Source organism: Buteo buteo, chromosome 7, assembly GCF_964188355.1.
Source record: "Buteo buteo chromosome 7, bButBut1.hap1.1, whole genome shotgun sequence".
Taxonomy (NCBI): domain Eukaryota; kingdom Metazoa; phylum Chordata; class Aves; order Accipitriformes; family Accipitridae; genus Buteo; species Buteo buteo.
In genome coordinates this window covers 47,516,647-47,777,310 of record NC_134177.1, presented here as the reverse complement: position 1 = coordinate 47,777,310, position 260,664 = coordinate 47,516,647, and the positions used below count along the sequence as shown (strand labels likewise).

The 260,664-nt window shown below is 41.1% G+C and overlaps 6 protein-coding genes across 18 annotated transcripts; 2 read left to right on the top strand and 4 right to left on the bottom strand.

Moving 5' to 3' along the window:
- Positions 1–2,768: 2,768 nt before the first annotated feature.
- SMTNL2 (smoothelin like 2) lies at positions 2,769–22,599 on the bottom strand. The gene is made up of 9 exons (XM_075033129.1): positions 21,895–22,599; positions 14,325–14,412; positions 13,338–13,577; positions 12,571–12,624; positions 10,908–10,983; positions 9,331–9,501; positions 8,641–8,758; positions 6,580–6,731; positions 2,769–4,328 (listed from the first exon to the last, which is right to left on the bottom strand). The coding sequence occupies exons 1-9, from the start codon at positions 22,297–22,299 to the stop codon at positions 4,202–4,204; spliced, it is 1,431 nt and encodes a 476-aa protein (XP_074889230.1). The 5' UTR covers positions 22,300–22,599; the 3' UTR covers positions 2,769–4,201.
- Positions 22,600–54,263: 31,664 nt separating this feature from the next.
- Positions 54,264–65,347, top strand: PIMREG (PICALM interacting mitotic regulator). Of its 3 annotated transcripts, XM_075033137.1 has the most exons (6): positions 54,264–54,394; positions 58,222–58,541; positions 59,373–59,707; positions 60,509–60,604; positions 62,044–62,090; positions 63,411–65,347. In XM_075033137.1, exons 1-5 carry the CDS (start codon positions 54,295–54,297, stop codon positions 62,072–62,074), a joined length of 882 nt encoding a protein of 293 aa, XP_074889238.1. In that variant the 5' UTR covers positions 54,264–54,294; the 3' UTR covers positions 62,075–62,090; positions 63,411–65,347. The 3 variants fall into 3 exon arrangements, with proteins under 3 accessions (XP_074889238.1, XP_074889237.1, XP_074889239.1); XM_075033136.1 differs by lacking the exon at positions 62,044–62,090; XM_075033138.1 differs by lacking the exons at positions 54,264–54,394; positions 62,044–62,090 and adding an exon at positions 56,440–56,850.
- A 304-nt stretch (positions 65,348–65,651) lies between these two features.
- Positions 65,652–205,140, bottom strand: PITPNM3 (PITPNM family member 3). Of its 3 annotated transcripts, none has more exons than XM_075033126.1 (20): positions 204,444–205,140; positions 175,384–175,479; positions 151,810–151,917; positions 133,633–133,680; positions 122,265–122,341; positions 119,838–120,073; positions 111,132–111,321; positions 108,179–108,298; positions 101,249–101,430; positions 98,441–98,610; positions 91,544–91,714; positions 84,932–85,126; positions 84,036–84,184; positions 80,948–81,064; positions 80,151–80,267; positions 75,846–75,994; positions 73,683–73,832; positions 72,649–72,832; positions 72,121–72,249; positions 65,652–71,716 (listed from the first exon to the last, which is right to left on the bottom strand). In XM_075033126.1, the coding sequence occupies exons 1-20, from the start codon at positions 204,463–204,465 to the stop codon at positions 71,408–71,410; spliced, it is 2,919 nt and encodes a 972-aa protein (XP_074889227.1). In that variant the 5' UTR covers positions 204,466–205,140; the 3' UTR covers positions 65,652–71,407. The 3 variants fall into 3 exon arrangements, with proteins under 3 accessions (XP_074889227.1, XP_074889228.1, XP_074889229.1); XM_075033127.1 differs by lacking the exon at positions 204,444–205,140 and adding an exon at positions 203,810–203,931; XM_075033128.1 differs by lacking the exons at positions 101,249–101,430; positions 108,179–108,298; positions 111,132–111,321 and having other exon boundaries at positions 204,444–205,139.
- A 17,069-nt stretch (positions 205,141–222,209) lies between these two features.
- Positions 222,210–242,635, bottom strand: KIAA0753 (KIAA0753 ortholog). Of its 8 annotated transcripts, none has more exons than XM_075033116.1 (16): positions 242,492–242,635; positions 241,319–241,462; positions 239,613–240,225; positions 238,167–238,273; positions 237,815–237,877; positions 236,766–236,981; positions 235,393–235,603; positions 233,821–234,020; positions 232,492–232,661; positions 231,596–231,682; positions 231,342–231,429; positions 229,831–230,004; positions 228,661–228,742; positions 226,603–226,723; positions 226,207–226,431; positions 222,210–223,856 (listed from the first exon to the last, which is right to left on the bottom strand). In XM_075033116.1, the coding sequence occupies exons 2-16, from the start codon at positions 241,406–241,408 to the stop codon at positions 223,739–223,741; spliced, it is 2,565 nt and encodes an 854-aa protein (XP_074889217.1). In that variant the 5' UTR covers positions 241,409–241,462; positions 242,492–242,635; the 3' UTR covers positions 222,210–223,738. The 8 variants fall into 8 exon arrangements, 7 of the variants coding, with proteins under 7 accessions (XP_074889217.1, XP_074889221.1, XP_074889216.1 ...); XM_075033120.1 differs by lacking the exon at positions 242,492–242,635 and adding an exon at positions 242,228–242,415 and having other exon boundaries at positions 229,831–230,001; XM_075033115.1 differs by lacking the exon at positions 242,492–242,635 and adding an exon at positions 242,228–242,364.
- On the top strand, positions 242,498–245,165 carry TXNDC17 (thioredoxin domain containing 17). The gene is made up of 4 exons (XM_075033125.1): positions 242,498–242,782; positions 243,774–243,855; positions 244,151–244,226; positions 244,876–245,165. Exons 1-4 carry the CDS (start codon positions 242,641–242,643, stop codon positions 244,942–244,944), a joined length of 369 nt encoding a protein of 122 aa, XP_074889226.1. The 5' UTR covers positions 242,498–242,640; the 3' UTR covers positions 244,945–245,165.
- Positions 245,166–246,131: 966 nt separating this feature from the next.
- MED31 (mediator complex subunit 31) lies at positions 246,132–251,503 on the bottom strand. Of its 2 annotated transcripts, XM_075033124.1 has the most exons (4): positions 251,363–251,503; positions 248,144–248,221; positions 247,393–247,489; positions 246,132–246,646 (listed from the first exon to the last, which is right to left on the bottom strand). In XM_075033124.1, exons 1-4 carry the CDS (start codon positions 251,370–251,372, stop codon positions 246,454–246,456), a joined length of 378 nt encoding a protein of 125 aa, XP_074889225.1. In that variant the 5' UTR covers positions 251,373–251,503; the 3' UTR covers positions 246,132–246,453. The 2 variants fall into 2 exon arrangements, with proteins under 2 accessions (XP_074889225.1, XP_074889224.1); XM_075033123.1 differs by lacking the exon at positions 251,363–251,503 and having other exon boundaries at positions 248,144–251,333.
- Positions 251,504–260,664: the final 9,161 nt, after the last annotated feature.

Here is a 260,664-nt window from a genome sequence, read left to right as displayed (position 1 = left end):
TGAAAAGGCGAATCCTCCTCGGTGTGGGAGCCCCGGTAAGCTAACACCGACTTCTGCACTGCTGAAATGCTCCCCACCTACCACATCCCGTACTAACGCCTTTATAGAGGATTTGACAAAGCAGCAGTTCCTCACCTTGGTGAATTGTGTCTGGATGTAGGCACTGGGTTCGTTATTTACGAAGAAGTAGCCAAAGTCTTCAGAGTCTGGAAAAACACGTTTTCTGTGGAGGAATCTAAACAACCGGCATTAATGAGACTAGATCTAAATTAAATGTGTTGCCACGTTCCTTCCTAGGCGCATTAAAAATGCCACAGATTGTCTCATTCTTCAGAGGATTAAACTGTCAACCGAACTGCTGTGACAGTGCGTTGCAGTGGGAGAAGTCTCTAGGTTGAGCTGATACTGCAGCATTGTTAACTGCTTGCTTTCAGTGTTGCTGAAGTTGCAAAGCAGACTAACCTAACGGGTCTGAACTCTGGTGTTCTGCTAGCATCCGGAATAATCTCCTATGAGGAAAGGCTGAAGAGTTGTTCAGCCTGGAGAAGAGAAGGCTCTGGGGACACCTTAGTGCAGCCTTTCAGTAGTTAAAGGTGGCTTGTAAGAAAGATGGCAACAAACTTTTTAGTAGGGCCTGTTGCGATAGGACGAGGGGTAATGGTTTTAAACTAAAAGAGGGTAGATTTAGACGAGATGTAAGGAAGAAATTTTTTATGCTGAGGGTGGTGAAACACTGGCACAGGTTGCCCCAAGAGGGGGTAGATGCCCCCATCCCTGGAAACATTCCAGGCCAGGTTGGACCCGGCTCTGAGGAACCTGATCTGGTTGAAGATGTCCCTGCTCATTGCAGGGGGCTTGGACTAGATGACATTTAAAGGTCCCTTCCCACCCAAACTGTTCTGTGAGTCTGTGTTAACTCCACTGAGGTTCCATCTAGACATAGAGCTATTTTAGCATAAGCAGAAGTGGCTTTTAAGTGCACTTTACATAAAGCAATGCCAACTTCTATTTTGGACACTTTATCTCTGTGAGCCAGGCCAGGTTTAAATTAATTACACAGACTGAAGCATATGGGCTAGTGTTATACCTAATTACATGTATCCGAGTTTGCACTGGTTTGAGCATATGCTTAGATTAAACACTTTATTGGAAACATCACACAAAGGGAGAAGTGATGAAAGGCATCTATCCAATTACTGTACTTTCAAGGAAGAGGACTTCCCTGCTATATGCCAACATAATTTTAAGAAGTAGGCGATGTCTCTGCTGAGATTATTTTGAAAATTTGCACAGAACAAATTCATCGAGCCTTTACAAGTAGTATCAAGTTGCCAATAAACCACCTTAGTACGGAATTTTAGATACAGTGCAGAAACATTAGAAAAGCCAGGAAACAGTCCATCTGTGTAAAACATGTACTATGCCAACTTAATATATTGTTCTTTTTATCACTTATGCTAAACACATTTACTGTCATATACACACACACACTCTGCATTTTCTTTTAAACTAAAAATACTAAAACATCCAGCAGGGCATATACATTACATACTTTAATTCAATTTAATCATGCAATCGAATAGTCAAATAGTCATATAGATCAGCACAAAGCTGTAGGTTTTTCTAAAGTTATGTCATAGCACCATCTCCCTCATCTTCTTACATGCGAACCACCAGCAGTTAAAATCAGCTTATAGTCTTTCACCCTGCTGCAGTCAGTCTGCTGGCAAGTACCAGCTATCTTTACCATTACTTCTCTGAAGTGGGACAACTTCAGAAAACCTGTACAAATAGCTTCTGGGTAGCTGTGAAAACAAGCTACACTGTAGAATTGTGAATCTGGTGAATCTGCAATAATTTTACTGTCTAAAACTTCCTTTATATAATTATTTGTTACTAGGCCAAAATTGGCCAAGCACTTACCTGTGTCTTTAGCACTCACATCACACAGGAGAATCATCCATGACCTGGGACTGTAAAGGAACGTGACATATAAAGCCAGTATTGCCCCTCTTGTTGTAGCTACAATGGAACTTGGCTCTGCTAGTCAATGAAAAATGTTCTGCTGTAAGAATGTAAGTATGTGTATCACATGTGCCAGTTGTGGACAGATTCCTCATTATGCTTACTCTAATCACTTCTCCAAAACACAAGTGCAGTCTGTTTATCCTTACGGTGCATTTGGTGGAGCAACAGCTGCACACTTACTCCTCAGAATTATGGTCATTCAAGATGAAGTAAAAAAACTGAAGACAATGGCAGTCATATGACGAATAACGAACAGCCCACCCAACCTCTGTCCACTTGCATTAAAGCTGTGAGATTAGCAATACCAAGGATACTGCTAGTTTGATCAAATATCTTTCAGATACTTTGTATTAAGATGTGTATTTAAAAGTCTTTCAAACTGTTTCCATAGTGTCACAGCAACAGCCTAGCTACACTTCAAATAGAACTTGAGGATCCAGACCTTCAGCAGTTAACTTATACGTTACCTTTGTACACTTTTGGTGTTCGGGTTTTTTTTCTGAGACTGCTAACAAAGTGGTTGCTTGACTTATGGTTTCTTAGGTAAACTTCACTAGAAAGGGCGGCTGAACTAAAATCCTACTGCAAATGCCACTGAAGTTCTGTACTTTTTAAAACTGAAATTCAGAGTGCACAGCATGACGGCTAAAACAAAAATCTAAGCAAAACCTCTGGGTTCTTTTCACAGATTTTACTTTGTTATCTGTCACCTCATTCTAAAAAGAAGCAGTAAATCTGAAGAGTGTTTGACATATTTTATTATAAATGGTCATCAATGCAGAACCAAAGTCATCTTTATAAATATCTACAAAGAGCACAAATGCAGGTTAAAAAACATTCTCTAGCATGAGCAGAGGGCTCGTGGCTTTCAGTTTTCAATTTTATGAGCCTGTTCTTAGGGAAGAAATAATTTTAAAAGGCTTCTTTTTTTTTAAAGTATCATTTTTTTAGTGTTTTTGTTTTTAACATTCACTGTGGAAACAAAGCTCTGTTGATTTATCAAAGAGAAAACCAGGAAGGTTGACACATGACCTTTTTGTCCAGTAAATCTGGAATACTCACACTGTATTGTGGTTTTAACGCTAATTTAACTGAAAATGGAAACTAGTCTGAGGCATTTCAAAACTCCCACATCTTTCATACTTTTTTTGCACATTCCCTCTCCCCCTCAGAGTCAGCATGAGGACTGAGCAAGTTGTAAAGACTTCATTCCTGTCCACACTGGAGAGTTGCTCTCCCCCAGAGTCCAGGTCAAAGCGCACTACAGCCTTGCTTCTATTACAACTGTTCAGAGGATTTGGTACCTTCCTAGCTCCCTCTTTTCCTGTAATCCTAAATTAGGCAAACACAGTCTCGTACACAGAACAGCCCCAGCTGTTGCAATTCTTCATGATCAAGAAATTAATCCAGGACTGCCAGTAGAGGCTTTAGCAAGCCTCTAAGCAAACCCCTTTAGATTTGACCATTACAGACAAATGCTGTTGTGTAACATGGTAGTTATCTGTCCCCCCCCAGTCAGCAGGTAAGAGGCTATGTTCTCTTTCTGCTTTAAGAGAACAGAACAATGCCTGTTTGATGTTTGTGTGTGTGTGTGCGTGTGCATGTATGCTGGAGGTGGGGGGGCTAGGGTTGGAGAAGAGGCAATATTGCCCTAGTGGTTTGAGTACTCTAGGTTATTATTTGCTAAATGGAATTTTCCTTGTCCATCTGCTATTTCTTTTGTGCTATGCTCAATGGAGAAGTGGAACCGAAGGTGCTATCTTCTGGAGTTTTACCTGCATTTTAAGAGAGAACACCTTTGCAGCAGTTATTTGTCAGTGCATAAACCTGTGTCCCCAGCCTAAGAGAGACAGGAGCTGCAAATTAGCTTTCTGTGATCTTTAAATACAAGAATATTAAAGATCCAACCTACTCCTAGCACCAAAATGACAGCATTTGCCTTTCCCTATGTTTTTTTGTCTTTTTCAAATGTATTTCTCTATTACTGACATGCTGATGTGATCAACACTTCGGGGCGCTGCTCAGTAACACTTCAGTCAGCCAGCCACGCAGTTGAATGTAAGCAAAGGGACAGTAAAAAGCTAGAAATAACACTGCGTTCCATTTGCAAAATGTCACTCTTCCCATTAGCATGCTGTACTTGACCCTTCTGGCTGGAGAGGTGTCGATGGTTTTACTCAAAGTGTCGTAGATGGTTGTATAGAGACTGCACATAGGTGAAGACACACATGGGATCTGGCTTGCGACCCATCACCATCATGTCATCCACTTCTATCAGACGATCGCAGTGAGCCATCTTCCTGTAGTAATAATAAACAGATACAGCGAATCAAGAGTTAAATCTAAGGCCTGTAACTACTTCCAAGATTCATTTGCTGCTCTGATTTGAGCGTCACTGAGGCACTTAAGAAATCCTGAGGTTTATCAGCAACATTTCATTTCACAATGAAATGGTAAGGCTCAGGTTGGAGATTGTTATTTTTGTGACCATGGAATATTCCTGTTCTTTCCCTCTCTTCCTCTATACTGGGATACGATCCATCTGATCCAAAGCCCTCAAGGGTTTTTCTTTCTACTGACTGCCACTCACATCCCTGATATCTGTAGCATGTGGCCCAATCTCACACTCCTCTGCCCAAATCTCAGTAAGCAGAGTCATGTGAGTCTGAAAATCATGAGTTTTTCTGGTTGTTATTATATAGGAAGCTCCAAAAGAATGGGAAAACATGAGAAGATATGAGATGTGCCAATGAAGGCCCATGTGGCTTTGGATTGTTTGTTCTCCACCACCCCTGTATCTTCAAGTTGTGAGTGACTTGGACAACAATCTCAGATGATCAGTTGGAGAGCAGAAGCCTGACTGAGATCTGGACCAGCAGAAAGGGACAGATCTGCTGAGGCCTAAGGTGAAAAATCACAAGAGTAGGAAGCAATTAGATCAGCAGAGCTCGTACTGGGGTGAACACCAATAACTGGCTTTTCTGGCACTAGAAGAAAACAGTTTAAAGGCAATCACAGCTATGAAGTAGTAATTTCTGTAGATACCTCTTAGCTAATGTTTCTTACTGTTGTATGCATGCTGTCTTCTGTTCTCCCTTATACTTACTGTTATACATAAACTGAGATAGAAAAACACTGCAACTTTCCTACTTTAGAGATCAACCACCTAAAAGTGTCGTAGAATCTCTTTCAACTCACTGACAAGCAACAAATTTTTTATATTTACATATATATGTGTGTATAAAAACCTTGTAATTCCCAAATAAATTACTTTGCTAGGGGCTCCAATAAGGAGAGCCAACATTACGCTAAGAATTTTTAAAGCTTTGCTCTGGAATGGCAAATGGCAAATCTAGTTCTGTAAGTTATTGCTTTAATTAAAAAAAAAAAAAAAAAAAAAAAAAGGTGCTCTGAAAGAACCCCAGAGCTTTGGTGTGGTGGTATCATTGTTTGAAGCTGTATCAGAAGCTGCAGGAAACTTTAACCATGTATTCCCACATCCTGTTAGTGTTCAGAAAGAGTGTACCAAACCCAGCTGCATACCACATGGAGTGTTCTTACTGTTACACAAGTGAAACAAAACAGCAATTAAGAATCATGTTGACACTGGGTCAAAAAAGTTACTGTTTCTAGCTGACAAGTTCACACTGGTGATGAATTTAACAAACAAGGTATCATTTAAGTGCCTGGTATACTGCATCAAAAAGGACCAGGACAGTGTGACTGAGGGTATTAGCTCTGTCCCTTTTACAAAAATGCAGTTACCACGTTGAGATATTGAGAAGCTCTCAGCCTTGCTCTAACTCTACTTACACTGAATTCAACCTTCATTCTTGTTCAACCAAAGCAACATACAGACATAGGTGAACCCTACCACAAAATCCAATTCCAAAAGTTAATCTACCTGCTCCCTGTTGGTCAGGGGTCATGGTTTTAGCAGAGGCTGGATGCGTATATTAACATGCCTCAAATTCAAATCAGGTATCAAGCAGGTGGGGTTGGGTAAGAAACTACAAGTTGTATGTCCAGTTCCTATGGAGTGTCAGCAAACATTGGATGCCTTATGCTCTATGAACTCAAATTTCTTTTTTATGACTGATATCAGCAAATTCTTTAAGAATCATTCATTACTTCAAGAACAAAATAATAAAAAAAACCCAAAAAACAAACACAGAGAGAACTAGGGTTTTTTCCTCTTCTGTCCAAGCATAACTCGAGGCTGATTTCTCAAGTTTAGTGTGTCAGTGCTAAGGCTGGTGAGAATCACAGAGGTAAGAAAGCAGAATTCAAGTACTGCCTGAAGACTGTGAAAGACCTGAACATAGGACTCCAGTAAATTATTCTGTGCCTGGTAAAATCACCTCTGATTCTAGACTCCTGAGCGTCCTGTTCTATGCATTCTCTATGCAGACCTTTATTATCTTTTTTGGCATGACACATGTAAGCTAGTGATATAGGATCTACAAGAAGAATGATTAAACTCTTCACTGCTGCCCAGCTGCATTAGACTTGAACTGGAAGCACTTCATGGAGACCTAATGTGATACTCACTCAGCCATGGTGAAGGCCAGCTCAAAGTTCTGCTTGCGATTAGCTGGGTCAAGCTTATTATAATCAAAAGCTTCAGGAAAGAAAGAATGCACAAGAGCACAGAATGCCATCCCATCATTCCAGCTTGAGGAGAAGTTCTGGAGATCAATGTGCTGTCATGATGAAAAAAACACGCATGTTAATGCAGCACAGGGGAACAGGGAAGAGCAGCTGCTTTGGCTCACTGCAGTTTTCTGTCCCTCACTCCCACTAACCAAAGCTACAGAGCACAGGCTTTACATTTTTCTTCCTCTCTGTATATCCATTACATTATTTGTATTCTGAGAAAAAAACAGCACTCAGCAATGAAAGCCTGTCCTGGTTTCAGCTGGGATAGAGTTAACTGTCTTCCTAGTAGCTGGTACAGTGCTATGTTTTGAGTTCAGTATGTGAAGAATGTTGATAACACTGATGTTTTCAGTTGTTGCTCAGTAGTGTTTAGACTATAGTCAAGGATTTTTCAGCTTCTCATGCCCAGCCAGGGCACCTGACCCAAACTGGCCAACGGTGTATTCCATACCATGTGACGTCCCATCTAGCTTAGGAACTGGGAAGGGGGAGGGGGGGCAGGGATTTGCAGCTCGGGGACTGGCTGGGTGTCGGTCGGCAGGTGGTGAGCAATTGCCCTGCGCATCATCTGTACATTTCAATCCTTTTATTACTACTGTTGTCATTTTATTAGTGTTATCATTATCATTATTAGTTTCTTCTTTTCTGTTCTATTAAACTGTTCTTATCTCAACCCAGGAGTTTTACTTCTTTTCCTGATTTTCTCCCCCATCCCGCTGGATGGGGGGGGAGTGGGTGGGCGGCTGCGTGGTGTTTAGTTGCTGGCTGGGGTTAAACCACGACAAAGCCTTTTGCCTGAAATGCCTAGATGCAAAGCAGACACACGGTCAGGGTCCCTGATCCAAAGCCCACTGAAAATACTGGGAAGAATCTTGTCAATGTCAGTGAGCTCTGGAGCAGGCCTAATGCACCAGCTCAGTATCTGCGGAAACTAAGGACACTGCTTATCCCTGTGAAATACTTATAATTGAAGAACTGTTCATTTTGTGGCTGTGAATAACACTAGATAAAGACTATGGCTGCTTGCTTTGGTTTTCAGTAAGGCCCAATTCAATGCCTGTTTGAACACAGATAGGTAGAAATATAGGAAGAATTACACCTACTGCAAAACCTGATTCTTAGAACAAATGCTTACTGTTGCTTTCAGCTGCCACAGTGAAAATAAACATATTTGGGCTCTTGTCTCATGCCGCCTTCCCATCATATAAAATTCAAGCCCCAGCTTTTTTGGTAAGCAACTAACAGTAATTTTCACTAGTTCTGCTTATGTATACTATAATTTAGAGTTCAGCAATAATAATGCACATTTTACAGTAACGTTGAAAAACATATTACACAAAAAAGAAACCTAGAAAAAACCCCCACGTTCTTTCTTCTGGAAATTGCTTTGGCAGTTTCAGTTTAAGGCCAGGTAAAATTACTGAAATCTCAGCTGCCTAATTCTTTTAGCTACACTGATGTTACCTCACAGAAATTAGCTCACTAACACCGTGTGATTCAATCTCAACCATTTGCTACAAATGCACTTGTCTAATACCAGTAGAGAGTACTTTGGTCTGCTGTGTAGCAAAAGGGCCATAGTCTCCACGTACTGGCAAAATGTTATTCAGGTCTTGCCATATATAATGAGAATGCAAAAATCACAGCCTGCAACTAAGAAAAAAATGTGTGAGTGTATACTGTAGTCTATATCCGTAAGCACAAAAATGTAGGCTTCCAGACAAACACTAATGCATTGCTTTGACACACACGCAGAATCTCACTCATGCAATAACTGACTGTCTTGAAGTGCTACCCATGCAAACCATGACGTTTGTGTTACGTGCACAAAACTTGATGACCTTGAGGAAGTTAACTCATTGTCTAGCATGTTTTACATTCACTTTCTGAGTACACTTTTTTGGCAAATTCTCCTGAAAAAAGAGAGAGCTGAAAGTGCTAGCATGTCTTCACCTTGTATCCTATGGTTTTTGAGCGACACCAGTCTAACAGAATTTGTTTAATGCTGCTAGCGCTGGCAACCCCAAAACTCTGCGACCTCTTCAGCTTAGCTCTGGATTCTCCTTTTCCTCTGGAAAATTAACAGAGACCAGATTAAATTACATTCTAGAAAAACTTAAACCTACTTGTCAGCAACACCTATGCAACCTTGCCCAGGTCAGCCCCTGTCCAGGTGATATTTGAGAAACACGTTGCTGAAACTTCAACTTGCTGGTCCTGCAAGAAAAACTCATTTTCATTTCACTAAAGCCGGGATTCCAAGCCCTATTCTATTTAAATCATAGCCCCATGATGGTGCATAAAGAACAGTCCACACTTTCGGTCCTTAATGAATCGCAACAGAAAGTCACTATATTCCCAGTCTCTTATAATGACAGAGAAGGCAGCTTTCACAGCACTCTTTCCTGATAAAAAGCACCTGCTGCTTCAGCTGAACAACTCCAAAGCCAGAGGAATCTGTAGCTGTGAATTTCCAGGGCTCAGACTGTGAAGTCAGTGAAGCTGTACGTGACCTCATATTGTCCCTTAGCTCAAAATCCTACATTGAGAGAGCCCTCCCACCCAGCTGTCCTCTGCTGGTAAAAATTGACAAATTAGTTTCCCATGAACAAACCCATTCTGGAGACAAGGGGTGTGACATACTTTCCACCATCGTGTTCAAATTTATCGAAAAGTGCTTTCCTGGCCTGTGTTCCTGTAATCCGTGGGAGTGTCTGAGACCGCACGAGTTCTCGCCTCCTTTCAACTTGGCGATGTACAGTGGGAGGAGAGGAGTGAGAGCTGGAGGTCACATCACAGTAACTGTCAGTGGCACTGGAGAAACACATAACATGAGAAGTATATGGTTAAGCAAAAAAGTAACTCTCTGCAATGCCAGAAGTCAGCATAAAGGTCCAACCATTGCCTACTCTAAACCTCCCAAACCAGCCATTTCAAGAGGACCTGAATGAGTCAAAAGCAATTTAAGTAAAAGTCAAAGTTTTATTGACAGACAACAGCACTTAAGTATAGAAAAGTCTAAGGTACTTTTACAAATGAGACATAGCTGGACAAGTCACAAATGCTTTGTAGCACTGAGTAGAACAGCAATTAAACACCTTTAAGCAAAAAGGAAAAAAAAGAAGGAAAAAAAAAGTTGTGGCCACACAAGAGCACTAAATCCCTTTAATTTCCAACTTTGGGGTTCCTGGAGGCTAAGTCACATTTTAAAAATGGAACTTGAGTAATTCAGGAAGTACTTTTGAAATTTTTACTTATAGTACACAGAATCCTGAGCTCATGTCAGTGTTGCTTCACTGATCGCAAGCTGGTAATGTGATCGAGAAATATAGGATTATATTCTAATTTGTCTTTATTTGAGCCATGAACCACTTCATCAGCATTAATGAAGTAAGCCACACATCGCATTTGGAAATGTTCCCCATGACAGAGATAGGGAAACTGAGGCAGGGAGCAACGACATCAATGTCACACATTAACTTCTGGTACAGATGGAGGTCAGATCTGACAGCAAGTTCTCTAGGGTGCTCAGTGTATCCTGATTCAAATACCGAAGTGCTGATGTTGGAACTAACTCAGAAGAAATGTTATGCCAAATTTGGGATAATTTTCAAGGCAGATGCAAGCCCAATTTAAGAGATTTAAATTGGCTGCCGTCCCATTTTTCTTGATGGATATTTTGCATGCTGAGGATGCCTGGATATGCCAGTAGTAATTGTGATACCATGTAATCCTATACTAAGCAACTGCGACTCCAAGTTAATCAAGAATGTGTAGTAGTCCTCAGTCCTCAGCAAGGCATTTATCTACAAACTAAATTCTAGGCTAGCCAAACTAAGGATATTTGATGGCAGTCATATGTTGGTTTCCAAAAATAAGCCCAAGGTACAAATTTCAACACAGCTGAGTATTTTTAAGTGTTTTCAAAGGGCCTGACAACTTGCTCCTCCTAACAAAAATCCACTGCTGACACTGAGAGTTTTACCGACTAACACTGTAAGAATGCTGAAATCCACAATTAGGTCTGCTTTAAACTGCTCTAGAAAAGATCTTTATCCCTTCCCATCTCTGTTCCAGCTAGTCCTCAGGAAAGCTCACAACCTTTAATGGCTTAAAATACAGCATCTGGGACTCACCCGTTCTCCAAGCCAGCAGAAAGCCTGTCCCTTGAGACTATATTGACCACAATGGCCTAACAAAATGTCAAGAAAAATGCATACCTTTCACTAGTTTTGGTTCCACTACTCGTCCCAGAGCTCACAGTTGAGACAGACTTAGTGACAGAAGTGGTATTCTCTGTATAAAAGCAGGAAAAACAAGATACATCAAGGCAGAACTTCTTTTATCTCCTTTCCTCATACATTTTCAAACCACTTCCTGATAGATAACCACATATTGATTTTTACTCACCACAGTGAAAAGCTGCAGGCCTCTGTCTAACTTATAGTATGAGCTAACAAGCCAGGGAGGGATTTTCCCCAGGGGTTCAATCCCTCTGCAAAACTGTTGCACTGCAGCGAGGATGGTGTAAACATACCAGAAAGGGCCGAAAGAGGATGCCTTTGATAAAACTGCATTGGGAAGGCTGGATCATTTCAGGCCCTTGTGCAGACCTCAGCGGAGGGCACACTGCCGTGGACATTTCAGTGAAAGGAAGAAATGGTGCTACAGCTCAGCTTGCAACAGTCATTCTGGCAGACATAGGGAGTCCTGGGAAAGCTGCCATGACTGAGAGCATAATTTAAATTATCCATTTCCACCGGGAAATGTTTTAGTTTGTAAAGTAGAACAGACTCCAAAAGTTGCAAAGGTGGCTTAAAACCAACTTTGCATCTTCCTCCCCGCACCCCTGAGGTTCTACCTTTTGTGCTTTTCATCTTAAGAGCCCAGCTCTGGACTCCAGCTATGCTCTGTAAATGCAGAACAACGGAGTGGCTTGCCCTGTTTTAACACACTAAAGCCAAAACTTGTTGCATAAGCCAGCAACTCATTCATTGAAGGCTCCTTCTATACACAAAGAAGAAAGACTGGCATCTTAGAAGCAATCCAACCTGATCACTGTCCAAACCACACTCTGAAAATGCTGAACTCTCCCCACTGCTTATAGACAGGATCCACATCAATTAGACTTCTCACGTAAAACACCCTAGTAAATGCCAGCATACAGATGTGACGAATTTGGGACCACAAACGATTGCCAGTTATTTGTGAAAATCTCAGAGGTTTTAAGCTGAGGAGAGTGATCCCTATTCTGGAAGAGCAACATCTTTGCTAAACTGATACTTGAGACCGCTATGAAATGCCAGTACATTGTGTAGTCAGTAACGGCTTGGTGACATCAATCAGAAGTACTTTTCACAGAGCCTGACTCATCTATTTCGACTGACATAAAAAATCCTTAAGGCATTTTTTCCTTTGACACATTCATATATGAAGGAGACTACTTTACTGCTATTCTGCTCAGAGAAACTTGCTTCGACATCCATGTGGTGGGCCCACCACTTTCCAACTGCTGTTACCTTGCGTTCAGTCACAGTTTTCACTTGGTCAGCTGAAATCTTCACCACTCAAACTGTCTGTTCTGCCATGCTTTTCTGGCACCTATTGTTTCCATTGCAGAGATTGCCTAACAGCACACATGTACATCACTGTGCAAATAAGGATAAGTACCCCTCGCTTTGAACTGATTGAGAATCTGATACAGCGGAACAAGTTTCTATGATACCTGGGAAACTGAATCTGCATACAGTCTTGTTAGCAATTCTAATATTACTGTGTACCTACTATTCCGAACTACATGCTCAGATCTGAACCCCCCAGACATGAAGCATGGAATCCCTCTCAATTTGTGCTGCATAAGGACATGCTGATAGGAACACTCACCTCCAGTGGCAGATGAACCCATTGTTCTCACCGTACTTGAATTCCAGGCCTTCACTGAAACAGCAGAAAAGAAGACAAAGGAAGGCTTTGCTACATTTTTAGCTTGAGATAAAAGTTGAACGAATAATCTGCAAATAATCCCTATCTCTTGCTGGCAATTCCATCTGGTCTGTCTCTGTAATTTCTGACCCATATATATAGTCTGATGTATAAGTGTCACTATCACTAAACGTATATGAAATACAGCTCAAAGATTAATGACTTCAATATGAACGAAATGAGATTTTTTTTTAAACTTAATTTAGATATAAATAAGATTCTGCAATCACTCTGACTTGTGTATATGTGTCAGTCTGCTGTCTGTCATTCCTCCCTCCAAATGACCGTTGAACCCATTAGCCAAATATCTGCCTAACTTCTCAAGGGGCCTTAGGTCTCAAAACACTAAAAACTCCTGCAAATTTCATTAAAATAGCTGCCCATATTGAAGAGATACTCTTTCAGCAACTGTGCTAGAAGATAGGCTGCACTATAAACTCAACTGTATTAGGCAGCAAAAATTCTCAGCAGATGTGACATTATAGCCTAAAGCTCCACCTAGCAGCCACAAAATTCTAAATCAGAGTGTCCCACCATGGGATATGTAGCCATAGAAGTGAGGTTTCATAATTACCACTAGGTCACAGAACAATCCCTGTAGCACCAGCTTCCTGAAGTAAAGAAATGGGACACAGCTTCAGCAAACAAATTATTTTTGTCTCTTTTACCTGACTGGTTAGGAGTTTTCAATGCCATCGCATTTTTGCTCTTGCTCTGTCCCAGCAAGCCAGCAGACGCATTAGTTGTTCCTGTTGAACAGATGGTCTCTCCTGAAAACTTCTCTGATATCCTGGTTACTGCAGTAACGGGAAGGTGGGGCATCTGTAGGGTGACTGCAGGGGCATGGGCTTCAGGGGAAGAGTCTGACGTGTGAGAAGAGGTCAGTTCATGGGAGGCTTTTGCCTGACCTAGTAAATAAAAAGGAGAGAGTAAGTAAATTTATTTGCAGATTTGTACCAAAGTTACAAACCAATTTCCATGCAAAAACTTTATTTTACAAGTCATTTGAATTATTCCACCTGTGGGACACTATACCATTTACAGCACACCGAAGAAACAATCCTAGTGTAAGTGATCCTTACAGCGATCACACCTGTCATACATGAATCTCAGCAAGAACAACTTCTTCAGATCGTTAATCCACTAGCATCTGCATTTGGCAGGCTCCTCCTCTTCCTCTGTGCCGCCCCCAGCCCCCCAGTCTCCTGCCGTGGGTTAGGAGTCAGCATTCTTGTTCTTTTCATGGTTCTATGAAATGCTGTGTGCCTCAGTTTTCTCTAAAATGGAGATAGTAAGCCCTTCCTCCACTGAAGGATGATGGAAGCAGACAGGTAATTTGCAAAATGTTTCAGGATGCAAGGCTACAATGGCACCCAGATTAGCAGGCCTTATTATCACTGGTGCCCCAAGATAATGTGACAGTAATAGCCTCTAATTTATGAAACACCATAGTGCATGCTTAACAATAAAGCTGAAGTTTAAAAGTTAAACTCCTAATTAGGAAATAAAGTTAAATGGTATCAGTGCCAGAGTACAATATCCGTGCTGAAACCATAGCAAGATTCTAATGCTTCCAACATGTGAGAGCTGCTCTATGACTGCCAGGATCAGGTATTTTACAAGTAGTGCTATTTCATTTCATGCCCTGTTCCTACCTGATGAAGACTGATGCCCATTTTCAATGGTGGAAGAACTAAAAACTCTTCTAAACTCAGGTTTGTGGTGGTCGCCCAGGTCTACACTCTGTCAGAACAGACAACAGACACGACAGCTAAATTTCAAACAGCAGCAAGAGTTAGTAGAATATCCAGAAACATCCGCCAAGAACAGGTCTTCCTTGTGCTAGTGACCACAACACAAGGCAGCAACAATTATCTAACCCCAAGAGCCAAAGCTGCAAACTGAGCACTGGCAATGCAGGACCTGTATCAATCTTCACATACTTGTCCTCACAGGCCTCACGCACCTAGGAGGGGTCTTCCACTTCTGTTAGATAAACGTATCCCCATCCACTGTGAAGGTGATAAACAGAAGACTCTGCACAATAATGGAGAGGTTGACTGAGATTGCATAAAATGCTTAATGCTCTGCAGTTTTTTTCTGTTTGCTGCAGAAAAAATAACATTCTGATAACATATTGCAAAAGCACTACATAAAGTAAGTATGATCCTAGAACTTTACAGCTGCATTATAACCTGCAGCTTCTGTAAGAACAGGTTTTTCTGGGAAAAGCACCAATTTTTTGCATAATGTTTGCCAATATAATTCCAGAAAAATCAGCCAAGCATTTTTTTGGTGTTTTTTTTGTTTTCTTTTTTTTGGTTGGTTCATGCGTATGTGGGCATGCAAAAAATCACAAGGAACTATGTGATTTTTGGCTGCAGGAACTAAAGCAAGAAGAAACTGCTTCACAGACACCGATTACTTCAATTAAAAAATGTAGCTTCCAAGAAGCAGCAGTAGAATGAAATCCCCCAATACAAAGTCCATGAAAAAGTTTTAATTGATTCTAGGTAGATATCTAACTACCAGATTGGCCAAAAATTTTATGAATAAAATAAAGACAAAATCTGTAATGTGCAATTACAAACATAATCCAAAATTCTTATAAACTCAATCCAAACAAGTTTTGTTTTCTTTTGTTTTTTTTTAAAAGACAGACAGACAGAAAGACTGAAGATAGATACTGAAGAAGATTTTATACTGCAGGCAAGTATAAAAATAACAGAACATAACAGAAAAGGAAAGAGGCAGGGCGTATATATGTAGTAACAATTTGTCTCTGCTTTTCATACACAGAGCAAATTGGTAGTTTGATTTTACTTATTTATTCCATAGCTTCATCACAAATTAGAATAATTTACTTATAGAGTGCAAAAATATATCTCATGTAAAATACAGAAACCATATGATCCATTAAAGATAAATCAACAAGAATAGTTTCTTGGAACTTGTCTGCTGTTTACCATGCACACATTTACACCCATCCAAACTTAATTAAGAACACCAGCCAACAACGTTAACGCACCTTGGAGATTTTGAGATTTTTTGAAAGCATTCAATCTTGGTAGATGCTGCAGAGTGCACAGACTGTTGCAATATCCCATGACTTGAGATACTAGAACTTTCTTATTACCTCAAGTACAAATCCCAGTCAACTCCTGGTAACTATGGTCTTGAGATCTTGCTAAGAATTTGTTAACTAGTACAGTAAAGCAGCCTAAACAGAATTTTGTCATACAGTTGTGGGCTGAGATTCTGATCCTCTTAAGTGTCAACCTCCAACTGATTTCAATGGAACACAGGTGTATGTAGCAGAATTTGAGTTACGTGCCTACACTACTCTGCTGGTTTTGGCTGGGCTAGAGTTCGTTTTCTTCGCAGTAGCTAGTGTGGGGCTGTGTTTTGGATTTTGTGCTGGAAATGGTGTTGATAACACAGGGATGTTTTCGTTACTGCTGAGCAGTGCTTACACAGAGCCAAGGCCTTTTCTGCCTCTTACCCCATCATCGAGCAGGCTGGGGGGGCACAAGGAGTTGGGAGGGGACACAGCCAGGACAGCTGACCCCAACTGACCCAAGGGATATTCCAGACCATAAATAAGTCATGCTCAGCACGTAAAGCTGGGGGAAGAAGGAAAGGAGGGGATGTTTCCGAGTGATAGCGTTTGTCTTCCCACGTCACCCGCCGTGACACTGACGGAGCCCTGCTTTCCTGGAGATGGCCGAACACCTGCCTGCCTGTAGGAAGCGGTGAATGAATTCCTTGGTTTGCTTTGCTTGCATGTGCAGCTTTTGCTTTACCTAATAACCTGTCTGTATCTTAACCCATGAGTTTTCTCACTTTTACTCTTCTGATTCTCTCCCCCATCCCACCAGGGGGAGAGTGAACGAGCAGCTGCATGGGGCTTAGGTGCCGGCTGGGGTTAAACCACAACTACTAAAGTAAAGGAAAATCCTTCTCTTGACTTTAAGATTGGGCCCTACATTCTCAGATCACAATAGGTATCCAGGCTTTTCAAGACCACAGCATAATTTGGAAAAACCATTAAGGTGTGATACAAACCTATTAGCCTGACTTTAAGATGAGGACCTACTGCCTTGTAAGCAAGTGTCTTACAAGGATGTATTACAATAGAACATAGAAAGGAATGGTAGCAAGACACTAAGATACTGTGAACTGTCTTTAAGGCTCAGCTTGGATGGTGTATTTTATTATATTGGGTTGTATACTGTTGTTTAAGCTGGGGTCAGATTCTCATGTCAATTTTTTCTATGCAAGGGGAGGAAAAGCAATAGGATCACCTGGATATGATTTTCAAACAAAACAAAGTTCAGAAGAGGACTGGAGGACTGGAGACTTCCTGAAAATGTGGAAGATGTACTCTCAGAAAAGAAGACTTCTAAAGGTTTCTCAGCCAGAAGCTTTCATTTAATTCTCTTGCCTAGTTTCCAAGTGAATTATCTTCCTGGGGTTATATATGCACTTACATGCTCCGCGAAATATGAGCACAGTCATTACATGATAAGCCAAGACATTTCTTAGGTCTGTTTACCACTAAAATGCATGAGAGGCTGGTTTTTTTTTTAAAAAAAACAAACCAACAAAAAAAGCACCCAACAACAACCACCATTCAAAAAACCAACCACACACACCACCATGTTTTACCAGTGTTGCTTATAGCCCTGTTAACAAGACTGACAGGTTTCCACTGATGCTCAATAAAGGCTTCAGGTGCACCTAAGATAGCTGGGAGTCAGAATGTCCATTCCACAACTAGGTTAGCCTGCCTAGTCTGCAAGTTCTACAAATCAAATCTGTAATGAATTCAGTACATCTACAAATCAAACCTGTAATGAAGTTCAGTACATCAATCCAAACAAGAACTTTTGCTTCATTTTAATTTTCCTCTATCTTTCTTATTTAAAAAGAAAGGAAAATAAACTAGATTGGGGAAGTTGGAACATTCAGAACTTCCCACTCTCCCAGCATCTAAAACTTTCTTACAAGTAAAAGCACTGCAATTTAGCAATCTAGGCTCCATTGATTTTTGTGGGATCTTTCCCATTCAGAGGCTTCATTACAAACAGGTTTTCAGAAGAGCTCACATCCAACAAAGCTGCACTCTTTAGTTACTCAGCTTAGGCCCAAAAGGAGTCATGAGTTCTTTTGCAAAGCTGCTCTACAAAACTTTTTTCACAACACATCACCAGAAGAACAACTTCTTTAAAATAACATTTGTCTCTCGATCAAAAATATTTTTCATTTTTATACCATCTGCTATCCCCACAGAGAATGCTTCCATATGCACACACAGTCTGACTTACTGCCACTAAACTGGATCTGTGTCATGGTATCCAGATCCTTTAATTTGTAAAAATAAAATTATTTTCAGACTCTTATATTTGTCAAGAAGAAGGTACTATGCATGAGTATATTCAGTTATGACTAACTGCCAGGCTTAACTTGAGAAAAGCACACAAATATTAATTATACAAACCACACAGAATCAGGGGTTCAGAACTTTCATTGCTCTATTTAGTGTAATTAAGATCCTAGTCAACAATTATTGCCCATATCCAGAACTGAAATATAAAGCACAGCTAATGCAGCTCCCTAGAATGTACCCGTGGCATACAGTTAGAACTGTTTAGCCATTCATGTCAGCCATTATGACCTGAATGTGTCAAATGCCTATTTAGACTGCAAACATGAATCTAATTTATAAGCTGTGGGGTTCAAAGCAAGTGAAACAGTCAAATGAGGTGGTCATCACAAAGATCATGTAGCATCCTACACACTGAACTGGCTTCCTAATGCAGTGACAGGTGCTGCATTAATTTATTTTATGCAAACCTGATTACGACATTTTGGCTAACAGTGCTGGGGAAGAAACTGATACCAGGCTGGAGGATGGGGAAGGCCCATGTGCTGATAAAACATTGGAGGATCTGGGATCAGATTTTACCATGCATTTAGTAGTGTCGGGCTAAAGTACTTTAAAATCCACTTTGTTTGGAGATGCCAAGCTTCTGACAAATCCATGTGTGTAACAATTCTTCTTCTGTCAATGCTGGCTACATAGATTGTAAATAGCAGAGGGACGGGTACCTGTATCTGTGCTTAATAATGGTAAGTGCTCATAACCCAGTTATGTGGTAAGTGCCCGTAACCCAGTAGTGAAAATCCCACGCATCTAGAAAAAGTAAGCACCAGATCATGAGATTAGAAAGAGAAGAAATACAATTTTTATTTCCTCTCTGAGCCTCTAAAGTGCACGTCTGTTACGTCTTCAAGCTTTTTGCAACAAGGTCAAACTGTAGAAGAATGACAGACAAATGAGATTCCTTTCTCTCAAATGAGAGATCTCAGTCATCCAAAGCCTTTCATAAAAGCACCAATTATCAAAAGGGTCATGACAAAAATAATTGGATCTAGAAATGCCATTTATCTGTGAGAAGTATGCATGCCGGATGAAATTGATGCTTCACTTTGGTGAACAGCAAAACCACCACTGCCTTCCGCAAGGCAAGATTTGACACTCTGTTCCTTGCATATAAAGAGATCATTGATACATCAGAAATGGGGAATCATGAAACGTGTGAGGAAATGCAAACAAGGCTGCTAGATGCCAGCAAGAACCATGCCACACTTACCCCTTAATTCTTGTACTAGAAAGCCATCGTCGGTCACATAACACAAGTATTCTCTATCGGTAACTGACCCTGCAGCTTGGAGAAAAAGCCTTGAACACCGTGAGCATATTAGGAAAGCTTTTGCACATGGAGTAATAACTGAAGAAAAACAGTAGCAGCACTTTTCACAGAACATTTTTTGGAGCAAGGCTAGATAAAAATGGACAGCAGGGAACAATTCTACCTTGGCAGCTTCAGCAGATGCCCATGGCTATGTCACAGCGAATTAAAACATAACAAACAACAACAAAAAATCTAGATAAGGATCAAGGCAACCTTGGAATGCCACCATTCCAAAAGGACACTTGCAGGAAGTGTAAGAGAATAACATAAGGAAATGGACCTACCGAACTTCCTTTATCAAATACAGGAGTTGAGATTGTTTAGAATCACTAGTATGTAATGCCAGGTGACTGCTGGACCACTTCATCTCCCTGCCTGTATACCCCAGGTCATTATGTCTCATGCAGTTACTCCCAGGCTGACTAACTGTTGGGTGCCATCAGGTCACAACAGAGAGATACCAATGGGTAATATTTGTTTAGATCTTCCCAGGTAGTCATAGCCAGCTATTCAACTCTCTGCTGCTTTGACCACTGCAGGCCCATGCTCTGTAGCGGTCCGTCCAGCAGTCTGTCCCCGTCGCACAGAAACTCTTCTGTATAAAACCAGAACACCCTTACAGTTTTTTCAGTCCTCCCTGTTCACAAAGGCATCATGCTCAACCACAAACACTATGGAAAGATCATAAGTGATAAAACTCCTGCCAACATGCAAGACCTGATGAACAAGAAGGTCAAAACTCTTCCTTTCTAACAATCACAGGCAGGTAGGAGAGAGACCTCAGTGGCTGCAAAGGATGACAAACAGCAAAACCCACAAAATCATGTTTTCACTGCATGCATTTGGTGCGTGTAGCTGCAGCTGCATCTCCCGTGGTTCTCAGTACTGAAATTCCTTCTCGGTCAACTATGCTAGCTTGGGAACTAGTTGTCCAACCTTCCAGGGAAAATTGTTGGGAGGGCACTGAAGAACTATCAGTACTTAAGTGATCTTCCCTGAACCCTCAAAGCAAAGCAGGAAGGTTCCAATCCAAACAAAAGCTCATTCTGTGCTTTAATGCAGACCGATACCTAAAGCTGGATATTGCCATAACCTCGACGCAAGACTTTTCACAGAGCATGAAGTACACACTACAACGTAGGCAGTGATGATGGAGCAGGTGAGATGGTGTGAGGAACCACACCCCCTTGTCCCTTCCATGTTGCTCAGCTCACTTCTGTTCCTTGCAATACAAACAAGTGTGGGTGGCTCCATGGAGTAAAAAGGAACAGATCTGAAAGTTGTGTGTATGCTGCTTACCTTTGTCACGTGGGGGAAAAGGCAGCAGTTGCCACGACTATGTTGGAACAATGCATCAAGCAGCAGCTTTACCTTTTCACCTGCCCAGCTGTGGGAAGCCCTATTCCCCCATTCTTGAGTTAGTAGGAATGAAAAGGGCTGGAATGCAATGCAGACTCTTTGTTCAATCCCACCAATTTAACTTTCACTGGATTTAATTTCCAAGCTTTTATTTTCCATCCCCAAAGTCTGGATAGACCACAGACCAGCTTTTCATGCTCCAACAGTCTTAAAAGCCCCTTAAGACGTGGCTTACTCAAGATTACACAAAATAAGCTATCATCTGTGAAAGACAAGTCTCTAGCGTTGCACAGTTTTACATGACTGAATCATGGTGTACTGTCTGGCTGCCACCTCCTGGTGCCAAGGATTGTACAGGAGCTCTCAACTCTTTCCATAGAGCTGGACGCATAGAAGAAGTATTACACAAAATATCTCAGGGCCAGATGAGCTTCCCACTAACTGGGGTTTCCATACACCAAGTTACAATGCTCCACTAGGCTGCAGAAAGAGTTTTATCACTGGGAGGAATGTGTGCGTTTGTGCTAGTTTAGGTCCTGGTGACCATGACAACTTGTGCAAGGCCCGCCTCGCAAGGATGAGCTGCAGCAGTGTGGGACAGTGGTTGTGCAGCAAAACTGTGTCACTGAAGGATGCTAAGTCACTATCTTAAGAAAACACGTTACTGGCTGCTATACGCTGCGCTGTTCTCCTTTGTAAGCTTGCCAACTGGCAAACAGCACTCCTGGCACACAGATCCCCCTGAATCGAGTCCAGAAAGGATACACGGATATTCACATACACACGTATATTGATAGCTGAGACTGCCTCAGCTTCTCTTCTTATGTCTAACCACAGCGAACTTGACAGGCTGCTACCACTCTAACCAAGATCCCAGTCTGACCAAGCAGTGCGAGAATCAGGAACATCTCCAGGTGGTATCAGGGCCAAGACCATTTCTCAGAGCACCTCCCAAAAGCCCACTGACCCTGCACTGCAAAAGAGGAGCCCCGTGTCCCTAAACGCGCCCCCATGCCAGCGCAGAACCTGGCAGCGCCCGCGAAGCGTCCGCTCACGCACCCTCTCGGCCCTCCCTCCCGCCGCCTCCCTGCCTGCGGTCAGCGCTTACCTGGCTCCGGCCGGCGACCGCCAGCTTGGCGCGGCCGGAGAACCCGCCGCCGGCCGAACCCTGCCCCGGAGAGCCGGGCCCCGCGGCCGGGGGGCTCCCCGCCGCCTCGTCCGCCCACTCCTGCGGCAGCCCCGCCGACCGGCCGAGGGCCTCCACCTGCCGAGACAGGCGCTCCAGCTGCGCCCGCAGGCGCCGGTTCTCCTGCTGCAGCTCAGAGACGGAGTGTGCCAGGGGGCTGGCGAGGCGGAGCACCTCCTCCACCTGCCGGCCTACCCCTTGCTTGAACACCTGGATGTCCACTTGGATCTCCTGGACGGCGCCCCGCAGCGTGTCCTCGTAGCGCCCCAGGGCCTCGCAGACCGTCTGCGCCTCCCGGCTGCTCAGATCCTCCATCTCGCCGGCCATGGTGTCCGCGGACCGCAGGCTGCGCGGGGCGGCGGGGGGGGGCTCGGGGGCCGCTAGCTGCAGGCGCCCGGCCGCCTCCTCTCCTCCCTCGGAGGGCGCCCGCTGCCTCCCGGCGGCCCTAAGCGCGGCCCCCGCCCGCTGCCGCCGGGCCGCGGCCCTCCCTCATGGTGCCAAGGAAGAGCCCCGCAGAGCCCGCGCTGCGCCTCGGCAGCGGGGGACGGAGGGAGGGAAGGCGCGCAGGAGCGGCGCGGCTGCCCGGGCGGGCCCGCTCGGCGTCCGCTTCTTCAAAGGGGCAGATGTAATTTCAGGCGGCAACGGTGGGAGAGGGAGGGAGAAGGGGCGGGCGCTGGCTTGTTCGCAGCTGCCCTGGGCTGGGGAGGCCTGTGAGGGCCGGGCGTGGTGGGCTGCGGGCGGGGCGGCGGGAGCGAGACGGCGCGAAGCGGGCCGCGGCGCCGGTGCGGGGAAGGGGGAGGAAGGAGTGGGAGATGGGGGTCGGGGCGGAATACGGGAGAGACAGAGTGAGGCGAGGAGGGGTAAGTATCTGGTTTTTCCCGGGCTGCTTGGACGATGATGCCAAAGTAAGCGCTGCTTATCTCTTCCGGGGGGAGCACCGAGGCAAGGGGAGAGGAGAGCTGTCTCTGGGAGAACAGGGACAGAAATGCACATGCATGTGCCTTTAGACACGCATGCTGAAGGCTCACATGTCCCTTCATGCAGAGAAACCTGTACAAACACACACACCCCCCCCCCCATACTCACTCTCACGCTCAAGAGTTTCCCACTGTGGGCTGTAATTGGATGGGCGTTAATACTAAGCTGCCAAATCATCCAGCAGATCCAACATGTGTGCATGCAGGATGAGATACACGTTTCTGTCAAACTAGCCAGAGCCGCGATGGGGAATGCTTTCTGGTTCATTCTTTATTGTCTACTGCAGCACAAGACAATACCTCGTGCATAAAGCCTCACAAGAAAAGGAAAGATATTTTAAGCAAATTTAGACCATCAGAGTTAGCCTGTATGTGTTCAGTACTTCATGTCAGGTAGCTACAGCTTTTTTGGTGTCGTACAAGATTTACCATATTACTGAATCATTGCCTCTTTCTGTCAGGAATGCTGCATTCACATGCAGAACTAATTCACTTACACATGTTTACGAGCATGCCTAGACTCCCAGATGTTTGCAGAACACTACAGGGATAATCCCTGCAGGTCTGTGTCAGAACCCTCCAGGAGTGAAGCAGGACAAAGATGCACACTAATTTAAAGCTTTTTGCATTTTAAAATTTTTGTGGGTACAAACTTAGGCTCCTCTGTGGACATCTGTATGTGTGTGTATTTGTATGTAATACTTATTTATCTAAGCTATTGATAACTTTAAATACCAACTTATCTCTTCATTTTTTCCAGCACCACTGTATGCATTCCTTTTCCTTGCCTTTCCCTTCTCTTACCCCAAGCTCTTTTGTAGGACCTATTTTACAGCATTGAAACACTGCTGTAGAAAAATGGCTGTCTTACAAGATAATGACTGCTTTCTTACAGAAAGGAGTCATCATTTAACAGTTGCCAACAGTTGTTCTCTTAACACTATTTGCAGCAGCAAATAGCTGAGCCTGTAAATCTAGAATGAACAGGGAAAGTTGGAGAAACTCTGCCTCAACTTTTAACCCCACCTTCACATTGCAAAGGGTTTAAGTCAGTATGTATAAAATCCTAGAGCAGTAATAACAGAAATCAATTACCACTTGCTCATAGGTCATGTCTTAACATATACAAACTTATCTAACAATAACATATATGTATGTGTGTGTGAATATTAAAGTTGACAGCTCACACCTATCAGCTATTAGCTAATGGTACTAATACTGTAATTCTTTGGAAAATATTCTTCCCTCCATGGTAAAGATTTCCATTTTTACATTATTTTTTAATTACTAAGGAAAGCTTACACTTTTTCACAGAGTATTAATCTACTTGAAAATTCAGTTTTCTGACAAAAGGTGTTTTGAAAGAAAATTTTCAACCCACTCTCCGCAGGGTCTAGCAGAGCCAAGAAAAACAAATTCTTTTGTTGTTTCCAGACTCAGTGACCATAGAACAATAATAAAAACCTAGCATTTCCAAAACTGCCTCTCGTTCATGCATTTAGAACAATTTACAGTACAGGTTAGGATACCAACAATTCGGATGCTTCCTAATCTCACAGCAAATTTAAGTACAACTTTCACTCTGTCTGTCTCTCTGCCCTGCCACAAATGAGGAATTGGCTTCATACTTCATTAGTCTAAAACCACACCCGCCTTTCTGTCCCCATTTGAAATCTCCTTTGGACCTCTTGCAGCTGGACACAGCATGGGAATACATTAAGTCTCCAAAAGCCTCTCAAAACAGATAGTATTGTAAGTAAACACCAGAAGCGAAGCCCAAACCAAATGATACGATTCAAAGATGGAAAGACGACACTCAGATTCTCAGAGCTTAAATTTACCTAAGAGATTTTGACGCCCAAATCACACTAGGAATTTGATGTTCAGCTCTCCTTCACTCTCTGTCTCAGTACCTGATGCTCTTTTTCTTCAGTAAAATCCTATCAGGAAATAAGATTTTTTTTTTAAGTACAAGCAGTTAATGATCTATTTTCAGGTATGAGCCACAGCCCGAAAACCAAGATCAACGAGTGTTTTTCTGTTCATGGGGTCTCAATAGTTCCCTAAGAGCTCGTGTTTACTACTTTTTAGAATCAATCTGGAGTACTAGAAAGAAAGAAAAAATTTCCTAGAACAGCAGCGACATGCCATTTCATTAAAACAAACTCTGTTTGCTTTCCTCCATTTCTCCAAATGAGGCTTCTTGACATTTGTCTACTACGATGAAATAAACTCTCTTCTGCCAGCAAGAAAGAGGTCCCAGTTATGGCTTCAGACACAATTTAGAACCTTGAAGAACATACAGTTCCAGCTAAATTAGCTGGTAACACAGCTTGGCTGGATGTCATGGGGAGGATGAACAAATGATATTAAAAATGTGCTGTGGTTACATCCAGGATTTCTAGAGGAAGGATAGCCTGACTGAAGATATTTGGCATGTGGGAAACCTAGACAAGGATTAAAAAATTCTCAAAATCTCACTTGGCAAAATCTCCAGGCAGGAGAAGAGGAAACACCCAGGAAAACCTGACTAGTGATAACCCTGTCAATATTCTGTTAGCAATGGTCCAAATACTACAGTAATACAACAGTTTGAACAATTTCTGTAGCAATATCACATGTTTTTCCTAAGGGCCTTATGGCATTTCTAGAGTACCTAATCTACCCTGCAAGCAAACCAGCATCCATGGAACATATTACATTCCACAGCCTGTCTCAAATAGCCAGTTTAGCTGCCTGTAGCGTGGAAAACACTCATTGAAAAAATGGTATGGCCAGGCCCCAAACTAAGGAAAAAACAAAAATGTTTCAGTCCAGAACAAAATACGCTCAATTTACATATGGAGGAGTTTTGAGTTTGTCTTTAAATAAATGCCAGTCCAACATGCTTACCACAGGATTTGATAAACAAGTTTGAGTTCTTTTCATCTGGTGCCACACCAGGAATGATAATGTACAACAGGCTACAAGATGCCCATTTTTTCTTCTGTGTAAATCCACTGCCTTCAGTGGTCCTGGTCAGTAACTATGGACTAGAGCAATATGAGTCACTGATCCTTGTGCAAGTATGAATAATCCTTTTGAAAACTGATCTGCGCCCAGTAGAACACCTAGGGTATGCAACAGTTGCATGATCATTTTGCCAGTGTTGCCCAGAGAAGTTCACCATATCTGCATTTTTAAGCAGAGAATAGAAACACTTCCAGAAGTCTATTAAGATTCTTGCAAAGATGGGAACGGGGAAGAGGAATAAATAAAAGAAAGAAGTCTGTCTCATTTGACACTCATTTGACAGGAAATAACACTGTATTACATAATCTGTTAAATGTTCCAAGCTTTATTTCACATTAAAGCTCAATAACGATGGTTTTATGTGTGTGTATGTTTTTGTAAAAACCTGTGTAGCTGTTCTGGCAGATCTGCACTGATCCATTGCCTTAATTTTTTTTCCCCAGTGGTTCAAATCTCTGACATCAACACTAGTGCTCTAGTACAATGATACTAGACTAAAATAGTTTAATTTGCAGTGCTAAGCTCTAAATTGTTTTCCCTGTGGTTTGAGAGTGAAAATTTGGCACATAAAACAGGCCGTAAAATCATCCAAATTAAACTTCATCCAAACAATTGAACCCAATCCTTTAAACACAGTAAGCAAATTTATATCCAAGCATTTGGATTTACATCGTCTTGGATTATCTGCTAGCATATATAGAACGTGATAAAACAGGTGATTACTCAATCACTGGCATAAAATGGACCTAAAATAAGTATGAGCCAATATAGATTGGCAAGTTCTGCATGATCCAGAGGTTCCCTTCAATGTGTAGATTTGAGCTTCAGATTTGTGAAAAAGTTGTTTTCTTTTAGTCTTGGGTGTTCACAGATTACTTCCACTGCATAGAAAACTGCTTTTCATGATATTTTAATAGCATTGTGGTATTACAAATACATGCGTAACTAGTACCATTTTGCCAGGATGCATTTAAGGAGTATGCTGAAATACGTATTTCGGTGGCAAATGGTGAAAATAATATAACGGCCACGTACATTGGGGGTGCTTTCTTTTGAGATTTAATGGGTCACTTCTTAAATATGCATGAAGTAGTAAAGCTCTATTGAATTCAGTGCAAGGAGAATAAGCTACATTGGATGAGGGTCTCACTACATCTTTATAAATCACTGAGGGAATTTTTTAATGCTCTGGATCTGATCTAGACATTCACTTGGTGTAAACATCTGGAAGATACTTGTATTTTATGTTGGTATGAGAGGAGTTTCCAGCTATCTCTTTCAAGGTTTCTGAAAGTTTTAAGGCTTTTAAAAACTGACATCCTTCCCATCTTGTTAGCCTCCACCTCCTACCTATCTCTCTCTTAACTGTTTTCAGGAAGTGGGAAGCTCAATTGGTTGGGATGGAATTTCCTTTCAGTTCTTCCCTGCCAGGCACAAGGCTGGGAACAGAATAAAAACTCAGGCTCAGCAACTGCTGTCTTTGTTTTCATTGTGAGCAGAGCAGGATGATGAAGAGTTCAAAATGAGGCTTTCAGCTCTTGTCACAAATCTTCTCAGGCTGTGGGACTGTTTTCCCTCACAAGATTTACATCGGTTTAAGCACTGACATCATATTACTTATCTCCCTTGGAACAGGCTGAGGTTCCACACAGCACCTTCTTCCACTCCTTCCCTTTAACCTCTGGAATCAGCATTTGCTGCAGTCCTTTCCAGTTCTGTTCTATGGCACCCTCAGTGGTTGTCAGTGTTAAGCCATAGTCTTCAATCCCCACCTTGCAGATAATGTCTGCCTTATGGGACCTTCTGAGATTACTCCTTCCACACGACATTCTACAGTTAAAGACCAGGCCAGCTGAGGAGAGAAGAGCGAGAAGAGCGGTGGCTTGCAGTGAGTTACACACTCAGCATTGTTGCCCAAAGGCCAGCACAGTTAAAGGGACACAGGTGGAACTGCATCTGTGCTGAGCAGTAGCCAGAGAGAGTGAGCCTGTTAAGCAGGTCTTTAACTTGAAGGAGCCCAACTGAAAGGCATCCTGTCTCTGGATGCAGCCACCGTCTGTTGCCTGCTGCAAGACATTAGCATACACACGCGTGGTCCTGTTACACAGTCTGATGTATGACACCTCATAGGATAGGACCCAGAAATGCTTGAGCTGTCTGCCTTTTCTCCAAGGGGCTCTATGCACACAGATGCTAGCATACCTCCATGGAGCTCCCTCTAAGAAGTCTGTGGCAATGCTGCACACAGCAACTGCCTGTGATTTTCTCTTGGTTCTCCCCTCTAGTTGCAGAAGAATTTGTGCAAAGCTAGTTTGTTCCTTCCAGCATGGACCATGTTCTCTGTGCAGGTGCACCACTGTGATTATAACTGGAGTAACTCCAATGACTCCCGTTTACTCAGGTTACTGCAAGTTGGCCCTGAGATGAAGCACAGCTCTTGCTGCCTCCTCCTCCTAACATAATCTTTAAGGATATAAATTACAACTGTGTCCACTGTGACTACTGCACTAGAGGGTAATCAGGTTTAGCACAGTAATATGGGTGACTTAAAGTCATGGGTTCTTATGCCTGTTACCAGTCTAGTTGCAAAGGTCTGACCCAGGTTCTGTTTACCTCTGGTGTAAATCTAGACTAATTCTATGTGCTCAGTGGAATTAAGGTTGTATAAAGCTGAATGAGAAGAGAATCAGCATGTAGGTATTGAAGGCAGTGGACAGATGTCCCCTTCAGGATTTTGCTATTTCAGTAGTAGGGGATATCACCTCCAGCTTTTTATCAATCACCTGCAACAATGCGGCAAACTCGAGTGCAGAAAAAGAAGTCTTTCTGCTACATAGGAGAGATATTCTATCATTACACTTCAACGCTATGTGAAGAACAGAGGTCTGTTCATGGCTTGAAAATAGGACTTGGAGGCAGAACTAGTCCTCTCTGGCACATTTTCTCTGCATGGCTTTGAGGAAATCATTTCACCTCAGGCTTTATTTTCCCCTTCTGTTAACTTAGATTATTGACACCATTTCGGCATTTACCAATACTTGTGAGTGTTCCTTAATTAACAGGGCAAATGAGGAATCATAGAATCATTTAGGTTGGAAAGGAACTTTAAGATCATCAAGTCCAACCGTTAACCTAACACTGCCAAGTCCACCACTAAACCATGTCCCTAAGCACCACATCTACACATCCTTTAAATACCTCCAGGGATGGTGACTCCACCACTTCCCTGGGCAGCCTGCTCCAATGCTTGACAACCCTTTCAGTGAAGAAATTTTTCCTAATATCCATTCTAAACCTCCCTTGGCGCAACTTGAGGCCGCTTCCTCTTTTCCTATCACTTTTTACTTGGGAGAAGAGACCGACACCCCCTTCAGTACAACCTCCTTTCAAGAATTATCTATTTACACCAGTGTATTAACCAGTGGCATATACAGAGTTAATTTTTTTGTGTGCATTCTGCTGTGAATTATATCAGAGTGAGGATTTATTCCACTCTGTAGATATTTAATTCTCTTTGACATGGGCCCTGTAACTTAGTTCTGTACCACAGTAAAGATAATGGCTTAGTCTGCAATTGATTTACACAGAGACGCTTCTGAGAGTGGTCAGTGTCTTACAAAAACCCTGATGCGATAAACTGTAACACAAGGTAGCCACTCAGTAAAATTCAAGCCAAATATAGTTTCTGCCTTTCTGAAATATTTTGAGGGGAAGGAAAGAAGCGGAGGACTGTCATAATAAGAGCCTCTACCTTCCATGTTTTCATAAAACCTGTGGGTCACTGCAGTTGTTTTTCACCTGTACAGCTGCATCTGAAGGCCTGTAAGGCTGGAGAGATTAAATGCATTGCAATTGTAAGAGCAGAAAGACACCTAAAGACAGCATGACCTGGATTCCATCTTTCAGTTCCTAGAAACCCCTGAATTTTGGCAATGACATTACATAATATAAGTTAGGAGTATCACTTTTCTAAACTGAAATATTTACACAACACATAGCATTAATGTAGTTATATCACTGCTCATTTCACTCATAAGGGTAGAGCTTATTCCTTTTACCGAAAAGGATTCAACTCCTATGACAGAAGCACCATTTAGAGGCCCTTCTGTTTTGCACTAAAACCCAAGACAGTCAACTCAACTACTCTCACAACTCCAACACCAGAAGCCATGCCTGGATTTACCTCTGCTGACACAGTCACCGTGAACACGATACCTTAATTACAGCAGGTTGCCATATACCTAGAAAGTTTAAAGTTAGTCTGTCCTGCAGGCAGAATTCTATAACGTCCCTACAGCAAACTGCTCTCTTCACGGAATTTTTACAGAAATCCCTACTGTACTTCCCTTAATCAGAATGCTTGGCAGCTTCCTACAATCTCTAGTCATGTAGAATATAAAAATACATGATTTAGATGCTTTGGCCCAGAAGCAAAAGCTTCTTATCTCCCCTCCCAAAGGCAAAAAAAAATTAATCAGACACCAAAACATGCAAGGCCCAACCCCACAAGGTGCTGAGCACATTCTGAAACATGCTGAAATATCCAACTTGTTCTACTCAAGACAACACATTTGTCCCTCCGCTTTTTAATATTACTATTTACTTAGCTGTATGATGATAGCACAAGGGAAACTCAGTCATGGGCCAGAACTCCATTTGTGTTAGTGCTAAACAAACAGCACTGTGACCTCAACACTGCCAAATTTTGCCTCAGAAATGCTATCATACACAATGTGGAGAGCAGAGTCATTCACCCAGATGCTAAGCATGGTCTGCGTAGGGCCAGTAAAAGGTATCCACCGCTGTCACAGATATGGAAGGTCACGCAAATTCTACTCTGGGCACAACCATTGCAGCTAAGATGCTTCTCTTGCCTTTCACTTCTCCGAGCAACTTGGCACAGCGGCATCGTTTTCCATTGGCTTTGGTAGGGCCCACCAATAAATGACAGTAGCAGTTGCTAGGAGGCTCGGCTCACCCTGAAGTTCAGGATAACTGAGCAGAGCTTCTCATCAGGCACATTTAACATTCTTTCCAGGCCAGCTCAGTTCACTGGAGGTAGCATCCTACAAACTACTGCAGTATCCTTACGTTCAGAACTTTCAGTTATTTCCAGGACTGCAGAGGCCACTTCCTCCTTGACCAGATGATGGAAAGTTCTGCATTCTTGCACACTGAGCAGATAAATATCTGCTTGCATGGTACCTTCTGGATTTCTGAAAAGTGTCTGGTTTGCAAATGGCATAGCCCATTTCACAAGTGCCACTGGCACACAAGGTCCTGATGCCGTCTTCAAAAGAACAGTCCCCAGACTAAGTCATCATGCCAGTCTGTGTCAACTGGATCCTGCAGTGAGACCCAAAAGGGCAAAAGCACATGCTGCAGCTTTTCCATATTAGATCTTTATTTTTCAAAAGCAATGCTCTGAACTTAAGAGCTAAGCAGCCAGTCTGGTACTCGCAGGAAACAATTTGTTCCTTGCTTATTCAATGAAGCATGGAACAGAAATGTTATATCTTGCATGGTCCTTAATCAGAGAAAGTTTGCAGTGGAAGAACGCCCTCACTGGCTTTTTTGTCTTTATACTTTTTACTCCTGCAATACACTCTTTCTCTCAGAACTGCTTTATGCTTTGGAGTGAAGCATAACAATGCAACGTTTCTGTTGCTTTTTCTGAGTTCAAATAGCACCCCCAGAGTGTGCCATATGCCACTACACATAAAATGGTATAACTTTTTAAGGTAGGAAAGCCACAGTCTGCTGGCTTCGAGGCTACACTGTTCATGCTGTAGCTGGTATGTGGATAGAAGACCCACATGTCTGAAGCTGCTAACTAGACACCTCTCCCCAGCCTCAAACTCACAACAAAGCTTTAAAAAAACCCTGGCGAGACAAGGCGAATCTTAGTTTCTACCATCTTTGACTTACTTACAACATGGTCAAAAGAGCCTTTACATCATTGAGCGTATCACCTGACACAGTCTCATCAAGGTAGAGAACCTGAGAGGGGCTTAAACCAGCCCTCACATCAGACCTTCTTTAAACATTGAAATAACCCATTTCCAGATCCGGACTTGCAACTAGACTACTGGGCCCAAGCAAAACATTATTTCTAAGCTTCACTTTCCTTCCCCAAGTAGCCTCAGAAAGACCTTGTAAGTAAGAGCATAAAGCTGCCATTGAAGAATTTACTTCAATCAGGTATTACTACAGCAAGCAACTGCTAGGGATTTATCAAGGCATACACAATTACAGTCAGATACTCTGGCTTCCAGGGTTTACTAGTAAGCCCTTCATCATTTTTTTTATAAGGGTCAAATCACTGTGGACAAGACAATGACAACTAAGTACTTACAGTACTGTGTCATTTTGCATTTTACAACATATTTTACAATATGTGAGAGATTAATTATGAAAACAGTGAGGTCACTAGCTTTGTCAGACTTGAAGACCCTGCAAGCTTAGAATAAGCCAGTTGAACCCCAGGCAGAACTGCCCTCCTCATCGTAACACACATCAGCACCTTAAGGACGGTAAAGTTTTCCAGGAGAGGCAGAAGCCAGACTGCCAATTTCATTGGCTATAATACATCACATCACTGGAGTATTGTCATTCCCCAGGAAACAGCAGCATCATTTATTCACTCCTCACTAACAAGCCATGACTCTGCCTGACATCAACATGCTGTGAGCCATGTCCTAGACAGGTGGGTGGCTACCGCTGCTTTGGTGACTGAAGCTCTCTTTCATCCGCACATTTGCCACAGATGGATGGGTAAGCCAAAGTAAAAATAACATAAGGAGAGACATGCCACATTGCCAGGCAGCATTAGCAAAAGGGCATGGACAACCAATGCTGTCCCTAGGAATTGTGAGGCTGAGGCACCTCAACAGCAGAAGTTAGCTGTCCCAAAATACTCTTCTTTGCTGGGACAAGTTATGTATTGACACCACGAGCCCCCCCGTTCCCATGCCAACTCTGCTTATTTGTGTGATAACACAAATCCTCATATACTAGTGCATACATATGTCATCAATGGTTTTTTCTCCAGCGTCTTTCATGAATGAGGATCTTAATGGAGGGAGACCAGAGTCCTCGGCCCTACGAAGTCCCCATCTAATGAAAATTTCCTAATCTTGGCTGCCTTCTCTCTTTCTCATTCTAGTGGAGCTGTTCCTGATTTACTCCACTGCAGCCTGTAAGCAAGAAGAATCAAGCCTGCTGTTCAAGTCAGAAAGAGCAAGCCTGGTCTCCCACAATGCATAATCTCCTCACTTCAGCCAGAGCAGAGAGGGGCAGGATCAAGCCTTATGGATACAAGAATGTTGCCGCTTATCCCATCTTCTATTGGGCAGGTTTGTTTTCAGAGTTGCTGTGACTGGGGATGGTGCAGGGCCATATTCAGGGCTAACAAGAAGGCTCGTTCCATGAATAAAGAATGACCTGAGATAAGCAAACCAGCAGTAGAATAAAAAGCCCAGGATCACTCCACAGCCTCTAAGGACAAAACTGTGTCTTTGTTGTGCTACAGGTGAATCCTGTTGCATCAGAATTCATCAGTCCCAGGAGAGAAGCATTGAGATAAGAATGCAGTGAATCCACAGTGGAAAGTGCTCCTGGTAGGGGTGATCTCTCCTTACACTGTATCTACTACTCCCCAGCTAGCCACAGGGAGGGAAGGAGTGACTTCTTCCATTTTCAAATTCAACACTGTCCTGATAGCCCCTGTTGTTACCACCTCCATACCCGAGTGTCTTGGTTGCTATAAAAAAGGTATATGCTTATCAACAGGTAATGAGTAGTCATTGAATTCAATGAACACTGGAAGAGCACGAGCTTAAGCAGTTGGATTGATCTTTGCAGGGCAGGTTATTGTCTTACTGTTTAAATTCTTTAAGGTCAAAGTGACTAGGCAATTGGGTAAAACCTTGCAAAAATGCGTGAGTACTGAAAATAACTGTGGAACTGTTCATTTCTCCTCCCCTTATTTGCCAGAGGATACTAAAGTGGAATTACTACCCCGATATCGAGTTATTTTTTGGTATCCATCTAAACCTTCCTGGGTATGATGTGATTTGACCCAAATAGGAGACAGGCTCAAGAGGAAAGCCAGACATGCAAAACTGTGTGGCTGTTCTTGCTTGCTCTGAAAAATATAATGGTTGGAGATAGGGTAGCTTTTCTGAAAACATGACTGGATTTACCATGCTATCAGATGTTTGCTAAAGAGAAATACGCTCTTATTCAATGGCGTTGTAATAAAGCACATAAATTAACACAGTGTTTTGGAACTATGCAGATTTGTATCAGCCGAACATTTGGCCTGTGGCCCACATAACAAGCAGGGATAGGGCAAAGCTGTGCATTATAAGTAGCCCATGGGATCAACATCTCCCTTTCCCAACACACATGCTATTTTTACCTTTCCTTTTTGGCTTCCTTCCCAACTGGAAAAGCAAAATTGAGACACTAATGAAAACAATGAGATACGATATATTGATTCAAAGATTCCAAGTGCTCCTGGCCCATTTGCATCTTCCATGTTCTTTTTGGTCATCAAAATGCCTTTGAAATAAGGAGGAGCTTAAAGGCATGAGGAAAGGTCTCAGGCATGAGGAAAGAGACCATGTGAGATACATAAAATAGAAAGATGGGTCTGCAAGACAGGGACACTTGGAAAGCCATACTGTAAGAGTGCAAAACCTCTTTCCTTGGCAAAAAGATACATACTGTTAATTTCCTCATCGGTTACTGCCATCACACACAAGGCAACATAGTTCCTCTCATTTCTCCAGTTCCAGTGTAAAACTGGCCAATTTTTTTTTTCTTCCTTCGCTTTCAGGGTTCAGACTGGCAAAGTGCATGTTAAGGTTAGAGGCCTTGACGAACTGTGGAGCAACTGGAAAGTTCTCCTAGGTTACAGTATCATTTACCGACAGATCTTTAACTCAGCTGATGACCCTATTACTGTCCATGAAGTCAAACTCCTCTGCTTACAGGTTTGTTAAGAGCAGTCTTCTAATGCACACATTCCCTTGGCCTTTAGGGAGGGAGCATAAAACCCACATACACTTTTGCATGTTTTCAGGAGACTAAGACTCTGGGTGGTTGCCAACACAGCTGAAAAAAGGATAGATGGATGTTATTCCTCTGCAGAATAGACACAATACAGCAGCCTTTCTCCTCCATCCCCTTTGAAGTACATGACAACGCAGAGGAGACAATGAAAAAGATGGAAATTTGATGTGAACGCACCTAGGAGTAATCAAGAAAAGATCCTCCTCTGCAATTTGACCAGAAAAGCACACCATTCTTGAAGGAAGGAACTGCCATCTAAAAGGAAGTTCATTCAGAGTAAGGGAGGTCACAAACATGCAGCATATGGTGTATCCTACACCTCTTCCTTATACAGACACTCATGGGGTTAAGAGAGATGATATAGTTGATCCAATCTAAAGGTATAGTGTGGCTGAGATGGAGAGCCAAGTCCCCTGTTACCATCCTCACTCCCACTGTTTGTGTTGCGCCAGCTCCAGGTTCATCAGAACACTTCATGAGCTAATTCAATCATTCAACCCAGCAGAAAACCAGTCCAAGTGAAAAAGAAATGGATTTGCTCTCTTCTGGGCTAGTAAGCCAAGTCAGCCCAGAATAGAATCTGAAAAGCCCAGGAGCCAATGGAAGGAGAAGGAAAGAACTGGGCAGCACTCAGAGCAGCAACCAGGAAAGGAAGACGACCACTTCTGCTGGGCAGCAGTGAGTGGCTGGTCTGGTTCTTAGCATGCAGTGAGACTACCCTTGAATGGAGTCAGTTCCTCAGTCTCACTCTGCACAAAGCATGCTGATTAATTAGCGCACATCAAATTTGTATCATACCTCATTGCCCAGTAACTTCCAACAGCTGACACAGCTCTCACCACACTGGCAAAGCTTCATAAACCAATAGGGTGACAGGGATGATTGCCATCAGGGAAGCTGTCCCTGCCTTGAAAAAAAATATAATCAGAGATGTCTTCCTTCCAGAAAGGTGGTGGGATGCAACTGCTATATTCTCTGACAGCTACCCACTGGGGTGGAAAATGTTTTCTCTGTGGGAATGCTGCTTTTGGCAAGGTGTCAGAGAACAATGCTGTCACCAGCCGTGGCCACACTCATGTTTTCCATCTCTCTTTCTATATTTTGTTCTCACATAGTTACTTGCATCCTTTATCTGGCTGCAGCAGGAGCCATTTATCTCCTGTGGTACACTGCTTCCCAGGGCGAGACTGCCTCTGCCTCTCCCTCTCCCTTCCCCCTCTTCCTCTCTTCAACAGCTTGAAAACCATATCTTAATTTCTATAAAGTAACTGAAGGCCTTGTTCTCTGCCATCAAAAGAGTCTAAAGGGCTTGCTGTGACAGATGCTGGACAGTCCTGATACTGGAAACCTCTGTACTGCTGCCAGCCAAAATTCTGCTTGTGAAGAGACTAAGACTGTATCTCTCCACCACTGCTCTCCGCTGCCACCGCCAAAAGAGCAGTGAGAATAAAGCAGGATCCTCAGGGTATCAGTACTGAAAGCAACAAAGGAGTAAAGAAGTGAGAACAGAAGCTAAAATGAAGCACTGAAGAGCAGGCAGTAGGATGAGTAATGGGGGTGTGTGATGTGTGGTGTTGTATATGCACCTGGAGTTTTGGTACACATGGGTCTATCCCATCTACGCTCCACTTACTCTTAAATTGGGGTGTGAGAATAAATTTAGTGTTGCCCACAGGTGCTTAACTGCTTCTCATACTGTGCCTTTTCTGCTTGGCAAGGAAGCGCTATCTCTAGCTAAAAGCTGAAGGCAAAGCTGTCTGTGATTTTTCTGCACAGACTAACAGGTCAGTCTGTGTTGCCTCCCTCTGGTGAGGAAACTCCTCAGAGTATTTTTGCATCATTGTTTTCCTGCCATTGCTGGAGCAGAGCCGAAGCACACTGGCTGACCTCAAAGAGAACTCAGTTCAGGGCTCCTACTTCTACAACATTAATGACTGAGTTTTGCAGATATGGACATTTCACCTTAGCAAACAGTGGCCTGACAAGGACTGGCAAAATGGAGGAGCTCAGAGAGGAGCCGGCACGTACCTGATTTCCACATCATCTGCTGTCTTCCTGCAAACAGATGACGTTCAAGCACAGCCAGGTGGCAAGCACACGGGAACACTTGAAAGTTTCAGAGCAAAAAATGTGGCAGGCTTTTTATCCCAGCAGGCATCTGTTCATCCTCCTGCTGACTCTCCATTTCCCAGTGACCTGCAAAATGCCTTCTTTTGGAGAAGGCTCCCATAGAAAGGCTTACCACATGAGTGTTTATTGTTTAAGAGTTTAAGTCCAGAGAAAGTATGTCACAAATTCTGTCCTTTCTGGCAATCTCTAAACATCTCTAATATTTAAACGGAGCGTCTGCATGGGTGTGCACTTCATACTGATGAGCAAGAGGTTACTGCTGTGCGAGGGCAGTTTGCTCATGAGCCTGCCAATTTTTGTAGCAAGTCTGCATTGGATCTGCAATAGAAGAACATTATTGTTTATATTCCTCCAACAAAGCAAACATGCACTCTTCAAATTATGCCAGTCCTTCCTCAGCTTATCCTAGTCCTTACTGCAATTTATATGCCAAAATCATTGCTATTTCTCCCCCTGGCATTCCAGCTGGGAGTGCTCTGGGAAGGTACAGAATCAATTTTCCCTGCAAGAAGTAGGTCACGTGGCAGTATCTTTACTTCCACCCATTTGTTCTTTGCAAAGCCCCATCCTAATATCCTCTTGTCCTCTGCTGATTCTGATGGGGTTGGCCTTTTTCCAGTCTGTACTGGGAAACTGGCTAAAAAAAGAAAATCAACCAGCTTCTGCTTGTTGCCAGATGCTGTGCTTTGTAAAGATGGCTTGGGTGAGATCCTGCTGGCCAAGTCAGTAGGAGATTTGCCAGTGATGTACGGGATGCTGCATCAGGCTTTTCCTGCAATAAGCAGTCTTGGCATTTATTACAGAAAGCACCTTGTCATACTAACAACCACCACCACCAGGACTTGGTTCCAAAGGAGTCTGAAATGCGCTGTACAGACTGGACATAGAGGTCCAATAGATAAAGGGTGGGAAATGTTTCTTTCTTACTCATTTCTAAGACAGCAGTTTTCTTCTTTTTCATGCTGGGCCAGATGCTTCTAAAACTACGGGCATAACCGCTTAATGCGGTAGCCCAAGTCGCTTCAACCATTTTGTCAGAGACATCCTCCTTGCGCTAGTCACCTTCATCCCTCCTCTGCCTCAGTTATCCTATATGCAGAATACAGCTAATAACAACCCCTCAGGTAAAGCACCTTCTGTTGACTGTCTTGCCAAATATGGCAGTCAGCTTTTTTGGTGACAGACTATTTTTTACCCCGTGAATTACTGAGCGGCATCCGGCATAACTGGGAGCTCTCAGTACTCCTATAATAGAAGAAGTACTTGTAACACTGGCACCAATCATAAGGCAGCATGCCATCCTAACCACCAGCTTAACCCATCAGCTCTCAGCACATTCACAGGTTTAGGCTTGGAATCTTGATGACTATAACCGACTGCCAGGATGCATGTCCTGCTGTTTGGACATGACATTTTGCCAGCCTACATTGCTTCTTTCCCCCTGCTCTGACAGGTTCCAAGCTACCAGAGTTTAAGCAGCAACCTACAAGATGGCTCAAGCCTTCCACTGGGAGACCATTTCCTATGCCATCAAGCGGTGCTTGGCATCTTCCACGGCTCACTCCTGCTTGCTGTCATTCGTATTCCAAAATTAATCCTCTAACCAATGAGGAGATGAAGTTAGAGAACAAGATTCAAAGTTCTAGGTTGCTGCCAACAAGACAGCTTGGATTAATCAGCATACGTCTTTAAAACATACTATAATGACTGGCAGTGTCAAAGCGGAGCTGAAATACACCGTTTGTGAAAGTACTGGATTAAGTAGGCAGCTTCACAGCATCAGGCAAAGCAGAGGGAATGACCGCATCACTGAAATGCACGTGTCCACTTGAACTCCGACTCAAAAAGATGCGTAAGTCTGTGTCCAAATTTGCATCTGATTGGCTTTGTTCTTAAAAACAGATACTCCTGAGTGTTTTGCTGTACTTCAGCCTGACACAAGAAACATAGACACGCAGTGCCAAAGCAAGCACAAACCACATCAATGCACATGCAAAAGACCAGAGGCTTTGCACTTACTGTGTGAAACTTGATTACTACCAGAAGGCAAGTGCACATGCAAAAAGATTGCTAGTGCCCTCAATGTGATTTGCCTGTGTGTTGCGTGCTGATCAACACAGCACGTTGCAGTCATAATTCCAGAGCCCTTAAAATCAATTGCGCACTACGATGCAGCGTATTGGCTGCATACGGTAAGTGCTTCGCTGTTGGATTTCCTTACTTCAGGTTTGTTCCCCTTTGGATGTAATTTCTAAGTTTGTTCTATTTTATGAACTGTTTTAGTTCCTTGAGTCTCTTTTCATTCACATTAGCAGACCAGTCAGAGCAGGGACTAGCAATTGGGCTCTGGTCTTCCCTCTGCCACTGACTTTCCAGCAATCATTGGGCAAGTTGTTGAATCTCTGGGACTACTGAGACTTAAAGGCCCTTTACACTCTTCTGCCAGAACTGGGGTGACAGGAAGTGGATGTGACTTCAGTTTGCTGTAAGGCTTCTTTAAAAAGCCAGGATCATATAAAGAAAGAAGTAGGTTCCTACTCCACAGTAGCTCGGATATGTTATTGGATTCTGTGAAGTGATCTTCCTGGACAGCACTGTTGATGACTTTTACATTTGGAACAACAAATAAGCATTGCAGAAAAGAAGCTGATACATCAGAGGACTTTCCACATTCCAGCCTTTGGAATTTACTCCTCTGCAGGGAAGCCTGGGATCATGTCTATCATCTCCCACTAGCCAGCATCTGAAAACAGATGCCTGTCTGTTTACTCCCATCAGCCAGAGGAGGTATCCCTCCAAAGCTGGTGGGGCTGTACCTGGATGAAACCGGTGTAAGAAGAGTACAGGAGTGCAGCCCACTGATTGTGGAGTTGTTCTGCTCAGTTGAGGAATGGGATAGGCTCCCTTTCTTGTCACAATCATCTGGCAACTTGGTAAGTTTCAGCTGACCTTTCCATTCTTTGTTAAGTGTCACCATCCTTCCTCCCCTCAAGAGACATTGAAAGTGAAATACCATTTTTCCTTGCTTTTTTCAATAGCTTGCCTTTTCTCTCCCCTTCTTTCACCAATAGCTTTTATCAATCCTCTCCATGCCTTTTTCTATATTACCTTATATAATCTTTCTCTTGCTGCACTAGTCATCGCTTTTCCCACTATGGTCTTGCCATTCAGGATAACAGGAGGACTGCCTTTCATGCAACTTCTTCCAGTAGTGTTTTAACATCAAGTTCCCAGGCAGAGGATCTGAGGGGAGTGAAAAGGTGGGAGAGCTTGGAAGGTAGGAAAAGAAACCTAAATTCCATCACGTGAGTGTGATGAAATAAACAGAACCATATGGCAAATCTGGTCAGCATTCACTACATCTTACAGTCTCTGACAGGAGCGTGCATGTGTCTCTGTGTGGCCGGTACTGTTTGCCCATTAACATCCATGGGTGTGCCCATGTGCATTTGTGAGCTGAAGCACGAGCTGGGGAATCCTCACCTGAAATAAGTTCTTTCTAGACTTGTCTTAAGTCATACTCATTTCAGACCTTGAGAAAACACAACCTACTAAAATGAACTAATCTAAAAGCAAAGTAATCCACTGGAATTTATGCAACAAGGATTTAAAGAGGTGCCTTAGGTGCAGAAAGACTTTGGATAGTTTAAGTAACAAGCCGATTCTAAAATGGGATGAGTTGAGCGCACATGAACAATTGCTGCTCAGATGAAGTTTTACAGTCTGATGGCATGTGAAATTACAAGATTTTGGCAACTAAATGAGCATAAACATTCTAAATATTAAAAATCAGTTATGTTCTTAGTGACTTACCTTGGTCATTAGTTCTAATCTGCAAAGCTTATTTGAAAACAGCTGAAGATAACAATCACTTTGTGTGGGCTAATAGTCAAGAGTCCTCAGTTGTTTAACGTAACTGACAGGCAACTTTACCGTGTCATCCTTTCCTGGCACTGGGAATTATCACAACACTGAAATGACGATGGCAGAAAGCAACAGAGTGCATGCACAAGGCATGTGCCTGCAGATACATGTGCAATCACATACATCCACAGGCAGCAAAAGGAGCAACTCTTCCCCGATTTGTGCACGGTCTTTCAGCTCCTTCAGCCCCATTGACTCACCACAAGAAGGACTAACGGTCTCTGTTACACTTCAGGGTGCCAAGCCCTGTAAAGGGTAACATTTAAGAGACAGCAGTCGCTGCCATAGCTGCAGACTTTGTTGTCTCAATACTGATCTTGGATAACACTGAGGCCTGGTCATCCTCAGCAAATCACTATCTGATCGTGTGTCTGACAGCATTCCATGGGCAGTTCCAATTCTTTCCAGGTCAGAGTTCTAGCTTTTCAGGGCAGAAGGCAACCTGATACTCTGGCCTAGCTCCAGCTTACACAGGACTGCCAGCCGAGGGGAAGGCCTCAGCGATGGGACATTTTTTGTCAGCACCTGTCTCAAAGTGCTCTGTTACAGAAGAAGTGGAAAAAATCTACAGTCACTTCACCGAAACCAGTTCCTTAATCACATTTCCTCCTTAGCACCTGCTTCATCATGCACAGCATCTTACAATGTGTCTTATTATTAGCTATTATTTTCCACAGCACTTAGCTTACCCAGTCTGGGGGCCAGAGGTGACGCCACTGGAAATTCTGAGACTGGGGCAGAGGTGGGCAAAAGGGAAAAGTAACCGTGAGTCTTACCAGGCTCTGGTGCACTGTGAGAGTGACCCAGGCAGAGGGTCTCACAAGCAAACCCCTGGGAGGAAGGATGAAAACTTGCTACTGTAGTAATTGACCTTTGGATTTTGCATTTGAAAGGAGCAGGGTTGCCCACTATGGGAAGGTGACAGCTCCATGGTTAGCAACCTGACATCCCATCAGGCTGGGACACCACTGCATGCATCCATGGCTGGGAAGCTTTCCCCCGAGGAGCTGCCAAAAGACATGCAAAACTCCAACTAAAATGGCCAGTGCTTTGTTCTCAACTCAGCTAATTGCAGTCTGCCTTTGTCTTCATTCTAAGAAACACCTTTGCCAGGCATCTGGAGAGTTTCAGGAATGTCAAGAGACCAGTAGCATGCTGTTCTTGCTCATGCCTCGGGTGTAATCTACTGCTGGGTACCCCATTATCTCACTCAGCATTCCCCAAACACTTCATAAACTACTCCAGCTTCCATTACGGAATTCTTCAGGGCTCTTTGACCATTTATCAGGCCAGGGCTTGATAGTGGCTTTCCTGTCTGATAATGCTGGTTGATGAGCTCTTCAAGCATCCTTCACAAACCCTCCAACACATTCCTGTGTACCGCATAAAATTCCCACCGTTTGGATAGTGGCCTGACCAGTATGTTGGCTTGTCTCTTTTCCTGAGTGGGGTTCCCTTTTTCCTGGATGCTCTGCTTTTCTGGCTTGCTATTCTTCCTAGCCTGCTACGACCTGTCCCTCTCTTCCTTGTTCTACAGCAAACTGATTTCATTACGTCTCCTTTGGGAGGGAGATCGTGAGTGTTAAAACATGCTCACAGCCTATGGCAAACCTGTACAAATTTGATACAGTCCCAAAGAGAGAGCAATCAGCTCTCTTCCTTCAACAGGAAAATTTTAGCCGTTGGCTGCTGTGGTGTTTCGGCCTGTGTAACATAGGTGACGTGGTTAATGCTCATTAAATCACTGACTGTACCAGTAATTGGCAATAGAGTCAGACATTTACCAAGGGCAGCTATGTAATGTTTGCAGTGCAATTTCTGAAAGGTTGGGAAAGACTTCTACCAAAGACAGAACCCAGACCTTGCATATTTGCATTAAACATAATGGAAGGAATGAGCTGAAGCTCCTAATCAAGGTAAACATGCATATGCTATGCTGGTAATTTAAAAGATAACAGGGCAAATTCCAGTCTCAGCTATAATACTAGGGTAAATGTGGTGTTATTCTATCAATTCCTGCAGTTACTTGAGAATTACAGTTGTGTCTCTAAAATCAGAATGCAGGCCTTGGTCTTGATTTTGAAGATTACACATACTAAGTACTGGATTTATTAGGATGTTTTCCCAGCCAACTTCTGCTGACAGCAATGGCAGTTAGGTGTCTTTTCTTTGGTTTCGGGGTTTTTGTTTGTTTGTTTGTTCTGTTTCTTTTTTAATATCTGACCGTAAGTTAAACCAGAGCTCCAACGCTCTGTCATGAGAAAGGACAGGAAAACTGAGTGGGTGAGTGGAATATTGGGAGGGGCATGTTATAAGTACATAAGAAGGAATGTTAACAGGGAAACTAAAAATAAATGGGGGCTACAGATGAATCCTGATGTAACTGCTTTGACCTCAATGGAGTCATATTTTGTTTCCACTGAGCCATTGCCTCCAACTCTGGCTTCATATGTGATCCTTCATAAATAGCTAAACATCCTCTAATTCGCTAGTTCTGTTCTCCCTTTATTGCTGTTCAGGTACTTCTGAGCTAAAAAGGAAGCTATCATCTCAGCTGCTTATGTATTTACAGTCACAGAACTCGTGAGGACCATGCAGGGAGACTACGTTTCAGCTATGGCAAGCCACTGTAATAACAAGGATACCAGAGCATCATTTGGACATATAAACTTTGGCACTGAAAACATGTAAAACCTTATGGCAGATATTAAACTTAAAGGCCACTTCAGTATATTCCCAGAAACCAGTTGTTCAAACAATAAAAGGGGGGCAGTGGTGAGATACAATCTCAAGGTGATTACCCTCTCAAATTCTTAAACTGTATTACTATTGAAGTAAAACAATGCTAAGGACTTCTGATGATACACCTATCTATTTAATGTAAACCCGTTACAAGAATGAGCCTGAGTTTCCTGTTACTTAAGGCAGTACAAATGCACTGATACTACACTAGCATTCCTTGTTCTGGCTGTCACATGCAATAATTATGTCCAGACCCTTCACAAAGTTCTGCTTCTCCAACATTGAACTCCATTTCTCTGCTTAACTGTATTGTTTAAATACAGACAAAATAAAGGACTGACTCTCATTGAAGACAGTGGTATTTGGATGAATTGTAAGACCTTGACTTTAGTGTAGTTCAAGCATACATAAAGAAGTGGGAGTTAATCTCTAGCCAGCACCAACTGTCCTAGACCGTCTGAAGTTAGTGAAACTAAAAATATTTACATTCAGTGCAGAGTTGCTCCCCCAGCCATCTGTAGAATAACAGGATATAGCAAGTTGGTGATATAAGGACACAGGTAACTCAGCTTCCACATCAGTGCTTTGGTCACAGTACCATAAATACCGGACACTTCACAGATTATGATCTGGAACATGGTGAAGCAATCGGTGTCCAGGTGGCCTTTATCCAGCTACTGGGAATGCTGGCTGGTTAACCGACAGACCAAACTAAGCAGGAAGTGATTTTGGGGGGTGGCGGGAGGGTGCATTTGTATAGGCAGAAAGACAACATGCCATGGCCACTGCATACCCACCATTGTGCCTTGAGTTACCTGGCTGGGCACAGAGTTTGGTCCTCTATGATGGCTGGCATTCAAAAGCTGAGGTTTGTGTGACACCGGACGCTGACTTATCCGGGAGTGCACCGAATTCAACATTGAAAAATGGAAGCAACTAGAAACTGTCTCACTCCTCCTCAGGCAACTATTTGAATAGCAGTTCCCATGCTTTTACCAACTATTTGAACAGCTTCACACTAGTGAGTAATCACACTTTGCCTAAGCATAATGGTTCCCCCTGAAGGCCATTGGGGTGGTTTAAACTTGTGACCTTCAGCACTGTCATGAGCTTTGCACAGGAGTGAAAAAAAAAACCCCCACCCAAACAATTCTATAAAAGAGGATTGTTATCCTCTCATACAGGCCAATAAATGAGTAAAAAAGGAAGGTGTTCTTTATCTAGGCTTACAAGAACATTCACAAAAAGAGGGAGAGAAAAGCATTCTCTTCTCATTTGTGTTTTGCTTCATCAAAAACCTTTGATCCCAACTGCTGCTAAGCATTTCTTAGGCAGTACCCAAGTGCTAGTGCAAGCAACTGAAAGGCACTAGTCTAGAAGCACTGGACAGGCTAGCTGGACCCTGGTGAGACATTAATATCAGAGCAATGAACACTGAGATGCGGAGAGTGGCAGTGTGCTCACCAATGACCTTGCTTTGACTCATTTTATATAGAGCCAAACTAATCCCTGATCCCTTAGATACATATACCTCTTCCTGTGAGTAGATCACTAAGTTCTTTAAGAAAGCCAAGATTTTTATCCACATTTTACAGACAGGACAGAAACAGAGGCATTTTCTGAAGTGATCTGCCTACAGCACCACTGGTTAAGCTGCTGTATGAGAACTCATCTTTGTACAGTTCCCATTTAGTCCTCTAGCATCAGCCCTGAGCTTTGCCTCTATGCTGCTTCAGCATGTGCCCTGACAGCTATGAAAGGAGGAAACGGGGGGAGTGCACCTATCTGTCTGTCTCTTTCTCGCTGCACTAAGATATGTCCCTCAGCTAAGAAATATATAAGACTTCCCCAACGGAATTAAACTAATACAACTTCCTCATCCTTCAGCCTAAATTTAGAGAAAATATGGGGACCTTCCATACACTTCTGGTTTTAAACTCTCCCATGAACATCAACATCAAACCCTTCCAGAAATTCCTCCCCCCACCCCCCACCCTGTATTTAGAAAGGTGGGGTTTTCTTCTATAATCTGCAGGATTGTGGAACTGGCAGTTCCTTTACCTGTATCCTGTACGGCTTGGAACAGCTTGGGAGCTTTGCTCCAAATTAGCATTGCAAGTAATAACCAAAAGAGTTGAGATGCAGAGCAGAATAGCAGACATTTGACAACTGTTATCCTGAAATCAGTGGAATATACAATGCCTTTTTTCCAGCCCTGCTACTATATTCCCAATGAGCTCCTTACAACGTAGACCTGCACTGGGCTGCCCACACGAACAGTAGGCAGTCATATGTGGTGGTCAGCAGTATGTCTTCTACATCGTAGCTTGTAAGCAGAGGTGAGCTCACTCTTCTGTTACAAGCAAACCAGAAGCTACATGAATGTGATTAACCAGCAGCACCTAGTACCAGTAGTTCGGACCTGAAGCTTACCCTTCCCCAGAGTATACGCAGAGTAAACTAGGCTCTCCTCTAAAATACCTGGACCTATCTTCACAGATGTGCTAAGTAAGATTCAGCAGGCTCGCAGGCAGATAGTCTGGCTTGCACCACTAAGAAACATGCAACTTTGTTCTGAAGGTTTTTAGCAGTCAACAGAAATAGCACTTAGGAAAGGTCAGCAACTCATCTTTCTGGACCCAACAACAATAACAGGGCCAGCAAGGTTGTTCTGTGATGACAGCCACAGTGAATTATAACCTGCAGGGGCTGTGGGACAGCAGGAGCAAATAAAATGCGGTAATGTGAGTAGCAGCTTGGACATTGCGCTTTTTATGGCAAAGGGGTATTATTTTCACCAAATACAAACATACAAACAAACAGCCAAGAAGGGGGTGGGGAGGGGGGTGGGAAATGGACACACGATGCTATTACCGGCACAATGATTCTGCATTTTTACAAAGCAGCAATCTTTGTAACAAGATGCCCACTGCAACTTAGAACCACAGTGTCGCTGTGCATGCATTTGTCAATGATCAGTGAGAAACACTGAGGTCAGAAGGCCAGTGATTAGAAGGGTTCACTTTGAATGGACGTGCCTAAGCAAAGAGATTCTGGTAAACAAGTAATTAATCCAGTCTCTTAACCCCCACTTCTGAGCTGCATAGCACCTCACTGGAGTGTTGAAACGAATGGCTGAAGGTCCCAAGATGAAGATGTTGCCGAAGAAATTGGTAGCTTTGATTCTTGTTCCGACTCTGCTGTGGGTTTGGTGCCTGACTTCGGTCAAGTCATTCAAACTGCTGTTGAACTTGTTGTTTCTGGTCATCCACTGCTTCCTCTTTTCCCTGCTAGACATTACTCTCTCTTCAAATCTGCACCTATGGTCCACCCCTAGCAATTTAGGTCCCCTTTAGCACTTTCAGTAGAATTCTACCAAAACCAAATTGACTCTGAAACATTTTCCGAGAATTTTGGATCTGTTCCATCCACTGAAAGGAATAGGTACCTAATGTTCCCCACATCAATGGAAAAAACCAAAATCTATTAACATCAAGCATGAATGACTTTCCAAGTTGCAGGGTACTGCCTTGAGCAGATGCTGAATGAGATGCTTTCTAAACACTTAAACCCAGAGAACCCATGAGAAACCTGAATGCAGAAGGGGTAGCTTCAATAACAGAATAAGATAAAGAGAAAGCCAAAGGCCTATGAATTATAGTCATCACCTACAAAGGCAATTAAGATGGCTAGATTTAGGGTAAATCTAGGTACTCTTGAATGGCTCTCTGGAGGAAGCTCTCACTCCATCAAAAATCCAGAGAGACCTAGGGAGATGTAGACTTTTAAATGATGCACCCAAGCCTAAAATACGAATACTCCCACTTACAGCTACATTGAGAGGACCATGCAAAGCCCGGGAAGGTAGATACTGACTACATCCACACCCACTGTGCATGCCCATGCCGAAAAGCTCCTCCAACCTAATAAAAATATTATTGCTTATTAAATATTTTTCAAGATTCATATTGTACTCACTGTCTTTGTTATTGCAGTCTAGGGGGATTGGATGGAACACTATGCAGCTCAACTTTGAAATGTATGCCCTGACCCACACTCAGATTTTTGGAAGCAACTCCTGCTTTCCCCACAGATCAAACTGACCTCTCTCTGTCCCTCCTCAGCACTCCCAAACCACATGTTCAAAGCCGTCATTAATTTTAATCTCCCAGTCCACCCCAGGGCCTGTATAGCACTCAGCATTTGCCACATCTGAGGCATTACATTTTCCAAGTACTGTGAATCACCCATCAAGATGACCAGTAGACCGTTTTCTTGCTTTGAAAATCAGCGTTTCTTACAGGCTGATTCAAATCTATGAAATGAGCCTTCCCAATGCTCTCGATTACACTCCAGAAACTAGGACCACCACTCAACTCTTCTTGTGCCTTTCCAAGAACAAGTTGAATTTTTTTGAAAAAACACACCAAAATAAATCACCCCAAATTTTTCCAAGAAAAAGTCCATAGCCAAAACATTCTACCAAAGCAAAACTTCATTGGCACACTCTTTTCCCCCAGGGAAAGTGAGGAGTTCAAAAAGAAAGAGTGACAGATGTTAGCCACCTCACTTGATGCACCACTGGAAGGCACCCAATGTGATGAGGTGTACAGCATAAGCATCGCTGGAGAACGGAATGGAATGCAAATGCCTGAGAGCATAGCCTTTCAGAGTAAGACACGGCATATCTCTAGCATCTTGAGATGACAAAGTGATCAGAGTAAAGCCAAGAGAAGTAAAATCTGCTATTTGAGCTACAATCAACCAGCTAAATGCAATAATTGCAACTGCACTGCCTAGTTCAACAGAGAGAAGAGAGGGGAGGAGAGGGAGGGAGGGGAGGGAGAGAGAGAGAAGCCATTTCTCAGGAGAGCAACCACAAATAATGGTTTGTTTTTCAGCCTTTGATGGGAGAGATTTTAACTCCAGGATATCACGCTCTTTATAGTGCTGTCTAACAGGAGTAGGGGGCATCTCTCACATAGTGAATAGCTGAATGAGAAGGAAGATGAACTCTGAGAACTAGATATTTAAAACGTCAGACAGACTACAGACAGTCAGGCTGTGATATTTCCTTATGGAAAATATTCCCCTTGAGAAAACTCACTGCTTAAGTTTCTTTAAGGAGCTTGTAACAGAAGAAACATCCTGCAGACTATGGTGGCACATCCCTTTCAGGTGTCATGGGTGCAGGATTGCTCCTGGTCTACTAAGGCTCTGCCTCGGTGCTGGATATCACTGAAAGGGAGAGACAAGGAAAGTCTCGTGACCCCCAAAAAAATCAGAAAAAAACCAACCCTGTAGAAATTTTCAACAGGACACTGGGTACCATCCTGTATTCCAGACAGTAGAGGCAAAACGCAGACATCTGGTTACCTTCCCCGAGCAGCTCTGCAGCAGCCAGCAAACTGTTAGAAACAAAGCCCGCATCTTGGGAAGGTGAGAATTAAAGTCCAAATGAAGTCATCTTCCATGCCCTCCTCTTCCCCTACTCCTTATCTCACACAGAAGACTACAGCCTAAGAGTCAGGAATCTGTAAATTACACCATGGTGAAGAATGCGAATTATCCCTTTCCAATGGTACCTATGGACCCAACTGGGAATGTAATCAAAGTAGCGACGAAAACGCAAGCCAAACCAAGCTGAGCCAACATGAAAAATGCAAGCCAAACTCTGGAGCAAGCAGCGATTAATCTGGTATCATACTCCTCTCTGGTAACAGCCCGTGTTTAATCTGCAGGGCAATTGAGAGGTTTGTGTCAACAGAGGCACCACCATTTGGGCAAAACACAGAAGCAAGGAGCTTGCACTGACGCTTTTTGGACACTGTCACTACTTCTGTTTTGGCCCACTTACCATTTGGGAATGACTTTCTTCTGACATTCTAAAATTCTCAGTATTGCCTTCCATTGTACACAGTACCCCTCAGACCCAGTCCTGAATTATTGTCTTTGGGAGCTGTATCTCAGTGAGCAGCAGGGATATTCCTTCCTTATCGAGCCTTTCAGAGCTTTGGGGGAAAATATATACTCTGTTAATATTCCCATTCCACATTATTTACTGCATTCTTACCAATTCATTACAACACAAAATACATTCTGAAGGCTCTTAGAAGTAGCCTCTGCTGCTTAAACATATTGGGCACAACTATGAAAGTTAAAGTAATGCCCATAGGCCTCACTCACTAGATTTTAAAACCAGGTGGGACAATTAGATCATTTCATTGGCATTCCTAACCATGCTCTGCAGCCCACCAGCAGTCAGAAGGGTGCAAGTGATTCACAGCAGGCCCATGAAACAGTATGATCGTATACCATTCTCATCCCAAATTTAAAGGGAGCAGTGGCTGGCCATTTGCAAGAAAGTACATTCACTCATGAACCAAAATATCTTAGGAATGCCTGTTCTGGGCTGACCTCCTATGTAACACAAACTATGGAATTTATCCAGTCAGTGAGGAAATTCAATAAAGAATCAGGACTCCATCATACTTGAGGCAGTACAGAGCCAAGTCTGTCCCAGTCCTCAAGAGCATTCTGATTGTGTAAGGTGAGAGCTGACAGGTGGCAAGTGTAGTGGACAGGGAATAAGATGGAAAGAGGGTTTTACGTTTCAGAATCTGTGAACTGAAAATAAAAGATGATACCACAGTCAGTGTTGGCAGGGTGATGAGAAAGCCACAGGTGAGCTGACTTCTAAAAGGTCTGCGCTTCATCAGAGTTTGGCAAGAAAGCTGTGAAAAGACCAGGAAGCTCAGCTCAGCTTTGATTCAGTACTTGCAGTTATACTTTTATGGCCTGCAGGCAGTTCCTTTTCACATGTATTTTGTTGGTTGGGAAGAAGAGTTGAAAGATGACAAAATTGACAATTTGGGGACTGAATAACTCAGTCAGGGGAAATGCAGGGCAGAGTTCCATGCTGGATGGACTGCCTTCTAATTTTGTGCCGCGATGCAGATGGACAGATAAGAAACGAATCCTGAGAGCTGAATGTAATGTGCATTCATTCACTTGCAGCTTTCCCAGCTGAGCATGATACTATAGCAGGAGTGAAAACTGAGTTGTAGAATTACCTCTTATCAATGAAATTACAAAAGGGTGAGAAAAAAAAAAAAAGAAGATTAAAAAAACCCAAACAAACTCTCCTCTTGTTTCTGCCAGGTAGACTCATTAACAGTATCTGGATCTGTAAGAGGCTGAAATAACAAGCGAGTGAATTTATCCTCTGCACTTAATCAGCACAGCTGCAGCACTGACATGCATGGAAATGGAACTAAGCAAAGAACAGCAGCATTGACAGCCACGATGATTGCCAGCTGTCACCAGCTGTCTTCCTACAACCCAAGTAACTGTCACTGAATCCTCTCTGGAGACAGCACATGCTCCACAGATCGCCTTGTCAGTCATGCTGTGTTTCTAAGGGTAGGCTCAGCCTTCGACCACGTCACAATTTTCCAAAGGCAACAACTGGCTCCAAATGAAGGTTATTAACAGTCAAGAAGCCTTGCCTTCTCTCCAGAGAGGAGACTGGCTAAGTAAATGTGCAATGCAGAAAAGCCTCTGTGAGAAAGATCCCTTGCCCATGCAATAAAGTAGAGCAGGCATGTCTCTTGCGTGAATCTGGCAGTCAAGACAGAGGAAGCTACAGTGAAACAGCTCTTGGAAAAGCTGGTTTTGATAGCCCCATCATGGTTGTCCCACACCAAGAAAGGCCAGTGACAGCTAAACAGACAGCAAGCAAGAGTCTGCAAAAGTGTAAGGTGTCCAGTGTCCAAAAGGCAGCGCAAGGTAAGTATTACTGAACCTAGCTTCCATGGACTCTGTCCTCAGTCAAGACACAGCACAGAGGGAAGTCAAGCAGGATGTATCAGGCCGCAAGGATCTGAATGAGCAGTACTTCCTTCAGCAGTGGCTCCTAAGGCCACTTGCACACTAGCACCACCTCCTTTTGCACACTTCTGTCCCCTGGGAGCAAAGGTTACCATAGCCTCAGCAGCTGTGTGGGGCTGCCAGCTAGAGCACATCTAGAGAGTTATTTGGTTTTAAAAGAAAAATCTCCTCCCCAAGTGTTTTGTTTTACAACTCAATCACTTTATACACCTCCACAGAACTATGGACGGGACATTAACACCCTCCAATGCAGGTCAGAGCCTCTTAATCCAGACCTACTGCCCACAAAATAACTGTAATCCTTACCTACAATACAAGCCAAAGAAAGAAGCTGAGGAACGCAGCTAAAATGATACTGTGTGACTCGCCTCAAACATAGGCAGCCATTGTGACTTCATCACATCTTCCGATTCTCTCAAAACAACTCTCTGAAAGCCCTGATAGCGTAAAACTGCCCTAGGACCATAAATCTGCAAAGTGCTCTTGGTTGCTTGTCATATTCTAACTCCCTTACTTTGGATGCAGGAGCAGAGAAGTGGATGTTCAGTGCTATACTTTGCAAATACATACAAACTAAGCCAGGGTACTGGCATTTTGCCTGCAGGCCAGAAGCCAGCTACCGCCAAGTGCTAACTTAACTTTGACAAAGGCTGGCTCAGCCACTCTGGGCAAATCACTTCTCTCTTTCTGGCCTCAGGGTGAAGTACACAGGCAGACTTGCTCAGGCAGTGAAGCTAGGATAAGTAGTTCCTTCTCACTGCCCTATCCACCTTTCTCTTCACGGAGCTGCTACAATGGTCTGAGCAGTCACGGTATAAACTAGGTAACAGAGATAATCCCCAGGATGGAGGGTTTTTTTTGTTTGTTTAAAGAAAGCAAGCTAGAAGTAACATGTCACAGCACAGCCTCACTGACACCCAAGTTACCAAATCAGGAAGGCACTGAATTAAATGCAGGCCAAGGGCAAGCAGCAGAGAGCAGGAACTTTTTCACGAGAGAAAATGGATTGGTCCTGTCCTGAAAGAAATGGGCATTGTGATGATTTCTCTCTTCAGGCAGGGCTAGTTAGCTAAGAGCATACAGCTAGGATTTTAGTAACATGCTCCCTCAAATACCCTTTGCTGTCTCAAGGCCTGTGATGCTGACTTAACTCCTCTAGATAAATTTTCAGTTCCCACCTGTCTGTCATTCCCAGGTAGCTGATGAAACAAACTCTGGATCACGCATACTAGAAAGAAGTAAACTCCTACTGCCCTCGAGTATGTTCAGCTAACTAAACTTAGGACAAAAGATAGTGGCCAAACTGCCATATCGTCATAAAATACAGCACTTTGATTTTATACAGGTATATAATCTCGATTGGAAAGCTCCAAACACTAGCAAATACAGTACCGCCTTGGACAAGTTGTTCCAACAGCTGATTCCCCCCCCTGGAGGAAAAACAAACTTGTTTTTCAGTCTGAATATGCTTCATTTCTGCTTCCAAGCACTAGATGTCATTGTGCCTCTCTCAGATGGCACAAACAGCCCTCAGCAAGGATGCTTCCCCAGAGGTGCTCCGAAGGCACGACTGCAGTGTGTCTGAGTGAGCAAGATGTGGGCTGCCTGCCTCCTTTCTGTGGGGCTGGACTCACACACTGCCCAGTGTTAACACCACCCCGTGGGGGACACACCCAGCTTCCTCTGGTCTCAGCACCCAGTCTCTGATAGACACGCCATGTCATCATCCATGAGTGGAGCTCCCACAAGCTTTTGCAATCAGTAAAAAGCATCTCAACACTGAGCTCCAGGGAGCACGTTACACATTGCGTCTGAGGAGATGGGGACCGGTCCTAAGGGCTCTTGGACCATTTTAAGATTCCTTAAGGTTCTAGAGCAACCCCTGTGCTGTTCACAGGGCTGCAGTGAATTTCTCTCACATTGCCACAGACATTTGGCTGTTAGGAACTGTTTGCATCACCCTGGGGGCTGCCAGGATCCGTCCAGTTCTGTGTAGCGTCCTGAAAGCCAGTCCTGGATTATCCATCAGCTCCTGAGACATTCCTGGTGTGTCTGGCGCCAAGGGCTAGGGCCTTTGGTGGTGGGGGTTGGAATTTCCATACGGACAGGTGACTTCCTGTCAGCCCCACTAAGCCCCATTACATGCATTAGGGGCAAAGCGTGACAAAGTTTTCTGTTTAGCCTTCCTTTCTGTCTCAGACTTTTCCATGTGCTTTTTGGTGTGCCTCTGGGTCTTCCAATTTCCTTTTGGCATGCCACCGGGCCATTCTTTTGCCTTTCTGTGCTCCCAGTCATCCAGTTGTGTGTCACCCCCTGGCATTTCTCTTTTACCCTTCTGTCGCACTGCAAAGTTCTCCATTTGCTCTCTCGTCCTCTTAACACTACTTCTCCTTGCACAATCCAGGTTTCTCTATTTAGCTTTCAGCATGCCATTTTCAGGAGGTGGGGCACACCTCAGCTGCTTTGGCAGGCCCGGCTGATCCTGACAGGGCTAATGGCGGTGGCTCGCCAGCTCCCGATGGACAGCAGCTCTCGACCAAGGGGCTGGCGGACCGGACCGCAGCTGCGGATGGACGGGCAGGGGTGCGTTGCCCCCCGAGGGACAGTCGTGCGCCAGGGCCTTGCCGAACACTGCCGGCTAGGACCAGAACTACGGCTGCAACCGCGAGGTAGGCGAGCGCTGATGGCGGTTTTGTGCTCGGGCAGCGGACCCCGCCCATTCCGGGGCGGTGGGGGCAGACGGGAACGTCGCGGGCAATTTGACAGAAAAGCTGGGGGTCCCAGCACGCAACGAGCGAGGAGAGAAACAGCCTAGAGCCGTAAGCGAAGCCGCAGTACCGGGGCCGCAGCAGGGCGGCGCACCGCCTTGGCGGGGAGCCGGGATCGCGGCGGGGCCGCACGGCAGCGAGGTGAGGCTGCCGGAGCGCCGGGGCTGCGCCAGAGGCGGCCGACGGCGGGGAGCTTACTAAGGAGTCGTAGTAGCCTGAGGTCAGCTGGACACGGACCTGGGCCAGGCCGTGTCGAGGAGGGGAGTCGCGGGGGAATCCCCGAGGAAGGGTTGGAGCGGCCGGCGGCCGCTCCGGAGGCTCAGAGCGCCGAAGCGGCTGCCGGCGCTGGGCGGGAGAAAGACCGCTCCCAGCGTCACGCCGCCCGCAGCAGCGCGCACTGCATGCCGGGAGATGTAGTCCTCCGGCACGGCTTTGTTCTCCGCGGCATGCCGGGGGACGAGGCTTGCCGGCCTCCGACTGCCAGTCGGTGGTGTTCTTCCGCGCCGCCTGCCCGGAGATGAGTCCAGCAGCCTTCTTTTGCCCGCCTGGTCCTTTTAGGACCCCTTCTGCATCTCTTTTTCTCTGTCAGAGATTCCTTTCTTCTCTTATCCCTTTTAGATGACGCTAAATCTCCAGTAACTTCAGATGCTTTTAACAACTTAAAATAAGAGTCTGCATTTGCTAGAGTAAAAACAAGTTTAAATTACCTCCCTGTTTATATCATTTCTATAATACACGCAGTCCTTCATAGTATTAGCCTATTTCCCTTTTCTGTGCTTTGTATGCTTAAACTAAGACAGAGTACTCAGGCCATGCAAGCATACCTGTCTCCCAACCGCTGGGAAGTAACTCTGCCAAAGGCAGAGTGAAACAGCCACAGCACAATCTACAGCAATTCTGCTTCTTGAGGGATCCAGCAGGCCCCTTCTCGTGCCTCTTTCCAGCCTAGCTGGACAGAGTAAGTACAGTTGTTGCAGAAACTGCTACCCCCTGTGCCTCCTTCTCGGGTTGTTAGCTTGGCCCTGCGTACAGGTTGCCAAGGTCATTGACTCTGCACGGGACATAAGCACCCTGGAGAGCTTTACACAGAGTCATTCCTTTCCCTTTGGGCTCAACCTGCAGTTTGCCAGTGAGAGGAGCCTGAAACGTGCCCTATAGAGACAGCAGGCGGGGGCGGGGGGAGGCATAACACATCTGCAACTATCTGGAAGCCATAAAGCCAGTGGGCAGAGGAAAGCAGAACAGCATATAGGGGACTAATATATAGAAACATGTCTATTAACAAGGGATATTTATTGAGCTATACTGGACCATATTATAGTGTATGAATACAAGGGGGTGCAAACATCATCATGTGGAACTTTTTTAAACCATAGCTCTTAGGAATGTTCATAATCTTAGTATGTTCATAAGACAGTGGTGGGACTCAAGAGGTATCCTGCAGTGTTACTGGGTTGGCTTTCCCATGGCTCTAAGCCAAGACTTAGCTATGGAGGTGTATGTATCTGTCAGTGCTGAGTTTAACTTGGCAGGGGGGGGATGATAAAACCAAACCGTTGAGAAAAAAACAGAAGCTGCTACAGCTCTTTCCAGAGAAATTTTTCAGGTAGAAGTGTTTTAAAGGTAAATGCTTTGCATATCTTGTTTTCATCTAGGGTAGGAAAGAAAAAGAAAAAAACAAACAAAAAAACCCCAATGCCAAACAAACCACGTTCTGTGCACTCGGCCTTTCTTTGCTGCCCGATTTGCCACAGAGGACATCCCAGGTGGTTTCCAGTACAACACTGCACTTACACCAGCTATCTCCTCCAGCAAGAGCTGCAGAAGCCGGCAGAGAAAAAGCAAGCAAACAAAAGCTTCTAAGACATCAGCTATCAATTAATTACCAGAAGAAACAGGATCCATGGCTTGGTCACCCAACCTCTCGGTCCTTTGGCTATTCCTGCCGATGTGGATCTCCAGGCCACAGGGCCGCAAAGGCCCCAGACCTGCGGGGCGGGGGCGGTCGCGGTCGCCACCACCTGCAGCTGTGCCGGGGGGGGCACCTGCGACTCGTCGGGACGCGGGACGCACAGCCGCCGCCTCCTCCCCGCGCCTCGTCCTCCACTCTACTCGTCGCCGCACCCCGCCCCCCCCGCAGCACACCGGCCGAGCGGGCGGCGCCGACGCGCAGGCGCCGAGCCCTCCAACGGCCGCCGCGCAGTGCGAGGGGCGCAGCCAATGGCGGCGGGCCGCGGCGGCGGCGCCAATCCGGGGAGCCGGAGCGGGAGGTGCCGCCGTTCAAACGCGGCGGCGGCGCAGGCGTGAGCGGGCTGCTGCTGGGAGCGGTGGGGAGGGTCTCGGTCTCCTCCGTCGCCGTGAGTACAGCCTCGAGCAGCTGCCGGAGCACTCCTGTCGCGGCCCGCGTTTCCTGGCCGCGCCGGAGGCCCCAGCCGGTCTCCTCCGGCCTCGGCGTCGCCCCTCGCTGCTCGTTGCCTCGGCCGTCCCCGGCGGGCGAAGCTGATGCCGTCGGCCGGGCTTCGCCCTGCGCCGCCGCGCCAGCTCCCGCGGGGCAGCACCGGCGCCGTTACCCAGGCCGCAGCTCCCAACGGCGAGCACGGGCGACGCCGGCCGCGAGAGCGGAGTCCTGCCCCGGGGCCGCGGCTGTGCTACCGGCACGGGCCCGCCTCCGGCGGCTGGCGCGGGAGGTGCCCGTCCTCTGCCCCGGAGCGCCGGGCTGCGCGGCGCGGTGCCGGCGCGGGAACAGATAAGCGTAACCCTGGGACGGTCTCTGTTCCCTTCCGGGCAGTGTTTTCTAGCATAAATTAATCAACAGTGGTTAGCAGTTTATCAAAAGGAAGCCGGATCAGCCGTCGGCTAGTAGGAGAAGTGACTGGCTGCCCCATTACTAGCCTCTCCTTGCTGCCGCGTGCAGAAATGCATTAAAGGTGTTGATATCCCAAACGCCTTCATGAATAGATTTCAATAAGCCTTACTGCTTTCGGACACAAATCAGGACACTTGTGAGAAATGGAGACAAGTTGGGAGCACAGAGATAGTAAGAGGTATCGATAGGCTTTCCTAATATGTGGTATAACGATGGTAGAGACCTCCCAGCTTTTTTTATTAACAGTAATCTGCAATGAAATAGGGGTAAAATTAATTCACACTCAGTTCAGATTGCTAAAGTACATCTGCATTTCAATTGCTTTTTAGAAGTACATCTGCATTTCAATTGCTTTTTAGAAGTAATTCGCTAGCAATATCCTAGCTTCATAGCTAGTGAAAATGAAGAATTTAAACTATATATATGTTTAAATTGTTATATATCCTATAGATAACAGGCAGAAGACAGTAGCAGCTGTGTAAAGTCATCTGGCAGCAGAAGGCTGTTCTGATGAATGAAGGCAAAAATTTGGGATATGAGACCTTAGTCTGAGACACCAACAAGAAACTTGCAGTTACAGAGCATTCCACCTCACAAGCTTGAGACTCGCAGCTTACCAGGTCTGATGTCCAGTGCTGGAAATGCAATGTAAGACTTCTTCATGAACACGCACAGACCTAAATAGCTGTAGAAATCAATGGTATTCTCCTTCAAGCCTCCGAGTAGAAGTCTGCTCAGCTCTGATTTTGTGGTTTCAGGCAAATGTAACTGAAAATATTGTATAACAATTTCTATTTCTCCTTTTCTGGACTGCTCTGTACCTTGCTCTGTCTAATTCTTGTTCTCATTCTGACTGTTTTAGAATTAAGGTTGACCAAGTACTGGAACAAGATGGTATCTGTGCTCCAAAATGTCAAGGCAACAATGGCCTGGCGGAAACACCAGCTCCTAGCTGACTTTGATGAGAATGAGAGCCCCATACCCAACGAATTCAAAAGAAGGGCTTCTCCGAGTTCTCTCAGTGCCATCCGCATGTCTCTAAGGAAGCGAGCGCCATTAAAGCAAGTAGAGTTGAATTTTCCTAAGACCCCAACTTGGGAAAGTCTGGAAGCAAGACAGAAGTGCCAAACTCTTCAGAGTATTAAAAGAACAGCAAAAAATGCCTTTGGAACAGTGTCCCAGGTACTTTGCCTTTGCAGTGGAGCGTGGATGGAGTTTAGTTTTTGCTTCAACTTCAGTACTAAGATTTCTGGAGTCTGTACAGAATGCTGTATTCCAGAGGGTTTATCCCACACCCTTGCACACCATAATGGTTGTCTCATAGCTACTAACTAGTAAAATCTTTAATATCCCTGCTAAAGTACAGACAGGCAAATTATGGATCTGGCAGAATAGAGAGGAAGGTGCAAAGAAGAAACATGAGATGTAGTTTCATCAAAACTTTTATTTTGTTACTAAATAAATGCTTTTCCCCTACTGTATTTCCTCATGTATGGCAGAGCAGCCTTTACGAGGAGGAAGGTGGGTAAAAGACTGCCATTGCTTGCAAAAATTTTTTTCTGAGAAATGGGTAGCACTTTGGATTTTTTTTTTTTCACTCCTTTTCCTGTACCCATATTATTTATTAGCATGTTCTTCATTATAGTCAATCTAAATTTGGACTGACAAAAACTGCTGAATGGTAGCAGGGTAGCAAACTCAAGCTTGCACTTCCCTTTGGAGGAGACCTCTGATTTTAACCACATCAATTATATGTTAGGGAGCCTGGGTCTTTCCTGTGTAGGAGCAGCAGGAGCTCTGTTCCAACGCCTGCTGAAGCCCTTGACAAGTTCCAGGGACTGAGGGAGCAAATGACTCCTCCAATGCAAATGGGTACAGGGGGTTGAGAAGCATTCATGCTAGACTAAACCCGATATGAGAATGAAAGCTAGGGATTCAGCTCAGATGTTCCTTGTCTTTCTGGTTCCAAACTCTAGGCTAATTGAGTTAATTTAGCATGAATGCTTCTTTCAGAAAATACAGAAGTCTTGCCAAAGCCCAGAAGACCTGATGGTGACCTTTCCAGCTGAATCCATCAGCAGAAGCTGCGCAACCAGTTCTACCAAGAAAACAAGTACTACACCTCGAACTGCTTGCCCTAAGAAGAGCATTACTCCAGCAGCCAGTTCCAAAAGCACCCCAAGATCCAGCAAAAGAGCCTTGCTTGGGCCACCAAGGGTGTCAGAACACAAAAAATGGAGGGGTTTCTCATCCTGGCTTGGTAAAGATGCCGTCCCTCTCCGGAGATCAAGAAGAGCAGCAGCACTGAAGAGCCCTTATTCATCACCTGTTCCTGCCAGCAGAAAGATGTAAGCCACATTCTTCTGTAAAAGTTATTCCTTTCTTTTTTAATTACTGTGATTAGAGTATCTTGTAAGGTGAAAGGCAAGATATGAAGGTTGCTATCCTATTCCCCTGAAAGGGTGTGCTCTTTGAACAGTTAAGAGAGTAGTTACAGGTCCCTGTATAGACAGGGACTGAGTACTGCATAAAGCTGAAACATGAAACTTAATTTTGTGCTGTGACATGAACTTTTTAAAAGTCACTTTCCCACTGAGTAAGTTTATACCATGTTTCTTAGCACCAGTCCCCATCAGATACTGGAGACATACCCAAGTTCCTTGCTGATGCCCTTCTGGTAAAGAAAAATGCTTCCAATGCATCTCACTCCTACTTAGCTCTTAACTTTTCCAAAGTTGCTATTTGTATAGCAAAGATACCTGGAATTGCCTCGCTTATGCTGAGCTCTTTATAAAGAGTAGATAGATTCTTGCCTTGAAGATTTAACACAAATTAGATAAAGGGTTGTGAGATAGGGAAATACTTCATAATGTGCACATAGGTTTTTGTTTTGGTCAAAGTCACATGAGAAATGTCAAGCTAGAAGCTGAATCCAAGCCTCATGAATCTGAACCCAGTGTTTGAATTAGAAGATAGCTGTCTTTGGCATGAATGGAGATGTGAAGCAATTGGGTCACTGGAATTAAAAGCATGATTGCTACAGCCCTAAACTTCTCTGGATAAAGTCTGGAGGTAACTAGAGTTGTTACTGCAGGGATAGAGGCTTGGGTAATGTCACCTAGTCAGTCTGTCCTGTTTGATCTTTGCAGAGAGCTTGACTGCGAGTTGGAGCTGGTCTCATCAGGGATTTGTCAATTGAAGCGTATCTCCCAGGCATTTGATGATGCCATTGTGCAAGAGGAAAGGTAAATACCACTAACTCTCCCTCCACTTTCAGCAACAGGTTACCTCTGTTGTGGCTTAACCCCAGCTGGCAACTAAGCACCACACAGCCACTTGCTCACTCCCCCTGCCCAGTGGGATGGGGGAAAGAATCGGGAAAAAAAATAGAAGACATGGGCTGAGATAAAGACAGTTTAATAGGACAGTAAAGGAAGAAAATAATAATAATAATGGTAATAATAATAAAATAATTAAAATATACAAAACAAGTGATGCACAATGCTCACTACTTGCTGATCGATGCCCAGTTAGTTCCTAAGCAGCGATTCTGCCCCCCTCCCCCCCAGTCAACTCCCCCCAGCTTATATACTGGGCATGATGTCACATGGTATGGAATACCCTGTTGGCCAGTTTGGGTCAGCTGTCCTGGCTGTGTCTCCTCCCAACTTCTTGTGCCCCTCCAGCCTTCTTGCTGGCTGGGCATGAGAAGCTGAAAAATCCTTGACTTAGCAACAACTGAAAACGTCAGTGTGTTATCAACATTCTTCTCATACTGAATCCAAAACATAACACTATACCAGCTACTAGGAAGAAAATGAACTCTATCCCAGCCGAAACCAGGACAACCTCCCACTTGGACATTACCAATTGCAGGCTAAGTGATCCTTGTAGCTCAGGATCAGGAATAGTTGCAGAACTTTATCAGCTGTAGTGTAGCAGAGCCTTTCTTTCTTCAAGATACCTGTGCAGATTAAATCTGCAATTGGACTTGCAGCTCCTAAAACCTGTCAGATGCTCTCCTTGTCTTCAGGTTTCTTGCTGTGGAAGTCAGATTTTTCCCAGCAAGAGCCTACCTTTGATGTTGTGTGAGAGCAGTACCTCCCTGCCTCTGTCTAAAAGAGGTGCCAGTCCAGGTTGGGGGGAGGCAGGGAATGGGGGGATCCCCATTGCATTGACACTGTCATTGGCACCTGCACATTTCTAAGAAAATCCTTTTATTAGGTACCATTACATTAACAAATAGTCCATGGTACCCATAACTCAAAAACTTAGAGGATGCAGACATGTCTTATACAACACCTTGGTTAATCCATGAGGTGGTAGGCTTCTGTGTTTGTAAAGGTTATATCATTCTGAGTTAGACATATTAAGACAGTAGAACTAAAGGTCAGAAGTCTTGCCACAGGGCAATTCCCTAAATGTCTTCCTCTCTTAGAACACATGATGATTCTATGTCAAGTAATTAAATGTCCAGCACCTAAAATCCTTGAGAGAGGGCTTAGCATTAAGTACTTTTATCTAGAAAAAGGTAAGGGCTTAAAGTCCTACGTGTTTCCAAAAATTCAGTTTTTACCAATGGGACCATTTCTAGGTAACTATAGGTTAAATCTTGTATTAAGTTAATGATCATATCCATTGAAAGTTCACTACATCTCACTCCTAATATTCTCCCATCTGTTAGTGATATGACAGTTTCTCTCATTCGTAACTGAAGATAGTATCAACCAGGTAAAGTAGTTGTTCACTTACCTTGTCTATACCTGCATGCACCTCTGGGGAGAAAACCTGCTGTTTGGAGACAGAAAGGCTTATTAACTCATGCTTCTTTAAAGTATTACTATGCGGAACCACAGGGTTCTTCCCACATATTCACTGTGGCTGTCTCTGCTACAGCAGATCATTGTGCAGTTGTAAAACTTCACCTCTACATTGTGGATTAGTGAGACCTTGTGGGTTTGCAGTGAACTGTAAGTTGGGCTTCTATGCAAACAGCAGCTTTTCTCACCCCAGACCAGAAAACTACTGGTACTAATGTCTTTGTCACTCGCCCTCAGTTCTCACTGATACTAACGAAGATCACAAAGCATGACAGAACAAACTACTACCCTGAGCTGCCTAATTTTACAGCCTTTCTTTTCCATCCCTAGCATTGTCTTAGCAGTTAAGATGATGCTATCACAATAACAGCAGTTGATACCTGTATTGCTGGCATTTTTAAACACAGCAATTGTACCTAAATGGATGGGAACAGGAGTTCTTTGCTGTAAGGTTCTAAACATCACTTCCAGTGTCAATTCATTGAACCATAGAGGTTCAATGCCTCTATTACCTTCACTGAGATCTGTATTGTGACATTAATATCTTCAGCTATTGTGCTGGAAGTGTTCCTTTTGTTAAAGTTACACCCTGAACACTATGTCCTATTTTAGCAACAAAGACAGGTATAAGACACTGATTGCTGTAACTTTTCAGGAAAAGAGAGCAGTTTCAAATGCTTGACTGAAGCTTTAAACAGTGATGTGTACTGCTTCCACTGAGCAATTTGGTCCAGTTCTCCTGCCTGCTCTGTCACTGGCTCTTTTTTAGGTTGCCTACTGGAATAATTGTGAAATAAACTTTTTTGGAGGTGCCCTTACAGTCTTGCATATGACTTTCTGTCCTGGTATCCAATTACCATGAGTTTTAGTCTTACAGCTCCCTCTTCATCTTTTCCGTGATGAAACAAACCCTGATCTCAAACTGCTTATAGTTGCCAGCTCCATGTATTGTTCTAATGTTTTTCATTTTAATGAATTAGATTATATCACAAGAAATGCTCCTGTTGCTAGTTAAAGTGTTGCAGTACTTAATCTGTGTACTGCCATTTATGCTCACTGAAGGTAACAAAATATTTTCTTGCTAGTGTTTACAACTGTTATACAGTGAAAGTATACAGGTCCCAGACCTCCCCCTTGCTCCCATCTAACAGTTTTCCAGCAATTTGTGTGACAACTGGTTAATTAACCTTACTGACTTCATGCTGCTAATGGCAGTCTTGTTCTTCTGCAGGCAACATGCAATATCAAACTACTACTATCTAATGGCACAAAACTTACAGTCTGCGCGTCGATCTCAGAAACTTTTTCAAGCTATCCGAAGGCGAACAAAGAAACTCCATCAAGCACTTGGTACCTAGACAGAGATGGCTGTAACTGTTGTTAGTTTATGAGCATAGATAAAGGAGAGCTCTGTGTAGCACGTGAAAGAGTGCACTCTATATATTGAACAAGCCATTCCATTTTATAATCTTTCTTGACAAAGCAGCTCAGGACTTCCCTTCCCTTGCTTTCTCTTTTTAAGTGAACAGGAGAATCAAAATTATACCACAGTGTATTATCTCCTGCTGAGACGAGGGACCATCTTGAATGTGACTTTTATGAGGCAGTAAGTACTTTGAAACTTATGTTGAACTGACCAATAGGAATGGCCAGAGCAAGGGCCACAGACTTATGAAGGGTGATCATAGGTAATAGTAGTATTTAGAGTGGTATTCAATTGCCACGGGTTTTAGTACAAGTACTTTGCATACTAAAAGTACTGGTCCATTATTCTGAAAGCCTAACTATTTTTTTTCTATATACAAACAAACCAAAAGTTAAGCATCATGTTTAACTGGAAGTTAATGAAACAGTAGTGGCTTGTTTGAGTTCTGACCACAACTGCCATTCCAAGGCAACAGGTTTCTGTGGAGACACTCACACCACAACAGAGGACCCACATTAGGACTCTAATTCATGGCCTTAAGGATTGCTATTAGATTAGCCTAACTGATCCTGTCTTAAGTAATTGGGCTCCAGACAAATCAGAGCAACTTTATGTCATTTCTTGCTGCTGCTTTAAATAGCATCTTGGCAGTTGAGTTAAACAATGCTTTTGTACTACAATATCTGTCTTTTAGTTATACACAGAAATTGGTTACTACAATTATTGTAACCTCTTATAACTACTGTTATTAGCTAGTATCACAGTGCAGGTATTTTATTTGAAGAAGTATATACTAAGTGTTTGATATGTGTATTTTGCCTCTAATTACTTTTTTTAAAAAAGTAGTGTTCATTTGATAAGCCTTTTTTGGTAGGTGATTCAGTTTAACAAAGTTTAGTCTCAAACTAAAGCACAGATTTCTCAAGCTCTAGAATTCACCAGGGCTGTTTTCCATGGCAGCAGCTTTGTACAGGCTTCTCAGATTACATTCACTCTAAGATGAACCTTCAAACAAGACTGATTTGGGAAACTTTGTTCTCCTTGATAATTTTTAAGATGCACATGTAATTTAGTAAAAGTGGAACTAACTAAAATGTTAATGGTATTAAGTATAAATATGGGAAGCAGTCATGTTCAAGTCTGATTCATGTGTAAGTAGTGATTTTAAACTTGCTCCTGATTTTTTTCTTTTTTTCTTGTCAAACTAGATTGTTTTAAAATATTGAAACAGTTAATGAGGCCTGGAAACATGAAAACAACGATGACTTCCAGGCTTTCATATGACTGAGAGTTTTAGCTTGTGTTATTTCTTGATGTAGTTTTTGTGTGTGTGTTTTGTTGTGGTTTTGCCTTTTTTTTTTTACCACCTTTCTATATGGAACAGTAGCTTGAAGTTATTCTTTGTATGTACTGAAACTAATTCTATAAAGCTTTCACAAAGATGGTGTCTCATTACTGAAAAATTCTTATATGACTCTTCAAAAGAAAGAAGGGTGGGAGTTTTGTGAAAAGTCAACCTCTGATCTAAGTATCATTCCAGATAGTCAGATGTATTAGCCTCTCTTTATACCGTTTCTGCTGGCTACTAGGACATGTACAATGATGATCTAATACTTCCCCTAACACTTCTAAGAAAAATCAGTGACACTGTTTGTTTGCTTAAAGGCAAAGAAGGTTTTATTTAAGTGACTAATCTGCTATAAGATTTTAAAAACCAGCTCACATCAAAATCTATACCAGTTGTAGAAATCTTACTCCTTATTTCATATTAAGAAATTCATTATTGTACATTTTTGAATCTTTACAAGGCAGCCATAAGAAATATAAACATTTGTCACCAGATAGAACCTTCTCACTGACAAATAATGTTTAAAAGTATGCACTTAATAAAACCGTAGACTGAAAGAACATGTACAATTTCAAGTTTCCTTGTATGAATTCAGTTCTAAGTGGACTGCCCCCTTCTCTCCCTCACAAATAAAAAAATAAGTTTTATGCAGAAGGCTTGGGGTTCTGCAGAGGACTGCCATTCTGGGCCCTAAACTAGTCCTCCCAGAATAACCTTATCTTTAAAGCTTGCAATCTGTAAATTATGTTTCAATGCTGTAATCTCTGGTATACCATCTCCCAGCATGTCCCAGTAAACCTGCCTCTCTCTCTCTCTTCCCCCCATAAGTTCTGTACATCCTTACACATGAGAAATGAACTGTTAAATTTGTTTCATGTTCCCCCATCCCCCACAGTTATATCCAGTTTCAAAGGTAGCTTATTGAGATAAATACAAATAGAGGGTAAAATGTAATCCCCTTACCTTGGGCTTGAACTAAAATGAGGGAAAGAGGAAATACCAACACCTGACTTCAATTCCAGAGTCCATGGCACAGGATTCTAGCTGCTCCAGGCCCTTTCTTATTTCTGAAAAAAAGAGCTCTTTTCATCCCCCAAAAATGTGTTATTACCTCCATTTTTCACGGGGGACTGAATTTAGGATCATCTGTAGGAACCTATATTTACACTGAGTGATTAAAGATCATGGAAGTCAAATTACCTTGTTACACCCACAATTTCTGCGGAAGCTATGAACACGGACCATGAAGAATCATTGCTCTTAGAGAAGCTGAGGAGGTTAAGTTGGAAAATTTTGTGTTTATAGGAATTCTATCCTGTACCAGCTCCAGATGAGGATGGAAAGTGCCACTTTCTCCCCTGCATGCCTGAAATGAACAATTCAATGCAGAAATCTTGAGTTCAGATCCCACATTTCAAGCTCTAATCAGAAAAATGATGAAATTGCAGTGTAAAATCTTGTCTCCATTATTAAGCCAGTCAGCTTATTAAAAAGGTGCCCATACTCCAATCATCTAGTACTTTTATGATGTACTCACCTTTTCGGTGGCTTAGATGCAAGAGGGGGGAAAAAAACCTGTGGAAAATCCTATTTGTTCAGTAACAATTGTTGCACTTGCTTACAAATTTTAAAAACGGAAAATACCTACTGATTTCACGTATTATTAAAAAAGCTTATAAACAAACTTTTTAGCAATTTTAAGACAGGAAACTATAGAAAGATGGAAATACTTTTTTTCCCTTCTAAATTTATTCTGTGAAGTACATGATGATACTATAAATCTAAGTATTGGGAATTTGCTTAAATACACACATTAGTAGTGCCCTGACCTAAAGACTCCAATATATAAATGGTACAACATAATGGCAAACAAAGGCTATTTTGCAGAATAGTGGAGCTTCCAGTTAAAGTGTCATTGTTCTGCTTATTTTAATAGTAGATTAAGGTGTGTCTTTTTTTTTTTCTCTAGTTTACTGATAATTCCACTTCTACATAACCAGTGAAAGTTTTAACTCTGTTTAGAAGCAACTTCCCTAGGTACTAGAGGAACAGGTGAAGTAATTTCTAAGAATTAAGACTCTTATTTTCATGTAAACAAATCAAAATGGCAGCTCTCGGGAACCCCAATGAACAAGAAGGAATTACCAATGCCATGTCATTTTTACACCTAACAAAATTTTATGCTGAATAGATATAAACCATGCCACAAAACTAAACAGGAGTACTTTGGTCAAGCAAGAATCTGTTCCAAGAGCACTAGTGTATGCAAACACTTTAGTAAAAAAAAAAGCATATGCTACAAAATAAGCATATTTGGATCAACATCACTATTCAGGTCTGTGGAATATTCTGTACTCTTTACACAATGATATCGTTTTTCAAACTCAGCTAACTAGACAACAAAAACAAATAAACAGCCACTGTTGTAGGGTTTTTTTAAGTATATTGATTAGAAATTTGCTGTGAAAGCAGAACCAAAACTTCACTTAAGGTGTCTTCCAGTAGCTACACACACATACACACACAAACAAAACCAAAACACTACAATTGTGAAGGTGTGTTTTCACAATATATCAGATAAATCTACCACTGCTATTAATCACAGCCATTTTTTTACAGTAATTTTAAACTGGACCCATATCAACAGGGCAAAGAAGTAAATGCTTCCAACTGTGGCCTACTTTGCACTGACTTGTACTGCTGCCTTAGCACCCACTGGAATAACAGGTTTGTGGTTTACAGTTTCACTTATGTTTCCTCCATTCAGCAGGTTAAAAGAATGTGCTTTTCTGTAACAGACTGGAGGCACTAAAGGTGCTGAAACGGCTGATGAGTCTAACGTGTTCCTTGGGCACCCATCATTCCCACCTGACTTCTCTGTCCCTTTTCCCTTCTGTGTATGCTTTAACACTTCCATAGCCTATAAATTTTTAAGTGCAGACTGCAGAGACTGCAGCAATGAGGACCTGCAATCAGAGAATAAGACTGTAGGATCAAGCCTATCCTCAGCAAATGGCCTGCTTAGGAAGACCTGATAATCTCGTGAAAGCACAAGTAAAACTGAAATCAAATAGCAAACTGAATGCCCATGAACCACTGTGCGTAGTTTCACGTGGAAAAAGTGCATAACTAAAATTCTGACCAGAAGGAAATGTTTTAAGAGAAAACACGACTGAAAAATTATGCTATAAAACTAGTGATTCATCAGGCAAACCTCAGGGATCGCCCCAAGCATAGCTGTGGGGAAAAAAAAGCTAGCGGTTCAACATGCATAAGGTCCCCAGCCACTGCCACAGTATTTTTTGAACTGCCTGCCAGCCTAGTTGTGAGATGTCTAAAATCACACTCATCTTGTTCATACTCTCAGCTCCAGCTGAGAAGTTGTTTTACCCTTTTGGCGGCAACTGGCTAGTGCTTTCAAAACAAATGCATCTGGCATCTGATGTTTCAAAAGATCAGCTCCTAATTAACATGAAACCTTAACCTCCAAGCTAATGCCTGTATCACTGTTTGCCAAAGCGCTCAGCTGGAGGCATGTGATCAGGAGATAAACCATTCCATCCCTGAGCAATAAGTAGTGTTGGAATTATGCAAAGGCCACATGAACTCCCATATATTCTAGGAAACGAAGTTAGGGAAAATGTTTTCAGCTTGATTTCAATACTATGTGTAGACACTTTGAAATTGTTACCACTCTAAATCATGCACGCACACTAGCATTTGTTTTACTACTATTAGCTCATAATATTCTTAAGAGAAGCCAGCACAGTGACTACTGTGAAAGTGACCCAGTTATTAATAGAAATACACAAAATCAGAATTTTCATTACAAGGTACCCTGCAAAATGTCATTGTGTCTGCAAGAGTAAAAGACAGACCTTAACAACCTAGATTTCTCTAGCCTTGTGCTCAGACACTAGTTCCTTTAATACCGTCACAGAATTACACATGATCCCTCTTTTGAAATGAAGTAGGCCTTTTTACTACAGCAACTTAAAATGAAAAATAGATTTTGGAGTCTCTTGGATGATAGAGGTAGATGGCTAAAGCAACATTAGCTTTGAACTTTGCAGCAGGAACAGTGACTGCTATCAGGAGACATGCTACACAACACCCGGTGCTTAAAAAGAACTTTGCAATCAATGTTGCTTTTAGGTGCCCTCAGCAAATTTAAAGTCTGCCTATTGAGTTCCTCCCCCACAAACCTTGGATTCCCATGCCTATTTAAGACTAACAAGCAGGAGCATGCTAACAGTGAACTGACTGGAGGGAGATGGAGTCTGCTGTACTTGCGCAATCTCCTCCTAGCTGCAGAGGACAGGAGAAGAAATGGACTATGTGATTAGAATTAATACACACAGTGGGCCAAGATGGAACACAGAATAATTCCTCCAAGATTGTGGGTTAAAGAACTAGGTGTGATACTACTGGGAAAGCATTTGTAAACCTGAAGACTGCTTCATTGCAGTTTGTGGATATTGTTCATTTAGCTTTTGTAGCTGGCTGACTTGGCAACAGAGCATAAAAACCCAGCCCCCTGTAATGTAGTTAGCTGCTCCCAATTAGTGTGAGCTACCAAACATTTAACATCTTTCCTAAATCTCCAGCGAAGATTACCGCTTCCCTTAAAGGAAGCATTATAAAAAACAAATTACTGATGTGCCAGAGATCTTTCAGGAAGTTTGAAATAGGTAACTGACAATCTTGCCAAGTAATGTCTAAAAAAAAATAAATTAAAGATCTCCATTTATAAGCTACTTTGCTGCCTTTTAAGGCAAAAGCCACATTACTATGCCCTTCAAAAAGAACACTGAAACTTTTGGGTGAATAGGGAGTATAGTCTTAGGCTTAGTTCTGCACTGTCTTAACAGTTTTCCATTGCATTTCTTGTTTGCTTTACATGTCAACTTTCAAAATCATTAACCAAAAACTTGTTGAGAGACTGGTCTAGCTACAGACTAGGAAAACCTAAAAGTAAGGGCAGGGGGAAGGCATGACACCCTTTCCACCCCAACTTCCTGAAATTAAAAACGAACAAACAAACAAACCAACCAACCTGAAAAAGAAATCTATTGACTTCAACCTTTCTCAGTGTCAATAGTCTGGTTTTAACTTTTAAAGAAAAGGTTTTTTATGTGCACTTGTAACTTCACTGCAGATTTTAAAACATGCTTCAGTTCAGTCATGAAAGTTCTCTTGGTGAATTTAGTGCAGTGGAAGTATCTGCATGAAGAATCTGCAAACTGCTACTATGTTAAACTAACTACAACACTTCAGAAATATTACCACTTAGGGAAAATTTCACACATTTTACTTCTACTAAGTTCACTGAGAGATCCAAGAGAAATTTAAATCAGTAGGAGAACGTCTATTTGGCATCTGTAATTTGGCATGTCCTTTCTTTGAAGCTCAAATGCTGTAATTCTGAGTGCTACACATTGTCTTAACACAGCAGTTGCTATATAGCATGAGAAGGTAAACAATTTACCCATAGGAATTCCATTACTTCTTTCCTCCTCCAGTGTAAAGATTCTAGTTAGAATAATGAAAAAAGTGGTTGCTCTGAAGTTTGCAGATCCCTTAGTAAAAGGGCTCCCTTTAGTTTACCATCTCAGGATCTGTCTCTCGGACTGAGATGGCCAGAGCCATCTCCTTACTCAGAGTAGTCTACACATTTTGCACTGTCACCAAGTTCCACAAAACAATGTGATCTTTGTACACTTGCACATTACTTTGTATACAGCAACACTAACTGCTTCAAACTGTGGCAGACACATTTATTTCTAACATGAAGCTTTTATGATTGGTTCATAAGTGGAGTTCTCCCATTTACTTGATGTCCAGCACCTCACACAAACTCGAGTGCCCATGTTGGGGTCTGTTGACCAACACTGTAAGCTGAAAGGAAGTCTTGGGTTTAAGGCACCCAAAAAGCATCTTGCTGTACAAATCCAGACCACCCATTATTGTAGTTCCCACCTCTGCTTCCCTTGCAAGTGTATCGCTTTATCAAAAGTGGAAACAGATACAACTATTTAAAGTGTAAACCTTCTCTGTAACCTATGGGACCTACTGTTTATACTGTTTCAGGTGCAGCTAGCTAACTGATACCACAATCCCTCTTCTGAGTAAAATCAGCCTGTTACAGCTTTTTTCTCTTATTGCACATTTTATTGTATCTGTTGTAAAAAATAACCAAAGATATTTCCTGTTGCTTTGATGTTATAAGCACTTGCGATAGTTTTAGATTGTTTTAAAATTTCCCAATAAACATGTCAAGAGGAACAGACTGGTGGTTCCCCAATTGGTGTAAGAAGGCAGATTCCAGAGCAGGGAAGACTCCGAGGTACAGGTTCCCCTCTACGACTCTTAGTTTGAAGCTGCCTAAATATTATCTTTGAGGCATGCCTACAAGTTTAATGGGGTGCACCCAAGATCTATATTCCCAAGCTTCCTAGGGGACAGATTCAAATTTGTGAACTCCACCTCGAACCCAAGCAATGGAGGGCAAATGCCTGTCATGATCTTTGTCTGATTCAGGCTGGCTCTGGGCACGCTCTGGCTTGGGGTTCGAAGAAGGTGGGTCAGGTTGCTGTACAGACATAGTCCTGCGGAGGTGGTTTCTCTTGCGCAAAAACTCAGGTTGGGAGTGGAGGCCAAAGCTGCCTTTCCTCAAGATCATCCGAGAGTTGTTCTTTTTGGGTCGTGAATGGAGACTGAACTCCAGCGAGGCCAAGTGGGCTGCATAACCTTCACTGAGGAACTGAAATAGGAAGGAAAGAAAGGGAGTGACAAATTACTGCTGCCTCAACCTACGAGTTCTATGAGGAATTAAGTTCCTATCTTTGGCATCCCAGTTAGATACCTACAGAGTACTAATACTCCTCTCCCCTCACTGTTTTTTTTCAGTGACCTGTTCCATTTTCTCATTCAGCAATATGCGATGCATGCACTTACAGATACAACCTATGACCACTCAATTCTCTTTCCTATTCACCCTGCCAGAACATGCCTCATCTGAAATAAAAAATGCTCTTCTTTCTCTGAAACATTGTCTCTGCTCTTTGTGTGTGTGTATGTGTGTGTGTGTGTTTGCACATGCATTCACACACATGCATTTCCTTGCTCCCCCTAGGACTTCCTCATTGAGTAGCAAGAGTTACTTACTTGACACTGCGCCTGGTATTTCTTTGTTGATCGTCCAACTATGTAGATCTGGGATGGCGACAGAGCCAAGACATTGTACACAGAAATATCCTTCATGGAACCATATGCGGCACAGATTTTGATGTGGCACTGAAACAAATATTACTTCCAAAGTGAACGCTCTATTGAACACTACGCACTACAAGGATGGCACTTGTTTTGCAATGAAGCAGCCGATGAGTTCATAGTTAACAGCCTCCTTCTGTAAACCACAGAAAGCTAAATCTGTCTGCCTGCATGCCAACAACAACTACAGATATGCACATAGGGCAGAACAAGCAGTTCATTTATTTGTCATGCCAGGAGGCCCTTTTGGATGTTTTATCAACCTTCCTTGCTCTTTAAAAAGTGAGAAAAGAAATGATAAATGGCAAAAAAGACTTTGTGATGGCCAGTGAGATTTACTGTTCAAAAGGAAGAGAGAACTCTAACTTCACTGGATGATATTCTCTAGAAAAAGTTTTAAGGCTATAAACAGGTTTCTAGTACCTCTTGCATGAGATTCCGGAGAAAAATGGTCTTTTGTCGCAGTGGGTCATGAACAAGTCCATCTGAGAAGAAGATCATCCCTTGTGGAAAGTTGTGTTGAGACAGCCATGAAACCACACGCTGTTTTTGCATATCTGGACGGCCAGTAATATAGATAATCAGATATCCCAGGTCCTGCCAATGCCTGTCAGAAACAGCAGGTAAATTATGTAGGTGCAGAAAGAGAATACCCATCATTTTTTTGCTCAGCACAGACCCAGTTGGAAGTCAGTCATTATCCTTCAACAAGTGAAAAGCAGCATGCCTAAGTCTCTGCTCCTATCGAGAAATAAGTAATAATGTCTACATCTTGAGGGAGATGGAGGGAAGCAAGACAGATTCTTATACAATATCTTATATAAAATACGACAGCTATTTAAAAATGTACTTTGAATAGACCTTGCTACACATCAAGTCCTGCTATACCTTTGAAACCTTTAATGAGATTTCCTGCCATTTCAGCTGTAAGGAGTGGAATCCCTTGAAAACTGACATCCCTCCATTCCCATGCAAGTTCCAAAATGAGAGCTGTATTTCCCCATCCAGCGCAACATCAACAGACTTGCAAGAATGGATTAAAAGGCCTTTTAATTTTTCCTCCAAAAAATGCTCTTGCATTCATGGCACTTGATATTTTTGAAGTAGATGCCCTTATTTGAAGTTAGTGAAACACAAAATATACTCTTTGCTCATCACAGTAGAATCATTATTAATTCACTGCACACACTTTAAGGCCATATTCCCAAGAAGCAAGTTTTAATCTTTAGGAAACTTAAACTACAAATTTCAAAGTAAACCACAGCATTCTAAGATTCCTCCGAAAATCAGGCAGACCTGATGTCCAAGCAAATACAGAAATATATCTGCAAAGAATCCTGGCCTTTAAAGAACTGTTGTTTATTTAGTAAAAAAAACTATTCTGCCCTTTTCCTTCCTATTGTGTTCAAAAAGGAAAGCCGGAGATTTAAAGAGTGAAGGGTGCAAACCTCGCTTACCTGACAACATCAACAGCCCCAGCTCGGACTTTGGGGTCACTTCCCATAATTGAAACACTTGCTGCAAAGGAACCGTCAATGCTGAATACAACACATTCCATTCCTCGGGGAAGCACAGTCAGGTAACTTGCAGCACTGCTCTGGTCCCCTCTGGAGAGTCAAAGCAATAAATACATTAAAAAAGCAAAATGTCGGAATGCATTTTCTGCACGTTCTAGTTAAGACCTGAAATTAGATCTGTCTGGATCTACAGCTTCAAAAATCGCTGTCAAATAGGGCTTCTGATTTCAGTCCTATGTGAGGCAATTAAAACTTACTTTTAGGAAATAGCTTTCCAAAGAGAAATTTGGAAGCTGACTTTATAAGAAATCACATGTGTATAAATATCTAAAAGAATTAAGAAAAAAAAAACCCAAACCAGCCTGAAGTACTCAAACATGCTGTCTTTATATGTGTATATATATATGTCTATATATGTACACATATAAGACATGAATGCTATATATATGCATACACATACACACACAGCACACAGAAATTAGCTAATTTTTTTTTTCCAGCAGTCTACAGTTACTTGCAAATTATTAAAAATTACAAGGGAAGAATTGATATGCACCTTTTACTGGCATGTACTTACACAAATCAGCTTTTCTCCATTAGCTAAACAGCTGGTAATACTAGCATTACCCATCCCTCTATCCTTGCAAATTACAATGGGAATGCCAATCCAGAAAAGTAAGGAGAAAAAAGAGAGAGAAAAAAAAAAAAAGCCCACCCCCAAACAATCCTAAACCCAAAGATAAATCCAATCATAGATGCCTTTTCTCATGGAAAAGCATGCAAAATGCAATCTTCTCATGATGTAATTTCCTCAAGAGGTCTAGACATTAAAGCACAAAGCGATCCAAAGCTCTTACCATCTCATGACCTCACGTTCCCTAAAAAATGTAACCTGGAGACCACATCTTCTTTCGTTTAGAAAGATGATTATTGTATGATCTAGAAACTTATGTCTGGTGATGAAGATTCTTACAATATGTGTGCACAGCTTAATGAGCAAAGACAGGACAATTTCTTTCATTCCTGTTTGAAACTTACTCCTGCAGTCTAAAAGCCCATGGGAGCTTAGCTTCTGAATACACTTTAATTAGTTTTTAAGTAACTCTCTTTTCTTGAACTGTCTATTACACTGAGGTAAAACATTTCTTCCCCCTCAGTTAGCACTACATAAGATTGTAAATTGACTTTGGACTTGGTTAACTGGTGGGTATTAACACATTCTGTTTCAGCTAAATTCCTCCCACTGATTTAGCCTCTGAAGTAGGGATTCAAGGGAAGCTGTAAAGCTACTTCCTAAGTGGCTAGGCAATTTAATTCTAAGTTCAATATTAAACTAAAACTCTGTATTAAATCAAACTAGGCTTTTATTAAACATAAGATTTTTTAAAAGCACAGCTACCCAAGTCCTGCACTTAGGCCAACAAATTTATTTCACACATCTTCATGCTTTACTTAGCATAGAGATTTTTAAGAAATGCTGGAGAGCTAGGAGAGCTGACTGATTTTACTTCAATGAATTGTTATTTTCATGTACTGGAGTTTGGGCGGGGGGTGTGGTTTTGTTTGTTGGGGGTTTTTTTCCCAATTGAGAATAAACATGGTCTTGAGTACAGAATTAAGGTAACTTTTGATCAGCCTGACATCAACAAACAGGTGGCTGAGAGCAAGGTGGTACATCCTCTACTGTTAATTTCAATGAGAAAAGCTTCTTATCAGTCTGAAGAACACAAAGCTATACCTTTCAGCAGTCTTTTCCCCAATGAACAGGCTGCAAAATATCCCAAGTCATACATTCTTGCCACAAGAAGACTGATTACAGTCATCCAATCCCCATATTTTCGCAAGACTAAGTGCTCCTAAATTGAACTTCACTGAGGATTTGTGTTGCAGTAAGGATAAACCCATTGGGCTGGGCACCTCCAAACTGGCCAGTAAACAGATGATCACTGCTTCAAATCTAAGCTGACAACACAGTGACAAGACCAAGAAAAGATAACTAACTGACCGAAATCTCCCTCTGCACCTCCTTCAATCTTGTACACCTCAGTATCTTTCTGATCACAGCAACCCACCACAGCTATACTTCCAGCTTGGAGCTATTACCTGACCACCATTTTGATGGGATACACACCAACTCTCAGTCTCTTCTGTTTGGGTATGTTGTAGGATATCCGGCCACTGCTGTTGGATATCTCTGTGTCAAAGTACACCCACCTACCCGAAGATGGCTCAGTCATTATGAAGATATCAACCTGCAAAAACAACAAAACAGTCATCTAGTGTGATAGTAGGCAACATGGCCTCTATTTACAAGGCCTGCCAAGCCCAGATCACATTAGTATCTCCAATTATGGCTTGTACTAAAAGCTTACAAGAAAGTTTGAACGAACTTCAAAACTCAGTAAAAACTTCAGAGGGTCCTCTCAATTAGAAAATGCTTCCTAACACACAATACAAGATCTTATTGCCTTCATCATTTAAAGCACTTAGCTTAGCACTGCAGGTGTCAAACGAGGGTATAGAGCTCAGAAATTTGGCAGGAACCCTAAACTAGAAAAAAGATCATTTCAGCTTGCATGTGTATAATATGTTTTTGCATACTAAGCCTACAAAATGGAAAATTTCATCTGGTTATTAGCAAAATGAAATCTTTCTCAAACCACAACGTTGCCTACAAATGCAAAACCTAAACACTTCAAATTATCAAGATTTTTTTTTCAAAAGGTTTCATCAATATGGCTTTCTTCAACTGAAATATTTCATCAAAATTAACATAAAGTGTATTAAATACTTTGTCTGACTTGAACTGGCACTTTTGAGCAATAAGTACATCGGTAAATCTGAGGGAGGTATCTGCCAAGCTCTCCTTCTCTACCCAATTTTTACAGAACTTAGGCATACAAGGTTTATGTAGATTTCTTCAGTGCTCAACGTGCCGCCAAATACTCTACAAGATTCACCAGCAGCTTACAAGATGATGCTACTTGTGTCGATAACCTTGATAACTATGCAGATACGCTCTTCTTGGACATTATGATGTTACACGACATTGGGATGTAACCATAAATAACACTAAAATTATTCCAAACTGATGAAATTCAGAAATGAATTTTTCTAAGGGATGAGCTTTGGTGCAAGGGAAGAAATGACAGGTATTGCTGAACCAGAAGTGTTATCAGGATCAAACAATGGGTTTACTCCTTTCTTCTGCTTTTTGACTGCAAAGTGAATTCACAGTTTGAATACAGATGTGTACCAACTGCTTTTTTAAAGTCTTGGATGGTATAAGTAGGAGAAAGGTTCACTTTGTACCCTAACTGATTCTGAATTTCCAACTTTCAGATGCACCATTACCAGTGAGAGGGCCAAGGAAAACATTTTTATGATTTGCTAGGGGAAAATCTAACTTCCTTCCAACCTACAAAGGAATACAAGACCTAACAAGGAACAGAAATATCTTCTTTCGAGAATCATACTTCTAACTTTGTTTTATTCAGCCATTCTGTTCTTACCTTCTATTCTTCCCATTTAAAACATTTTCTCACATCAAGCCATTAAAGGTGGGGGCGGGGGTGTGTGTGTGTGTGTGTATATGTGTGGTTCAGAAAAGTAGTTTTAAGTTTGCATTGGGCACTCTGAAAAATCTGCACAACTACAGACCTTTCAGATCAACATGTTCTTATTTCAATATCGATGTGAAAGCTACTACAACAGCATTCTGCTGACTGTGGTCATTCTGGCTCAGTTTTCCCTTTCCACATCAGGAGATTATGAAATATAGCATTTTATGTAAAGTTACTTGAGATCCTTGGAGGGACAACATACAAGCATAAAAAAAAAAAATACAGATAGTATTTCTATTAGTTTTGAAACCCCTCAAAATTAGAATGAAAACTATCAGTAATAAAACACTGAGTATGGAATTCTCCCCAATGCACTAATTAGTAATAATCTTAACATTTTTACTTAGCAATTTGTTTCAAGAGATTTTAATGACAGGATTCTATTCAATACCCAAGCATAATATCAATCTGTTTTCCCACTGCAGAAACACAGCTTATTGTTCACCCCTATCCTTCTGAAATAGGAATATGACTTCAAGGCAACGAGCCACCATACAATCATCTATGTAGGGAGGAAAAACATTAGACTATAACACCCAGAAAATAATGGGTTAAGTAAATCCCAGAGACACACCTCTGGCCTCAGGAAAAGCACTGAAATGCATCTTCAACGTAGTTTGCATTTGCACACTAAAACACTGAATATCTTGTCTTTTTTACGAGCCTAAATTCATCTCAGTAAAAGACCCAGGGCTAAAATGAATCCACTCTACAAAACTGCAGAAACCACAACAGGCCCCTTTTAGGACTTCTTGGGAAAACAAGGGTAGTTTCCAGGACTGATGCTTGCCTCAGTAAAAACTGGCATGTCAAGCCCACCTCAGGTTAATTAACATTTTCTAATAGGTCAACAGACTGAAGCTGAGATTACTTAGGTGGCCAGTCCCATGGGAGCATGAGGGATACTATTGTCAGAGACTCTCAGATAAGCTTAAGTTCCTGTCTCCTTGTCTTGACCAGATGGCCTCATCCCCATTATCACTACTCTGTCGTGCCTCCACAGAAGCCACCCAAAGCAGATGAGGTTCAGGGAAAATTTCCTGCCCGCTGAGGATAGCACCGTGATGTGACAGAGCAGATCAGGTTCACCTGTCATATGTAAACCAACACTTCGAGGTCTGCTCAAGTCTGCAGGCCACACTGCTAATTGACCTAAAAATCCTTCCCCCACTCTAATTCCCACTAGGGAAGGTGGGAGAGGTATGGCTTTTCCTTTGACAGATTCAATGGTCTTGTGGTAAAAATGGTTTCTTCTAATTTCTGCACTGTATCAGTTACAAGAGTGTCCAACTTTTGACCTGAGGAATTGCCAGGATATAGGCACAAATAATGCATGGCAGGAGATTCATTACCTACACAGCTTTGATTTGCAGTCTTCCTGACTAAGATCTAATTGAAGAGCTTCGATGCAATCCAATACACTCAGATAAATGTATCTGATGTTTTCAACTTACATTTGAGAAATGGCACAAAGAGGAAATTATTAAGTCTTGGAACCATACAATTTCGGTGTTCTTCATAGGACCACTATGAACCCCTTTGGGGCCCTAGTCATCGTTGTGCCAGAAGAACCTTATCAATGAATAAAACGTGATCAGATTGAAGAAATTTATAAAAGCTAGTAAAAAGCTATGATTAAAATCTTCAAAATCAGACAAAATCTGTGATCCTGTCTTGCATGTAAGCTCAAGTGATGGGGCTGCTTTAAGTTTTTTTACAAACCACATGGGATAAGATTGAAGCAGTGATGGTCTTAAAAATATAACCATAACTTATATTGACAGTTCAATGTGTATCAGCACAGGTTATGCTGAATTCTATGACAAAATCTTAGAAGCAGCACATCACTTATGTCTTGTGGAGTTGACTAACAAAAGCCCAGCTGTGACAGAAACACGGTCATCAGAAACATGGTTCCAGAAACATCCATCCCTGCCGTTTGCACTAGCAAATACACTCCAAAGAAGGCATGCCGTCAGCAGGCTGATCCCTAGATGCATCAGGTTAGTGCTGCATCTTAGCAGAATGGGCACCCACAAAACAGGCCAAGTGAAGCCTCCATGCTTCAGTTTTACCTTCAGCTCAGAAGCATTGCTTTGTTAATTTCCACAAAAAAATCTTACAGTCTCCGTGAATATGAACAAATGTGTTCTCTTAATGCTTGGCTTTGTTACCTGTAAGCCTGGCTACTGCAGGCAGCTTTAGGAGTGACAGTTCCAATCGTGTCACATTACTACTTAAATTCTAAAACTAATCTTTACTCTTCCATGTGTAAGAGAAACGGCAGCCACCTAGGCTCTAGAATCCTTATTCCTTTATCTAGTTGTCTTACTGGATAAGAGGATATAAGTGTTTCTTGTAGTGATTTGCCAACCACTATAAAATTCTTTTTCCTCCTTGCTCAAAAAGTTCATTGTGTCCAGTAGGTGGTACGATCGGATGATTGCAATGAGTGTCTCTCTTATGTTATTTATTAACAGTGACACAGAAACACAGTCCTGGACAGGGTGTCTGAGGTACATCACAGGTTCAGAAATTACTGCACAGCACACTCATCATTAACCAGAGGAGATGGCCAGCATCATGTAAGAAGGATAAGCTGGGAAAAAGGTCAGCTATCAGGAAAGCCCACTTACAGCATATTTTTGCTGAAGTGGTGGGGGCTAGTGACATACTTCCCCTCACTGTAAGGCTTTCTCTGGTACTATACATGTTCTACATTCAAAAACTGTTTCTAGTAAAAGCTGGTTCAGAAAAGTAAGGAAATTGATTACTCAGACTTTACCTTTTCACCTGTTAAAGCTACCATGTCCAGAGGTCCATACATAAAGCGCCCAACTAGTACCTGAGGACCGTCTTCTGCTGCAATGACGTCATTAGCTCGGTGATTAGCAGTCACATTCTGAAATAAGAGCAGAAGGTAGGAAGGGTAGTGTTTGCTCTTGTAATGAGTGTCTGTCTTATGTTATTTATTAACAGTGACACAGAAACACAGTCCTGGACAGGGTGTCTGAGGTACATCACAGTGCACATTAGAGCACCTAGCAAAACTGCGTTCCTATTTCAGCTGGAGCCAGGTTTCCAGTAATGGTGAGTTCCTGAACAGACTTCCTAGTGAGAGTGCTCAAGACAACCAAATAAGTGAGAACATTTAAGGGAATGCCAATTATCTTTCACTTCAAGTGGTGCCATAGATTCACACGATTATGTGCAAGACACGCATCTTAATTGACATTTCTAACTGAAGTGGCATCTGAAGAATGAAGAAAATATTTTTTTCTTGAGTTATGGATTCATCTAACATATAAGAAAATAGAAGAACAGCCTCTTTGCTTAACTAAAACTTAAGGCCCCTCTGTTATTTAAAGAAAGAAATACACTTTCTCCCAACATGTAGCAATAAACCAAGAATAAATTGTTCCTATTCCCTAACTGTTGTTTGCCTCTGGATTATGTTAGCAGTTTTCAGCTCTTTAGTAATATTCAGTTATGTAAACTCATGCTTTGGGAGATCAAATTCCATTTAAATTGCTCCCAAACCCAAGTTCTATAGCTGCCATATATATACAGATTTATACTTACTCTCAATTTGACATGTGTCCTTTTGCGTAGCCATTTTTCTCGTGGATTGGATGGACTTAGTGTTGCCGGATCCAGGTTGTCGTTTTCCTTAAAATTTACATTTTCATACCTCATCACCTGAAATTATATTAATATTTTAATAAACAGCGTGTGGCCTGGGGAGTCCTGGTACTTGGCAAAGAAAGGGAAAGTACACTGCTGCTCCAGCTGAATGACACTGCAGAGCCAAAAGCACAAGGAAAGTAGAAAGAGGTACAGGCCATATGTTCACATTAATTGTATAGACAAATAAACTGCTTCCACTCTGTTGGCCAACACTTAATCTCAAGTACTTTTTGAACTGCTTTTCCATTCACAACAGAGCTTGCACATTCTTCCAGAGAAAATGGTGAAAACATTACGATGGTATCAAGTGACAATCACATTGTCTGCTTTAGTCTGCAAAGTCAGTAAAGCAGCTTAAGACCACAGAAGTATTTTTTAATGTCCTTTATGGAGCAGAGGTCAGATTCCTGACTCCATCTGTACTGATTTTCTATACATATATCCAGACAGAATGGTACTTATCACCTTTTGGATATTACTGCAGTAGGTGATAGGCTCAGGATTTGGCTTGTGGCTAGTAAACTTGTGAACATGCAGAACCCTAATATGTCATACAAGCTACACATTCTTACAAGCTAAATATCACACACTTACCAAGAAACTTCCATGTCCAACTCAAGATTTCAGAACACAACCCACAGATTTCAGAATCTGTGGGTTATTATGCCCTGTTTCAGTTGAAACCACAAGCCCTCTCTTACTGAAATCTGTGGGTTGCACCCTGGGATCATGGATAGCGTGAGGCTACTTCATTTTGAATGAGAAATAGCTTAGTCTGTCTCCCACGAGCCAGCAGAAGGTCACTCAAGTTGAACATTTGGTTTTCTGTGCTGAAGTTTTCCACCCTGGGTGCCCTCTCTGGAAGAGTGGCCTAGAATCATTTTGAAAGATGTCTTATATGAAGTTCTTTGAGTATATGAAGTTCTTTGAGTATGAAGTTCTTTGAGTATGAAGTTCTTTGAGTAAAATCCTGTTGCATTCGGCCTTAGCACATCAACTGGCTTGCAACAAATCATAGTAATGCTGAGAGGTCAGTGTGTTTTTTAACAAATTGGCATAAATACTATTCACTGGAGGTCATGTGCAGGAAATATATGTGCCCATAGGGCATTCAGGAGCCATTAGCCTTAACCTTAACCCCCAGCAAGGGCAGAATGTCCAGACTATGCTGGAACTAACCAGTCCTTTATGTAGTGCTGTAAGCTCACATATTGCTTTACAGGCATGTTTCAAATGCTTATTCCAAAGGCTTATTAAATTCTAAAAGCTGTGATGCACATATAAGGCTAGGTAAGACACAACAATGGAACTTGATATGAGTGCACAGAAATAACAAGTAGAATAAAGCAGAAATGATTGCTAGCAGACAACTGGGCTCAGGGAGGCATTTGAAAGGCAAGATGGGAGAATGTTCTGATGGATTCAAGGCAAAAAACATCCTGAGAGAGAAGATGAGATGACAAGAGCTATAAGAGAGCTGCAAAGGAGAGGAGAAACATCTATGTACAATTGCCCTTGAACAGAAAAAAACAGGGATTTGCATCCTGTCACTTCCAGTAGAAACCTCTCCTCTACTTTCAGATGAGCATCAAATAAGATTCCTGTTTTGGAGACTGTTCTCATTCATGGAAAAACTCTTCAGCAACTTTTTCTTTGCCTTGATTACGGTGATGCTAGTTATAAACAAAGTTTTTTAAATTAGCTTTTAAAATTCTGCATTGCTTACTGATACATTTTGACTGGAATCAGATATACTAAAGGATGCTCTGAAAGGACAGCAAGAAGTTGAAGGACTCTTAGAATTTCATCAGTTAAAAACAGCAATCAAAAACTCCGCAAGTGGTCTGGTTACCAGCCAGATTGTATGCTGTGCACTCCACTCACAGACTGCTGTATAAAGATGGGGGCTCGATACAATTGCACAGTATGACTCAGCAACAGTTCTGCACTGGAGGGAACTCAGCCACTGAGCTTCCATTCCCAGGAAATCCCAGGCAAGTCTCCAGGGAGCTAACATTATTGACACCAGCACTGGGAGCAGGAGGTGGAGGGAGCTAACACTCAGAGACCAGCTAAAAGGAGTTGCGAGAAAGGCAGGCACACTGACATCTGCCAAACTGATTTAATGAAAAAAAGTCACTGTGCAGTTTTCTGCATTATTCTCTCTACTGTTTGCCTGGCAGCAGCTGTTTCATCATTCACTAGATATAAAAACCACACTGATTCTTGGGTTAATCCAGATTAAACTGCTTGTGACTGGCTTTCGGGTGAGGGTCACTTTGGGTTCTTGGAGAGACACTTATCCTGCAGGTTTCACTTGAACACCACTTTTTTTTTTTTTTTTACCCCAGGTGAGATTTCTCAGCCTCACCACTTTCTCTAGAGGTCAGAGCACTGCATTATACCTAAGTCTCTGCGAGCTGCTGTCAAATTACTGACATAGTAGGAACAACAGACCCATCATATGACTCAGAAATAAATTCTGAGGAGATAGTGCACACAATGCCTTGAAATAGTCTCATATAGTTACAGGAGAGACTTGATTTTCTTGTGGGAGTATTACTTTCAAACTGCTGGTTTATTATCAAATGTATGCTAATAATTTGACATTTATTAGGGAAATACATAATTAAGAAAGACTGGAAATAGCCTATTCCTTCAAAAACAGAAGGAAATTAACACATAATACAGGGTTATACTGATCTGGGGCATGGAAGGGGTGTGTAAGGTATGCAAGACAGTGCATTGTTCCCACACAGTCAGCAGTAAGAATACCAGCCAGCAGTGCTAATGGTGGGCTCACTGTCCCCTTCACCCCTCCAATAAATCCACATCTGTCATTCCTACCTCCAATTGTATGTGATGCAACCACAGTTAGCCATCTAACTGAACTAAAGATTAAAAGACTGACCACCCTTGGAATATGCAATTAACGATCACAATGTTATTGGTTGCAGAGCAAAAAAATACAGAGATCAATGACCTGTCTTAAAATGAAGGCCACAACATCTGTTGATTCCCAGTAGCTGGCATGGAAGAGATGCGGCAGGGCCACAGTTGGAAAGGCTGTCAGCACATCTGGACAATACAAGGCATAATCTATTCGTTTTGTTCCCCACCACTTTGCAGTAACTACAAAAAAACCAAACAAAATAGCATCACATTTCTATAAGGTATCTTCTTAATAAATCTCTTGCTGTCTTTATGTTTAAGCTAGATAATTGAATGAAGTCTTCTGCTTTTTTATCTTGACATTTAGAGTCTGTTAAAGATATCTATCAAACATGAAACTATTGTTTCCACTGGCTGCATCATCACTTAAATGTCTGCAATCTAAACAGTTCTATTGGGTCCAAGTTTGGGGAAGCAGAAATCACCTCGGCATGATTCCCATTGCTTCCTGGTCCACAGAAAATGTACAGTGAGACTAGTACTTCTATGATTGTGTTATAGAATAAGAATTGCAAATGCTTCCCAAATAGTGAACAGAATATTTATATATGACTACAGTCCATAACAGGACAACGTAATAATTCATAGCACTTTTAATTATGGGTAACAAATCTTATCTATCTGTATTTCTTCATGCCTGGAACATGCTTCTAAACCCCTATTAGTATGAAACTCTTAATGACTATTTATGAGTGGCACCTTAATATAAAACTGTGACTTCACTTCTGTTACTTTATCTACTTAATTACAAACAGAAGAGGAAGCTAAATTGTGTTATTTAAAATTGCAGCAAGTTAGGCTGTTCTCATTCCCCCCAAATTTCCAAGCAGGTAATTTTCCTTTTCATAATAAACTTTTCCACAGAAAGGATGTGGAGGGAAGGGTTGTTGCCATGTCAGACAGCACATGGCACCAGGCTTCACTCACTGTTGGTGAGGTATGCTGATGGCAAGCTTTCTGTTGACCCTGAGTTTTCACTGTTTGTGCTGGCCAAGCTCAACTTTCTTGTTCTTCCTTGTCGTTGATCAGATGTGTTTGGAGATCCAGGATTCTCCTGAGAGAAAGGTATGTTCAAAGAGCTGTTCTCAAGGAACAGAGCACTGTGGTTGTGGATAGCATCACCTGCAGGTTACAGAAAGGAAAATAATTAAAAAAACCCAATGGGATGAACAACAAGGCTTTGAAACTGGGGGAGTGGGGGGTGTGCGTGTGCATTTTTTTTATTTAATTTTTTTTTAAACACAGAGCTAATGGGCGTTTTCCTGAATAATATCAGATTTCATGACCACGGATGAAACTCCTTCAGAGTGAGGAGGACAGCATGAGACAGCATGACTAAATGGAGAAAGCGCACCCTACTGCCATCAAAATGCAATGGCAGCTGGGCGGTTTTGGCCAAGATCTTCCAAACTGGGTAGTGACGTTGGGAGTCTATTTTACTTCACACTCAACCCTATCCATTTTAAAATCATTCTCTGAGAAGAGCTATACAGCCCTGGGAGTCTGTGATACTTCTCTTGTCCTCGTCCTGACATGAACAAAATGACTTTAGAAAGAGAATCTTCAGCAATGGTATCTACTGGTTTGCATGTTCCCAAAAGGAACAAATTCTCATTTATTCATGCCACTCTGACAAAGCTATAGGCCATGGCTAACACCTCTACTTAATGAAACAAAACACAGCCTTTCTCCTGAGGTGTTCTGAAACATGTAAGAACAGACATGCATTCAAATAAAAGCATTACTGATAACTTTGCTTGAGGCAGCCTACACATCCCTCCTGTACCTAGGAAAGGCAGAACCTCAAGTGAGACAGAGGTTATACAGCAAAGTGCATATCAAAAGCAGCTGACTATTCAGTGTTGTTTTTCAGAGAACAAACCTCTTTGAGAGGTTAAAACAGTGAACAAAAGGAGACCCAGTTCAATGCACATACTACAAAAGAAAGCAGACGTCCCTTGATGATGCATTGCTCTACTTCTCAGCGTATTTCAATCCCATTCAGAAAAATAACTGTAATCATGCTGTGCTCATCTTTCACATGGTCTTTGGTTGGGGAATATGTCATACATTTCTTTATGTAGTGGAGGCCTGGAATAAGTTTCTCTTGAACTTTTCAAGTCTTACCAACTCTGAATGCAATGAATACCTCAATGGTGCACACAGAAGACAACAACAAGTTGCTGCTTTCAAGGATACCACTCCTTAAAAAAATACACTGGAAGCATAAGTGTCTATAGATTATCAGAACTGGTAAAACACATCACCATTTAATGAAAAGGAACAGCAGCACAGCTCCCTACAATGTCCTCCCTTCCAAAAAGCAGACATGGCTAGAAAGATTCTGGCTTGTTTTGACATAAGCCTGAATATATCAACTGCATGAGACAACACTAGGAGCTGCCCTGCAACTGAATCAGAGAAACAATTAAACTCTTAACACTTTGTGACAGGTATGTAGTTTGGACAGGATATGTTCAATTGTAGTTTCCATGGGAACATGTGCTTTGAGTTTTCATTAAAGAAACTGTAATGTACTGTTCTTTCAAAGGAATCTTGCTGATGCCATACATTAAGGAAAGTTATGTGTGGCTACAGGAAAGCTTGATGGAGGTGAAAAGAATGGAAGGATAATTCTATTACTTCCCATGTCTCAAGCAAACTACATAGACTGCAACACAGACAACTGAAAACAAAACACAATGCTGCTTTCCTATTACTTACCTCACAAGATGAGGAAGTATTATATGCTCTTTGTAGTGAAAGAAGCAGCACAAAGAAGTAAAAGGTCTGATTCTATGTCATACTAAATACTGAACAGCAAGGCACCTGGTCCTTCTGACAAAAAAACCCAAATCATGTGGCCTAAAGCATCACAGCAAATCAGTTCACTGAAGAGAGTAGCAGAATCCACGGACATAAGCAGTAAGGAACAGGGAAGCTGCCAAACTGCACCCCATTAGGGGCCTATCTGATCCAGAACCCTCATCCAAACATCAACCAACAGGAAATTCCACAGAAGAAGGTGCAATGTATCCCATAAATGAGAGCTGTATCTCCATGAAGTGCTCATGGTCGGCAGTGTTGTGATGCACACTTTCTGCTTCCCCTTCCAAAAGATTCACTGAAATAAAAACGGTTGTGCTTTTAAAATAAATTTTCTGCTTCTGAATTCTTGTTGCTTGCTGAAACAGTCAGAAATTGACCCTAATCTAATCCTTCCTCCCCCATTATAATTTTGCAAGAGTTTTGGTTTTTCATTCCCACTAAAATGGAGATGGAGAGAGAAGTAAAAATAGTAACCTTGCACAGAATGGAAAATGTGTTGTTAGCCAACATATCTGTTAGCCTTTTCCATATTATTGACCAGCTTAAGACCAGCTTGGTAAGGCATCTGGTGCCTTGAAACCTGTTGTTTATTTTGTAATACTGTTATTCTAAGCTCAGTAACCCTTCTCCTTGTGAAGAGATCAAATCAATAACACGGAAGGCTTTTTCGGCAGTTTTTTTTCCTCCTGTTTCCTGAATTATCTTCATGTTAAAAAGGTAGGGCAGCCTGCCTTCATTGCTGTGGGTCACATCTTTGTTGAATTGTAAAAGAGGACAGAGAGTACTGGTTAGAGATTAATAAAATACATGTAATACTATTTTTTTCTAAAAGCCCTGTGCTCAACTTCTGACTAGGACAGTCTATGTGCATAATTCTTCCATTTAAATAACTGAAATGGATACTTCCCACCCAAAACAACCTTCCTCATGGCTCTGAGGGTCACTAAAGGTTCTTATTAATCCTACTAATCTAAATTTACTATCATGCTTGATAAGAAATAAAATAAAGGCAGACCATTTTACAGAGTCTCATCTTGGATAACTATGAGTTACAGCCAATACAAAGAGGCAAAGCAACTTCCTCAAGGCCACACAGTAACCATCTCCAAACAAAATTAGCAATACTTTATTATATGCATACACAATTGGAGAAGTACTGTGCTTTTAGACCTTAATTTCTATCTATCCATAATGAAGCAGACCAGTCAGATCAGCCATAGTCTGGACTGGTGCTCCTGCACATTCCTTAGAAATAAAACTTTGCAAGAGAAAAATTGCAGTACAATTGAAATAATTGCAAAAAGTAAAATGTAAGGTAGAAGCTCAAACAGTAAACAGGATTATGATTATCTATGTTCTGCTATGTCAAATGTCTAAAAAGTAGGATAGGTTGAAATCAGGTGTTTTGAATTAATACATAACAACCATATTTTTAACCCCCAAGTAGATATAATGCATCATGTCATAAGGAGCAAAGCAAAAAAAGGAATTAAATCCCACATGTTAGTAAGTGTCAAAAGACATGACTGGCGGTAGATCAGAGACCTGTCACAGAGCTAAGTCTCACTTATAATAGCTACAAAAGCACTTTGATTATGAAATGTCAACTACACAGCAGCTGAGAAAGCTGCTGTTTAATGAAAGGTCAAGACAGCATGGCTTTCTCTGGCCTTTAACAGAACCTGAACTTTGTACCTTGCCCTTATAGTAAAAAAAAAACCCACCAATTAATAAATCATATTTTTGTCTGAACCATTATCTACTGCTATGTCTTCTGTCAGCAATCACCATAGATAAAAGAGTTAGGAAGATAAATGTTTTTTCCACCTGCTCTGTATGTCTGGCAGTGCTTTCAACACAGTTTCTTTTACTTTCACTTGTCTGTATATCACAGCAACATGAGATAAATATCCCTTTAAGAGGTGACTTCTGAAAAAGTGGGATGCCTTATGTGAGTATTTCTATTCTATCTATCCAGTGCATAGGTTGAAGATATCTCAGATATTAAACCTAATCTTTGCTCATTTTTCTTTCTCTTTGCATATAATGTGTTGACTCCCCTATACATGCAGAAAACTGAATTTAAATCATGCCTCAAATAATTTTATATTATTAAGCTATTTTATCAATAGCCTAATAATGTTATCACATCCACATTAGGAATTGTATCAACAGAAGACACAGTTGCAACTGACGCAAGGAATTGACAGAAAGAGGAATAATTCTCTGGGCTAGTCAAGTCTCTGTGATTATCAAAATCAAGCCTGCTAAGAGTCAGCTTTCATCATCATTAACAACTTAATAGATTGATCCATCACACACACAAACACCACCACATTACTACAAACTGTATGACCCTGGGGGCAGACTTAGTGATAAGTATTGATGCCTGCTGGATGCAAAAGGCAATCATCTAGATAAATGTGTGCTCTGCAATTTAAGTCCTGACATTTAAGTCTTAGATGTTTCCTGAATCTCAATGGAAAAAGTAAATTTGATAAACTAAAAGCTTCAAGATAAACCCTATGCACAGAGCAGCTGGCTCCAAGAGCTTCATTTGATTGGCAAGAACTGAAAGACAGCTATAGAAATCCTGCTCCTCCCCGCCAGTTTATCTGTTACCACTGAACCATTCCTATGAATCATATAGTGAAGTTTCCTTCTAGTAGTAATTTTTTTTTCATGCAGGTTCCAGATCAGATTTTTCTTCCACAGAGGCACCTATCAGGAATTTCAGGAAGACAACAGAATCATTCTTATTTTAATCATCAGTTCTTTTGAGAAAAGGAACGGGGAGTGAGATTGTTTAATGACATGAAAGATTATCAGAAAAAGCTGAAGGCTTTGGGCAGTGCATAGTAATTAGTTTGGTGTAACTAGGTCTCATCATAATTTATTAGTAAACTACCATTCCAGCTGACACCACGAAGGCTCTCATTTTAAGAAATACTTTCACAAGCCCAGGTATCAGAGAAAGCAAAAAAATTATACAGTCACTAGAATTAATCCTCTGTGAATGAAGAACCTTAAATTCCAAAAGGATCTCAAAGCACTTGCATTTAAATGGGAGGATTTCACATTCATCGAAAAATAACGCAGCGTAGCTGTAAAGCACGGCAATGATTTAACTCTGCACAGAGGCTTAAATACAAAACCACACCTTGGAACATTTGCTGATCATTAGCACTCAGGAATCTTTATTTTATAATACTTCCAACAGACAGGGTTTCCAGATTTAGATGCTCTGTAGGGGAATCTTCTGACCCGGTGCCTTAGATGAACTCAAAAAGAACACTAGTTGTTCCCAAATCACTTATAAAACCTCTGCTTCAAGAATCACTGTATCTGAAGGGTTTACTTTAACACAACAAAGCTGGTAAAATGTACCAACGTAAGGTTTTCCACTTGAAAAGCAGCCTAAGGGAACTATTCTTCCTAGGAGAGTTATTTAAAGGCAGGTTCAACTTTTCAAGGCAGCCTTAGATATGTCTCAGTGACAGAATTAGTGCCTAACTAACCAGCCAGATTTCCAAGTGCACAGTCAGGCTTCATAATAACTCCAAGTCAGAATGCAAAGCAGGGTATATATTTGCATTGAAAGAAAACTTAGACACGGGGGTTAGGAGAGAGCACATATTCCCTGGTTTGGACTGTCCCTCACCTTAGCTATTACTTAAGTCAATTCCTGAGGAATAGCCAGATCTTCACATGTTTCAGTGAAGTCAACACCTAGAAATCACCCTTCTGCAATTCAAGATCAACTGTTGCTTTTCAAACATTGATTTAATCAAACACATTTGTATCCAATGTACACCATATTTGAGCAGATAAAACAAAGCAGTTGTGTGTATCCTACTGCACAGAATGGTTTCCCAATGATACAATTCTCCTAGCTCCAACAAATAGAAAACACTGCCATTTTACTATATTAGCCTCCAACCTTAAACTCTGAATCCTGAAAAGCCTTTTGAAATATCCTGCTGAGGCTTGAATTCATGTCTCAATCTGTAGCAAAAAGAATAAATCCAATGTGCATGCATGTACAGATAGATACACACTGATCAATTCCTTTTTTGCATAATATGACAAGGTACTTTGCACCTATATGATTTTATCTCATTTTCTATAAAGTCAAAAGAGCACAATTCCTTCTATTAGCACCTCACTCATCCATGTCTTCCTCTTTCCTCCCCACAAATCGGTCTATTTCTGGTTTTTTCCTGGATTGAAACATTTATTACCCAATATAACTATTGTTTAGTAGCCTACCTAGGAAAAGAGCAATCAAAAGACAATTAGCCCAGTGCTCTGATTTGCCCTAGTAGATATCCACAATAAACCAACCACAAGTGACCAAAGGAAACAATATCTGAAGACCTAGGCAAAGGTCAACTAACTGTAAAAATAAATTGTTTAAAATGATAGCGAAAGACACAGAAGGTTGCAAGTGACACTTCACCTAAAGCAGTGGTATCACCTTCCAACCCCTCTTTAACACAACTAGCATCACAAAGCTCATTTATGAGAGTAATTTTTTCTTGGTAATCTTCTTTGGTTCCACACTTGCTAAATATGTCTGTGCCATTCTGTGCCAGATGACTTGTCTTTAGCATGTTAGCACACTGGTATTTCAAATCCTCTTGACCTGTGTAAGGAGAGAATGCTTAAGAGAACAACAGGTAAGGAGAGCTATGAAAATAGGCACTGTACCTAACTGGTGAGATCTTCCATCTCCTAGTGGGTATCTCTGGTACCGTGGGACACTGAATGGAGGCAGGAGATGGAACCTTTTTTCCAGCAATGGTTCAAGTCTGCAGGCAGAGGGGTCAGCAGAGTGAAAGAAACTGTATACTTGGCTGCAGGCTGGGCGGACCTGGCATACTTGGATGAGAATCAGACAGAGAAAGAGAGGTCAGTATTTACAATTTTCAAGGAGTCTATACAGAGACAAGGTTAATATGGTCATATGCAAACTCCAGACTAGCATACATCTGGCCACAAGAAATTTAACTAAATTGTTTGCTATTTCATGTGTAAAGATCACTTTGCTGCAAAAGAGTTTATAGAGACATCACAATCTGAGATGCAGGCATGTAGCACACATGAACACCAGCCAGAGAAATTGACAGAAGTAAGGAAGGAAAAAGAAGTTTTAAAATCTTGTAAATATAATTAAATATAATATTGAGCATTACAGCTATGATGCTCAGCACTTCAAATATTTACCAGCAAAAGGGTTTAATGGGCCTGTTACGTCAAGAGGACTTAAATCTAGGTGACAGCAGTTTCTGAAGTCACCTTATGGAAGCTAATGTATAGAAATGAGGCTGGTCATACTATAACAGCAAAGCAACGTTTATGATTCTTGCTGAAGGTGTGCAGTTCCTGAGGGTTTTGGGCTGCAACTGTAAATGCAAATCTGAAAATCACTTACTCAGCTAATAAGGCATTCTTTTGACTAAACACACAGCACCAAAGATGGGTGATCACATGAGACTGCTAAGGTCTGTAAAACAGTCTGTGTAGTCACTTCTCACCACACCACACTTCAATCACACTGAATCTTGCCTGCGTGAGCAAATCAATTCATTATAGGCTTATTAAACTTAGTACAGTTTGTATAATACTGCATTTCACATTACAACAGTCAGTTTATTAACTACAAGAGTAAAAGAATGACTGAAGTATTTACAAAATATGTTTGGGAATATTATGTCTGCTCCCCATGAACTCCATGCAAACAAGACATGTTTTCAAACTTGCTGTGCTACACAATAAACCCTAAATGTTGTTCTGATAGAATTACTATTTCCTTGTGGTGATAATGAAAGCCTGGTAACATATATGATGTTTTTCTTAGAAGATGTTTGGTGCAGCATTGTTCCCATGCAGAAGCCAAACACATGCTTAACTGGAAACCATGAAGAAAGATGTTAGAGTTTTAATATAAGGTGTCATGGAATATTAGATCCCATGCAGTCTATCTTAAGTGACATCTCTCACCAGAGCACCCATCATGGAATTAAAAAAAAAATAAAAAAAAATCAAACCCACACTACTTAGGTTCTTTCTCATTTTCAAGTGCAACAGACAAGGTATCTGTACATAAGCAAAACTACAATGAGCAAACTTGACGCTGTACATCTTCCTCTGCTGCAGTCACAGAGAGTCAGTAAGAGCTACAACAGAAAACACTACATTCTTACAGGTTTTCTCAAGTGCTTTCCATGTTGCTGGAAGGACTCTAAAAATTCATGTTCTGGTGCTTGCTGCTATTAAAGGTATACAGGGACAAATCTTGATATAGACTATGTCGATGTTACCAAGTTCTAAGCTTAAAAGATTGATACTGAGTTGTAATAGCAGCATTGCCATGAACAGGTCAGAGCAATACTTTGTTTTGTCCTGTTCTATATGAGTGTTTGTTCTATGAAGGCTACAGCACAGGCACACAATGTTTCTTCTCAAACTAGTAAGACAATTAACCTTTTGTTGATCATAGCAAAAACCTTCTCAAGATACTTTGAGTATGATGATGAATCACAGCCATGGGGACCACTTTACTGCATGTGCTTTGTGCTAAACTGTCTAGGAGACTTATCTTCATGTCATGAAGATATCCATACTCATACCCTCTCAAGAAATGCTCTGGGACAAATCTTCCAATAAGAGTATACCTATATATGATCCAGTTCTGCAAAACCATGAACTTTTTTCTTCTTTGGACATGCAGTGTGCATTGTATTTTGTATTCACTGACTCACTCTGAGGATGGTGCAACATCTCTTTAATTCTGCAGGATTTCTGTCACACAAAGTGAACAATGTGGGTGTCTTTGGAGGCATTAAGTGAAGCTTTGTATGTTGTTTTTTCCCCCCACACTCTCTTTGTAAAACATTTTAAGATTGTTATCAGTGGCAATTACCAGGTTTCCAGCTGCAGGATAACCAAAACCTACTTTTGATGTCTGCTGTGTGTTGATTTTTCTAGAAAGGATGGCTCTGTGCATCACTCAGCACTCCTGGTAGCAGATGAAAAGAAAGTAGGAGAGAGTAAGACTGCTTGTTGAGGACACCACAGAATCTTTTCCCTTTCCCACTATCAAATAAATAGGAGCTTCATGCCACTTTTGTCCCTTTCACACCATTAAGCCAGCCATATGCAAAAACTATGGCCTGTGAGATTCTTCTGTGAAGTACCTTTCCACAGTTCTCCGGGAACCACTATCAAGTACCCTTTTTTCTTAACATAGTCTCCAAGTAGGATATAAAACACACGCACCAGTTTATTGTGCTATGAAATCTGAGTAAATTCTCCAATGTATTCCAGTTAACTGCATCACAAGAGAAGCACAAGGGAAACACCAGCAAGACTGCCAAGATCCAAGACTACTTTTGATGGCTTTCTTCAAGCTGTATTTTGTTCTTAGTATTTGCCAGAAAAAATGGAAACAGATTACCTGTGTGAGAGCATTTAAGCACAGCAGAAATTAATTCTTTGCAAGGAAAGTATAATTCTCTTGCAGAGCCCAAGTACTGTGAAATACATTCTGTGAGGTAAAGCACTGCACTGCGTTATAATTAAAAACATATTTTGGCAAGCCTGTAACTTTGACGTTTGTATTTAGGGATCTAGTGCTTATGAAGTAGAGCAATAAACTGGGTATTGTCCTACTAAACTAGAGCTTCCTTCCCTAGTGGGTAGTATATTGGTTTATTCTTTCTTTCTCACTATGCTTAATATTAACTGTCAGAGCTAAACATAAGGGAAGTGTTTAATGTAATTAAATCAGTTGCCTAATTGCACCTTCTAATACTTCCTGTACAGGAACTTTTTCTGTATATGTCTGCCTTCTGTATATGCACAGAAGGGAGACAGAGACAAAGCAAGCCAGGAATGCAAACAGCAGGGTTATGAAAGTTGTTAGCATAGGGCAAATTATGGTATTTAGCGGCAAAAAGAAAGCATGTCCTTCGAGTTATCAGCTGTTTTCATACCCCTCTTCCAACCTGGCAAAGGAATATAACATATTCCAAAGATTACTTCCTACTACTGTGGCATTTAGCAGTATTAGTTCCTATTGAGAGCAAGTGCAAAACACCCTACTATTACAACCATCCTAAGGTAGAACAGTGCCACTTTGTGGATGTAGGTAGATGCTCATGATCTATTTGGAATTCTAAAAAACACTGACATTTTCATAGGGTAGCAAGCCTCATCCAAGGATAATCAGCACACAGAGAGTGGAAAACTCTGGCAGAGACACACAAATGATCAGTACTTTAGAAAATAAGAACTGAGACTAGACAGTGGGAGGACCACAGAAAAGAGTGTTAGAGGGTAACCAGAACTGTTAAGGAAGCACTAAGGGACCAACAGAATACTCAACAGAAGAGAATTAAAAGGCATTTGGCAAGGAAATAAAAAATTGGAATGAAGATTTGGTTTTAGCTACACTCTTATTAGTGTAAAGATGAATAAATATTCAGAAGGTAAAACATGACAAAATGCAGCTGTTCTGCAGACAGAACAGGCAAACCTCTGGATATAATTTTCTTCCATTTTATTTCAAAAACTGACTCTAACAAAACAAATACATGAAAATATCCTGAATTTTATTTCTCACATTTCCAGGTAGCTTTCTACCTTTCATTTCAGTAAAAAGGGCACCCAACTCTTCTCACCTAACTTCCAACTATCTGCATGATAGGTTTCAACTTGTCTGCCTTCCTCTCAACTGCACCATAATTATCAGTTTAAAATGGGATTCTCTTATCATATGCACCTCTAAAGACTACTTATGCTTCAAGTAGACTCTGCTCACCTTGGAATGTGTTTGAAATGCTGGTCAGTTGAGCTGCTCTCAAAGCATGCTCCCTGCAGGACACCAGAGGGAGGATGGAAGTGAGAGCTAATTTGAAGAAAATAGTTTAAAATACCAGTAATTAATGTGAAATTTTCCTGTCAAAGTGTCTGGAGGGTACCAGAGCTGCGATTAGGGAAAGAAGGACTATTAGCTAGAGAGTTTAGAAACATACAGCCCCAGTCCAGTAAAGTATTTAAGCGTTAAAATTTGCCATTCATCTCTACCTGATCCCAATTCTTTATAGTTATGTCATTCATCCACTATAAATTTAAATATGAGAAGGGACCTTTGACCTGTGAACAGAGCTGCCACAAAAATATTATAGAAGGACTCAGAAGTTGCGTTTGCTCTTTGCTTTCCAGTATCTAAAGGTAAAAATGTAATTGTATGGTCTATTAATTCCTTCCAAACAGGTAACAGGAACACTTGCTGTGCAGAAGAGCTTGCTTTAGATTCCTGTAACAAGTGGAAACTGTGGAATAGACACATTATATCTTGCCCCAATCTTATCAGTTTCACTGTCCATAAGCCATGTCTCAGACATCTTGCTAAAGGAAGCTATCAGAACTTAAAGACATTATGTTTTCTATTTACTGATACATTCTCATGAATAAATGGGAAGCACATACAGCAATCAGAGTTGTGGTAACCTTCAGAAATTTCCTTCTTACCAGTCAGGACAAAGCTGTCTCTTTTTTTCTTCTCTTGCCTTGCAGCCTTCCCCAGTAACACAGATGAGTTTCAAGTTCAAAACAGCATTATGGCCTCATACAAAACATAGTCAAAATATGGTAAGTCACTTTGTTTTTAAAATTACCACCTGAGACAAATCCCAGTAGCCTCATTTTTACCTTGTACATGCTTTGCCTGGATTTCAGACAGGGAAAGGTTATGATCAACTTGCAGAGCTTCCCCTATCCCTGTGATCCTACTTCACAATATAAGGTTCCAGGAAGGCAGCTCTCTCACCTCTCTGAATCCAACGTTAGTTCTAAAGGGCATGTTTATATGGCCAACAATGAATTTTAAATGTAATTGTCATAATTCTGAACACACAAATCCTTTCATATGCAGCACAGCATTCAAGGGAAGACTTTCAGATTGCACAGAGAATTACACAGAAAAAGTACAACACTTCAGAGCAATCCCTCTTGCAAAAAGCCACAATTCCAATAAATTTTCACACATTTTCAATACATGTGTACATTCCCTTAAAGTGAACTATGAATTTTAACTGTGCTTATCAGGACTGACTGATGGGAGGGCTTACCACACACAGTCATCTGCTAACAGCCACCACCGGCTATAGGAAAAGATGTGTCAATGTCTGCCACTGAGGTACTCTTGTACCAAACACTGCCAGTATTTTCTACTTACTGTGCAGTAACTGGCATCTGCTAATCAGCATTTGTCCTCACTCTAAAAAGGTATCTAACAAAACAGATGCATGCTCTATTTCATATGTGATTCCAGAGTAAATGTGTCCACTCTGATGCATTGAATGGAAACCACGACATCTTGCAAAAATACAAATTCTAGCTCAAAGAATTTGATTACATGCGTGTAAATTAAAAAAAAAACCCTTAAGTCCCTGCCCCAAACCCCCCACCATCTTCCAAGGGAAGCATTGCTAATGTTGTAAAGAAATCCCTAAGACAGGAAAATAAATTGCAGTGCAGTTTTCAAAGCCAGCCATCACCTATGTAATTTTTGTTCATTTCCCTGACAGCTCTTTCACAGCAGCAAAAAGCCTTATTTTGTGGGAAAATATATATGAATTCCCATTCTTTTTAGCTGAGCTTCGTTTTTGTTTTTTATTTGAAGAAAAATTAGTACTGCAAATACAAAGAATGAAATGCAAAATGGGAGTTTAATTACGCTCTCTTGTAAGTCAATGGAAGTTGCTAAAAAAATCCTACCAGATTTCTAAAGGCTCTGAAAGACATGTGTTTGGTCATTTTTTTAATTATGGCAGGTAAAATAATTTTCAGTTTATATTACATTCCTGCAATCAAATGTGACTTTGAAAGTTCAGTCAAATGACATTACTCAAAAGTCTATAAACTGAGAAGAAAAAAATTGGGAATCCTGAATTGTTGTCTCTTCTCACTATTGCAACTGATTTTTCTCCCTTACCCGATAAACGAACATATATATAATTTCCTATGAAGATGCTGTGCTAACCAAACCTCATTTGATGCAAAAAGGCAAAACACACACTGAATTTTGATAAGTAAATGAAGCTCTTACTTAAACTGAAAATTTAAAAAAATCCAGATGTATTTAGAAATAAAACAAAAAAATCCTGTATGTGTCTGACCAGTAGACTCTGTTACCAGAGGAAAAAATGGCTCAAAACCAACACAGCTGGGGGCCAAATTTATCCATGAAGCCAGACTTGAACAAGATGCAACGCTGAACCAAGCACAGATGTTATTTTTGGTATCTTTTTCAAGGACTGATCCTTGGTGAGGTGTAAGCTTCATGTTGTATGACATGGAATATAAGATTAACAGCAGAGCAAAAGACATACTACTGTAAATTGGTGAGCAGTGACACCCCCAGAAGAATCCTCATCACCTCAGTATCTACCTACACTAACACTCCCATCTTTTAGAGGAAGAAACTTACCTCGCTCCCCAGTCTTTAACCAGGCTCCTTTATTTACCTCCTTTTCTATGAGTCTCTTTGTTTACAAAGGTCATTAAGCAGCCTGCATTCTAACTCCAGAAAGAGCTTACCATCCAGGCCAGGCAGCACAGTACTCCTCATGGCCAGCACCAAACCAAGCGGCGATCCAAAGAGGAAGAAATCAGACACCTCGAATTCAAATCGGCCCAGGTTTACTTCTGAGAGACTGGAATTCACAGGAGGAAAGTCTGCACCATCTTTCAACACACTTGAGTGGATGCTGAGCAAAGAAAATGCACTGATTCAACAATAATGAAGAGGGCATCCAGAGAAAAAATCCATTCCCAAAACAGACTGCTTAGAAAGCTCTAGCGGCTGTATCTAGATCCAAGCAATATGCCTTAAACTGTAGATAGATATTGCAGTATAGCAGCCACTTATCATGATTTCTTGTGCAACTATTCAGTAAGTTTACTACCTTCAGCATGCAAGAGTTTTCTACAGTTATTCTGCAGAATACGTATCGGTAAGTTACGCAAGGACTGAACTTTACCTCCCCCACCTTTTAGCAGTACAGATGTATGTAAGTTTATTCTGAAACTTCTGCTACAAATTCTAACCAACTCAAGTTGTATAAGGACAATGGCAGTAAAAGACTGCAGTCATGAAGTATGTTACATGGGTACATAAAAAGCATTGTTCTAATCCATTCCCTGAGCTATGAACTAGCATTTCGCTAGTTTTCAACTATTCATTACAGGTTAAAATTAGTGATGCTTATAGACAGCTTTTAATCTTTTAAGTGATTTAAACACTTTCATTTACTTTGTATGCCATACACGCATGAGGTAAATACAGATCACCTATTGCTCGCTGACAGACTCACCCCTCATTCAGCTCTGCTGGAGATGAAATATATAACTCCATTCAGAAGCAGAAAAGTAGCATATACACCTGCTGTCCAGTCATGAGACAGAGCAGAACATGCCTCCAGAGCGTGCAGAGCGTGACTGAGAGATGCTGACCATGCTGACTTCAACCAGAGCTGTAACTGAAGGCCTCATGAGTTATATGTATGCTATACTCTGCATCAGTGGCCAAGCATGGATCAGAATCCAGAAATCCTGAAGACTGGTCCTGAATCAGGCCAAGACACCAGGCCTCTCTTTCAATCTGAGAACCTAGTGACATTCTCAATTTATAAGCTGATGTTATTAACCAAAACTCTGGGGACCAAGCTTAGGGCCCCTTTCGGGTAGAAATGAAGAAAGCCAAGAATTAAATCCATCAGCAGCACAGCAGTTAGGAGTTACCTCTCTATGCCAAAAGCACTTGGACAAAAAGCACAAGCTGACACACAACCACAGTGTGCAGGACAAGGACATGTCTGTGTGAAAGAGCGATCTTTGTAACCTCATTACTCACACTGACATACCACCTCTAAATTGCAGTAAATGAGCTCATGAGGAAAAAAAGTCTTTATGATCTTATGCAAGTCTCACAGACAGGAAACCAAATGCTTGGAATCTCTCTCTATGTATAGGGTGGGTCAGAGGATGACATGGTTTCATTTGATTTGTGGTCCCTGCCCCCCCCCCCTTTTTTACCTTACCAAGGAATTTTTTCTGCCATCTTTAGGCTGTATTTGTCCAACTATTCCTCAATAGCTTAGCAACAGCCTACAGTTTGAGGAGTCCAAAATGTGATTGGAAGATAACACTTTTCTATTGGCTTGCTTAAGTACAGCTGCATGTAAAGCTTTCAGTTTAAAATCATAGATAAACAGGAAATGAAAAAAGGCTTGGAAGAACACGGTTATCTTTGTCTTTTAATTACCCTATTATCCCCCAAGTCTGAAGTGCTTTATATAAGCCAACACTGTGCTTTAAACATAATACAGTACTCCTTCTATACAAGAACCTAAAAGTGACTGACCAAAAACATCTTCACGTTTTCAATCATAGACAAGCAAAAAACAGGCATTCTGTCTCAGAGGGAAGACGCTTTACAACATATTGATATCCAGAAAACCCAATGGTTTGAAAAGAAAAGCAGAATAGTCAACAAAAGCAAAGTACATTCAGTCAAAGCAAGAAAATAAAATTACCTTAAACTGCTACTAACAAAACTGCCAGACTTGAAGTAAAGCACAGTAGTATGTCTGCACTATACTCAACTGTAGCAGAACTGAAACTTCAACACACAATAAAACTTCTCCCTCTGCATCATTCCCAATGAAATAAAGGAAATAAGATGATTGATAGAGGAAAAAAAGCACAAAGAACTCAGGTAAGTAAAAAACCAAATAGCTTAGAACAGGAAGAAACAACGAGACAAAGGGAATGCTTATGTTCCCACCAAATCTGTGTTTTAAAGGTTTCTTAGGATCCAGGAAAGCTAATTAAGTCAACTCTCCTCCCGCAACCTCCTCTTCATTTAAGCCAAATGTTTATGCAGGTTTTTTTGTTGTTGTTGTTTTAAAGTTGACCTGAATAGCTCATAGACCAATGGGAGCGACTAAAGCAGTTATCTCACTCTTAACAGAATAATAGAAACTCTGTAAGTGAAGTCAGAGAGATCTCTAGAAAGAAAAATGTAACAGAAATTTAGAATTATAATGCATTCATCCATCTTGATTTGTGTGGGCTGCACTGAAGAAATGGAACTATTTGCATTCAGTTTTGCATATTCAAAACTCTCACAGCTGAATAAAGATTAAATAAAAAACTCTCCACATGTGAGTAAGTTCATACTAGACCCACTATTTCTATAGTTTTCTTTGAGAGGTATACAGGGACTTTAAGCAAACCTCCAGAAACACACCACAAACAATAAAAATGATTCTGTTGCTCTGGTACTGACAGGCTCCATTCAATGGCAAGCCTATGTCTTTTACTCAGTCATCAAACACTAGTTACCTAGACAGGAAAGCATGATGTTGGGTTATAGTATCACAGTCATAGGTGGATGAGTCACTCTGTTTCCTAGGCAACGGCTGCCTTGGCTTCTCATCCTCCATGATTCCCGAGATGTCAATATTGCTTTTGCTCAGGCGTTTGCTGCCACCCAGACTGGAGTCCTCTGCTAAGAGGGGATTATCCTTCAGAGAATGAACAGAGTAAAAGGAAGATTTAGACAGTGACCAAAATATGACAGAGCTTATATGAAAAGGCTGCATTTACACAAATGACCTCACTTTATCCAAGAAAGGGTGGAAGGGGTTAGACTTTCTTTCTGCAGCAGAAGATAAGGAAAGAGATGAAGACTAAATTTCCCTCTATGATGTATAGCCTAAAAGCTGGAAAGAGAATCAGGAATTTTAGGGGGGGGGGGAGGAGAAGTAACACAAAAGCTTTATCCCTCATGACTTCACCATTCTTAGAGGACTATAAATATCATAAGGTAATCAGAAGGGGTCTTACCTGAGTGCACAAAATGCCCATTACAACATTAATGGTCTTGCTCATCATGTTCCATGGATGCGGGACCTTATTTTTTAAGAATATGAACTTCTGCGGGATGCAAGAGGAGACCAGTGGTACCATATCTTTAAGGTACCCCTTGAAATAGGAAATAGATTTATTTATTTTTCATTTCCTCCAGCACTTCTGCAGCTTGCACCAGGATCCTCCCTGACATATCCCTATTACCCCCACACTTTTATTCCTGCATCCATTTCAGCAGCCAACACAAATGCTGCTTTTCAAAACAAATGCCATCGGACTGAATCTGCCCATTCATGCACAAGATCTGGGTGGATGAGGCATGCAAGATCTGGTTCTTTATAATAACTGTGTAATCCAGTTCTTTGTAAATCTCCTTCTATTTGGATCAACAAAATAAGACAGTGTGAAAATGCCTGACATCTACTTTTACAAAACTTCAAAGATACAAACATCAACAAGGCACACTGGGAGAACAGATACAGTTAAACCCCTTCTAATTGTGTAATTATTGGTTTTTATCCACATTCTACTGATTCTTACAATGCAGTACTAGAATTCATAGGATGATATGATACAACTAGCACTAGCATCTTAATAGCGTGCAGAAGATTAGTTTAGGACCAGCACGTTCACAGGCTATTATTCCTGTGATTGTAAAATGAAAAAAGTCAACAAGCGCATAGGAATCTCTTTCTGCATTTCATACTAACATAGCAAAATTCACATCATGCCAACTTTCATATTAAAGTTGTGCAAGATTTAGGACCTTGCTTGGCATAAATACTAATGTATCTACAATGTTAAAACTAGGCCTCACTTCTGGTAGTTGTTAGTGTTAATGAGTGCAGAGAACTATTTCACAGGGCCAGGTAGCATGAGGGCTCCTGCCGTGTGTTGGCAGCTGACTGCCCGCACTGTTTAGTGTTCTGAAGTGATGTAAAACCAAAATAAAGTCTCCACCTAAAATATGCGTTTCCACTGAGGTCAAGCCAGAACCAGCTCCAGGCCCTACTTGTAATTTTTTATGTAACCAGTAACTTTTTTTTCAGCCTGACACTGACTCTATGTAGCTGGATTTGCCCTACAGTTTACAACCTTACATTGAAGCTCTGTTATAACATCAGTACTTTTTAGCAACTCTGTATCTATTCTTCAGAACACCAGGGACCTTTCAAAGCCAAAATTCCTATAAACAAATTGTTCCTGACAGAGTTTCTTACAGAGTAACCTTTTATAGGTGAATTCTCAAGAATGTAAGTGAACAACATTTCTTTATCTGCTTGTGTCTTATCATTATCCCAAACTGATTCAGCAAAGGTAATTATTTACCTCTTAGCCTTTATGATGAGTTCCGATATCTAGCTTGTTCCCAAGCAACAGTGCCATGAAAATGCAATATATTTATGATTTTAAATTGTAACTTGCATGCTACAAGTATACTGCCACCTTTGCCTAAAATTCCAATTTGGTGCTTTTACTATGAATAAATTTATTAGGGTGTAATATTCATGGTGGCACACAAAATGGAGGTGAATCCACATACACATAGCTGAAAGGGAATATTTAGAGGCTGAACCAAAGCCCATGAAATGCAGTGATAAATCCATTGATTTAAATGGGCTGTTGGTCAAGCTCTTAAACATCACAACATGAGTGACTTCTGAAAACCATATCAGTGCTGTCAAGGCTCAGAGTTTCATCAAAACCCTGGTGACATTTTAAGGCTCTCTTTGTTAAAATCACATGGCAGGTATGTCAGCATCTCAGCTCCCATTACTTTTTGAAAAGGAATTCCTGTCAATATATGGAGAAAAATGGGAACCTTTGAAGGTGTCAGAGCAAGAAAGCAGACAAAAGGAACTCAACATGATTAAATATTTTTGTTTAGGTCTCTTGATTTCCTGGTGGTCTCAGGAAGAAGGCTGGCTCTTGGAAAGGCATAGAGTTGACAGTAACATAACACCAAACACTTCTCTTTTAGTCACACGCATGTTTCTCTACAGTATTTAAAAACTGGAAGCTAATATCTTTATCCCTGAAAGCTGGCAACAATTCACCTTTGTCCTCTAAGCTTCAGTAACAGGTTCTCCTTGCAGAGGGTGTGTTCTTTTCTTGTATCATAAGACAATCTCAGATAGGTCAAATTTTGCAAGAGTTTGACAGTCTCAGAAAAACTGTGTGGGAAAAGCATCAAGCTCCCTCTTCTGCACTGCTATCATTAAGGTTAACCTAGCATACCTAGCATTTCAGTTGTGCCTGTTGATTTACTGGGCACAACATTTCTGTCAAAGACACAGTAGAACGGTAGCTGCCTTCTTTTTTTTTTTTTTTTTGTTAAACTCTACAATAATAATCATCACCTAAAGCGAGTTAACAGGACATGGCATGCTACTGTAGCACTGCAGAAGAAAGCCTTCATTTTCTTTGGTCAAAATCAACACATTTTAAATTTGATTTTCTATGGGTAAAACTCAGGTCCTCCACAGCATACATGGCACACACAGTTCAATGAGGAAAGACAAAAGCAGTTTTAGAAGGACAAGGGACTAGATCTCTGTGAGACGACCCTAGGGAAGATCACTGGGAAATTGGCTAGGCATTGTACAAGACAGCAGGATTCAAAGTTGTTCTTTTCCTTGTTGCATATAACTCTCTCCCCACACTCATTTACATTTTCTCCACCACTGCTCCCTGCACCTGTCTTCTTGGACATAGCATTATGCCACTGTATTGCACTGTTGAAGTGTCACTGGAACACTCTCCACAATTCCTATCAGCAAATGCCCCAAGTAAAAACAGACTTTATCATGTCCAGTACTTTTAAGCAACTTGCAAGGAGTATAAAATCCAACTAGACAAAACAGAGGATGTGAGAAATAGTGCAAGGCTTACAGGTGAGGACTGAGACACGACAGATCAAGAGACTTGGCCAAAGTCACACAGACAGACTATGGAAAACATGATAACTGAATCTATTTCTCTGAAGCTACAGAAAGAACAAGTTCACAGGACAGGCACTTCCCATAACCTCACTCAGTACTGGAGCACATTAGCAGCCCTGTGCACGTGGGGTGAGATTTCATGTGAAGAAGAGATGTTGAAGAACCTAATCTGTCCTCCAGAATTATGCAGATGAGTTGCAGGAAAATGAAACCAAGACAGAAGCAGTATATGATCTGTAAGATGAACATTCCCACACTGTTCCACCTATAGTCTTCAACAGCCAAGAGGACTTCCTGGCTTCTGTGACGAGTGAATAATTAGTCTTATTCCTGAGAACAGGGAACCCAGGACTAGAGCTAGTGCCAGTTCTGGAGCTGGCTTTTATCCCATGAACAGTCTGTTCATGTGATAGTACCTTCGGGACTGAATTGGGATCAAATTCATTTTACACATTACTGAACAGCCATTCAATAGGGAAATCTGACAATCATTTCACAGAGACAGAAGGTTATTTGGTGAGAAGAACTATCACTGAGAAATTAACTTCACTAAACCATCTGGGCCTTCTCTGCATCTGAATGGTGAAAATGACATCAGATTCTAAGAGTATGTAAAAAAGTCTGCACACTGTGGTGTCACAGTGAATAGAAAGTGTTCAAATTTATAGTAGTCTGATACATTTAAGGGGGGGGTGGGGGTGGAAGTCTTGTTAAAAAAATCCCGTATTCAAACCTATTCAGAAAACCTGACCAGATTTTTATCTCACTTGTTTGAGCATTTAGGCTCACCTTCATGACACAGTCTTTCTTGTATGCTGCAAAACAGACTGAGCCAATTTGGCATTTATATCAGCCAGATCAGGGAGTGAGATATAGTTCTGAAAAATACACTAAGCCACTTAAAAAAAAGACATTAGGCAACACTTTAGAAGAAGGTTGAGGTGATCAGTATAGAGACTATTCACTGCATTTTAAACAGTTAAAAAGCTTATTTTCCATTGCTACAAGCTCTTTCAACTCCCCCACATGCCACAATTAAAATCTCATCTGCAGTAAAACGGTATCAATGCTGGGATTTGAATTAGTCACCCACAGGTGGCTTTTATTTATCCTTGATCCATGTGAAGCAAATCTTCCACTTTCTCCATTCATCCTAATGAAGAGTTGTCTACTTCTAAATTATGAGTATTTTAGCTGTTGCAACAAAAAAGAATCATCTTCCTCTTCTAAAAGACAGTGTTCCCAACCAAGTACAGTGATTGCTAATACAAGACTTTCATTTTCCGCTTCTGATGATGGACCAAGTTCACTTCATCCTTCTGTCCTTTAATAACCCAAGGAGTGATATGATCACAATGCCAACAACACTGGCTTTCTTTGTTAAGTATTTTGACATTTACAAACATAACTGATTTTTAAAGAGCAAGACTTACTAGTCTGGTCTGAGCAGAGTGACATTTGCTCTACTGCAGACTCTTTTATTGAACATGCAGGTAAATTTTCAAATACTGCCCTGTACAAGCACGTACACACAACAATCATCATGATCTCAGTAATCATTCACATTTCTGCCAACACTGTAGAAGTCACTACCTATTATGGATAATCCTGATATGATTTTTAGTGTATACTGGAAACTAAAATACAGAAAATAGACTACAACACACAAACCAACAAATACTCACCTGGGGCAGTAGAAGAATGCACCATTCTAATTCCTTATATACATTGCCTCATTAAATTAACAGGCCCTCTCTCTCCAAAAGGAAGTTTCTAGTGCCTAAAACTGTGAACTATTCAGAGAATGTAACAGTCACTGCATCACCAATCTAGCTTATTATTATAGACCACTTTGAAATAAACAGAGTAAGAAGGTAACTATATAAACCTAATTTACTCTATTTTCACTGTTTATAACCAGAACATAAAACGCAATGGTTGCAAGTACCTCTGTCTCATCCTTATTTCCAACTAGTTTCATTTCACAAACACCCCTGACATTTGTGAAATGGTAAAGTAAAAAACTCTCTTATATTTCTGCATCTCAAACTCTTCCAATGAGATCCATTTCTACTGGAGACATCAAGGAAGGGGGGAACAAAAAAAAAAAAAAAAAAACCAGAAAAAAAAAAAAGAGTCCTCCTTAATGTGATTCACAGCAGGAAGCTGAGAACAACGGACAGAAAGACAACACAAGGAAGGAAAAGAATACTTAGTTTTTCTGAACACACGGAGTAGTAGAGATAAAGACAAAATGAGAAAAGGGAAAAGATGGAGAGAGGAATGGGAAAAGCAGCTCTCTGGTATCAGAAAAGACACGAATAAAGGAAAGTTGAAATTATAAGAGCAGGGAAGTCAAAAGAACCTGTACTCCCTCAAGGCTGATCCCCACTCTCAGGTTCATCAGCAGCCCTTGCACAACCAACACCATTGTAGGACTGGGATCCAGGAGGACCATTTCTCCATTTACTTTGCTTGCAATGCACTGTCCTCAGTGCTAGTACTAACAAAGGCTGGCTGCTGAGAATCCAGAGCCATGTTATTAATGGTGAGTAATTCTCTTTCCTGGAGGCCTTTAGAGGATGTCTCTTTGCTCATGAGTATTCCCATCACACAGAGCTCTCAACTGAACCATGTAGGTTGGTATCACTGGGCCCATTTTTGAGGAGAGAGGTAACTAAAGAGTCATGGGATGAGACAATCTGGCCAGGGTCACAAAACCATCAAAGAATGGAGTGTGGGCACTTCACTCAGTGTCAGTTCTAATACACCACACCCCCTCTCCATATGCACTTGAGTCTGAAGTACATAAGATTAGTTGAACTTCAGTTTTATTTCTTAAGTGTTGAACACAATAATGAAGCTTACATGCTAGCATTACTTTAAAAAATTGTGCTTGTACTATCATGAAATCTTTCCTGTATCAGAGAAATCAAAATGTAGCACTCATTTAGACCCTGTTATGCTCAGTGGTACATTCACAGATCCTCAGGTGACTTGCATTCCTTATCAGGAAGGAAGCATTCTTTCACCAGTCACTAAAACTTATTCATGAACACATTTTAATGCTAGACTACCCCCAGGCAGTAGCATAAGGCATTCTGGACCCTATGTGAACAAATAAAAAAAGAAAGATAAAAGATTTTGGCAAAAACAGGAGCCTACCAGAGATTACTGAGAGAGGATCTGTTTGCATCTACAGTTAGGGATACAATAAAGGGCACTTGGTAACCCTACTTTGCAGATTTACAGGTAAAGCCTTCACTAGCGATTTCTGTATATCACAACACTGAAGCTGCAGGCTTAATTGTCACACAGCAATTTTTTGATATATGAGCAAAATCCTGTGCTATCATGGCAATTTACCAAATCTTTAAATTTTCTCTGGTTTATATGGAGCTGATTTCCTCCAGGGAATGAAATCTATAGGGTTTCAGCTGTGTGGATTTTTTCTCTTCACCTGGATGCTGCTGATGCTTCCTCTCCTGCTACTGTTCCGACTCTCGTCAGCTGTATTAGAATTATAGCAGATGGCATCAAAGCCCAAAATTCCTCCAATGCAGTCACCAATGAGACACACCTGAGAAAATAAAAAGATTTTTTTGGGAGATGTAGCAAGTGTTTTAAAAGAAACAAAAAGCATCACAGCACTGCAGAGGAGTTGCTGTCTTACTTTACAGCCTTGTTCCTGTTTTTTTACACCTTGGTTTCTATTGTAGCTGAAAATGTGTAGCTGCCTTCTCCCACTTCCTTTTATCTCCAGCCATATACCCTACGCCAAAAATATCTGTCCCAGGGACTATTTTGACCAGCTGGGAGTCCTGCCAAACAGGCTCAAATTCTTCTAGCTGCTTGCAGCCAGATTCCAGCTCGAAAAGTCCAGATCACCGGACAACTGGTCTCACGAAGATTTCAAGCCACTTAACATGTCCTTCAGAGTCATACAAGGAAGAGGATCTCAACAGATTAAAACCAGATTGGTACTCCCCTGTCAGGACAAGGGAATGGAACTTTTACATGAGGTATTAAGCAGAGAGATTCACTCTTGCTTCACATTTAATATAAACATACAAACTACCTTCAAAGTATGGACCTGGGAATTAAAATACAGAGAGTACTAAAATTGGGAATGCAATAGTTGGAGTAATTTTAAGGCACACTAGAATCTACCTCACATGCCAGTTTCCACTGAACACCTCCCTATCCCACAGGAGACAATTCTTTCTCTCCGTCTCCCCTGCCTGTGTCTGAGGATGAGTAACAGCTGTATTACATTTCTCATTGGTAACAATCCCCACAGTTCCACAGGTTCCAGTAACCCTTTCTCTCCAATTCTCAAACTCAAGCAAACATCTAGTCTGTTGTTCCCAATTCCAATTAGTTTAACAGAAGACATAACCTCTCCTTACAAACCTTAACTTGCTTTTAGCCTTAATTCAGCTTGGCTACAACACTAAACTACAAGTTTTGGATAACAGGATGTTGTGCATGATTTCTTCAAAGTGAAGCATGTTAGGAAAAGCGAGTGCTTCAAGTTGCAGGTAGGGAAAAACCTCAAAATTCCCTTAGTGCATCTCCACATAACACACACTCTTAATTGAGTACATTTCTTGGGATAAAACATTTTAAAAAAATAAAATATCAAAATACATTAAGGTTAACATCTGTCCTAAGACAATTCTTGTTCTAAAGTTGTATACAATTGAACAGCATGCTGATTTACTCTCCGATTTTCAAATCCCTATGCTACACAATGAAGTTCACAAAGAACTGAAAATTATATGATACAGGTAACCCTAATAAAATTAACAGCACGTTTTGTGGGGGATTATATAGTACCTCCTTCAATTTACCATTCCATTTCTAATCCTCATCGTTATTGGCATCAAGGTAATGGAGTTAACTTGTTCCAGATACTGTATAAAACCAAAAAGGCAATCTCTGATCTAAGGAACTTGCAATATAAATGGATAGAAGAGACCAAAATATGAAAGGAAAGATACACACGGGGTAGGGGTCAGGTTATATGGTATGTATTTTAGAAGTACAGAACTTATTCAGAGGTAGAGTTGAGATTTTTATCTAAGGATCAAAGCAAAGCACTGTAGACACCACAGAGAAGTCACTTCCATTTTAACAATGCTGGTAATTGTTGATGGTGAAAATTCTGTGGAGCATACAGGGGTCATGCAGACTTTTTAACAAGAAAGATTAATATATACGGCTTGTAAAACACACCAAAGAGACTTCTTTGTAGCTTTGTCAAAGAAAAAAAAACCTGTAACACTTAATTTCTATTGAGAGAATTGTTTTCACAATTATTTCTGTAACTGGTATAATTCTTCTTTACATAATCTCACCTTTCATAATTTTCTGTCACTGCAGCTGGGCTGCTTTTATGCTTCAAGCAAGAATAGTTCACTATGGATTTTAAAACTGGCTTAAAACCAAATTTTAGTCTAAAAATACTGATATGCCACAGCACAATCTTCTTACTGCTATGGAAAAGAATTTGTTTGTGTAATAAAACACATGCTTTCCATCGAAGATTACACTGTACCCTATATTAAATGTCTTTTTTTTTCTTTTTCTGAAGTCTGCAGGTCACTGTACTTTAAGGAAGTGCACATTTCCAGCTATGTAGAGGGCCTCATCACAAAATAATTTCAGTAGCTCACAAGGGGTAGCAGTATCATATTTATTCTATGTGAAGCACTAAAGTACTGGTTTTTGTAGTCTAAAGATGGAGAAGCAGGAAGAGTAACTGTGACACATCAGCCTGAAGAAGTCTGCAGGTGACTTCACTGGGGAGTGGGTCACACCAGAAAAATTATGTGACTTTCCCAAAGTTACACAGAAAATCTGCAACACTTGTCTTCTAAGTTTCTTTACTGTCAATTGTTTTATTACTACTGTGATGGAGGCAAAAAAGAAATAGCAATAGTTAAATGTTGGATTCCATATGGTCTTAGTCAGATGTCCCAACTTTTCTATCAGCTATAGCAGGTGTGTGAGGAATTCAGTAACATAGATTATTATTTGTCTTGGGTGGGCATGGTTGTTCACTGCTTAGCATACCACACTTACCACGCAGTTAAGGCTCTTACACATTACCAGTGTTTGTAGCAATACTTATTAAGAGCTTAGGAGTCAAAATGCTTGTGGGAGAAGGTATAGTATCATCTACCAACTGAGTAAGTCCACGTTAGAGACTGCACAGGATTCCAGAAGTGTCTTTCTCATGCTGGGCACTGAGAAGACATTTTGCATAGGTAATCCCACGCTAAAATTCATTCATCTTATTTGCAATATTGTCCCACGCTCATAACTCAAAACCCTCAACATAATGGGTTAAAAAGAAATAGCCTTGCTCCAAAGGAATTTTAATTTGATGTAAGAGAAAATAGTCCTACCTGTCCATTAAAACCAGCCCCATCTGTAGATTTGAGAAATTCATTGTAAACTTGATTGGCTCTACTGATCACCATGGCAACTGCATCCTGGTACTGAGGGGATGAAACAGCCAGCAAGGGCAAGGCAGCCAGTGGGATGTGGTCTTCACTGCTGCTGAGACAGCTCTCATCATAGCTGTAGGGATTTAGGCTAGAGAAGGACATGCTGTCGTCAGGAAAAATGCAAGAGGCAGCACACAGCATTAGAGAATGAACAGTTACTTATTAACAGAAATGGGTTGGGCTATTGCAGTTCACAATGAGAGAATACAGGAAGGATCATTTTCTCACAGAATTCAACTGCTTAAAAAAAATCAAGGAGTTACTGCTTTATGTGAATGAGATCATGCTGGAAGGCATTTCTGTAGTTAAACATACTTGCTGCAATTTTTCCACATACAAGTAGACATAATGTAGAACAACAAAGATATTTTTCCATTTCAGCTTTTTTTTTTCTTCATATAACAAATTAGTACATCAAAAAACGGGATTCGATCATCACAATGGAATATTGTTTCCTAGAACACACGTGTGACAGATGTATTCTTCAAAAGCATATAAACCCATTTTTCCCAGTGTCCCATGTTTTCAGAAAGATGGAACAAAGCTGCACACATTCTGAAGTCATACGTAAATGTTTGCATAGCAACATTTTGCAAAAAGGAGGTGACTAAACTGAAAACACAAGCTTAAATTTGATAGGATGTCAGCTTTACTTTAGCTTGGATGTGCACCCTGCAAGTTTCTCAGTAAATCTGCCGATCGTGTCTTGACTGATTTTTATTGATGAGTGGGGAAAACAACTTACAGGGCGCCAAAGATGCAAGGCACATCAGCGTGTGCCAGATTCTCTTACAGTAAGTTGACTGTCCTTTTGAGAATAAAGGAAAGTCAGAAGTATTTTGGATAATTCAGCTCATCCAAAGTTCATCCAAAGTAGCAGGCAGGCAACTTCAACACTAATTTCTAGTCACTTTCTTTAGGAACTTGGTGGGCTATCACAATATTAAAAAGCAAGCTGCCTGAAATGCAATTAGTGTATGTCTTTGCTAAAACCTGCATCCCTGACGCTATTACCAGGGTAATGGAAGAAGAGCAGAAAACTTGCGATGCTCAAGTACGGAAGCTGGTCTGTGTTCATGTCCTGAACCTCACTGGACATTTCCACACTTGTCTTTTGCTGAAGCACTCCAATGATTTCGTATTTTTCATCTAAAGTAGTATAACAGTTTCCATGTCCTGGAGCTCAGCTGGTCTGCCAAGCTGTGTCAATTTACCAATTAACATGGCTTCATTTTGCCAGCTGATTAGATTACCCAAACGCACAGCAAACATACAGTTATGAATACTAACTCTCAAAAATTAAAAACAAACCTTAAAAACCTAAATAAAAAGGCCTCATTTACTGTAACAATTGCCACATAACACCTCAGAAAGAGAAAGGGAGAAACAAAAGAGGAAAAAAATTATGAAGTGAATGTTTGAAATGGAAAAAAAGACCTGCATACGTTTTCATAATAAAAGTAAAATGCAAACAATATTCACACGAGAACTACACAAAACAGAGTCAATGGAAAAATAAATATCTGGTAATTTTTTTTTTCTTGGCTGAACGAATATAAATCAAACTGAAATTGAGCAATTGTTGTCTAGACAGTCACAGTTAACTGGCTTAGAAATGAGGGTTTAGGTTTTTTAATCCCAATTTATTTTATTGTAAAGGTTGCAGCTGCAGAGATCTCTGTTGTTATCATAGACACAACACAAAGGAAGAAAGATCCAGACCATTGAAAGAGTGTATGGAAGAGATGAAGTTGTTTATCACAGAGGACATGTTAAGTGTTAGTGCTGAAGCTCAGACAAACAGGTAAAGAATCAGCACTGGAGCTGAGAGGAGCACAAGTCTTGTTATCTTGATGCATTGGCAGGACACTGCAGGAGGTCGTTCCAAAGCACCAGCTTGGAAACATCACACTTGCACAAAGGCTGGAGGTGGCCTCCCTGATAAAAGGAACCAAATGACTAGGCTGCAAGACAGAACTGGTCGTCCATGGTGTAAGAGTACACTTGGCTCCTAGGGGAGAAATGACTGATGCATCTGCTAGCAGGGATAACTGAGACTGCACCATGGAGATGGGGGGTGAGGGGTTATTCAACCCAGGGAGGAGGGGGCAGGAAAGGAGGAACAAGGGAATAAAAGCTTATTCTGAATGCAGAAAGTATCTGGCTAGATGTAGATCAGGACAAAACACTGGTCCCTCCTCAAAACTTCCTCAGGTCAGCAGTTCCTGACCACGGCAGAGGTGAGAGGAGAAAGTGGGGGAAACCACCCATATGATAACACTTGTTTGGATAACTGTCACACTACAGTTTTTTGACATTTATGGTTTGGCTATCTACACTCCATACTGACAGTCCTAGGGACTTGCTATCGCTGTTTCTGAATGCCAGAATATGCATTTACTTCCTCCATTTTCAGGATAAAGGAAAAATAAGGAATAGAAAATACTCAAATCATAATGACTGGACTTCTCCATACACTTTCTAATTAAATTATAAAAGTATTTAAAAAAAAATGACTAGGAAAACGCAACACCAGGAGCTTACATTGCAGGATCCACCACTGTGCAAGGAGCATGCAAGGGGCTGAGCACTCTAAAACTCATCCAGCAAAAACACTTTCATCTCATTTGATTATTCATATGCTTACTTTCCTACTTAAGTGTTCACTTCCTAAATGTAACTTTTGTTTTGGCCTTCCCCCCCACCCCCCATATGCAATTACTATTCTCCAGTTTGGCCAATACTGTAATTTATGAGCTCTACTCTGAGGTGTGAATCAATGTAAGCTCATCAAATCATATGCTATAGAAAGTGTAACAGTTGGTCCACTCTGGGATATTTTTCTCCCTGAAAAGGGAAAAGATGGCTCTCAAGTGATCTAGCTGGAACAAGAATGTGCCTTAGTTTTAACTCTTATCTGTCCTTAGCATCAAAGACAGAGATAAGTGTCACAGGACATCAATCATGCATTATAAATTTACACAGGTTGCATAAACGGTGTCTTTCTGATTTATATGAGAGATACAGGAAGCTGAAAGTGATGGGAGTAGATGGGAGCAGACCAGATTAAACAACCTGAAACATTTACTAGATGGAGTAATTTTGCCCTGAAAGATCCCTTTCCTTTAAGCCACTGTTTTCAAGGCAGGGAGGAGAACTGCATAGGTGCATTCAGATGAAAAGTCCCAGTGGAATCCCTCTGAACCCAGGCACTGAGCACACAGACACAGCATAATTCAATACCTATGCCAAGGTAAACAGAGGGTTGTACTACCTTGGCACGCACTATGACTGCACATGCAGAAAATGGAGGATACATTCAAACCAAACAAGAAATCTTGTGCTGCTGCTTAGTCAGTCATCTGGCTCACCCTTGATGAAACATTACAGTAATTAAAAACACACTTCCTCCCCCGCAGTTTGCTAAATGGAATGTTTAACACGAGTTTATGTTCCACAACTGCATCCTGGAGTTCTGGCTATGAAAGCTGCTGGCATGAAGCTGCAGAAATGTGAGAGCAGGGAATCATCTCTCCTTTTGTCAGCCCCAAATGGGTACATCACAAGCAGCTCCACACAAAAACATACCAAGGCAACACCAATCTTATATCAGTGCTGGGAATGAATCTATAGGACATTCAAACATTCAGCTTGGCTATTTTCAGTCTGGCTGAATACCATGTACTGCAACAAGAGGGAATCAAAAAACAGAGAAAGAAAGTGGGAGGTCTGTTCATTTGGGCTGCCAGCACACACTCTTCCTTCCACTCTATCAGCTCTTCTTCCAGATAGTTGGGACCTGCAGGCACTGCATTATGGGATACCTAAGAGACACTACTGAGCCCTGTGTTAATCAATGGCCCAAATAGGCAAGGATGATCTTCCAAACACTCTTTGATGCTTCACCTCCTCTTCTACTATCAGTCCTCTTGCTTTACAGGACAGCAACTTGGAGATGCACACACTTTTTCCTGGTTGTTTCAGTCTGTTCTCCCTTGATGCGAACAGTCAGGCACACCTTCCACCAGTCTGGTCTGCACTCTGCCACCTCTTCTTCCTATATGCCTGTCACAGCCTTAAGTCCAGCTAGTATTTTAGAACTTTAATGTATTCCCCATCTCTCCTCTCTAACTCTGTCACATGGACAAGAGGCATTACCATTCCCGCATCTGATGGTCCAAAATGTGGTTGTAGATCTCCTCTTGTGCAGGGTTTTCTACTCTACATGAGGTTCAAATGTAACCTTGGGCACTACATTGCAACAAAAAAAGACTATAAAAGCAGCCATCACTTAGGGGAAGCCCCAGACAAAACCAAAAGAAGTTTCTCTTTGCTTAGAAAAGAAGAAATCAAGCAAATCTGACTCTCTCCTCCCTATCACTACAGAGTTCACAAGTTATTCCTGGTTTACACTTGTAGAAGAACTGAAGTAGGCCCAAGAGCATGTGTTTCTTTCTTTTTTCTATATCATGCCATTTAAAATATTTATGTCAAGGAAAATATCACTAAGGAAAGAAATGTTACCTGAAAAGCTTCTCTCATTTAATGAGTGAATTTCAAGAGTGAAAAAGCAGGTGAGGAAGAGCAGCTACTTAAGTGGATACATCCAATGGAAAATTCCATTTGTTATTTCTAAATTCATTTCACTAGAGCCACGGGGGCAAATAACAACATCAAAAACATTTCAAGATTTTAATCCTTTCCCTTACTGAATGTTCTGTATCTGCTCAGCTATCCTGTAGAATACTGATTGGGCTAGTACCAGAACTAGACTGCAATCAGAACTACACTACCAGAATTGATAGAATATAATCAATTATCATTACGATGATGTGGAAGCCAATCATACAGCACTCAGTGGAAAGTTTGCTCACCACCTGCTAAAACTTTCATTCATTTAGTGTATAAGTAATACTGCATGGAGAAGTTGTTTCGGGGCAGGAGGGGAAGTAAAATTAAGTTGTTTACACTCTTGCTGCTGTGGTCGTTGGTTCTGCACAAACCTTGTAAGGCAATCTGGCCACTTAATAGGCTTGGAATGAAAGTGTAACACCTCCTCAATCATACAGGCTAAAATCACCCTTTGTTCCTTGGCGTTAACAGCCCGACAAAGAAACACCCAGATCCCTCTCCTTCCCTCAGAAATCATCTCCCCTCATGCTTAATAAGGTACCAGTTGTCAGAGTGAAGTCTCAGCATAGCTGTTTCCTTTCCAGCTTTCAGGGAACATGCCTTAACCACAGTCCTCTCTTACTCCTACATCACTTAAGCTTTTCTCATATATCCTAGGCTAGAGGCACAATCCAGACAGCAGAAATCTCCCTGTTCCTTTCTCAGGCTTTATGTTAGGCCTTTGGTTAATGACAGAAAAATTCTCAGGATAACATTTTAGTCTTGTTTCTGTTCAACAAATTTGAGAAATGAGGCACTGACAGACTGATTTTCTCATTTATGGTCAACCAGGAAATTTGTTATAGACACAGGAATAGTATACATATTTCCTTATCCCCAAGTGGACACTATAACTAGAGTCATATTTCCTCTCCCGAAGGAGTTGTTACATGTCATTTTCCACATCTCACAGCATTGTCAAAAAGAGTGCATATCTGAAATTGTTACTGCCGTACTGTCCTGGGTTCAGCTGGGATAGAGTTATGTTCCAGGTCTTGCTTAGGGCTACAAAAAGGCTCTTTAAGAGTACCGCCCAGAGATCTGTCCCAAAGCTTGATATGCATGGGTGGCACGGCATGTGGGAGGATGTGGGCAGGTATCTAGAGAACTTCTCACCTCCAGTGACTTGGAAGGTCACTCCCAAACAACTACAGAACCCTCATGAAGTGATAGAATTTTTGAAAGGAAAATGCTGTGGCTATCCCAGAGACACACAACTCACTACACTGTGCTGGGCCCTGGCCGGTATCTACCAAACACTGCTTGATATTAGGCAGCATCCTCAGGGGGAAAAGGGGGAAAAGATGGAGAATACGACGACAGCACCGTGGCTACCCCAACCCCGACGACAGGCACCGTGGCTACCCCAACCCCGACGACAGGCATCGTGGCTACCCCTACCACGACAGTCCTTTTTTGGTTTCAGCCCAGCCAGTAACAAAGAACCACGCGGCCGCTCGCTCACTCCTCCCGGTAGGATGGGGGGAAGACGGAGGAGAGGAAAGAAAAAAAAAACCTGGAACCTCGAGGGTTGAGATAAAGGCAGTTTACTGGGACAACACAAAGGAATTACAACAACAACAACGGTACTAATGAACGAGTATACAACAAGAGTGATGCACAGTGCAACTGCTCACCACCCGGGACCCGACACTCCGCCACTTCCCCCGCCGAAAGAAGAGACCACCCCCCGGCCCGCTCCCTATATATATACTGAGCATGATGTCACATGGTATGGAATAGCTCCTTGGCTAGTTCAGGTCAGCTGCCCCGGCTATGCCCCCCACCTCCCAGGTTCCTGTAAAAAAATAACTATCCCAGCTGAACCCAGGACACGTACACATAACAATTGTTAAAATTAATAGTAGTAATAGTTTTGCAATGTGATAATACCTTTCATATGAGCATGCACACAGGAACTTCAAAACATATCATTGTTGACACACAGTTAACAGTTCAGTGTTATGTTCTTGATTTGAGTGCAGAAGTGGTAGAGTCACCATCCCTGGAGGTATTTTAAAGATGTGTAGATATGGCACTTAAGGACATGGTTTAGTGGTGGACTTGGCAGTGTTAGGTTTACGGTTGGACTCAATGATTTTAAAGGTCTTTTCCAACTAAATGATTCTATGACTGTCTGAAATACTACACTAAGTAGGCCTCTGAGATGCAGTTGCTAACTGTTCTTTCTCTGAAATTTGCATTTAGTATTTCATAGTGACTTGTTTTTGCATCAAAATATTATCACGGCTTTTTACATAACAATGATTTTCAAAAGCAGAAGTGACTACCAGGAACCTCAGAAAGCCACTAGACTTAATGCCAATGTGATCTGATGAACCATCTCTTTAAGCCAGGCACTGAGAGACTAGAACATTTTTGTGAGAATTTTCTTAACCCACCCCCAAAAAACAACGTCCCCCAAGAAATCCCAACACCCCCAAAACTCTCCCCAAATTCCAAACCCACCAAACTACTTTTTTTTTTTCCAGTTAATAAGCAACTTCCTAAAATGAAATCATTATCTCTGCTTCATATTGCAACTAGTAAATGTTTCCTAGCAGCACCTGGTCTCAGACAGAAACAGGACCTGACAGCTAGAAATGTAAATGTGAATGTCATGTAGCATAACCATACTATAGCTCAGTGTCATTTAGGTTTGCAGAGTTATGCTAGTTGAGAAATACACTAATTTTACCAATGACAAGATGTTTCAGGCATTCTTGACTAGTGTTCTTCATTAATGAAAAGTTGATCCAGTATCTACTGTAATGCACAGCATTCTCTCCCAGTTGCTCTCTAGAAGCCCTGAACTGGGGTCTATCTACCCTTATGCCAGTGAATTACCAAATTGCTTAAAGCAAAGTACCCATCTCTCATGTTAGTAAGGGCAACCTCGTAAGTGCCATCTCCATTTACATCAGTTAGCAAATGTATCTGCTCAGACAGGAAATTCCATCAAAGCTAACAGAACCCTCTCACTATGCATGCAACCAAATCCTAGTTGTACTGCGAACTGAAGCCTTCCTCAGCTAAAAGCACTGTTTTGTAGAGATACATCCGTTGTAGCCCATTCAAGACACTTCTGTATATGGCATTCTTATAGGTTAATGACAATAAATGAGTGGTCTACCACAAAACACCACAGGACCTCAAAGTGCAGTAGCTGCTATTGGGAATGAATAGATACTAAAGTTTTGTTGTCTTAAAATGTAAAAAACATGTTCATATGTAAATTCTTTCTCCCCAACACGATGTGTTAAATCACTCGTTTTAGATATTTCTTTCTGTCCTCAATTTCCAGTGCAAAGCAGAATTTACTTAAATCAGTCTAAGTTTCTCAGCAACACTTCACAATCTCCACTTTATTCCTAAACCAATGTTAGCAATATGCCATTTTTGTTTCTAAAACAGGAAGCATTAAAACTATCAGGAGGGTTTTTTATAACATCCTGTCCCCACAATGGCCAAATAATGAACAGATAAATAAGATAGACAATGTCAGTTGGCATATCTGTAGGCAGAGCTAGCTATGTTTCAATTTTAAAATAAGATAAAAATTGACTACTGATTTTGGGGGGTAAAATTGGGGGGGGGGGGGGGGGGGAGTTAACAGTTATGACAGTTTTCTTCTTCTGTCCACATCTTTTCTGGTTTTGTTTTGTGTTTTTTTTTTTCTTTTGGATACATGTGGACAATAGGCTGTAGTCTACCATGGGGTTTGGTTTTTTGAGTTTGGTGGGGTTTTATGGTTTGTGGTTTTTTTTAAACAAATACATCCACTTACAAAAGGATGAAAGATCATTCCAAGTTTTGCAGTAAGCAGAAGATTAAGAAGGATTCGCAACATTTCATTATAAAAAAGACAGGTCACAGAAAGACATTCAAAACCACACTGCAAAGCCAAACATTAGAAAATGCAAATCAACTTACTTGGAAACAAGAGAGAAAGCTGCTGAACAGATTGCTGGGCAGGGAACAAGTCTGATTAAGATGTGGCCCAAAGCAGCAGGGAAATGGGCTTGGGTCACTTTCTCAAACACAGAACTGAAGGTGTTGACGTCTGCCAGCTTGCTGCTGTGGTCCCCACCTCCAGTGTCTAAGATGTTACCCCCATGTAGGATCAAAATTAGCACATGAGTTTTGCAGTTCTGGTGTTGAACTCCTTCCTGTGAGAAAAACAGGGAATAAGAAGGGAGGAAGCATTTTTATGGACAGTGTTGCTATACTTGGTGTCAACGTTCACAAGCAGTTAGCAGTGAGTTTTTTCCCCCACCCCCACTGTAATCTTTTTATATTTGCCTTCACTATGGGTAGTGGTGCCCTGTGTTCCATTTAATTCAAATATGTCTGAACCAGGTAGACCATGCTATGCTCTGCCAGAAAACTCTTGCAACACAGGTGTAGGTTTCAGATCAACAAAGATTATAAACAGCTTTGCGTACATCAAAAGCTATTTTAAATATATTGAGACTGGAGAAGAATTCCAACATCCACAGACAGCCTAAGCAAACATCTGTCTAGGTATCATGAACAAGGCTGCTGCATTTACTGGAAAGGTTCTAACTCAAATCATCACAGGCTCTAAAAAAACAAATTTCTCTGCCAACGAAAACATCCAGCAAAAGCTGATGATAACAGTCATCTCAGCCTTTTGAGACTGACAACTTCTTATTAAAATGAAAAATGGGGCTAACTTATCCAGACATTTACTGAAAGAGTAAAAAAATGTATCATTGCTGATATCCATAAACCTCACAAATACATTTACGAATATGTGAATACATGCATACACAGACAATAATCAGTGTGCCCCGTTGAATCAACAAGATGCTATCTACTTGAGACTGGAAAAACATTTTGAATGTCTCACAACTCTGGGTTTTTTTCTTCTTTACCCCTTGAGAGTTATGTGCAATCAAAGAAGAACTCAGTAATAAATTAAAAGATTAGGAGATTTTTTGTTTTTAATCTTGACTGCCATATTCTTCTTCACTTTGGATCACACGATTCTTGAAGACTTCTAGTTCCCAACCAAATATGAACACACAATAAAAATAACAGTAACATTTCTTCTATTTGTCTGAGGATTGTTAATTGCTAGATTGAGTGATTTACTGAGAAAGCAGGCAATGTTCTGGACACTTTATTCTTAAGTTCTGGAACAAAAGCCACGGTCTTCAATAGTAAATATAAAATGAGAAGAATTGCTCCAAGTTCGACAAGAATAAAATTAATCAGAAAAGCTGACAATTAAACAAAGACACACACATATTTCAGGCTGTAGTTTAGTGAGGGGTAGGTGGAAATGTTGTTGACAAGGATAAAACAAAGAAATTGGTAACTTTAGCACCTGTATAATGGTGACAAAGAAATGGTTGAAAATGAGAGAATTATAAGTTGTTCTATAAAGCCACTATCTCTGTTCAGCCCATGATTTTTAGTATCCAGTAGCAGGAGTCATTGTGAAGGCATTTTGCTGACCTGCCTTGTATCTGCTTAAGTAGTGGATCTTATGAGAATTTTTGAAGTTCCACTTTTCCTTGCTCTAATTTACAATTTCCCTCTCCATACGGTCCCATCCCAGTTACTCAGAAGAGAAATTTAATTCCCTTTAAAAGCTAGGAGTAGCTCCTTCCACAGCCAATGCCAGCTTGTAAGTGGCACTGCTGATGGGCTGGTGGAACTGAAAAGCTTCAAAACAGATGTAAAAATTCAAGCAGGTCAACATCGTTAAAGTCATGTTACAAAAAGTCTCTCAGCTGGATTTAACTGGTATCCTTCACAGGAGGACTCAAAGGGATTGAAATTAATTTGCCTCTCAGCAGTAGTTCAGCTATGACAGAGACAAGGGACTCAAGGGCTAATCAAGAGGACATCTGAAGTCAATCAAAGACTGCCATCATTTTCAGGGGACTGTAGGACTGGAATTCTTCAAAAATGGAAAAGTAGACATTTCCATTGCCTGTCCTACGTGTGGACAGAGGACCTTAATCAGTTAACTGGAAGGAACAGAACATGTTTAGATTCTTTGCTGCTTCTAAAAAAAAAATACAATACTGTTACTATCAATTTCATGACTGCTGCTGAACCTGCTTCACAAAACCTGCATTTCCACTTAAGTATTAAGTAGACATAACATTTTCTCTTCAGAGAACTGGGTCATATTTCCACCTAAGTTAATTATGCAATGTCTAAAAGCTTGTTATGATTTTCAGTGATTGCATGTGCACCTACTGAACAAGGGAAAGACACACTAAGCCATCAAATGGGTTTATAATTCCATAATACAATATGAGAGTATTTCTACATGTCTGCTCCTTGGAAATCAGCACAGCTTGTTTTGGGAAACAATCTCACCTCATTGTCCTCGTGTATTTCAATACTGCCTTGTGCCGGGAACCTTTGTTTTCTTAAAGAGGCTCTATATAATTCACCTGAAAGGAAAAGAGACATAATTGATCATATAAATATTTGGCTGCCTCATCTTTTACAGACTTCTATGGAGGTAAGGCACATTTCTAGTTTCAGGACAGAAAGATCTGTTCACAGGAAATCATGTGGACAAACAGAACAATAGACAAGGTTTCTTGCAGCCCTACATAATAGAGGCTCTTCTATTCTTAACAGCAACATTTAGAACAGGATTCGGGTCCTTATACAAAGGTGTGTAGGACCAGTACAGCTGCTGTTGGTCATCTGTGCCTTTCTGGAGCAGCAGCAGAAGAGGCTACCTGAGGTTCTGCATCATCTCTCCTCGTCCCCTACAGATATCTTAGATATTCTGGTATGTCTTTAATGGCACTAAACACCTATGTATAGGTAAGTGAATTAAGCCTTTAAAGTTCTCCAAAGACCTTCAGGGTTCAGCTCTACCACAAACCTTTGTGACTATCTGGGAAAGCACCAGAAGTAACTGCAGTGCTCCATTACCAGGAAGCAATATAGGAGTAACAGACCATAGAGCAAAAGACAGTTTTTCCTCAAAAACTCTTGTAACCTGAAAGATAGGAAGTGACATTGCAGAGAAACAACAGGATCGTGCGTGCAGCATCCTCTGTTATAAACACAACAATGAAAGTCTCCGCATTGACTTCAGAGCATGACCAAAGAGACCCAAGGACCCGCTTGTGACTACTTCTTAGACAGACTGGCTGGACAGCAACTCATTGTAAGTGGTGGAACATTCACGATAACAGCTTTAAGAACATGAGACTGTCCACTGTCTGGCCTTACGAAGCAAAATTTAGGAAGCATTTCTTTGCAGAGAGAGTGGTCAAACACTGTAACAGGCTTCATAGAGAGGTGGGTGGTGCTCCATGCCTGTCAGTGTTAAAGAGGCATTTGGAAAACACCCTTAATAATACACTTTAACTTTTGGTCAGCCCTGAAGTGGTCAGGCAGTTGGACTACATGATCGTTGTAGGTCCCTTCTGATGGAAAATATTCTATTCTATAAAACTTCTGAAGATGATATAGCACTACCCCCCCCCCCCCCCCATGTTTCTTCAGTCACTGAAAAGAATTGCTACAGAATCTTTCTGGTCTCTTCATAACGCAGTCTTTTTTCTCCAGCTGCATGTGTTAGTTACCTAGGAAACAGCTGTAGGATGACATTTGATTAGCACTGTTGTTGGCTTCATTGTCACATTTATACATGGGGCCAATCTCTTCCTTACAAATTAAAGGAACATTCCATACTCCTGTCTCTTACAGCACTTATGAGACATTGACATCAGAGGAGATGAGCAAAGCTCTGCAAAAAACACACTGAAGCCCACTTACTCACACTTTAGCTTACAGGGTTCTGCAATCAGATCCTGGAACACTGATTTCTCAGGTAAAGAAAGAGGAAGCAAGAAGGAAAACATCAAACTTCTGATTTGCTGCTGTCGCTTAAGAGGTATTCTACTGGCCATTGGGCTTCATTTCTAAACACAAGGACAAGAAAGTGACTGCTGGTAGTCAGCATAGATTTACAAAGGGAAAATCCTGCCTAACCAACCCGATAGCCTTCTATGATGGTGGATGAAGGGAGAGCACTGGATGTTGTTTCTCTCAACTTTAGTAGTGCTTTCAACACTGTCTTTCATAAGATCCTCATAGAGAAACTGAGAAAGCGCGGACTACATAAGTGGACAGTGGGATGGACTGAAAATTCGGTGGCACGCCAGGTTTAAAGGGTTGTGATCAGCAGCGCAAAGTCTAGCTAGAAGCCAGTGACCAGTGGTGTACCCCAATGGTATTACTGGGTCCAGTCCCATTTAGCATCTTTATTAATGACCTAGATGATGGGAGAGAGTATACTCTCAGCAAGCCTGCAGACAATACAAAACTGGGCGGAGTAGCTGAACCACCAGATGGTTGTGCTGCCATTCAGAAAGATCTCAACAGGCTGGAGAAATGGGTCAAAACGAATCTCATGAAGTTCAACCAACTGAAATGCGAAGTCCTGCATCTGAGGAGGACTAACCCCACTTAACAGTACAGGCTGGGGAGCAGCCATCTGGGAAGCAGCTTTGCAGAAAAGGACCTGAGGATCCTGGTAGACAACAAGTTGACCTGGACCCAGCAAAGTACCCTTGCAGCAGAGTGCCAGCCACATCCTGGACTGCATTAAGAAGAGTGTCTGTAGGTCAAGGGAGGTGATCATTCCCTTCTACTCAGCACTGGTGAGATGACATCTGCCCTGCTGTGTCCAGTTCTGGGCCCCTTTGTATAAGAAAGACATGGACTCACTGGAGCAAGACCAGCAAAGGGACACAAAGATGATTAAGGGACAGGAGCACCTGACATGAGAAGAGGCTGAGAGAGACGGTACTGTTTGACCTTGAGAACAGAAGGCTTGGGGTATGTGGGGGAATCTTATCAATGTGTATACCTGACATGAGGAAGTAAAGAAGATGGAGCCAGAGTCCTCTTCATGATAGTCAGTGAAAGGACAAGAGGCAATGGGCACAAAGTGAAATACAAGAAATTCCATTTAAATATAGGAAAGAAGTTTTTTACTGTGAGAGTGGTCAAACACTGGAATGGGTAAGCCCAGGCGAGTTACAGAATCTCCATACTTGGAGATATTCAAAAGCTGACTGGACGTAGCCCTAAGCATCTGCTGCTCTAAATGACCCTACTTTGAGCAGAGGAGTTGGGCTATAAAATCTCCAGAGGTCCCTTTCAACCTCAGTCATTCTCTGAATTAGGAGACATTGGAACAAAATATTTAGGTTTTTCATGGCCTTCAAAACATGGCAGTTCTTTAAAAATCAGTACCTGATGGCCACTATAACCCACAAACCAGATATTTGGGAGGATGGTCTCTTTGAATTTCTAGCAGTATTATGAAAACTCCAGTTTTACAGCACTCAGCTGGCTTTTTTTAAAAGGCGCTAAAAAGAGAGTAGCAAAACTAAAACCTGATGGTTTTCCATTCAGAATTTAAAATGCCTATGATGTGATTGCTTCTGCTACAATCTCAAGTTTCCTAGCAGTGACTTTTTACTTAAGACAGGAAACACATAATGCATACAAGTAAACCTGAGAGGAAGACTTTAACACCTAAAACATTGTCGAGTTTATTTATTTAGTCTGCTAGCAATCTATGAACCAACCAATATTAGGCTAGGAACAACAAACCAGTTTCCTTTGAAATACTAACACTAGTGATACCTAGACCAGTAGAGATGCATTCTGCTTTATCTGTTAAATGTGCTTCTATTCATGAGTTTTCCTACTCATTTCACAATGCTTGCTTCTTTACCTTATATGCCATTGTTCTCCAGAATATTAATTTCATTTTAAGATACAGAATATTAAAAGCTACAAATCAGTCACCATTTATTAAAACGTGCCAAAATAGCAAAATTGCCATGATATACTGCTAAGTCCAGCATCTCAACCTCTTCCTAAGTAAAACCATTCTCACATAGTGAGAAGCAACAGAGACCAGCAAAAGTTCTTTACAAGAACTATGGCATGGTCAAACTATGCCAGTCTTTCTTTTAGAAGAAAGCAATTACAAACTAAAATGCCAAGCTCTCTTTAGATAACACCTTTTATTCCTATAACTCAGTAGCCTTAAACAGAGAAGCTAAATATTGAAACATCTCACTGAAGGGGGATTACTTCAGCTGAAGTCATGGCGGTCAGTTATTTGGGAAGGGCAAATGTGCTTTTCCCTTCTACAGACAGCGATGAAATTCCAGAGAAGATGTGAATACTCTTATCTCTGTAACACCTCCTCCTCCCTCTCATGGCGGGAGGAGGAGGCTTTGAAACCCTTCTGAATGTCAAGACCAGAAATTTGTAATTTAAAACTTCAGCTGACTGCAGTGTTACAGCCTTAAAATTCTACTCATCTCACAAGGGTTAGCTGTCCTGAGAAAAACTGGGAGACCTTCCTCCCTCCATGACAGATACAAGTTTTAAGAGTTAATGAGAGGATTGTACTAAATAATAATACCACACTAGTTCACTGACAGCTTTCTGGATTTAAAACATTTTCCTCTGTTTCTTCCAGCATGTCAGAAGAAAATAAATGCATCACATAATGCTATTGATGACTCAGTTTACTTCCTTTTTTTGGCATTCTGAGTTCACACCCTCTTTGTGGTTCCACTCCATTTCACATATGTTTATAGGCAGTCTGCCAGACCCCAGGGTCTGGCCAGGTTATTCTAAAAGTACCAAATTTAGTCCAAAACACATTTCGAACACTCTCTACTCTTCTGCATTAGGACTGAGAGCTAATTCTATAGCAGATTCTACGACTATCATTCCTCATAGCCACTAGAAATTTATTTAACCTCTGTGGCTACATTCCTCCATATTTAAAAGCAAGGTAATTATTCTTGCCTTTCTGGCAGGCAAGGATTTAAAGGATAGTAATTTAATATTTCTATAAAACAAAACAATACAAGAACAAAAACCAAAACACCAGAAAACAAACCCAACAGCAACAACGAACACACATAAACCCTGAATTTCCACCAAATAGAATTCTATTCTGGAAGTCTCTGCAATTTAAAGCTGTTTCTAATTAAAAGCGTTGTTTCCAAAAGCCTGTCCAGAAGAGTCACTTTTTTCTGAAGGTCATCACATGAAAAAGTGTCCGTTTTTTAACACCTAAGCTCACAACAGAATTAGTACTACAGAAACATTAGTTTTGTGTCACAAAAAAGGATTATTCAGGGCCATGAGGCACCATCTTATAGTGAACCACAATATTTATCTTCAAGAGAATACTGAAAAAGGAAACCCAGGACTCCTGATCACATGCTCACAAACCTCTTCAGTTATCTATACAGCGCAATGCACGAGGCAAAATACTTCCTTGGATTATTTGTGTGCTTTTCCTTTGAAAATCTTGTTCTAAAGATATGCTTTTAGAAAGCAGAGAGGGTGGTTTGCTTTCTCCCTAATGCATCATGCCAGGTTGCAGGATAGCTCCTTACTCACACACACAAAAACATCATAGACAACTGGACACTAGGATTCTGGGTATTGTTTTAATCACAATTTCTATTCTGTTGTTAAAGTAGCCCTCTATCATAAAATTTGCCTTCTTTCAAAACTGCTTTCTCACTTTGGCTGAGAAAGAAAAAAAAGCATGATATCAACTTGCAATATTAGAGATTGCAGAAATGATGACACACAGATCAGTTTAGGGAAGCATACAAGGTATTCCTTGCTTTCAGACATACTAATGTGCACAGTTAACTGTCTTCAGAACACTGCTATGCTGCCAAAAGTTCAGGGTGTAGTAACGTTAGAATGTATACCGTCTTGTTTTGAAAATCTGCACCTAGATGTAAAGTTTTAACATAAAAAGAATGAGGAGATCTAAACAAATTAAAAAAAGAAGAAAAGGCAAAGGGGAGTCAGGTGGCTTTTTGCTGACTTGCAGCACAAGTCGGAATTTCAGTGGATAGATCTTCAGCATTGTGTTGCCCAAAGAAACAAACTTGCCTGAATTCAAAGCAGTCCCACAGTAGGGGAGGCAGGGGACTGTTTATTAGGCACGTGGCATTTCAAGAAATTTGCTGATCATACACTTTGGAAAATAATCAGATTTTGGGTCTACATAGGTTCAGCTTCATTATTTAGGTTAAATATCAAAGACTTAACTGGGGGACCCTTCTCTGTCATGATGACAATATAAAGGGTAAGACTATTCAGCAGCTAAAGCTCTGTAGGAGACAGAAATGGACAGCATGACCTACTAGAGAAAATGACAGAAATTTAATTAGGCACTGACATGAAACTGATTACAGAGAAATTACATGTTTTACTATTTACTGGAAGGGCTTTAATGAGGTAAAATAACAACATGGTTTTGCTGGACCGAACCTCTTTGATGACATTATCAACATTTTACAGATTTTTCCAGCTGTCTTGATTCATACCATCATTATACCAATTCATGTTAATTGTATCATTATGTAAATTACAGTAACAAAAAAGGTACTCAAATCCCACACAGAGTCAGAAACCAGTGGGTTGTAATAGCTTGCACTGTAACAGCTAGTTATGCAGTTAGGAAAGGTCATGGTGGGATAAGATTAAAAACTTTCTGTACATTTGTTGTCTTGGTTTTTTAATTAACCTGCAAACACACCAGCTACAGTCCGCTAGGCATCTCAAATCTGGCACAATGAGAGACATAGAAATAGGAGAACATCCCGAAATCTCATCCCCTCAAGGAAGTCAGCTCCTCCACAGGCACTCAAACTAACTGATCAGTAGTGGGTAGGTGGCAGTAGTAGCTAGTTCCAACTGCTGTCCTAATGTCCAACTTTACAAAAGCAACCAGGTCTCCAAACACACTGAGAGCTTTCAAAAACCCAGCTTTTGTTTTAATGCTTTCCTGGGAGCAAAACACTTGAAAACCTCAATCTAGACACAGTTGCCGAGCCACCCTACACAGCTCTGGCTCATATTAACTGAGCAGAGTGAATTTTTCATGCTATTGAGTGAACTTGGCTTAATATCACTGCATTAGTTTCCTGCAGGCTACAAGCCAGAATGCAAATTCCTAGTACCTTTTTTCCCAGATATTTCCCCAGCCCAGGCAGCATGGCAGGATATAAAAGTCACAATCAGTTGTTCTGCTCCTAAGGTGCCATAACCTCCCTCTGAAAGGGTAAATAATCTTGCCTCTGCAGACAGAAGCATCTTTTCCAGAGCTAGTCCAAGACTGTGGAATTAACTCACCTATCACAACACTTCACACCTCTCACTCCTCCTGCAAAACGCTTTGCCTGTCAGAGAACAGAGTTGAATGTACAGTAGCATGGCAATAAAAAAAAGTAAAAGAAAAAACAAAACAAAAAGAACAAGAAAAAATTTCTGCTAAATCACAAAACTATCTTGCACATAAAACTCCACTGAAAAGAGAAAGAAAAAAATGCATGGCACATGATGGATTTAAGCTACAACACTTTACCACACTCATAAAGGCAGTCAAATACAAAGGAAGACCCACTTTGGGACAGACTAGTTAAGGAGACAAAGAATGAACTACCGGCTAGGATGTAAGGTTTGCATCAAATTTTTGTTTCAATGTATGCTTCTATGGTACCTAAGTGTGGTGGGTTGACCTTGGCTGGATGCCAGGCACCCATCCAGCTGCACTATCACTCCCCCTCCTCAACTGGACAGAGGAGAGAAAATATAACAAAAAGCTCATAAGTCAAGATAAGGACAGTGAGAGATTACTCAGCAATTACCATCATGGGCAAAACAGACTCGACTTGGGGAAATCAGTTTCATTTATTACCAATCAAATCAGAGCAGGCTAATGAGAAATAAACCCAAATTTTAGAACACCTTCCCCCTACCCCTCCCTCCTTCCCAGGCACAGCTTCAATGCCAAATTCTCCACCTCCTCCCACAGCGGCACAGGGGGATGGGGAATGGGAGTTGGGGTCAGTTCATCACACCTTGGCTCTGCCACTCCTTCCTCCTCAGTGGCAGGACTCCTCATACTCTTCCCCTGCTCCAGCATGGGGTCCCTCCCACAGGAGACACATTCACTGCAAACTTCTGCAACATGGGTCCTTCCCACAGGCTACATAGTAGAAATCATGCAAAAATTCCTGGATTATTGGTAACAGTGCATTGCACACTGTCAAAGCACATAGTATAATACATATGTCACAACAGACCTGTATAGGCTTCCTACCTTACATGGATGCCAGGGTACTCTCACACTTCACTAGCCGTCTGGGTGAATCATATGACATCAAAGAGATCTTGAGTCTGGTCTCTGTCCTGATCAGCAAGACTCATAGCAGGAGCTCTTGGCCCTCACTACAATCATTACACCACCCTCCTTTCATTGTCCCATATTGTTAAGTACAGTACTCAGAAAATGAGATCTGACCAGTCTACGTGGAGCCATGTATTCTAACATTTCATTTGCCAGAGAAGAAAAACAGGAAATGCATGCAGAACCCTCTGTCTACTTGAAAATCTATCTCAACTAGAATAAGGGTTCTTGTAGGGTGAAAGTGGTGTTACTCAGATCTTGCCTTCCCTAAGCCTGAGCTGTCCTTTTCTAGATTATGCACTGGAATCTTAAAACACAGAAAATCAATACACAAAACCAACAAGCAGGAATATAAATGAAATAGAAATACAGGTAAAGGTTTTGCATATCATCAGAATGCTTTTACATGTTACAGAAGCTAACCCTTAGTACCCAGTAATTCTCCCACACTACAAGAACACTGCTGACAAATGCTAAGAAAGTAATTACTGTCTAGCTATTCAAAACCTCACTAGTCTACTGATTAACAAATGTATGGTCAAAAATTACTTTTTCGAAGCACAACTCTGCCTATTCTTTATTCAGAAATATGCAGATATTTATTAGCTCTCAAATCTTTATTGCTTCTCCAATAGCAGAAAGTTTCAAAACCACACACTGAATGCAGGGGGGACTAATTCTGCTATCCTAATTCAGCATTCTGGAACAGCAGCAGCTGAAATAGGGAAAGAGGAAGGAGTACTTTCATTAAAATAACAACAATAATTTTTAAAATGTTCAATTGCCCATTTCCTCGCCAGGGAAATTTCTTGATATTTTAATATAAGGTCTGCTCAGGAGTTGTAATCCAGGCTCTGACAAATACCTTTCATAACTTTCTACAGGTTTGTAGTCTGGTATTAGCAACAGAAGTATGAGCTGAGAGAACAAAATTAATGCTATTATATTCCAACTGCAACAAGTCAAATGAAAAGAATACATGGCTCTCATTCTCTTTGGGGGGAAAGAAAGCAAGAGAGGAAGGCTGAAGCCTTGGAGAAAGAGTAAAGCCTCTCAACCCAATGTGAAAACTGAAACCAGAAAATCCCATGTCTGGATGAAAATCTGAGACAAAACAGCATCCTGGAGACACATCCTGTAATCTGGGGCTAACTTGGCCAAGCTGGAATACCTGATAACCTTAATTAAAACAGGTGGCCAAATGTAAGTACTGTGAATAATTTGATTTAGCTGAGATCATAGTAGGTGCTCAACTATCATGTGGAAACGGTGACCTCATTATTAAACAACTATGTCAACAGTATGAATTTAAAAAGTTCTATCTTTTGGGAGATTATCAATTGATACCGTTTAAAACATAAGGCTGCATTATGAAAAAACAGCAGGAACTACTAAGCTTTTTTCTCAGGATGGCCACTGGACCATGTACCAGCTCACTGAGAACTACCCTAAGCAGTTAAATGGCTCTTAGCAATATGCAGTACTAAAACAAGTTAAAGTGGAAGAGGTGAGTAAAAACAGAAACTGACACTTACCCTGTTGCTGACCGGATGCTGAACTATAAGGAAGACAGCTCACAGTCCTAAATTAAGGGCAACCACATTACAGAAATTATACTGCTTTTCAGTCTAGCAGTAAGTATTCAGGAACAGTGGCTACCATCCGAGCCAACTGATTTAATGACTAGGGAAGAGATGTACCAAGTATTTTTGGAGACAGAAACACAGACTGCTACCACAGATACCAATGAGCCAGCACCTCTGGCAGGGACTGTTTTGGACTCAAATTCCCACTGGAATTGGTGTATGTTGCACATGTTCATCAGTGACATACAGAGATGCCAAGCAAGCTGTGGGTCTATAGCCTTGCCTGAAATAACTCATTGCCCAAACAGTGTCTTCATGTGGAGTACATCAGATCTCAAGATCAGCCATCAGCATGAGAGGAGAGCCAGATGAAAGGAAAAGCTCAGACAGTGATTCAACACTCCAAATCAGCCATGAAAAGCATCAGTTCAATCCATGACAAAAAAATAAGTAAAATAAGTACCCTGAATCTGGGAGAAAAGAATTCACATGATCATTCCCAAACTTCTGAGAACATGAGGTACAGCTCAAACCTGCACTAAGAATCAATCCAGGTCCTCTTTTTTTTTCCTAGATCATTTCAAACATCCTTAGTATTTTGCCATGTTAATTAGGGAGGAATTTAGAGTAAAAACAAGAGAACTTGCTTTAGGTACAAAGCATAAGGTGGTGATAGTCCCCAAAGAAAACTGCTATTTCCATTATCCCACTTCCATGAGAAATTATGCCATTTCTTGCCATCTGCTGTGCTATTACTAGCTGTTTATAATGACAAATCCGTCATGAGAAGTATGTTCACATGAAGGCTGTAACATATGCTTTCTATTAACAAATGATAAAGAATATTGTAATACACTGCAGATGCAGTTTCGCAAACTGCACTGTTTGAGGAAAATAACGGCACACATGACTGAGCCCAATCCTGTTCTGGAAGACACAACATCAGATAGTGCCTGTGTTAACTTCCGCACTGTTTCTTCATTGAATGAGTCTTACACACACATGCTACCAGATCTTGTACATGACTACTATGGAGCACTGGAGTAGAAGCAACATACAGGGTTTAGCTAAGGATCTAGGCTGCAAGTGTTCCTCAGCTCCAGTTCTCCAACCAGGCTAGATGAGCTGGCCAAAGCATGATTTCCAAAGGGGAAGGGGTTGGCACAGAGTGACAACACATGCTTATGAACATAGTTGCAGGAATAGCGAAGAGGCGTTTCATTGTGAACTCAATGAGGGCAACTGACAATTGTTCCCAGAGAGAACTGTGATGAAAGAAAACACCCTCATTACACTACTCATTTCTATAAGCCAATTTGCTGTCTTTAGCAAGCAATGCAAAAGCACAGAAAGATCAACAACACAGTGACACATGTATACACTCTTCAAAGTGGGGCACCAGCAGCAAAGGAACCCTAGCAATGCCAAGCATGACACTACTTTTAATTCCTACAGCACTCAGAAACTTCAACAGCATACCTCTCTTTAAGCAGAGATGGGAAAAGGAAGTCCAGAGCACAAAGCACTGAAGGCTTCTACACTTTAAATTAAGCCACGCTGTACTGTCCTGTATGAGCTATCATGTATACCAGCAGGTTCACCCTCCAATATTCCACCTTTGCCAGCCTAGACAATGCTATAAGGCACTATCTAATGCATTAAATAATGTTACACGCACTTTCTTGGTACATTTTCCTAATCCACATTAAAAATAAATATATTTAAAACAAAACTCAAAAGAATCCTCATCCCTCCACATCTACCTCCCTTCTCAACATAACACCAGACGTGTGTTGGTTAAAATGTCTATTCTATTATTATCTCTACTTGTTGAACTGTCTCGGTACAAAGAAAAATGGTAAGAACTTCAACTCACGTTGCTTTTCCTGTAGATAGCCAGATGAGCAAAATGCAGACTCTTCACCTGCAAAAGGAAAAAGCCACAATATGAAACAGGATTGCTTTATATAGACGCCAAGCTCTTTACTTTTTCTACTGTATTACAGTAAATATTTTGCAATTGACCACTATCTTGATTTCTAAAACTCCCATTGGCTTCAGTGGGAACAGCTCAGCATACAACACACTTGAAAACTGCTCTAATTTATTCATCAAAATAGTTAGTCTAGAAGCCAGATTTTACTCTTCATTTCAAGAAAGGCATCATAAGCAATGAAACTGTAGCTAGGAATCTATTTGATTACCTGTAGCATTACCCACTGAATCTCTAAATAACTAATAATTAGCATAACTTATCTAGCAACACAAAATAGCTTCTTATTCCAAATATTTAATTAGCAGTGTTTTCAAGAATGTCTCTGTTCTTCTATTCCCTCCCACAGTCCACCTGTCCAAGGGAAGTTGCGAGTCCAAAGGGGTTTTCTCAGATCTAAATACAAAAACTAAAATACAGAGACACAAGGATACAGGAGTAGAAGCGCCTTTCATTAGTTTGTGCGTATAGATAAAGGCCTCCTACAGCACTCAAACCATTTCTACCACAGAGGGCAAACACCTTTGCCATCATTCCACCACTACAGAAATGCAAGCCCAATGGTACCACCCCACAGCTACCATCAGAGCTAGGATGGGAACACAGACCTCTCCATCCCTTCTTTAGATTCCTTCTTCATAGGCCTAGGCAAAATTTACCCTTTTACCTGAAGCCTACCTACCATTTGAGTACATTCAAACAAGCGATAGAGGCGGCACTCTTCTGCTGAGACACAGTCTGAATAAACAACAGAGGCAACATTATGTTCTATGTATTTGGAAACAAAGACCAGACTGGTCAAATGACAAGGACCAGAGAAGCTGGTGGCACTCCATGATACACGAATAAAACAGCACACATGTTGCAATCGCCTGCCCACTGATTTTCTTGTGTTCAGTGAAAGCTTCTGCCCAGTGCCTTAAGACTATAGAACTTGTATGCACTGTTCCTCATCTCATGAATTAAAAAATGCTGTTACGCTAAACCCCAGTAGAGTTTATATATAATAAATAATAGTAATTTTTAACTCCTCTGGTGGATGCAGCATAAGAGGTCTGCCACAATTCCCTTTTTCTTCAGATGCTCCAGCTATCACAATTGATAACTTGGCTTTTAAAGGGAATAAAAAGAAGAGAAAACGTGACAGGCTCTACAACATACAGCATAGAAATCTGCTTTTCTCCATTCTTTGTGCTGAAACTGCAAGCAAAGAGACCACCTCACTACCTGACTTTTGAGGAATGAAAATGATTTGAATTAGCCATTTCCCAAACTTCACATACAATCTTTTTTATTTTCAGTTCCTCACCAGGGCAATTCACTGACTGTTGTTCTGCCAAAGAGCTTGGGTCACAACTGTTACCTGCTTTCAGCTTATTAGGGAAGAAGTATTATCTGCAGTACCTCACAGGGAGAGTAATTGTTGAGGCAAAGCAGCTACCAGTCATTGCCTTGGGAAGAACCTGTGAAGCTCTCAGGAATGTGAGAGCTAAAAGCAAAAAACAGGCCTCCGTGTCAAGAGCACAGACCAGCCTTCTGAAGTGCTTGTATACACAATTCTATGAATTACACACATGACTGGAAAACAACAAGTTGCATGAAGAAAACTCCTTCCCATGACAGCTTTAAATGGCTGTGCAGATAGAAATTCTCCATCTCAAAAGAACAGCTCTTGATGGAAAGTGAAGCCATTTTCACTACAGAATTGAAGCTCATTTTTATTTGGTAGGTTTCAAAAACAGACAATTACTTTTTTTAAAGCTTTACTAACAAATTTCAACTTTGAATACAAGTTTTTAACATCTAGATTTAGGTCTTTTTGTATGCGTTACTGTCAAACAAAAACATGAAGGCAAAACAAAAACACCAGAAAGAAAATACCTGGGTTTAGATACTAAGGAGTATACAAAAGTCAACAAATTCAAGATCTGCTCCATGTTTTCATGCATGCTTTCCAGTTCTTTTTCTGTAAAAAGCTCTCATCACATTCATGCCACTGCCTTGTGCAGGATATGGTGAATGACAATCACTGTGGAGGCACAGCACATACTGTTAAAAAGCAAGCGCAGCAAGGAAATGCGATAGAGGGGACATAGATATTTCTCAAAGTTTTTTAAATTGCAGTGGTTTTGGCAGGGATAGAGTTAAATTTCTTCACAGTATCTTGTATAGTGCTATGTTTTGGATTTGTGATGAAAACAGTGTTGATAATGTCTTTCAGCCACATGTTCCTAGACTTAGGTTCTCTTCTCATTTCTTCCTCCTTCTCATGAGTGAAATGTTCTCCAGCTTCAGGATACATGCCACAGCACAGACTACAATACAAGTCTAAAGGCCCCCTTAAATCACATCATTTCTCTTCACACAGTCATCCCTCAAGAGGTTCAAGGAATATGAACCTAGACTGAAATGCAGTCCTGGCATATTTTAAGTTACCCTTCTGAAGACATTTACTCTGATATGATGGGAAAAACATGGGGGGAAAAAAACTTGATGTGAAAATGTCAAGCCTGATTAACCACTTGAGGGCATTCTACTTCATCTGTGTAACTATGGTCCTTGAAAACTAGACTACTAAAGCACCGAGATGTTAGTCCTACCTTTAGAGACAAATTCTTGGAGACAGCTTAGTTTATAAGAAGTCTCACCAAATTCAAAGAACCTGATCAAAAGAAATCATGCTAGTGAAATTAAGGTAGTAGGAACTCTATGCTCTAAAGGAGTGTTAACTGTTTGTCAGAGGGGTCCAGATATTTTCATCATACAGTAACTTCCACAGACTCTGCAAAAAAATGCCACTTCTCTGGCCTGGAACTAAAAGATGATCTGCAATTACTCTAGTTGCATGCTACCAGCTATTGCAGTCCTACAAAAAAAATTGGCAAGCAGTTTTCTGGACAGTGTTGAAACCAGAATAGAATCCACCTTACTTTCCCACAAAGGACTGGTAATTCAATAGAAATAAACATTACCTATTCACCACAGAAAGTAGCTGCAGGTAAAACCAAGATTCACTAAGTTACCTTTAGTGTCATGCTCTGGTACATAGTCATTAGACACACACACATCTTTGCAGGTCTGTGCCCCTGAGATGTCAGAGGGCATTTTGTACAACTCCTGTCTCTTGTTTTGCTCTCCCCTGGGATTACATTGCTAATGAGATCAGCGTCAGATGACAGCACAGCAGAACAGAGTTGTATGCCTCAGCACCAGTGAGATATTAGGGCGATCCTTCTTTGCCTTCTTCCCCACATATCCAGTCTTGCAGCATTAGCTACTGCAGTGCCAGTAGGCTTTATGGTATACATGACTTTCTCTTTCTCTGAATTCATTTAACAACATAACCATACCACTGGAACAAACAATGTTCATGCTCCACTTTAGAACATGGCTTTTGCCCCAGCAAGAATACTGTGAAATTTAACTTCTGAATAGAAAAATCTGTTTTGTTAATTTTTTTTTTTAGATGCTCACTGGTATGAGCACAATTATGTCAAACTTGGGAAAGCAGGGGGAGAAGAAAGGAGGTAATATACCTACAGATGGTATGACCCTCTGGATGGGAATGGCAGCCAGGGAAACTCTAGGCCCAATGAAACTGATGCATGAACACATGCTGTTTTCAGCATGTGGACTGGGTCTCAATACAGGACAAAAAAGGAAAAGGGAATCTGCGGAGGGACTGCAAGGAAAGCAGTAGTCTCTGCAGCAGGACTCAGCTCTCAGCTAAAAAAATATTTTAGTGGCTAGTTTAAGCTTCCTCCATTTTGCATGCATTTGCTGAGCTGTATTTGAGAACATACAGCATCACAAAATTAAATGGTGGCAGTTACAGAACACTGGTAACCTGCCTTAGTGTAAACTGCTACCATGGACGATTTGCAGAAAACCAATTCACTGCTTCTCTCTAAAACCTGCTGCTACAATTAAATCTGTTCTTTATACAAGCCATCTGACGTGTTTTGGAAAGCTGTTGACTACTCTAGTTTCCATCCTTCCCTTCCACCGTTCACTAAGCCAAATTTTCTGTTTGCCATTCTTCACATTATTAGCCAGTAGCAGCTGCTACTGCAATAAATTTAATAGCGGCATAAACACTACAGTCAGCTATGTACAAACACCCTTTAATTAATTATATATATAACTCTAGGAGGACATGACAAAGAGGGGGAGATCACATGCTACTGAGGGGAAGGAAGAGAGCAATTTGTTTACACAAAACATTCACAGTGGACAAAATTAGGCAAGGCAGCCTTCAGATGAGAGAGAGAGAGAAACACTCATACAAGGTAAAAATCACTATACTGAAAGCAGAGTCATGAGGTATGAGTAGTAGAGAGTAGTCAGAGATTCTTCTGTTATATTCAGTGTTTTGATTGTCACATAATGTTGGAGAACCTTTGAGATGCACGGCAGATGTAGCAAAGGAGACTGAATCAGTGAGCCAATGAAAAATGAGACCAGATGAAGAGCTTGCTAAAAACATCTTTGTGTGCACCCAGTCTTGCACAGAAACACTAGTTTTCTGTAGGAGTTTAATGGATCCAACTGAACATAGTTCATAATTTCAGATACCATGGGTTAGTATCCACATCACAACTGACAAGTATCTTAACAAAAAGTCTAAATCATTCAATGCAAAAAATTAACCATTCCCATTTAAGTGGAAAATGCTAATTCACAGCCAGGTTGGCATATCTGCAACATTTTCTCTTTATTCTCTTGACCTAATCATCAAGTCTAACTTTTTTTTTAAATATTAGAAATACAAAATTCAACAAAACAATTAAGACCCACATATAATTATGCTGAAAAAAAATTAGTTGATTCCATCTCTACAGGAAAAAAACAAGTGAAAAGGAAATCTATATATTTCACATTATTATACAAGGAAATTATACAAATTATACAAGGAAAGCAAACAAGAGAGAAAAAAATTATACACTCCAATCTTGCCTGAAAAAGCTGACCTTAAAAATCAAATTAACAGCTGCCTTCCTTCTATACTTTGCAGTTAACTCAGGGCTGATTGCTAGCACCTTGGTGGTTTTCCTTGCCAAAGGTGTATTTAACCATTGCACAGGGAGCTGCAGGCTCTGCTTTACTCCTGACCAAGCACTATATGTACAGATTTAAACACTGTATGAGCTTTATTATTGACTTAATGAGATGAATTTTATTTTACGAGAAACAAGAGATGGTTTCCAGACTACAAAGTTTTTTTCCTTCTGCAAAAACATCTATCTGGAGAGGGATGTAGCTAAACTCTCCTGTAACACTTAGGACTTGTACCTACTTTGCAACAACTCGGTTGAAAGTTTGATAAAGACAAATCTCCTGAAGTTGATGAATTACTTCTCTCTCATGTTAATATTTCTCCATAATACATGACTGGTTAGACTCTTAATTTGATGGAAAGATAAAGCAATACTGTTCCACAGCCAAATTAAGAACTGCTTATGCCCTAATAAGTAATAAAATAGTAATTACTTTCTCATTCACCTCCCTATCTCTACCTTCCACTGTGGGGTGAGATTAGGGTAAATTTTTGTAGCAGCTGTCAGTGTCACCCTTCTGCCTGGTGTTGTCTTGCCCTGTGCTGCATCACGTTAGTCTAACCAGAGATTCAAGAGGTCTGGAACAAGGACAAAGGCATTTTCATAAGTTCTTAATGCTCTTGAATGCCCAATACAATTTATGGGAGCTCAGTGCACTTTGAAAAGCTAGCCCTTGTGAACAGTCTACTCAAAACCAAACCAAACCAAACTTTCTCAAAACAGAACAGGAATCACTGTCATCAAGTCTTTACAGCAGCCTTGTGCACCCAAGGCAACAGAAAAGATTAATTCCAAGTAGTGCTACAAAAGCTATCATGAATCCTAGGGCTTTAGAATTGCAATGGCAGCACCAAACACAACGGTGCCCAATGTACTATTGTAGAAGTAGCCAGTGACTGACCATCCCTTCCAGACAGATTCTGCTCTCCATTTTACTGCTGCAAGTCCAGTTTCTTCAGCAGAATAACTCTTTACAGTAGTCTTTGCAAAGGATCAAAAGGTACTTGCATCAAAAGGCGCTGCAATTGAGAGATGACTGCTGCACGTTTTATGGAAGTATAAAAATGCTGTAGTAATGCTTGTTTCAAATTAGTGTGAAATACAATAGTATAATTGGACAACGCTCTTAGTCATAGAATCATAGAATGGTTTGGGTTGGAAGGGACCTTAAAGATCACCTAGTTCCAACCCTCCTGCCATGTAGTCATGTGGTTTAGTTTTAGGTAGTTCTGTGAGGAGCAGGGAGTTGGACTTGATGATCCTTATGGGTCCCTTCCAACTTGAGATATTCTATGATTCTACAAATCAGCTTACTCCACAGATGTATATTAAACTTAATCTTAACCAAAAAGATTGTTCTAGTCTTCCAGTTCTGTTCAGTGTCTTGTGGACATTATGGCAGGAGAACAGAGATAGCAGTTGAGGGAATTAACAGGACATTGCCCCGCCATCTCTTAGAAATGTGCTGCTTCACATGTAAAACAGGCGCTTTTTTTCCCTTATGCTAGATGGAAAAAGATGAGATCTGAAATATATGGTATCAGAGAGTAAAAAAAAAAAAAAATCATCACTCAGTGATGTATCTACTGCACTCAAGATCTCATGAAATATTTTTTTCAAGGGGAGTTACAAAGAATAGCTAGAGTGGTAGGGAGTCATAAGTGCACACCGTGAATTCAACAGAATTTTATAGTCTACCATTCATAAGCCACAGTGTTTGGAGAACAATTCTTTGTAAGTTTTAAACTAAGAAGCACAGAAGCTGCCATTTTAAAAATCAGTAGGAATTGCACAGCTCAATCCTAGGTGGTGTGGAAAGGGCAGGAATTGCAGGTTTCTATACACAGACCTAACACAACTTGCCCAACAGAAGCACCTCCCAGCTCCAAACTACTACCTTGTAATGGGCTGGATGTGAAGAATAAAAGTTTAATCTAAATCAACAATTCAAATGAGTCTCAGAAAGAGAGCGATATTACTGTCAGCACTATTTTCCAGATAGACAATCAATACATTAAAATATTAAAAGATCTGAATAACCTGGTCTTGCACAATGGGACCAAGAAAGGCCTTTCACTCACCTGATATGAAAATTTCCAGTTGTGAAAGCTGATCATGTCCATCTATTTTGCTGGTTACCAGTAAAGCAATCCATCAGTCTGTATGTGTGGCATATGAAGCACAGGAAAAGTGAATTTCACAGGTATTGTACAGTCAGTTATGTTTTAAACAACTACAAAGTAAATTGCATTTTGTCAATTGCCTACCTGAGAATTCATCCTCATTTGAAGCATTTTAATTCAATTAGCTGGATTTGCAGAGTAAAATAGTAGCATATTACTGACAAAATTGACTAACGGCTCCTAAAATTTAATTAGGGTGTACTAAATCAATAGTCATCCTTTGTGGCAAGCTGTATTACACAAATTACTTTGTTATTTGTTTGCTTGTTTACTTTATATTCTACAAAAATACCACTAATGCCAGCCTCTTTTTTTTTATTTATTTATTTATTTATTTATTTTATAAGATCTTCATATTGCAGAAAGAAGGTTGCAAGCCCAGGCTATGCAGCAGATTTTAGAATGTCTTCTTGCCTTCAGGCATCAGAAGCATATTGACAATTCCAATCCTATCAATTTAAGGATGCTGTGATTGGGGAACTAAAGATGACTGCCTTAAGCCTGTTGTACAAATTAAGTTTCAAAACAAAGAAAGAGTCAAGGTTCATTGGGGTTTTGCCTGTTTCACTTTTTTTGTGTGTGTGTGTGCATTTGTGGGTTTTTTAATGTCTACATTTTGGAAAATGCAAATGTATTAAAACCAAAACTATCCACAGAAATGTCACTTTTTTTTTTTTTCCAATGAAGACTTCAAAAGAGACAAACTCACTGCAAAACAGCCAACAGACAAGCATTTATGGAACCCTTCTAAAAGAAGCCCAAGTTCAAGGCCCTGCTGCAAATCTGGTAGAACTGAAATTTAAACTGTTTTACAGAAAAGTAAAGTAATTGTATTGGATTTATGTAGCAAGGGCTTGGTAGCAGGGGGCTATATGGGTGGCTTCTGTGAGAAGACAAAAGGAGCTGTCCCCATGTCCAAGAGAGCCAGCTCCAGCCAGCCCCAAGACAGACCCACTGCTGCCCAAAGCTGAGCCCATCAGTGATGCTGGTAATGCCTCTGTGATAACATATTTAAGAAAGGGTAAAAAGCACTGTGCAACAGCTGTGAAAGAGAGGACTGAGAACATGTAAGAGAAACAACTACGCAGACACCAAAGTCAGTGAAGAAGGATGATGAGGAGAAGGTGCTCTACACTCCAGAGCAGAGATTCCCCTGCGGCCCATAGAGGAGACCATGGTGACTCAGGTCGTCCCCCTGCAGCCCATGGAAGACCACAGTGGAGCAGATATCTACCTGCTGCCCATGGAGGCCCCCATGTTGGAACAGGTGGATGTGCCTTGAAGGAAGCTGCAACCCATGGAGAGCCCATACTGGACCAGCCTCTGGCCCCCTGGAGAGAGTAGCCCACACTGGAGCAGGTTTTCTGGCAGGACTTGTGGCCATGGGGGACCCACGCTGAAGCAGTCCCTTCCTGAATGACTGCACCTTGTGGAAAAGACCCATGCTGGAGCAGGCTCCTGGCAGGACCTGTGGCCCCATGGAGAAAGGAGCCCACACTGGAGCAGGTTTGCTGGTAGGACTTGTGACCCCGCAGGGGACCCACACTGGAGCAGTGTGCTCCTGAAGGACGGCAGCCCGTGGAAGGGACCCATGCTGGAGCAGTTCATGAAGAACTGCAGCCCGTGGGAAGGACTCACGCTGGAGCAGTTTGTGAAGAACTGTCTCTCCTGTGGGAGGGACCCCATGCTGGAGCAGGGGAAGAGTGTGAGGAGTCCTGCCACTGAGGAGGAAGGAGTGGCAGAGCCAAGGTGTGATGAACTGACCCCAACTCCCATTCCCCATCCCCCTGTGCCGCTGTGGGAGGAGGTGGAGAATTTGGCATTGAAGCTGTGCCTGGGAAGGAGGGAGGGGTAGGGGGAAGGTGTTCTAAAATTTGGGTTTATTTCTCATTAGCCTGCTCTGATTTGATTGGTAATAAATGAAACTGATTTCCCCAAGTCGAGTCTGTTTTGCCCATGATGGTAATTGCTGAGTAATCTCTCACTGTCCTTATCTTGACTTATGAGCTTTTTGTTATATTTTCTCTCCTATGTCCAGTTGAGGAGGGGGAGTGATAGAGCAGCTTTGGTGGGCACCTGGCATCCAGCCAGGGTCAACCCACCACATGTTTTATTTCTCACTAGCCTACTCTGTTATAATTAATTGGCAATAAATTAAATTAATTTCCCCAAGTTGAGTCTGTTTTGCCTGTGATGGTAATTGGTAAGTAACCTCCATGCCCTTATCTCAACCCATGAGCTTTTTGTTGTATCTTCTCCCCCTGTTCTGCTGAGAAGCGGGAGTGATAAAGTGGCTTAGTGGGACCAAAAAAAATTGCCTTTAAGATATAAATGTACTTTCCATAGCAAAGTGTGGAATGATGAATCAAAAGAGAACAGTGAAATTTGTAAATATTCTGTATGAATTTATAATGGTTATTTCAGAATCCAGAATCTGAAACCAAATCCGCATCAACCAGCTGAGGGAAGTGGAGACTATTACCACCCATCTCTTTGGAACAGTTTTTGCCTCTCACAATGGACCAACTGACCCCGTAGAGCTTCCTTTCATATGGTATAATACTCTAATCTTGGAAGCTCTTGTTTGAGTGCTCTGGATAGTAGCCTGGTTGATTTCTCTGTTCAGTGGGCCAGACAACCACTTCAGACACTCATCAACAAAACACTGTGTGACTACAATCTTCTAATTCTCCATGGTCTTTTTATGATGTGGTAGTCATCCTAGATACCAAGATCTTCTGAATTCTGTACATGCAAAAAAAAGTGGCTGAGATGAAAAAGGTCCTCCACAAATCATTCAAAAGATATGACCTCCTTGAAAGGAGATTGCTATCCTCTTAGGTGTACCCTTGCACTAGAATCATCAATAATATGACCATCTTATCATAAGGAGATGCACAGTTCACAATGAATTCACATTCCCAAATTCCAGTCTCCAGGACCAGCTCCAATTGTTCCTTCTGTGCTACCAGGACACCTTGGTCTTAAATAGCACTGCATATCCCAATGAACCAACACAAGTTACAAGTTTACGCAAACATATCCTCATAGTTGGGGCCCACATTTTCAAACATGATCTATAGTAGGTAACTCCACAAAGTATATGCCTCAATATGTTTGAGTATGAGCTGCATGGAAGACCACAGAGTATGAGAAGAGATGAAAGAAAAGAATGAAGTCTTAACTACCGAACTCCTGCCTAGGACACAAATCTACTCTGTACCAAGTGTAGGCACATTAATGTCATTTAAGTTGGACCAACCTTAAAGCAGAGGAGCTTCAGGCACCTGAGCAAGAATGAAACAAATCAAACAGAAGGTAATAGGCGATTAAAACCACTGCACTTAAACAGGAGCTGCTTAAAAACACACACGCAAAATTGGTTGTCACAAGAGGTAGGCATTACTCATTCTAATTTTCATCAACTTTTCAGTTAGACTATTCTAAAAGACAACCCAACACTCAGTACATTCTTGCTAGCATAAAATGTAGTATTTTGTGAGGTACGCCAAGCATTGACTCTACAGTTAGAAAACAAGGGTCTAATTTTTAATAGAGTAGCCACTATTCAGTCATGATCCATTTTCCTTTTACAATTAATTAATTACAGATAATGTCTGTCAGGATCACAAGCGTTTCATTAATAAGGAGCCAGATTTTATGATTTGCCTTATGTGCAATAATATACACCACAGTCACTTTACTGGGACTCTGTGCAGTAACCAAGCACAGAATTTGGCTCTTTAACAGAGTAGGTAGGGATTGTTGGAACAGCCGTCTGCGGAATGATACTGTTGTCAACCAGGGCCTTAAATATACACCAGTTCTCAAACACAAAGTAAGCAACTTCCCCCCACTTCAACAATAGCCACACCTATCAAAGCAGATTTACCTCCATAAACAAGATGATAGGTTAGACTCCGTAGACCCTGAAGTCCATCAGCTCCTTGCTGGAACATCCAGCTAAGAGCTAGTCAAAAAGCATTCATTATTTGGGGCTGGATAGGGAGTGTGGGGCCACGGTGGGGAGAGAAGTGTAAGAGTTGGCAATGAGAATGCTTCTCCACTTGTTTCTTAGAGGTCACAGAATGACCTCAGATGGTTATAACTGTTGGCACTCATGCAGCTAAAATTTTAAATTATGTTCTAGATGCTCAGTTCTCTGTGAGTTCTCTGTTCTCACTTGTCCAGGCCCCAGACTTTTAAAAAACATTAAAGTAATTTTCATCAGAGCCTGCAGCAAATGTGCGTAAGCAAGCAGACACTTCCGATACATCTCCAATAAATTCTTTATGAACCAGAAGAGCAATAAAACTCGACTGCTTTCCAAATGAGCTCTTAATCATCATCTGTTACTTAAAACATTGGAGGTAAACATACATCCTGTCATACAACATGGTCTTTGGAGAGACAAAGCCAGACAGATTTATTTTTGCTTTTTGTACTGAGGTCAAGGTTCCCTTATTTGTCTCAAGTAATTTCATAGCTTTACAGCAATATAACTTTGAGAAGGTTCATAACAGGAAAAGTCACCTATTGCCATTTTAATCAGCGTACAAACTTTATCCCCAAGTGTATTTGCCCTTGGATCCTAAATACATTTTCTGGTGAAAGCCAGAAATTGTGTGCTCCTGAGAACCAGGAGTTGCGCACCAATAGACAGTCAAAAGAATCAGAAATTGCACACATCAATTTTCAGATGTTACCTAATTCTATCACATCTTAGAAAGATGTATATTTCTTTTCCTTAGAAGAAATAATGACCAAACAAGGACATGCCAATTACCTACTCCCACAACTACACCACAAATTCATGTAACTGCAAATATCCTGCTATTGTGATTTTAATACATAATCTAAAATAGACCGTTTCAACCTTCCTACTCACACATCCATCTATCTTTCTGAAGATCATCATCACAGCTCTCTAAATTTCTACAGGCAGCTTTTGTAGGAAAAAGCTGTTCACAGACAGGAAAGATGCACAAGCACTTCCACTTCACTGCCAAACTTTCCTTCAGGAACTCTCTCATCATTGCTAAAGACAAAAGCTCTCTTCCTACCCACGTCAAGGTCAGTAAACAAACCTGTTACGCATACAATGCATTCCTATCATATTACTGAGTAATTAAAAACAGTATGACAGAGCAAATAGACAAAGGACATCCATAAAGATTGCGTTAAGATCTCAAGCTTGGCATTTGCTAAATTCTGAAATCTTGGCTTTGCAAACTTAGTTATGGGATATTCAGCAACTGTAATGAAATACAGCCTGGCCTGAACTTCTGGTGTGTTGGGCTCCTGTCACTTCAGTGAAGGGCTGAAAGTGAGATCTGCTATGTCAGCCGGCCAACTGAATAGATACACTGTTTTCACATCCAAACTGCTACACAGCAGCCAAGGGACAACACAGTCCCAAAACTCACTTGCATCATAAAAGCTACAAATGAGCTTGGAAATCCACTGCTTTTATGGTTTCTAAGGTTGTTTTTGTTTTATAAAAAGCACAGAGCTAAACAACACACGATATAAAATTAAGCCTCTGGGCAAGAGGAAAAGAGTCCAATGTCTCTCAAAAGGCAAGTCAGTCTCCTTTTGTTCAAACGGGAACCAGTTGTGCTAAAAAAATGCCACTGACAGAAAACAGTCCTTAATGAACTTAAGTGTTTAGATACCTTCAGCAGAGTCTCCAGACAATTTTTTTTCAGCAAAGCAATTTTTATATTTTATACGTTCATGCTATTCTTGCTTGCTTTTCTTGCAGAAGAGATACAATCAGCAGCTAGAGGTAGCAGAGAGCTCAGCAAATCAAAAATCCCTACCAATTAACCGCAACATGTAGTGATAATGACTGCACTAAGAGACTGCAGTACCCTCAACATTAAAGCCATTCAGAGGCTTGAACAAAACACCTTTGTTTCTCCAAATAAAATTTGAAGAAAACAAACGGTAAATAGGAAATACTAAAAAGACCACTCCATTTCAACACACCTGCCTTTCCCATCCTGCCATGATCAGTCAGTCCCTAGTTGGAGTATTTCACTACACCAAGAGCAAGCAGCAAGAGTGCAGCCTACAGTGAAAGGAACATTACCGTGATCATGAAAAGGATGCATACCTTTGCTGATCAGCTCGACTACTTGTGCAATCATTATGCAAGCACCTTAGCCATTGTAAAATTTTTCCACAATTGTACCAAGATCAACTATAGGTGGAATTCTGGTTTTTTCCTTGCTGCATGACACATGTGGTACATAGAGCTGATATACAGAAGACCTTTCTCCCTTCCAGACACCTTCTATGTCATCTCTCAGTGAAAGAAGGTAGTACAAGAAAAGCAAAGTCTAGCAACCTTTGCCTGGAAGAAACCTCCCTGGCATTTCTGCTAAGGTGGCCAGGAATCAGAGTTGTCCAGCAATGGTTGTTGGCTTACTGAGGACAGGCAGAAAAACAGAGAGACACAGACAAAAGCAGAAACTCAACACAAGGAAAACCATAAAGATTGCATGCTTTATTAGCTCTGATGCAAAAAAAGAGGCCTGAAGTTGCAATGTAGCTTGCACAAATTTATGCACAGAAGTTCTGTCTGTGGCAACAATCCAGAAAATGCCAGCTGCTTCTGCTTCACCAGTTAGGAAAGCAGAGGTGAATAAAATTCCCCAGCGTGGAAGTTACCAGCTCAGGAAGGGCAATCTGATCTACTAAAGCTGCAGAACAATGCAACCTTTTTCTCACTGCATTTCAATGTAATTAAAGGTGTTTCATGTTCATGGATGTGTGATGCTGGTCAGCTGGCAAAGCCCAGATACATTGACATCGAACTACATTGCCCATTCCTTGACAGTTGCATGTTTCCATGTTTCTTCTAATCTTTAGAAAAACAAGACGGATTAGGGCACAGGGACTGCGCTGGGGGAAAGGGTGACAACATGAAGGGCGAAGAGCAGTAAAGCCTGCTGTCTGTATATGGAGACTGAATCATAGCAGGACTGCTGATCTGCAACCGCAATGGCAAGCACCTACTATCTCCCTATGGAGCTCTGTGGTTCTTCACCCATTTCAGATGTTTCTGGATTCCCTCATACTTTAATTTGCGTGTGTGAGAGAAAAGACTAAAGAAATGATATGTTAAACTCTTATAACACTTTCCAGCTCTCAAGTCCACATTTAAAAAAAGCCAAATATAACAAGAGATGGGCAACTGAGGGAGAAGGGACAACCCTACTATTCATGTAACCTTATTTTAAGTCTTATGCAGGTTTGGTCTCAAACAAGCATATCTTGATCTCATGGATAACGTGTACTCTAGCTATGGCATTTTTTCCAGAGGATTTCACCCTTTGAAATGCTGACACACGTTTAAGTTCACATCAATTACTAGCTTGGATTGAATGACATTTTTTCTGTAACAAGCATTTGCCTGGTTTGCCAGTTAAAATATATAGTAACCTCATTTCCCGCTATAAAGAAACTCAAGTAATAAAATATAACGCACATATTGAATTCAAAGTATACAAATAGTCTTTGCTGTATTTGCAAAGACTTCTTCACCTCACCTTCACTACACTGCATCAAGAGTACAAAAACAAACCAACAGCAACTTCAACCTTACAAACATTAACAATATATACTTAAAAGTACTTAGTGCTCACTACATGCAATTTTCCTTAATGTAACAGACAGATACTTTGCAGCAGGAATGAATTTAAATGCATAACTATGTGTGAAAATGCTTTTGTTCCACAACAGGGAAGGCATCTGCATCAACATAATTTATGCAGCTGTATGAGTATTCAATTCAGCTTGATTGCTGTTTGTGTTATTTTCTGTAATGAAAACTTAATAAATTTAAGTGCTGCTGCCAGTTTTCCCCCAAAGACTTATTTCTACCTCTGATGAGAAAGGTTGCGCTGGTCAAGTGCTCTCAGTTGTAGTTACTGAGAATCAATGATTGAATGAAATTATATACTTGCCATTTATAAAGTTCCTGAGGACCTTCTCTGTCTCACATTGGAACTGTAGTGTTACATAAGTAGCATCCACTGGGCCTTCAGCTATGCCCAGAGCATACTGCATCTTCTGATACATCTTCATTTGTTGAAAGAGCCCATAATTACATGCTTTATTAAATCAATTTATTAAACCATGAAAAAGAACCAGTGCTCTGCTCTCTGCACAGGCACATAGCAAAACCACTGGCCCCAGAGACTGATTGAATTGTAACAAAGCTCTCTGCAACCAAAGCAAATGAACTCATAATTCTCCGAGAGCCATAAGTAAATTCAGCTCGGGGGGGGGGGGGGGGGGGGGGGGGGGGGGGGGAGTTTCCCTGAATCAGCAGACCATACTCCTCACACCTTTCATTGAACAAGTGAAGTACCCTGGGAAAGAAGCCAGACAGGACATCTTTCTCTCTTCTACATAATGTTTTTAAAAAGGGAATCCAGGTTTACCTGAACTTCTAATTTTTTACTATAAACAATTGGGCTAAGGCTGAAATATCTTTTTACTGTGGCACAGAAGACAACATAGTCTTCCTTCAAACATCCTCCTCCTTCCCTCTTTGCCTTTATCATTTGTATCTGATGGTTGCTAATCACAGACTTTTCTAAAATTGCTGAATCAGTAACAGTTGTTAAGCTATAACAAAAGCATTGTACAATTATCTGCACTAACAACACTGCAATACAACCTATCAGCATTTGGCAGATAATTCCATGAAGATAAGATACAGGTGAGTACACGTAAGGAAAAAAAGAAAAAATAATTTAAGAAAAATAATAATCAACAAGTAGTTAATCAATACTACTAAATCTGAGAGTATGAGGTGGTCGAGGAAAGAAGGAAAATATAAATCTGATTTATTTAGCAGGGGTGCGTCAGGGAAAATTTCTAACTGGCAGTGTGCATTACAGCCAGAATTCTTTCTCTTGCATTACTGAAGCAGTGAAATCACATTCTGGCATAACAAGATATGGTACACATAATACTGGCTCAGACTTGTGCTAGCCCAGTTCTTAATGACTTCAGTCCTTGCCTGACATCTCTATTCAAGAACGGTCAAAATCAGCACAATGAACCATAACCTAAAAGCCATAGTATTCTTGCAGCATATGTGAAGCAACATCAGAATGTAGATGCATCTTACACATAGGCCAATTCATCAAATGCTTTGAGTTAGGTACACTGGCCCTAAATCCTCTTCTAACAGCTGTGTGTGAACACAAATGAAGTAAAAGAAGAGAATGGATGAGGATTCTTTCTTTTACAAAACATCACAGAGAATTAGATTAAATGAAAATAGAAACCCTTTGTATGAAGAAGGATTGATTATAACTCAGGAGACTGCTTCATTTGTTTCTGCATAGATCTTCCATGCAACCTGGGTCTCACATTCTCTTTGCTGCAGCTATTCAACTGGCTAATGCAAATAATAATCCTTTTACCAACCTTGTTTCTTAACAGCAGAAACCCTTAAAAAGTCTCTTACAACTCCTTCCTTAGTGCCCAACACAAAGGGCACTATGAAAAAAACAAACAAAACCATCCTCATGTAATGGGTGCTAAAATGAAAATAAGCATTCTAAATCTTTGCCAGCCCTGGAAGAAATAGAAATATATCTGCAAGAATGCAGGGATGGTTGGGTTTTGGCAAGTCATTTAGAAGACTAACTCATATTTGATGCAATACTGTATTACTTTTTCTTGCTACTTTGTAGCAGAGAAAATGGCATATTTACAATACATATAGTATCTCTTACAAATTGCCACTGAATCTCTGACTCCAAATGTAGTAAGTTACCAAGCAATGTGAGGCCTTTACATCATTGTTAAGAGCAAATGCAAAACAGAGAAGTTTTTTCTCCTCTAATTACCTATTTAATGATTGTAAATACACTGTGTATGTTTTGTCTACCTGTCACTTAAATACTATCAAAACAAATCATTCTCATGGTAGATAATCAAGAAGTTTGTGACTCAGATAAATATTACTTTTATGTACCTGTATACTAAAATAGAACTGTTCACAGCTATCTTCAGGATTGACTACATGTAGCAAATCCATAAAGAAAAGTCTCCTGAAAAGGCTCTTAAAATGGATAAATCCATCAAATTCTTTAAAAAGCTAGATTAATTAACAAGCACCATTATACATGAGTCCCATACCACCGATCAATAAGGAAGTTAGGCTCTTCTCTTTCCCTGAAGTCAATGAGGTAATTTTAATTTTCAAACAACTAGGCAATTTAGGAGCCAAAGTAACAACTGAAGGAAGACTGCTTAGGCCTTTGTCCTAGGTCCCAGATTCTTACTGGTCTATCAGTGCCCATTTCCCACTCATTTCAGTGGCACATAGTTACCTAAATGTTTACCTAAAACTGGCCCCAAATACTCCTCAAAGTACGTGACCCCTTGAAAATTCCAGATAATGATTTGCTGACTTTAAGAAGCAAAATAATGCAGTGACAGTGACCAACAAGTCTCTTATATATGTTGATTACAGGAAACATGCAAAACATAAGTTGTGGTCTTGCAATCTACCTCATGGTTGTTGAGCTGAGTCCAACACTGACTTCCCACTGAAGTCAATCAATTTGTATTACCTGGCCTGCCAGAAAAGTTTCCTCCTGAAAAAGATCATTGCAATTCATTTCCCAGCACTAAAATACTAATTACACATCTATGTAAATCTTTTAACTATGGGATGCTGTAAAGAATATTTCTGTTGAGTATTTATGAAATATCTGACAACTAATTGCTTCAGTAGTCAGATTTTCTCATTAACTTTAAATTAATATGTAGGGCAAGTTAAACATTACCTTGATTTTCTTCCAGCTTCCCAATTGTTTCTATCTGCTCAACAAGGTCATTTGAGTTCCACTGGCTCATGCCTATGAGTATGGCACTTTTTCCTTCCACCATCTCTTCTGTAGGAGGAAAAAGGAGAATAGAATAAATTGCAGTGACGAACAAGAGAAAAAAAAAAAAGACAGGGTAAGAACTAGTAATTGAGAGAGAAATAAACATTCATCATGGTCCCTAATGGGAATATATAACACATTAGCATATGCAGGACTCTCCAGGAAAGCTTCTTGCTTACTGATATGACCTACAGCATACCTACATGCTTCATACATTGTGTGCAGGAAAACCATGGAAAAGAGAGGACTGCCTGAATTTTTGCTCTTACCTTGACCAGTCAATTAAAAACAAAGTTTATAATAAATCACTTTGAATGTTTAATATCAAGTAACAAAATGAGTTAGAATTCTTTCCCCCCTCTTGGAAAAAAAATAATATTTTTTTTTTTACCTTTTTTTTTTCACTTTTACTTCAGAACATTCAAAAGGCAGAGCAGAGGGAATAAGACACACAAACCAGTTTAAGGCTTTTCAAACATGTTTTTTTCCTCTTTTATCAAAGCCACCTGTGCTACACAAAGCTTTAAATTTTCATCCAGGGACACAGAGACATAATAGAATGGCACCAAGCCCACAGCACAGAGAACCACCCCTTTCATTGGGATCCCACCCAGGGAGGGGGGTGGGAAAAGCTGAAAGCACAAAACACAAGCCATAGATATTGTCCCCCTCTCTCTTAAAGAAACCCCCAAAACCTAACAGGCCTAGAAGCTGTAGGAAAACATTTTCCTTCAATTTAACAGCTGTTTGGCAAGAAGAGTGCATTAGTCCTTTCTGAATAAATTTACTAAAAGCATTTCAGCCTGGCTGTATACAGCCCAGAATGGCCTTTGTACCTAGGGTAAGCGCACAGAAAAAAAACAATGTAAAATGAATAATCACCGTTTGTTACTTGTTCAGGCACATTCAGAGAATGGGTCAAATTCTGCCCTCTCTTACTGCCCTTTGTAGAGTGAAGGGCTCTATTATGGGCTTAAACACAGAAGAATTTGGCCAGAACATTTCTGGCTAAAATTATGTACATATTCAAACAAAAAAAGAAACATGAGTTTGTTGGCAACCAGGCCTTGCAGTGGGCCTCTAAATTATTAAAAAATTTATGTTCTTTCATGTTCTCTCATATACACCTCTCTCATTTAGAGAGATCTTGGTACTGGGGAGGAAGAAAGCGGATCTGTCATCACCATATCTTTCCTCTCCCTAAGTCCTACCTTTCAGAAACAAACACTCATAAAGGTCATCTTTCAGATTTATCAGAGAAGCTGGATACAGCAAAGCCCTACTGGACTTGATGCAATCTCAGTGCTCCCTGAGGCAAAGAAAATCAACAACTTAGAATAGCATTTTGCTCAGGTTTTTGTCACTTTCTCTTACAAAGGTGGCTTTATTTGAAGTTCTGTAAGGAGGGAGGGAGGGAAAGAGCCATGGGGTGGCTCTGGAGCACCCTGACGGGCTGGCTGAGGGCAGCTTGGTGGCACCCTGCCACAGGCATTGCAGATGGACTGAGCTGCCCCAAGGTCATCCTGCACCTCCTGAGACCAAGTCAGCAACTGAAACCTTTGCCTAAGGCTCAGGGGCAGCTTGTCCACTGTGGGATGAGCTCCTTCTGCATTAACTGCTACCACGAAGCGAAACGAGGGAATGCAAGACAGGGCCACTGAGCTCCTCAATGTCAGGAGGAGGCAGATCTTTTGGCCTTCTTCATGCAGTGTGCCTCCTGAGAAACCTGCCTCATCCAGCAGTGTTTTAGACAGCCAGCTTTGGGGTGAAGATCTGCCCTGGTACTGGCTTTAGAACTTGTACCAAGAGGATGCTAAAGAACTGTCTCTTGCAGAGAAATAGGGCTCCAAAACTGTTTGAGCATTTAGACCTAGTATTTTCTTATCACTTTTGCTGTTATGTCATTTACCAAGCCAGGCATTCCAGATGGCCTTACTGTTTAGCAGAAAGATGAAATAAGATTAGACGCCAGACTCTGTTTCCCATTTCTATCGGCTTTCTGAGTTGGACAGAAAGCATTAAATGTGGTCTAGAATACAATGGTATTAAGTTCCGGGCACCAGTGCCTAGAGCACTCCAGACCCGGGCCTTATGCCCATTCAGAGGAGAGGCTGTGAATTACCCCCCAGCCTTCCCATCAGTTTCAGGACCCCTCTTCCTCTCCCAGCCTAAAGAAAACAGCTGTGTTGTTCACTAGCTTTGCTCCCTTTACTTAGAGAGCTTATTAACTATCCAGGCATGAAATTCCTCTATAAATACACATGCATGCTTTCCAAACTGGAGTTCTGCCATGCCTCTTTCCCCCAGACTAAATAATAGGAAAGGAGACCCTTAAGGACAAGCATGAGAAACTAACCAAATGCAATTGCACAACACTGCAGAATATCCACATTCAAACACTTGTGGTCTGGTGGACAGCTATGATGTTCATCAGTATCAACTGCTACCGCAAGCATTAACCACCTCTGAACACTCTGTCTCATGCCATCATCTGCTGGCACTCGTAAATTGGGTAAGCCTGCTGGTGGTCTTCAAGTTGCACTGTTCCCAGTTGTTTCAAAGCAGACTACCAAGGATAAACAGATTGGCCACTCTGCAAATGTCTGCCCATATATACCAAATATATATACCCATATATATTTGGGTTGTTGGCAACCCAAAAACCAGCCAGACAATAAAGCCAAAATCATGTGGTAGTACACCTAAGTAAGCAAGACATTTTCTCAACTGGAATAAACTGATGCATATAATCGAGTAAACAAGTATCTGGTTAGTCTTAACTGGGTATCTGGACCTGTGAGTTTTCAAAGCAATTTTATGAGTTGTGGACCACTATACAAAGGGATATAAATGTGCATCTCCGCCTTTTGAAATAACATTTCAAAGCAAATTCACTTAAATGTACACAGAAGGAAGGCAAAGTGGGGAAACAATTTGCCCTGAATTTTGTTATGACTTTCAACCTCAATCAAGCATCATCAATGAAAGAGAAAAAAAAACATTACAGATAAAAGGTATCCTATCTCCTTACCAGACTGCATACAAAAATGTCAAGTCTCTGCTTTTTTCTAGCACAAAATAGATTATCACATCTCTATAGTTAGTTACTTAAAGAGGCATAGAAAAGTGTCAGGAGTAGAAAGGAGTTGGTGGCTTCTGCACCCCTGTGAAGGCACAAGGACTGAACACTGCAAGCCACTGTCTGCAGTGCTGGATGTAGGTCAAACTATTTTTCATAATGGAAACCAAGACATACTCCAAGGTGTTCTGATTTCACAGACAATCTTGACCTCCATAAACAATCTACATTTTCAAATGCAGTTTCACTTCACAGCACTGGAGTCTTCTCTTGCTATTTGCCTCCTTTGGCAAGTAAAAGCACCAGACACGGTTTATCCTTACAAAAAGTTATTTCATCCTACAATTTCTTTATGAGAAGACAAAGGGATACAAAGTACTTCTTGTTTCCTTAGAAGGGCTCAATTTATCCTTCTTTCTGTTATTGTTCCTCTCCTTACTTCCTGCTTGCCCTGAACTGTCATTGATTTATATTACAACTAGTTTACCTTCACAAGCTTCAGTAGGGATACTGCAGCAAGGAGCTGGACACTGCGTTAATGTTATCTGCATCTAAGCAGCTGATTAGCTATGAGGATTGTATTCAGCCAAGCATACCTCTATGCCTATGAGGAGCTCACTGAAGTTTCAGGAGGAAATTGGGGGGTGGGGGCATGTCATGAAATGATAAAGTGATTCTCAATATGCAGAACAAAGCAAACGCTAAAGAATTTAAGAGAAAGTCACTGCAAAGAGGGACAAATAACACCAGAAGGTAGCCCCTACTCTGACCCACTCCAGCAAACTGCAATGTCACAATACACGTTAAAAGAAACAGCCACGTCAAGCTCAGGGGTTAAAATATCAAAAATACTACAGAATATTGTGCATGTGTATTATGCGTATAGCCAAAACACTTGTACTTCAGGAAGGCTTGTAAAGTGGGAACTCACTCCCAAGACAGAGGTCTCTCTTTTTGGCAGAACCCTTAACTGCATGCCAAATTCTATCACTCACATGCTTCACCTGGGTCACCAGCCTTTGCCACTCACATCAGCCCACCTACAGGGCCATGTGCCACAGAGCCTCAAGGAATGAACAAATTATGCCCTCCATGCCCGAACTGTAGCAAAATTGGTATTGTGATTCTTGAGACTTTCTGATCCTTCGCCCAGAAATCCACAAATTCACTGAAGTCTTTCACTATTATTTAGCTATTGGACAATTTTATGTCCTGGCTAAGACAATGTCTGCTCACAGAACAGCAATGTGAAAACAAACAGTTGGCATTACAGAGAAGCTTCTCCAAACACTGTGCGTATGGAACCAGTACTTAAAAAATACCATTCAAATAATTACAAGCATTGCATCTGGGTCAGTTATGTATAGTTCTTTTTGTGGTAATTGCTCCTGTTTTGCTTATTGTTAACTCAAAAAATTTTCTTAACCTTCATTGGGTTTGATGGGCACTGTCACAATCAAGTTAACAAGACAGTAGTACTTCAAGTGGTTTAATTTAAAAGTTTTGTGATGGCTTATATTTTTCTTGTGTCTTTAAAATCGCAATCATGGACTCTTCTGACTGTTTTAGATTGAAGCTTTTAGCTTCTTAATTAACACAGTAAGTTGTATGTAAAATGTACAAAAAACTAGTGTAGCTAAAAGCCCCAAAATGTTAAGCCTAATAAAATGCAATCACTTTCAATCTCAGGAATTTCAACTGTTCTCTACTTTTAACACCCAAATATTGATGATGACAACTTCACTCATACCATAAATTTCATATATTTAATCTTTGAATTTCTTAATCTTTTTCCCTGAAATACCATCTGCAATTCACCAAAATGGGTAGAAATTCTGGATACGATGGATCTACCAGATTCATGCCCATTGTTCTACTACTCAGCTGCTAGGAACATAATTTCACCAGAAAGGGTAAAAGCTTTTTTAATTGGCTATGCTGTAACCCTTGTCTCCTACTTATTTACAAAATCTGAAGTGTTTTTTGTCTCTTCCCTCTGCCCCATCAAATGGTTTTAAAATCAATCTGAGAACGATGGGGATTATCAGTGATGTTTTATGCTTACTACTTCCTGCTGTCCCCATCTGCCCAGTGGGGGTGTCGCAGGGGGTGTTTGCATGTCTGTTTTGGAAGTCTGATAAAATGGCCAAATGGGAACGTGCAGGCTTCTTTGAGCATCTTTTCAAATCCAAGAAAAAAATGCTAGTTAAACAGTGGAATTTCATCCTCTGGACCATTTTGTGAAGATGTATTCAACTGTAACTTCCATCTTCTGTGATCAAACAGAGGTTAACTGACAGGGTAGTTTCCTGCATCAAATATCACTAGTTAGCAACATGTTGAGATGTAGCTGTACTTTTAAAACTGCTTATTGTTTGTGTTATGGTAGAACCTATGGATTCCAAAGAGGTTGGGAAATGCACTCAGTTTGCAAATGAGAAAAGCTTGAAGTGTAAGGCCCAAATACTCTCAAGTCTTGCATATAGCTTCACTTAAGAAGGCTGATGTTTCATCTACAAGCGATCACGTTTTTGCAGTTGCAACGAGCAAGATGAATGCGTGTAGGGGGAAAAGCCTTACAGGTTTTAGTGGGCTCTCTCTGGTTTGATGGGTCTTGTGTAGAACCAGTATTCTCTTTCCTATTTCACAGATGCAGCAGTCAGGCAAAACCAGTCCTTAAGTAGTAGAAACTTGCACTTTCAAGGGTATTTTGGTTGGATTTCTAATCTGGTAGAAGATCTGTATGTAGGCAGCAAATCTAACAGGCACCTTTGCAAGCGTAAAACTCTTGTTCTCTTTCAGCAAAAAGTAACCTTTTCAGAAACAAACATTTAAATCTACGGTGATACATAACACATTCAGCAGGCTTTGCCAACACATGCAGGAAGAGTAACACTTGAGCACAGCCCCAGTGGTCTCCGTTTTCTGCCTCCACTTCCAACTTCCAGAACAGTTATGAGAAGGGCAAGGCTAGAAGGGCAAGCAGAAAATTCAATGCATTTCCTCTTGCCTTTTTGTTAAACCAGTTTTCATATCAGCATGAAAAATTTCAAAGCAGAAATATTTCTAACTCTAGCACATTCACCAGGAGCATAAATTATTATGGTGCCTTTGGTTAAAGATACAAGTCTCGGGCAATCTGTTCAGTCAAATTAACACTAGGTAAGGGGTTGTCACAGCAAATTATTAAAAGCAGCAAATTATTAATTACAGAGAAGGTTTGGGGACAAGATAGAGCTAAAAGTCACTCAGCAAGAGAAATTAAACAAAACATAGATGCATCCACAAGAAAGGAATTCTGCATTAAGAATAAAAATCAAGCTTAAAACTTTGGATTTTACTCAAACTACAGTGATTTATATGTACCGTAACTGAGATGGATTTTGAACTGCATTAGGCTAGAAAGCCAACTAACTTGGATCACTACTGCTGCTCTGGAGGCAATGAACATTTTTGTAGATGAAAACCCGTAGGACAGCTTGAGTACATCCATGACTACCAACAGGTTGCTACACTTGGAAAAGAACATGTACCTGAAATTCTTTGTTCCAAGTATAATTTGTCTTCAAGGAGAGCAAGATATATATTGTTTTTCACACTCAGGTTATAAATATATAGTATGCCCTATGCCTAACTCACCAACATTTTGCAGCAAGAATCATGAGCTTGTGCCTCTTGCGACTATCAATGATGATTTTTATCTTCCATTTAAATGTTTTGAGGAGATGATGGAAAAAAACCACACTTTTTAAGTTAAATAGAATGAATGTTAATATGAATAACACTGTTTACAGAGGGGAGATTTTTCTCTGCTTACTGTAAACATAAAGATCAGCGCTGAAGAGCTCAATACAGTGTAGGTGGTTTGGGTAAAATATATTTTGAAATAACAAGAATAAAGACAAGAACTGCTGAAAGGCCTTCACATTTACCTTGAGTAGTCTTCATGTCACACAGTTCTCTGTGAAATCAAAGTAGCCTTCTAATTTGAGCAAGGGCTGGCCCCTTACCCCTGGGCCATTCCACTTTAAAACTCTCCTAACAGGCAAGGGGCTTCCCAGTACACAAGTTTGGACTCGAGTTTTTTATCCCATTTAAATCTTTAGCATTCCACAGTGTTTCTGAAACGCAGCTTGTCTGAGAAGAATGCAACTATACATGCCGAAGCAAAAGTTTCCCCCTCCTGTCCTCACGGGTTTGCTTATACCCGCCCCTCCACTGCTGAGGTGATGGCAGTAGAATACACTCAAAGCCTGAAGGACAGAGGGTGCTAGCACAGCTAAAGGCAGCTGACTCTTGCTCAAAAGACCTGGACTCTTTCTGTGGCTGTCACAGAACCTGGGGCCCTGCCTGGCCCTGGGAAAACCTTTCAGTTTTTCCTTGCCTCCAGTGCTTTGCCAGGAAACATGGGATGACCCTGCATCTTTCCTTCCATCCCTTGCCTGGTCCAACTGGGAAAAGCTTCTTACCTTGTTCACACACAGCTGGAAGTTCACATTGGGTAGGACATTGGATACACAGAGAAAATCTTTTTAGTGATCATCATTTACCTGAGGAAAAGCTACTAGCACCAAGGCAAAAAAATGTAGTAAGCCTAAAATTTCCAACATGGAAGCATAACTCAGTCCTGCTATGAACTGAGAACTTTCTGCCTAACTTGCTGCATGCCACATGGAAAGCCAGAAACAAAGGAAATTTGGGCAGAAGAAAACAGTGAAATATTACTTCTTCCTTTCTCTATGGATTTCACTAAATTAAGTAGATAGCCGGGGCAGATGAATCAACAGTCAAAACATGTACAGCTGCTCCATCTCAAACACAGGTGCTTGATTCTCTGTTTACAAGGCTGTCAGCCAGAAATTTCTTCGTTTGTTTAAGGAACTGGGGTTTGACCCCAGCTGTTTTTCAGACTGCAAAAAAGCAGCTCACTAATGTTATACTTTAATTGTGCCCACTGCTGTGCCCTCTGCCTCCTACTACTTCAGGCTCTGAAGTGCAAATTACACATGGGTAGATGTAGAGTCTGGGATAGCTTCCAAACTCTTCCATTAAGAAACATAGTATTCAACTCCAGCTGCACTGTACAGAAAGTCCTTTCAGCTGCAAGGATATCAAGCATTGATGAAGCACTCTGTATAAATAACAGAAAACGGGTGAGAAATACAGGTAAGAAACATTACAGGAAATGTAACGTTGGAGACAAGCTTGGGTATCAAGCTACTTCATTCTAGGAGGTGAAAGCTGCAGTCTCTCTCCTGGACAGGTTCTCCTCACTGCGGCATAAACTCTTGCAGTTTCTCTGGTGCTATGTTTAATCCACTGATAAAGCCAATTACTTTAGCCCACACATATGCTTTCCTCTACCAAAGACACAAGCTCCCTCATCATCCAGAGAGCTTCTGAGCATAGAAACACCTTCTGCCTCTTTTGCTAGTATCTATGCTTTTGTGCATATTTATTTTCCTGACATTTAAACACTTCATCATTCCTGAAAGGCTGTTTGGGAGAAAGCAGAGATGATACTAAATTAGGAGGAGCTGTGGACTCCCTTGAGGGTAGAGAGGCCTTAAGAGAGATGTGGATAGACAGAGAGCTAGGCAACCACCAACCGTATGAAATTTAACCAGAGCAAGTGCTGGATTCTCCACCTGGCACAGGGTAATCCTGGTTATACGTACAAATTGATGGATGAGAGGCTGGAGAACAGCCCCACGGAAAGAGATCTGGGGGTTCAGGTTGATGACAAGTTGAATATGAGTCAATAGCATGCCCTGGCAGCCAAAAGGGGCAACCATGTCCTGGGGTACATCAAGCACAGCATCACTAGCTGGTCGAGAGAGGTGATTGTCCCACTCTACGCTGCACTGGTGTGGCCCCACCTCAAGTACTGTGTGCAGTTTTGGACGCCTTAATATAAGGACATCAAACTATTAAAGTGTGCCCAGAAGAGGGCAACCAAGATGGTGAAAGGTCTCGAGGGCAAGACTTATAAGGAGCAGCTGAGGTCACTCGGCTTGTTCAGCTTAGAGAAGAGAAGGCTGAGGAGGGACCTCATCGCAATCTACACCTTCCTCAAGGGGGGCAGTGGAGGGGGAGGTGCTGATCTCCTCTCTCTGGTGACCAGCGATAGGACACATGGAAATGGAATGAAGTTGTATCAGGGAAAGTTCAGGTTGGACATTAGGAAAAGGTTCTTCACTGAGAGGGTGGCCAGCCACTGGAACAGGCTTCACAGGGAAGTGGTCACAGCACCAAGCCTGCCAGAGTGCAAGGAGCATCTGGGCGACACTCTTAGTCATATAATTTAGTTTTAGGTAGTCCTGCAAGGAGCAGGGAGTTGAACTTGATGATCCTTATGGGTCCCTTCCAGCTTGAGGTATTCTATGATTCTATGAAAATGTACATGCACAAAAATGACAGAACACCAAATCCTCCTTTCCTTTCTTTACCTCTCATAGATGCGCTATTGCTAGGGTTTGTTTTTTTTTTCCTTTTCTTTGTTAATTGCTGATGCTAATCAGATTGACAGAACAGCCTGGTCACTGTTATATAGTTTACAGGCAGCAACACCAGAAAACAAGAAACTTCAAAAGCAAGTGCAAGAAGCCAATAGTGAGATAATCTATACCAGAGGAGGTTTTCTACCTATGCCCTACTAGTAAGATACAGGCCAGCAAACATAAGAGTTTATGTCCCCACTAGTAAGTTACGGAATATAAATGCAGTACTGTCATCCTTCAGGTAATCCAGTAACAGCTCCTTGTAAACACCATCTTTTCCTTCAAACAATTTGGAGATTTTGAAGCTTGCTGCCAGATTGGAAGGCAGGTTGGTAACATCAATTTAGTAATCTTCACTTCTGCCTCACAAGGACTCTCTTATAATGCACAGTTCACTCCCACCTTCCATCCCATCTTTCTAAAAGCTGGTACTAAAAACTATCCACCATTTCTGCTTTTTTTCAGAAGCACAAAAACCAGCAGAAGGCTTGTATCAGAATTCTCTTCTTCCAACATAAAAATATATTGGAACAAGCAGATACCAATTTATGAACAGACAAAGTAATGGCATCCTTCTTGCACTGTTTTCAAAATTGGGTTGTATTTTTCCTTCATGACTCATATTAATAAGAGATGCCAAATTTCTATTGGCTGGGATCTGATGATACAAACTCACAATCTACCAGTTAGGCTAGAACGTCATCTTGGTGCTGTACAAACACATCAAAGCCAACCTCCTGCTTCGCTGTCTTTACCAAAACACTTGCAAGGGAGTCAGGACTAGCACATCACTGAGAAAACCTCCACATTTGCTTCAGTGAGGCCAGTGATGGACAGCAGTATGAAAACATGGGACTGTTTGATTCTTTTCTTCTTCCTTACAGATTTAAACTTAACAAAAAGCCCACTTACAATGCCTGGCTCCCAGCATAAAGAACAGAAAAATTGAAATCTCAACCACCTCAAATAGGAATTTTGCATAAAATAATACTCTTTTTCATCCACTCTTCCAAAAATGCATGAACATCAGGAATTCCAATTACCTCTGCAAGAGGTACGGGGGAGCAGCAGCTACCAAAACAATTTCAGAAGTGCCTAGAAATTGAGAGCTTGACTATCACAACAACAGTTTTGGTAGTGGAGGGAGGGGATACACCATGCACTCCCCAGCACAAAGTCCATTTCCCGAGGGAAGAGTCAGCTTCACCCTTGCTGTGGGACTTGTTATCTTTGAGTAATAACAAAGGGAGGCATGGCAGCAGGACCAATTGCTCAGATGACAAAGTGTCCATTCAGAGACCCCAAGGCTGACATCAAATGCCAAACATAGCCAGAAGGAATATGATCTGGGATCACTTCTCTATGGATTGATTAATTAAACTGTTTCTTCTCCTCACTTCTTTATTAAAATGCAGTACTTTCAGGTTGTAACACCCAGTGAACCTGTTTTGCATAAGAAGAAGTACTAACCAAGGAAAATTAAATACCCCAAGGCCTCAACCATAGCTGGATGTCCTCGAAACATTCCAGAACAACTAACAACCAGCAGTAAGATACTGACTTAACATGTTTAAACATGCATTGCATTTTCTAGAAAGTAAATTTAATTGTAGATAGACTACTGGAATAGAACCATTTTTTCCGTAGTTCAGCCACTGATACAGTTTATGGCCCTAAGTAAGATGATTCCACTCTGTGCTGATTTCTTCAGCCTGTTGCCACCCATCTACTCAGAACAAAAGGTGACAAAGACAAGGGTGCAAAAGACATCCATTGCACCTTTGCAAAGGGTTTAGTATAATAAGGCTCTTGTACTGGCCAAAGCCTATATGTGATCATTACAAGATACTACACATAAACAATGTTATCTTTGGTTGCTTAATAGACCAATGACCTTTCCCACAGAAATGAAGGAGTCCATTTCCCCATACCACTTTTCTTCTGGAAATCTGTCTGAACAAAACTTGATTTCAAGAGCATTTTTGCAAGCTAACTAGAAAGTAATCAAAACTTGGAAATACTTGTGTTGAACTCCCTTGGTACAGTGGGCAATCACCGTTTATCAACATTTCAGTCTCCTGCAAAATGTATTCTGAAGTCTGTACTATGACTTAGCTCGAATATAGACTATGTTCAGCAAATTCCAAGTGCATTTTTTGTTCTCATTAGTCTATGATCCATGCCTCAGCAACTCCAAAAATGCAGTCATCACACTGACCTTCAAAGCATTCTTGAACAATGGATGTTGACAATTCAGAAGAATATTCCATCAAGCACAGTAAGCGATCGTACTCCCAAAGACAGAACCCAGCAACATTTTTTGTATCAAAGGAACTATCTCATCTAAAATGTGTGAATCATCATTTTAGTTCTCTTTTTAGACAAAATTTGAAGTATGAGTTGGAGCTCAAAGTTACAATTCCAGCTTCACATGGAATTTGGAAACATCACTGAAACCCCCAAGACAGCCGTTTTAAGCACATGGTAGGAGATCATTGAAAAGCACAAAGGCAGCGTGGAGGAAAATAAGCAGAGACTATTTTTCTTTTCTATTTCCAGCTCTTGCACTCACTAAAGCTTGAGATTTCAATGCAGCTTAAACAATTAGGTATCCTATTCTCATTGAACACCCAGTGGGAACAGAGCACCATCTCTCATTCTCTTTATGCATAGATGTCTCCAATACACATTTAATTTTGATCCACATAAGCAATTTATCACATATTAAATTATTATCTCTCACTAGAAGTCTGTTATTAGAAGATTAACAATTCAGTAACAGATGTTCACTATCTATACATAGCAGTCACTTTTTATTTCAAGTAACAATTATAAAAAGGACAGCTACTGTCATTATAAGCATTTCAGACTACAGAGGCTGCTCCTGACATTAAAAAATTAGTAAGTATTTAATGAAAGCTCTATTACATACTAAATCAATATACTTTACATACAGCATTCTGTGCTCAAAAACTAGGAGTATCATGACATTTCTCCCAAATATATTTAAAATATAATATGTAAAATACTATACATACACACTTAGCCTCTTCCTTCCAAACTTTGGAAATCATCCTGCCATAGAAGAGCTGGGACAGTGAACAGCATTAGAAATGGAAAAATCATTGCACAGACATTCTGATTTTAAAGTAGTTTATCCCCAGAAAAAGAGGAATTAAGAGAATGGAGGCAGTAGACTGGGATAAGGAATATTGGGATTGTCTTCTCCATTCCAAAATCCAGTGCATTATATACAAAGTGTTCCTGCTAAAGTTTGCCACTGCAGTAGCCACACAGCTAAACAGCATTGGCTAGCACATGGAATATAGCATACTAGGTCCAGAACTATTACTGACAAAAAATGAGGTCTATTTCAGTTGGGCCTGAGCAACTCCTGCTATGTCCTACTCTAGGCAAGTGCAGAGTGAGCAAGGTTTTGGGAGGGGAGGTTGCATAAGCCTTTGAATCACTTCAGTTTGACAGAAAAGTAGAGAATAGTCTCAAGCATAAAGAGGAAAAGAGGCTTGATAGGAGCATGGGATGCTTTTCAAAAATGAAGATTAAGATTTCATCTTTCTTTTTTCCAAATTTTTCCAATTTGGGGTTCTCAATTTATGTAACTTCCAGTATTTTTGATTTTTCAGAGCCTGGGTACTCTGAAAAAACACTTTTTAAAACCCTCTTCAGACCAGACACCTCAAATTTATAGTACTTAAGCAGTCAGTGTTGACTTTGGTTTTCATTTGATAGGGGTTTTCCACCCAAAAAGAATCTAGACTAACTTCAGTGAACTATGAGGTTCCTTTAACATACATGAACTCCAGGGAGAGGGTATCTTTCCTCACATTTCTGAAGCATGTGAATCTGGTGCAGTAATAAGTTACATTAGTATCATCATCTGCACTAAACAAAATGTACTAAACATACCACACATTAAAAGAAGTGATGGCACTGGATAAACTCACAGCATTTCGCAATGATCAACAATAAAAGTATTTTAAATAAATTTTGGAAGCATCAAAATATTGAAACTGGTATTGTCATGATATGACAATGTCTGCTATGAGACAACTCAATTCCAGCACCAAATCTGCCATCTGACAAAAGACACTGCACTGGCTTTAAATTGCACAGCTAAATATCTGTAACCAAGAATAGACACCATCTATCAGTTTTAGGCAACAGCTAAAAAAGATTTATCAACAGGGAGGTTTAGAAGACTTGCATTCAGTTTGCACAGAAGTATCTGGAAACTTTAATACCTATATGTGTCTCTTGGAAAGTCCTGTAAGTAGAGAAGGCAATGGAAGACTACGTGTGGAGTCCATAGATAAAATATACTACAAACAGCAGAGACAAAGAGCTACTCTAATGCCACAAATGCAGGAGTAGCACTAGCAACATCAAGCACCCGTGTCTCTTCCAAACGGATGGGGAGCCACATATCATCAGCAATGAATGTATCACATGGAAAATAACACACTTGCAGAAGTGCCTTCCATTGATGTTTAAACTCGGGGCCGGGGGCGGGGGGGGAATGACACCCACTAAAACCTGAGGCAGGAAAAGATAAGTATCTTGATATTAAGACATTCACAAGCCATCTTTGCAACACAGCCTCTTCTTAAAATTCATGTGCTTTTGTGAATGAGGGTCAGCATCCTCACACCTTGAGAGGCTTTTTGCTAAGCACAATAGAATTTTACATCACGCTGTTGCCTTAGAGCATAAACATGCTGAGGAGAGTTTAGACCTCCCAAACTTCCACTTTAGTTCATTGGCAGTATTTCCAAATGATATTCAAGTTGCTCAGCAGAGCATTTTAAAATTAAATTAATGAGACTAGTGGATCTATTTTCAGGAGAGGAAGGTGCAGCAAATTAAGAGCAGCTCTTAATTAGCAGAGAGCTACCACAGCCTCTTTCATGAATAAGAATCTCGAGAAAGCACATGCAGAGCCTGGCTTGAAATATATACCATGTATCTATGGTATATAGATAACATAGATATCTGTGGCTTCAGCTTTATACGAACATAGTAATACAGAAGACAGTGCCATAAGGCTCATTTTAAGAAGGAAAAATTAATGACAAAAGTTTTTATGCAGACTAAATAAACTCAGCTGGAGAAAATGAGGCAGCTGTATTCCATGCCACCTCTTCAATCTTTAGCAAAGCTGATAGCAGGCTTTTGACTGTAACAGCTACTATAGTTACATACTTAGGAAGCAAGGGGCAGGGGGGGGAAAGCCCTCACATCCTAAATCAGAAGCCTAATGCACAGATAAAGCAATGATGAAGAAGGTATGTTTCTGATAGGTCAGATTCTCATCTGCTGGACTAGTTTAAATCCAGAACAACTGTTGAAGTCAGAGTTCATTTGAATTTAAAGTAGGTCAGAAAGTTGCTATAGGATCCCATGTGAACAGCAGTACTACCATTTACATCTTATCACAAACATGATATCAACTGTTAACTTTGATTCTTCTGAGAAGTCCACAGAAAGCCTGAAATCACCTCCCAGGTACTTCAATAATAACCATCATCAACAGCTTCCTCTGAAATACCACTCTAATTTCCAGCCACCTGCCAGAAAAGATTTCTCACAGTTTAGAATTGGAAAACTGAAAATCTAGAAATAAAACGAATAGTTTTATATGACTCAGAAAATCACTGCCCTAAAATAGACCATATGTACCCACAGTCTATCTATTTTACCCACTGCCTCATACTGCCTCCTATAAAAAAAGAGTCCAGTGCCCAAGTGGGACCAGTCTTTAAGTCAGACAATCACACCTTTGTGTGATAAAGCATGATCCAACATGATCAGTTTTGCCATGTCTTCTCCCCATTATTCCCAAGTCATACCTTTAAAGTCTTTCAACTCCTGGAAAGGACGCCTTGCTAACTTCATGAAGTGGTATGAGGAAAGTGTTTGCTGAATGAGAACTTGTACCAGAGCTCAAATGCTGTAGGGAACATTTCTGTCAGTCCACAGGGCATGGATAAAAGGCTTACAATAAGTATGTAGGTGGAAGCTTAGATATACTGGCTTTGTTTTAACTTCCAAACGTATAGATTTTTCCTTGTGCTCTGCTCTGCCAGCTGCTCAAGCCAGTAGGCTCTGTGCTAAAACTAGACCTGCAAGTTGCTAGACTTGTCAACAGCACATAAACTCCCCAAAAGGGCAGGGAAATAAAGAGATTAGGGTTTTTAGCACAAAATCAAGGTACCAAGAACAAAATTAATCAAGGTAACAGGGCCATAACAATAAGTAAAACCTTAAATTTGTGTTCATACTAGTGGCTGGAGTCTAGGTTATAAAAAAAAAAAAGAATTGGAAATGTTAATTTAGGAGTGTAAATACAACCTAGTTTGCAGTACATGGATTCAATGAGAAGAGTTACACAGCAACTGTTAAAATAAATGCTTATAGCCTGTTTAGGAAGCAGTACACTGAACAAGGGAGGGGAGAGGCATGCAGTTTGTCAGAAACAGTATTTCCTGCTTCTGCACCACCACATGAAACCAAAACTAACTGAAATGATTACCAACAATGCTCCAACAGCCCCCACCAAAACACACAACACTTTCTGTTCTTAACACACATGCATCCTTCTTCTACACGTCTACATTTATTCACCAACTTCAACAAAAAATGACAACTTCCACAATTAGCTGCTTCAGATATGACCCCAGACTGAGACTACCTTTGGCCAGTTTCCTACTCTCATTCTGCTCTTAGACCTCCTGTTGCTAAAGCCAAATTATGCTTCTCTCATGACTACATCTGGCTGCTATTTACATCACCAGGAATCTGGAGTGGTAAACGTGCCAAATTTTAGTGGCTTGACTAGCAGAGTCTCACTGCAATGTCAGTACGTGCTGCTGAGATCTTTCCTCATTATGAACTTTTGCTTCATGCTCTCAAGTGACAGCTATCAGGGAGTATCAGCTAACAGGAGGTTAGAGGGTTTTATTATTATGTATTCACATATTGAAAGACACACATTTGAATACACCTGACTATTCCCTCAGCTTTGCTCTTTTCAGCCTAATTTTCTAGAAAAGTCATAGTGCTAGAAACATGATGAAATTACAACAATTTCACATTATGGACCCCTTTCAGAGCAGCACCCTATACAAAAGCCTACAGGCCATTCCTTCTCAAGAAAGCACAAAACCTTGCATTCCTATCAACAGCTTGTAAGCACTTCCAAGTCTTTTCATGGTCCACCTGACAGCAGCTGGAAGATGATCGCTGTTCTTAACAGCTTCTGGTGGTACACAGACTTAAGCCCCTTCAGAAGCCCAAAGCAGTCTATCTGCAACTCAATGCAGCATTTAGCTAAGTTGTAAATACACACCAGGAAAACTACTTGCTACATAGCACACAGTTCTCCTGCCCAAAGAAAAGAAAGAAAAAAAAAAACAACCAAAAAACCCCACCAAACCAAAACAATCCACATTGAACAGCCTTGTATTTTATGCTTCATTGTCGTGCTGTGCAGTTGTGCAACAACTGTCCGCCTGCCCTTTGATGTGAATTCAGCAACAATTTTCGGTAGCTGAAGCTCTCTTCCCGCCTTCCAGCCAAGAGGCAAAGCAGCATTAACTACAGGTTTTCAGACCATGAAGCATGTAGTATTGGGTAAAGCAAAGACATTTACCTTAGCAGGACTCAATGCACATGGGGCAGCAATATCACAGTAGCAAAGTGACAAGGGAAAATGAAAGAGCTTAAAACAGTGGCAAATTCTGAATGGCAAATAAACTATAGTGTCCTGGTGATTCCTTTCAGCTGTTGTTACTACTTGGAATTTGATACTGTCCATAGTTATCTTACCATGAGTATTTCAGTACATGCATTTCATGAAACCTATCCATAAGCAGCCCCATGGAAAGAAGAGAGACTAGTATTTCCTCAGCAAAAACTCTGGAGATTGATATTTCATCCTGCCCACTTCTCACTGCCAGGATCTGTGATCCCCTGCATGATACAGAACACATTTCTGTGATCCCTGAAGGCATTTTCTGCTTCACAATAACATCTCTCACTTAGTAGTGTCTCCTCCAGTCTAGAGCTTTGATACAGGCAATATAGATGCTACCTCAAAATGTAAGTAAGATGGCAGATAATGCATCGAAAAAAAAGAAAAAAAGGAATGTCTACCAACCTGAAAGCAGTGATACCAAAATGACTCCTGTGATGACAGACTTGAGGAAAATGACTCAGCCATAAGCAGTGTCCCTGGGAATGTGGAGAGTACAGACCAAAGATCTGAGAATCTCAGCTCCTGCCTGGTATCTTAATCCAAAGGCAGCCACCTCCCCTAAAATTTCCATGTTTTTTCATTTAGCAAAGTCACAGTTCAATCAGCAACGCCAAAATGATATCCTGACTCTCCAATAGAATGGTCACGACCTTGTGCACCCCTGCACTGAGGGCAGGAAAGATCCACATTTACAGACTTGTGTAGTCAAGTCTGATGCCTGAGGAAATGGCAGCAACACTTCTGTGCTGGGGTAAAACACAGCAGTGTAAAGTCAACATGGGGTAAGCAGGAATCCCTATTTAGGGTTATACAAAGGAAAGAATTTAAGAAAACTGATTAGATTAGACTGTACTGGACTTCTCTGGCAGTCCCTCATCTTCTACACATACATCTATTCTTGCATGTCATAGCTTTTAAAAATACAAGTAAAAAACTGAAATCAGTCTTTTACGTGCAAATGTATTTGTTGGGGAGAGACTTGATTCCAGCAGCAATGTGGCTTTTCCAGTTTCTGTAACTTTTATACTCGAAACAAACTAGAATTCCAGATGCTCTCACTTTTCCTTGCTTTAAATAGTTCTGAGTGAAAATGTTCATGTTATTAATTTTAAACACAGAAATACAAGGCCTGAGTCTTCTGTCAATTGCACTAATTTGTTTCCATTGGTTCTTCTCAGTTTCTGTCAGCCTAAAATACAAAGGAGGAGGGAGCAGCCTGTTTGACAACTGCATGTAAGATTAGCTTTTGTCAGGTTTCTTCTGTTCTTTTTGATGAATTAAATAGCAGAATAAATTGGTGCACATCCACTCATTTCCAGAGAGCTCTCCTGATGCACAGCAACTATTGGCCCTGCCTGCATCTCTTCCCACAACTCTAAGAAATTCCTCTTTCTTTGGGGATACGTATTTGAGAAATGAGAAAGTGCAACTCAAACACTGATTTAAGACATTACATTTTGATTTCTCCAGTTTTCTTATGGAATAAGATTTGGAAATCTGTACTAGAAATTATTTCTTCTCAAGATCAATCCAGACAGGCTGCTTTTCATAAGCTACTCGCCTAGATAGCCTGCAGCACCTTATTATAACCATGCTCTAACCCACATGTCAGCCCCAGAGCCCCAGGACACATTTTGCCCAGAAAACCACACACTACTGTTACAGCTATAGACTTGTTCCAGTATCACTGTGCCGAGAATCCTTCTCTCGTTATTGCTCAGAAAAATTAAATGCATTTCTCGAAGGCTGTAGAACTTACCCTTCCCAAGTAGCACTACACTCTATCATGCTTCAAGGGTCAAATAGTCAACAACAGTTCTCAGACAAGCTGCGGTAGCCAACCCACAATCAGGCCAAGTTAGCTGAAGTTTCACAAGTGAGAATACAATGATTATAACATCTAAAATTATAGTCATAAGCAATCACTGAAAGTGATTACTTACTGACTGTGACTATGAAGTGAAACTCTCCAAATGAGGCTTAGAGTAGCTGTACATGTAAATGTTTTCAAATTTGGCCCTAGCCTGTAAAGAAACAATATTCAACCCCAAACCCCTACTGCTATAGCCAGTCCTGTGGACTAGGCACTAGGAGAGATGCAGCAAGTCAAACTTAAGCACTGTGGTTATCACCTTATTTAACATTGTGCTTTCTCCCTACAGTGACAGCTTTTCACAGTGCCAGATACACTTCACTTTGAGTAAGCGCAATGCAGAACAGGGTCTTCAACACTGATTTTTCACGTGTGTCACAGAGCATTGCTTCTATCACATTACACTTCAGCTACTTAGCAGAAGCACACAATTCTGCCGTAGCTAAAGCCCCTTCCCAAAAGAGCAAAATTCCTCCCAACCGGCAAACCCAAACCAAGCTTGGAGACCTGATCAACAGTAATGTAGAAAGCTTTTCTGTACTGGTGAATTAATTTATTGTTTACTAATTCTCTCAGTCCAAGGAAACTTCCATAGACTGAGATGGATTTCAAGGGCATGGATTTTTCACGAGACATGACACAAATACCTTGAGATTTTGGTTTTGCCTCCAAAACACAAGATGACTAGCTGCCATTCTTATGGTTAAAAAAGCAAATAAAATACGTATCTACACACGTCACAGCCTCTCCCCCAAAATCTCTGTTACACATCCACATCAGCTTTGTACCCATGACCATTTACAGCACTCATAATGTGACATTAAATTCCTGTAATAATGAAGCATCCGTCCTGGGGGGTGGTGGAATCTAGGTGCAAGGATCATCTGAGTACCAGCTGCAGTGTCTGTGTGCCTACCCACTGACAAGATCAAGATTACAAGGGACAAATCAGCTTCTAACATCTGTATTTCTTTCCTCTCTGTGCAGACAGCTGGAACATCCCTGTGCTAAAAGTTGCTTTCAGATAACATAGCTGTTTGGTTCAGAACAAGGAGAAAATAATCAGTGTTCAGCAATGTATTTTCTGAAACATGCACTCCTGTGCATGCACACACACAGAGCTCAGAGCTGTTCGCTCAAAGCTCTCAAATCCCTCTTCAAATAGAAATGGGTTGCTAAATCCCAGCTCAGAAATACAGATCTGAGCTGACTTCAGACTAGGCACGAGCTGGCATTGTGACATCAGACAACATATAGTCAGGCTTTGTGCCTCAGCCTACCTATAAATTTTTGAAAAAACCCTCATTTATTTACCTTTCTGGGTCACTTATTTCTTTACTCTTCTGTGGATTGCTTCTTGATTCTCAGATGTAGAACCCTCTACACCAGCCAAGTAGTTATTACTGTAAGCCTAGCTGTACAGGCACAGGGAAGAAAACTGCTATTAGATGCCTATCTCATGTCTCAGACTTTGAAAAGGCTCTGACCTGAATACACACCTTATTAATAAAGGCAACAAATGAGGGAATTTTGTTTCCTGGAATGTACTTAAGAGTGGGTTTTTTTCTTTAAAAAAACCCAAACAAAACAAAACAAACAAAAAAAAACCACAAAACCACCAAAACCAAAAAAGCAAGCAAGCAAAAAAAAAAAAAACAAACCCAAAAACACCCCCAAAACCCCACCAACCAACCAAACCTACTGTAGGACATCCTTTCAAATTAAGTCAGAAAGAACATCTGCATCTCTTTTTCTGCACAGTGGCTGTAGCATACTTGTACAGCTTGGGACTCATTTCTAACTATGGTAAATCAAGAGGATGCAAGCATATTTCTGAAAGAACATGAAGTCCACAGTCAATTTCACAGATTCTAGAGATAGCAAGATCCATTAAATCATTCCACCAGACTTCCTGAATAAACTACATCAAACAGTTTCATTCTGCTCTACCTGATCAACCAAACACAAATCATTTGACTTTCACAAAAACATTATTCCAATATCCATCTCCATTTAGAACTGCCTGATGTCAATGGACAGTTGTAGTGTTCTAAGTGAGGGTGGAATTCTGTGCAAGCTTTCGAATGCCATTTTATTTTGAAAACTTTGCTTCCCCTATTTGATTGCAGCTGTGTCCTATGGGGGCGGGGCGGGGGGGAGGGCAATAAAACAAAGAATTCTAACTCTCATGTAAGCAGCTTGTCTTTCAAGTTTAAAGTTGTCAAAAATTTTATAGCTACAGTAGGCAATTTACAGAAAGGAAAATGGAAAATAAGTGGTTCACCATCAGATAAAGTCACTATCATTGTCAGAAAACCAGCAGATAAACCGAAGTCGAGGCATCCTGGATCCAAACCTGTACTTTGAATAATATACAGCAATAATCTAATTATGCCTCTGCAAAAGCAACTTGTTTAGGAAAATAATATTGCAAATTCAGCCTCACAGAAATAAATCAGTGAGTTATCAGTGAAGTTGCCTCAGAGCTTCCAAACCATTCAGAGCACAGAGCTGATCCCCCCACAAAAGCTGTTTCATTTTCACTGCCTGCCTCCTACCCTCTGCATTTTTAAAGTAACTAAAAAGCTACTGACGTAACAACTCCTTCATGCTGAATTTCAACTCAAGCTTATACCAGCATGAAAACACAAGAGTCGGTCGCCAACCATTCCTGCAACAATTCCACCCACAAAGAAAATTAAAACATGCTGAAATATGAAGTTCACTCCAAGACAGCAGACATTTAATGCCAAATACTGCCTTAAAAATACCAACTGCCATTTGCAATACCACCATGCATCTCCAGACATCGAATCAGCACCCAGCAATGAGACTAAAGCCAATGCAGTCCTATAAAAGAAAATTCATTTGCTATATTATAAATATCAACAGAGGGAAAAACTGAGTGACAATCTTAGCCATGCAAATGTTTTTGTACTTAGACATCAGCTGAATGTCTGCTGACTGTGCTGTTAAAGAAGCAACCAAACTAAAAATAAAAAGCACATCCAAACCCAAGCCAAGTTTCCCATGAGACAGCTGAGTTTTCCACTTTGGATTAGGTTTACTTTAAACTAGAAAAGAAGTCTCAACAAATATTTGGGGGGAGGGGAATCCCTCTCCTTTTCATAGAATCATAGAACTGTTTGGGTTGTAAGAGACCTTCAAAGATCATCTAGTTCAACCCGTCTTGCCATGGGCAGGGACATCTTTCACTAATTCAGGTTGCTCAAAGCCATTGGGATCGCTCTGTACTTAATGAATCCAGATTGCTACAAAAGCCAAGGTACATTCAACAAGTTTATTCCATTACCCTGCACTCCTGACTTGCAGGTAACATGAGGACATGGGGGCAGCTCAGTCTGACCTCAATAGCCTATGCTATGAAAGATCCTACAGTTGGATTTCACAGTAATAGCAGAATTAATCCTCCCTTCCTTGTTATTCTCTTCAGAAAAGCAACAAAACATGTCAGAAAAGCATTAGGTTTGGATCCTGCCAACAAAAGCAAAAACAGAGCCCCTGTCTCCCACTGTAGGTGGGAGGTTGCATGTGCACAGAACCTACAAACTTTACTCCCATTTCAGAACAAAACTTGGCATGTTAAAGAGCATCCCAAGATTCAGGGTCTCATCAGATGTTGTAGTGAGTGTTGCATTTTGGATTCACCCGATTAAACCCACAAGCATTCAGATATTGCTGCTTCTTGAACAAGCAGAGGTCCCAGTCACTTCAGTGAAAGTTTTGCCAGAGTGGAAAACCTAGGCCATTGGTTTTAAAAGTTGGTCATTAGTAACACACACACTCATGGCTTTCATCAGGAACTGTGAACAAGAGCACTCCAACTGTAACATCATATACTACCTGACCTGTAAACAAGCTGGGCCCATGAATCATCAAATCATAGAATGGTTTGGATTGGAAGAGACCTTAAAGATCATCTAGTTCCAACCCCCTGCCATGGGCAGGGACACTTTCCACTAGACCAGGTTGCTCTATACTGTTGTAGTCATGCTGCTTCTGATGCCAGATCCAGTTCATGGCAGCTCACTCATCCACCCCAGCACTTCACCCATCTCCCATAAATCTAGGCCCATTCACAAATCCTTCAGAGAAGATCTGATGGGGTTTCTTCAGATCTCAGTCTGATCAGGACAATATTTTCAGTTCACTGCCAAAGGAGCTTAGCTACTTGCTATGAAACTGGGGAAAGAATGGGGAGGGGAGGACAAAAACACGTACTGACCTCGCGCATCAAAGAATTCATCATCAGAGCTCTCCACAGAGTCTTTGAGGACGTTCTGCATGGGCCACTGAGCACCACTGAATCGGCACGGGCCAGCTGGAAATACAGAGAGACTCAAATTAATGCAATGGCATGCTCACCTCTGCACCTTCTTTTTTAAAGAAAAAAATACATTAATAAACAGTTTATGTAGATGGCTTAGGTGGATCATTTTGGTCAGCGCACGTACTTTAATCTCAACAGTCAGCCAGAGTTCTCAGGATGACACAAAAATTAGACCTCTTGCTTCTACCTAACAAAAGTGATTAAACCAAGAACTTGTTAGAGATAAGCCTGCATCACTTTTCAGCTAATGCAGTGACTTGAAAAGATAAATCCTTCCCTGTTGAATTCGCCAGGCTGTTCAATTCCAACACTCAAACTGTACATTGTTTCTAAGACAAGAAGCATTTCCCCAGCACATAGCAGTAGCTCCCATTTAAATTCAATTTCACTTCTAAGAGAAGTGCCATCCTATTTGGCTCACAGATTTACAGACAAACTACTGAATTCTCACTCATTGAGCTGTTTTCATGAGACAGCTTTGGTTTGCTGGAGCCGGGGGCTTTAATTTGAAGCTTGTCATTTGAAGACAGGAAGGCAAAACCACATTAGAATACGTATAGCAACAGATACAGTCATGACAACTTAGATGGTCCCAATGGGTTGTTATACTCAAACTAATTTGTAATTAGTAAACCAGAGCTGCCTAACTATATCAGTTCTCCTTACATCTACAGCAAACCAACACTAGAAAGTAGTAGTGAAATATATTAACAATAAAGTCTCCCCCAAATCATTGGGGAACCAGGGATCAAATCCACCATATCTATAACAACACTACAGCTATTACCAACCAGAACAGTGTCCTTGGTTTTATTAATTTCTCCAAATGATGACATCAGACCTGAAATCTAATATCCCGAGGCCCTCCCTGACCACAAAAGCATTCTCCTTCTCCCAGTAGTAAAAGAGCAACTCAAGCAGGGGAGGCGTCCTTCTACATTGTTCTTGGGGAAACATGTCACTAGGTCACAGCCTTTTGTTCTACTTTTACTCCATCTACAGCTGATCTAATCAGAAATATAAATGAAAGGTGGTAGGAGGAAGCAGATTTTAGCGGGCCTAGAGTAAAAATACTAATCAGTTAATAGCATTTTAATAGCTTAAAAAAACACAAACAAAAACATTCAAAATAATTGGTTATTAAGGAGTCAGTGTTCATTACAAGAGTACAGTGTGTATTGGGAATGTGTCCAGTGATATTTGGCAGCTACCAGAGAATGCATACAGATCATTACATTTACTGTTACAGATTTCTGGAACCTTTTACTAACAATAAGGACTGGCAAGTTGAATTATTCCTTACCAAACAACACCTTCAAATATATGTATCTTAAAACTTATCGCTATAGTCATCAAAATAGAGGTAGAAAGAACACTATTCTGAACTTCTAATGAAGAAAAGTCTGCATTTGGTCAATGCTTGGAAGAGCAGGAATTCCAAAATTTCAAAGGATGAGAATGGGAAGCACCACAACAAAGCCAGAGTGACAGATGGGAAAGGGAGAATTTGCAAAATTTAGCCTTTGGAGAAGAGCCTATATGCTACAAAAGAGCATAAGGAGGGAATAATCTGCCTCACCTTTTGAGATGCTACATCTGAAAAACAAAATATAATACTATTACTCTTAGTAGAAAAATTCTTGAGTAAACTACTCTTTTTCAGCCTTATGTAGAATATTAGATTTCCTGATCACAGGCCTTAAAATCTATGAGCAGCCAGAAGGAAGGTAGTAAACTAGGAAATTTATGAAGAACCTGTAAATGAGAGGCAAGTCCACAGAACATGAGAACAACAGTGAGACAGAGAGAATGACGAGAAGGCAAAGGACTGCCTTGAACATCTCAAAGAGTGTTCAGAATTTTCCTCTGCAAGAAAACAGCCCCTTGCTCAGCTACCCTGGTCAATCAAATAACTGTCATTGAAGCTGAATTTCTGTGCTATGGACGTTTATTAAACCATGGGAATATCCAAACTAAGAGAGATTAATATCCAAACTAAGACAGATAGACTTCATCAGTAACACAGTTAATGCCTTTTGGGGTCCTGTAGATACAGACACTCCCATACTGAACATAAATTTCACACTGAGAAAATTCTGCTCAGATTTTCCAGACCAGATGTCTGTACTGACGATAGCTCTTCCAAGGCTAAAAACTAAGGAGTCTGATTTTCATATATTTTGAGCCTTCAGTGACTCCACAAGAAGCCAGAGGGCTACATCTGCAGAAACAAACAAAAGTGCCACAACAAAAAAACACCCTCCTATGGCAGCAGATCATTTGTTTTGAAGAGACATTTAGGGCCCTGACTTTTTAAAGCCGTATAACTGTATGCCTCTAGTCAGGCACTACAAATGCTTTCTATCCAAAGCCAGCAAACAGTGGGAAAAAGAACAAGCAAACAAAAATAAACCAGAAGAAACAAGTACTTGCCATTTTGGATAATTATTTTCAGGATTTGTCTTATCATGATTTTAAAGTTTCTCCAATTTTTGTTGCGTTAGTCAGCTACATTTCCCATGGATTGGTGAAGTCCCATTCAATGTGGTCTTGGGCTTCTATAATTCTCCAGGTAAAGCTTAAGATTTAAGACCAGAAGCATCCACTCATTCTTCCTTACTTCTCTTATCTGCCTTTCCTGATATCTAGTCCCCTTGCAAAATCCACCTTCAAAGAACAAATACTAAAAGTTACAGAATTAATCCAACACCTGCAATACGTGGGCCAGTTCCTTCCATTTCATGGTATGTGCCTTCTCACCTCAGTTTTGACTTGGTTTCTCTGCTGAAGACAGCCAGTTCTTCTGGGAAGAAACTGCCTGCTACAGTCTGTTTTTACCTAACAGATTTTGAGAGATTACTATGACAAAGACAGTAAATAACACCAAAACCACTACAGAAATCACTGAAGAGTAAGGTAGTTTAAGCATCTGGATGATTCACTCATTTGTATCCAATAATAACAAAGGCATTTTCAGCACGGTTTTCATAATCAAATAAAGATTCATTCAGATCAAGACATATATGACTATGCTCCACTTCTGCACACCAGAACTGAACTAGAATTTAGAATTAAAGGATTCAGAATGCAAGCTATTTATCAAGGAAGTCTCCTGGCACACAGAAAATTTTAAAAGAAAAAAAAAATCAATGTTTCATTCCAGAAATTTTCAACTGGATTGTGAAAATAATCTGATCTGCATTTAACTGGAGGGAACAAAGCACTGTTACAAAAACAAACAAACAAACAAACCCCCCACAACTATCTATCTATCTCTATATCTATATCTATAGAAATCTCAAGATAACACTAAAAGAAATCCAAATAAACTCAGTCTTGGTACAAAACTTCTTTTCTTAAGGACTATATTCATTACTTGACATTTTGGCTGTCAAACACAGATTAATTTGGAGCACAAAAACCCCAAGAATATAGTCCTTCAAGAAACCAAGTATCATCAGCTCTTGTGTAACAGGACCCACAGGCTTCACATATCAGTGGAAAGGCTAAAGCCAAGCTCCATGGATTGCCGATCTCATCCCTTCTCTGCCAGGTTACAGGAAAAGCAATACAACACATTTCCACTGGTGCTTGCTGATCTTTAACAGTTCTCTAAAGCAATGAGTTTTTCAGTTGTCAGTTAGCAAGTCATTACTGCTTTTACCATGGACTTTTTTTTCCACAATACCCTCACGAACACAAATATTTCCTTCCCATTATATCAGAAATGACAGCCGCCTTGGTAGTTTCAACATTTAAAATGCCTACAATTATATGTTACATACAATTATCAACCACAGTAACTTGTTTCCAGCTAAATCTTTCTCGTTCAGACTTCCATATTGTCACCACGGCTCCCAAATATTACAGCATGTTAGTTTATGGTGTCTCCACTGGAATTTCAAGGTCTAATTTGCATGTTGAGGTAGTAATTTCCTAGGGAGCAAAAAGCCCAAGAACCAGTTCTTTAGATACATTGTTTTACAACAGATGCTATTTGCAAATTTAACTTTCAGTTCCCATTGTCAAAGTTCCCATTTACCCTCAAGATAAAAGTAGACTTTGGACATTTTCATTAAAAACCTGCTTGAATCTCTTGATAGAATGTAGAATAGCAATCCTGACAATGTGGGTAATGGAAGAGGGCAAGATTTTTGGTAGCTGTACTTGAATTCCACATACCCTTAAAAAAAAAAAAATAAAAAAAATTCAATTTTCACTTTTAATCCATCTTTTTCTACTGAAGGAAATGAAATCCAAGAAATAAGTCAGTCCAGAAAGCACATCTATTACTTGTACAACCTCCAATGGCATAGCTTCTGAACACCTCATGAGCACAAATGCACTTTCCCTCACAGCACCCCTATCAAGTAGGGAAGTGGTTTCCCTCCCATTCATCATGTAGGGAAAAAGATACATTCCTGAACTTACAATAGTTAAATTAATACAGTCTTTCATGTAGACAAGACCTCAGGATCCCCACAGACACCTTGGAATTATTTCACTTGGGCCCCAATTTTTAAGCACATGAGCTTTCATGCAAGGACCTAATCTTGAACTTGCATTTAACTTCAGTTTCAAGTCCAAATACTCTTTTGGGTTGATAATGTCAGCATGCAAAAGCTGCATAGGCTTAATAAGAACAAAATAATCACTCAGATGCTTCTGAACCTGTTGTAATCAGTATGTCTAAATGCCTTTGAGATACCACCTGAATTGTTTTTTAGCAAAAGAAGGTAAAACCATAACAAGTAGGTTTACAGAATCACAGAATGGTTGAGGTAGGAAGGAACTCGTGGACTTCATCTGGTCCAATCCCCCAGCTCAAGCAGGTCACCTAGAGCAGGTTACCCAGGACCATGTGCAGACAGCTTTTGAATATCTCCAAGGAGGGAGACTCCACAGTCTCTCTGGGAAACCTGTGCCAGTGCTCGGCCACCCTCACAGTAAAAAAAAGAAGTGTTTCCTGATGTTCAGGGTGAACCTCCTGTGTTTCAGTTTGTGCCCATTGCTTCTTGTCCTGTTACTGGGCACCACTGAAAAGAAGCTGGCTCCATCTTCTTTACACTCTCCCTTCAGTTATTTGTTTAGCTGATGAGAGCAATACGAGACCACTGACCAAACACCTCAAAACAGAAGAAACATCAGTGAGTACTGCTGTCACCTCACCTCTCCATTTCCAAGACTATCTTCCCAGTCCACTACACTCAAGACAAATACACTTCCAACTTCTACAGACTACCATTAAAGGTATCATGGCTGATACCTATTACTACATTTCCTAACTGCTGCAACGCGTATTCATCCCAACAAAGCAGAGAACATTCTTCCTCCTCAATGATGCATAATTTCCCAAGGCCAGCCCACTAACAGTAATTACAGAATACAGTTGATTGCATTTAAATCCCCACAGGGTACAGAAAACTGTTTGCTACTGAAGCCATGTTTGACAGTCTCATTAAAGAGAGAGTGCTAAACAAAAGCTTAAAAAGTATGTTTCTTCTAACTGAAGCAGTGGTACTAATGAGTTCTCATTTCATATTTTCACCTTTTTTTTTACCTCTGTTTTTATTTCTGTTTAAGAAAACCTCTGTAACAATATACAATGTTTTTAAAGGCTGTAATTTTTTAAACCATCACACTGATACAGAAGAGTTATTTCAAGCTTGTACTTAACACAGTAATGTGCATATTTAGATTGTTTGTTAAAAATACCACTGCAAAAGCATGGTTTGCAAGTTATCACTGATACACAGAAGATGAGTTACTGTTGAAAGGCATTTAACAACAATTTGCACAAGACGCTCCAAGTCACGTTCACAGGAATACACCTTCTCCACTGCAATTACAAGAAACTGTCCCATCGGTAAAGTCGACTTAAGACCTCAGATTCATTTGTCTCAGCCTTAGGCTTGTAACTGAGGCACAAAAGTCAGGATTTCAGTGTTCTTGACAGTAGAGACAGCAGGGGAAAGTTATCACACTTCAGAAAAGTACCTCTTTCTTGACATCTAGCCTCCTAAATTAGGTTGCAGATATCCAGACTTGGATTAGATTGACTGTATATGATCATTACTAGGAAGATAAACAATCACAATATTCTTATCTTGCAGCATGTACAGCAACACACAGCACCTCCTCCAAAGCAGAGACTGTTTTACGCATGCTGTGTTTCCCACCACTTCATATAATGTGATCTCCATGTGGGATTGAAGTTCATGGTTACTATAACAAATCAAAGAACAGAAATCCCACAGACTAGGAACAATGCACAGGGAAGAATAAGAAAAGAAAAAGGCAATTCTACTTTTATTACTTGTGATTATGTTTAAAGCCATGCTGGTTGGCTAGGCTTAGGAAAAAAGAAAACAAAACCCCCACACAATACACCATCAGGCACTAGGATCACACTTGGTACTGTTGGTTTTTTTCTGTCAAGCATCCACCTGAAAAACTCTGCAATTACGCATTCACCCAATAGAGTAAGTATGACTCATTGAAGACTCATTCCTCATTATGATTATCATTCATTTGCTATGATTCATTGATACAGTACAGCAACTGTTTAAAGACTTCATAACAGCCACTACTTTTCCTCAACTCCCAGCTCCCTTAAAAATAGATAAATTTGTACTCATCTTAAGAAAAAAAGAAGATTCTCACCCTGAGCTGTTTCCAGACCAAAATAAGGAACAATAAAGACAAGCTACACAATTGTGTCCACACAGGTGCTTGCAAGTGTGCAGATAAGAAGCCTTGTGACATGAAGGAAGTGTCCTAGAGATACAGTTCTTAACTGTGCCTCAAGCTCACACTGCTTAATTATAAATGCCACAAAAGGGCATGGAACTTTATTGGAAACGGAGCAATCTACAAGCTCGGTAGTGGCAATGGAGGTGGAGGAAGCACAAGCAAGAGAAGATAGGCTGGTGGGGAAAAAAGGACAAGACCTGTGTATGAAAAGCTCTGCATGCTTTGGCTAGGTCAGGCAATGTAACCCAGTAGCAAGTTGGTGGGCAGATCTGAGATTTACAATGCAGGACTCTGCCCAAGCAAGCAGACAGTACTCCTCAAGCACCCTTCATTTAAGAACCTCCCCGTTAAATCTTTCCTCATCACCTTGGTGTCCAGTGAGTCAGATCTTTAGCTCATGTCTATGTTAATTTGTCCATTTGAATAAAGAAAAGTTGTTGCACAAAGTTTAAAACCCTCTTCATTCTAAGAAAACCATATACCTGCATGTGACAGAAAAAGTTTTGAATATAATTATAAAAAATAGTCTCCTATTGCAGTGGCCCCTGCAGATTTTCACACTGTATTTTACTTTGGCCTTTAGTGCTTACTATCAACAAAGAGAACTGTAGGAGTTCTGAGACAGATTAGGTGATTCTAAAACTCTAACAAGTTTTATAGAAGTTTTAACTTTTTCAAATCAAAATGTTAAAAATAGGACACAACTGCTTTGAGTTGAGAGGACTTTGATTTGAAAAGATTGAAAAGTTGACCCTCCTATCTAAGATTCTAATTGAATCTTACCAGTTAATAGGAGTTTTACACCCTTAAAAGGAAGTAGTAGCAGGTTTATTTTAAGGACAGGCACTCCCAGACACAAACAAATGAAGCAGATGGATCCAAGTCTCATTTTTGTCACTGAACTTCCTTCCTATACAGTTGCCTGATGATGAAAGGCTAAGGGAACAGGGCTTGTTCAACCTGTAATGAGAAGACTTCTGGGGGAGCAGATAGCAGCCTGCCAGTGCCTGTGAAGAAAGTGTCGAGGAGGCAGAGCAAGACTCTTCACAGTGGTGCAGGATGGGAGGAGATGCTGGCTCTAAGTAGAAAAGAATTTCATATTGGGTTTTTCCTTAAACATTTTCCCCAGAAGAAAAGTAATTCTTTGGAAGCAGCTGCCCAGAGTTGCGCAATCTTCATCCTTTGAAATTTTCAAGGCCCAGCTGGATAGAGCCCTGAACAACCAGATGCGCTTCCACAGTTGACCCTGCTTTGAGCAGGAGGTTGGACTAGAAACCTCTTCAGGTCCCTTCCAATCTGAATTGTCCTATAATCCTAAATCAGAAGGAAAAAAAATTGTGATCTGCTGGGGTAACAGGAAGCAAGGGAAACATCTGTGGATGCACTGAAGAAAAATTTATGGCAAAGACCACATTCATTCACAGAGTACTGGCATGAGATGTTTCTGCTCTAAGAGTAAACAGGAGGTAGTATGAGAAATTGGCATTGGCTAAACTACTGGTATAATAGGGCAAGCTCCAAGGTGAGATACACAGATCTTAAGACTATGGAGTAGACTTAGAAGCAGTCTGGCTCTATTATTTCAGTAACTTCACAGCAACCACCCAAGATTGTGCCAGGCCCTGCAGAAACACAAAGCAGCAGACATCCTGTTACCCTGCAGAACACACCATTTAAACACTTCATTTGGAAGAGAAGCAAATTTCCCCAGCATTCAGAATTGCGTAGGGAAGGTCTGATGGTTTGGTTCAGGCCTATTCTTTCAAATGTATTTATTTATGTATTTTTAAACACAGTTGTCTATTATGAACATGTGATTAATTTTGAAAACAATCAGGCATGATTCTAGGAAACAGAAGAGCTGGATTCCATTCTCACCCCACTCCAGACTCCTTTCTCATTGCATGCGAAACCAAGGCTCCTATTTCCAGAAGCAGCACTAATACCTATACAATAGAAGCATAATGGAAAAGTGCAATTGTAAGACCCTGGTATTACATTTTAACTTCATAATCCATTTTAAAAGTCAGCTAACATTATATTCTGTGAAAGCATTTTCTTCCATCCCTTCTAAAGATAATGGAAATTAAATCATTTCTAAGTATTAGAAATGTTATAATCAAATTCTCAGCCAGTTTTTATTTCTGTATTTTCACTGATGATTACAGATTCATCTGCTGTGTGTTTAATCACATCGGAAGTGCTTTATCTTCACTGTGCTGAGCCCCTTAGGACACAAAACGATTTTCTAAGCCATGCAAAGATCACGAGACAGGTTCTTCTGATTGTTTTGGGGTTTGGTTTGTTTTGCTTTTACCAGTCAAGTTTAAATTGAGTTCTCTGAAATACAGATAACAGCTACCTGGATCAGAAGTACTACACGACAACCACTTGCACTTTCTATTGTGCTTTCAGACAGGATACACTGCATTAGAAGACACAGAGACAAAACCAGAAATGAAAGAAAACTTGGAAACAAACTCCAAAGTGACAATCACTGTTTCAGGTAAATCTCAACACAGGAAGACAGCAGACTATTATGGCTTATCTTGCAGATAAATGCATAACCAGTAAATGCTTAACTAGTATCTTCTTAAACTAGGAATTCCTAGTTTAGCTCTACCAGACTAATTCCACCTTTTCAAGCTGCCTAGGCTACATAAGGCAGAGAGAGAGAGGCTTTCAACTGTGTTCTTACAGATTACTCTTCTCATTAATCAAGTAATGAAAATCTTATGAGGCTGGATAAAGGAGTTAAAACACATAAGTGAGGAAGGTACAACAAGGATACATTGGACATAGGCAACAGAATGCCCAAACAGAACAACCATCTTTAGATCGCACAGTTGATGTCTTCACCCTTTTATAATAATTAAGGTGAATATGAACCACCAGCTTTTAACACAGCTTTTGAAAACTGAAGTTGGAAAAACCTGCAAGCAGTTTCTGTCCTTTCCCTTCAAGGGCACTTATGACAGAACCAGCGTTTTCTTCAGTAATCTTACAAATAGTGTTTTAAAGCTAACACTTTGTTTTGGTTTTCAGTGACAAAAGCCTTCCCCTCAAGTCCATTTTCCATACAATGTGCCTAAGAATTATTCTATTAAACATCCAGTCTTTGGTCTCCAGCCAAACAAACTACTAATATAGCTAACTATGTTAGTGCATAACAAGCACTGAACATTATTTAAAAGCTCTTAAGAGTTTTAAAAAGCAGCAACATCAGTCCGAAAAAGATATACTCTATAGTTTGGGCTTTTCCCTTCACTTGTGACCTATGGAAATTCAAAATTGGGCTGATAGCTGCTGCCTTGCAAATCAAGCTCTTATAAGACACATGCCTGAAGAGGAAGGATGCTCTTTGCCTGGGAGTTGAGTTGAAATGCAGCAGATAGAAAACACTAAATCAGGATCGAACTGCTCTGAAGACTGTGCAAGGACTCAATCAAAAGCTCTACTGCTACTGTTAACAGACCCCAAGACAGGTCACAGACACCTTATGCCCAAAACAACCTTATGCCTTTCCAAGGAGGGGAAGAGATCATCACAGACTTCAATTCTAATACAGTGGTGGGATTAGTCTTCACAACCAAAATCCTGATAGAAGTCTTTACACCTTGCAAATGTAGTGGGAAACAATTGCAGCTCCTCTCCATTCCAGTGCTCTGTCTTTTTCCATCTACTTATTATCCACATAAGACTAAGACAAATACCTGCAGCATTAAATGAGGCTAGCAGCACCAAGTCTGTCTTCTGGCACAACTTCACTGAGGTCAATAGTTATATCAGCAGGGATCCATCTGTACAGATGAAGTCAGCATATCAGATGAGTTTAACTGTCTGCCTCCAAGCTCAGCAACAATAATGAAGCCATAGCTCTGTATCAGCCTCTTGTAAATAACTCTGGCCATTCATTCAGGTGTTTAAACAATGATTCAGAAATCTGGCTACAGCATCACTTCACAGGAAAATCCCCAGGGCAAACTCAGATTAAAAGAAATACGTAGATAGCCTCAGAGTATATGCAGTGAATCCATGTAATTCCACTTCATGTCCTGTTACTCATCATTCTTGGCATGCAACAGGACAAGTTTGCTTTCCTGCTTATTTCCCATTCCAGCAAGAATCCAGGTCTCCTTAAAACTTGCACAAGGAAAGACTGATGTGGAATAACATAATCATTAACCAATATTAAACACTTATCTGAAGCACTCTAAAAACTTTAAAAAAAACCATATATTCACAGCAGGGTTATGTTCACTACATAAGGCTAGAAAGACACACCATGGAAACAGAGAAAGTACAGTAAAACACAGTTACATCTCAGCAAGGGTGGGGGGAAACTGGATGAGTGTGCATTAACTATTTCCAATGAGGTGAAGAGCACGAAAGCTGCAGAATCCCTCTACATAATCTCTATTTTCATTTATTTACTGCCAATCAAATTTTACCATTTAGCTTAAAATACAGAAAGCAATTAAAATAATCAATCCTTCTCCTTTTTTTTCCTAGAAGCAGCTTTTTGTTCTGCTTTTGTCTGTAGAGCAGATGTATCTTAAACCAGATCAGTACTGAGAAAATTGGCAAAGGTTGGATGGAGAACATACAAGTGCATATACGCACACACACAAATGTGTGTGCATGTAAATGAAATTCTGGTGTAGACACTCCAACTTGAAAGATAAAAATACTCCCTGTGATGACACACAGCACACTGATCAGAGGGAACACATAGAAGAGAATGCCAATAAGATCCTATTGCTGCAACTGCAGACTGCATTTCTGAGCAGGCCAAGTTTCCACACATTGTCAATGTCTCATTTACAGGCAGTTCTGCAACACCCTGCTCCACCACAGGAAGTTATAGGTACAGTCATTTTAGAAAAGGTCACCAGAGGCTGAAGCCCGCTGTGCATAAAGCAACCAGAGCAAAAATCTACAAGGTAAAAGCATGACTTTCTTTTCTGGGGAGAAGCATTAAACATCCATAACCCCATTACAGATTTAAGGAAGCATGCATGTCAAAGGGATCACTGGACTCCTGTCTAAAAGGGTGTGTCACCCAGCAACAACAACAGAAAGAATAGTTAGAAGAATAACAATCAACAGGAAAAACTTTATTCATAGGTAAAGAAAAGTCTCATCTATGACCCTTGAAGATCTTTGTAGCTGGGGTTAGTGGTGGAGGGCAGGAAAGAAAAGCAGACACCCTTCCTGAAGTGAGTTAAGGAATTAAGAAAGGTTGCACAAGAATCCATAGAGGAGCAAATCCATTTCAAAACCGATAGTATGACGTTGTACTGAAAAAGGATGGCAGCTGAAAGCTGAAGCTAACTGAAGCATTAATGTTTCTTTGCATCTATTTCCATTTTTCATTTTTACTTCCTCTTTGACTATGTTACCAAAAAATACACTGGGAACCTGCCCACTTTCTAGTGGCATCTGCTGGGTTTCAGGCAGCTGACATGCAGGTCTGTTAAGACACAGAACCTTTCCAGATATCCTTTCAAACCCAGCATGCTGTACATGGAGGCAGAGCAAAGGGGACGCCAACAGTTCTATGCAGGCTGCTAACTGCGCAGCTAGTGCATTGTCTGGAGTCACAGGCACAAAGAGGCACTATGATCAATACTGCAACCCCAAATGCCATACTAAATGCCTAAATATAGCGGAGAACGATTAGAGTCATGTATTCTGCCCATTGCATGGGAAACTTGGCCAGCAGCTCCCACTGACAGCTATAGATGTAGTTCTCAGCACCTCTAAGTACAAGACCAAAAAAGTCCATCCTCCTTCTCTGGAGTCACTTTTATGTTCTTCTGGCTGACCAGCTTAGAAACAAAATGTCTTTTTTTCCCCTGGGCAGACCACAGCCTTGTGCAAACCCACTGCAGCTCTGGCAAGCAGGGAGGTGACGCACAAGAAGGACGAAATGGGTGCACAGGGAACTTAAGTGACCCCGTTACGCAACACATCACTGCAGCACTCAGCACAGAGCCACCAACTTGAAAGATAAATGCCAGAGAAAAAGGACAAGTCTATAGGTGGTTCAAATACAGATGAAGGAGAGAGAAAAGCTCATGTTTGGTCATGGCCCCTGCTATAAACTCAACAGGCCAAGTCACTTGCAGCAGGATTTCTTCAACAGTAGCTAGGGCTGATCCACAGCAGATCACAGAGTCAGACTGTGGCTCAAGCTGGTAATCTCATTTCCCCAAACCAAAACAAAGGTGCTATAGCCATATGACTCTGGTCCAGTGTAACCTCATAACACAAGTTCCCATCTGTCAAAAATATTCTGGAGGATTAACTTTGGTACCAGACAGCTCCATGACAAATCAGGCATTCTCTGCCTGCAGTCAGAACAGATACATAAAGCTAGCATAAGCGCTGTGTCACGTGCTTCAGCTGGTTTGATGGAAACTTGATGGTGTACCCTCACCTGACCTGAACAGACGCTATACTGCAGGGTGACAACACACAAATTCATAATGTCCATGATGGGACAGCAAACACAGCCCTTCTGAAAACTGGTCCTCTCTCTCCGCAGTCCTCAGCAATGAGACAAGGAGAAGACTTGATCACATCTCCACTCTGTCATCTAGTTTTGTTAGTCTCTTTCCCTGAAGAGCCAACACTGTCTAGTGGGTGCCCAGACCTATCAGAATTGGATCCCAACCTCCTTTGCAATGTCTGCAATCAGAGTACACTAGTACCAGCTTTATGATAAAGAAAAAATGTACTGCAATTTACTAACAAAGCCCTTGGTTCATTTTTTTTAAAAGATGGAGTTTAGCGCAGTAAAACTGTTATTTTAAATGAAAATAGAAATAGTGCATTTCTATTAGAGAGGAATTTATATGCTCAAAGTTTTTTTCCAGCTCTACTTATGTTAAAACTCAGTTTCTCGTGTTTAGTCCCTTCCAATTGTTCAAAGTTCATTGCTGCATCCTGAAATAGCTGGGTTATCAGTCTGCAGGGAACTCATACTTCATAAGGCCTCTTCTTAAGGACAATGTGCCACAACTATCAGGCCTACTTCAAAGACACTTAGAGGAGTAAACAGTCCATTAAAGGACATCCCTTCCTGGCTACAGGATTGGACTTCACTCCAGTCTCACAATTGCCACTGATTTGCTGGATGACATTGGACATATTTCCTCTTCCCCCATACTTTATCTGTCTCATTCAGTTTAAGTTCTGACTGAAGGGTTTCCTATCAAGCTGAGTCCAGTAGCCCAAAGGGTTGCCTGAACCCTGTCAATGTTGGAGAAAAAAATTTTTTTTTAAATTACCCAGTCTTTTGCAGAATGACGGCTCCCACAGCCACACCGTTACTGGATTCCCATTCCTGGTTCAGCTTGAATGAGTTGAGAGGGTGCATCAAAGGGAGGCCCTGGTAACTCACTGAGACCAGAGAAATATGGTGCCCTGCTGACCCCACCCAGCATCAAGGTCATACATTTGAGCTGGAGATAACAAAGCTGCTTTTTTAATGTTGACAATGTGCTACCTGCAGGCTGCTCCTTTAAATGGAGTTCACACTCTCAGTAGCTGTGATGCCACAACCTCAGCAGAAGAGGAAAGGAATTAGCTGAGGAAGATCACCAACTATAAGCGGAAGAGGCACCATGTAGAAGAGCTAGAGAAGCTGGCTATATACAGTTGGGCAATAGCAAGCTTGCCACCCACTGTCACAAAACAATCCTGCAATCCTTAGAGCAGGCCAGCTGGCCTGAGAAACCTCCTGTACCCTAGCAGCAAGCATAGAACAGTATGGCATAAGCACGCTTGGGCAGTGTTAACTCCTTTGACATGCCATTACCAAAACTGCTTTGAGTCAAGCTGGACTTTGCCTTCATGATATACAAGGTAAAAAACACATCAAAACCCCACTAACAGATATTCTTTGTTGTGCAGGTCAAGAAAGCCAAGCAGCAAGCTAAAATCCTCATAACCTTCTGGGAAGAGCCAACTGTACAAGCTGGTCCCATTAGACAGCTCTTGGAAAAGATCTTATTTATTAATCCTCATTGTCCTACCTCAGAGCAAAAAACTCATTCTCATCCCCTTCTACTGTCAAGGGTTGTCAAGTATCATGCATGTGTCAGAAGAGGCAAAATGCCTTCCTTTTAATGAGTCACGCTGAGAGAAGTTTCCCAAGTCATCACCATACGCTTCAAAAAGCACCAAAGGAAGATAAAATACTTTGAACTCTTGTTGCTTACTCATTAGAGCAGCAGTTAGAAGAAAAACAAAATAGAAAGCAAAGCAAACAAAAAAACCTCACCACATTCACAGTCATTGGGCAGTACAGGTTCTAACACAATGCTTATAAAAATGCTGTCTCCCTAAAATGGAAAAGAATTACCTTAAAACAGCAAGAAAACAAAAACATGAGCATCAAGAAATTGAAAGGGAAGATGTTCCAGGGAATAATTTTTTCCTGTAACACTAACAGCAGCTTAAGCCAGGCTATTCTCCAGAAAATAAAACTGCTTTCCATGTTTTAAAACATGCAGAAAAACACAAAGTATGGGGCAACCCCAGCTTTACTGTGACACCAGGGGCCTAGTTGTCACACAGAGAGACTGCCTCACTGCACCAAGTGTCGTGAAAAGAGTATAAAGATGTACCTGCAACAATCTTAAAGTCTTTTTTTTTTTTTTTTTGTAAGCAGTTTAATGTTCTCGTTCTTGGTAACACAAGCATCCTGCCAACTTCTGCTCTATAGGAAGTGTGCTCATGCAGAGTAATTTAAGTGACAAATCTACTCCCATATCTCTAGACAGGCAAATATCCCTTCACGTATGACAACGCTTTCGGCCTGTATATGCCTTCAGGTTCATTAGTACTGACTCTTAGGCCAGGATTTAGGTTTAGCTCACGTTTTTATATCCAAATCAGAGAAGCTTAAGCACTTGACCTATCTCAGTAAATAGGTCTAAGTTATCTTGACAAGACCATAAAATTTGAGCTGGAAGACTCTCCTTAGCTTCCCTCAGTTCAGGTTACCATCACGCAGATATCAAAAGGAGGACTGGAACTTGGAAAGACAAAATCTGACTCAGGTAAAACCAGCAGCCCTTTACACATAGTGCACACTCAAAACACGCACTGAGGCTACTGTACTACTGCAACTACTTAATTCTTGTTTCTCCACTCCTTCAGCTGGTACTGCTCAGCAAACAGGCTCTGGGGAAGAAAGAGGAGCAAATGAACTTCAAAACTTATCAATTCTTTAAAAGGGAGCCCACAATCCTATCTTTAAGGGAAGGAAAGCAAATCTTAAAGAATTTCATTCCCACTGAAGAACAGTTCTGTAAGAGATATTTGCCTAACATGTTTGTGGTGTACTTTGTAGGCAGCCATCCAGCACACAATATGTAATAAAGACAAAAAGGAGTGAAAACAAGAGTTAGGTGGTTTTCTTATGGTTTTCTTTCGTCCCTGCACAGAATTACTGGAAAATCTTGAGTAACAACAAAGACAGCCAAGAACTCAGGGTGCAAGCAATGTGGATTCTGTTAAGTCAATATACACCCAATCAGCTACAGTGCCACCCAGAAAAGCCCACTGATACTGCATAAATTCACTGTTTTGGCTTAAAATTGATCCATACCTATAAATGATAAGCAATGCACAATGTCTGTGCAACATCTGCTAGTATTAATAACTGTTCTTCCTCACACATTTCTTACCCCAATCTATCCAATTTGTTTGGTTTGTGCTCTCTTCTCCTAAGCTCCAAGTTCTTTTGTTTTTTCTGTTCTTTACTCTTTGGCAGTAGGGAAGAGTTATCTTCTGATGTACTAATTTTTAGGCTTAGAAGGGTTGTTTTGTTTTTTCAAGGCAGGGAGAAACAAAGAACAACTGACTTCAAGCATAGCAATTTAAAAATGTTTCTACAAAACAGTCCTGTTTCTTAGTAATAAACTTAAAATAAACCCAGCCAGCCAGGAAGAATGTGAATCTCAAGGCACAGCAAAGTAATGCAGCAATGAGCACATGCAGATTTTCACATAATCTGTACATGCCCCAAATATTAAGACAAGTGAAAAACTGTACCTCAATCCCTAATCAAAGCTCTTAAAAAGATGCCTAAGCACTTAAGTACCCTTAAAGCGCTAACAAAGATCACTACTTACTGTGATCATCAGCAGAGTCCTGCTCTGTCCTGCAGCTCAGCCAAATTTCATTGCTAGCAACTTGATGCGATGCAGAAGATGCAGGTATGCAGAGTTTATCAGAATCAAAAGCTGTTCTCTACAGGCTTTTCTACGCTGGTGATGGTAGTAACTGCTCTAGGGACTCCTGCCCTTATGTTCAACTGTATAAGCTCTGATCCCAAAGTCCAAGGTCAAAGTGTCTACATTTGCACCAGAGAAAGCTACTGGGTTTACGTGGCAAGGTTTTGGTAACAGCCGGGCTACAAGTGTGGCTTCTGTGAGAAAATGCCAGAAGCTTCCCCAATTTCCAACACAGCCAGTGCCAGCCGGATCAGAGACAGACCTGCCACTGGCCAAGGTTAAGCCCATCAGCGACAGTGGTAGCATCTCTGGGAGAACATATTTAAGAAGGGAAAAAAGTTGCTGCGGCACAGAAACTGCAGCCGGAGAGAGGAATGAGAACATGCAAGAGAAACAATCCTGCAGATACCAAGGTCAGTGAAGAAGGAGGGGGAGGAGGTGCTCCAGGCGCTGGAGCACAGATTCCCCTGCAGCCCGTGGGGAAGACCATGGTGAGGCAGGCTGTCCTCCTGCAGCCCATGGAGGTCCACAGTGGAGCAGATATCCACCTGCAGCCCAGGGAGGACCCCACGCCAGAGCAGGTGGATGTGCCTTGAAGGAAGCTGCAACCCATGGAGAGCCCATACCAGAGCAGTCTCCTGGCACAACTTGTGGCCCCATGGAGAGAGGAGCCCATGCTGGAGCAGGTTTTCTGGCAGGACCTGTGGCCCATGAGGGACCCACGCTGGAGCAGTCCACTCCTGAAGGACTGCACCCTGTGGAAAGGACACACGCTGGAGCAGTTCATGAAGAACTGCAGCCCGTGGGAAGGGCTCATGTTGGAGAAGTTCGCAGAGGACTGTCTCCTATGGGGGGGATGCCACGCTGGAGCAGGGTAAGAGCATGATGAGGAGGGAACAGCAGAGACAATGTGTAAGGAACTGACTGCAACACCCATTCCCCTGTGCCACTGCAGGGGAGAAGGTAGAGAATTCGGGAGTGAAGTTGAGCCCAGGAAGAAGGGGGGTAGGGGAGGAAGGTGCTTTAAGATTGTTCTTATTTCTCATTATCCTGCTCTGATTTAGATTTGTAATAAACTAAATTAATTTCCCCAAGCTGAGTCTGTTTTGCCTGTGACTGTAATTGCTGAGTGATCTCCCTGTCCTTATCTTGACCCACGAGCCTTTCATCATCTTTCTCCTCCCCCACCCCCATCTTGTTGAGGAGGGGGAGTGATAAGAGTCTTGGTGAGCACCTGGCAGCTAGCCAAGGTCAATCGACCACAGAAGTACACAGAGAGCATTCACACACAGGGCATTCATACATAGTTGCCACTACATTATGGATTCCATATTCATGCAAATTTGGGAAGTGTTCCAAAGTGCAATGTGCTGGGCAGAGTATTCTCTTCAGCACTCTCCGTTCTTATTCCTTCATGAAATGACAATAAAAAAGGCAGACTTTGTTCAACTATCAGGTGGGACAGTTTCTACATTTGGGCCCACTAACAGAGAGGAAAAAAAAAAAAAAAAAGGTCATTTCCCTGCTCACTGTGCTGGAGATGAGCTGTTAAACCATCAGCCAAGGTGTGCTGAACAGAACAGTCATAGGAACATAAGGCTGAAATGTACCTTTTGTCCAGCATGCTCACATGGTACCATAATAAAAAATTTGTTTAACTTGCACAAGCTCCCTCATAAAAAGACATAAGGAATGGGTTTGCCTCATTATTCTGACTGGGAGGCTCTTACAGTATGCTGTTACTCTGCGAGTCCAAAATTTTTTCCTTATTTTCTGTCTTGATGTATTCATGGCTGCTCTACACCCACTTGGTTTACAGTCAACATCAGTTTCAGTACCTTTTCTTCAATGTCCTGGCCAGTCACCAACCTAATCCACAGCAATGAAATCAGGCATTGATTTTGCTAGACAAAGAAAGCCATCTCCTTCCAATTTCCTCCCAAAGGAGGACTCTTCCACTCCCTGTTCCACTGTCCCATCCCTTACTGCACCCTTTCATGTTTTCTTTTAGACCAGCAACTATCACGGAATGGTCAAGTACCAGGCTAGAAAGGAAGATTATGCAGAGCCGAAAAAACCAGAAGCTGGTGTTGTCACAATTCCTGACCTCTGATGCAGAAGCTGGGAATTGAATGAAGAAGCTGTTGTGAAACTCTGTAGAAACCCTACTAAGAGAAGCCACTGCTTCCCTGGAAAGAGCTCAGGATTGTTACAAGAAGAAAAGAACTTATCTGAGGCACTGCAAAGGCATGGAAGTCTTGATACCTGCCTACAGAGACTTTCATGAAAGCACACAGTGTAGATTAAAAAAAAAAAAAAAATTTTAGAAGTCTAAAAGCACTAAAACATGGGAAGAAACAAATGTAGCAGTACTGAATTTCAGTGCCAGCACCGCAGTGCTGCAAGACGCATGACCCACAGATAAAATAGCTCTAAGACGTTTCAGGTCATTTCCTTCATCTACTGATTCCTGTTCCGGAGGCGTTAAGATAGTCAAAGCTTCTCTTCAAATCTATTCACTTTTAAATTTCACTAGTAATTTATGCTTACAAGCAGTAGTAGAACATGCAAAGCTGTTCATAGTGCTGGATGCAGTGGCTTCCAGGAATGTTTCATACGTGGAAGTAAGGCCCTGTCCAAAAGTGGAAACTGCCATTTCCCTCAGCCAAAGAGCCAATGCTAGCATGACAGCTTTAGAGTGTTCACCTCAAGCACAGCATGCTGCCCATGGAAAATGGAAGTAAATACAAATGCACCTCCCACCAGGGAAAAGAATGCCAGTGGTTGCACTAACACTTTCAACTTAAATTCAAAAGACCATAAGCACCTCCCTAACCAACACCATTCCAGTGTTACTTGATCTGGATTAAGTATCCCCTGATGAATAATGTAAAGTTGAAGGAACTTCTGGCTGAAGAAGAGCCTAAAAGGCCTTGCAGGGATTATTGCCTTTTTGCCAGAATAAAAAGGTTTCTGTTTCAGACGAGGGAGGAAGGGAGGAAGAGAGGGAGGGAGGAAGGGAAGGAGGGAGGGGGCTATGTAAATATAAAATTGTAAACACTTCACAAGTACTCTAAAGAAAACAGCAGCTCCCTGGAGAAGAACTGCCACTAGCCTGGCTATAAATCAGTAGAAGTGCTAGCCTCACAAAGAAAGCTCATGCTTCCAGTGACCTTGGAGTTTGATGCACAATGTGAAGGGAAGGCAGGGAAAAGTGTCACAAATCTCCAGGCACAAATTCTGGCTACAAGAAAATCCCTTGGGAGCATCAGTTTTATTATATTGCACTAGGAATGCTTCTAGATTTAGAAGCAGCTTAAACATAGCCACAGTCAGCAGCACAAGTCTGCGTAAGATCACTGCAGCAGTTCTTCACATCTACATTTATTTGCTGGCTGGACTGCATTGCATCGCCCTAATACATTAGTCTTATTGAGTCCACTTCCTTCTGTGCCAACAGATTAGCATTAGCCACCTTAATAGGACTCTATTAACATTTCTTGATTGCATTAGACACTGGCATTGCCTGGACTCACTGATTTGATTTACAGTGTCAACCTGCTGCATGTTTTATTTTATTTCAGAGAACAAAAAGACCAGCCCTATTTCAAAATACAGGCTAACTCCTCGGTAATGACACTTGATGCTTCTATGCCAGTGAACTTTCTCAGATTTCTTGACTGATTCTTAGCAGCCAGATTTCAGCAGTTTTTGCAAGCAGAGTAGCAACTTACATTTCATTTCAGTTGTTCAGCATCACAATTTCTGAGGATAGAAGGGGAAACCATGTAGAAATGCAATGCCTTTAACAGAAATCTACTACATTGCTAATTTGCCAGTCACAATAGTTGAACTAGACGCACATGTAGTACTTCCCACAGGCTGTTGAGGCAGCACGACAGACTGACAGTAGGCTACAAAGGGAACATTTCCAAGTGGCAGAAGGAGAGTTCACAGAAATGCACAGGTGCTTTTCTTCTAGGAGAAGCAGAAGCAAGGTTTCCTACCTAAAGTGTTTTCTTTTGCATAGTACTGCAGGTTGCTACACTTGCCTGTTACAGAGGGAACTGACTGGGGGGGGACTTGCCCTGAGCACACATCCACAATAACAGCAGTGGAGAAGACAAAAGCAGAGTCATCTTGCTGCACTATGCACAGAAGCTGAATTCTCTAGCTAGGCTAGCAGTAATTGTAATTAATTGTAATTAAGATTAATTATAATCAAGACTACAATCAGTGACTTTCTTCTGTAAAAAAGTCTTGCTTTTTTCTTCAACAAAGAACACCTGGCATTCCATTGGTACTTTGCCACATCTGTGATCTGGTGACATGAGATGAGGTGATGTGATGCGTAAGTAAAATGCAACACTGAAAAGCACTCTCTTGATTTTCCCTGCACTAAATCATTTCACATTTTAATTTTTCTGTGGCTGATGCTATCACATACCTGCACGAAGACAACCCTTGCAGGACCTACAGAAGACAATTTTCTACATCACGGATATACTAGATCAGGGTTTGTGATTCACCATACTTCACCATACGCCCCAACCCCACTGTAGCTCTCATTATATAAATTGCTAATTAAAAGCAAAGTCACCTCTGAAGGTTGTTGAAAAAGAATCAGTTAAAGTAAGATTTACCCATGTTAGATATTGATTTCCCTGGCACTAAGATGTATAAATAAGGATCACAACTGAAACCTACATCCTGTACAGCAGTAGCTTCCCTAAGGGCAAGAGCAGCACATAACAGTCAGTTGCATCCTCTTGCGATAGGCAGTAAAATAGCTTACTGACCCCACATTTGAATGAGCACCTAAACTCATCCCTGAAGAACGTTCAGCTGCTCTGACCCTCATTTAAAAAGAAAAAAAAAAAAAAAAAAAAATCCTCTTCCCAGGAACATCCAGGATCTCACTTGACTAAGAATTGCTACAGAAATAGTTCCATGTCCTATTATGTGACACTCATACTTCTGTTTGAGGGCAAGTTAGACTGCACCTCTGTAGATGTCATCCATATTTAGATATGAGGCAAATTTCATCCTTGGTGTTTAATGACTGTACATAGTTCCAGCAAACTACAGAAGAAATAGTTCCCACTCATGTATCAGCAGCTTCTAACGCTATCCCTCTAAAGAATTAGGAAAAACTCACTATGATCATGCAATTTCTGATATGTTCCACAAATAGACCTAAGGAGCAGAACAGCCACGGGAAAGGCCAGTTCCACTTTTACCCACAAACACCAGCAGAGCTCATTTTCTCATAGGTTCATAAGCAAATTATCCTGCTGAAATCAACAGTAGTTGAAAAGCATATATAAAAGAAGAATTGGGTCTAGTTTCTCCTGGTCAGGAGGCATAAACCCAAATTTTTTCCAAAAGTGCCTTTTTTTTTCTTTTTTCTTTTTTTTAAGAACTGTGACAAACTGGCAGTGATACGACAATTAAGCAGTGCATAAGTGCACTTCATTTCATGTGATCTGAGGGTGTCTCTAAAAGAGAAGGGGGGGGGGGACGGGACACACACAAGAGAAATTAAAGTAGCTAACATTCTCAGAACTAAGGAAATGGAAGCAGAAAAACAGACAAGAAGTGAAGTAAGGCCTAAGAGGCTCTGAAAAGCACTTTAAGAAACAAAAGTTCTTCCTCTGAAAAACTGAATAGCTAATGCTGCTGATTCCCGACATTAACAACTTTCCTGTATCATTTTAAAAGGCCTGGTGTCCAAAACCCACTCATCCTAGAAGTCCCAAGCATCCTAAGACAGAACGGCTTACCACTGTCACTCAATAATTCCACAAGCTCTGCTACCAGCACCAAAAATGATGTTTCAATATTACTTGTTATGCAAAGATTGTATTTAAAATGCCCATCAAGTCAGGAGACAGAAAAGGCATCTACTTGTTCCACTCCAGTAACTGGCATTACCTCTCACTTGGAATAGACCAATACTGTACACAGTAGGCCCCAGATTTTTAGGTGCAATACATGTGGAGATGACAATATGCGCAGAGCACAGTAATACCTTCTGTAAAATGGAAGGAACGTTTGCCCGAAGAAATGATGTCCTCTACTGGACAGCACACTTTACCAGAATACAGGGCTTTCCCATTGGATCTAGTGAGTTGAAAAGTCATTTTACAAGTGCACCAGGAAGTAGGCCTAGCCCTGCTGTGAAACCAAAGCCATGTTACCTTCCTTCACTGGTTTTGCCTTCTTCTCAGCTTGAATTAGCTTTTACAAACACTGACTGCAGCTGAAAAAGAAAACCATGACTTGAATCATCACTGTTTACAGCAGAACCTCACCAGCAGGATCAGCACAAACACTTGGGAATGAAATAGCAATGCTTTTACACTTGAAGCATATTTGTGAGAAGGCAGAGTAGCAGACCAGTAGGCACAGTCCAGAAGCATCAGTTAAAGAATCACTCCAGCATCTCCTAAAGGCCCTCTGCTCATTAATAATGCACAAATCAATGGTTACCTTGTCAGGCAAATAGGACAGATGGAAAGAAAGCAGGCTGATGGGAATGCCAGTCATACGAGCCGCCCATGTGCACTGGCAGTATCACTAATGTACCAGGGTAGTCCAATAGATCATCCAGGCTCAGGTGTGCTTGTACTGGACCTTCCAGGAAGATGCATTCAAGCAGCCTGGGCTAAGAACAGCAGTTTTCATTGGATGTGATTACAGGAGCGGGCTTTCCTGTAAAACTAACTCAATATGATTCACGTCACTGTCATATTACAGATTTCAAGCTTTGCAGCAGGCCCAGCAGTTTGCTATGTCTTTTGCTTGGCAATAAGCATTTACCAACCAAGCCTAGACATAAGCACAAGCCACAGACAGGTCACTATAAAAAAAAGCACTCCTGAATACTACTACCACACCAACCTAGTCAGCAGAGACAAAATAGCACACAATGTTCTCATAGCTACTGAAAACTCAGTCTTTTACATAGCAAAGTATTGAAGACTGAATTAATCTCAGTTAAAAAAAAAATCAAAAATAGACTCCGTTGCACAAATTAAAATATTTCCACTTGTCAAAACTTGTTTTAAAACTGTGACCATTTTGAATTCAGGGATGGTTTTCCTAATAAAATTTAAAAGCACAAGTCAGTTTTCCATTTGGAAAGAGATGCTGGGTAGAAGGAATGACCTTTGCTGTTACCATTGACTGCTGTTGCATAATAATACTTTCTGTTCTGCTGGATTCAGATGCTTCCTGCCTACACGTTAAGTGATTTAACTGAGCTACCCACACAGTGTTACCTAGTGACTACGCAGTTAAGACTTACTGGAGGCCAAAATTACCCACTGTTATTTTCTAGTTAAGCCTTATTTCTTCTCTGGCAAACATAAAACTGAAGATGTACTTTAAAAAGATGTGAATTTAACTACTGGAGGCACTCTTCAGACTCAGGAGCTCAGGCAAGACAGAGGGAGATGCTGATCCTCCCTCCGATTATTCCAGAGTGAAAACTAAAGTACACTCAGAGTTAGCCCTCAGCTATGTACAGACCACCAGAAAAGAAGGACCATATATGCCATTATTGTTAGCAGGGCCACAGAGAACTCATCCAAAGTCACACAATGAATCTGTAGCAGAGACTAGAACTGAAGTGAAATCAATTGAAATTGAGATGAAATCCACTGCAAGTGGAAGGAGCTGGAGGGGGAGTGGGAGGCCTATAGAAGTGTGAGGACAAAGGCATAGAGGAGGAGGCCAGAGGGGGAGAGGGAGAAAAATAAAAAGGGGGGGGGGGGAGTGTGCAAGGCCAAGGGGGATAGGGAAGAAAAAAGTGGAATGCCAAGGGGGAGAGCGCCCAGAGAGGAAAGTGGGAGGCCAGAGAGGTGGAGGAGAGAAGGAGGAAAATAGAACCTGATGGGAGACATGGAGGCTGAGAGTGAGAGGAAGGGGGAGGGGCGGGCTGAGGGGGAGACAGCAGGAGGCCAAAGGCAGAGGGAGAGAGCAGCACTCAAGGCCAACAGGACAGGGGGTGGCCGGAATGGGAGAAGGTGGCTGGCTGGCAGGGGAGGCAGAGGGGGAACAGGAGGCCAAAGGGGAGAGTGCACGAGGCCAGAGGAAGATGGGGAGCCAGAGTGGAGAAGGGGGAGCCCCAAAGGAGAGAAGGGGAGGAAAATAAGAGTGGCAGACCAAGGGGGAGGGGGAGGAAAATAAGGAGCCAGAGAAGGAAGGCAAATAAAGGAGTCAGAGGCCAACAGAGGGCGGGAGAGGCATCCAACCAGCCTAACTGGTAGCTGCTTCTAAGGGATGTGATCCTGTTCCCTTCTTCCCACCAGGCAGGGCAGTCACCTGACCCTGCAGTTGAGCCTGTAAAGACTGTAAAACCAGCAGAAAACAAACTTTCTAAAAATTTAAGATAACGAAGAGTTTTCCACCTGTTTGGTTCCCAGAATTAGACTGTAAAAGAGCTGGGGAAGTTTGGGTGCTGGCATGGGAAAGAGGTGGAAACACACAAAATTTCTCTTACTGTTGGCAGCAAGCCACCAGATAATCAAACCATACCTTCCATTCATGAACCTGCAGTACTCTTAAGTACAGGCTGAGTCCTGCCCTGCTGAAATCGGTGTAGGCTTACACTCTTGTGAATTCCAGACTTGGAAGCGTTGCTGGCCCTTCAGAAAGAGGACAGAAGAGGAAGAATTAAAAGCGACACAAGCACAAGCTTTGAGGACAAGTACTAGGAGAAAGTTCCTGGTTTAACAGGCAGCAAGATGAAAGGCAAGAGGTCAGGAGCATATAAGTGGGAAAAAAGGAAAAGAAAGGTAATCCTGAAAGGGCAATAAAGCAAGCAAGGTCACAGAGTGAACAAAGTCACTAAGTTTATCAGTGAAGCTGCAGCCCAGAGATGTTAAAATACTCCCTCTGAGAGCAGTCCTGGGTTGACAGAGACAGCGTACTGAGACGGGATTTCTAAGAGGTAGGGAAAGGGTTGACAGGTACAAAGGAAAAATTGAGAGGTGAAGGGAAGCATTAAAGGAAGAATAAAGTGGTCAGTTTTGGAAAGAAAGCAGCTTGGGACAGGAAGCAGAGAGGAGAACCAGCTTGAAGACAGTCAGTAAGATTGAGCAGATACCGGGAAAGGCCAGAAAGGGGAAAGGGTCAGGAGCTCCTTTTATTCTCGTTGTGGCTGCATCAGTCCCTAAATAAAAATCAAAAGGAGAGCAAAGAGCACAGTTGACAAAGCTAGAGGCATAGTTAAAGGGAGAAGAAAGTCCACACAAAATGCAGGTTCCCTCATCAAGAAGTCAACTGAAAGAGCTAACTGAAGACACCACTGTGGTCAGAAGTATCCAACATAACCAACTCCTCTCTCTCCCATTCCTCACTCAGTGTCTTTCATCTCATAGCAATTCAGCAGTGACAAGTCTTTGGTTACCTACTCTGCAGATCCTTCAACCAGCATTTCTGCAGCAGATGGTTAAGGACAGGCATACATTTGCTTATTGAGTACAGGAAACAAATCAAGAAACTAAGCCATGCAGGCCTTTAAGCCCCTATTTTAAGGTACCAGTGACATTTCCAGTCTTGCACATTATGGGTTTAGTGGTGAGATGGAGGGAGAGAGAGAGAAGGTTTAACATGGCTGTTCAGGCTCCAAATCCTAGATCAAGCATTCCTGTAAATGTGGTACACCTTTTAGAGCTGTTTCTTGATGCTTCAGATGCCAGCTTCCCCACAGCAGAGATGAACTTCACCCTCCCTCTCAGCAGTACCATCACCTCCTCCAAACTCACTCCCCAAAACCAGAGAAGATATGAATATTCTCTAACCTTTTCGTGCAATGACTGTAGGTGGACTGCCTGCATCACATCTGAAAGACTCTCACAGTGCAGAGATTTTGGCTTTCTGAGGAGGATCTGGCATTTTTGAGTCACTGCTGTCTGTTAAAAAATGAAGTAGGAGATGAAGAGCAGATACCACACCACCCCCACAGGGACACGTCAGGTAGTGATGTGCAGTTGCCACTATGTGGTTTTGCAACCTACAATCCTGCAAATGTCCAAGCATTTCTGCGCAGGAACTATTCCAAGCGCTTAAGATCTGCAATTCACCTGGTGAGATCTAGCTACTCAAACAAGTCAAGCTGACCACCTCTAAAAGCCCTTTATAAGCACACGTGTCATTCAATAGTGATCAAGCAGCAGCTTTCATGGCTAACAATGCTGGTCTTTCTTTGTATTTGTGATAAGGCTACAGCACTGGCAGGGGCTGCAAGGCAGGGTACCTACGAGCAAAACAGCCACAACTTTTCTACATTTGTGCATATTCCAGCTCACATTGATAAACTCAGTAGGCTCAACTTATAAAAGCAGCACATTTCCCCTCCTTTTAAGCCAGGTATGTTCTGCCACATCTCCTTTGTCAATGGTCAATTTTTGCTTTTCTTTACAATAAGAAGTAGCGACAACATCATAAAGCTGGCATCAAAAGTCATATTTTGTCTACTGGTCTGGAATCAGATCCAAGGAAAGTACCATCCTTTAAAATTCCTGCGCAAAGCTGGGTTTGAACAAGCAAGCTATGTATGCAGGCTACATTACTTAAATACCACTGAAAGTGAAAGCAATGCTCCCTTATTTTCCTATCAAAGTTAAAAGGACTGCAAAGCAATGCCAGAGAAAAAACAATGAGACTTTTTCCTCATTTGATTATTTCTTCATCTTCCAGTGATGGAAAACAACCATTTAGTTCACCACTATATTTACATCTTCTGAAATTATTGATGCTCTCACGTTCCTGAGCACTATGTCTCTGCACTGCCACCAATCCATGCCTATTTTGGGGGAATAATAATAATAAAAAAATACAAACACTACTAGGCAAAAACTTTGGGTTTAGCTTTAATATTACCATGCTGCTGTAAAGCTGCGCTGAGAACTGGCACCAAACACCAGGCAAGTTTCGCATGCAGACCAGCAGGCATTCAGTCATAGCACAGTCAGGCCTTCACCTCCAAAAGCAATAGGCTCTGTGTGCAACATCGAAAATCACTTCTGCAACAGCAAGAGGCTTCTCATCTGTTCTGCTAGCTGGCACTGGTCATTCACGCACATGGAGTATATGCCATCTGGTGTGGGGCTGCCACTGCCACCAGACATGGGGCATCAGGGCTCTGCTGCTGAGTATCCCCAAGCTCTCTGGACCCAGCCCATCAACCAACCTCCAAATCGCTCAGACTCTGGAGGAGACATGAGCTAACACACACGTGAACCTTCGAGGCGCAGAGAGACCGTCGCATCTGCTTTTTCCTTTCAGCAAGTCCTACCCAACAAGCACACCTTCATTATTTTCAGAGAAGCCCACGGCTGCTGCATCCCAGTCTACTCCTCCCAGGCAGCGAGCATCGGCTCCACAAGGCGGCAGGCACACAGCTCCTCCAGAGCAGGCAGACACCCTTCCCGGCCCAGCACCGGGAAGCAGAGCCGAGAGGAGGCCAGACACCGGCGACCGGGGTGGACGCCCGCGACGCCCCTGCAGCCCCGCGCGGCACTCCCGCGACCACCGGCACTGGCCGTACGGGGGCGCCGAAGGCAGAGCGGACGCCGCTCAGAAAGACGAAGAGGGGCAACTGCACCTCTCTCTCGTCCGCAGAACTTTGCGGTTTACCGTGCCGGTGGGCCGGCGGCGGGGTCAGCCCGGCGCGGCGCTCAAGGAGCCGGGACTGCCCGCGAGGCCGCCGGTGGGCGGGGAGCGCGCTGCAGCCTCACCTCCCGCCGCTCCCCTCGGGGCCGCGCGCTCCCCTCAGGGCGGCCCCCGCCCCGCCGCGCGGGGCCGCGCGCCCCCCTCAGGGCGACCCCGCGCTCCCCTCAGGGCGACCCCCGCCCCGCCGCGCGCTCCCCTCAGGGCGGTCCCCGCCCGGCCCCGCGCTCCCCTCAGGGCGGCCCCGTCCCGCCCGGCGGGCGCAGCGCTCACCTGGGCGCGGAGCTTTCGCCATTTCAGGGCTGCCCGCTCGCAGCCAAGCCGTCGCCAGCCGCGTCAGGCGCTCGCCCGCGGGGCCCTCCCGGCGCGCCGGCACCCCGCGCTCCGCCACCCCATCTGCTCCCGGCGGAGGCCCCGCACCGCCCACTCGCCTGCGGCGCTGAAAGACGCGGCCGGGAGACGCCGCCGCGCCGCTCGGTCCCGCCGCGCAGCCCGCCCGCCGTGGCGCAGCCGCCGTCGTTAAAGGCGCAGCGAGCGGCTCCGCGAAGAGCGGGGGCCGGGCCGGACCAGTGTGGGGATGCGACGGCTCATAAGCGGCCTGGAGAGAGCTGTTAGCGAGACCCGATCAGTCCTCCGGTGCGGGATGGGGCTCAGCGGCGGGTCTCCCGGAGCCCGCCCGCAGGGGCTTGCCTCCTCTCGCCGCTGCCGGCGGGGACCCGTGCCGGTGCGAGGCACAGGCCGAGACCGCCCGCTGCTGGGGGCGGTGGGGCCCAGAGCGGAGGCCCTTCAGGGCTGCGGGCGGCTCGCCCTGCCCGGTAGCCCCCGCAGCGCGCCCGCCGGGGAGGGGGTCGGGGCTCCCTTGCCGTCGTGGTGCTCCTCGGAGCCGCGGGCGCGGGGTGGCCAGAGGAGGAAAGGGAATGGGGTCTGCCGCCCCGCTTCTGTCCCCGGCAGCCCGGGGAGTGAGTTAGGGCTGGCCTGCAGCCCTGGCCCGAGGGCGCACCGAGGGGCACGCGGTTCAGTCCCTGCCGCAGCACTACCCGTGCAAGCTGCCGCAAGTGGGTGCTCTGGATTTTGACAGCAAAAATTCTTGGGCTGTTGCCAAGTCCTGTATCAGTGCAGTGGTTGAACTGCTGCAAGGCGCTGCCTTTTCAGTCAGCTGTAGGCAAGCAGCTTACAGTCTGCTGAGGGAGTTAGTTGAACTAGCGGACTTCCAGGACAAGTCTTACTTCCTCCCTCTTCAAGAGCCTCAGTAGCGGCATTTCTCTAACACCATCAAGGAAAAAAGTCGAGTAGCCAGCTTCTCCAGATCTCCCCAAAATTGGGAGAAACTCACCTTAAGAAACGTCTTAAGTGCCAGCCCATCTTGTGGGAACAATGGGAGGAGGCAGGCAGAGAGCCTGTGAGCGCTTATATTTTATTACAGCATGTCAGAACGCCACAAAGTAAAGCACAGTGAACAAAAGTTTTGTCAGAGAATCATAGAATCATTTAAGTTGGAAAAGACCTTTAAGATCATTGAGTCCAACTGTCAGCCCAACACCACCATGCCCACTAAACCACGTCCTCAAGTGCCACATCTATGCAGTTTTTTTAACACCTCCAAGGATGGTGACTCCGCTACTTTCCTGGGCAGCCTGTTCCAATGCCTGACAACCCTTTCAGTAAAGAAATTTTTTGTCCAAGGAAGCATCCAATTAAAGAGCTAAGCAAACACAATGCAACCAAGTCCTAAAGCAACTTACAGGCTCTGTGCCAATACCAACTTGGTAGGTATAAAAATAAATACATGCTTTGCTCTGAGTGTTCCTAAGCAGTTCATTCAAGGAGCCACAGCAAATAACCCTGAGAACAGAGTGAGTTAAGTGGTTTTGTTTGAGTTTTAAGTGGAATAGCCACAACTCCCAGCAATTCACACCCCCAGAGCCAGCTGCAAGTAAACTAACTATAGTTCACCTTCCCCCAGCTATGGGTGACAGTGCTACATGCTGGAAAGTTTGGCCTTGAGCCACATTGCCTCTGATGTTTCACCCAAAGTCCTGTTTAAAAGATTTGACTGCATGATTGCTTTCCCCAAAATGCTACCATGTCACTAAGCCACCAAACAAAGCAATCCTAGAGAAAGGCTGTGGATATATTCACGGGACTGGTGGCAGTACTGGCTCAGGGGGAAATGTCTGAAAGGCAGAGATACGTTTGGACAAGAGTAGCGAGTTCCATACTTTGTGCTGCTTCCTGCTGTGAAAGTTGCAATACTTTCCAAACAGCTTCTGTCTTGTACAGATGTGACCTGCCACCATCACTTCTGGGAAGGAGCAGGTTGATAATCAGTGGGATAAACCCACCTATTTTAATTGGATGTTAACTCAGTATGAGTCGGAGTAAGAAACAGAACAAAAGATAGATGATGGGACTGAAACGTAGTTTTAACAGGTAGTTGAAAATGCATAATTACCCACAGCTGTCAAATGTATGGCAAAACCATTTGCAGTTTATCATAAAGGCTATCATGACAACAGCATGCAAGGAAATGATGGACAAACAGCAATTGTCTTCTCCCTGCTATTCACCAAGGGCAAATGTGCATTCAGCTTTGCTTTCTGTTATGCCAGTGCAGTATCTCTGAAATCTACAAAACTGGCATACACAAAGGCATAATTTAATCTCTTATTTCCAAAGCTGATGCTGTCACCTATGCAGAAGCCCAGCACAAGACATATGCCTCACGTTAGCATTATTTCAAGAAACCTACCTATACTGAAGGCACATGCTAGCAAGAGTCTCAGTGATTCACATCCAAGAAAAGAATCATTACAGACCAGACACTGATCTACTTGTACTGTAGCCTTTTGAAAAGTCTTCATCCTTCCCATATTTGCATTCAGTCTGGGCACACAAGAGCATGAGCAATGAGAAGCTGTTCCTAGGCTGAATTCACCCAATCCTAACTGCTGTTAAGCAGTTTCATAAAGGTAACTGAAGCAAACCACAGTAACTTTTGAGAAGTGTCAGTCTAACAGTCTCCATGTCAGCTACCATGTAGAAGACACACCAGAACAGATTCATATTAATCATCTGAACAGAACTTTGAATGAGAAGTTTTTCTAGGACTTGGAAGAACTTTGTTTCCAAGTAGGAAACAACCAGGGAGACTCCATGAGACATTTACATGTCTCATTATCTCTGTCCTTTGTTAACTGCACTCAATTTGATAGCCAGACCAAGATTAAAATTAAAGTGATTTCCATGCTCTCCAAATCTTCACTGGGAAGGAGACAACCTGCCTAGAATAGCTCTTCTATTTAGAGATGTGAAGCAGTTCACACAGACACAAAACAATGCAGCCATTTACATAAAATGTCTGTACAATGTATCCAAAATTGTTTTTTTCAATAAGATTTCTGCATAATATTATATTCTGGGTAAATACAAATACTGAACTAAATCAGTTCAGTCTCTTCCTTAAGCAGAAAACACAAGATGCAACAATTTAGGCATTAACAACTATATGAGATTCAACCACTGTATTCTATGCTCCAAAAAGATTTGGCTAATTTTAATGGAACAATAACTTTTATTCTGAAATGCCTTGAGAATTTGAACTGTATGGAGAACATGAACAATACTGTACTCAGAGCTGATAAATATTTAATTCCTTTCTCCTTCTTTGTTGTCTGCCCCCTTTTGCTGACAGGGAAAGCAAAGTACAAAGACCAGAGGCAGAAGTGGAATCTAGGTGTACATTCCCAGACTTCTGCCCACCACATTCAGAGGTTCTTCATTAAACAACTCCTTTCAACTAACATCACAAAGAGCAAATTTACACCTTGCAGTGACAGCACACTACAAGATACATCCCAAGCCACTATATTTACATAATATGGTAGTAGGCAAAGGCTGGAACTCGGGTCAGGAGACACTACTACCACAACAGTTTGATAGACACTGCTTTTTCCTGCCAGCTCAGCTGTCTCTTCCCTGCACTCCTTCGCTCAGAGAAAGTAGACCCTGAATAACATGTAAGAGCAATCTTTGCTTTTAGTAAAAGTTATATTAGTGCCTCTTTGAACACACAATTTAAAATCAGATTCTGACCCAACCACTGAAAGAAGATTGGATTAGCATTTGATACCAGTTTAATAGGATTGGTTTGCAATTTGAACATAAACTGGCACCACCATCAACAGGTGCCTCATCCATTGTTCAACAATTTTTTATGGATATCATACTAGCAAACTGTATTGGAAGAACATGCTTTACAAAGCAGCTTTTTCATTTTCCCTGCCCCAGATTCTGTCATCTAGGAGTCACTGCAGATGTGCTGTCTCCTTACCCACCGTCCTCCCACAAGGAGGTAGAAAGAAATTAGACCTTTGTACAACAGCGCTGGATGTAAGAAAGCATAAGCTTTGTTGTTCACACACACCACCACAATTATTCCAATACATATTCAATCCTTAATGGCTCTTTTGCACTGAGCTAGATGCACTGACTGAAAAAAATAAAAGGCTTTCCATTGGCATGGCTGCCTGAGCAGGCAGTTAACTGCAGCCTTTGAAGGCAGTGAGAACCACAATGCCTCCCTCGAGGGGAAAAGATTAATTTACATGGTCCTGAATACTGAAAGCAGACAACTGCCAGCCCTTGACAACATAAAACTCCAGAAATTTTTTCTTTCTCCTGAAGAGATGCAAAAGCTTCAGAGTTTGCAACTAAATCCTTTCAGTGCATAAGGGCACACTGTTTTTTTCATGCATTACAGAGGACATGTAGAACCTCTGTAAGAGTCATAGCCAAATAATAATATAAGAAAAATATAATAAGCCAGGCAATGGCCTGAGCTGGAATGCCTTGAAAGATATTTATACATCCAAGTACCTGTTGAGAAAAGAATTTCAAACACATTTACTCTTAATTCTGAACACATTCTGTTTTACTGGTGACCCAAGTTCTTTTCCTCATAATAGAGCGGAGAAACTCCTCTCAAGACAAAGCCTCTGTCAAAGGATGCTCCCCATCATTACTAGGTTTTCTGGTGTTGCAAGATGTCTAATTATAGAAATCAAACCTTGTACAAAACACAGTTTGCATGCTAATTCATGCAGAAGAAGATCAACACAATAGGCATTGCCATGTGTTAGAGGCAATGCAGAGCCACCTGAGGATGGGCGCTCAGAAAAGAATGCTATTAACAGACACCATTGCCCCCCTGAAAACATCTGCCCACCTAAACATCCAAACCTGCTCAAACTGGGCAGGGAAAGTTGCTCTAGCTGTACACTTAAGGTCCTAGACAGCAAAGCTGAGGGTTGGTTAATATCTCCAGGACTGAATTCAAGCTTGGCTCCTATAGAGTTGTGCCTGCTGACACTAGGTTCAATCTGGTTTAAGCAGCCTTCAGAGCCAATCCAGGAGACTGCTGAGGAAGTAAGGGAAATGAGAGATCTGTCCTCTAGAGCCAACATTGTTCATCCAAAGTCAGAAGATAGTTGCTTATTTCAAGAAGGGGTGATGCTGAGTGCAGTTCCATCAGCAGTTGTGAGGCTTCAGTGATACAGCAGTGTGGGACTCAAGGAAAGCAGCTGATGAGGAGGGTGCAATGAAAGTCAGGAGAACACTTGAAGCTCAGTTCCTATATTCTCCTTGAAGTCACCATAGAATTTGAGAGGCAGCCCTAAGGAGCAGACACCACATTGAGTCAGAGAAAACAGCAGGCTGTAGAGCAGCTCACAGCCAAGTGTTGCACGTCAGCCGCCCACTAGAGATGGGTTGCACTATGCTGTTTTACTTGGAAGGACTGAGAAATTCTCTGGCAGCAGATACACCTGCTTTGTGGCTGCTCATGCCAGTGAAACAGCCAAAGAAGCTGTCCAGGATCCAAGAACAAGCCTTGAGATGGCAACTCTTGGCAACATAATTTCAAATAGTTTGAGAGGCCTCTCTACTCTGTTTATATGTCACCCACAGGCAAAATAAAAAAGAGACAGGATATGTCAGAGCCCAGCACTTCAAAGGAGAGCAGCATTCTGCCAAAACCCAAAGGGAACAAAATCGTAATCCACAGAGGCGCAACAGAAGACAGCAATGGATGGGCAACTGGTCCCAACAAAGACTTTATGGTGCTCCCAGGTACAGGGAATCATCTAGCAGGAAGGTATGTGGCTTAGTGAGGAGACTGTGATGTTGCCAGGTTGCTGCTAGCTCTAGTTAATCCCAGATGCCAGAAAGGCCTCATACAGCCTTTATTACTATGGTTGCACTGCCTGACACCAGGATTACTCAGCTTTGCAGCTGAAGCTGGATGCATGGCTGTGAAAAGTCCACAACAGACACAAGGCAGCCAGACAAATGCCTGGGCCTGGCAATGAAAATTTTCCTAACAATATCGCAGGTCTTGCTGTGCAGAGAAGCAGGGTCTAATGGCCAAGACAGCTGTCAATAGCTGCAGAAGCAAGAGTTGAGGGAGGCTCAGTCCTGAACCAATCAGCCCCTCATCTGTTACTTCTTCATTGGCTCTGAACTGAAAGATGCTCTTTCCTCCTGCCTCAAGTCTTCTCAATAGCCAGCACCTATCTAATTAAAGGTCTATCAGAGTGGGAGCAGACTTGTACTGATCAATAATGTCAGGGCTGAGGCCTTCTTAAATGCAGGCAAGGAAAAATGGTACTTGCTGTTTTAACTCCAGTGCTCTCCAGTATTGGTAGCTACATGAGGAGGAAGGCACAAGGTATAAAAAGAGATGGAAAGAAAGTTGCTCAGAATTAAAATCACAGGATTTAAGCAGGATTTCATAAGTAATTAATTTATATCTAGTATTTGTTACCACACTGCAGAATCACTACTTTAATCAAGATTGTCTGTTTTCTCTGCACTGTTTAAAATTCTTTAATAAAAGGGAGAGATTTGCTGAGCACAAGGCAAACAGCTTCCAGTTCCAGATGGGAGACAGAAATACAGCTCACAAAAATTCCTTGGGTACAAATGAGAGGACATGGAAGATGTGCTCCAGACCTTACAGGAAAGCTCCCACATTCAAATATGCCCATATAGTCATGACTTTTCATACCTGGTAGTGCTGCAGAAAGAGTTACTTAGGAGAAGCAATCCTCCCTGTCCACTCTAAATAGCACACCAAGGACAGTGATCATAGCAATTTTCAGAAGATCAGTTCCACAGATTAAAATAAAAAAGTGTTCAGAAATTCATGAATCAAAACTTAAAGGAATAGTGTGAAATTGTAGCAGCTATAGATTTTTATACTGTTACTTTAGGGCAATTTTGGGAGCTTTTTTGTCGTTTTAGACATGGGGAAGGGAGGAAGCTGGAAAAGGAGGGGAATGGCTTAATTTTCAAAATGTTAGAATACAGGTCACGATTGTCAAGCTTTCCACTCTCAAAAATCAGGACAGGACAGTGACAAAACATCACATTGAGAGGGAAAGGAGGAAGAAGCAAGGAAACCTAAAGGTATTTTTATCCAGATTGCTGCAGACACACAGAAAAAACCTAAGTTAATCAGCATCTACCAATTAAAAACAAAAGCTAAAGCCTGCCATGCCTACATACTGGTTTGCTCATACTACAATCTTTCTGGTTAGATATCTCATTCTTTCAATATGGAATAGCTCAGATTTTGTCCTCTCTTGCCTCTCCAATCTAACCCACTGTCAAAGAATAACCCAGACTCTTTCATCTCCAATATTACTGATATTTGCTCTGCTTTATTAGCACTTTCTGATTTTTCCATTAAAAAAAAGAAGAAGATGGTGATAAAATTGCAGGATCTCTCCATTCCAGTGGATAAGCACAGGGCATCTATTCTTTCCATGTGGAAAAGTCTATCAGTTTACCAAAGCTATTTTTCATAAAGGCAGCCTGTTTTTTCTAAAACATTGTTATAGTGGCTTAATGCGTTGCTAGGAAGCCTTTTTCCCAGAGCCTGATTGCTGGTCCATAGCAGAGCAGAATGTTAGGAAAGATCAGCAGGAGGAAGGACTATGATAAATGCAAGAAGATTTGTTGATGAATATCATCTTGATCTTAAATCCATCTTTTTTTACTAAATGAGGGACTGGGTATTTGGAAAAATAAAACAAACAAAAAAATCAAAAAACCAAAAACCTGGATACATTCAGGAGAGCAAACATTAAAAGCTAAAGGAGTAATCAGACAGCACAGCTCTCTGGGTGCTTTAGACAGTAGGCTATTTTTAGTCATCTGTTTCCTAACTGAAATGCTGAGGGGAGAGGGAGAGACTGTGATACCAGGATTTTTAGAAGTATCTATGAAGCATTCCCATTCTGCAGTGCAGCAGCTGTTTGCACAGACATACCCAACCTCAATTTCCACTAGCTTTCTCAGGCATAGACCAATCGCAGCTAGGCTTGTGGATGGCTAGCTGCATGACAGACAAACCTGTGTGAACCATGCTCACACTCCAGTCATACTATGAGTGAGGTAAGGTAGAGGAGCCCAAGGAATCAGGGACAGAAGGGTAGCTGAAGTTGTAGCTACCCTATTCAGCAGGATGGAGACTTTCACACCACCCTGCCATGCCACCCATGTCACTTTGACTGGTTAGACCTTTCCTTGGTAATTATGTGACCATCACAGCTGAGAAACTCAGAGTGGCACAGCTAGGCTGGCATTAAATTGTCACTCTCAGATACCAATAGCCATATAGCTGTGGTATCAAACACCTTATCTGAAGCTGCAAAGCATCTGCAGGAAGCAAGTTACTTGTGTAGTTAGCCCATCCGAGTTCTCCGCTACTATAGGTATATTGCAGTCAATTACCAAGTAAGACTGTCAGCTATAAACAGCCATTATAGCTTGAGGATAGCATACACATTTCTTTATCCCATGTTTAGAGAGTTAACAGTTTGGAAAATCCCATCACAGATGAACTGGAAATGCACAATGTTCCTAAAAAAGCATTTTTCCCCTAGGACTTGCACCTTGGTTTCTGCTGGTACACAAGTTATTCAGAACCAGCTCTCAAAAACATTCAGGGGTAAAGAAATGCAGATTTCTTGTAATTTTTTTTTTTTAAATTTGCTGCATATTCAGAAGGTACAAATATTCTCAGTTCACTCTGTGCTGGTTCCTCCTCCAAATTCAGCTTAAGAATTCAATTAATAATTTGGTAAAAAGATGAGGGGGGGTGGGGGGAGGACCTCAACCCATATTTTTCTATCCACCAACCCACAAAGGCCCAGAGTGAGTTAAGAGACTGACTCTGCAACCTGCTGTGCATACGCTGGGTGACTCCATACACATCACTTCATTTCCCTGAGCCCCATTTTCTCCTGTCTGTAAAGAGAGGCAGGTGATGCATTTCCTCACCTGTAATACAATTCTAAATCTATTAAGATTTCCAGTAATGGTTTATCATGAAGCAAGCAAGACTCACCTACTCCCAAACTGCTAGCTTCTTCCTTCTTTAGAGGGTATCTGATCTCCACTTCACATTTTGAGGAAACAGCCTCCTAAGGTATTCACAGCTTCCTGCCAATAGACAATTAACATTGTCCTGCTGATACACACAGAGTGAGATGGCATACTAGGCATTGGCTATTTCAATACCCACCTTTATCTCTAGTAAGCAGAGTAAAAAAAAAGTCTCAGCCTGTAGGCAAAGTCACAGAATGCTGTGCAAAGGAGAGGGGAAAATCTCCACATTAATTAGAAACTTCCCTAGAAGTCACAGATCGGGGGTGGGGGTGGGTGGGGGGACTGGACAAAGCTGACACTAGTGGCAGAACTCTGGCTAAGGGTGCTCTAATTTGCAAAGTAGATTGTCTCAAGGGTCTATTTAAACAAATTAATGCAATAATGCAGCTGAGATGCAGTGAAAACACAATGACTGAACTTCCTCTGGAGGTACTACTAGCAATAGCTCCACTAGGTACCAGCAGTGATATGATTTAGCTTCTTCGACAAGGTAAGAAGGTGTGGACTGAAGAAGTGATATGCGCCCTTCAATCCTGCTAAGATGGATCAGATCCAGTTAGGTTACTGTCTCAGCAAAAACCACCACAGTGCTATTAAGAAGATTTAAAAAAAACATTTTCCATTGTTAGTGTTTCCACATAAAGCAAGAAGGTACACACCTTGGGCATACCAACCTATCCATTTTCCTAAACATCTGTCAAAATGGAAAAGTAAAAACATTTATTTCCCAAATCAAAAAACATTGACACAATGCATTGGAAAGACAATGCTACCTGGTACTCTGGAGACTTGAAACTGCTCTGTGGGCATCCGGCAGACTTCAGCAAGCTTTCCTCCCACGCATGTACGTGGAGCTTTGTTCAGCTCACACAATTTCTATTCAACAGATAAATCTTCCCCTGGCTCAGCTTTGCTAAGACATGCTGCCTAGAACCGCAAATGAAGTTGATGCAGCTGGATTGTTCGGTTCCAAAATCAGGCCTCCATGTAAGCCAGGGCAATGCCATCAGTGCAACGCAGAAGAGCCAGTTAGTAATCCATGAGCGGAGACACTCTGAAGAGGCCAGTGCATTCAAGAGGGTGAAATTCTGTGTGCACACTCCCCCCCCCCCCCCCTTCCCACTGCTATTCATAACCTCTTGTTAGGGAGGTCTTCATGCTGATGTTAAATGTCACTCTACACCCCCATGCCTCAGACTAATAACTTACAGAACATTTTTTTCTTGGTGGCACCCACGGCCATCTTATTTGTCAGTACCATGTAAGGGAAGGCTATGGAACCATCTGTGTAATGCATAGGGAGAAATAATGTCAAGCACGCAGAAACTATGCTTCCAAGGCTGCCTTTTTCAAACTCCTTCATGACCCTTCAAGCTCAGCTACTCCAGGTTACAGCCAGCCTTTCCCTTTCTCTGACACAGGGGATTTTGTAAAATTTGTGACATTGAGTCTTCATCCTGGAACCACAGTACCTGGTGAGTTTTCAAAGAACATTACTGGACTGCAGATATTTTTTTCCCCTGCTTCCTTCCCACAACCCAATTCATCCTACCTTTTGGCACAAGCTAGGTCCATTAAGCAAACATTCATGGTTTTCAGATGTTTTGGGGAAGATTTCACCCTGGTCACAAGGTTATAGCAGAGAGAGATTGGCCTCTTCCACCTGTTCTGCTTCTGCATAATTCATTGCCTAAAGGGTCAGTGTCACATTGCCCACAGGACAAAACATACAGAAGGCAAAATAAATCCATTGCAACTTTCCCACAGCATTGACACTGATCCAGAGCCCTGCCCTGTCTGGGACTGGGCAACAGGTGTCTGCTAGTGTTAGACTAGTAATGATGCTGGACCCCTTCTTAGTAAGACCCAGAAGGAACAACATGTCACTAACTTTCACCCCAACCTCAGGGAGTTCTGGCTGTGCCTGCAGGTAAAGTCCAAGCCTGCAAATGTTTCCAGGCTGTTCTTCAGGTTCTGGGAATGGACTGAAATCTGCATCAGAAGACAGTTTACTGGGTCTTAGATTCAGAGACAAAATGTGCCATCAACAGCTTTGTCACAAAGCAGAAAACCAAAGTCCCTGGAACTCAAAAGCATCTATTTTAGAGCCAACACACCCCCACCCCCAAAACCCAAGGCTAATGAGGGCTGTTGGAGAAGCAAAGGGTGATGTTTCAGAAAGGGAACAAATGTGCTAGTTGCTGACTTTTCTTTGATCGTCTGTGTTATTCTCTGGGCAGCCTTCATCTTATACAGTTGGTTCTGTTTTGGACAGGTTTCAGGACACCAGAAGAGCCAGCTTAAGGAGCTGTCTATATGAAATAGCCCAGCTTGATCTCCCTTGAGCATCTCAGTTTGGGTCCATTTGAACAATGCTATTTATGTTTCATTAATACTGTGGACATTTTGTTCTGTGCCAGCTCAAAAAGGGACAGAAATTGCTACAGTGAGTTAAAAAAAGGAAGAGGAAGAAGAAAGAAAAAGAGAGTCAGCATGTGCATTTTAAGAGGTTTATTAATAACTGACACTGATGGTGCCACCTCCTGCTGATATAATCATTGTTAAGCATCTGCTCCTGAGGTGGTTAGAAATTCACACTGGAAGTCTCAACAACCGAAGCAACCACTCTTCTTTCTTCCCCTTTTAAAGAAGTTTACTTGTTCTCTGTCTCCTTCCTGCTCACATAGTTCTGTTTTTTTCCTCAGCCTAAATACTCAGACTGGTTGCAGAAGCAGGAGAGGGAAGCCAGAGGGATGGGGTTGCAGCGGGAAGACAGCAGCAGCAGCTTTACCTTTAGTTTAATTGGTGCTACTTAGTTTCATATTCAGAACAAGCTTCTTTCCCCAATTGAAAGACAACAGACAATTATAGAGCGTAACCTTTCATTTGAATTTCATCCACATTTACAAACCTCAGAGACAAATGAAAGTTCCAGTGAAAACACCTTGACAGCAAGCAAGCTTTCATTCAGCTGCCTGCACTGGTGTAGCCCACAGAATTTACAAAATGAAGACAAGGTTCTTTGCAGATTGCCCCAAACTGAAGGCCAAATCCTGACAATTGCTAAGCACTAAACTCCAACTGAAATTGCAGGAGCTTGTCCCTACCAAGAATTCACTGGAACAACTAAAGACCAACTCCCCAGACATGAACCTTCATAACATTGCTATTCTCATTTTTGACTCACAGAAGGAAAGGAATAGCCAAACATAAAAAATTAAATCAGTGCAATAAATAAATGACACTCAGTTTCCCAAGAGAGGTTAAAGCCTGCAGAAATTTGGGATGGCTTAATTTCTATCAGACAGTTGCAAGTAAGAAGTCTCAAGCTTTTGTTCTGCTCATTAGAAGGCTGAGCAAAACTTCCCTGAAGACAAAGGGGGTGGTAGCAGAAAAAGAATTGCAATTTAATTTTAAAAAAAAAAATCAGCATTTTCTGCCCATGACTTCATTGACACTGATTGTTCTCTTGCTCTGCATTTGGTTTGATCAAGATAACTTCACTGACTACCACTTGCTCAGAGACAAGTGCATTAGAGAGTAAGAATTTAGACTGCTGTAAGTGATAACTGATTAGCACTGCTTTCATTTCAATGAGGGAGAAAACTTCAAAGGCATTTTGAATAGCTTGAGGTAAATCTTTTCTATCAGTATAAATCAAGATCTAATGAACAACAATATGAAAAAGAAATCAGCCTAACAGAGTTAGGACATGTTACCAGAAACAACTAGTTTTTCTTTCAGCTGTCAGCAGGCAGGACAGACTAATGAGACATTGGTTTTCTTTGTCAAGCTCAGTACAATTTCCAACCCCCTCCCTTTTTCATTGCACTTCCTCTATTTTAAAATAATCTGCCCATACAGAGAAATACTACATGGTGTGTCAAGTATAAACAGTCAAGACAACATGTGCCCTGAGAGTGAACTGAGCAGAACACAAGACACCAGTCCATTCTAGGTACCCTTGTAGGGTTTACTGTAGAAAAGAGTAGTTGGTGCCAGATGGGCAGTGCCAAGTTGTTGATGGCCTCACAGCAGTCTTCAGCTGGGCCAGAAGACCAGCCTTTTGCTATGTTAGCCCACAGACCTGCTAAGCCTGAAGCTGCCACCGCTACAGCGCAGAGTGCAGGGGATGCGGCAGATGTCTTTCCTCCTGGCCACAGCACCTTACAACACCAGCCACAAAATAGCAATGCTCTGTTGCTGTTGTTCGATTTCCAGTTCAAACACAGCCCATAGGGAGACTCTGTACAGTTACTAATCCCACACAGGCCCCTGCTGAAGGACTTTTACAACTATAGGGATAAAGAACGGCTGTTGACTGGTAGAATGGGGAATCTATTGACAGCCATTTCACTCATAAAATGATCTAAGTTATAGACTTTCCTTGCCTCCAAGCCTATTAAATCTTATTGTTTCCTAAGCTCTGACACATGCACAAACAGGAAACCAAAACCCTTCTAAAAAGAGGGAACAACAAAGAAATTCTAATCAGTTAACATGGACCAGAGTAAGTCTTTCTGCATAAAATCTTCTTTGTAGGACACCTACCCTTCCTCCCTCTCACAGCTCCTAAATCTTCCACAAGTAATAAGCCCAATTTACATTACACAGTGACCAGGCTGAGATAAACCAAAGGGTTTGGCAGGCTAGAGCATCCCTCAGCTTTCAGTCCTGCAGGTTTATTCCTCTACGACAGAGTGCTGTTACACACTGATCCAGCCCTTTCGGATCACAGCTGCATCCGCTCCCAACCATGTAGGCTGGCTCAAGGTCAGGTTTATGTAATGGGGTTATGAGAAACAACACTGAAACAGATCTTTAAGGGAACTAGATCAAGACACCTGTGACATTCAGTCCCTACTGATTTTAGTGGGAGTCCAAAGGACTAGCAAGCAGCTTCAAAAATCACCACAGTGAGCCAGGTTGTGGCTGCACAGTGCTTTCAGGTACCAAACAGAGGGTGAAGAGGAGTGCTTAATGCATAAGGAAAGGTTACATTTCTCAGTATATACAAAGTACCATTAAAAAAAAAAAAAAAATCTAAGTCCTGAGAAAACATTCCTCCCCATATTAAACAGCTAACTGAGCATGACCGAACACTACTTAGACATAATTCATTCTCTCTCTTTATTCACATCCCTTCCTCCCCCCACTTCTCACACTAATCTAACAGTCTGGTGCACCATGTATTATTCCCCATAGGAAGTCTACCTACATTAACCTCCAGAGAGCTGGCCTGCTCCAGAAACCTGAGCTCAGAGCAGGGACTAGTTTCACTCCTCCAGCTGGCACTCAGGCAGCTTTCCCAGCCCCAGAAGGAAACACACAAAGTATTCCAGCAACACCTTCTACAGATCGAAGTGGAAACAGCAAACACATAGCCCCACATGGTCCCAAGCTGCAGCATTTTCACTCTGGTTACATTCTCAGACAGGCTAAGACCAGTTAACACCAGAGTCACTGCAGCTGTGGCCAATCTAACCCACTCAGCCCCTTTGCTCCTGCATGGGACCACAGGCTCTTGCTTTCTCATGGCCACTACGAGATTGCTTCATCTTGGCCTCTTGAGCTACTAGCCAGAGCAACAGAACCCTCTCAGGTATCGCCCATGGCATGTGCCCTGGTTTGTCAGGGTGACCCTGTCTTTTGTGTGTGTGCCTCTGACACAGCTAGACTGAAAATACAAATCTCCACTGAGGGAAAATGGGGCAAAAGGAAAGCACTGACTACAACCTTGATGCTGTGGGATCACATTCTGTGTTTCTTTAAAGCTGGAATCTATAGCTAGATTTACATGTGTATATGTGGTACAGTAGCAATTTGATTGAAGGAAAACTCATGTAGCTCATGAATTAGCTCTGAATTCAGCAATTTTTACACCCATGCCTATATAATTGCTTTGAAAGTTATACATGTCCAAAAGCATCTTAGCAAATCAGGGGGCTGCTTAAAAGAACATTTAAACCCAAAAAGTAAATATATTAAATATCAGTCCTTGAAAAATACCGCTCAGCAGCAGTGACTAAGTTTATTCCGTGAAAAGAGACATCTTCCTACAGCAAAAAGAATAAAGAAAGACATTGTCTCCACAAAATGAGTGGAAGTAAGGACTGAACTTCGAACACTAGGTTACATTTCCTTATGTGCAGGGTAATACCTGCAATTTAAAATGAAATCCTGTTTTGCATTTATTTCAGTTGTTCTCAATGAGGTATTTCAGAAGGCAGGTTCTGCCAGCCAGATCTCTGTTCCATGTTAATACTGTAGTGGTGGTTAGGAGCTCCAGTGGTCAGATGCTTCCCGCCCTGCGCTAGGAGCTGTGTGAACTGAGGCAGCCCTTTTACCAACACGTTGCAACCTCTGTTATGCAAGTGACAACAGGCAGACACAAACACACAGGTGAAGCACAAGAAAACACGATAAATGACCAGTTGGGACCACCGTCCTTCAACCTGCTTTTCTCTCAGACCAGACTATCATCCTAAAACATAAGTGCAATCTAGTACTTCAAGCATGCTGCAAGAGAGAATGTGGGGTTGTCTGAGGAAAAATATACTTGAAAACTATTGTGTTCCTCCAGGACATACCTTGAGCAGGTATACTGAAGCAGATCTTCTATTTATCTGATAATTGACTGACATGTACATCACAAACAGAGCCCCTTTTCCCACGGCTGGTGAATCAGTTCTCAAAAAAAACCCAAACCAAAAAAACCCCACCTGTTTTTCCTGGAAGGAAAGTAGTCCACAGAGAAGCAGGATGTGCAGAAAGTTGGCCTCCAGGAGTAACCCAGAGACAAAGCAAGCCAAAGAGAAGAAAGGAGTTCAATTATGCTCTTACATTGACATTAATGGAAGTTGAATTAGGTCCAGCATTAGAAAAAAGTAGCTCTCCAAAGCACTGGTAGAGCAAACAGTGTTGCCATAACTACCTCACTCCCAGAAGCATGCCAATTTAATTTCTACAGTTAAATATTTACAGAGTAGATTGCACGTTTTCAGGAGTTGCAGAAGCTGCTTGTAGAATGCAAATGTGCAGTCCTGTCTCCAGGGTCCTCAGAGGTTTTCCAGAGTCACCCCTCACCCCCTTACTTCATTGCTCCCTACACACCTAGTTATCTATCAGGAAGGAGGAACAGGAGGCAGGACAAGTCAGGAGCCGAGCATACCCACGGCGCAGGCTGGGAAGGGACTGCACCCGCAGGACACAGTCCCACAGCACCTGAGCAAGGCAGGACGGCAACAGTCACAGGTCCCACCGGCAGCCCAGGCCTCACCAGACCACAAGAGGCAGCGAGTTGGAGCCAAGGTCAAGTGAGTCTGGATGAGCAGGGGACAGGACTGGATGTGGCTGTACCTGTGGCACAGCTTTGGCAAGGAACGAGGACTGGCCTGACTGCACGGGGGGCTCTTGGCCATGGGCAGAGGTCCCAGGCAGGCTGGTTTGGGCAATTAATGCCTGCTGGTGCATCCGGAATATGGCACTGCCCTTGCACCAAACTGCTCTGAGACGCTTCTACCAGTCATCACCTAAATTACTCCGAACAACTCTGTAAACTTTAATTCTACATCAGCTATATATGCAGCAATTGATATTTGTGGGAGTCATCCACACGTCTATAGAACCACTGAATTTTCATGCTGGTTTTGCTTCCTCCCTCTCACAGTTCTGACACCAAATAAACTTGCACATAATCAAGAAAAAAACAGGCCTGCAAAGTTCTTACAATGAAATCTAGTCCAGATGCATGGAAGTAGACCCTCTGCACACCAGGTGGAATAGTGTATTTTGGATATCTAAGCTGTTTCTAAAGACTTTCAGCAATGAGAAACAGTGCAGTCTTCAAGAAAATGTATTCTTCGCTGTCTATACCATTAAAATACTTTTAAAATCTGAAACGGCTTCTAGTACTCTCCCATGACTTAACTTTAAAGAAGTATGGACTCAGATGCATGACTGTGCTTTAAATAAGTGCATGGCCAGTTAACACGGCACATCAGATGCATAGCTAACAATTGCAGTGGTATTATGGTTGCAGATTTCAGCCCCATAAATAGTCTCTATCAATATACTGTGACAAGAATTTAGCACATGTATAATGTTTATCCAGCTTGATGCCAATTTGTCCCTTGGGAAGAATGACATGCAGAGTCACTTTAAGACGAAGCCCTACATTATGAAATTTTTCAGGGTAGAAACTTTGTTATTGTCTAGCTTGCATATGTAAATAATGCATTACAAAATCCTTTACTTAACTTCCTTAGGAAGGACTGAAGAGTGTGAAGTCAGGAATCCTACCTAAAGCCTTCACTCTCCACCCATTTCTGCTCCAAGGCGGCACCCGAATGCCACAAAATTCTCATCCAAAATAACAGTTCACTTTGGCATCATCAGTCAGAGGATATCACTCACAGCACCATGAGATTTAAGAAAGAAAGTATGTTTACCTTGACAGATGACCACATTACTTTGAGGCATATGGTAGTCTGACTCTTTTAATGTTGCTAGGGTCTCCCTTACATGTTGGGTGCTGACCATTCCAAATGGGTTCAGATGGAAGTTATCTTAAATTAAAACTATGTTCAGTCCTAAGAAACAAGTTTTGTTTATTAAAAAATAAAACATCTTGAAAATACTTTCACAAGCATATATATACATACATAGAGATGCTATGGGTTTAGTCTTTTGGACTTAAAAAACAGGCTTATCTCTGTAATCTTAGAAATAAAAAACATTGTGTTTCAAATCACAGAAATCACACATCAGCGAAGTCACACATCAGCAGTAATATTTACATCATTACATTTGGTGCAAATTCAAGACAAACAAAAAGGTAAACCAGGCTTCAATAAAAACAAAATTATTTTTAAAATGTATGTTCTAATTAGAGGCAATAAAAATAATCTTAGAAGGTTAAAAATTATTCTGTTCTAGGTTGAACACTATTGGAGAAAAAAATTGTCAAAAGCAGCAGACTGTCATATTGGTTTTTCAGTTACCTCAAGGGTTGAATTTGCAATTCCCTAGAATACTACCATAAATAATTATTATTCATTGCTTGCTCCAGACATAACCCAAACTAATACATTGATTTCTTGAAACGAACAAGTTAATTCAGTATTGCAGAAATGCCAACTGTTATTTTGTTGTTCTTGATTTCAATGGGATTCTTAGAGTAAGGAAAGTAGGGTTGTATCACTAAATGCTGATAAAATTATAATATTTGGGACTAGTTTAAGAAAAAAAGGAAGAAAATCTCCATGATGTACTTCTATTGAAAGGTCTCATTTGTCTGTGCATAATGTGCTAGTGATGTTCAGAAACCAACAGAAGAGGTACTACATTCAGAAGTTGATTGCAAGAGTCCAAACAGGCTGTTGGCCTATGAATACAGCCAAGCTAAAGTTTTTACATCTGCTTAATTCTGTGCCATAAGAATCCTTCCTTTGGATAGCCACATCCCCAAAAGAACTAATCCTAGTATATGTGCTAAGCATGGTGGTCAGACATCTTTCTTACATGACACTGAAAGCCCTAAACAGCAAACCAAACACGTTTTACTCTGGGCTGTTCCATTCTGGCTTTAGAAATATGAATAATGCTTCATTCTTCTGACATGGCTATCAGATGTATACAATGGATTTTACTGAGAAGAGTAAACTCAAGCCCACAGCTCCCTTATGAGGTAGGTAAGTCAGATTCTTTCAATTTTAAAGCAGAAAATTGAGGCACAGTAAAGTTCGTGACACTGCTTGAACCCAGTCCTCCTCCTCAGAAGATCACACATAAAAATGAATGAAGTAATACAGGTATACAAACGGATCAGTATTCCTATCAAAATATATAAACTTTACCTGTAACAGTTTACTTCATTCTATTGAAACACTTGGGGGGGGAAAAAAAAGGCCTGATAAATGCAGTATAATAAAGTCTGAAAAGGAAAACATTATGATAATGGTTTTATAAAAACCTGAGATGAATCCTTGATGGAGTCAATTCATTTTGTGAACAGAATCTCACAGACTTTTAAAACAACATGAAAAATGAGATCATCTGATAACACTGTTGGACTGAGGTTGATGTTGCATTTGATAATGGGGCAGATTTGAAAGTATTTACTGATCTGGCTGCAAAAACTCTGATGTGAACACAGCTTCTGCATAATCCTCACAAACATCCTGCAGTTCTGCTGCCACATCACTTAGGGCTTCTTCTGTTAGTTGCTCTGCAAGACTGAGGGAGAGGGAGGGAAGAAAAGGAAAAGGTTCAGAAAGTCAGATTTCAAATTCCAGTAATTCATTCCATTGATATCAATGATTTGATTTGAAAAAGCAAATACTCATGTTTTTTTCATTCTTTCTACTGCTTAGCCCAAAAAAAGATCTGATATGTGTTCTGGTATGCGTTGTATAAGATATCAGAAATTCTCTCCTCAGACTGGTTCATAGAAAAGGACATATTTCAGGCTTAAAAGTGTTGAGGCATCTTGGTTGCTTCCTTTTTTCAAACTCTTAGATACTAATTCTGCTTTGGGAACAAGAGTTAACATACTATGGTGCTCATCCAAAGGCCATTGAAGTAAATGGGAAGCTTCTTATTGATTTTAGCTGCCACTGAATCAGGCATTACTGACAGCAATAAAGTTTAAGGAAAAGTGAGATGAGAAATTTCAATTTTCAGTGATCTCTGGACCACAGCAGATGTTACAGACGGGTAACATTTTTATTTAATTACCCTTCTAACTAAAGGGTAGTTTTATTTTAGCATAAGAACACAATTGTTTACTGGCCTCTTGAAAACTTCTCTTCAGTTGTGCATGTATCCTAAATTATCATAAAGTTAGTCTTTCTAAGACCTTTTGAGCATAGCATGGGAGTGTTTCTTTTAAACGTTGATGGGAGACTATTTTATGTAAAAAGATTTATAATGCCCTCTGGTGGTAAGAGTAAGTCAATGAAGTATGCTGGATATCAGATTGCATCTGTAGTTTGATTTCAAGTAACAACATGTTATCAGGCAAATGGCAGCAGTGGAATTCAGCTGTCAGGAGAGATTCACTGCCATTTAATCCATCTGCCAATCCCAAGAAGGTGCCAGTCCTTGAACTACCCAGCCTCACTCCGATTATAAAAAGGAGCACAGCTCAGAAGGCAGAATGACGGTACTGAGAACTGACAAGGCATATTTCAGTGGTTTAGTTCAGCAGATTCAAATACAGTGGTCTAACCACAGTTATTAAAACATTTGCCTACTTATCCACAATTGAGCAAAACCATCACCACATATGATTAACTTCACACATGCAAATCATCTGAAATATTGCAGGATCTGTTCCTGGAAACACTGATGCAGATGCCAAATGTTACTCAAATGAGCTGATTTAAATACATCAAAAATGTGTGCAGAAGTTTAAAAACTCTTGGCAATTAAGCCTGATGTCCAATCTGCCAATACAGATAATTATGGCAAACCACTCCATCTACAACCACTGAAGTTAGATTTTGTAATTCTTTCTTAATAGTCCAGAGTTTTCTTCTTTCATTCCTCTCCTCCCATAGTCAGAAGTCTTCTAATTTCTGCTCTGCAGGGAATTAATGACCCCTCTATGCCAACTCATGTTGTGCCAGTATTTCTTCAGTTCTCAAAGAACAGGACTAGCAAGGTTCAAGTTCAGCCTGTATTTCCATGCTTTTTTGCGGCTGGGACTTTACAAGACCAATAGGTGATTTCTGAAATATCTTGTACATATTTAAAACGATTTCTAGGTGATTATAGGCAATCACTCAAGAAAAGTGCAAGGAAATGATAACCAGTGATATAATTTAGTTGCTATACCTGGTACTGAGCAATCAAAATACTTATTCAAGCTTCAGTGCAAGGGTGGGTATTTCAGCTTACGTTGCCCTGCTTGCTGAGCAGACATTAAGCGTGACAATTTTTCTCTGCCAGGAAGTGAACAGCAGAGAGACTGTTACTTACAGTTTCTTCACCTCTTCTATTTGTACTAAGGGATGGTAAGCCACCTATGTCACACCTCCTGCAGTGAGCTCCGTGAAGCATGAAGACTTGTGGAAGAGAAAGCACTGACATCTGTGCTAAGGCCAGTGGCCTCTTTTTAAAGAATATCTACTGTTGTTCCATGAAACACCAACTTCGTAATCCCTCTCCACAAAGATTAGAATTTGCACAATTGTTTACAGTGCTTTATTTCTTTTTCACTCAAAAAAAAGAAAAAAAGTTATTTTTGTTTTCCTTCAATTTACCTGTTGATGATAGTCTTCTGAAAATAATTTCAGTTACTCTGTATTTTACATAGTTGTTTTTGTGGTAACACCATAGAAAGACATGAAAATAATCACTCCTACAGGACATTCTGCTCCCACATCCTTTTGTTTTATCAAACTACCTAAAAAAATCCATGAACACCAAGTTCCAGCAGAGAAACAGTCCAATAGCTGACTGCTTGTGGCTTTCAATTTGGAATTTAAATGGCACCCTCCCTACTCCTTTCCTGAATAAGGACAGAAAAACCTGTTAATCAGCTGATACATTCACTTCAAAAACATGAAGATAGTTCATATACCTCTCAGCGATCTGCCATGGATTGAAACTGCCTACTGCCTCATGTGAAATAAGCTTTAAGTGATGCTTGTATCTGCTGTTATAATCCAAGATGCTCTGGAGCATATGCTTTGGCACAGACAGACAGACACAGCACTCTTTCTGCAGAGAATTCCGAGTCAAGGGCTGCAGAATGTCATTTTCAGTCTGCAATTTCTCCTCTGCTTCTTTGTTTTCCTCAACACCACTGAAAAGATAAAACAGTTGTTAAGCAAGAACTAGATTTTCAAGTATCTTTTTGAAGGATCAGAAAATCTCTTCAAATAGTAACCATCATTTTCTGTAATGAAAACACTATAATGAAGACATACAGCTCATACGCACCACAGTTTAATGTAAGGCCAAATATTCTACTTACTTGCCATCAAAAACTTTTTCAAATAAAATGTTCACTTCTGGCTCTGTGCGTCCAATTAATTTGGTTATCTGAATTGGATGAGGAGATGTAGGTCTTTTAGCTATTGATGCAATTTGTTGTTCTAGAAGGAGGAAAATAACATTTAAAATTGTTTTTTTGGAAGAGAAAAACTACATTTACTGCAGGTAAGTCCTCACAAAGACTTTTGCTTCTTTTAAGGGGAATCCTTCGGATAAGTAAAGTATTGAAGGTGACAAGCCCCTAAAATGTAAATTCAATATAGGATTTCCAAGAGCTTGGTGTATTAAAGCTGAGCATTTTAGAAATCCTATCTTTAGTATAAATAGTTTGTTGTGTCAGTGGGTTCTTCTAGAGAAGAGAGAGAAAATACCACTCTAAAATGAGTGTAGCCTATTAAGCTTGGCAGTAGATCGAAGACATGGAAAAAAATCCAACAAGACTTGGGCTAAGTCTTTACCAGTCTTACTGTGGGATTTTTCCAACTGGTGTAAAAAACCCACAGTTCCATTAAAGTCAGTATGTGATCAGACACTCAGCTCGGAAGATCAGTGTTGCTTCACTGTTGTACTCAGTCAAATAGTACGATAAAGAACAGAGCAGGGGGACGGGAAAAGCGACAAGCATAAGTCATCCTTATCAGCATGCCACTGTGGCAAGCGATATTGAAGTATGTACACCTATGTATGGGAAACATCAAACTATTGTTTGGAATGCTACCTTTCATTAGTGAACAGTTTTCTACTAATATTACTTAGGTCCCTCTCAATTAAAAATTTAATCTGATGTGAAAAGTGAGTTATATCTTTAATCTGAAGTATTCTATATTCTTTAATGTATTTTTCTATCCAATAAAAACAAGCAGGAAAAATGTGATTAATGTGAACTGGAAGCATCCAAATTGTGTTTTTTTTCAAGGATTAAATACTTTTTGCTGAAGGACATTGGATAATGAATTCTGTACAGAAAAATCCAGATTTTCTGAGGCTGTAAAAATTAAACTTGCATGTACACTGCAAGATCTAAAAACAGTATCACCATCACTTGAAAGGAATAAGGAAAGAGAAAAATCTTCTAAGCTTAAGTAATTTAATATTATCTTCTGTGTCTGCCAGAAAAACCTTAAACTGTTACTGATTCACTGCTACACTAATATTTACCTAACATTCACTCATGAACTCTAAGCCATTTAAACTGATAGTTTATTAAAACAAAGGAAAGAAAATGGGAGAAGCAAACTAGAAGATAAATATCTGCTTGCTCCTGCCTAAAGAAATCAACAGCAGGAACAGACTTTTTCACTATACCTTACCTCAGCCTGTGAACTGTTATGAATAATTTTGAATTAATCAGCATGAAAATGATTACTGCTAAGTAATAAATGGTGTTTCAAAGGAATCAAGTCACATGAGAACACACTAAATACTCTTTTCAAGATTAAGATTTAGATTTGCCAGTCCTTTTCTCAAAACTGAAGACAGGCAAGTCATGAAGAGCTTAACAAGAAAAGAAGTGAAGTGGCTTTAGGATACCTCAGACTTAGAAAGTAAACTAGCTGTCTTCGGCAGTAAATTCAAGTAGCTTACAGATGAATTGGGAGTGTAGGTACTTATGGAATATCATCTTCACTGCACAAAAATCACTACTCACATTTTGGTAGAAAAGAAAATATCTAAGTTAAGGAATGACAAATGCCTAGAAAATGGACAACATTCAAACTTTACATTTGATGATTGGAAGTATGTGTTAAAGACTCCTATCCTTCAGCTAAGTTGCACTAGCAGTGCTTTCCATCCAAATGCAGCCCCAATAAAGGCTTGCAGAAAATGACAGCCTGTTCTCAGAAGAGATCCTTCCTTTTTAAAATACAGATTTTAGAACTATATTTTAGAAACAGTCCTCTGAAAGGAGCAGTTATAGTAAAAAATGTGTCTGGATGGTGCTATTTCATCACATATAATCCAATGATTTTGATCTCAAAACATCTGAATTTAAAGATGCAATTACAGGAAAACCAAGTGGCATTAAAAAGAGACTTACCCATTTTGTCCTCCTGGCCCCAGAACTCGGAATCACTGTACGCAATCCGGGTGAATCTCCTGCGTACAGCCTCCTGGTATCTCTGGTTTTGAACATACAAAATTAATCAATCAACACATACTTAGCAGTTCAGCTATACTAGTTATCACCCAATAGGAAAGCAGGTCATGATCCTCCTTGGTCAAAGTAGGCTTATTTTGCCTAGTTAACATAACACAGAAAAGGTTATTTTGCCTAGTTCACATAACACAGAAATCTGAAATCACAGATAATAATCTTGTTCAAAATGCCATATTTGAAGACTCAACTAGTTGCCAGTACCATGGCAACTCCTCCCGTTTCAGCAGTTAGCCAAACAACTGAAGGGCCCTCATGCTGTTCCTCCCTTACCAATAGCGAATTCAAACGTATGCTTAAGTGCCTCATGTGGATAAGGACACTGCACAATGTAAGCTTCACGCTTCCAATGTATGAATGCATGTCTAGAAGTAAATGGCACTAAACTCAGTAGTTCTAAGTTATGATAAATTTCACAGAACAGGAAGGTTGAAATAGGACTTGAACCAAAAACTATGGAAAAGCTGATCAAAGAAAAATTTTTAAGAAACCAATATATAAGAAAGTTCAAGTCAAGTAAGTTATAACTTCATGAATATTTACATAGAAAGATGGATAAATAAGGACAGAGATAACCATGTATTTGTCTGACCTCCCCATGTTGCCCTGTAAAATATTTTGGATTGCTAGAGCATATTTCCTCGAGATGCTCATGCTACTAGAATACTAGGATCCTGTATCACAAAAAAATGGAAAAAAAAATTTAATTCATAAACATTCAAATACTTTCCAATCTGTGAGACAATCAACATAATCGCCATACTGATTCTCCCATTCACATACAATAATCTAAGCCACAAAGTCTTGAGGTGGGAGGAAAGCAAACTCAGATCTACCAACGCTTAAGCTAGCAATAAAACCATTAGGGCAAACATTCTTCTATTCTTACATGTTTTGCTGAAGTGTAAACTCCTTCCAAGTCTTTCATTTCACACAATGATCCAGTCAGACCTTGCTTCATTTAAGAATGTAGATACTTACAGATATTACAATTTATGGACAGTAAACAAGAAACTGGCACTAATGAGACCAACCAACAGAGAAAAATCTTACTTCAATTTCTTCCATTCTTTGCAACATTGAATCCAGACTATGTGTGTCAGCCATAGGCAGAGCCTCTGTCTGGAGTCTCTCATGCTGCTCCATACTCCACAGTTCCTGAGCAGTATCTTCCAAAAGATCATCCAATAGCTTTTCACTCAGAATATCTGCATTTGCTGCAACCTGCTATTTAAAACAAACAAACAAACAAAAAACTACACAGCCAATGCAAGAAAAAAAAAGAAAAAACACCCACAAAAACAACTGAGGGAAAAGAATGCTTACAAATCAAACATTTCTTACAGCAGCTCGTGGAAATAATCCAATTGTCATTTCAACTTTTCCCTTCAATGAAAATCCAAACAAATTCTTGTTTCCTTCTACCCACACAATAAGCCAAATCAATAAAAAACAGCTTAGTATGTTCCTACCAATAAAATCAATGAATATGGAAAAAGCTTGCCACACAACTATGTTCCTAAATTGAAGGCGAAACTGCCGCAGGTTCAGACATCACCCAGGAATACAATAAAGTGAAATGAAGGCCCTCATCTTATGAAACACTACACACACATTTAACTTATCACACAGGAACAGTCTCACAGCAGCTCCAGGTGGTGATGAGTAAATATATAGGGTCCAGGCCACAGCTGTAGGTTTCAATTGTGTTCAATTTTACCAGTTAGCTGTGGTACAATATCACTATTCATTTACCTGTATTATTTTATGTGAAAACATTTTTAACCCCTGAGCAACTTTATGCATTCAAGGTCACATCAAGCAAAAAATATACAAAAGAGATGATGTTGGAAGGAGCTTTCTCATTGTTTCATAATGTACATGGTTACAAAACATTCTTTAGAAGGCACACATGCTTATAAAGATGTGGCTTATGTAAGTTGAAATTGCTAAGTTTGGGAAATCAGTACTACTTTTCCAGATGCATTCTGCTATATAGCAAAGATAAAAATTAACCTTAAATGTCAAACAGCTTTACCTATAACATACAGACAGAATATACCTTCTCAGCTGCATGAGTTAAAAGGTGGTTTATAAATGAAGAATCCTTCAAATGACAGTTTGTTTCCAAGGAGAGATGGCTCTTCCAAATAAAATGTAAATCCTCTCATGATAATCAAGCTTTCTGTATTATTAGTCATTAATATTACCAGTTTAAATTTATTTAGGCATTAAATATGGTATTATAAGAATTATTGAAGTAATCTTATCAAGTCCAGTCATGTTCAGCATGGAACTGTTACAACCATTCAAAAACAACTTAAAATGCATCTATCTGACAAGAAGCTAACCAAATAAAATTTAATGCAGTTTTGCCAAACTTCATTACAATAATTCAAGACCCACATACTGAAATGGAAATAACTCCCCAAATGTCAAAAACTGAGTTGACTACATAAATATGACTTGCATTAAGTTCAAAAGAAACTGTGTGTTGCCCCTTTATAAATGTTTTACAGCTCTAAAGGCATCCTTCAAACAGTGGCATGAGCTTGACCTACTACCTGTGTCCTGTCTAACGGAGGTTCTAAGCGCTCCCATACTGCCTTCTCAACTTTGTCTGCATGCTGGGCTGGAGAAGCACTTTGTGACCTACACAAAAAAGAACAAATGACAATGCCATTCTGAAACTTGGTATGACAACAATAATTCAAAAACCCCAAACACATAAATGTACTTTTTGAGGGACTGGTGGGAGTGGGGAGAAGACCATATCAGATCTGACACCATTTATTAGCTCTTCAAAGAAAGTCATTACCTTAACTTTTGTATTTTTTTCATTTCTCCTCTGTGAAGGTCACTTAGAACCTTGACTCTTGAAGTTTCTGCTTCAAGCCATGCTAGTCTTCCAAGACAAAACAGTAACAGAGGGTTACAAAATGCACATTCTGACTACTGAAGAATAAAATCATGTGATTCCGAGTCTTAGTTTAGAAAACTTGCAAAAAACTTCAGAGAGAAAATTAATACCAACTTTAAGACTATAAAAGCCAGGAAATTCCGCTGAGAACCAGGGATCTTCAATTATGTTTCTGCTACTGGCAAACAGGCAACTTCATGGCTATCCACAAATACTGCCTGGGGAGATGAGCTCCTGATCTTTACCATGCACACTGCCTAATACAGATCCAGCAGCAAGATCAGCAGTTGGATCTCCTGCTTCAGCTGCCACAGTCCCAAAGCAAACTAAATTTGGGGAGCTTTGGTCTACAGGATGCCAAATATAGTTTAAAATAAACAAACCTGCACTCTGTTACTGGCTAGGACAAAGATATATATTTTGTCCTTCTGGAACAGGGAAATAATATTTACCTTCTTAAAGCAGTGCTGTGAATATCCATACTGCATACTGTGTGTTTTGTCAATGCCCCGCCTAGCATAGTTTGGCCTTTGACTCCCAGAGAATACTTGGACCTGACCCAAGAAAAAGCATAAAGCTCTTAAAGCATAATGGCTCTTCCCAGGCTGTATGAATAAGGCCACTTTGTGCTGAGTGGGGAAAAGAATACAACTATCTGGTAGCGAGCTGTGCTGTGCCACTTGCCTTCATGGTCTGATGGCCATGCCAAATCCAGCCTATTTACTAGTACAGATACAGCAGCATTTTCACAGGAAAGCAGGGTAAAGACGGGTTCCACTAGACTGCGAACATACCGCTTAGGTGAAACAGGTGGAGGTGTAGGGTTTGGAGGCACGCAGGGTATTCTGCTCTCCTTAACAAGTCGCTTGTTCTCTTTTAGCTGGAAAGCTATAGTTGTCTCTTGAAATCGGGCATGCTTTCCTTGAGGCTGTACCTGTCTTGATTTTAGAGATTTCGGCATTCCCTTAAAATCAGCACAATCACATTAAAAACATACATTCCAGTTGTTGAATTTTTAAAGTATTTTGCATTCTGCTTCAGAATTTGTCTTGAAGTCATGCCTGCTGGCTTTGTTGCACAGTTGACGTATGGGGATGTTTTACAACTGATGTAAAGGGAAGTACCACTATGCCTGAAAAGAACATATGCTCAATCCTGCAACTATTATTTTTGCAAACAGTTCCAATTTTTCCAATGTTGCTCTTCATAGGGAAAAACTTCTTTTGAAATTTTCAGAACTAGACTCTATGTTAACTCCTAATAAATCCAAATAGAAGTTTTCCAAGGTAACATTTTATTCAGCCATGAAACTATAATACTGCTATATTTATATTTGCTACAAGGACACTTAGACTAGTCCCCTCAGTATGAACTACTGAAATGCTCAACCTTCCCGCTCACAATCCTCACTGATAGCTAGATATGGGAAGCAGTAAAGTTACATATGCATGCATTACTGTATCAGATCTGACTTTTCAAGCTGAAGGTGATACCCCAAGGGAAAAAAAAAAAAAAAAAAAAAAGGCATTTAATAAAAAAACCCAACTATTTGCAGAATTTAACACTTTGAAATATTCTTTAGAGAACTCATTTGTTTGCATTACAGAAACCTCTTGCTGGTTCTAAGAAGAACTTACCAGGAAGCAGAATTTGTATTGTGAAGTTTTATAATACTTCATTGATTAAAGAAATATCTGCCTAACTTATATCCTCCTAGTAACATTAGCATTAGCACAACATTACTGCTGAGTGCATTTTTCATGACAGAGGGTGACCAATAAGAGGAAAATATTTCAGCTTTAATTTTGAGTTGTAAAATAAACATGCTAATTTCAAACATTAAACTAGTTTCAGTGGAAGTTTTCCTTGCTAATTCTGTTATTGTTTCTAGTTGTACAGTGCATTTCCAAGGAACAATAACACTACTTTCAAAAAAACATTCGATAAAATAGTCATAACCACTAGAAATAATGTAGGCAGATGACGTAGTTTATCCCCCTATGCCTCCTAGATCGGAATAAAAAAATTGTGAGGAACTACAAAGCTTGACAGTGTCTTACATTATATAACAAATCCCAGAGGACAAGTAGAAGAAAGCATAAATTCTTTTATCACTTCCATACCTGTGATTTTGCAGGTAATAACATGCCTTTCTTCTTCCAAGGGCCACTTTCAAGGATGGGATCTTTTTTTACAGCTCTAGCTCTCATCAATGCATCTGTGTTTCCTTGTAAAGTGGCATTTCTCTCTGGCACAGGTGGGTCGTTTTCTTCTCGGAATTTATTGTGCAGTATATGAGCACAACTGTTTGCCTTCTGAACTGCTGAAATATTTACAACATGTCAATGTTTATCTGTATCAAAAATAATAAACTTTCAACTGTAAGTTGAAAGGGGCAAGAATCATCTTTATTTCTACATTTGATACTTCTGTTATGCTAGCTATACTTAATCATGAACTTTTAAGAGCTATCATAAATTAAAAAAAAAAATAAAAAAAAGAAAAAAAAACCCCTTGTAATTCCTGACAAGTATTAAATAAATTGTCTTTCTTACACTGTTTCAATGAACAGGAGATTTTGCGTTTTGTGTGCATATACATATTTATATGTATATAGATATTTGAAAATACACATATATATGAAAATCATGGGAAAGCCTTTTGGCAGTAATTGCCATATGAGGTCTAGACAGTGATAACAAAACATTCTTTTTTAGGCAGCAAGACATGTGGAAACCATTAGATGCTTGTCAATATACTGTCTCTCTGGACTGCCAAAGATTAATTCCTCTCATAGAATTCTTCTCACCCTTACCTAGGGGGTAAAAAGGAATACTTGCTATTCTAGTAAAAACAGTATGTGGTATGAGAAAGACACCCCAAAGAAGAAAAACAATTAATATACGTTATATAATAATGTAATAAGCTATAATGGCTTTCACGAGGTGTCAAAATTGGTGGTAAATTTATCTCACAATACCTTCAGAAACAATAAAGCCCACTTCCTTTCATATATGAAGTAAAAGAATAAAGTAAACCAACTCCCAATGGTTGCATGGCAAACTAGTAGTGCAAAAAAACCAGTCTTCAGCTTAACTATCAGTTAACATCTTTAGGTACTGAAACTATGATTACTGTGCAGAAGACATTAACGTTAATGAACCGGTAAGAATAAAACAAAGCCACCCCTCTCAAAAGTAGAGAAACTGCACAAACCAAGGAAATACCTGAGCCAAGGCTTCAGCGTATCTTTTCACTGTAAACAGTTAAACAACAATAGCTTTGTTGGAGATTTGCTAACAGTTAGTGACTTTGCATTTAAAAATAATATATTTATACAGCATTTTCTAGGCAGATATTTGGAAATATTCTGTATGCACCATTAATGTCAACTTGTAAACTGCCATTTAGGTGTCTGTAACTGCAGAAAAACACTCTAAGTGTAGCCCACGGTAAAAGAAATGGACAAAAATATTAAGAACATGGTGATAATAGTAATATAAAGAGGCATATAAACCTGCAGGTCTATCATAACAGGGGACCAGCTGAAAAAAATGCATAACAAGGCTATGTGAATCTGATAACTACATATGGGCTGTTGCACACTTCTGACCAACAACACGTAACACTACAAAACTGAACTGCAGATGGTAAGTTATCTGATAAAAATGTATTTAATAATTCAAAATACAAACTAGTTGAGAGACTCCTGGCAGCTGGAGGTTTTCTAGGTTCTTGTCCATGCTGTCCCTTTAAGACAAGAAGTTTGTTTTCTCCTTTTGGAGATGTAAGCTGCTTTCTGGCTGGAAATGTCTCAGTGTTCCTTGGAGATTTGCCCTGAGATGCTGAAATACATTTCTTCACTTTTTTGGGTGTTTGTTTCTTTTCCAGCAGTGAATCCAGATCCTGCACCAAATATTTAGAATTTTAATTACTCTTTCAGTAAACCTGATGTAATAATGAGAAGCAAATTCAAGAGATTTTACTAGTTGGAACTTTTTTGGTGTGGTTTTGTTTTGGTTTTTGTTGTAGTGATGATTCCTGATAGCTTGTTCATGCAGAAGCTTCTTGATATTATTAACTTAAATTTACAGAAAAGGCTTGCATTTTTGTATTTACAGTTGGGTCCAGCAAATTTTCTGCTTGCAGCATGTTCAAAAAGAAATGGACACAAAGGCTACAGACAAAAAAATAAAAATGCCCACATGACTATGGTAAGACAGACAGATACTTCTTCTGATGCTAAATCCAAACTTAAACAACTCTACCTCCCTTCCTGTTCCCAGGCAGTTAGCACTGTTACTGTTCTCAGAAGCAGTTCAGAGCAGTAAAAATAAAACCACAGCTCTTACAGTTAGAACAATATTTTAAGGAAAATAAAATATCTTATGGCTATTTTATCAGTTGCTTTTATTAAAATTAATTAAATACTGGTTTCATAATAGTTCAGGTTACATAGGTTCTTACTTAAAATAAGTCTTGTAGGTAGGAACTGCAGCGGGAAACATGAATCAGAACTTTTCTATTATACCAACAACATGTTTTAAGACATCAGATATCACTAACAAAAGCCATTTGAAGGGCATAGAGCTTAAGTAACTCTTGTAGCTACAACTTTATCTTCTGCCTGGACAATTCTGCACCCACCACCACATGTGAGTCTCAGATGCTCATCACTAATCCTGATGATGAAAACATGCACCGCAAAACAATAAACATGTAACTTACACCAATGTATAAAATGCAATTCTTTCAGTCCTGAAAATGGAATATGAATCAGAAACTGGTGCTTTGTTACCACTATCACTGCCAGTCCTCATTCTACCAGGAGAACCAATAAAGACAGGAAGAACAGCAGCAGGTAGCTTCCATGTTTAGGATGGAACTCTATTTTAGACCACCATTATTTAGAAATGTACTTACACATTAGAAAATATGGCCTCTAAAATCAATCAACCAACCAAACAACAGAAAGATATTCTGCCATTTCGTGAACACACAATTTAGTTTGCAGTCTCATATTTCACTACATCTTTTCTGCCTTCGCAAAAACAAAGTGTTTTCCTACCTCAACTTGCAGCAAAATGTCTATGATAATGTCAGAAATGGAAGAATCCAATTCTAGTTTGGCAGAACAGAGAGACAGTTGTCGAATGAGACTGCCCAGTTCCTTGTAGTGGGTAGGAATCTGCTGCTCTGTTTGATCTGTAAACTGATTGGCAAATGCCTGCAAGGCTCGTACAGCTCCTCTGTGTGCTGCTGCCAATCTGGATACTGCTCGAGACTGGAAAAATGAAAAATAAGTCCTTTCATAACTATAGCTTCTATGAATACTGATACTATTCAAAGAATTGTTGCCAAAATTTCACAGAGAAACACTCAGGCATGGGATAATTCTGATTGATATGAGGCCATTTGTGCGACAAAACAAAACAGGCATTTAAGTCATCTACTAAAGGTACTACACAACAGTACTCATATCAAGTATCATGCTAGCTTCAGATAAAATAGCCTGGTTATAACATATTCTGATGTTTCTACTACTTATGCCAACAGAGTACTGTAGTCATGGGCTTGACCCTAACATGCAACAATTACACAAACATAGAACATTCTCCATCCCCCAGTTTTTGTTACAGAAGAAAATACAAGTGATGGAAAAGCACAAGAGAACAACAGACAATATTGGCCAAACACTAGGCATGATCTCAGTACTATCTTTCTGAAAGACACTGAGCAACGAAAATCAGAAAGGAGGCTAATAAGACTGAGAGATATCAACAGGATGTTAAAAAAAGTAGTCAAGAGTAGAACAGTGTTATTCAGAAAAGGAAATGGAATGAAGAAGAAATTAGAACCCACATAAAAGCAGAAGACCAACAGCCTTCCTCTCCAGTTTACTGTAGACAGATAAGAACTGAGGAGAAGAAGGAAGCAGGAAAGGCTGTATCAGACCAAATAAGACATAATTCTGTAAGAATGAGATGAAAGGTGCAAGATACAAAGAAAATCTCCCTTCTGGAGAGGGCTTGGGTGTACCCTAGACAATCAAACTCAATTAGCTGGAAACTTTCTGTCAATAAGTTACTCACAGCCTGAAGGATAATTATGTCTTACCTTTTTGGTATGTTTGATTTTATGAGGACTCAGTTTCTCTAAATCATCCTGAATTTCTTTTACCTGTTTATCAAGAAAGGGGGGGAGGAAGTCAGTCAGAATTAGCTCCGCATCTATAAATGAACAATTAATCTTCACTGTAACATCTGAGTGAAAGTCCAAATTTTCCAACAGTGATGCTCATCTCTCTGTCCAGTCATGAGAGAAATTAATCACGCCGTTCAGATCTGAACTAGAATGCCATAGAAGTTCATAGATAACCTGATCAAATTTCTTGTTTCAGTTCATTTCTGTCAAATTCATCACAATAAACTGGCTACTATACATCCCAATTTAAAATGCTAGTTCCTACCTGTTGCTGGAGTACATACAGCATCCGAGCTGACCGTGCAGCTTGTTTCTGTCTCCTAGTGCAAAGTCGTTGCTCTTCATCAGGACCTAAAATTTCTCTCTCTCTCCCTAAAAAGCATGAAATGTAAAGTTTTATGTCTTGATTTAACCTGTGAAAATCCTGATTAAGCCATGATAACAAACATAATTTAGCAATAAGCCTCTTTCATGCAGAACCAATACACAGTGTATCATATTTTGCAGGGCTCCCTTGAAGAGTAATGCAAACTAGTTATTTTAACTCTACATCACATTTCCATTTAGAATTTGACTAAACATTCTTATACAATATAGCTTATTGGTTACAGCTTACAGAATCACGTGACTCCTTAGTTTTATGACAAAGTTGCAGGTAAAGCACTCAAAGGTAGGAATGGTTAAACCTCCAGCTAGTTATTACAAAAGAAGCGATGCAGTGTATACTGTAGCTGGCTGGGATGGAGTTAGTTTTCTTCATAGTCACCAGTACGGTGCTGTTTTGGATTTACAACTAGAACAGTGTTGATAATACACCAGTGTTTTGGCTATCGCTGAGCAATACTTGCACAGCACTAAGGCTTTCTCTTTTTCAGCTATGCCCTGCCAGTGCGTAGGCTGGGGACGTGCAAGAAGCTGGAAGGGGACACAGCCAGGACAGCTGACCCCAACTGATCGAAGGGATATTCCATGCCATGCTCAGCAATAAAAAATGGAGTTTTTTGGGGGGAAGGTAGCCATTGCTCATTGCCCTTTGCCTGGGCATTGGGCCTACTTGTGGGAGGTAGTGAGTAATTGCCTTTGCATCACTTCTTCTGTTTTTTACCTTCTTCTTCCTCTTTCCTTCTGTTGCTAAACTATCCTTATCTCAATCCCTGAATTTTCTTGCTTTTAATCTTTCTATTCTCTCCTCTGTCCCACCAGGGGGGAAAGGAGCACAAGCCTGTGGTGCTTCACTGCCATCCAGGGTTAGCCCAAAACACAGTGTCAGAAAGCACATTAATCATGCTACTGCACAGCCATAGATTAGGTGAGTCAGACTTGTGAAATGAAATTTTACCAGCTGTTGCCCCCTTTCTCATCACTGATAAGAATATGGCTAATTATGATACTGTTTTTTGTAGTCTGAATATCTAGCCAATAGGCCTACAAACACCAGTATTTTTTCACCCACATTATTAAATAGCCTACCATTAATTTATTATCATTGCAGGTTGTATTGGAACTCACCACAAACAGTCAGAGATAATAAACCCTGATATTGCTTAAACTGGCTAGCCATTCTAGCTTTTATTTGCTTTTCAAAAAAGTAGATGGTTCTCAAAATTCCAGAACTGAATATGGATTCCAATCCAAGGCAAAAAACAGAAAGAAAAACAAATCAACAAACTACTGTACATCTATATAACATAATTATTGTTCAGTCTTACACCTTTTTTAGTCAGTTCTTCAATTTTCTGGATATAGCTCCTCAATTCTTTTTGCAGCCGTAGGACTTCCTGCACATTTTTATCTTCTTTTTTGTTTACATTTGGCTTGGGGTCCAGTCTTGTGTCATGGGTGGGTGGAGAGTCCAAAACAGCTGGTATTAGCTTTCCCTTATTTGGTGTGTAGAGATAAACTTTAGCACCAGAGGTGGTAGTCTCCACTTTGGAAGGCTGACTGAGTTTCTGCTGATAATTCAAGCAAGTTTGAGACTTCAATGCATTCTTATTTCCTGGACTTTCAAATACCTCAGTCTTCTGCTGTTGTGGCTTCTGGGCCAACAATGGCTTATTGACAGCATCTCCAAACACTTGCTGTTTCACTTGCTCTTCAAGATGTCTTCGCTTTATGTCCCTTTTGGCTAGCTGAATAGCCAATTTTAGTCTCTCTTCAGATACCGCTGAAAACATGCCAGAGCTTCTTATGCTGGGGTCCTCACTTCCAGCTAGATTTCTCTGATCATTGGATGCCTTCAGTTTTTCTATTATAATTGGACGGGGGTTAGAGAATCTGAGAGCCAAGTTCTCTGGAAGTGCAGGAACATTTCTGTTAAACTGGAGCTGTTCCAAAGTGTAAAAAAAAGCTGATGTTACACAGAGCACTCTACACAGGTGACATACCTCTAGTGTATATCAGTAAGGAAAATGGATACACTTTCATATTAGAATGTATTCTGTCATGATGGTACTTCTTCAAGGCATGCAAGGTATTCTGTCCACTCAGACAAATGCCAGTTTTCAAAATTATTTTGAATTAAGCACTTAGATCATCTTGTAAATAACATTAGACACTTACCTGCAACTTAGCGTGGGCACCTTAGGGAGGGTACACACATTGAAAAATCTGCTCCAAAGTGACTGGGCAATGGACAGTGAATGCCCTTATAAAGATTTATTTTTTTTTTTAAGAGTTCTGACAATGAAATTAATGAGTTATAAGAACAATTAACATTAGTAATATAAATGGATAGGATTATATCATACTGGTTTAGTAAGGCAGTAGTAAATTTACAAAGGTAACAGAAGGAGAAATTATGAAGGAGATGCATGATCAAGGAGAAATGGAAAGCTGAAACATGCTACCACAATAAAGTTTCTAGGTTCTGTTTCCATGTAGTAAAGTAAGAGGTTAAGATAGTGTATTGATTTAGACTGGGATAGACTTAAATTTCTTTATAGTAGCTAGTATGGTGCTATATTTTGGATTTGTGATGAAAACAGCATTGATAGCAGACCAATGTTTTCATTATTGCTGAGCAGTGCTTACACGGAGTCCAGGCCTTTCCTGCTTCTCACACTGCCAGCTTTTGCTTTACCTATTAAACCATCTTTACCTCAGCCCACGAGTTTTCACGCTTTTACTTTTCCAATTCTCTCCTCCACCCCACCATGGCGGAGTGGGCAAATGGCTGTGTGCTTAGCTGCCTACTGGGATTAAATCACAACAGAGAGGTAAATAATATTTAGATGTAGTTTCTGATCTATACTCTTACAAAAGGACAGTGTCAAGATTATGTATGATAGCATCATGAAAACAAGTATGAAGATTCGACACCCACTAGTGGGCTGTCTCAGGAAGTAGGTCATAACCATCTTTTTTGTAACGATCACAAATTAAAACCAATTCAGCACTGCTGCAGAAGTCAGATAATACCTGTGTTTGTAAAGCCTTTGCTTCATTCCTGTACAGCTGAGTAGCAAATGCAAATGTAGCATCAGACATCGTTGGCTTGCTTGGTCCCATCACATTGGCTTGATGCTCAAAATCCAGTTATTTGTCCTTTGCTTACAATTACAACTATGAACATAAGAACAACCATACATTATTTCTGCCTCTCAAAAGCAATCCCAGGTCTGATGTGAATAACAGATAGAGAACCAACCTGAGGAGCCACGTAGAAATGGAAAATGTATTGTGTACTAACACAGGTGGTCCACAAAATTGAGAGTACAGTCCCACCGTTTAAAGCAAAATTTACAATTTATATCCTTCTTTTACACACCCCCACGGAGAGCTGAGGAGCACCATTACAGACTATGAGGCTCACACTATGAACCGTAAGAAGACTGCTGCAGAACCTTTATAGCTATTACTTGCCTACAAGGGAAATAGGTGACTGCAGTAAGAAAAGACAACAGACTAGCAAGGTAGCCTAAGGCAGTGCTCAAGGCAGCCAGGTCTGTACAAGTTAGTGTCAAAGGAAAACTGATCAAGGGCACGCTCATACCTAAACTTCTTCACAGAGAAGCATTTAAAATAAAAGCGATGCGTGGAGACAGCCAGAAACTTACGTCTCCATCACCTGAGAATTAAAAAACGAGTAGGACCCGACACATAACGCTGTTAAAACTTTCTATCGCGACTGAACCACAGACTTTGTCTCCACACCTCAGCTCAGCCGCAGGCACCTCTCTTCTGGCCTCACACGACCCCGAGTCCGGACGCCTGCTTGGCCGTGCCTGCCGACAGTTTTGGTCACGACGCGCCCCTCGCGAGGGGAGCTCCCCTGCGGTGCGACCCCCCTCCAGCCGCCCGCAAGTCAGACCCCGGCGGCCGACCTACCTCGCCCCCCCCAGCCCTGTCGGCGACAGCCCGCGGCGGCCGCTCCCGCCCCCGCGGCCCGCCGGCGGCCTGCTCCCCGCCTCGCCCTCACAGCAGCCCGCGCGAGCGGGCAGGCGAGACCGGCACCAGCGGGCCGGGCCGGGCCGGGCCGGGCCGGGCCGGGCCGCCCGCCCGCCCTCCCTCCTTCCTTCCGTCCGTCCGTCCGTCCTTCCTTCCTTCCTTCCTTCCCGGCAGCGGGCGGCCCTGGCCCACACGGGGACCTACCGGGACGCCGTTCAAACCCGCTCCTGGCAACCGCCGCCGCAGAGGCCGCCGGGAAGCGGCGAGGCGGCCGGGGCGGTGCGGAACTACGGCGCCCGACGCGGGCCCGCGGCGGAGCCCGCCCCTTCCCGCCGCCGCCTCCGCCGGGCGCCATGGGCTGGGAGGAGAAGCAGGTCCGCGGGTACGCCGAGTTCGTGCAGACGGCGCAGCGCTACCACGGCCGGCCCATCTTCGCGCTCTTCTGCGGCGACAAGGACGCCGAGGGCAGGAGCTGGTGCCCGGACTGCGTGACGGGTGAGGCCCGCGGGGCGGGCGGGACGCCCCCGCTCCGCGCTGCGGGGGGCGCGGCGGGGAAGCGCCCGTCTGCCTCGGCTCTCGCAGGGCCCCCGGCCGCGGCGGGGCCGCCTTCGCGCTCAGCCCCGCGGGGACCTCGCTGACGGGCGCGCCCTCGGGCCGGCTGCCGCAGCCCGCCGGTAGGCGCCGTCTCTCCCATTTGCCTGAGGGGCCGCGGGTGCCCTTCCTGGAACAGGCAAGGTGGGCCGCCGGCAGCTCCTGCTGCAGAGCGGCCTCACAACATCCCGCCTCCCTACCCAGGCTCCATTGTCGAGGATCGTGAGTGGACTGGGCGAGGTCCAGGTTTCAAGCGCTAGCTGCAGTCACCAGCGTAACTGCTAACTGCGCTACCCGCAGCGTAGGCTGTGACTAGGAGCTAGCTAAAGCCGCTGCCTCAGTAACAAGCTGTCCGTCCTGCTCTTGGCCTTGTTAGCCGCATTCTGCTGAATGGCATGTAATGCAACATCTTGTTCAGTGGAGGCTGGTGCAGAGGCCCAGCAAACAATGAGATGTGAATCTTATCATCAGTTAACTCACCTCTGCTTTGTGTGTCCAGAGGCAGAAGTGACCAGCCAGCCAGCATCTGGCAGTAGAAGATGAAGGCAGTTCCTCAGAAAAGATAGCACTGAACTTTCTGGATCATACATGACAGAGTACATATGGCGACTGCTTACTGCTGTTCTGGTGGGCTTTTGTACAGACAGGGGACAGTTATTATTTTTCTTACTTGTTAAAGCAGAAACAGGCCTTTACTCAAAGACAAGTCCCTTCAACACTGAGCATGTAATAAATTCTGCAAAGCTTGTGGATAACCAGAGGAAACAAAATACAGATCCCTACCTGAAGCAGACATAACATTAATTAGCAGCCTTGCTGGTCAAAGTAGATCCATACGATTCTGTAGCACAGTAGAAGTATTAACTACTAACAGATTTTAAAAATTACTCTCTAGCTGAACCAGTTGTGAGGAAGGAACTTCATAACATGCCTGATGAGTCTGTATTCATCTACTGCCTAGTAGGAGACAGAGCCTAGTAAGTAACTGTTTTAATGCCAACAACTGATGTAACTTTGCTATTCGTGGACTGAAGGTTAACTAACCTGTTGGAACAACTGACTGAACTGTCCTTTTCTGCAAGGGATGAAGCATTTTTTTCAGTTTTGAGGTCTACCCCATCCCTAATGTGAACTATCTGCATGCTTGTTCTGAGAAGTGGGTTGGGGAGGTGTGAGGCAAAGACCTTTGAATCATCATTTTGAAGGAATTTTAACAGGCTGACTTCAAACTGCACCTCTACAAGCTGTCCTTAACCCCTTCTTCCTGAACAGCTGGAAAGATCCCAACAATGAATTCAGGAAGAATCTGAAACTAACAGGAGTGCCTACACTACTTAAATATGGAACAGTAAGTGATTTATTGTATGTTTGGGATCTACAGGCATTCAAATGGGAAACTGGCAGGAGCTTATGGCACTAAATGAATTAGTCATGCATGTTTTCTGATACCCTCTCTTGTTTAAAAAGAGCAGACAATTAGGAACAGCTCTTCTGCTCCCACCCGTGCACTCTTCCTGGCTCAAACAATTCCTCAAGAGAGAACCACTCTGCTTTCTGTATAATTTTGTCTATAGTAAATATATAGTAAAGAAAATATGTACACTCAGCAGGTAGTGGTTGAGGGGTAGAGAAAATTCATAGCAATGTATTGTTAGCTTCCCGACTTGCAGCTCCTCAAATTTTAAAAAATCCAAATGCTGAATTACAGGAGTGAAACAAGTTATGTGCAGTACACTCTTGACTCAGACAGACTACAGCTCAAGTTTTAACTTGTGCATATTATTTAAATTAGTAGTTACTTTCTTAAAAATGCATCTTCCAAGGCCAGAAAACCTTCAGGCATTTTTCAGTTTTCTTACCTTGTTTGCTCCACTCTACTCCACTACCCTGCCCCGAAAAACAATTGCTGGAGTATGGGTAATGTTAGTATGTACAAATGGCTCTAGTCTAGAACAGGTTTTTGAATTGCCCTTAAAACATCTTAATTTTTCTTTCAGCCTCAGAAGCTGGTTGAAGAAGAATGTTTTAAAGCAGAACTTGTGCGTATGTTGTTTACTGAAGACTAAATCCTCCAGTAGTCAATCATTTACAAAGATGTTAATCTCAAGTTATGTGCAGTGTCCTTTCAAGGAATCCTTAAACTTTTTAAAAAACTTTGATGGTTAATTACTTCAGACTAGTCAAAATAAGTGTCATTAAATTCTAGGTCCAAACCTTCCACTAAAATCTTGCAACAAAAAACTGTATCTTTCCTTTCATGTTCAAATAAACTTGAATTTGCAAACAGTCTCTTTTCAGAGGAGCTGAGCTCATGTTACAAACGGAGAGAAGTCAAGTTTTACTCTTCAGTAATTGTGAACTGCCACGTTATACCTTCAATAGTGAATAAGGGGGGGCGTAAGAGAAGCCACGTTATACCTTCAATAGTGAATAAGGGGGGGCATAAGAGAAACAGAAAAACCTCCTTATTCTTCCTAAATCTGACTTCACATAGCTACTGAAGCCGTTAAGTTAAATTTTCAATGCCAAAGATGTTTAATGGCTTATCTGTTCAGTCTTAAGTTTGATAAGCTGAAGGCTGACAGTCTTGGGTGTCACTGATCACATGTTAAGGGTTAACAGTTGCAGTACCTGTTCCTACAAGGATATGAAGTATAACATGAATGCAGTACAAATACAATCTAAAATATGAAAATTAAATACCCGACAGCTGCCAAGATCTGTGTTCTTACAATAAAAACTATACAGGAATAAATGGCAAATGCTTCTCCAATACTGCAAGCATTTACACCTTTTTTCGTAATGCAAATTCTTTTCACTACACATACTGTAGAGAAGCCTAAGAGCAGCCACTATTTCACTGGCAGAAAACCAAGATTAAAGTAAGCTGACTTTAATGGAACAGATACAGCTACAGCCTATTTCCTTCTGTTGAGTATCTGCAAAGTTTATTATTACTTATCTCTGCTCCACCTGCAGTCCTTATCTCATCACACTTTGATTTCTATCTGTAAAACATGCTGTAAGGAAAACTCTGTAAGACCCCCAGCAACAATGATTACCAGGCAAACAGAAATGACAAGTAATAGCTCAGCTCCGTTTCAAGGCAAAAATCCATAATTTAGATTTTGTACAATATCATCACTTCAACTTTGCTCATCTGCAGTTGTAAAAAGTAGTACATGAGGGAGTTCTTAGCCACACTTCGAGACAGATCATTATTCTCCAAGGAAAATGCCTCCTAAGAACAGACTTCTGAGCTACACTTTTTATTAGATACTTAAATGTCAGTAAGTAACACAACTATGTTTTGCTTTCAAAATCAAGAGGAATCAATAACTACAATAAGTAATGTTCTTACAAAATTGTCCATGCTACAAAATAAATTGCAGAAGTAGGTGTTTGTCAGTCTTGTATCTTTAAAGAAGTTGATGAAAGAAAAACCCCGTCACTTGATAAATCAAAAATTAAATGTACACGCACCCAGAGCCAAACCTACAAAAGGGTTCATCCCTCTCTTGTAAATACTTCAACTGACACAAAGTACACCTTATCATCACTCTTCCAAGCGTTCTTCATTTTACAGAGGTGTTGTTTTGTTGCTGCTGCTCTGCAAGTGCTTGCTGGAGGCGCATTCTTTTCCGTGAATAGTGCTGCCAGTGAAGAATCTGTTGTTCATCAATAAATTTAGCACACTGAGCATTTACCAGTTCTTTGCGAAAATGTTCGTACTGGAGCAGCTCTAACATATGCAAACATTGAGGATACCTGGATTAAAAATAAACATACTTTAATACAAGTTTTTACAAGGTACACTAAAACTGGAGTCTCTGATAATTCTGCAGTTCATTATTTTAGTTTTATCATGTATGTGCTTTACTCGCATATCAAACCACTTAAGACTGTACATATTCCACACACTGTAACTTAGTAACGTCAGTATTAGGCTAGGAAACAAGGAGTCCAGGAACAGTTTATAAATGCATGTACATGCTTGCTTAGAGTAGTTCTTCTAATGGCTAGATTTTATTAAAGCAAATACATAACAACTACAATATTTGTTTCCAGAGCTTATTTAAAGAACATAACCAAGAACTGTTTTCCCAAAATTTGGAGTTTGCACACTCACAAAAATGTAAAGTCATCCTTTGTTTCACGTAAGCATCAAGAATGCAAAATTACTTTTAAAACGTACTTACTGGGCCTAACTGAAGTAGCTTTGTACCATAATGTTCAATAGTTTTATTTTAAACAAATGGCAAAGTGCGGATAAAGGCTGCAAAAGGAAGACTCCATAACCGATTCGTGAAAGACAAGTTTTATAATTTTATCTATTCTTGCTGCATCTGGACTGTTGGAAACAGGAAAATTTATGTTGCATACAAACACAGTGGGGAGGACAAAGGTAAGGTTACAGACAGCAATCAAATACTGCCATGCTGCTATACAGTACATAACAGAACGTAAACATCAAATCATTAAAATGCAGAAAACTAAGTGATTTTAACACTTACTTCAGGTATTTTGCATATTCAGGTTCTTTCCAATAAAGTAAATATTTAAGATAATTTACAAAAGCTTTGTCTTTGAAGTAGCCTCTTTGTGCAAGAACTGAAATAAAATGACAAATAAGGAATTGTCAGTTACAGATGCATTAAAAAAAGTCTGCCAGACTTGAAGAATACATATTCACAAAACTATACAAAGAGGCACCTTAGTCAAAACTTTATAATTACAATCAAATTTTGCTAATTCAGAATGAAAAAAACACAGGGAAAAATATATTTTTATGTCAACATACTAGGCATAATAAATTAGTCTCATCTCCCTTACAGTATGTATCTTTCATACAACAGCAAGGAAGAGAACAGCTTTTTCGGGAAATTTTGCCTGTAGCATCAAAATTGGCAGGGAATTAAGTATAGTACCTGAAACTTATTAACGTTAGTAAAATTCTGTTTTCAGATAAAGGAATACTGTTAACTTGACATTACTTTTTAACTACAGACTTGAACTTTTTTTTTCCTCCACCAGATAGATGCACCTTTTTTTTTATTTCAACCAATAAAACATTTTGCATTTTTAAAAAACCCACCTGTTAGAAATCTAGACAAATTATTTACAGACTACCTTTATGCTGTGAAAGACCCATCCTCTTTTCTTTATTTAGCCCTCTCTTGCCCTGTTTAACATTACCAGTAATAATAAACACCATTAAACTATATTCATTCCTCAGGATCCTTATATTTATTTTTAAGTACTCACAGTTGAGGTAATTTGGATTTGCCAGACATTGAACAAACTCTAACTCCAGCTGGAACCGAAGTCGATTTCCTGTATCATCTGATATACAAGAAAACCAGTAAGAACTGGACCCACACAATAGATTTGAAAGTAATTTTCTCAGTTGGAGCCATACAAATAATGTGTTTAAACAGGAGAAAAAGCAGTAACTCCCCATAATATATACAGATTAATTTAGCAAACCCTTCATTACATGAATCAGCGTTGAGCCTGCCTTAATAAAATAAACACGCTGGGGTGGAGGTTTTTTTTTACAGTCAAGCAAGTGCAAAGAATGGAGGAATACCCACTGACACTTTGTTTAGAGTGAAAGAAAAGGGAAGAGCAAGAAGCCTGGAATATTTGTACAGCAAAAATTAAGAAGGTAAGAGCAGGGAACTGTTCAGCCCATTGAAATCTTAGTTATATGTATTTTTAGAAGTAGTGCAAGGAGGCGTTTGGTGGGGTTTTTTTTCAGAAAGGTATCTTGATATAGTACACTAGTAGGAATACTGCAGCGTTCTCACAGTACAATGTACATCAATCACTACTGGTATACCATCGGGGTTGATAGGGATTCAGTGCTGTTTGACATCTTTATGACCTAGATGATGTGACAGACTGCGCACACTTCAAGTCTGCAGAATACAAAAAACTGGGAGGAGTGGCTGAAACACAGGAGGGTTGTGCAGCCATTCAGAGAGACCTCAACAGGCTGGAGGAATGGGCCAACAGGAATCTCATGAAGTTCAACAAAGTGAAATGCAAAGTCCAGCACTTGGGGAGAAATAACCCTGTGCAACAGTGCAGACTGGGGGCCAACCTTCTGAAAAGCAGCTTTGCAGAAAAGGACCTGGGGTCCTGGTGGACAAGTTGAATATGACCTGCAGTGAGCCGCTGCAGCAAAGAAGCTCAACAGCATCCTCGGCTGCATTAGGAAAAGCATTGCCAGCAGTTCAAGGGAGGTGATCCTTCCCCTCTACTCAGCACTGGTGGAACCCCATCTGCTATGCTGCATCCAATTATGGGCTCCCCAGGACAAGGAAGACATGGATATACAGCAGCAAGTCCAGAGAAGGGACACAAAAATAATTAAGGGAGCAGAGCTTCTGACATACGAAGAGAGGCTGGGAGTGTTGAGCTTTGAGAACAAAAGGCTCGGGGATGATCTTATCAATGTGTATAAATACGTGATGTGAGGGAATGAAGACAGAATCAAACTCTTCTCAGTGGTGCCCAGACAAAAGACAAAAGGCAATGGGCACAAATGGAAACACAGGAAATTCCTTTTAAACATAAGTTGGGGGGGTTGGTTTGGGGGGGGGAGTGTTTGGGGTTTTTTTACTGTGAAGGTGATTCATTGTAGGAACATGTTGTCCAGAAAGGCTGTGGAATCTCCATCCTTGAACATACTGAGAACCTTACTAGACAAGGTCCTGAGCAATCCAGGCTAGTTGACCCTGCTTTGAGCAGGGGGTTGGACTAGATGATCTCCAAAGGTTCCTTTGAACATGAACTACTCTGATATTCTGCCAAACAGTCCCATCTTGAAAGATGAAATATGGAATAACAGCCTACTTACTTGAACCCAATACCAAATCAAAACTGGGTACTGACAGGTTTTGTGCATTTAGCAGTGGTCATAAGAAATTCACTTAATTTCTGCATCTATGCCCATGACTATATGGGGTGGGGGCTACCACACCAAAAAAGAGGAATAAAGAATCAACTGACTTTGACGGCATGATTCTAAAAATAAGAAAGTATCTTAATTTTAAATTTTTTTCTTTTTCATTGTCACCATATTCTAGAAAAATGCCTCTCTTTGCTATTGGTGTAAACAATGTTATTTGATCCAGGCTGGTTATTACAGATTTTTCCCTCACCTATTTTCACCATATCACTGAAGTTCATATTAATTTTGAAAGCTATTAAATATTTAATTGAGAACATAAGTTCTAGGGGGATCCTAACAGGTAAAAAAAAAAAAAAAATCCATGTAAATGATGATTCTACATTTTAAATTATTTTTTACAAATTACTAACCAGGCATTTTTTAATCTGTTTAAAATAGCCCACGCTGCCTTTAGTTCTTTTAATTTTTGTAGCATCAGCGAAGACCAAATAAAATATTTTAAGGAGGAGAAATTATTTATGTAATACTTAAAAAACTTACGACATAGAAATTAGATGATAGTAATTTGATAAATTCTATTTGCCATTATGTTTTAGTAACAAGTCTCTAATTCCTTAGCAGCTCCACCTCATACCTCCGAGCATTTCCATACTACGGAGAAATGGCTATGTCCTTCAAAAAAATAAGAAACTTGAGCAGAGAATACAAGGGCAGTACAATGCAAGTTGAGAACACAGGTAACAATAAGGAGAACGCCTAAGTCTTAACCATAATGAACACACCGCAAACCCTTCTCTATGGAAGACAGGCTCTCAACTCTCGGAGGCCTGCTGTTACCACTAGAGACCACTCATTCACCGGACTGTGAGGCCAACTTTCAGTTCCCAGCTGCGGCCATCGACAGACCTTAACAGCAGGACAAACATGCTTGTGAAAAGGCTGCATCTAAAAACGCCACCTTTTTTCCGAAAAGCTATCTAGGCATAGCAACTAGCCCAGGGCTCGTGGAGAACTGTGAAAACCAATGCTTTGCACAGGAATAAAGATGAAAGACAGCCTGGGATTGACCGAAGGCCTTGTGCTCCCAGATCTGCAGCTCCGATTCCTGAATCAAGGGCGGATGTTAAAAAGGAGGTCGGGGTGCCACCCGTGGCAAAAGTTATTAGATAAGAATTTTGGGAAGGCGCGTTAGCTCTACCACCACGGACGCGCCCTCTGACGCCCTCTGACCACCACCCCCCCACGGCCTCGGGGGGGGGGGGAACGACACGGGACGCGGGTACTTCCACGAACAACGGCAACGGGGCAAACGGGGCGCCGCAGCCGGCCAGACCAGGGCAAAAACGGGAGGGCCCGCGGGGCAGCAGGAGCTTGCCCCAAGCCCCCCCTCTCCGAGGGAGCGGGCTCAGAACCCGCCCGGCACCTGCCGCCCCGCCAGGGCGGCCCCAGCTCCTGTGCGGCAGGACCGCAGGCGGCCTCTCCCCGGGCCGCAAGCGCTCGGCCTGCCCGACCCTCGCCGCGCGGCCCCGAGCGCCCGGGAGGCGGCGGCGACCGCCGCCCCTCACCTGTCTCCATGGCGGCCCGCCGGGCTGCGCGAAACGCCCGGGCACAAGATGGCGGCGGCGACCACCGCTGCCGGCGGACGGAAGCCCGGCGACAAGCAGCACTGAGGCACGCCGGGAAGGCGGCGGCGGCTGCCCGGCAACGGGCCGGTCGGGAAGGCGGGGCGGCGTGTGCGCGCGCGGGGCGGGCGGGAAGGCGAGCGGCGCGGCGGCCCCGAGTCCGCTCCCCGCCGGCTGCGGGAGCGGCGGTGAAGACCGCTCGGGAGCGGGCTCCAGAGCCGCGTACTCCGTCCGCAGAGAGCGAGGAGCGCAGGAAGGGTCGAGTCGGTGCTGCCTTCGTCTCATGCGCTGCAGTTTTCCCCCGGTAAAGGGACTTCCTCGGGAAAACTTTCATTCATCCTTCTCAGACGTACGATGACAGGATTCCTCATTCTGCACTCGTTTTTAGATACTGATATAAGGTCCCTTGGACACATGCTGATTGTTTTACATTTTCAGTTACCGAAAAGATTAGTTCCATCAGTTTCATGAGGCAAATGTACACTCCTCGGAGGCAGTATTTGCCCCATGACGATATTACATGGAAACACGTAGATAAGATGCACAGGAATTTGGATTTCTAGTGTAACAGGGATCATCCATTTACCGCTGCAGGTGAGGGAATACCTCCTGTTGGTTTTGAAGTAACAGGGCATATAATATCTGTAGTTGGAAAGAATGTTCAGAGATTCCAATATCCAAATAAAAACCCAGACTGGATGTAGTATTGGAAAAATTCCTTCCCTTTTCAAGTTGCTCTGCTGTAGCTTGCATCAAACTTTAAAGTGGCAGAAGTCAAAAATCAAAGTACTCAGAAATCAAAGTACAAACTCCAGTGTGTTTTTAAATGACCAAAGTTCAGTTGTACATTAATCACTTCACTCTGAAAACTGCAAGCAAAACAAATGGAAACCTTACTTAACACCTTTATGTAGCAGTATCCAAAAATCTGCAAGCTTTCACTGGGGGGGGGGGGGGCGGGGGGAATTAACATATGCAATGCTAGTTACAATGGGATCCAGTGTAGGCATAAAGATAACATCTTATGACTACATTTTATAGGCTTGCTTCCTAACAACAACAACAACAAATTATTTCTAACAGTAATATGGCTGGAAAGGTTAGCATTTTGTCAATGTTACCCAGATATCATAAACCAGCCATGTGACCTATCCTCTGGTAGATGAGTAAGGAGGACATTTTAAGAGTGCATTTCTCAGAGTTCTGTACTGCCCCAAAGCAATAGCAACAGAATTTCTGGAGGAGATCTGTAGATTAAACGTAACTGATCTTCCAGAAATGATGGACTTGTTATAAAATGGTGCAGAATTCTTTTTGAATGTGGAATCAGTTTAGACCAGGATATTGCAAAGTTGGTTGCAGGAGAAACCTTAAGAACTACCCATTCAGTAAGCAATTTGGTGCTTATGATATCAAACAAGTGCTCTGTACCTAAAAATCAAGCAAAAATTATTATTTGACATTTTGATCTCTTTATGATCTATATTAAGAGGTTACTGCTTTCCTAAGTGTACAAGATATTTTAAGTTAGAATTCAGTATAAGTGATTTTAAAAATCACTTTATTAGAGCTAGGATGTGCCAATAGAAATGAAAATAAGCCAAGTAAATCCATGAACAGCAGAACTTATAAAATCCGTTTTTCTGCAGCTTCTTTCCATGGAGGTTTTATAATGTCTAAAACTCTAGCTGAGCTCATGTTAGAGCCCCCTCACAGTGGAACTGTAGGGGGGGTTGTCTGTAGACAGAGTCTTTACCTAGAGAGCAGTGTGCCTTAAACCCACAACAAGTATCTCAAGGCTAGGATTTTTCATTCTACTTACCTGGCACTGTTGTTGCTCTTCTGGGAGGCAGTGACATGGCTTGAAGTGCTCATTTTACCATGGATCTTCACATTTATGTTTTTATCATCACTACCATTAGTGATTCATCAATCCTCCAGGTTTCTCAGGAAGACCTCATGTTCCAGATCTGAACTGTTCATGCTCTAACATCACAGATTTAATAATGTACAATGTGAATAAACAACCTTTTGAAGAAAATTACCATTGGAGTAATGATTTCTTCTGTCATGTAAGGGAGCTTTTAGCATATAGGCAAGTCAGTTCCAATTTGATTAGAAGGTAGCTTTGGGGACAACGTTCTAGTCATGTTTTTTTCCCCAGATAGAGAGATAAATGCTTGAGCTGGGAAGGATAAAAAGATGATCCTGTGTTTGTATTTGCAGAACATTCATTTTAACTTTGTACTAGACAAGCCATTGTTGATCACTTCCAGAGCAGAAGGAAATGCAAAGGAGAGACTCAAGCGTAAAATCTAAACTGTGTTTTGATTTTTTTTTCTTTCTGCATATTGGACGGAGATTTGAGCTTGTTTTGTTTTTCATAGCAACTTTACAATGAGCCAAGTAATTTCAGTCAACTTCTGCACTTAATTCTTCATTCATTAAAAAAAAAATTGTATCAGAATGAAACCAGTTAATAACTAAATACTCCAAGAGTGCAGAGCAAAATTGCACTGTTGCATCAGCACCCTGGAGAGGAGCCCAGCTTCTGAGGTTGTAAATTTATTCCAGAAGTTGCAATTCTGCCTCGTGTTACATACTAAATTTTCAGAACTTGGCTGAAACAAAAGCCCCAATGGTTTAGCACTGTCAAGCTAGCTTAGGTTCACTGCTATGACAATTGTGTTATTAGGCACTTGTGCAACGGTACACGGTACACATACTTACCTGAAACCCGACTGAATATTTTTCTTTTTTTTTTTATTTGCTATTTTCATTTGTTGAACTATTTTCAGTGTCCGAGTTAGCAATTTTCTATAATACTATCTTTTCCTTTGCAGTATGATTTTTTTGCTTCCTGGGAATTGGGTTACAAAAACCATCTAAAAAAGATTTATGCATAGTTTTTCTTAATAAAATAGGGTTGCTTTTTTTAGACAAGGTTTTAGTGGTTGTGGAATACTACCATTACTATATCAAAACATAACAAGTCACTCCCCAGTAAACATAGACTTTGGGCTAAAAGCAGAGATCAAACAGATCCCATGTGTCTGCACTGCTATTCTGGAATGTGATTTCTCTCCCAAGACTGACTTCAGAGGAAAGTCTCCTAAAAAAGGATTGGTCACAGGAATAAATTACTATGTAGGCTTGCCAGGGTTAAGTCAAACATCTCAATTCTTGGCCATCAAAACTAGGAACAAAATTGAAAGTCAGGATCATGGTATAATAACTAAGAACATTCTCTAGGAAAAGTTGGGATTTTTTTCTGCTTTTAAATATCAGTTGAGTCAAACTTTCAGGGTATAAGTGTTAACATATACTGTGAGTATATATAAGTGTTAACATATACTGTAACATTCCTGACTGTGAGCCAGGAATTTTCCATATTGTTGTGAAACCAGCAGAACATCGCTGCCTCAGTTTCTCCTTTTATAGGGACTAGACTGCCATCACTGTTGTTGTCTCTCTAAAAACTGTTTCTGGAACCTTATTTTTTTCTGAGACGTTTTGACAGAGTATGCTAAAATTATAGTGGATTTATACATAAAATGCAGATATATGATCTAACAAACAGAAATAGATGAGAGAATGTTTTCTACCTCAAGCAAATTAAGCTGTTGAAAGTTGAAAACGGCATTCAAAAAATGACACACAGCTGCAGTAGTAATCACAGATAGTAGCTAAGTGACAATAAAATCAAGCTTGTGACATGTCTTTGTAAATATTATATTTAGGAAAACCACAGACACCTGGATACCGAAAGGTCTTTTCAGGTCCACAAAATAACATAATGTTTCTACTGTCATCAGTTGTTTGATCCCAATGTCTGGATTTCAACCTCTTTTGCCAACTGCCACACAGAACTTTAGACTTTTTTTAATATTAAATGAAGTATCCTCCATCTTGCCAAAAAAAGGTCTCTCCTTCAGTATTTGAGATATTATAAAGGCACTTGGTTCTTTGGAGGACTCAGAGATTTCACTTCAAGTTGATAACAAAATATCTCCTGTAGATAAAGATCTCACATGTTCATGTCTGTGACTTAATTCAGAATTGTTTCTGAGGGCTTAAGGGTGGAAACAATTATCTTTAATTAAAGGTGTCTATCCCAGTCACCTGTAGTGTTTTTCACACTGAATAGTTGTAGCTGACAAAAATATAATTTTTAGCTGGATGTGCCTTCTGCTTATTTAAGCTTAAATTTTACACTCATGGGTTTCAGAAAATATTAGAAGTTATAGGCTAAGTTCTGGCACTCTTAGTCATGATGATTAGTACTGTACTAACAATAATGCTTTTTAGAAAATAGAATGGGTTATGACAAGTACAATATAACATCATTAGAACTGGCATAGAGATGCAGCCGTTAAATGGAGCCACTTCTGGGATGTGAAGGCACCAAGATTCCATTAGACACAGGAGGAAAAATCTTGTCTGAAGTGCTATTAGATCTTGAAGGTGGACACTGAGGAAGTGAGATGTTGCAAAGGTTTTATCTATGGCACCATAGTATAGTGCATTTGCATCAGAAAGAAAAGAAGATCCAGCAAAGGTTCATGACTGAAAACTAATCAAGTGGAACAGTAAATATTTTATACCTAATGCTTGGAACCTAAGACAACCCCTTTTGTTCATATTTTACCCATCTGCTTTAGAATAGACTGCAAACTTGTATCAACATGGATAATGACATCTTAAAGGATTTTACCCATAGAATGCAAGACAAAATTCTGCAGACTGGAGAGTATTCTGCTTCAAATATGGTTAAATAACAGAGAACAGAGTATGCATTATGTTATATTTATAACAAGCCAGTACAAAGTCTGCAATTTTTTTACTCCAATGTTATAATTGTAATTCAATAGAAACAAGATCATAGTTATCAGTGACTGAAACAATTGTCAGAACATATTTAATTAAAGGCTTAACTGTTCACTGAGTTCTATTTTTTGAGGTCAAGAAACTGGCAGGTAATGTGCATTTCAAAAGCCAGCCTATGACAGTCATAGTAGAACAATCTTCATCTGAAGACTGTTAAACACCATTCAATGGAGCCGTAGATTTGGTGAAATGGTGTAAAAGACTTCAAAGACTGTGGCTTATTGCAGACACTGGAATGTGTCCTTCTGTGACTATGGTTCTCCTCTAGCTTCAGACAACCATTAGAAAGCAAAGATAAATTCAAGATTAAATGTCAAGTGTCAGAAAGAATTTTATGTTTTTTTCCCTAATAAGTTGATTAAAAATACACCAGTCTTCTATTCTTAGGGCACCTAGAAGGCAGAGGAATTTGAGGTCAGCCATTTGCTAGGAGCAATATGCATTGAACCTGAGAACAATGACCTACAAGGAACATCTTCACAAAGGTATTGCTTGCCATTTGAAGCCCTTTTTGAGGTGCTGTAAGGAAAGAATTCTGCAGCAAGCCAGGATATATGGGGCCTGATCTGAAGGAACTCTTATCCTGTTGAATGCCAAATAGGCCAGAAACAAACTCATTCCCCAGTAATGAAGGTATGTAAAACTTCCCAAGTCTGAAATCCAGAACAATAAACTGAATGTTATCTATTTTATAATGGTTGCAAATATGAAGAATTTCACTTATTTGCCATTGTATTTTGGATTACCATTACAGTTATTTAATTTTCCAAATAATCTCCAATAATTATGTCTTTTGATCCACTTTCTATGCCATTTCATTTTTAGGCTTTTCTACTGTGGCACTGAGCAGAAGGGTGTAGGGAAAACACCAGGAATAATTATGTATAAAACTAAGGAAATAATTGGCATGAATTTGTAATTAATAAAAAAATGTATACCCTTTATTTTATAATGTTTTAACTGTGTTCAGCAAGTAAGAAACAAATAGTTAATTTGGTGCTGAAACTAATAGGTATACTCACATAGACTACAGGTAAGGGCATTTTTCTTAATAATCACAAGAATAGACCAACAGCTCTGCCTAGCATGGCAACATATTCCTTACATGAGAAAGTATTTTTTAATTTAAAAAAAACAATAAAAATCGGGACATTTCCTGGCACTACAACTGAGAACAGAGGCTTGAGAATATGATCTTTTCCTCCAATATAGCCTAAAAGCTGAAGAGCCAGATGATCCACATCCAGAGATACTGTGAGTAAATGTAAATTTTGGATATCTAGGTTTAGTTTGTTTGAATTTATCTATACCAGACGAGCAGGTAGGGGGGTTTTGTAGATTTTGTAACTGGCACAAGTGTTAATCCTACACTTTTTTTTTTGCTATTTCCAAACATTAACAACAGAAATGTGTAGCGAGCTATTGCACAGAGCTTCACTGACGGCTCAGAGAAACCGGCATCTCCTATATCAGGAGCATTCAGAAGTGACAAGAAAGGAGAACAACATGGGTCCTGCACACACTTTGAACAGTAGTATTCCTGGAATCTATTCCCAGTTCTGGAAGAATAGTCAAAAAGGTCTTTATTCCTAAAATTACTTGCCGCCACCTTCTGAGTGCAAGAATTGCAGTAGTAAGTATTAGCATAGCTGTCCAGACATAATGTACATCTTTGGTTAATCTCTTAGTGAGGAGGTTTCCAGGCTGCATTGTTACAGGCTCTTTCTGGTAGAACTTTACTGCAACAGCTCCAGCACTCTCACTGCTAGAGGCTTTTTATAGTGTGCAGTCTTTTATTTACAGTGACCCTGCTACACAAGCTTTACAAATGTTTCACAAAGTGTAAGAACTTAGAGCTCTCATCTGCATAACATCAATAATTATAGGCATTCATGCCTCCCAGTATTTAATAGGGTCTTTTTCTGATATTTTGAGTCCTGCTGTTATGGGGCATCAAGCTACAGCAGAAGAAAAACCCCAAACACTTACCCTTTGTAATTTCCATTCATTAAACATTCCTCAGGAGGCAGAGAATTCTGACCTTAATTTATTGTGCAGACCCCAACCTTCTAAAGGATCAGTTCAAATTCAGTGCAGTGTAGTAGAGTGGAACAGAGGAACTCCATACAGCTAGGATAACTGCTGCAGTGAGACATATAAATTAGCAAAGACCTGAGAGGTGTTTCATGAAGGACACCCGCACCTAATTAACTCCTGGAATGTTGGTCATCATCAATTTAAGTCACCCCAAAACAAAACAAAACACAAACCAAACCAAACCAAAACAAAACAAAATGAAAGAGGTGGACCAAGATCACCTGCCAAAAAATTCAAGATTTATTTATTTGACCACCCTTCAAACACGGGTGAGGCTATTCCCCAATATGAGCCCCCAGAGGGGTGATTTTAACTTGTGTATTTTCAGTATCCTAGGGTGACATATTCAGATTTGCTCTGTATTGATCTGACTTACATGTGTAGACAGATATGAATGAAAACAGTCACAGGTAAGCTCTGTCATGAGGCATCATAAGACAACTGTGTGTGTGTGTAGGATGCTCCCAGGAAAGTTTATGTTGTTTTTTCCCCAGTTTTTGTTATTCAAAGGGGAGCTAAAGTGTCCTATGTTCTGCACCCCCCACCCCCTTTTTTTTCCCCGAGGAAATTCTTAGTCATGTGCACAAAAAAATCCTGGGTTTCTGATTTTTGACTGTATAGCCAAGACAACATATTGAAGTAAAATAGGTACTTGCTCCAGAAATAATAATTCTTTAATTGAAAGATTTTGTTAACTTTGTTTCTGGTGGAAAATTTGATCTTCAACTGGCTTGCTAAAATATTTGCTAAGACCCAACCTATGTTATTGTTCACAAAGAATAGTTCACAAATGAAATTACAACAAACTAGTTTTAGTATCTGGAACATTCTTTCAAGAATATGGTTTGTCTATAAAAAAAAAAAACATTTTATGAACATTGTAATGAGGCTCACATTCTGACCTGGAACAGTTTATGAAAACTCACTGAAGAGCTGCATGCCAAATAAGGCTGGCAAATAATTTCACGTGGGTAAATAAAGTACTGAAGTAAATATGGGAAGGAGAATACCTTTTTTCTTACAGAAGAAACAGTCTCTTTCTTATGACCAGAACCTACAGTCCACATTTACACCATAATGAATGGGCAACTATTGACTTAGTGCACCAGAAAAACCTAAATGGGCAAAAAATAGTTTCAGTATAGTCATCTCTATTTTTAAAGAGCTACCAAACATCTTATTAAGCGGTTCCTAATCACCTCAGAGCAGCATGGTATGCCTACCTTTTACTCTGTGCCTCCAAATGGTGGGGGCTGTACTTACCTCTATTCCATATAGGACGCAGAAATCCCTTAGAATTTTCCTCTGGAAGAAGCACATTTTCCTTCACCATGAAAAGCTACAGGTATTAACTAGCCATGCAAAAGCACATGATAGGTATTATTTTCAGCATATGAGTTCACAGTTACTACACTGGAATGCTAAACCACAGATTAAATAACAAAGCATCTGAGAGAAATCTACTACAAAAAGATAAAGGAACTGTCAGTTGATAAATATAGTTTACTTTTTAGGCTTATATTCATGTGCAAGTACAACAAATGGCCCAGGAATTTAACAAGGGGAAAAGCAGGAAACAATACACGTAATAGACAAGAAATGCCACATTCTATCAGCACAGGCTCTGTATTGCTTCGCACTGCAAATTGCTGCACAAAATCACAAGCCAAGCCCTCAAAATTGCAAGTCTGCATTCAAAACTAAGTAATTCAAAACTGAAACAGTGAGTTCCTATTAAGTTCTGAGTTTTGAGGCTTTAGAGTCGATATTCAAAGACTTTCCTCCCATCCTGTCACAGCTTTAGGCTTCCTTATTGCTTTTCCAAGAAAAGTTGGGATTCCTACATGACTCAAAGAGGTAGAACTTCAAGAATCACAGCAAATTTCATACAATTTGATTGAAATGACAGACTTTAGCAACATAGTTAGCAACATAGTTTAGCAACATTATTCATTAGTTAGGCAAATAATTTAATTTTTGTCTTCATGCATGAATTAGCAGGACATATTTCTAACTAGTTTTACAGGTTGATAAGCATGAAATACAATATTTCAGACTGAGATAGAAAAGTTAAGCAACTTGTTTATAGTTCAAATAGGGTCCAAAAAAAGCCTTAATAAACCAGTTTCTGGCTTTTTGCTTTACATTCACACTGTCTCCCTTTAATATGTATACTTTCAAAAGTCTCTTCACACAGTTTCCCAGACTAGTTTATACACGTACTCTTAAGCAACCTAGACTCACATGAAACACTCAGAACT

Coding starts and splice junctions, on each gene's coding strand:
- TXNDC17 (XM_075033125.1), top strand. CDS start 242,641: ATGGGCTGGGAGGAGAAGCAGGTCCGCGGGTACGCCGAGTTCGTGCAG. Junction 242,783..243,773: donor GTGCCCGGACTGCGTGACGG/GTGAGGCCCGCG, acceptor ATTACTCTCTAG/CTGAACCAGTTGTGAGGAAG. Junction 244,227..244,875: donor CACTACTTAAATATGGAACA/GTAAGTGATTTA, acceptor TTTTTCTTTCAG/CCTCAGAAGCTGGTTGAAGA.
- PITPNM3 (XM_075033126.1), bottom strand. CDS start 204,465: ATGGCGAAAGCTCCGCGCCCAG. Junction 111,322..119,837: donor GCTTTCTCTCTTGTTTCCAA/GTAAGTTGATTT, acceptor GTCCTTCTCTAG/CCTAAATCCCTACAGCTATG. Junction 72,833..73,682: donor GGGGCTGTTGATGTTGTCAG/GTAAGCGAGGTT, acceptor TGTTTCTGACAG/GCATTGGCAGGACCTGGGAT.
- SMTNL2 (XM_075033129.1), bottom strand. CDS start 22,299: ATGGCCGGCGAGATGGAGGATCTGAGCAGCCGGGAGGCGCAGACGGTC. Junction 14,413..21,894: donor CGGTCGCCGGCCGGAGCCAG/GTAAGCGCTGAC, acceptor CTGTTCTGACAG/AGTGTAGACCTGGGCGACCA. Junction 4,329..6,579: donor CTGGCCTTCACCATGGCTGA/GTGAGTATCACA, acceptor TTATTACTACAG/GAAGATGGCTCACTGCGATC.
- KIAA0753 (XM_075033116.1), bottom strand. CDS start 241,408: ATGGGACCAAGCAAGCCAACGATGTCTGATGCTACATTTGCATTTGCT. Junction 238,274..239,612: donor TGAAGAACTGACTAAAAAAG/GTGTAAGACTGA, acceptor CATGCTTTTTAG/GGAGAGAGAGAGAAATTTTA. Junction 236,982..237,814: donor AAATCAAACATACCAAAAAG/GTAAGACATAAT, acceptor TCATTTTTCCAG/TCTCGAGCAGTATCCAGATT.
- MED31 (XM_075033123.1), bottom strand. CDS start 248,339: ATGGGGAGTTACTGCTTTTTCTCCTGTTTAAACACATTATTTGTATGG. Junction 247,490..248,143: donor AAATCCAAATTACCTCAACT/GTGAGTACTTAA, acceptor ATTTTATTTCAG/TTCTTGCACAAAGAGGCTAC. Junction 246,647..247,392: donor GAATATGCAAAATACCTGAA/GTAAGTGTTAAA, acceptor TTTTTAATCCAG/GTATCCTCAATGTTTGCATA.
- PIMREG (XM_075033138.1), top strand. CDS start 56,442: ATGTGGATCTCCAGGCCACAGGGCCGCAAAGGCCCCAGACCTGCGGGG. Junction 56,851..58,221: donor TCTCGGTCTCCTCCGTCGCC/GTGAGTACAGCC, acceptor TGACTGTTTTAG/AATTAAGGTTGACCAAGTAC. Junction 59,708..60,508: donor GTTCCTGCCAGCAGAAAGAT/GTAAGCCACATT, acceptor TGATCTTTGCAG/AGAGCTTGACTGCGAGTTGG.